Here is a 288,358-nt window from a genome sequence, read left to right on the forward strand (position 1 = left end):
CTTACTTTTCTTCCTTCTTTGAATCCTTGACCCTGTCTCCTTGGACCAGCATTATTCTTCCTCTTTGCATGAGCAGAGAAGGCAGACAGTTCATTTCCATTGGAGGGCTTATCTCTCTCCATCATCTTTGTCTCCTCTTGAGTGCATCTACCCAATAAATCATCAAAACCAAGAATCTTGTCATTATTGAGAATAGTGGTGACAAATACATCCCAAGGTCTTGAAAGACCTCCAAGTGCAATGAGAGTGAGCTCCATATCAGCAATAACTTCTCCAATAGATAATAGGTCATTCTTGATTTGAGTTATTCTCATGAAGTAGGATTGGATAGACTCCCCTTTATCCATCTTGATATCCTTCAACTTGTACTTAAGAGAGAGAATTTGATTTGCATTATTCACTTTGAACATCCCAAACAACTTATCATACATCTCCTTAGATGTTCCTAGATCAGAAATATAGGCAACCAAATGCTTTTGAATGGAGTCAATGTAATTTTCTTAGCTTTGACTTCACCTTTCATATACTTTGTCTTAGCAGTAGTCAATACATTTGAAGGATGTTCCACCACTTTTCCCTGCACATAGTCCATTGCATCATACTCTTCCAAAGTCAAGTCCAAAGTCATCTTCCATGCATGATAATCAAATTTGTCATTGAGCTTATGTTCAGTCTTGAAGTAAGATGTAGAAGCCCTTGAGGTTTGTCCTTGACCAACAGATCTCTCTTAGTGATTGCTTTTTTCTCTCTTGCTTGGGCTTTGTCTTCACCTAGGCTCTGATACCATGTTAATTTTAGTTAACAATGGTATGTTCTATGCTTAGCACAATTACTTCAATGTTCCTTTAGTAGCCCAATGACAATTTCCAATTTAGTTTTCCAATAGCAATCACATTGACAGTAATTGTAGATAGAACATGAACAATAAAATGCAGAAGACAAGCCAAGACAAGAGGACACTAGGTTTGGCAGATGTGAGGTAAAAACCCCAAGATGGGGAAAAACCTTTGATCAATTCTTCTTATTATTATATCAAATGTTCAACAGAGGGAGAGAGAGTAAAAAAGTCAAAATTGACTTACCAAATCACAATTAAAATAGCCCTGTTAAATCTACAATCAACAACACTCAAATTCTACCCTAACAAGAAAGTCAATGTAGGTCAATGCAGCAGCAAATCATCCTCTACGCAACTCGGTCATACCCAGTCAAACTCGACCTGATAAGGTGGTCAAAATCAGCCCAAAACAATCCTGAAAACAATGGTAAAACTTGATCAAATTCTACACTTTAAGTATGCGGTCAACTTTGCGGTCAACCTCCGTCAATGTGCCCAAAATACCTCAGTTCCTATGCCAATCAATGCGGCCTTCCATAAACGAAATTCTGACCCAAAAATCGCAGTCAAAGGAGGTCAATATGGCCCTGGTCAACGCTGGTCAAACCTGCAATAGTTCCTGAAATTTGGCCCTATAATTTGTCCTGAAATTCATCCTTCTTGTCACATGTGTGAGAAAATAGTTGCCCAATAATTTGCACGAACCAATTAGATGCGGAGAGAGAAGAATGTGTGTGATGAGATGATGCCAAATGAGGTTTGAGGTCTCTCATATTTATACAAATCATTGGGGTTCAAGTGGCATGTCCATTGGGCTTCATGAGCCTACATGATGATGTCACCAACGTTGACAATTTGCACGTGGGGTTGACCTCAAAAATATATGTTCCCTTGTCCAAATTTGATGATCTTTAGGACAATTTTGGTCCTCTCAAAAAGAGGAATTCAATGCAATAATTATCTCCATCAAATGAGTTGTCCAAAGTGGAATTTGGCAATAGTTGCCAATTTTAATAGGAGAGCTCTACTTCAAATCTATTGATTTTAGTGGTATTTAGTTTGTGAAATAGGGTGTGGCATGAATCCAAAACTTGTTTTGCACTTTTATTGTTTGTGTGATGGACAAGAATGGGTTTCACCTATAGAGTAATGAATCCAAGAGCTCCATCCTTCTTCAAACATAAGAGATGATAGTTGTAATTAGTTATTGCTAGAAGGGACTTCTCCAAATACATCCATAACCTCCATTTACTGAAAAGTAGCGTAGCCATTTGAACAGCCTATGCATGATATTTACCTCCATTGAGGTGGGAAAATTCAAGTTTCCATCCATAAATGTCACAATACAAGTACAAAACTACATAAATTTGTGGCTAAAGTAAGAAGATAAAATAATTTGTTGCCCTCAACATGTCAAAACCATGGAAACTTCTTTAAATCTACCAAAATACCATGAAACATTGTCAAACTATGGGTGTCTTGGTGAAAATAAGGGTAAAAACTTAAAACCTCGAAATTGTCCAAAAATTATGTTCTATAAACCCTAATTTCTAATCTTTAACAACCTTGAAACAAAGATGAAACCCTAATTTCAAATCTGAAAGAAAAGACTTTAATGAGTGTTGGATAGAAGAAGAAAAGTCCATACTAGCTTTGATGCCATGATATAAATCACAAGGTAGACTATCCATAGGGAATTCTCCACAAACTCTAATCCAATAAGATAAACAAGCTGAAATATAGTAGTGCCTTAATGATTAACACATAAAACTTCAAGAGAATGCAAGACACAAGTAGAGCAAAATGGTATAGGTGTCCTTAGGTAAAAGGATATATATACACACTTGAATGAGATGATCTTACAATTGAGGGAGGTGGCATATTTATACCACTCCAATAAGGTGTAATGTTTCAAAATAGGAAAAATAGTGCTATGCAAAGCGGACAATAAAAATAACACCAATAAATTAAATCAGATCATCATACCACAAAATTGGCAACCAAACTGCGTTGTCTACTCATTTTATTAAATGGGAAGAGGTGTACAACAAGGTGTTGGAATGTGTGCACCTGGGCTTGCTCTAGGCAAGCTTGCAAAAGCCCAAAATGAACAACGGAACACCCTCCTCAAATCTGTTGGTAATCCGGCCCAAGAGTTGCGTTGTTACTACCTAGAAAGGTGTTGTTGCCTAAAATGATATGTTGTTAGAGTCTTCCCTATTGCTCAGAAAATTCCGGGAAATTAATCCCAGCCTCTACACATGTTAAAATTCGCAACCAGGGCAAAACTTCATGTGGATCATCTTATTCATGGCTGATAATATTTTTATTAGATTCCTGTCGTTGAGAGGTGTAGGATTGATATAAAGATCATCCGATTCCGATAAGTATTCATGGAGATATGAATTTATTTTGATTATGGAATTATTATCAAGCCGACCTACAACTCATGTAGGCTCAGAAGCCCAACAGTCACATCTATTCACCCACCAACGTTGTGTATAAATATAAGAGGACTTTTCCTCATTTGGACTCACTCATCTCATCACGTCTCTCTCTCTCTCTACTACGTAGAAATGAGTCTCTTCTCTACTGCGCTGAAATGGGTCTCTCTCTCACACATGTGAAGCCGGAAGCTGTTGAATTTGAAGCTGTAACTGCAGAAGTAAAGATTGAATTGTGTGGCCTAGAAGATCTCCTCATCTGAACTGCGCTATAGGTTCATCTGAACCTCCTCTAAAAGCCGCAACTTTTGGTGGTGGAATGAAGTCAATCCGATGAACGGTTTGCAAGATATCGACTGCCCTAGTTTGAAGCCAGAAACTGCTGAAACTGAAGTTGTAACTGCAGAAGTAAAGATTGACTTGTGTGGCCTAGAAGATCTCCTCATCTGAACTGCGCTGTAGGTTCATCTGAACCTTCTCTTGGAAGCCGAAACTTTTGGTGGTGGAATGAAGTCAATTCGATGGTCGGTTTGTGAGATATGGTCTGCCCTAGTTTGATAATGAAGCTGCTAATGCTGATGCTGTTGATCTAGGGTTTGCTACTGCTGATATGAATCAGATTTATTGTACTATTTCTCTCTGCTGAATTATTGAAGATAAAAGAAGACTTGATCAAAGGATTTCCCCACACATTGTGGGGTTTGTCCCTAGCTAGCCACCACATCTTGTGTCTCTTATCTTGGCTTGTTTTCTGTCGATCATTTAATGTTCTATCTGCACTTTACTTTATGTACATGAAATTGCTAATCGGTGGAATATAATAAGAAAACGAAGTAAACTGTTATAAGCATAGAACATACCATAACTTAACATGGTATCAGAGCTGAGGTGAAGACAAAGCCCGAGCAAGAGCAAGAGCAATCATCGAAGAGAATATTGGCAAGGCTATCCTAAAAGAACTATGGGGTCCTCAACACTCTTTCCTGTTGAAGACAAGCTCCGTGAGAAAGCTGACTATCACGGATGGAAGATGTCTATCGATCTAACCCTTGAGAATCAAGGAGTGTTGGATCATGTGAGAGGCAATATTGTTGAGCCTCCATCAAATGCATCCGCTGCTGCCTGGAAGAAATGGAAAAATGGAGAATTCAAAACAATAGAAGATCATATGGGACTCTATCGACAAGCACTTGGTGGCCTACATCTCTGAACTGGACACCTCCAAAGAAATCTACGATAGACTGGTGAGTTTATTTAAAGTTAATGATGCAAATCAAGTTTTGTTTCTTAGAAATAAGCTGAGGGAAATCAAGAAGGGTAAAGATGAAAGTATGCAAGCATACTTCTTAAGAATCACCGAGATCAAGAACGATCTCATATCTATTGGGGAAACTATTACTGACAGAGAAATGGCACTCACAACTCTTGGAGGATTGCCATTTGAATGGTATGTGTTCAGGACTACTCTTTTGAACTATAATGTAATTCCTGGTTTCGAGGAATTAATGGCTAGATGCATTCAAGAAGAAACAAGGGAAGAAGTGCAAGAAATGCCCATGCCTAAAGGTCCTCCTGTTGCCTTTTCTTCTCATGCAAAGAAAAGAAATAATTCCGGGACTAAATCAAAAGGAAAGGCTGAACCTAAGGCTAGAAGAAAATGATGATGTTACATTTGCGATAAAGCAAGTCACTATGTATGAGATCATGAGCATCATGATGAATGAGATCATGGACATAAAGGGCAACATGAGATCATGGACATATAGGATAGCATGATGATGATGCACACTAGTTTGAGCAGCATTATGATGGATAAAATCATGGACATGGGCAGCATGATGATAATCATGATTAGAGAAGCATGGTACAATATGCAGTGGTGCAACTCGAAATCCCTCTGATGGAAATCAAAGGAATGACAAATTCAACAGCAAAGGTAAGAGGAGAGTTGGGAATCAAGGAAGAGGATAAGCATTCACGAAGGCTAGAAATTCTAGGATGTATTAAATGCACTTGACCTCAAAAGGAACCTAGTGTCCATCTTGGCAATGGAAGATAAAGGCTACAAGGTAACCTTCAGCAATGGAAAGGTATGTATATGGAAAAATAATGTTAAAGATGCCTTTACTTTTCGGTTTAGTGTTGATTCATTATATCAGGTCGATGGAAGTCCGCTAGGTGTCATGTCTTGTGACACAACTCTTTAGTCCGAACTTTAGCATCGGAGGTTTGCCCACCTTCATTACAAAGCTCTACCCGATGTAAGACAGATGGTAACAGGGATGCCCGAATTCCAAGTAGAGAAAGAAGGTGTATGTCCGGGATGTGCCAAAGGAAAGCTCAAAAGGGGACCATTCCCCTCAAGCCAAAGCAAAACCTCCAATATATTACAATTGGTTTACTCAGGCATACTTGAGGTTGGCATTAAGAGGGAGACTACTACACCACATACTCCTGAGCAGAATGGTGTGGTGGGAAGGAAGAACCACACGATGATGGAAGCTGTCCGGGCCATGCTACATGATCAAAGATTTCAAAAGCTTCTATGGGCTGAAACTACAATCACCGCCGTATATGTACAAAATCGATGCCCTCATCAAGCATTGGGTTCCTAAACTCCTGAAGAAATGTTCACCACCAGTCAAAGGGAATTCGTGATTAGTCATGATGTCACCTTTGACAAAGATATGGCTCTCAGCAAGGTGGACAATCTACTGACTTTGAGTAGCTCTCAAGAAGTCGACACCAGGGAACCGAAAGAAAAGGATGATGAATCATTGCCTGATGTAGAAGAACCCATGGATCTGATTGATCCTCATCCACATGAGCCTTCCTCTTCTAGGAAGAGGCCTTCATGGCTTAGGGGGATACTTGATGATGCTGAAGGACACGCTGCACCCTGAGGAACCTTCCATCAAAGTAAGAAACTTAACAGGTATCAGGATACCTGACCATCATGAGCACGATCATACAAAATGAACCTTCATCATTCTCAGATGTCATCAAGCATTAACTATGGAAGGATGATATGACCATAGAATATGAGTCTATGATGTCTGGGAAGTAGTTCCCAGACCCTGGACAAGACAATTGTTACTTCAAAATGGCTTTACAAGATAAAGCATGCAGTAAATGTAAGTATGGAAAAGTATAAGGTTCATTTTGTTGCTCGTGGTTTATCCCAGAAGGGAGGTATAGACTATGATATTTGCACTTGTTGCCAGATATACGACCATCTGCTTGATCATAACCCTTGTGGCTTCACAAGGATGGAACCTACATCAGATGGATGTTAAGACCGCGTTCTTGCATGGTTCTATCAAAGAAGAGGTCTATGTGGAGCAACCTGAAGGATTTGAGATTTATGATTGAAAATCTCATGTATGCAGGTTGAAGAAGGCTCTCTATGGGCTGAAGAAAGCACCCCGAGCATGGTATGAGAGGATCGATAGCTACTTGATGAAGCTGAGATTCACTAGGAGTGAAGCTGATCCTAACATTTACTTTAAGGTTGAAGATGACAAGCCTCTCATACTAGTGTTGTATGTGGATGACCTCTTTCTAACAGGTGCAAACCCTCTCATTCACAAATGTAAGAGGGAGATGGCTTCTGAATTTGAAATGAAGGACCAAGGACTTGAAGTGTGGCAGAAGCCAAGGGAAATTTTCCTATCTCAAGGAAAATATGTGGTAAATATATTGGAAAGATTCGGTATGATGGACTGCAATCCTGTGACTACCTCGAGGATCTTAACTTTTACAAGATATATGGTAGTGATGTCGGACCAGACTTGGGAAATGCCTCTGAGTTTCAAAAACTCATTCGCATTGATGTTCTTGGTGAACCTCCGTCCGAACATATGTTTTGCAGTTAGCATTGTGAGCTCATATTTGGTTGAGCCTCACTGGATTGATGCCAAGAATCTTCTGAGATATCTTCGTGGCACAACGGGCTAAGATACACTGTCGGAGATGTGAGACTACTTGGATATACTGATGTTGATTGGGCAAGCAGTGTGGTGGACCGTAAGAGCACTTCCGAGTGTTGTTTCACCTTGGGATCTGCTTCCATATCCTGGATGAGCAAGAAGCAGAAGTCGATGACTTTGAGCACCGCTGAAGCAGGATATACTGTTGCTAGCATGACCTCGTGTGAGGCAGTCTGGTTGCGAAAGCTCTTCAGTGAGCTGTTTGGATTTACATTGGATACCATTGTGATTCTCTATAACAACCAGAGGTGGGATTCGATTATTGAGGAATCCGGTATTCGTCAATTGCTCCAGCAGATAGACATCATCTGGGATATGGTAAGTTGATGAGCAAGGAGGCTCCATCACATTAAGATGATGTACAGGTTGATACACCTTGTCAAAGCCCCGAGGAAAGATCTAATCTGTGATTTTCCCAAACGACTTGGAGTCGGCAAGAAACCCTTGTACAAGGGTCCTGCATGTTGCATACATTGAGTTCTGGGAGCTCTGAGGGCTTGCGGTTCCTACTAGAGCAACATATGACCACAGGGTGACTCACCCTCCCCTGGTGGTGCACACTGGAACAAGATGATTCGCTCTCTTGTGGGACAAGATGATTCGCTCTCTTGTGGAACAGGATGATTCGCTCTCCTGTGTAGCAGGATGATTAGTTCTCCTGTGAAGCCTGGATTGATGTGTTCTCCATGGCAGCCTGGATTGATGTGTTCTCCACGATGATTGTAGCAGGATTGATGTGTTCTCCTGTGAGGACAGGATTGATTAGTTCTCCTGTCGAGGCATTCTACCCATGCAGTCTGGGACTCATGGGAAGTACCTCTCATCTGATCAATGAGCAGGGAAATGAAGTTAGGGACCATAGTAGTACCGATGGACGCATCATTGTATCTACCATACTCCCTAAGCTAGGATGACCTCCATTGATCTGGGATCAATGATATTGGTCTGGGACCAGTGGTAGGAGTTGTACCATACTATGACGCTGACTTCTGGTCGGTTGAGACTGGTCTGGGACCAGTGGTACATACTCCGAGACTGACTTCGTGTCAGTGCAGTACTGGTCTGGGACCAGTGAGAGTGGTACATACTATGACGCTGACTTCGGGTCGGTTGAGACTGGTCTGGGACCAGTGGTACACTCTCTGAGACTGCGATATTGGTCTGGGACCAGTGGTACACTCTCTGATACTGCGATACTAGTCAGGGACCAGTGGTAGGAGTTGTACCATACTATGACGCTGACTTCGGGTCGGTTGAGACTAGCCTGGGACCAGTGGTACATACTCCGATAGTGACTTCGTGTCAGTGCAGTACTGGTCTGGGACCAGTGAGAGTGGTACATACTATGACGCTGACTTCGGGTCGGTTGAGACTGGTCTGGGACCAGTGGTACACTCTCTGAGACTGCGATACTGGTCTGGGACCAGTGGTAGGAGTGGTACTTACTATGAAGCTGACTTCGGGTCGGCTGAGACTGGTCTGGGACCAGTGGTACACACTCTGAGACTGACTGAGTCAGTGGAGGATGATACTGGTCTAGGACCAGTGGAGTTGTACTCACTATGACGCTGACTTCAGGTTGGTTGAGACTGGTCTGGGACCAATGGTACATACTCTGAGACTGACTTTGAGTCAGTATGATACATCCTCGATCATTTCTTCTTCTTCATAATTCAGACAAAAGCAGAGCATAACAAAACAATGCAAGAGCAGAGCAGAATAGAGCAAAACAGTGCAGATCAGTGCAGGGCAGAACAAGACAAAGCAGAACAGGCATAATAGAGCAGAGCAGGGCAAGGGTCAGGCTGTACAGGGCAGTGCATTTGATGGATGAATAGTAACGACCGATAGACAGATTGCAGATGAAGTTCTCCATGGTTGAGAGGGAGTGTTAAAATTGGCAACCAGGGCAAAACTTCATGTGGGTCATCTTATTCATGGCTGATAATATTTTTATTAGATTCCTCCCGTCGAGAGGTGTAGGATTGATATAAAGATCATCCGATTCCAATAAGTATTCATGGAGATATGAATTTATTTTGATTATGGAATTATTATCAAGCTGACCTACAACTCATGTAGGCTCAGAAGCCCAACAGTCACATCTATTCACCCACCAACGTTGTGTATAAATATAAGAGGACTTTTCCTCATTTGGACTCACTCATCTCATCACATCTCTCTCTCTCTCTACTATGCAGAAATGAGTCTCTTCTCTACTGCAGTGAAATGGGTCCCTCTCTCACACATGTGAAGCCGGAAGCTGTTGAATTTGAAGCTGTAACTACAGAAGTAAAGATTGACTTGCATGGCAGAGAATATCTCCTCATCTGAACTGCGTTGTAGGTTCGTCTGAACCTCCTCTAAAAGCCGCAACTTTTGGTGGTGGAATGAAGTCAATCCGATGAACGGTTTGCAAGATATCGACTGCCCTAGTTTGAAGCCGGAAACTGCTGAAACTGAAGCTGTAACTGCAGAAGTAAAGATTGACTTGCGTGGCCTAGAAGATCTCCTCATCTGAACTGCGTTGTAGGTTCATCTGAACCTCCTCTAGAAGCCGAAACTTTTGGTGGTGGAATGAAGTCAATCCGACAGTCGATTTGTGAGATATGGTCTGCCCTAGTTTGATAATGAAGCTGCTAATGCTGATGCTGCTGATCTAGGGTTTGCTACTGCTGATATGAATCAAATTTATTGTACTATTTCTCTCCGCTGAATTATTGAAGATAAAAGAAGATTTGATCAAAGGGTTTCCCCACACATTGTGGGGTTTGTCCCTGGCTAGCCGCCACATCTTGTGTCTCTTGTCTTGGCTTGTTTTCTGTCGATCATTTAATGTTCTATCTGCACTTTACTTTATGTACATGTGATTGCTAATCGGTGGAATATAATAAGAAAAAGAAGTAAACTGTTATAAGCATAGAACATACCATAACTTAACAACACAAGAAACCCAGAATAAACCACGAAGGAATTGGCCAAATTTTGACCTCGGAATTTTGGTCCAAATTCCCCTCAGCGCCTATAGCTGCTGGCTAAGTTGGGACCCTTGTTTGACCCCTCAGATCTACCCAGAAAATTCTGTAAAAATAGGAGTGTGCTCCTTGCCCAAAACCCAGAAAAACCCAGAAAGGGTTTCCCTTGGTTCCAAACTTCAAAAATTGACCCTTCACAGCTTGGCCCTCCTCCAATTTCGAATTCTATTTTTGTGATTGATCCTATCAATCTCTTCTCTCCCAACTACAGCAATCTTCCTCAAATGGCCCTCCAAATGATCTCCCAGCACCCCAGCTCCAAACTCCTCCGGATGGTGCTGCCCCAAAGAGTCTCACTCCAATCACTGCGTAGTCATGGAGATGACACAGTCCTGCGTGTGATGAAATGAGAGTTGCATGTAGGATGGCCCACTTGTCTGTAGCTACCCTCTATACTCCTAAAAATGATGAAAGGATGCTCCTGTCTCCCCAACTTCCCGGAGTGCCTCACGTTGTGACTGCGCAATCCCTGCGTTGTTGTAACTCCCCATGTTGCTGGTATTGGACTTACAACTGTTGTAACTCGTCTCCCTGCTACTGCTACGAACTGAGATGAAGAAGAACTCCCTCCTAGGGCTATCACTCGAAGTCCACCAAAGCGAGGGTTGAGATCTCCGCTCGGAGACACTCGCGTGCTAAACAGCACAGTAACCCAGCTAAGCAACTCAAGCAACTAAGATTGAGTTCAATATGTCAAAAGTTAAGATGTTGAAATGAGGAGAGTTGCCTTCCTTGTATAGATTTCGTGGAGCACTTTTCCCTCCATTTTCCCTCCATCGTGGGTCCCTCACTTAACCATCGAGTTCCCCTCAATGCAAAGCGAACTAGGAATGCGAGGTGGCACCCACATACAAATTAACCACATCGAAATAACTTCTGCTAAGTCTAGCCTCCTAATAATATCGAATGGGCCCCATCACCTCCAAAATCGGCCCCAAAATGTAGAGAATAATCATGTTCCAAAATAATTTAGGAAGGGAAATTACAGTCCTCCCCTCCCAAATGTTGCTTGTCCCCAAGCAACTTCAGTGTTGGATGCTCAAGTATGCGCTCGCCCTCCCAAGTAGCATCCTCATCCGGCAAACTCCTCAAATGCACCAAAAATCGCTTGTCCTCAAGCAATGCTTGAGCAAGCATCCTTTCTAACTATTGCTCCCCACTATCACTGCAAAATGTGCCAGGGTCCTAGATGTGCCATTGTATCGTGCCTAACCTCTGCACTATCCTAATATGAAAGAATCCTTTAATACCAGGATCCTAGGCCATCCTATCCAACATGAAGCTCCACTCACTCCACTCCTTAACCTGCCCAGTGCAAGTACCAGAAGTCTCCTGCTCCATCAGTGACTCGTTATAGCCCAATGGAAGATTTGTATGATCTCCCCCTATAGTAGCTAACGCATCCCTAAAGGTTATTGCGCTGTGAAGAGTTGTGATGCCCCAGTTCCCTGTTGGTCCCAGAGTGGTGCCACCATGTTGACATTGCACTACTCTGACTATGACATACTCCCCAACGTGCGCAGATAGTATCCTCCCCTCCTGAGGCCTAGTGGCGAAAAATCTGTGAGAATCAAGCTCATCCTACCCAAGCATCTCCATGATGCCAATATCTACCCCTCCACTGGCAATCTCAACTCTGAGCCATAACAGGACAAGTATGCCTCGCCATGTAGTGGAGGTTTCAGTGATCCCCCATGTGTCAAATCGAAAGTGAACTGGATCATCCTCTACCATGACCCTGCTCATCACAAAATGGAGTGATCTGCCTGCCAACCGTATCCCCGGATTCCCCAAACATACGGGGAGCTCATAACTCCCACTCCTCACAGGATGTCATAACTCCCACTGCTCACAGGATGTCGCTGCGTAATGTCGTTACCAGCTAAACCCATTTGGTCCTCATTTCCAATCCCTATATGTATTCCCTGGGCAGACGCCAAGTATAAGGAGTAGGTCTCATGCCTGTGAACCTGCGTTGCTCCTGCTAGACCAAGCAGTGAAATCCGTTATCCCAACTCCTAATGATACACCTCCACACTGCTTGGAGTCTGGGTACCCTCATGTAGACGAATTCTACCATCCACCATCCCTCAATTGTGAGCTCAGGGGCTGAATATATGCTACCTCGGCTATCAACCACCCCATCCCTAAGCCTGTATCCGACAACTCGTGCACCTACTAAGGGTCTCAACTGAAGGGTCTCCTCTCGGCTCATGGCACGCAGTGTCTCATCCAACTGTCTAGAGTGAGCCTCCCATACCCTGCTACCTGATTGGAGAGTGTTAGGGGGAATTAACCAAACATGTTGTGATTGTAAGCAATGTTAGAGGATGATGGGTGGGTATGTCCCAAATGGTATGATCAAAATTTTATCGGAATGCCCAAGAGTGATCTTACAAACAACACTCTCTATGCCTCAGATCTGTTGATAACTCCCTCAAAGCCCTGTCTCCGCTAAGCATGGTGTCCCCAGATGCTCAACAATGTCCTCATCGATCCTAGGTGAGTTGCATCCAACGGTACACCTAATGCCCCTATCCATATGCCTCCTTGGAGGCAACGCTCCAAGAGCCTGCTGCGTCGCACCATGCGTCACTGCACACCACCAAGCAACACCGCATTCCTCGACATGCCACTGTATGCCGCAACCTGTCCCTGTACACCACTGGATACCCCCAGCTACAACTATGTCATCCTGTATCGTCCTGTGTCCCGCCTGTGTCACTGCACCAGTCACTCCCCGCATGTACTCAATGCGATGTGAGGCACTCCCCCATGCGTCTCCATGCCCATCTGCAGACCAATGCTCCATGCTAGATGCTCCTACCCATCCCCGAATGAGATGGCCTAAAGTTGTGTCCCTATGTGTCAGCCCACACCCAACCAGTATCATCACCTCCATCGTCACATCATCATACCCTCTAGTGAATGGATCTTCACTCCAAATCCTCCCTCAGGGATCTGAGAAGTGAATCTCCCTATGTGTTAGCAGTGATGCTACCTCTGTGTTGATCCTCTGCATCCTCTATGCCCCACACAAAAGTGAAGAATCCCCAACTCCATACAAGGCGCCATTTGGCGGCATGTTAATGCCACCTCCTCCAACAAAATCCTACCAGAGTGTGCTAATCACCCCGTGATCCTGTGTACAAACATCGTACCAAGTCAACCCAAGAAGCACATCCATAAAGTGGTTGGTCGCTGGTGCTAACCGAAACTCTCCTAGCAGAGGTGCACGCTCGACTACTAGGTCAACTATACCCTCTAGGTCGTAGTCAACCGGTATACCTAGGAAATGATAGGTGGTCCCTCCCGGATCCCAATGCCAGTCGAAGCTTCCAGCATCCCCAGTGCCTGGAAACTCCTGAACTTCACCTGGGTCCACTACCATCTCCACAACCCACTCCACCGGGTACCAACTTAGAATCTCTCGCCACCCAACCCCAAGAGAGGGATCGAATGCACGAACTCTCGCACATAGAACAACCCCAGCATGCGGGTGTTGCACCCTGTGCAACTCAAGTAGTCTCATCTCGCTATCCTGGTCAACACATAAAATCTGACTAGGTAGCTTTGTCTCTCTCTGTCCAATGGGCCAAGGTAATCTAACAGTATTTCCAGCCCCATTTATGTATGCCCAAAGAGTGTTGCTCTCATGCTCCAACATGCACTCTAGCTGCACCAGTAGGGAATCCAACCGCTCCCCAACGTGAGTCAATTTGGCCGTGGACTCAACACAAACCACTCTCATGCACTCCAGCTCCTCGTTCTATTTCAAAACAGCCTCACACACTAATGCGACCTTCCTCTGTAATGCTAGAAGGTCGGCCTGAAACTGGTGGGACTGTCGTGGGCATCTATCACCTATAAACTCGGTCACAGCTCCAGATAACTTAGCAACTGTTGGCATCTCGCCCATGGGTGGCTCCTCAACAGATGGCTCTATGTGTGTAGGCTCTATCTTCTCCACCACGGTGTCAACTGGGGCTATCAAAGAGGTCTCTAATAAAGGTGACTCCAGTGCCACACCGAGTATATCGATGTGCTCCTCACCATCCTGTGGACTCTCAGCACCATGCTCAACCTCCTCCTCAAGCTCCTGATATCTAAAGCCAGGTCTCCACCAGCAAAAGCGCCCCCTGGTCTCACCCTCTAACTATCTTTGTCCTGCTTCCTCCTTTTCAGGAGATTTGGTGCCCTGATCTAGTCGACTTTCCCCACATGATGTAGATGGTTGCACCCCCACAACCTGCTCACCTCTAACGTCTCTGTTGTAAGGGTGAGGATGGGTTTGGTCTGTCACCCTCCTCAACTGGGCCAGCCGCTCATCGTCCTAATGAATTCTACCCCAGAATTTCTACATACTGGATTTCCCTTGAGCCATGGGTTTGTCTCCGGTTTTACCCGTCACTGTGCACTCATACCCAAAGTTTCCATGATCCTCTAGCTAGTTTCCCACAGTTGGGCCAAGATCATGCTCTGATACCACTGTAATGTTCCAAAATAGGAAAAATAGTGCTATGCAAAGCGGACAATAAAAATAACACCATAAAATTAAATCAAACCATCATACCACAAAATTGGCAACCAAACTGCATTGTCTACTCATTTTATTAAATGGGAAGGTGTACAACAAAGTGTTGGAATGAGTGCACCTAGGCTTTCTCTAAGCAAGCTTGCAAAAGTCCAAAACGAACAATGGAACACCCTCCTCAAATATGTTGGTAATCCGGCCCAAGAGCTGCATTGTTATTGCCCAAAAAGGTGTTGTTGCCTGAAATTATCTGTTGTTAGAGCCTTCTCTTTTGCTCTCAGAAAATTCTGGGAAATTAATCCTAGTCTCTACACAAGAAACCCATAGTAACCCACGAAGGAATTGGCCAAATGTTGACCTTGGAATTTTTGCCCAAATTCCCCTTCGCTCCTCTAGCTGCTGACTAAGTTGGGACCCCTGTTTGACCCCTCGGATCTACCCAAAAATTCTATAAAATTAAGAGTGTGATCCTTGCCTAAAACCCAGGAAAAACCCAGAAAGGGTTTCCCTTGGTTCCAACCTTCAAAAAATTGACCCTTCACAGCTTGGCCCTCCTCCAATTTCGAATTTTGTTGTTGTGACTGATCCTGTCAATCTCTCATCTCCCAACTCCAGCAATCCTCCTCAAATGGCCCTCCAAATTATCTCTCAGCACCCCAGCTTCAAACTTCCCCAGATGGTGCTGCCCCAAAGAGTCTCACTCCAATGACTGCACGGTCATGGAAATGGCGCAGTCCTGCGTGTGATGAAATGAGAGTTGCGTGTAGGATGGCCCTCTTGTCTGTAATTGCCCTCTATACTCCTGAAAATGATGAAAGGATGCTCCTGTCTCCCCAACTTCCTGGAGTGCCTCACGTTGTGGTTGCGCAATCCCGGCACTGCTGTAACTCCCCTTGCTGCTGGTACTCGACTTACAACTGATGTAACTCGTCTCCCTACTACTTCTACGAACTGAGATGAAGAAGAACTCCTTCCTAGGGCTAGCACTCAAAGTCCACCGAAGAAAGGGTTGGGATCTTCGCTCGAAGACACTCATGTGCTAAACAACACAGTAACCTGGCTAAGTAGCTCGAGCAACTAAGATTGAGTTCAATATGTCAAAAGATAAGATGTTGAAATGAGGAGAGTTGCCTTCCTTATATAGATTTCGTGGAGCATTTTTCCCTCCATTTTCCTGCCATCGTGGGTCCCTCACTTAACCATCGATTTCCCCTCCATGCAAATCGAACTAGGGAATGCGTATTCTCCTAATGTGGGAGCCCCTACATACAAATTAACCACATCAAAATAACTTCTGCTAAGTCTAGCCTCCTAATAAAATCGAATGGACCCCATCACCTCCAAAATCGGCCCCAAAATGTAGAAATTAATCATGTTCCAAATAATTTAGGAAGGGACATTACATAAGGTTAATGAGCTAGCCCCAAGGAGGAGATTAGGTCGACCTTACCCTAAAATATAATAAAATACAATACTCTAATAATGGGTGTAACAACCCACAAATTGACCTATAAAGATTCTCAACTACCCACTTAATGGGCTAGCATTTGGCCACAAGTGAAGATTATCCAAAAGATATCAACAGTTCTAACCACCTCACATAAATTTGTGCATGTGTACACAAACATAATTCCAATCACATATGTTACATTAATTCACCTTATTAAAACATTTTGTACTTGCACATTTTTAACAATAATATATTTTTAAGGTCACGATCTAGCCATACAACAAATTGATATATGAGGCCACCTTGTTTATAGGACACTAGACATAGGAACACAAAGCATGCATTAATCTTTCAAAAAACCAAAGGCATGCCAACAATAAGGGCCATTTGAAACAATGTGCAATTTCCTCTATGTAAATACAATGGGGAGTAAATTAAAATTAAACAGTATTTATTGGATCATCAATCAATAATTATATCACCTTCTACACTAGAGAGAATTAGATTGCGACTATGTATGATCAACCTTAGACATGTGTTAAAATTTATAAATTGATAGTAGCCAACGTCTTCCCCATCCTTTTTTGTTCAATGTTTGACACGTTGATGCAGAAGAGAATTCCAAACATGGAGCAAAATAAAGTAGCAGCAATAGTAACCCAAGGGCCCTAATTTCACAGATATACCACTCAAGGTGCTTAGTGCTTACAACGTTAATTTTGCAACATGCCAAAATCTAAGTGAATTCCACACTTTAAAGAATAGTGTAACAATTCAAAGAAAACATTGTGCATTGGTTCTAACTCCAAGGCAAACAAGACCAAACATTATGTGACATTTGGGTGAAACAAGGGGGCTAACAATTTCCTAAAATGGATATTTGCACTCTTGAAATGTAAGCTTAGGGACCACAACATTCATCTATAAGCCAAACTTATGTATTTGAAAAGAATACTCTATCTATATTTAACACAAATACCCATCCCATTCAAAGGGATGAAGCCCATATGGTAATCATGAGAAGGATTAACACTATTTTTTGCTTATTGTGCGCTATTGTCATTCAAATATTAATGCCCTCACAATCCATATCAATAGTGTAGATGAGAAACAATGAAAGTCATAAAATGCTCCAACATAATCCCTTGTATGAGATTATGGTTAAATCGTGACTCAATTGCATTCAATAGAAAACTACATTCAATGTCAAATTACAACAACTCTATTGTTTACCGCCTTGATTTTTTCTATTACATTTACTAAAGCCTTTCAAATGGCATCCATCTATTAAAAGCGATCACTTCAAGCCAAATGTTTTTTGTCCAGATATCAAAGTTTGGTTACATGCCTAACTCACTATTGCTGTATATTAAAGAAAAAAAGAGGAAAACCTACAAAACTCTATATGATTGTATAAAAACTCAACTCAAATAAAATGAACATAACATCTAGTAATTCAGTTCTTGTTTGTTTTCTTTTTGAAGCAACAAGGATATCCTTCATCTAAATCAATCATAATTAAATGGTATAAATAAGAAAGAATTGCAATTATGATGTTGATCACCAAATTTACAGCCAATCTACAGGAATAATGTTGGATGATGAATAAAAAGTCCAATTCATGAGACAAAAAGCTAAAGCCGCCAAGTAGTATCTAGTAATATCCCATAAGTAATACCAAGCTGACTAATCAACTAAAAAAAGGTGTAAGTAAACAAATTAAAGGAGATGCTAAAGAAGTGACATAATAATAGTGAAACTTATACCATTTAACTCTCCACATTACAAGCAAAAAACACCTTCATTCCAATGCATGTTCACACTAACCACTACAATATATGGTGTTGATGGGTGCACATTGGATTTCAACGTGTTGCCATCCAAATAAAGTGAACAATATTAGTCTTGAGCTACCAACATCACTTCCAAGAAGGCAAAAGGTTGATAGTTTAATCACCCACCATCACCCACTCCAATGTCACCTACAATGTGAATCATGAGTTAGACTCAACTAGTTACATATTTGGATCACATTTCTAAAACAAAGGCTCCTTCCAACATCCAACACTTCTTACTAATAAAATATGATCATGTAAGGTATTACCATATAAGCTATGGCCACAACATTCAAAAAAAGAAAATTATCGTGTCAAGTTATCATTAAACAAGTAACATAATGTTGGATGATATTCATAGTTTTATTCTTATATAATGCAAAAAGCTTCTCAATAAGGATGTAAATTTGAAAATCTATATGCATACCTAAACTATTATTTTCGCATTACATATTCTATATTGCACAAAATAGGCAATGGGCCTCCTACAAAATAATGGTCTTGTTGACCACAGTGGACAAGCATCAATTAGTAACTAGGATTGACTAATGTTAACATATTTTATATAGGATCATCAAATAGTCACAGCCTCCTCTACTGGTAGATAAAACTTGATCCCCTCAAAAATGATTTTGAGGACAAAATGAATGTTGATTTGGGGCCTCAAGTAGATCTTTCACTGTATTAAAAAATGAACAAGCTTAAAAGGGAGGCAATCTTAAATGATGTGTGATGAAGGGCAAACTACAATTTGTGCTTTCAATCGACTCCTTGTACAACCAAAAAACAAGGCAAGGGTCATTTGCTTATACTTTAAAATACTTGATGGGTTTCTATTAATAAATAATTAATGACTGGTCACAAAGAAATTGACCTAAGAGGATCTCCAGGTTTGGAATGGAATAATCTTCCTCAAGCTACCTGCAACCTAAATTTCAAAGGAGCCTCCAAGAAAACTCCCAATCAAGCTAGAGCAAGGAAGGAATTGAAAATGTTCTTCGAACAAGAGATACTCACATTCAGTGCAGGGTTGGAGCACACAAGGGACAACGAGATTGAAAATCCTTCTAACTCATTAGACTTCCATTTTGTGTTGGGCCGGAGCAAGCAAACAACAATGAGCTTGAACCACTAACACAAATGTGCTACGGCTCAAGCTTTAGAATCCAGGATTTAACAATGGGATGTGATTCCCTTTTAGCCATAATTTAGGACTATGTGAAAAGGAACAAAGCACTTTCAAACTAATTCAGCAATATTGAATTCATCTTAAAAGATTTGCGAACAAATTAGCCAATGAAGATGCAAATCACAGATATGGATTTCATCAAAGACGAATCAATTAATATTTAGACAATTCAAACAAGATTGATTTACTCCAAAGTGCAAATGAACTAAAGAAGGGAAACAATTTGGTTTCATTATATATGAGTAGCCAAGGTGCACAAAACCACTCCTCGAGTTCAAGCATGTAAGATTCCCAACCGGAATACCCCAATTCTTGCCCCTTAAATTCTGAGTTTAACTGAGCTTTTTCAGTGAAATATTTCGTCAAACAGTTTAAGGACACATGGCTGTAGGTGTATTTTTCATTATAAAATTTCAAATAAAGGGCACAGTACAATAATAATACCGCAAAATTACTACAACTCAGTAAGATATAACTTGCATTGGGCTATTAGAATAACACATACCACTGACATGTATTCACTACAACAATAGAGAAGCAATATGTCATAAACACCAGCGAAATATACAATAATAAGAGTGCTGTTAAATGGTGTACAGAGACAAATCTGAGTATGAATATCACTGTTGTCCAGGAGCATGCTTCAACAAGGAAGGTACCTCAAGTTTGCCACCAAAGTTCTGAGTTTTTCTTGTGAAGGTCTTTGTGATATTTTGTCAAACAGTTAGAATGTAAACTGTTGTAGGTGCACTTTCTTGTTCTTTGGTTTGAATAAATATATAATAAGTTATAACAAGATATGTGCTCATAGAAATACTTCAGAACAGTGAAATAATTTTAATTTTAACTCAGCAATCATAAGCCCCCAGAATAACCATAGTAACAGCCAATAAATCTTTACTTTCCACTGAAATGCAAACTCAGGAATTACACAATAATCTCAGTTCTAGCAGACTTGATATTTACTTGACTGGAGACAAGAAACCCAAAGAAAAATGAAACCTGCTATATATACGCTGCCCAGAAAATTCCAATACACAGCAGCTCCAGTAAAGAGGTTTCCAGTGATCAGAATCAGCTACAGGACGATTATCATCCCCTTCCTTAGTTGATATAAACTCAGCCTCTGTTTGCAATGGTAACTCAACCCCAAAACACAGATAATAGAGTATAATGGCACGGCGAAGGGATGATAAGTTCAGCCTTTGAAGTGGTAAGCTCAGCCAACAACAAGAGAGGAAACTCATCCCTTTTCTCAGTGGAATCAGTAAAACTCAGCCACACACTACAGCAAACTCAGCCCTGGAAATAGAAGGAAGCTCGACCCTTTTTTGACTGGAAACTTTGACCCAATAAACCACATCAATGTTCAGTCTCTTTGACAAAGGAAACTCAGCCCTATGAAGCCAGAACTTTGACCCCAATTCAGCAAGGTAACTTAACTCTTTTCAGCAAGGAAAGCAACCCCAGATTTGTGAATCTTGAACCACACTCAGTTTGTTAGCTCAACCTGTCAAGATATGTGAAAAACTCGATAATAGAAGATAAAATCAACTGATAACACCTTTTACCTCCGTTATCTTCTGCAAATCTTCTTCTTGGTAGTACAATGGCAAAGTCCGAGTGATTCCGCTCTTTAAACCAACTAGAGTGTATAATTTCAACACTAAAGCTAGCAATGGCGGCTAGGGCGAGGGTTGTCACTCTGATCCCTGCCCTCTCCTTTCTAGTTGTCTCCCAACAGCAAGCTATGGGGGGTAGTCCCTATGGAATGTGAGAAAGCAAGATTTGTTGGCAACCAACAAATCTGGGAGACACAACTGAATGGCCTAGCCACTTGGTTGATTTAGCAAGTTTTAGAGATTAGATGTTGGATGGTGTTGTCATTGATGTCAACCCATGAAGTTGATGGGTTTGACTTTGACCAAAAACACCAGTGATTGATGTCAAATGGTTAATGAACGCTTCTTAGTAATTGTCGGATTACATCAAGATTGCAACTATACTGTTGGGTAGTTAAAAACCCAAGTCCTAGGGTTTGGGTTCCTTGGACTGAGGATGTGCCCCGACTTTGTCAAGGGATTTTGATAGGTCAAATCATTGAGTTTGGGTCAGAGATCTATGTCATTAGATTCTCCTCGAAAAGATGTTTTTGTTGATATGTGGTACGCCCCGAGAGGTCTCCTGGTTTGAGAGATATTCATAATTGAAGTTAGTGACCCCAGTTTTTGCCCAGTGTTTTGGTTAAAACCCCCAGGGGTAGTGACATGACACCTCTATCTACGGTTGTCAACATATGACATTGTTTATCACTGTAATTTCACCCTGTATAAGTTACATTACTTCAAAAACCAAAGACAATAAATCAATCATTGACTTAATACACTCATGTGTCACCTAAAAAAACACACCAAAGAGGGTTAGTGTACAATTACTTAGAGTTTAGTAAACAAATTATTAATGATTACTAAATTAAATTAAATTTATTAATAATAAAAAGTGTTTAAAACATCCAAAAAAGATGTACCTAATTATGCCCCTAAAAAGGTGTATAATGTCTCCTCCAACGGTCAAATATGAAGCCCTCCCACATTCTATAAAAAAAACCTTATACATCATCCTTAGCACATTAATTTCACACATATTATCATGATTACCTCCGTAATCTTTAGGCTATCTAAAGAAGCATATTTCAGACTCCTAAGGCAGATAATGCAAAAGAGAGACTTGGATTAGGGCTCAGTGTTCCTATTCAGAAATTCGGTTTGGGTTCAGGTATCTTTCCTTTAAGTTTTGTGTTCTATTCAAAGGATAGCGAAGTTCTGGGTGCTGTTCTCCTTTGTTTTGATTGGGTTTGGTTATAATTCTTAAGTTTTGTTTGGGAACTCAACATAGGAAGCAGTGTAAATTTAGGGCACTAAAAGTCAATCAATATATCTTGCTGCAAACTTTGGTCCAGAATTCACAAGTTCTTGTATCCTTACTTCAGTTTTGGTCCACTTAAATTATTCTGCCCAATGGTTCTATAGAAGCACCGTAAATCTGCTCTTACATCCAAATTTTGAGGCTTGGTTCAGGTATGAAGTGACTTCTATTAAAGACAGTAGCTACAATTTTCTTTATACAGCTACATGAGTCTTGTCAACCAAAAAAAAAAAATGATATCAATTACATAGACAAATTCAAGGTGCGGATCTAATAAGGGCACTAAACTGTTGGTACAACAATAAGAGTTATGTTTGTTATGACACTATGATCATCCTACAGCAGCATTCTCCTTGAAGTGCAAAATTCTGAACATACATATATACTTTATATACGCACATCTATTCTTATTTGGAACTGACCCCTGTGCACCAATACACTTATGGCCTATGGTGTGAAGATTTGAATCTGCAGTGCTTATTTGAGATCAGCAGCTTATCGTTGAGTCATTCCAAACCTGAAGTTTAAGTGACTTGACAATGACACCTACAGCATTCACCTGTGGTTTATAACAGCAGTGCCATTGCTTTGGTGATTTCACTTTGACATTGATAACATAACTTGACAAATGATATATTAACCTTATGCGGCAGTAGCATAGACCTGATATGTCTACTTAACTTGATTAAATACATTGACTGTATACATTTACCATGACTTGAGTTGGAGACTTAGACCTAGTACATTGATCTTATGTAGATAGTAGTACTTGTATAGAAGTCTCCTAAGAGTGCAGCACCTAGACAAGTGTCTCCTAAAGATTGCAGCAGTAGTATTGACATGATCCGTTGACCTGACACATATAAATTGACACTTAGATTAAACATTGAGATAATATCTTGACTTTGACTTGACATATAAGTGAGACTGTAAACATGACTCTTGTCTTGTCAAACATGTTGCAGCACGCTTAGTGATGTAATGCATTTACATGGTAGCATTCATTAACTATTGATGTGATTGTCTGATATAACAGTGGTTGTATAACAGTATTGCAGTTGGTTTATGACAGCCTCATTGGACCGTGATTTACATGACTACATTGGGTGAAAATGGCTCTAGGGCATTGACTATCTGAGCAGAAGCGATTACACATATGCTGGTAGCCCTACTTGGGCCTAGCCTGAGAGCTTTGAAGGCAGGTCATAGGGATGACCTGAGGCACCTGGGTTTGTGCCATTATTTGATAGCAGTGCCACATGTTTGCAGCATTATGAGCAGTTTGGTACAGTGCGGCAGAGTGATGTGTTGTTTGAACTTTGCATATGAGCTTTGATGTTTATTCATTCGTGAGCAGTTCGTACAGTGACGTGTATTGGTAGCCAGCTTTGTGAGCTCTTGATGTTGAGAAGCGTAGTAGTTCAGTTATGATGTATAGTGACCTTTGCGAGCAGTGACACTCAGTGATGTGCAGTTGAGCAGTGACAGTGATGTGCAGTTGAGCAGTGAGTTGATGTGCAACTTTGTGCAGTGGTCAGTGGCTACTAGGATCTGATAGATATACAACATCTTCTTTACAACTTTACTATATTGATTCAGAGCACCAGGGGATCTAGTGTGAAAACCATGAAACATGATCTACCGACTCTTTTGGGTGATTGGAGTCACCTTCAGGTTGTGGCCTAAGAACACTTCAGGGTGGCAGGGTGGTGCTAGGGCAAGTTGTGGCTTGCACAAGGCGTTGTGGCGTCCATTCAATTGTGGCTGATAAACTAACAGGGCAGCGAAGCATCCTTTCCGACAACAGCTGGTAAACAGAGTGTTGGGGCACTCATTAGGTTGTGGCCTGATCTACAGGGCGTTGGGGCGTCCTTCTGGTTGCAACAGGATATTAGGGTCTAGTAGCGTCCTACAAGTTGTAGCCTGTGAATTAGGGGGTTGACGCCTCCCTCAGTTGTAGCTGAAATCTTGATGTAATCAATTTTCTTTTAACAGGGAGAAGACAATTACTAAAGAAGCATTCGGTGGTTTTTGACCCGGAGGGGGTTTTCCACCTAAAAATCTTTGTGTCCTCTATTTTATCTTTTTGTATTGTTGTATGGTGTTGTCAATTGTTGATTATTGTTTATGATCATTTGAAGAAGAACATTAATAATAACTGAAGATTAATTAATGCTCTAAAAGAGATTAAAAAGTGTTAATTGGTAAGAAATATTGATTCACCCCCCTCTTAGTGTTTCCAATATTAGATTAGATTGTTGCATGAAACCAATGCCTTATGGAGTCAAATACTTGTTTTATATCAATTATACACCAAATGACCGGATGAACAGTTGTTGCTTGGAGATGCTTTGCTAACCTATATGTTATGCAAATCCTACAACCTAGGTGAGATGCAAAGTCTTGGTTTATTTTAGTTAAATGCTTAACTAGGTGAATCCCTTAATTCTTCGTTGTTTTGAGGCTAGTCTCTAAAGCAAGTTGTAGAGAGAATTCAAGGCGAAGTAAGCAATGGCTTGGTTAACGATACGTCCCCTTGAAATCTAACTACCCAGTGCCTCTAGCACTGTAGATATTGTGGCTCTGACGATAACAAGGTCACCGTGTTAACCATTAGAGAGGGTCTATCCTTCACAAGCTACAAGAATAAGGGTGGCCCTATCTTTCTGTCAACCAATCTTATGCTTGGAGGTTAATTAATTAGTGCAAGACTAGGCCTAGGATGTAAATGCAAGATGGTGAGTGCCCCTAAGGTGAGATTATTTAATGTTCCTTAAGTACTTAGTTACAAGTGATCTTAAGTTATGTCAATAGAGTACTTAACAGTAAATGAATGATAATCTCAACCACAAGAGAAAGTGCTTAAATTCAACAGTGCCAAAAAGAGATATTCAATGTAATCAAGAGATAATCGCTCAAACACTAAATAAAAGACAAGACTAATGCTCTTTGAGACAATTGACCAGTATGTCAAAGATAGAATTAGATTATCACAATAGATCAACCATGAACAATAAATTTAATAACAATAATGGCGAATAAGAAAAATTAGATTACTTATCCACGATATTACTTAGAACAATTAACCAAGGCTCTTTAGAGACAATACAAGAATGAAAAGGGTATCAATAAACAATTGCTCAAGAGATTGACAATTTAGATGATTAATGTTCTTTAAACACAATTAGCAACTCTCAAATTTATGACAACAAATTATCACAATGCCAATTTTATGTAGAACAATTAGATCTCCAATTCAAATGTTAATATGCCCAAGTCCAATATCCCTTTTAATTACCAACTTAAGCAATATCAACCATTCAAAAAGATATTCAACTCTTGAGATTGATTTGTCAAGTGCTTTTATGAGTGAGTTATTTAGTGCAAAATTATGACCTCTTAGATTATGAAACTCACAAGAAAGCAATGTGTTAGTATTCTTATTAGGAAGTAATATAACCAATTTATCAACCTCTTTAACAATCCAATGTAAACAATCTTTTTCACAATGTGTTATGCTTATCAATGGAGCATTAACCAATGTTAGGAACCTTTATGCAATTTATACTCAAATTCTATTACATTAGTAAACTAGATATGCCAAATTAAATCCAATACTTACTTCTTGAATTAAACGACAGCACTTAGAATGCAATAAATAAAATGCTTATGAGTGCAAGAGGAAAATGCACGCAAAATGCAAATGAGACAACCAAGGAAAGACTTAGAAAGCAGCCCTCTTGAACTACTTTGCCAACAGAAGATTGTAAACAATGGTGCAAGCGAAACCAAGAGATAAATGCTTACTTGAGTTTAGGATCCTTTTCCAATGTCACTGCTATGTATGATCAGACTTTATGATGCTTTCCAAACAGTGATTAGTTAATGTATTTAGGTGACTTATTAGTTAGATTTATGCCACTTAGATGAGTTTTATACCATTGTAAGCAAATGATCAGAGGCTGCTAGTAAAACAAAGATGAAAATGAGGGTTTGAGGAGGCAAACCAATAGGCCTTTAAGCCTTGAAAATGACTAGCTTGCTTGCCCAAAACTCCTCCAATGAATTGATCTCCTGCAACCACAGTTGTTAGCTCAAAATTCTCTTGAATATCTCTGCAACCACAAAGTATTAGTGAAAAAAACTCAATGATAATCCAAATGATGACTGAAATGAGGTGAAGAGGGTTAGATGAGGGCTAGAGGTAAATGCTAGGCCTAAAGGAAGGTAGTGGCTAAGGGAAAGGCCTTGTAGGCCTATGGCACCTAAGAAAGGGGCCAACAGGCCTGTCGTCAAGGGTTAGAAGGGCCCGCGGCACCTAGGGTAGGCCTCTAAGAGGCTGCCATAAGGCTGGATGAGGTTGTCGCTAGGGGAAATGAGGCCTTAAGGCCTACGGCAAAGGGATCTAGAGCTACCGAGAGGCAGCGGAGAGGGAGAAGGGCTCATGGAGGGAGGAGGGAAGCCAACGGAGGGGAGATTAGGCCACGGAGGAAGGGTTAGAGGCCTAGAAAGGCATGTGACCATTGCTAGCAGCCCTTAAGGGCTTATGACAAGGGAATAAGGGGTCACGGCAAGGGCTAGGAGGCCGAATTAGGTTAGCAGCTTACCAAGGAGGGTTAAGGAAGTTGCGGTTAGGGCTAAAAGGGCTAGTGCTAGGCCTAGAAGGCCCTAAAAAAAAATTGAACCCCTGCAAAATTAAATTTTGACTCAGATCTTCAAAAAATTGCCACAAAGTTGCCACGAATTCTCCTCTAGCGACTTTCTCTTTTGCTTGAACGTAGAGCTTGGAAGGTAGTCGGAGGCTAGATATTGCCTTCCTTGGCCTAGATTTGCCTCAAAACTCCAACGATTTCTTTCAAATGGCTAGACGTCTCACTTGGGTGAGAGAAACCCTTCAAGCCCTTGCACAAAATTTGAATTTTCCTTGATGGCTTGTGAATTCACCTTTTCCCAAAACCCCAATATATATACAAAATTTAAAATAAACCCAAAACCCCAACTACTACAAACAAGGGTTAGAAATATTTTACAAAATATTTACAAATATACAATGTTTGTAAATTAATTTTTTTGAGAAATAAATTCTGAATAATGGCAATGGATAAATGTATTTTTTGAAAAATTAGAATATTGGTCACACACCCTTCTGCAAAGTTAGAATACCATATAAAAATTCCTAGAGCCCAAACATAGTCAACACTTTCCCACAGTCTGTGAACTTGGAGCCCAAGGGTCAATGTACCTGTAGATCTCTCTAATTTTCCTCAAATCGAATAGTTAGATCATATGGTGAATCAGATCACCTAATATAAAAAATCAAATTTTACCAATAGAATGTCTTATCATCGAAAAATGAAATAACAATTCATATAGCAATGTATGTAATGTTCCTTCCTAGAATAATTTCCTTGAATTTAAATTCACAATTTTGGCAATTTTATCTATTATGGGACCCATGATATTTATGGACTAAGACTTAAGAGATGGAGGCCGAAATCATTTTGTTAGTGGGATGTGGGGGCCACACCCACATGAAGTACGCACTTCCTTGGAGGAAAAGTCGAGTTGCTAAGGTAGGAGGTCGAAATGCTTGATGGAGGGGCCCACATGGGAAGGCAGCTCAAAAATTATAAATAGAAGGGGCCTAGCAGCTATTGGGGTCTTTTGTCAATCTAACATTTCTCTTGTTGCTCGAGCTGCTTAGCCGGGTCACAATGTTGTTCAGCGCAGAGCTTTCCAAGGGGAGAGCTCACCCTTCTTTCGGTGGACTACGAGTGCCACCCTAGGAAGGTAAGATTGTGCCATATTGGAGGGTGATTTGTGGAGCTTAGGGTGCATCGTACAACCATCTCACTCAGCCAATTTCGTGCTCCAAGAGGACGCAGTAGGGGATCACGTACCACTTATTTTTGTTATTTTTCGGGTGACATTTGCTGGGAGAAATTTTGCATAGCTACTCCAGGGGAAGACCAAGCTTGGTGAGGAGTTTTGGGGCCAGAGATTGCTGCATTGAGGCAAGTCGAATTCCTCTTACCTAGGGCCTACGCAGGAGCCAAATTATGGGCACACGTGGGAGATTGAGGAAAGGAGTTAGGGAGCTAGATTGTGTCGGGAATATGAGGAAGCCATCTGGGGAGTAGAATTCAACATTTTTGGAGTGATTAGAGGGTTGCTTCAGCGAATTTCTAGACAAGTTGTATTTTCCAGCGAGTTTGAGGAGGACGTGGTATTTGGGGTCTATTTTCGGAGGTTGAAACTAGACCAAACCCTTTTTGGGTTTTCGTGGGTTTATTGATAGGAACCCACGGCTAATTTTGCAGAATATTTTGAGCACCATAGGTGGGTCTTTTAGTAGTTCTTTTCCAGTAGACAGTGCAACTCCTCTTGGGTAGTGCAGAGCATTTTTGGGGCAGCTCATTCTCTCATCCAGACGTTGTATTCTCCAACCTGGATTTTGTCCAACTTGCCATTGAGGCAAGCCTAGGTGCACTCCTTCCATACCCATTGTACTATTGCTCCAAATATATAATAAAATGGCTCAGCTAGATGGTGTTTTTTGGTGATCACATGGATGTTTACTTATATTTCTAAATTTTGAGTATGCATGTCAACTATTGCTTTGTTTATCATTGTTCTTCCTAATTAGGAACATTACAATGGTATCAGAGCTTCGTTCTTGGCTCAGTCATGGGGATTAATCCTATGAACGAGGAGGATAGGTAGAACATTACCTATCGAAGGCAGAGATACTGGAGCAGGGAAAGAGAGTTGGAGATTATGCCTGATACTGAGACACTTGGGAAGGAAGTAGTGGTGGTAAATATGGGGGAGTCAACGAGCAAAGAGAAAGCAACATTTGATAGCCTCTTAAAGGCCCTAAATGATTTAGCCAAAGGGCAGGAGGAGATGTTGGAGGAACTCAAGCAGTAGAATAGGGACAAGAGCATCCATCGTGAGTTCCTATTTGGGGAGAGTTCAGGGGCCTCACAATAGTATGACCACCCTTCACTAGCCACTCACCCACCAGCTTTTAGTGGGCCAACCAGGACCACGTTGCGTACATTTTTACCTTCAATACTGAGTGAGATGTTGGAGGAACTCAAGCAGTAGAATAGGGACAAGAGCATCCGTCGTGAGTTCCTATTTGGGGAGAGTTCAGGGGCCTCACAACAGTATGACCACCCTTCACCAGCCACCCACCCACCAGCTTTCAATGGGCCAACCAGGACCACACTACCTACATTTTTACCTTCAATACTGAGTGAGCAGGGTGGGTTGGATGATCAGATGCCCATAAGAGATTATTTCCGAGAATGGCAGTCCATGGGGGCAGATTTCAAAGCAGCTTTGTCCTTTAGAGGTTACTGCCAGCTCAAGCAGAACAAGAAAGGCAGGAACAGTGGAGGCTCTAGCACACAGAGTTCAAAGTTGCCGCGTACCATTGGGAGGATGCATTTTCCCATGTATGATGGATCTACCAAGTGCACAGCTCGAGCTTGGTTGGAGAAGTTGGATACCTATTTCCAGCTTAACCAAATGACAGAGGTGGAAGCCATCAAAGTGGCTACCTTGCACTTGGAGGGAGAGGCACACGACTGGTGGTTTAATGGCTTGACCACGCTAGGGCATGCCAGTGTGACCTCTTATGAGGACTTTACACGAAGAGTGGTGGAGCATTTTGATAGGAGGGACCCGGAGGCTCATTTCAGAGAGTTGACCCAGCTTAGGCAAACTGGCCATCCAGAGCAGTATATATTAGAGTTTTTGAGGGTCTCAATTGTGGTGCCATATTTGTTCGATGCAAAGAGGGTGTAATCATTCATAGAGGGCTTGCTTGAGCCATTGCATGGGCTAGTGAGATCCTGTAGACCCACTACTTTGCAGGAGCCTGTGACTTGTGCCAGGGATTTGCAGGGGGAAATCCCCAAGACTTGAGCACCCATACCATCATGGGCTACCTACCCACAGAAGGGGCATGACATGAGGCCCCCACCACAGCAAGAAGTCCAAGGGCATGAAGTTTGAACAGTTAGATGAAGAGACCAAAAGAGACCTCCAGAGGAGGAAGTTATGCTTCACTCGTCAGGAGCCTTGGGCACCAGGTCATAGATGCAAAGCGGGCAAGGCCCATTACATTGAGGTCTTCTCTGATAGTGACCAGGAGGATGACGTGGAGTTGGAGATAGGCAAGGGTGACAGTGAGACACATGCAGAGAGGGGACCACCACCACCACCTTGGGGAGCGCCTTTCGCACTATCTAGAGGAGTCATAGCTTCTTTCCGTGGGGTTCCCAAATTTTTTACTCTAAGGATCAGAGGCATAGTGCAGGGGCAACATGTCTCGGTTTTGGTAGACATTGGGGCCACCCACAATTTCATTGATGCACAGATGGTTCAGAGGCGGGGTGTCACTATAGAGGAGTTTGAGGGTTTTTAGTCCTAGTGTTAGGGGATAGGACCATGCAGTGTACCTGAGATGTCTCCTGCTTTGATAGTAACCATGGGGAACTACTCAGTGACAGATCATTTCTTCGTGATGGATGTACCGGACACCAATGTGGATGGAGATGGAGTTTATAGGGCTAGATGGCAAGTTAGTTGTTCTTCGGGGCATGCATTCATATCCTCCACAGACATTTTCAACGCACAAGATGGAGGCTGACTTGAGGCATGGGGACATAGCATGGGCAGTGGAGTTGAGGATTTTGGAGGATGGGAGACATCCCAAGCCACCACACCCTGACATAAAGGCCACCTTGGACAGGTATCTGGTAGTGTTTGGGGACATACCACCAGGGAAACCACCTAACAGAGGATTTCAGCACTCGATTGAGCTAGAGCCGGGGGTATAGGCAGTTATTACCACTCCTTATAGACATCCCAAGGCCTACAAGGATGAGATTGAGCGAACCATTCAGGAGTTGTTGGCACTTGGGCACGTTAGGCCTAGCTCTAGCCCCTTCGCTTAATCAGTTGTTCTAGTGAAGAAGAAGGATGGCACTCAACAAGAAGACCCTAAAGAAACGCTACCCCATTCCACGCATTGATGAGCCAGTGGATGAGCTTAGAGTTGCCAAGTACTTCTCTAAGATAGACTTGCATTTGGAGTACCACCAGATCAAATTGAGGGATCATGACATCCCCAAGACGGCCTTCAGATGCCACTATGGGCATTTTGAGTTCTTGGTTATGCCCTTCACGCTGACCAACGCACCTGCCTCCTTTCAGTCCTGCATGAACCATGTGTTTCGCCGGCAGTCGCGGAAATTTGTATTGGTATTCTCGATGACATTCTGATTTACAGCAGGACCTCAGAGGAGCATCTACAGCACTTGGAGGTGGTGTTACACATTTTACAGGAGCAACAGTTCTATGCCAAGTTGTCCAAGTGTGAGTTTGGGTTGACAGAGATGCTTTATTTGGGGCATATTATTGGGGAGGATGGCGTGAGGGTGCATGAGGAGAAGATCAAGGCCATCCAGGATTGGCCAGTGCCTCGGAATGTGACTGAGTTGAGGGGCTTCGTGGGCATATGCACCTATTACAAGAAGTTCATGAAGGGATTCTCACAGTTGGCAACTCCCCTCACATATCTAACCAAGAAGGGGGCTTTCGCATGGACAGATAGAGCACAGTCAGCATTTGAGCACCTCAAGGAGGTGATGAGAAGTTGTCCAGTATTAGCACTCCCAGATTTCACTCAACCCTTCACCTTGGAGTGCAATGCATCAGGTGAAGGAGTTGGCGCAGTATTGTCATAGGATGGTCACCCCATCGCTTTTGAGAGCCGGAAGTTTCTTCCGCATAAGAGGTTGTATTCTATTTACAACAAGGAGACGTTGGCCATTATGCATGCATTGGCCAAATTCTGGCAGTACCTAGTGGGCAAAAGATTCAGAGTGAAGACTGACCACAATAGTCTTTGCCATTTTATGGGGCAACAGGGCCTCAATGACAGGCAACAGAGGTGGGTCAGCAAGGTCCAGGCATACGATTTTTATATTGAGTATGTCAAGGGCAAACACAATGTAGTAGTGAATGCATTCTCCAGGAGGCCCACAACACTTTAACTCATGAGTATCTATCATGAATGGAAGCCACAGTTGTTGGTAGAGTACTCCAAAGATCAACGGGCGTGCGAGATTTTGGAGGGTACACATTTTGACGAGCGTTACAGGGTGATGGTTGACATCGTCTACTACAAAGGACGCATATTTTTGGTGTCGAGTTCATAGTTGAGGGAGAGGATTCTCCACACAACCCATGACTCCCCGTTGTCAGGACACCAGGGTTTCCTAAAGACGTACAGGACGGTCAGAGAGCGCTTCACGTGGAAGGGCCTCAAGGGAGATGTGCTAAGGTACGTGCAGGAGTGTGAGGCTTGGCAGAGGAACAAGGGAGAGTTGACTCATCCGGCGGGGTTGTTGCAGCCACTTCCCATTCCTAAGGGGAAATGGAAAGTATCTCTATGGATTTTATCACGGGGCTTCCTATGGTGCAGGGCAGAGACTGTATATATGTGGTGGTGGATCAGTTGACCAAATATGCACATTTCTTTGCTATTCCAACTAGGTATTCTGCTTCACAAGTAGCAGAGTTGTTTTTTAGAGAGGTCTTCCCAAGACCATAGTCAGTGACAGGGGCAGCCGCTTCATGGGAGCATTCTGGCGGGATCTTTTCTAGTTAGTGGGCACTGAGCTTACCCCCAGCACCAGTTACCACCCACAGACAAACGGCCAAACCGAGAGGGTCAACAAATGGTTAAAGGGCTACCTACGGAACTATATGACCAGGCAACAAAGAGCATGGATCTGGTGGTTGCGTTTGGGCCAGTATTGCTACAACACCACCCACCACATGTCCATTGGTATGTCACATTTTTGTGCCTTGTATTATTTACAAGGAATTTGCATTTAATATCATTTTGTTCCTATATGTTACTCTACTTTAGGTGTAAATTGCATTTACTAATATTTGGAAAGCAAAATCTAGCATTCATTGCATGTTTTCACCCAAAATTTAGGATAGATGTCTAGAGTTTATACTGTTGTTTTATGCATTTTTAACCATTCAAAACCTAAAGTTTACCTATCCCTTGGTTACCTCTTTAATAGCCTTCAATCCTTTGTTGATCTTATCTTAAGAGGTTATTTCTTTCTTTTTATATGATGTTGCATTCATAAACCTGCATGTCATAAAATCCTTTAGCTTATAACAACTTTTCTTTAGTTTATTGGGGTTAGTGGAAAGTGTACTTGAACATTTGTAACTCTATCTTGGCCTCCAAAACTTTACCGATATTTTCTCTCATAACCATTAGACTTTGGTCACCTTTAAACCCTCCTTTATTAAAAATATGTCTATGTGATTTATCTGCAAACTTCTCATAGAGGCATTTCGCTTGGAAACCTAGTCATTTAATCTCTAAGTCTTGCTAGGAAAGCGTCCCTTGTGGGGATAATATCCAACCAAAAAATAGGGAGAGAGAGGTCGTTGAGGTGACAATGGTGGTTGATCTCTTTGTTGTCATAAGATCTAGATTGCCTAGTGAAGCTTTACATTGAACTTGCTATTTTGTGGTAACACCTCTCATGATTGAGATAGGTGGCAGCTAAGATGTTATGAATATAATTCATATAAAAATAATAAATGTAAATATAAATATAATAATAAATAATAATAATTAATTAACTAGTAGTTAGTTAGTTAGTAATGAAGAGGCATGTCTTAGAGACATGGCCATTCATGAAAGGGCACTTGCCTAGGTATATAAGCGGGCCCTCATTGTAATCATTTGACACATCTTTTGTACATTCAACAATTCTTATATACAATTACTACTTGTCCTATGATGGATACCTACATATTTCAGTTCTTCTAACTTATTCCACTGCGTATACGAACTTTGTTCGTTACATTGGTATCAGAACGTTTACGAACCTTGTTCGTTACGTTGGTATCAAAGCTTTTACGAACCTTGTTCGTTACATTGGGATCAGAGCATTTCTTTGAGTTTGGTGGAGCGGGGTGAGAAAAGGTACTAGTTGAAGTGAAGCATATATTATAAAAAAAATTGTCCAATGTGTGGAAGATTATTTAGTATAGAAGAACGTCAAGATAATGAGCAGATCCAAATGAAAAGACTTAAGGAAGAACTCGCAAAACTACAACAAAAGAACGAAGCATCGAAAAAGAAATATAAAGATCTCAAAGATCAGTTTTATAAAGAATCAACAGAAAGTAAAAACGAAATTTGGCGTCTAAGAGATCATAACAAAAAATTACTTGAGAAGGTCAAGAAGTCCAAAGATACCAGAAAAAAATTAAAGACAATGAATGTCTCGAGAAGAAATTCAACAAGAGTCTATCAAAAAAAGAGGAAGAAAATTTGCGTTTAAAAACCCTGAATCAAAGGATTTTGAGCAAATCAAAAGTATAAAAGATAAAGAGAAGGATACTAAGGATAGAGTCAACGATTCAGAAAATGACGAACTTTTACGTCTAAGGAATCATAACCAAAACCTTCTTACGCAAATAAAGAAGCCTACAAATGACAAGAAGTGACTAAATGACAAGTTAGAACAACTTCGAGAAGAAGTATTGAAATCTCTAGTCGTTTCAATCCAAGTTGAAGATAAAGCAATAAATATCAATCCAGTCAATATTACAACTCAAGAAAAAGAGAAACCTATAGAAATTAAAACCAATTTAGATATTGCAGTTCAAACAATGGAAATTCCAAGTGATGATTTAGTAACCAACTCCACAACAGTACCTGAAGTAAATCGGGAAATCACCTCAAACAGATTAGGGCAAGATCAAAATGCAAGAGCTCCTTATCAACATCCAAATCACAACGGCAGACAACTACGTCAGTCTACATATTTGAATCATTCAGAACGGAAACAACAGTTCTATGATCCAAGAAACATTGAAGTTTGCAGAATCCAGTGTTATGATAACAATTCATTACAAATTTCCACTGATCGGAAGATTCCACAGAAGATTAATCTTGGATGTTCAGATCCATTCTCAATTCGACAGTTTTGTTGATCACTCAGAGGATCATATCGTCTTGTATCAATGAAGATGAAATTTTTGAAATGAGAAGATATTCGAAACAGGAAAAGAGATCCGACCCTTTCATTGGTAAGCTTTGAGGACAAAGCTTTTTCGAAAGGGGCAATGTTACGAATATAGTTCATATAAAAATAATAAATATAATAATAATAATAGTAAATAATAATTAACTAACTAATAGCTAGTTAGTTAGTAATTAAGAGGCATGTCTTAGAGACATGACCATTCATGAAAGGGCATCTGCCTAGGTATATAAGCGGGCCCTCATTGTAATCATTTGACACATCTTTTGTACATTCAACAATTAACAATTACTACTTGTCCTATGATGGATACGTGCATATTTCAGTTCTTCTGAATTATACCGTTGCATATATTCGTTACATTGGTATCAAAGTGTTTATGAACCTTGTTCGTTCCATTGCGATCAGAGCATTTCTTTGAGTATACAAACTTTGTTCGTCACATAGGATTGAGAAAATTAGTTATTTTTGTTAAAGCATAAGAAGGGCAAGTTAGGAGAAGTGGATCTCAAATATGAAAAACGAGCAAGCACGCTAAAGGGAGGAAGAGTGCACCAAGAAGAAAGGAAGCAGCTGTACTAAAGAGACTAGCTAGTACAGCAGGCCATACAATCTGTGCAACTATTGTAGTTGTCTTTTCTTTACACACAGACTATACATCTTTCAAATCTGGCCATACACCTTCAGATCTGGACATACAGTGTATTGTTGGAGTATGTTTCATTGTTAAGAGGACAAAGAGAGCGGTTTACTGTCCAGGAAAGGCAAAAACAGAGCAGGTCATACTACTGCAGCTTTTCTCACTTCTCAAATGACATACACTGTTGTTTGAAGTGATATTCTTGACCACACAGCTGTTAGTTCAAGCAATTTGCACAGGTCATCTTTAAGCTTTGATCAAAGAAATGAAAAGCTGATTCAAAGGAGAAATCCCTGTATATGTGTTTTATTTCTTCCACTGTTCATTTTTCATCTATTGTGCGATTGACACAATGCTCAAAAATTTAATTTTCTTCATTTAAATAAAGTTTTTTTTTGTTATATAATGAAAAAACATTATGACAGTAGTCACCTAAGCTTGAAAAACTTACAGTATACTGATTTGATTTTTCCACATCTGGCTTCTATTTACAGTTGGGCTGGTGCTGAGATGATTTAGCATGCTATTCTGATCTATATTCTAGATAATGTTGGGCTGGTGCTGGACTGATTTTGTACTCGGACCTAGTTTTTAAACTTCAATTTTCTTAGATCGATCAATCATTTACTGCTATAATGATTTAACCTGTTGATTCTTGATATGTGGTGTCTACACACACTTGAATCTTCTATACAGTGTTTCAGTTTATGCAATTCTAAATTTTTGAGAAATGTCTTCAGAAGTTTTATGATTCCATTGTTGGGGTTAAGTTCTATGAGTGCAAATGAAGTGAAATTTCAACAACCATTATAGAGTTGACAGCTTTGCTGTGTTACTAGATCCACAGGGTCTTGATGCTGGATATGTGAATCCGCACTTTGGATATGGATACAAATATGGATCCACCCAGATGCACGAAGGATCTGCCACACAAACAGATCCTTCAAACCCGAAAATGGATCCAATGCTACTGAAACGGATTCTGTGCCAGCTAGCCCTCACACACTAGATCCCAAGCAAATAACATTAGAGTTTTTAGTTTTTGCCACATGTTTGAAATCCTAAGAACCAAATACTCTATTTAGATCTTTAGTTAGATTACTTATTAGTAATCTGTAGGCTAAGTCACACGATTTAGGTTCGAGTTCAGGTTCGACAACCATTAAGTTTGATTTGGGTTCAAATTTTCCAATAGGTTCGGATGAAGTTCGGATTTAGGTTCGACTATATATATATATATATAACATAAAAAATAAGAAAACACATTAACAAACTATAATGTCCCCATTTGTATTTTCCTCGATGGTACAACCAGAGTGGATTTCCAGGGTAGGTGATGGCCAGGTCAGAGGAGCAGGTTTATGTCATCAGGGGTTTCGATGGAGTTTTGAGGAGTTCTCATGGGATCTGATGGCATTCGCTTGGCATATTTCATCATCCACACAGTTTTCCTTTCGTTCCGTCTCATTCCGACAACTTTCAAAAATTTGCATTATTATGGAGCCTAACTAAATTAATTATTCTCAAGGTGGCATTCTGGGGAGGTTAATTGATGGAACACCTCAGTGTAATAGCTCACTGGAACCGGAACGAGAAGATCTACAGGATGGGGATGCTAGGAAGTGACTTACAGTGGCCAAAGAGAGTATGGTGGGTGATTTTCCATTTTCCATAATTAAAAACGACTTTAATTAGTCATTTAATTAAGGAAAAATAATTAATTGGGGAAAATGGGCCAAAAGTGACTTAAGTGAAATAAAATAAAATTAAAAGGTCACTTGATAAAGTCAATGGAGAAGCTTCTAGAATAATAATAAAATAATAAAATAAGATGCTTCTAGAAGCTTGGAGATCTATCCATCAGATCTATAAAAATAGGAGGAGGAGGACATTTGGAGACATCTTGGATTTGTTATTGTTTCTTGTATGAGAAGTTGAGGATCCGGTTCTCTACTCCATTGGTAGCCCCAGGACGAAAACCCTCAGGTGATTTAGAGATATTGGGTGTCACCCATCTCCCCTTGGTGGATTCATTCAGAATTCACAGGAGCTCTTATTGGTTGTAGTTTCATTTTGAGCAGCTAGATCCAACGCTATAGCAGGCACATTTTGAGGCCGGATCTAATTTGTAGTAGTTGTTCGAGTTTCTTAGCGATTTCCAGGTATTTCATATTGTTATGTTGTTATGTACTCCTATTTTTTGTTAATATAATAAATCTGAGATTTCCTTCTGCTCATCATCGTTATTTGCATGTTCTATATGTTTAGTTTTACATGGCAATCTTTTGTTTATGATTGAAAATTTCATGTGAAGGGTTTGTTCCAAAAAAAAATTATTTGGGACATTACATAAACACATGTAATAGAAATTTTGATTAATAAATATAGAATATATTAAATATATAAAATATAATCAAATTGGATTATATATATTATATATAATCTTATATTAAGTTGTATAACTTAATTCAAAATTTAATATAAATAATTATATAAAATTTATTTATGTATATAAAACTTGTATTTCAATTATATATATATATATATATATATATATATATATATATATAGATATAGATATATATATATATGTCGCATGACTTGTACTTGGCAAATACTCAGCTAGCATGTCACTCACCAACTTGGGAACAGACTTGGGAAAGACTCGGCAAATAGCAAAAAGCTAAAAAATATCTCATTTTTTTGCATAAACAATAAACTATTGGAATTCCCAACACATGCAAGTTATGCAATATCAAGAATTCATATATCATCTCATAAAATATGATATATAAGTTATAACATAACACAATTGAGATTTGTATTCAAAAATTTTAAAAGTAAACTGAAAAATGATTTCATAAACAAAATAACATATGATAGCAAATTGCAAGTTCACCATAAATCATAACATAATTAGAAAACCAAAAATAGACTGTCTCCATGTGCAATGTCATGTCTCATGCATCATCACGAGAGCCCTCCAGGAGCTAGTGCCAACATCAGTAGGTTCAAACAACAACTGTGAGGCAGGTGTGTTTGGAGTTCCCATTTAAGAAAATGACAGACCAAAGGGATCTTGTGTCTCCTCATCAAGCCGACTCAAATCATTAGTAGGAAACTCCTCCATAACCCATTCAGACTCTAGATCAATGTCATCCAATGCAATTGGATCAAAATCAGTGGTTTACTGTCCAGGAAAGGCAAAAACAGAACAGTTCATACTACTGCAGCTTTACTCACTTCTCAAATGACATATACTGTTGTTTGAGATGATTTTCTTGACCACACAGTTGTTAGTTCAAGCAAGTTGCACAGGTCATCTTGTAAGCTTTGATCAAAGAAATGAAAAGCTGATTCAAAGGAGAAATCCCTGTATATGTGTTTTATTTCTTCCACTGTTCATTTTTCAGCAATTGTGCGAATGATGCAACGCTCAGAAATTTAATTTTCTTCCTTTAAATAAATGTTTGTCTTTTGTTATTTAATGAAAAAACATTATGACAACAGTCACCTAAGCTTGAAAAATTTACAGTATACTGATCTGATTTTTCCACATCTTATTTCTATTTACAGTTGGGCTGGTGCTGAGCTGATTTAGCATGCTAGTCTGATCTATATTCTAGATAATGTTGGGCTGGTGCTGGACTGATTTAGTACTTGGACCTAGTTTTTAAACTTCAATTTTCTTAGATCGATCAATCATTTACTGCTATAATGATTTAACCTGTTGAATCTTGGTATGTGGTGTCTACACACACTTGAATCTTCTGTACAGTGTTTCGGTTTATGCAATTCTAAATTTTCGGGAAATGTCTTCAGAAATTTTCAGATTCCATTTTTGGGGTTAAGTTCTATGAGTGCAAATGAAGTGAAATTTCAACAAACATTATAGAGTTGACAGCTTTGCTGTGTTACTGGATCCACGGGGTCTTGGTGCTGGATATGCAAATCCATGTTTTGGATATGGATACAAATATGGATCCACCCAGATGCACGTAGGATCCGCCACATAACCAGATCCTTCAAACCCGAAAATGGAACCAATGCTACTGAAAGGGATTTTGTGCCAGCTAGCCCTCACACACTAGATCCCAAGCAAATAACATTAGAGTTTTTGGTTTTTGCCACATGTTTGAAACCCTAAGAACCAGAGACTCTATTTAGATTTTTAGTTAGATTACTTATTAGAAATCCATAGGCTAAGTCACAAGATTCGAGTTCAAGTTCAATTCGGGTTCAAATTTTCCAATAGGTTAGGATGAAGTTTGGATTTAGGTTCAACTATATATATATATAACATAAAAAATAAGAAAACACATTAATAAACACATGTAATAGAAATTTTGATTAATAAATATAAAATATAATTAAATTGGATTATATATATAATCTTATATTTAATTTTATAACTTAATTCAAATTTTAAATATAATTAATTATATACAATTTATTTATGTATATAAAACTTGTATTTCAACTAGATAGATATATATATATATATATATATATATATAGATATAGATATATATCAATGTTGCATGACTTGTACGCGGCAAATACTCAGGCAGCATATCACTCTCCGACTCGGGAATAGACTTGGGAAAGACTTGGCAAATAGCAAAAAGCTAAAAACTATCTCATTTTTTTGCATAAACAATAAACTAATGGCATTTCCAACAATCAAATATGATATATAAGTTATAACGTAACACAATTGAGATTTGAATTCAAAAATTTTATAAGTAAACTGAAAAATTATTTCATAAACAAAATAACATATGATAGCAAATTGCAAGTTCTCCATAAATCATAACATAATTAGAAAACCAAAAATAGGCAATGTCTCCATGTGTAATGTCATGTCTCATGAATCAACACAAGGACGCCTAGAATAAGCCCTCGAGGAGCTAGTGCCAACATCAGTAAGCTCAAACAACAATTGTGAGGCAAGTGTGTTTGGAGTTTCCATTTAAGAAAATGGCAAACCAAAGGGATCTTGTGTCTCCTCATCAAGCCAACTCAAATCATTAGTAGGCAACTCCTCCACAACCCATTCGGGCTCTAGATCAATGTCATCCAATGCAATTGGATCAAAATCCTTTGGATGCATTTGTTTAGTGAGCAGTCGAAGGTTGTAATAGATGTAGACCAGCTTTTGCAACTGCTCATGCTCTAACTTGTTACACTTTTTGCTATGGATGTACTCAAATACTAACCAATTGCGCTCACATCTTGAAGCGTTGTAAGGCTAGCTTAGAACTTTGATTGCAAATTCTTACACTTTTGGTGCCTCAGTGCCACGATCTATCCACTAATTGGTTGTAAAAAACAACAAAAAGTTTTAGAGTGTTGCAAATTGCAATGCCAAACTTAAAGAATTTATAGAATTTAAAAATTCAATTTACATGGCGTTTTCTTGTCCCTCAGTCGTATGGTTGAGCTAAATCCAAACATGCCAGATGCTTCCTTGTACATGTCACGTGCAAATTGATTTTGTCTTGAATTTCTTGGCTTGAAAATGTTGAAATTTCTAAGTCTGACACGTTAGAAATCCCTATTGCATTATCTGGTTTAATTTCTCCTACTTGTTTATTCCATTAACAAGTTATCTATAAATATAAATACTGAAATAATCACAAATGCAACCTTAATTCATATACAGATCAGCAACTGAAATAGATGAGACAAACACACAAGGGACGCCGTTATTTTTGGACAAGCATCCCCAGAAAAACCCAACGCGCGAAAGTTGGTGCAGCAGATATGAGGGTTTTATTATTATGCAATTTCTAAATACATCTAGGGTGCCAGAAATGGCTCACCCAACAGAGAATGCCCTTGGCAATAGTACCTCTCCTCGGAGACAGATATTTTGGTTGATCAAACACCCGATGAATCATCCCACAGTAACAATTGCAGCTTCCACTGCTCTGTGTCACTCTGCATGGACTGTGTCACCCTTCCCAGCTCACCGCACTCGGTCTGCCCCACAAAAATTCTTCCAGCACTGCCTCTTGGCCCTACGTCAGTTGTGCTAGCCTCAGCGCAACTGCTGAAGTCTCTACGTCAGCCCTCAGACCCTCTGTGTCACCCATGTTGGCCTCTACAGCTTCTGCGTGCTCCCAGCTGCCTCTGCATAGCACCCAGCTGCCTCTGCATCAACCTCTCTAGGCTCTGCACTGTCTCTCTGGCACTATCTTTGCCTCTCTGCTATGTATTCTCGGCCTCGTGTCGAACTGCCCCTCGTTGCAACAGATCACTAGCTCGATTCTATTAGCAAACCCCGCTCCAGAAAATCGAACTGACAGATCAATTTGGTGTATCTCCAACTGACCCTCAAGCCTTCTCTTATATTTTTCTTGTTGAGTCTTCAACGACCAAGATTAAGTCCCTAATCAATGACTAAGATTAGATTTGGCTTGATCCATGTCATTTAGAACATTTTCACCCAATTTTATATTAATACCCATTAATATTTTAATTTTCCTAAGTTTAGACTTAGGAACCTGTTGATGCCTCGAAAATCGTTGCATCAACATCGGGGAAAACCACCCGGTCCGGACCTTAAAGGCAGCGCTTTTTCTATTTGGTGTGGTGGCTCTGACTGGATATAATGGGACCAGTTTCCCAATGGCTTGTAAATAGGATGGATAAGTGGTTGATTATCTATTATCTAATGATAATGGTGAATGATTTATTCTAAAATGCAAGATTATAAACAACTAATCTATCTCGGGAAATTTCCACTTTAGTGTAACTTTTGATGATCTTTATCTACAAATAGGCATATAGATGATTCCATTGATAAACAAAGATATTTATTCATATGATAATTACTTTGTTCAAGTAGTTGAACAAAGTAATGATTAAAACATTATTACACTATTCTTCATATATCATTGACATAAATATGCTTGAAAGATTAACATTTCTTAAACATTCAATAGTGATAAGTATAAGGACTGTTGTTAAAACACATACATATATCCAACGACAGCAGGATTGAATAAATGTTGATTCATATAAAATAATGGAGCAAAGACACAAATAATAGTACCATATGTAATTTGGATCCCTCCCTATATCAATCGCATTCAAATTCTGCCTTCTAACTTAGAAATACTTTCACAAAAAAAAACAGTTGTGCATATCTCGTCAAAACATCCTTCATTAAAATTCAGAATATAGGCCCAGTCTTTATAAAAAAATATATATTAGAAGCACAGTAGTGTGACTCCTGATCTAAGTTTTTTACAAAAATTAAGGACCCTTTCTAAAGACATGAGAGGGTCTATAAATACTATCTATGCTAACTGACTATGAAATAAAAATGCTATTAGGCGGTATAACCAAATCACGAAGATCTCCTTAAAATAGGCCTGCTTGCAGTCGGTAAATTGATTCATTGTTTCGGCTGATCATTCTTTGGCTTGAGCTGGCAGATAGCAAGCATTGGTTGCAATTCTGAAGGGTGACTCAAACGTGAATGCAATTGGGCTGAATACATGGCATCATGAATTTCGGGAATCATGTAACCGATCGCATCGGTTAAACATTTCAGTGCTGCCCTTTGACTGTATGGTTTAACTAGAAAGAACCATAAGGTGTCCCAAGTTAAACTTTGGATGCCTGCTATTAATCTCTCCTTCTGTTCTAAATCCTGTTTGCATGATTGTTCCAGTGCTTTAGCTGATGGCAATTTTCCTGGAGTACATTATGAAATCAAATTAGACAAATAAAGAGTATCATTAATTAACTCAATCAAATTACCAGTTGCTGATCTACATCTTGAAGTTTCCCTTTCTGCTTTCATCAATTGTGACTGCCATTCTAGGAAAAGAATTTCCTTGTGTGATTCTAAAATTCTAGGCAGATTTGTAGCTTGCCCTTCACTGGTTTCTTGCCAGGCAAGAAAGTTTGTCAATGTCTCATTGGCCTATTCCAAATTCTGCCTTGCGTCAACTGATTTGTCAATCATTGATGAAGAAATCTCACAGAGGGGTTCAGCAAGGGAAATATTATGACATAGTAAATTTAACTGCTTAATCAATGCCTTATTGATCTGAAGAGCTTCGGACCTGAATTCTGCTGGTTGAGGAAAACTCTTGAACTTTTCTACCTGTTGTGATAGTTGAGCGATTTGCTCATCTTTTGTTTTACTCATTTGTTCATTCATTGTCTTCAGCTTGGCCAATGCTGTGGATAATTCCTTTTGTTTCTGCATTGCGCTTTGGTCTATCCTCTGCTTCTCCTTGAGCAATTGCTCGTTTAGTTGGTTGTTTACTTGCTGCTGTGTTGCTAACTGCTGTTCTAATTGGTCTATCCTCTGCTGTCTTTCGGATACCTGTGCCTCCAATGAAACAATTGTCTGATCTTTTTCTTTTAGTAAATTGCTAACCTCTGATGCTTTATCCATAGTAGCTGCCGAATAGGCCCCAGCATATTGAGAGAGTTTTGTGAGGTCTTCGGAAGGATTGAATTCTTCTTTCCATACCACATTAGCCATCTCTGTCTGTGCAGGTAAAAGGGAAGATTGATCAAGCCTTCTCTTTTTCCTTTGTCTTTTTACTACAGCCCTATGCTTAGGGCTGTAAAAGACATCTAAAGGTGGTATGTCTTCTATATGCAAAACAATTTCATCCGATGGATCCTTAGGAATTATTTCTACATCTTTACTTATGGGTAGGCCGCTGGTTCCTTCAATTGGAACCGTACTTGTTGCTGTCTTGTGACCAATCGTCACTTCAGGTGTATTAAGACCCTGTGAATTCTCAGGATTGCTTATAATGGAGTCAAACTGTTGCCATTCTTTAAGGAGTTTCGGATCAATATGAGTATCTATATCCATGTGTTCACCGCCTTTTTCCTGTTCTTTCTCTTGTTCTCTCTTGTTCTGGCTCTTTTCCTTTCTCAGGAATTTTTTCTACAGCAGGAGGTTTGTCAACAGTTTATTGTTCAGGCTCGCTTGACTGGATTGCTGGGGTAGTGGCTAATAAGTCCAGAGGCAGAGTTTGCAACCTTTTTTCTCTAAGCCTATTAAACACTTCCAGCCCTTCATATTTATACCTGATCCTGGCCAATGTTTTTCCCTGAAATAATGATTCTGCTGAGGAAAACAGGTCATCAAATTCATCATTTTCATGATCAAACTTTGTAAGTTTGGCTTGTTCAAGAACATTATAGGCAACTTTTCTTGGATCATATTGTCAATTGGGAATTGTTGCAAGATTGAGCATTTGTATTTTCTCTGTTTCCTTCTCTGCATGTTTGTAATCATGGAGAGTGTAAACACCACATCTCAAAGGAAATGAAGGCCATACCTGCTTCTTAGAATTTCTAAGGGTTTTGGATGTCCCTTCTGTTGTTATCTGATAGGCCAATTCCCGAGCTAACAACTTATCGGGCACATATAAGGGAAGAACATGGGGTTTTGTAAGGCTACCAAAAAGCCTTATATAGGTGAATTTGTCTTCTCCGAACCAATTTCCTACAGCAGTCAAGTCGATCCCTGCTTCCTCGGAAATCCTAGGGGCAGGTTTATCAAAAATAGCATAGTAGATAGGCAACATAAAACCATTACAGATTTTGTACAAATGATCTTTGTAGTGAGCTTTCCATAACATCTGATGATAAATGTGGATTGGCTTAGGGTCCTGGGGAGTCCATCTCCATTCGAATACCGATATTCAGAGTTAAAACAGAGAGTATCCATAATATAAGCACTATAATAAAAGGGGGGAATGGTCCTGGTAGTTTTGCGTGAATTTGATCTAAATTCAAGAATTGTTGTGGCTAATTTTTCGGACAAGATGTTTGCCCAATCCATCACATAACTATTGATTGTTGCTTCCATTAAAGGAACCATTTCAATAGTGAATTTAGCAGAGTCATGTATCCCCCACATTCTACACATCATAGCCCCGGCATAACAGTAAGGAGAAGCCAATGATTCTATAAAGTACTTACCTGATGATTCGTGTTTGTGCTTCTCGGGATTCTGTCTCCACTACTTAATCGGGGCCGATTCTGTGTCATTTTCATTTGCAAATTTTTCAAAGAAGGCTTTGTTGTGCCTCTTTTCAGGCTCAGGCAAGTGATACATTTTCCTTAAATCATCAGGTTGAAACAAGCCAAAAATCCTCCCGTCAACTGTGCAAAATGTTCTATTTGAAACTGGAATTTCTTCTACCACCCATCTTACTACGTTAGTGTATGGAAAAATCTTTTCTCGTGCTGCTATTCTGTGCAAATATGAACAAGCTAAATCTCTGAGGGACGCTTCCGATTTGCTAGTTGAGTCAGCTGTGGCTTCTTCTGATATTTCCTCAGGCTCCTCTGCTTCAATTAAATTGTAAATGCTCTCCCAACCAGTGTTTCCAAGGCCGAGGCACGTAGTGTCTAAGATTAACCCTTTTTTGCTTGGCCCTGGATCTTTGGCTGGTTGCACTGTTGCTGTAGGAGCCGCTGCTACAGATTTCTTTGATCTCTTTCCCATTTGTTTCAAATTTCTTATTTCAGCGGAGTTCCGCACAAGCGATGAGAAAAACATGATACAGAGAAATGCTGCTATAGACCAATATGAAAGAATTACGTCGATCAGCAGGCGATAATGGATTGTAGTGAAATTGTCGCGGATAAAATCTAAAGAAAAATCTTCCCTTAACTGCTTCATTGATTAGCCGTTTAACCTATCAATGATGGTAAATGGGATTTTAAATGCCCATCATGTCATTTATATGCCAAATGATTCATTGAAGCGTGGCTCAGATTTCTTTGATGGATAATCAAAAGTAAATCGCAAATCGGCGATCAGTAACGTGAAAGGAAAGGCTTTAATATTTGTCTTAAACATCCTTCGATCACCGAAAGGTGATACAATGCATGCAAGCCTTTTAAATATGTTCTTGAGATATGCGCCTTATTAATGCATCGTAATCGGGGAATGGATTTGGGCTTTATTGCCGTGCCATTATGATTTCGCCGATCGCCGATTGCGATATGCCTTATCGCATCGGAGGATTCGAGTGTGCCTTTAATCATGTGTTGATTGTTATTGCCGATTGCCGATGGCAATACGCTTTATCGCATTGGAGAAATTAAAGGGGTTCTATTACATCGTGCTTTGTCATTTGACTTCCCCGATATCCGATTGCGATATGCTTTTTGGATCGGAGAGAATGAATGTATCTTTGTGCATGCTTCCTTTGTTATTGCGATATGTGATCTTGCGATCGCTTTATCGCAATAACAAAGAATTTTATAATTTTTAAAGACCCACTTTATTTCTATTCAAAAATAGTTCATCTACCTTAAGTCTTTTGATAAAGGTTTTTCTTATGATGGGTTAATACCAATTTATTCACACATCTAAGTTTTATTTTAAAAGGGATCCATTTCATATTATGATTTTGTATAAAAAATTTATGAAATGGGGGGTACAACAATTGGCGATTCACTGGGAGAAACAGTTATCTCTGAGAAATTAATTAAAATACTTAAACTTTCTTAATCTAGAAAGCTTAGATGATAGAGAAAATCTAATATAACTAGATAATCATAGATTCTGAAAGTAATGTTAACTATTTCTGCTATTTCCTTCTCTTGTTAAAATTAAATACATTCTAAGTTTTAAATTAGCCTTAATTGGTTGATAATGATAAAACAAAAGACATTTCCAACTTAGCTTTTATAATGACTCCTTTGTCATAGGTAGAGCCTCTGCTGCCAGCAAACGTCTATAGTCTCGACAGGGTTACCTTTTAACCATTTGACCATTCATTATTCCATCCATTTCAGAGTATAATTAAAAAGAATGAATCCAAAAGATATGTTTCCATATTTTTGTATTACTTTTTCCTTTTTTCCTTATTTTGTAAGATAAAAAGCCATTGTCCTGGTTTGATGGCCAGCTGTTGACAATGCCATTCACTGGTTGTAATTTAACTAAACAAGTTGGCTTGTGATGAGACCCCTTGTCTTATAATTATAAGCCATTACCCTGTTTTGGTATGCAGTGTTGGTAATGTCAGTTGAACTATTCCCCTATGATCATGGTAAGCAGGCTTGTAATAAGACCTCTTATCTTTTATATCAAATATATTTTAGAATTACACTTTGAGTAATTATAAATTTTGATGGATGGGATGAACAATTTTCTCCTTAAGAGAATATGGATGACAGGGTGAGAGTTGAGGATGCTAAGATTGAATCAGTCTCTGTTTTGTATTGATAACCGATTTCAGGCTTTTTAAAACATTCAAATGATTTACAGTACTTCTAAGTTTTGAGAAGATTTCACAAAAATAAAATGGGATTTTCAGAATCTAATTATACCTAATTTCCTAGAATTTTCTTTTTCTTTTAAGGCTTCCATTTCTTAAAAGTAAATATCAAAACTATTTTCTTTTGAGTAACTTTTCCAATATAGCAAAGACCAATGGGAGGTTTTTTACAACTTTATTTTCCTAGGATTTTAAACAAAATAAGTTATGCACACAAATTCTGCTGAAAATTGAATATTTACAAAGGGAGAAGGGGTTACCTCCTCAATTGAAGAATTTTTTCAAGATAAAGCCGTTAACAGGAAGAGAATCTCTCTTTCCTGATAGATCTTGCAATATGAATGTAGAAGGGCCCATCTTCTAGCTGATTTGGAATGGTCCAAGCCACATTTTCTGGAGCTTAATGTGTTTTCCTTTATCCTCATGGGTTTTGTCCCATTTCAAAACTAGATCACCAACTTGTAATTGTTTCGAACTGGTTGAAGTTGCATCGAAAGATGACTTAATAATCTGTTGATGTTTTGCATGTATAATTCTGGCTTTTTCCCTTTCTTCTTCTAGTTTCAATATTTGATCATGTCTTAGTTGAATAGAAGATGAGGGACTTTCTTCAATAAACTGCACTAAAGCTAGTGATGGAAGTACTAAGTTTGCTGGTATGACAGCGTCTTTTCCATATACTAGGTTAAATGGAGAAGTGCCTATGGGGGCCTTCTGTGTTATTGTGTCAGCCCATAGTGCAAATATCAAAGATTTATGCCAGTTTTAATGATTCTGCTTGATAGTTCTTTTAATGATTTTGATAAGATTTTTATTGGTGGATTCTGCCAAACCATTACCCTGGGGTAGTAGTTCGCAGAATACTTCAATTTAAATCCCCTTTTGATAGCAAACTCAAATATAGAATTTCCAGATAAATAAGATGCATTATCAAAAATAAGAGCATTTGGGACACCAAACCTGGTAATAATGAACTGATCTATGAATTCAATGATTGCCTCAAAGTTTGTTGTCTTCAAAGGAATTGCTTCAACCCACTTAGTAAAGTAATAAGTAGCTGTAAGGATATACCTATGTTGTTTGGATGAATGTGGAGTGATTTCCCCAATGATGTCCAATCCTCATTGCTCAAAAGGTTATTCAATGTTGACTGGTTGCAAAGGGAAAGTTGGCTTCCTTTGTCTTCTGCTAGTGGTTTGACAACTTTGGCATTTCCTTACATATTCATGAGAATCTCTGAACAAGGTGGGCCAATAATATCCAGCATGAATGATTTTGTGAACTGTTGTATCAACTCCAAAATGTCCTCCTGCTGGTCCGTCATGTAGCTCCTACAAGACCTTTTGTGCTTAAGGTTTTTCTAAGCATCTTAACAAAATTGAATCATAATTTCGTCTAAATAATACATTATCTCCAATTATGAAGTTTTTTGCTTTCAATCTTGTGGCACGTTTGTTTTTATAGGAAAGATTAGAAGAAGCATATCCATTTTTCAAATAGAAAATCAGATCTGCGTATTGAGATTCAGGATTAGTGATACTCATCTGATTGATTTCTTCAGTATCTTTTGTGCCTTCAGGTTCCTGAATATTGGATGCTCCTGCCAACAACCTGCAAAAACCTTGGCCTTTGATAATCTTTGCTGGTTTAATTTCCAAGTCATATTCTTGTAATGCCGTGACCCAATTTGCTCTCGTTTCTCCTAATTCTCTTTGAACTAGTAATTGTCTTACTGCCGAAAAAGGAACTATAACTTTTGTGTGAGCTTTTAAAAGAAAGGGTCTGTAGTGTTTAATGTCTTTGTACACAGCAAAGGCTTGTTTTTCAACTTCTCAGTAATTAAGTTCAGCACTTTGAAGATTTGAGCTATAAAATGAGATTGGTGCTTACAAGTTTTGATCGTTAATTTGTGTCAGCACTGCTGCATAAGATGAATCAGATGCAATGGTATATAGCATGAAATGATTTGAAAAATTAGGAGTGCTCAAAGCAGGGGCATTTATGATTGATTGTTTGATGAAATCAAATGCCTCTCTTTCTGCAGGCCCCCATTTAAACACCGAATTTTTCTTGATCATGGTTTGTAATGGCAAAACAATCTGGGAAAAATCTGAAACAAATCTTTTTACAAAGTTAATTTGACCTAAAAATGACCGCATGGATTTTTTTTTATGAGGGAATGGAATATCAGAAATCTCTTTAATTCTATTTGGGTCAATATAAATACCATCTTTTGAAACAATGAAGCCCAAGAGCTTACCTTGATCGAGAGCGAAAAAGGACTTCTTTGGATTGAGTGAAATGCCATACCTTTTGCAGCGTTGAAAGATTTGTTTCAGATCATGCAAATGGTTTGACTTTTTCTTAGAAAACACGATAATATCATCCAAATAGACAACTACTGATTTATTGACCAATCATTTGAATGTTATATCCATCGCTCTTTGGAATGTAGCTCTAACGTTAATTAATCCGAAAGGCATTTTTTGGTAGGCATAAGTTCCCCACTTGGTTCTAAAAGTAGTCTTAAGTCTGTCATCAGGATGGACCAAAATTTGGTTATACCCTAAAAAGCCATCTAAAAAGGACATTAGTTCAGAACCAGCTACCGAATGAAGTGTTTGCTCCATGGTAGGTAAAGGGAAGTTATCCTTTTGACTTGCTTTGTTAAGATTTCTGAAATCAATACAAATTCTAATGTCACCATTTTTCTTTCGTACTGGCACCATATTGAACACCCAGTTTAAATGTCTAACAGGAAAAATTATCTTAGCTTTCAAGAGTTTGTTTAATTCAACTTTTACTTGACTCTCTAAGTTAGGATGAATTTTCCTTAACTTCTGTTGCACTGGTTTTTGTTCAGAAAGCATTGGAATAGTATGTTGAATGATGGATGTATCATATGTTTTCAAATCATCATATTTCCAAGCGAAGACATTTTTGTGTTTATGCAATAATCTAATGAATGCAATTCTTTCTTCTGAAGAAAGTCCTAATCCCAAATTGATGTTTTGTGGATTATGCTCAGTACCAAGGTTTATTAATTCAAATCTCAAAGTGGGACTCTAGAACTTTGAACTAGTAACATGTTTAAACCTGTTTTTGATGTCATAAAGATCTTCAAGCTTGACCATTGATTTAGGTATTGAGTTTTCTTCTTGCTTTTCCTTCATTTGAAGGTCACGATCACTTTCATCAATAATTTGGTCATCATAGGATTTGTCAGAAGTTAAGAAATTTAAAATGTCTTCATCGTGATTGAACACTCGCCAATTAGTGACATTATCAGGAATTGATGGTCTAAAAATTAACTCTACTGAGAATCTGTCTAGGTTGTAATCTTCAGATGGAAGGAGTTTGGAAGCAACATTAGCTAGTAAATCTGCTGCTGCATTCTGGGACCTAGGGATGGAAGAAATATTGAATGCTAAAAATTGCGATATAAGGTCCTGCACCAAAGACTGATAGTGTTTAAGGTGACTAGAAAGGCAATGAATTGTATTTCTGACTTGTTTTATAACAATTTCTAAATCACCGAACACCTTCAAATATTGAACTTTAAGACCAATTGCTTTGTAGAGTCCTTGAATCAAGGCTTCATATTCAGTTGTATTGTTTGTGCATTCAAATTTCAACCTGCATGATAACATGGTCTTTTCCCCCTTAGGACTAACTAAAATACATCCTACTCCTGCACCTTCACTAGATTTGGACCCATCACAATATGAAGTCCAAAACAAAGATTTATCTACAGTTTTATTTACAGTTTCCTCAGCAACATTAACACATCTTGATGTATCTGTTTTTGAAAAATTTTCGATTTGAGATGTGAAATTATTAACTAAGAAAGGTGATGGTTGAGCGGTAAAATTGCCAAAGAATGATTCAGATGAGTAATTTCCGAAAATATTGTTATTGAATGCTATTGGTTGATTTTCTTGTTCAAATTCAGTAACAGTATGGGTCATGTGTTTCTCCCGATCAATCTTGATCTGATTTGGCTTTCCTTTATAAGATAACCACATATGAGACCAATCGGTGGAAATATAACCATGAAGTTTCTCAGACAAGTCTCTACTCAAAATCAAGCCATAGAATTTAGGTATATCAGCGATTAAAATATCAATTCTCTGAACCACTCTTGGATCAGCTGATAACCTAATAGTAACTGAGTTGATTTCTCCTAAACCTAGATCTTAGTTCTATTCAACTGTACAATATGAATTGCATACTTTTGGGGTTCAATGTTTAGTTTAGAACAAACTGAAGCTGGCATTATATTAGAGGAAGCCCTTGAGTCAATCAAACAGTTGTGTAGATTTCTATTATAGATCTCGTAGGTTAAGAGAAAAGGAGGAGTATGGGAATTGGATCTATCCCCAATTAAAACAGCATCAGTAGCTTCTACTCTACCAGGAGGTGGTTTACCTGACTCATTAGCAGCTTTGGACAATACAGCATTGGGAAGAGGAGAAGAAGGTATAGCATCTAACTCCTTAAGTAGCAATTTTTGTTGATGTTTGAGTTTACTAAGCTCAAACATAGTGATATTTGCCTTTGTTTTCTTCATGTCTTCAATAATGTTGTAGTCCATAGAATCCGTAACTACTAATGTCTTAGATATTGGAGGTGGATTTGAAGTTGATGGCTAATTTTGGGACAATAGTGCTGTAGATTTCTTTGTAGGAACCTCTTCTTTGGTAGTAGTGGTACCTGCATTCCTTTTCTTTTGAGTCATTTGAACAGGTTCAGGAGTACCCTTACCTCTGGTAGTCACAGGGAATGCTTCCTGTTCATTTTCTGTATCGGAATTAGGCAAGATAAAGTCCCACATCCCATGACATTCTATAGTTTCCTCTTCTTCAGGTTCTTCAGGTGATAAAACTATTTCTTCCTCTTCTTCCTCTTCGGGATCTGAGTCTGCATTGGATATAGCATTTGGTGGTTTTGATTCAGGTTTCTTAAAGTTTCTAAATGGCCTTTTTGTTGAAGTCTCAGCTACTTGCTTCTTGATTTCTACCATTTCATTTGACATAGTCTTGAGAACTTTTTGGAGACCCTCCATATCATATGGATCTTTAGGCATTTTCTTCTTTGAATCATCTTTGAAAGAAACTTTTTTGGATTTTTTGTCTTCAAGAGCAACTTTCTTTTCTAAAGCAATAATGCGTTTCTCTACAGCAAGTGCCTCTTTCATGTTTTCAGCTAGAGTTGGTTTTGCAGCTCTATCTACAAAAATAGCTATATTTGAAGGTAAAGCCGTTATATACCATTCGCTTCTGATTTGCTCACTTGGTTTAGAGGCAGTTGGAATCTTATTCAAGAGTTTATTAAACCGTGAATTGAACTCCTTTATAGGTTCTTTAGATTCTATCCTAAGATTCGAGAGATCATTGATTAATGTTGCTAGAGATCTATCATCACCATATTTAGTCAAGAACTGTTCTTGAAAAATGTTCCAACTTGTAATGGATCCTGAGGGCAAGGAAAAATACCAAGACCCAGCTGATCCTTGTAAGGTATAAGGGAAAAGCCTAACAACAACATCTTCCTCTGTCACTCCTTTTAAGTTAACTGCCAACATGAAATTGTTAATATGCTCATCGGCTTGTATTCCTGCATCTAGATTAAATTTCAGCAACCATTTTTCAGGATGTGCTGGCAATGGATGTAATGGTGTAGGCATCGTGACTGCACTAGGATTATTCCATGGATTCTGAGCCATTGTAGAACTAATACTAGATGATATTGCCGATGAAATTCCAGATGTTTGGGAAGGAGATGATATTGAGGTTTGAGGTGGTTGGGATGTTGAAGTTCCAGATCCCTGTTGGACAACAATGTGTAATGGAGGAGTGGATGGCTGACTTAGCACTGGAGAAGATGAAATGGAGGATGATGATGAGAAAGTCTCACTATCAGATCCTTCAGTTGTTTTTCTTGCCCTTTTCCTTTTCGGTAAAGGCAACTCAGTAGGTTCAATACCAAGCTTTCCGCTTTGAAGTCTGGTGAGGTGATGAGGTGGAATGAATTGCGAAGTCTGACTGCCTTGAGATACCTCAGATTTCTGTGGTGATATTGAGAAGCCTTGAAGTTTATGGATGAGAGGCTAAACTTCAGGAGATTCAGGGCTTAATATATCTGAGATAGGTTGTGGTTGAGCAGTGGTAGTTGACTCCTCTTCTTCTCGTTTGAAGACTGGAGTTCCAGCATGCAAAAGAGAGGTCGGAGGTGAGGTGGAGGGAGATTTACTCTTAGAATGGGTTGTAGGTTTGGGTTGGTTCGCCATTCACAGTTCATGCCCTCCTTCTAGCGCCAAAATTGTTGATGCCTCGAAAATCGCTACATCAACATCGGGGAAAACCACCCGGTTCAGACCTTAAAGGCAGCTCCTATTTCGTTTGGTGTGGTGGCTCCGACTGGATATAGTGGGACCAGTTTCCCAATGGTTTGTAAATAGGAGGGATAAGTCGTTGATTATCTATTATCTAATGATAATGGTGAATGATTTATTCTAAAATGCAAGATTATAAACAACTAATCTATCCCGGGAAATTTCCACTTTAGTGTAACTTTTGATGATCTTTATCTACAAATAGATATATAAATGACTCCATTGATAAACAAAGATATTTATTCATATGATAATTACTTTGTTCAAGTAGTTGAACAAAGTAATCATTAAAACATTATTACACTATTCTTCATATATCATTGACATAAATATGCTTGAAAGAATAACATTCCTTAAACATTCAATAGTGATAAATATAAGAACAGTTGTTAAAACACATACATATATCCAATGATAGCAAGATTGAATAAATGTTGATTCATATAAAAGAATGGAACAAAGACACAGATAATAGTACCATATGTAATTTGGATCCCTCCCTATATCAATCGCATTCAGATTCTGCCTTCTAACTAAGAAATACTCTCATAAAAAAACAATAGTGCATATCTCGTCAAAGCATCCTTCATTAAAATTCAGAATATAGGCTCAGTCTTTATAAAAAAATATATATCAGAAGCACAGTAGTGTGACTCCCGATCCAAGTTTTTTACAAAAATTGAGGACCCTTTCTAAAGACATGAAAGGGTCTATAAATACTATCTATGTTAATTGACTATGAAATAAAAATGCTATTAGGTGGTATAACCAAATCATGAGGATCTCCTTAAAATAGGCCTGCTTGCAGTCGGTAAATTGATTCACTGTTTCGGCCGATCATCCTTTGGCTTGAGCTGGCAGATAGCAAGCATTGGTTGCAATTCCGAAGGGTGACTCAGACGTGAATGCAATTGGGCTAAATACATGGCATCATGAATTTCGGAAATCATGTAACCGATCGCATCGGTTAAACATTTCAATACTGCCCTTTGACTGTATGGTTTAACTAGAAAGAACCATAAGGTGTACCAAGTTAAACTTTGGATGCCTGCTATTAATCTCTCCTGTTGTAAATCATGTTTGCATGATTGTTCCAGTGCTTTAGTTGATGGCAATTTTCCTGGAGTACACTATGAAATCAAGTTAGACAGATAAAGAGTATCATTAATTAACTCAATCAAATTACCGGTTGCTGATCTACATCTTGAAGTTTCCCTTTCTGCTTTCATCAATTGTGACTGCCCTTCTAGGAAAGGAATTTCCTTGTGTGATTCTAAAATTCTAGGCAAATTTGCAGCTTGCCCTTCACTGGTTTCTTGCCAGGCAAGAAAGTTTTTCAATGTCTCATCGGCCTATTCCAAATTCTGCCTTGCGTCAACTGATTTGTCAATCATTGATGAAGAAATCTCACAGAGGGGTTCAGCAAGGGAAATATTATGACATAGTAAATTTAACTGCTTAATCAATGCCTTATTGATCTGAAGAGCTTCGGACTTGAATTCTGTTGGTTGAGGAAAACTCTTGAACTTTTCTACCTGTTGTGATAGTTGAGTGATTTGCTCATCTTTTGTTTTACTCATTTGTTCATTCATTGTCTTCAGCTTGGCCAATGCTGTGGATAATTCCTTTTGTTTCTGCACTGCGCTTTGGTCTATCCTCTGCTTCTCCTTGAGCAATTGCTCGTTTAGTTGGTTGTTTACTTGCTGCTGTGTTGCTAACTACTGTTCTAATTGGTCTATCCTCTGCTGTCTTTCGGATACCTATGCCTCTAATGAAACAATTGTCTGATCTTTTTTTTTAGTAAATTGCTAACCTCTGATGCTTTATCCATAGTAGCTGCCGAATAGGCCCCAGCATATTGAGAGAGTTTTGTTAGGTCTTCGGAAGGATTGAATTCTTCTTTCCATACCACATTAGCTATCTCTGTCTGTGCAGGTAAAAGGGAAGATTGATCAAGCCTTCTCTTTTTCCTTTTTCTTTTTACTACAGCCCTACGCTTAGGGCTATAAAAGACATCTAAAGGTGGTATATCTTCTATATGCAAAACAATTTCATCCGATGGATCCTTAGGAATTATCTCTACATCTTTACTTATGGGTAGGTCGTTGGTTCCTTCAATTGGAACCGTACTTGTTGCTATCTTGTGACCAATTGTCACTTCAGGTGTATTAAAACCCTGTGAATTCTCAGGATTGCTTATAATGGAATCAAACTATTGCCATTCTTTAAGGAGCTTGGGATCAATCTGAGTATCTATATCCATGTGTTCACTGCCTTTTTCCTGTTCTTTCTCCTGTTCTGGCTCTTTTCCTTTCTCAGGAATTTTTTCTACAGCAGGAGGTTTGTCAATAGTTTGTTGTTCAGGCTCGCTTGACTGGATTGCTGGGGTAGTGGCTAATAAGTCCAGAGGCAGAGTTTGCAACCTCTTTTCTCTAAGCCTATTAAACACTTCCAGCCCTTCATCTTTATACCTGATCCTGGCCAATGTTTTTACCTGAAATAATGATTCTGCTGAGGAAAACAGGTCATCAAATTCATCCTTTTCATGATCAAACTTTGTAAGTTTGGCTTGTTCAAGAACATTATAGGCAACTTTTCTTGGATCATATTGTCGATTGGGAATTGTTGCAAGATTGAGCATTTGTATTTTCTCTGTTTCCTTCTCTGCATGTTTGTAATCATGGAGAGTGTAAACACCACATCTCAAAGGAAATGAAGGCCATACCTGCTTCTTAGAATTTCTAAGGGTTTTGGATGTCCCTTTTGTTGTTCTCTGATAGGCCAATTCCCGAGCTAACAGCTTATCGGGCACATATAAGGGAAGAACATGGGGTTTTGTAAGGCTACCACAAAGACTTATATAGGTGAATTTGTCTTCTCCGAACCAATTTTCTACAGCAATCAAGTCGATCCCTGCTTCCTCGGAAATCCTAGGGCAGATTTATCAAAAATAGCATAGTAGATAAGCAACATAAAACCATTACAGATTTTGTACAAATGATCTTTGTAGTGAGCTTTCCATAACATCTGATGATAAATGTGGATTGGCTTAGGGTCCTGGGGAGTCCATCTCCGTCCGAGTACCGAATATTCAAAGTTAAAACAAAGAGTATCCATAATATAAGCACTATAATAAAGAGGAATGGTCCTGGTAGTTTTGCGTGAATTTGATCTAAATTCAAGAATTGTTGTGGCTAATTTGTCGGACAAGATGTTTGCCCAATCCAGCACATAACTATTGACTGCTGCTCCCATTAAAGGGACCATTTCAATAGTGAATTTAGCAGAGTCATATATCCCCCACATTCTACACATCATAGCCCCGACATAACAGTAAGGAGAAGCCAATGATTCTACAGAGTACTTACCTGATGATTTGTGTTTGTGCTTCTCGGGATTCTGTCTCCACTACTTAATCGGGGCCGATTCTGTCTCGTTTTCATTTGCAAATTTTTCAAGGAAGGCTTTGTTGTACCTCTTTTCAGGCTCAGGCAAGTGATACATTTTCCTTAAATCATCAGGTTGAAACGAGCCAAAAATCCTCCCGTCAACTGTGCAAAATGTTCTGTTTGAAACTGGAATTTCTTCTACCACCCATCTTACTACGTCAGTGTATGGAAGAATCTTTTCTCGTGCTGCTATTCTGTGCAAATATGAACAAGCTAAATCTCTGAGGGATGCTTCTGATTTGCTAGTTGAGTCAGTTGTGGCTTCTTCTGATATTTCCTCAGGCTCCTCTGCTTCAATTAAATTGTAAATGCTCTCCCAACTAGTATTTCCAAGGCCGAGGCACGTAGTGTCTAAGATTAACCCTTTTTTGCTTGGCCCTGAATCTTTGGCTGGCTGCACTGTTGCTGTAGGAGCCGCTGCTGCAGATTTCTTTGATTTCTTTCCCATTTGTTTCAAATTTCTTATTTCAGCGGAGTTCTACACAAGCGATGAGAAAAACGTGATACAGAGAAATGCTGCTATAGACCAATATGAAAGAATTATGTCGATCAGCAGGCGATAATGGATTGTAGTGAAATTGCCGCGGATAAAATCTAAAGAAAAATCTTCCCTTCACTGCTTCATTGATTAACCGTTTAACCTATCAATCATGGTAAAGGAGGTTTTAAATGCCCATCATGTCATTTATATGCCAAATGATTCATTGAAGCGTGGCTTAGATTTCTTTGATGGATAATCAAAAGTAAATCGCAAATTGGCGATCGGTAATGTGAAAGGAAAGGCTTTAATATTTGTCTTAAACATCCTCCGATCACCGAAAGGTGATACAATGCATACAAGCCTTTTAAATATGTTCTCGAGATATGCGCCTTATTAATGCATCGCAATTGGGGAATGGATTCGGGCTTTATCGCTGTGCCATTGTGATTTAGCCGATCGCCGATTGCGATATGCCTTATCGCATCGGAGGATTCGAGTGTGCCTTTAATCATGTGTTGACTGTTATTGCCGATTGTCGATGGCGATACGCTTTATCGCATCGGAGAAATTAAAGGGGTTCTATTACATCGTGCTTTGTCATTTGACTTCCCTGATATCCGATTGCGATATGCTTTTCGAATCGGAGAGAATGAATGTATCTTTGTGCATGCTTCCTTTGTTATTGCGATATGCGATCGCAATAACAAAGAATTTTATAATTTTTAAAGACCCATTTTATTTCTATTCAAAAATAGTTCATCTACCTTAAGTCATCTAAGTTTTATTTTAAAAGGGACCCATTTCATATTATGATTTTGTATAAAAAAATTATGAAATGGGGGGTTGTTATACAGCGCAACAAAACCCCATTAAAAATATTAATTATTTTAATATCTCTCCAATCGGGTGGAATTTCCCCAAACCATTTTTGGGTCTTGGAGATCTTATGTGCCTTAGCCTCTCCACCAATTTTCATGGCTAGAGCATATCCGATGCTACCACAAAACAAAAGGAAATTTTCTCTCAATGCATATCATGACATCTCATCACTTTGGGATCTCTTTGAATATTAGACCCCTCATTATAGAATATGCTTGGATTTAGATATGCTCATGCTGCATGCAACAGTGAATGTGGTTGTCCGTCCCACCTGGAATCAATAATTTCCAATATATGGAGATATTTAGATGAATCTCCCCTGTAAAAAGCCTTGATGGCCTCTTTGGCCCTGTCCATACCCTCATAAATGTAGCCCATTGGAGGCTTTTCTCCATCCATAATCCTCAAGACTCTCACAAGGGGCTCGATTAAGCTAACAATCTCAGTGACTTTCTCCCACAAGTCTTATTTGAAGATAGACACCTTCACATCCATGGCATCTGGTTTTGTGCAATCTTTCCAAAATAGCCATTGTTGGTTACAAAACATCCATCTCAAAGCTTGGTACTCATTCAAAAGGCTTTGGAGGGAGAAGAAATTAGTGTAAAATCGTGTAACAACGGGCCAACTGAGCTCACCCTCTATGAATTCTCTCAATAGACTCAACACCCATGTATGGTTATAAATGTACTTGATTATTTGTTTACACACTACAACAACATCTTGCACCCACGACAACCTTCTAATGTCCTCTAAAATCAGGTCTATGCAATGGGCAACACATGGGCTCCAAAAAATGGTAGGATATTTTTTGGTTATCATTCTTTCAGCTACCACATAATTTGCAGCATTGTGTATGATTACCTGGACAACATTTTTTCTCCAACTTCCACCGCAACCTCTAACAACATTGAAAAAATCAAATTTGCATCAATCACATGTGAAGATTGTTGATTTGGGGTACCATCGGATGTGCTCTATCCATGAAAATTAGTGGAGAGGCTAAAGCACATGAGATTTCCAAGACCCAGAAATGGTTTGGACAGATTGTACCTGGTTTTGGAGATATTAAAATAGTTAATATTTTTAATGGAATTCCTAAGTCTAAACTTAGGAAAAATAAAATATTAATGGGTATTAATATAAAACTGTGTTAGAAGGTTCCAAAAGTCAATGATCAAGCCAAATCTAATCTTAGTCATTGATTAGAGATTTAATCTCAGTCGTTGGAGGACCAACGAGAAAAATATAAGAAAAGGCTTGAGGGTCAGTTGGAGAATACACCAGAGTGATCAGTCATTCATTTTGCTAGAGCGGGGTTGCTAAGCAAAGTTGAATCAGTGATCAGCAGTGAGGGGCAATGAGTACGAGGCAGAGAGGCAGAGACAGTACTGAGAGACCAATGCAAAAGCAAAGAGAGCGAGAGCAATAGCCAATCCAAGCTACGCAGAGCCCAACAGAGACAGCGTAGAGACGAGAGGGACTGCGTCATCCACGCAGAGGCTGTCGGAGTGACACAGAGGGTCCCAGAGGCTGTGCATTGCCTCAGAGGGCTTACGCAGAGGCTCCTGGGGTTGACACAGGTCAGCAGAAGGCTGATGCAAAGGCCGGAAGGGCCAGCGCTGAGCTTCAATTGTGCCAGAGAGGGTTTCGTGGGACAGGTTTTCTAAATACCTTTTCCGAATATAGAGGTATTGTTGCTGTGTATTTTTCTCTGTCGGGTCAGCCAGTAAGGCACCCAGTTGTACTCAGAAAGACTACATAATAATATAACCCTCTAAATAGCTGCACCAGTTTTTCCAAGGACATTTGTCCAAAAACAACGGTGTCACTTGTGTGCTTGTTTTCTTTTAGTTGATGATCTGTAGATGTTGTGACTATATTGTGTTTATTTCAATATTTAAATGTATTAAATAGCTTGTTCAGATTTAAACAAGTAGAAGAAATAAACTAGCAAAATACAAATTAATTTTCTAATGGATAAACTTAGAAAATTCAACATGGTATCAAAGCGTGGTTGCAGATCACAGGAAAACTGAAGGCATTAGCTTAGCAGAGCATTTGCAGCAAATTCATATGTCCCGAGTGACAGAGCAGATCCTTGTAAAAACGACAGAGGAAGGAGTGACGCAGAGGGACTATGTCATCAGTCTGGGCCAGAGAGAGGCAGCATAGGGGCTGAGGAGGGCAGAAACAGGCTCACGCAGAGGCCAGGTGGGCTGACGCAATTGGCCGAGGGAGTTGTTTTGCCAGTGTTGGGATTGCGCAGAGCCAAGAGGCTCAATCCTTCAGTTGTTGGGGCATAGGAGGTTGTGGGTAGTTTGCGGAGCGAAGATGGTGGGGTATTGTGGTTAGAACAGTACCTAACAGGGCAAGACCAAGGTAGAGGAAGTTGCTGTCAAGGCGGATTTCTGGCCAAGGAATCTGGATCAGTGTTGCAGTTGCACAGACGATCGGAGAGGAGCAACTTGACAGTTGGCAAAAAGATTTCCAGGAGGGAAATCGAGACTCAGAGGGAGTCCAGAAGATAACTTCCAGACAAGAAGTAGAGAGACTCGCAGGAGTCGAACCGAGAACTTCCAGACGGGAAGTAGAGAGACTCAGCAAGAGTCGAACCGAGAACTTCCAGACGGGAAGTAGAGAGACTCAGCAGGAGTCGAACCGAGAACTTCCAGGCGGGAAGTAGAGAGACTCGGAGGAGTCGACAAAAGAGCAGCGAGATGGCCATGAATGGGCTGAGAGATCAGGACAAGCTGGACGGAGCGTCCAACTTTGTGGTCTGGAAGGCCAGGATCTTGTCCATTCTAGACAGACATCGTATCAAGGGCTTCGCCTTGAGAGTGATGGCTATCCCAGTTGACCCGGTAGCTAATGAAAGGTATGAGGAGGCAATGGCTAAGGCAAAGTGCATCATCCTTGATGGGGTCAAGGATCATGTGGTACCACATATTGCCGAGAAGGAAACGGCAAAGGAGATGTGGGACACTTTGAAGACATTGTACCAGCATACTTCCGTGCAGAGGAAGATGCTCCTGGAGAATCAGCTAAGGTCATACCAGATGCAGAAGGGAGAGCAGATAGATGTCTTCCTCGGTCAGTTGAAGGAGATCCATGACCAGCTAACTTCCATAGGGGCCACGCCAGATCAGGAGTTGATGGTAAGGACCACACTAGACGCAGTCTCTGAGGATTGGGAGACATTTGTCCAGAGCATACTGGGCAGGACGAGTCTTCCGAATTGGCAAGAACTGTGGGCGGCTCTTCGTCAAGAATAGATCAAACGGCTGACCAAGGTGGGGAGTAGCAGCAAAGGGGTCAGGATCAAGAAGGAAGAGGATGCAGCTCTATCATATGTGGGAAAGCAGGGGAAGAGGAAGAAGAAGGACCTATCCAAGGTCAAGTGCTTCCATTGTGGGGAACTGGGTCACTATGCAAACCAGTGTCCGAGGAAGAAGAGTAAGGAAGAGGCTTCTAACTCGAAGGCAGCGCCAGCGAGGGCAGAGAAAGAAGTCGAGGATGGAGATTGTGCCATAAGTGCTCATGTACCTCTAGAGAAGAGGTGGGGAGATATCGAGCTATTGTCAGGAAGACTATAGGCAATGAGGGGCAGGATCCTTGAGGTACCCAACCTCTTGGATTATACCTTGCTACGAGAGCCTCGAAGAGGAGTAGCAGGATTGGTGGATGTACGTAGAGACGGATGCGAATGAGGCGACAGAGGATGCTACAGTGCAAGAGGCCCCAGACAGCGCGAGGCTAGCAGGCTACAACAGTGCGAGAGGCACGGGAGTGTTGCACCAGTGCAGGATGGCACAGAGACGTGGGCAACGGTGCGAGATGCAGGGAGTTGTTACAGCAGTGCAGAGGTCAGTAGAGGGAGCACTTGTTAGCGGCCGAGGGAGCTTCAGCATCGAGAGTGTTTCTAGCCTGACAGGGATGTCAGTGGTTGGGTGGATCAGTTGCTTACTTCTCAATAACTGAGTTGCAGTGTAGTAGCAGTATGTAGTAGCACGATGCAGCATGGTGAGAGGGGGATACAATGTTGGGAGGATGGACCAGCAGCAGCACGAATGTAGAGGGAGCTGTCGTACGAATGCAGCAGTGGCAGTGTGTTATAGACATTTTTGTGCCTTACAGCATGGAGCATGAAATGTCAATAATCTGAGGGATCCAAAGTCCCTAAACATGTTGTTCTTACCCTTAGAGGAACAAGGTCAGCAAACCACAGCACTTCAGATCAGTTCTCCACTGAAAAACACTCAAAAACAGGTCAATTTTGGATCAAAGCAGCTGCTCCACTAAGCATCTGCGCTGAATGACAAAAGCTCCATGGTGTACCTGCGCTGCATAGCAAGTGCAACAAAGGCTACCTGCGCTGGGCGTACTTTGACATGTGGAGGAATCTTTTCTCAATGTGCCAGTGCCCAGGAAGCTTCCAAAATGACACTTGGATCAGAAGATTCGCCTAATGATGAGTAAAGAGGTTCTAAAACTCCAAGTGGAAGGTAGAAACTCCGAGTGGACTCAAGGACTGAAGAACAACTGGAGTTGAAGAGGACAACAAGTCACACATCAAGCTGACTTATCTTCACTCCAAAACTCTATATAAGGATCTCATCCCATGGGATCTGGAGGCGGGAATTTTGTGCAAAGAATTGCTGTTGGTTTACAGTTGAGAGTATTGGGTGATTGCTTGAGGGAGGTGAAGAGGAGATTTCTTTCCGTTGGGAAGGTGATGCTGGATTGGACCTCTTATGGTTGTATCACCGCCTGAACCTTACTTCCTTATATTAATAAAGCATTTGAGGTTCTTCTATTCGCATGTGTTTCAATGGTGTATTGTCTTACTTGCGTATTTGATTTATGCTAATCCTTGAATCAATTATGAATGCATGCTTCTTGTAGTTTCCTTTCCCTGTCTTGTTCGCAGGATCTCGTGTAGCTGGGCCCGTGAGAAGACTTGGAGCTGGGAGCAAGCGGCAAATAGAGGAGATTGGATCGACCATTTGCGCAAGACATCGGTAAGTGGATCTCTTCCTTTCATCTCTTGCATGTCATAAAGAAGTAACTTTAGATAGCTTTGCTTCAGCTGTTGCTAAGGAACTATCACCCTTAGAGTGGGATAGGGTCATTCCGTGTTGGATACTTTTCCCCACAACAGACTGGCGACTCCGCTGGGGAATCGTGTCTTGTTGGTAGCTTGTGTTTCTTGCTATTCATTTCCTAAACAAAGGGAGTACCGAATCGAACTGCATTCGAATCCTTCGAATGCAAAGTAGAGGGCAGCTACTCTAGCTCAGTGCTGGGCATGTTTATGATTTGAAGAGCTGATCCACAAGGACTCTTTTTAGCTCTTTGTGATAGTGTTCATCTTCCTTAATCATCCTCTAGAGTATACTTGATTGATAGCCTCTGATTTGGCCAAAAACAGTTGATTTTTGAGCAAATTGTGACCCAAAATCTGAGAGAGACGAGAGTTGTCTCTTCAGTGCAGCTGCAGCAAAGGCTACCTGCGCTGCAACGCAGGTCCCGAAGGGGCTACCTGCGCTGCATGTCAGATTGACAGTGCAGTACCTGCGCTGATCCAGTTTTGCCTTGTGCAACTGGGGTTCCCTACTGTCTGTTGCCCAGTTTTCAATATTGTTTTTGCAGCCTGTTGTCAACCTGTATACCCAGCTGAAACTACCTTTCTTTGCCTTCATTCCGCCTCAGTTGTATGAAGAAACCGTGATTGTTCTTATTGTATTTCTTGCTTTCATTCACAGTTTCCCGTAGCGAAAGTGAACTAGTCTTGCTGTGACCTCTTGGATCTAGGCCTGTAAGAAAGTGTCGTTGTGATTCTAAGAGCTAGTTTATTACTGTTCATAGCTGCTTGAACATTTGCTTTCGTTATATGGTTCGAATTTCAGTATTTCTTGTGTTGAAACGAGTGAATCTTAAGGTGTTCTTTTGATTATTGGACAAAAACTTGTTTGCTTTCGCTTGAAATTGAATTCGAAATTATACAACAGCTTTCTTTTTGTAATACATCAACATCAAGGAAGAAGAAAAGAAATACTTGCATTGTGCATGTGCATTTTGACAGTTTGCATGTCGATTTAGGAAAAGTGCATCAGTGTGTGCTCTATGATCTGTTTGAAAAGATGATGTCTTTCTTTTCCCTCAGTAGTTAAGATTTTCACAAGTTGAAAGAATTGAAAAAGTTTGCTTATCATTCTTAGACTGCATTTAGGAGTTGTATCATACATCACGTGGTGATCCATAAAGGCAAACTGCTAAGCAAGATCAACCTAAAAAGAACTGAATTTATCTAACAACGCTTTGAAACATAACGAAACACAGTAGAGGTCTAGGTAGAGACGTGAACCGGCGTCGTTAAACATAGTGACTGTCAATCTCTACGAAGGTGGGTGATTCCTCCTGAGGGACGATAGCACTAATACGGACTTGTGCCCCCGCGTACCGTCGCGTATATTGGGGGACCCCTATAGGAACAAAGCCTTTATCCATAGGAAGCTGTGTCGGCCGCCCTACTGATCGCGATGCAGTGAACACAGCATTCACGAAGATCGACCACTCGTACCGTAAAACGTATTCTGTGGTTTCGCGAAAAGTTTGGCACACCCTCTGCCTAGAACTCCAGAGTAGTTTCTTTTGGCCTTTTTCAAACTCTATAACTGAAAAAGTCCATCCGAGCATTTGTCACTTCGGGCTCGTTAATACATCGAAGGAGACTAGAGTCATCTTTAGCTTTTTCTCGACTCTTAAAACGTGAAAAAGCAAGTTGTGTCTTAAAAAGCGTCTAAAATTAATTCAATTCGAAAACACATTTTTACCCTATGCATTGTTGGTTGATCAAGTAATCCGCAACCGTGGAAGAAAGTCAATCGATGAACCGTCGTTCGCGGAGGCGTACGAGTCAACCGTCTTTGTCTCCGGAATCGAAAACAACCCGGGCAAAGCGATCTCATTCAACTGGTTCCAAATCTCCTGTCAAAGTTAGAACAAGTGTTCCGACGACATCTGAGGTTCCGGTTACTCCAAACATTTCTGGAAACCCTGCCCCTATTGAAGAAGTTCAACAGCCCCAGAAGGACAGTAACACTGATCCTAGTCTGAGAGCAAATACTTGTGTTACTGAATCAGTTCCATCAGTGATCGGTTCAGAGAGTCTTGCTCCTCAAACAACTGTCGCTGTCGAAACAACCCCTTCTTCGGCACCAGAAATATTCTACGGACCTGACGGTCTTCCTCTTCCACCCGGTCTGATCGCAATAGAAGAAATTGTAGAAGATCCGCAAGCAACTACTCCAACACATTTTGGAGCAGGGATCACTCTACTTCCTACTGCATCAGAAGCTAGCCTATCACCCAGAGAAGTTCCTGAAGAATCACTAGGCAATCTACTGGATAGACTCAAAATGTCTGAACAACCGTCAACATCTAGGACTGTGCCAAATGACACAGCGACAGCAGAACTCCCTGCAGTCATTCCGACAATGTTCGCCGGCATACCATCTGTCCCTAACTCTCAACAGCTGGAGGGGGTCCCTTCGGGGGCCATGACGACAGTATGGTCTGTTCCTGTTTGTTCTCCCGGGATAATACCCGGTAACTCCTATGTTGGAACTCAACAAATTGGTCCTTTCGGAAATCAGTTTGGGCAATCCGGTCCTCGAGGTGTAATAAATCCTCTCAGTTCCGGACCACCACCGTATGGGGGGCAATATGCCTTTTCGTTACCCCCTCCGGGAGGTTACCCATACGGGAGTTCACAACCATATTCAGGTTATACTGGAATAACTACAAGTGGTTGGATACCTGTGCTACCCCAGCAACCAAGAGTTGTGTATTCTATGCAACAACAAATGCCTGTGACGAACATCCCGACGACGCCAGCGATTGTAACCGTGTCGCAAGTTCAAACGGTGCCTGTTGTATGTCAACCTCATTTTCCTCAGGTTGTAATGCAACAGCCCCTTGACCCTGCGACTCAACCACAATCGTTGGCTGGCGGGGCGGCACAAGCACAAACGGGTACCATTACCCCTCATCTTGGTCCAGTGGTTAGTATAGCACAACAACCCATGGCATCACAACCATGGTTGGTGCAGTATCAACAACCGCAATTCCAGCAAGTGTACCAAGGTACCGAGCAGCAGATTTTTGCGAACAGTGGACAACCGTACATACAAAACGGTCTAAACCAGCCACTTTACAGTGGGGTAGTCCACCAACCGTATCAATCATACCAGCATCAAATACATTATGCCGGTATGCAAAGACCAACTGCTCAGGCGATCCCTTCGTATCCTGGGTACGCTTCACCTAACCTGAGTCAACAGCTGCCATTCGTGGCAACTTTGGAGTTACCCGATTTACATCGGTTGACAAACGATCCGATTGCTTATGCCCCTTGGTGGCCAGCAATTCCTCACAAACTTCCCTCGGACATTCCTAAATTCAATGGAAATCCAGGTGAAGACCCGTCGAATCACGTCATGACCTTTCATCTGTGGTGTTCATCGAACACTCTGAACGATGATTCGATAAGACTTCGCCTCTTCCAGAGGACATTGACAGGTCCGGCGGCTAAATGGTATATAGAATTGCCAAGAGCCTCTTTCGACAATTTCAGCTCCTTAGCCACGACTTTCTTAACCCATTTTCAATTACCTATCAGGTATGAAACAGGAACCGAGATACTGACCAACTTCAAACAAACGACAGCTACTCACATATCTGATCATATACATGAGTGGCGTCGCCGACGTAGGATGGTGAAAACATACGTTCCTGATCAGCTATTAGCTGAATGGTTTATAAAGTCATTACTTCCGGCTATAACGGAAGATGTGGCCAAGGGGGGAGTCGTAACGGAGGAGCAAGTCATCGCTCGTGCTCAATATTTAGACTTAGTATATACTCAGTCTGGCACGCTCTACGACAAAATACCTGACGCCCCTAGACCTGAATTTTCAATTCCTCCCCCTCCTAAATCGAATATTGACTCTCATGCCGGAGATGGCGTGATTGGCACTGCAAGCACGAAGTCGAAAAAGGCTTCACCTCAGAAAGCCCGTAAGACTTCAGATCGAAATGCCCATGAAGAGATTCTTGCTTCGGAAGTAAATGCCATATCAGCAGATAAAGGCAAAGAAACCAATCAACCAGGAAGCAAGAAGAAGCAAAACAAAGGGAAGAAGAAGCAACAGGATGATCCGTCACCTGAAAAAACTTCTTCGAACTCTCCTGAGAAACGGAAAAAGAAATGGCCCTGTATGATATGTGACGAAGATCACAAGACATCAGATTGTCCATACAAAGCTGAGCTCAAGAGATTCTTTAAAAGTCCAAAGAACCCAGCTGTGTTGACTGATCCATTTCCCAATCCAGGTCAAAATATGGTTGATAGTGGAAATGCTTCCCCGTCGCAAGTGCTGATGTTATCGATCTCCAAGCAGCAGAATGATGCTTTGATTTCGACAAGGAACAAAGATTACGGGAATCCGCAACTGTCAAACGAAAAAGGTAAAGATCAACCTAGTAGTTCGACAACAACTTCGACAGAAGTTGTCCCACCCATAATGCCAGAATTAACGATAAAACCACCTAAGGGTGTAGTACACAAGTCGACTTTTAATCCTCGTGCCAGAGCGGCGCAGCATTATAACGTAGTAGAAGATTTGGCTCAATCGCCATCCGCTATGTCGACTCTAGAAGTACTACAAAATTGTCCATCCCAAAGGCAGGCATTGTTATCGGCAATAGGGGGGGTTGATCCTAAGGATTCCAATCTTGTGTCCTTTGATCACAAAGGGTATGACCCTCAGTTACCAGCTCAACTAGCTTTCCTTATTCAAGTAAAGGCCCTCAACAAAACTGTTCACAGAACAATTATTGACGAGGGGGCATCTACATGTATTATGTCGATGAGCTGCTGGAAAACGCTAGGGTCACCAACCTTGTCGAGATCTTCAACAACACTAAAGGCTTTCGACGGTAGGACATATACCCCCTACGGTATCCTAAGTAACTTGAAAGTTGAACTAGGTGGAAAAACAGTAGAGATTGATGTTGAAGTCATAGATGGAAATCTGGATTACAACATCCTACTGGGAAGACCATGGATTTATGCCATGGCAGCTGTCGTGTCGACTTATTTTAGGAAGATCGCATTCCCGTTTGAAGGAGGGATTACGGTCGTCGACCAACAGAACTTCCTCCTTAATGGTTCACAAGTTACGGGAAGCATTCCCATGATCCATGAAAGCGACCATTCAATTCAAGATATAGGAGTAGGCCTGTTGAAAGACCCCACGATGATGGGGACTTTCTCGCTACCAAATCATATGTACATAGGAAATGTACCATTGGTGGCTACCTGCAACATGATATCTTCCACGAAGGTCGCAAAAGACAAAGTCGTCATGGATCGGGCAATGGTCTTGCACCCGAGCCCAATCGAAATATTGTAGCAATCAATGTTTCAGGCATGTGAGGCGAGCCCAAATCAATGCTCGTCAAGCGTTTGGGTAGATAGGTCAGGAGAATGTGGTACCCCTTTGGATCCTTGGTCACGAGTGCATGCAAGTGACGAGGGAATCCTGCAATCAATGTGGATTGAGGGGGCACCATGGGATGATAACCACCATCGTTCCCTTCCTAAGGAAGATACTCAAGGCGACCTGTATCACCCTTCAGTATTTGAATTCCTAACGAATACTGTAAATACGGTGGACTCCGAGAGAAACCTATCCAATATAGAAGAAACTATAGCCATAAATATCTCGACCAAAACAGACATTGTAGAGAATATTTATGTCGGCAAAGGTTGTTCCCCTTCAGAACAAGAAATATATAAAGCTCTTTTCCGCGAATTTAGAGATGTCTTTGCCTGGTCATATGATGAAATGCCAGGCATTGACTCGAGTATCGTTGAACATGAAATTAAGATGTATCCTGATGTCAAACCAGTAAGACAGCGGCTTTCGCAGGTACACCCCAAGAAGGCCGCTGCCATTAAAGCGGAAGTTGAGAAACTTCTCCATGCTGGTTTCATCTACCCGGTTCCTCTAACCGATTGGGTATCGAATATTGTCCCTGTTATGAAAAAACAAGGAACAATACGAGTGTGCGTCGACTATAGGGATGTAAATCAAGCTTGTCCAAAGGACAACTACCCTACACCCTTCATCGACCAGATAATTGATGAATGCGCCGGATGTGAAATCTTTTCGTTTATGGACGGATTTTCCGGGTATAATCAAATTAATATCCGCCCGCAGGACCAGTCAAAGACTGCATTTATTTGTCCGTGGGGCACATTCGCTTATCGAAAATTACCCTTTGGTTTAAAGAACGCAGGAGCGACGTTTCAGAGAGCAATGAATTATGCTTTCCATGACATCAAGAACATCGTTCAACCTTATCTTGACGATCTTCCGGCTCATTCGCAAAAGCGGACTGATCATCCGCAGCATTTAAGAGCGATATTTCTACGTTGCCGACACTACAAGATAAGACTCAATCCGCACAAATGTGTGTTTTGCGTCGGTTCTGGTCGTTTACTTGGCTTTATAGTCTCCAAGGATGGAATTCGTCTCGACCCTTGCAAGGTGCAGGCAATCATTAATTTGCCTCCACCTTCGAACTTGCTTCAGATTCAGAAACTCCAAGGGAAAGCAAACTTTCTGAGGTTCATTCCAAATTACGCAGAACTTGCTAAAGGTTATACCCGTCTCCTGAAAAAGGATGTACCTTTCGTCTGGGACCAGGTTGCACAAGCTTCCTTTGATGCTTTGAAAGAAGCGCTAGTCAAAGCATCATTAATGTACGCCCCAGACTATCTAAGGGACTTCAACCTGTATCTGGCTGCAGCAGATACGACCATAGCAATGGTTTTAGTTCAAGAAGTCGATGGAATTGAACACCCTATATATTATTTAAGTAAAAACTTAAATGATACAGAAAGTAGATATTCTCATGTTGAAAAGCTAGCATTGGCGGCTGTTCAAGCGATACAAAGATTCCGACACTATGTCCTCTTTAGGAAGACCACCGTATTGTCAGATTGCAACCCCATGACTTATATACTGTCGCGACAGTTGCTTGGGGGCAAATATTCAAAGTGGATAGCTATCCTTCAAGAGTTTGATCTGGAATTTGTGAAATCCAAATCAAAGAAAGCTTTAGTTTTCGCAGAATTATTATGCGATCTCCCATCATCGTCCAACGATGAAACGTCCAAAGAATCGATCGTGGACGAAAGTTTGTTTCTGATATCAGCAAGTGATGAGTGGTATGGAGATATGATAGTTTATCTCCAAACCCAAAAGTTTCGGCCAGACACCTCTCACTCAGAACAAAAACGCATTCGATACCAAGCAAAAGACTACATGATCGTCGGTGATACGCTTTACCGTCGTGGTGTCGATACGGTCCTGAGAAGGTGTCTCACCCATGAGGAGGCCGAAAAAGCCCTGAATGAATGTCATTCAGGCACCTGTGGGGGGCATCAATCTGGATATGCTACAGCACAAAGCATCTTACGAGCAGGACACTTCTGGCCAACCATGTTCAAAGATTGCATAATCGCAGTTAGAAGTTGCCGTGTATGTCAGATTTTTGATTGCAAAACCAGAAGACCCCCCGCTCCTCTACAGCCAATAATAGCTGTGGGGCCTTTCGCCAAATGGGGCATCGATTTCATGCAATGTAACCCCACCTCGACCGGGGGGCATGGGTATATTATAGTCGCAGTTGACTATTTTACCAAATGGGCCGAGGCGATGCCTACATTGGATAACACTGGTGAAACAGCAGCCCTATTCTTTTTTAATCATGTAGTCGCCAGATTCGGCATACCACAGGCCATAGTGACAGATCATGGATCGCATTTTCGCAATCACATGATGGTTGAATTAACTGCCAAACTAGGATTGTCTCACGACAGCTCTACCCCGTACTATCCGCAAGCTAACGGACAAGTTGAAGCAATCAACAAAGTCCTGAAGCGCATGCTGCAAAGGATGGTGGGGGTTCACAAAAGAAGATGGCATTTGATCCTGTACTCGGCTTTGTGGGCCTACCGAACATCGGTAAGGAATGCCACTGGGTTCACACCGTTTCAACTGGTGTATGGCCTGGAAGCGATCCTACCAATCCAGTGTGAAATTTCGTCCCTTAAACTCGCAATTGATCTCCTCCCCGGAACCTCAGAAGAAGAAGCTCGTTTCTTGGAGTTAATCCAGTTGGATGAAACCCGTCATGATGCCGCCTTGGCCAACGAAGCCCATAAGAAACGAGTCAAAGCGCAGTTTGACAAAAATGTCAAACCCCGTGTCTTCTCGGAAGGTGATTTGGTCTTGCTTTATGACCAAGAATCCGATAAATTGGGAGCTGGGAAATTCAAGTCCTTATGGATGGGCCCTTATATTGTTAAAAGTGTGTTAGCAAAAGGTGCCTACGAGTTGGTAGATTATGACGGAATTCCACTGGCGCAACCCCGTAACGGGTTGTACCTTAAACGTTACTATGCCTAATAGTAACCTGTATGCTTTTGTTACATTTTTGTTTTCGCTAAAGCGTTTGTTCCGGTTTAAGTAATCCGCTTTTTACACTTATTGCAGATGTCAAATCCATTGGAACCGTGGGTTGGATATGCTGACGGAGCGAGTTGTAGTTCGAGGAACCTATCCTCTGCAGCATGGGCCATTTTTGACCCAAGCGGCGAGTTAGTGAGTTTCAGGGGGGTATGTATTGGTCAATCAACAAATAATATCGCTGAGTATAGCGCGTTGATAGAGCTCCTCTCTGATGCCATCACCCATGGCATACGCCGGCTAGTCGTCAGGCTAGACTCACAGCTCGTGGTACTACAGCTCAATGGTACCTACTCTGTCCGAAATCCAGCTATTTATCGCAAGTTCCTAAGAGCTAAAATCTTGGAAAGACAGTTTGATTTTATCCAATATCAACACATTTCCAGAAACTTAAACACATTAACCGACTCATTAGCAAACTATGTGTTAGATAGACATTTGCAAAATTGATAAAAAGAGAAGCATCATCAATGTTTCATACATGGATCACATAAAAACTGGAATAAAACCCGAAAATCAAAAATATATATAACTGTTTACGGTTTACATATAATGTTCTGTAACCAAGACAAAATCGGTCATACGACCCCAAAACTCAAAAAGGCTGGGGGGCACCCTAGCCTAGTGATGCTCATGATAACATGCCACGGCCTGTGCGATCATGCGCAGAAGACGAGACCATCGTCTAGGAACACCAGCAGTATGTCACTGCAATCGCAGAGGCAACTCGTCAATCCGTACATCCGGAATCCCAAGGGTAAGACCCTCGACCTGTTCCTGCACAGCTGCAAGAGTCTCGGCCAAGTCAAGGTCACGGAGAATAGCTCTCCCTGGAGCCTCCCCTGCTGGGGCAGCGGCCGGAGCTCTCGGACGAACTGCTGGACGGACGGGACCAACATCTGCATGCACACATGAGTTTGATTAGAGTCTTGATAGAGTAAAGCACAAGGACATTATAAATAAAAAACAGTAAACAGTGATAAGGTCAAAATATTTACCAAGATCACCCCACTGCTCGCCATCCGGTAGTACCAAATCCAGATCACCTCGGAAATCCATGCCAATATATGGATACTCGGAAAAAGCCATATCCTGCCGCTTGAACCACCTAAAGAAGGCATCAGTAAAAGTAATCTGAGATTGACCTGCATGTCTAGCCATGTGGTCGACCCACCTCTGCATGCGTGGCTCAGTAGGAGATGGCAAGTCGAGAACAATATACTGAGGTTGCATCAGGGGTATCTTCTCCAAAGCGAAGGCAGTCAAAACTGAACCGAAGCCAAAATTCTTCAGTTTCCCGTCCTTTACTTTGGTCAACTGGTTTTTCATCTGAACCAGTACTGCATCACACCAGTTAAAAACTTTCGGCTGAAGACACTCCAGGGCGTGCTGCACATAGGACCTATTGGCAACATGAGGGGATGCGCTGCCAGCCATCCTACAAATCGTGTACAGAATAGACCTGAGAGACCTGTCAGTGATATCACGGATAGAAACCTTGCCGTCTCTGCTCGGCTGGGATCCCTCCCTACAATACTGACGGATATAATCTTTCACGGAATCGCTCCCTCGGGCCGAACCGGACAAGGAAATGGGGGCACCCCGCCTTGACAACCCAGTCAAGAAGTAAATGTCCACTATGGTCAAAGGGATGGACTTGCCCCTAATCTGGAACACTTGGTTAACAGGATCCCAAGCATCAAGCAGGTACTGCAGTAAACGTATCTGTGCCCTCATGCTAGATATGCGGGAGAATTTTAGCAAGCCACAGTTCCGCAACGCACTCACGGTAACAGGATCATGGAGGGCAATCATGTCCTCCTCTTCATGCTCTCGTTCTCGCCACGTAAGAGTCATTCTGCTCCAATAAACTCTGCAAAACAAACAAGAGGAGGAGTAAGATCCCTGACTCGGTAAAGAAAATGGCAAAATTCTCATGAAAAAGAGTGCAACCAAGAAGTTTTCTGCGCCCAACGCAGGTAGAGAAGGGTCTCACCTGCGTTGGGGGACAAACTGCCTTTGAAAATGAAAACCCCCAACGCAGGTTTCGATATGGGGCACCTGCGCTGATGGCAGAGCGCCCTAGAGAAACCCCAGGGGCTCATGGGGGCAGGAAAACAAGCATAAAACTGAGAAATAAGACCATGAAAAGATAGAGCTAGGGTTTAGCTCCTACCTGGTGGAAACGGCGCTGAAAATCGTCCACAGAATCTCCCGAAATCAGCTGGTGAAAAATCGAGAGGAAGAGGCACCTCCAAAGCTCCAACAAACCAAATGCACATGAAATGGTAAAATGAGAGGTAAAAACATCTTTTAATTGCTTTTTACGTAGTTCAAAGTGAAATATTAGTATTTTTACTTCATGTTATCCGTTTCTAACAAGTTTGTTGCAGCAATTGATGAAACAGTACTATCTCTGGAAAAGAAAAACTGGTCATGGTTAAATATGAATTTGACCTTATCAACCGAGCAGTTTTGGCAAAGTTCATGCTCGTTAAAAAATAAACGCAAAGCCGAGCAGTTTTAATGCGGAAATTCATGCTCGTTAAAAAATAAACATAAGCATGTGAGCAAGCTTCCCCCAGAGTTCAAGCTCATCCAGAAAAAATGGACTGGTAAATAACCATTTGAGACCGTAAATTCATCAGCCATAAAAGCCTTGGTCGTGTTTGTGCACCGTCACCTCCACTTTTCATTTGGCCGATCATTCACATCCACTTGATTGTTTACCTATTTTGAGGAACAGCTGCGAAGAGTGATTTCACTTAGCCATCCTTGTAATACTGCCGTGATTGGAAAATTCCAACCTGTACCTGGAATCTGCTGCTATCCCTATTTATCACTCGTTCCTCAGAAGACGAGTCTTCTTTGAGCTCTTTTCACTGACTCGTAAAATATGAAAAGTTTGCCGAGTTTTGGCCTTCCAGCTCGTTAAAAGGACCGGAAGAGCTATCCCTCCTCTAGATTTTAATCTTTTTGGACCTGAGGGATTATTGCACAAAAAGATCGAGCGCTTGTCTGGTTCGGCTCGATAAAGATATCGAACATTCATCCCTTCTGTATTGTTTTATACTTTTTCGGACTTAAGGGATTAGATGACGAAAAAGGACCCCTGGAGTCCACTTTATGTACCCTTTTCAGACTCTCTAAAAATGAAAAGGACCGAGTTGTCTTTGTCGCTGGGCTCGTTAAAAGTATTAGATAGCGACAAACTTGTCTTTAGACGAGAACGAGTTTCCCTATCGTTAGGCTCATTAAAACATAGCGATGGGCTTGCCCGAAGGGCAGGTTATAGAACAAGCATATGTTATCCTCCTCAAGCTTGACAAAAATAAAGAGGTACTGGTCAGAAATGACTGGGGAAAAATTGGGAAGAACCTCAAAGCTTAATGGTAGCAAGTCGCTCTTGAACATGACACTTTTGCCTCCGTAAGTATCGGGTTGGGTTATTATCATTCACCGGTCCCTTCACCATGGTCTCGCCATACCATCCATACATGGGGTAATGCTACCGATCCATCACATCAGTGTCGTTATATGTTCAAGAGATGTCATTCAGAAAGTGTCAACCGGGTCCCATCCACTACCATACATCATCTTTCATCCTTCCATGACCGCCACCCTGAATCATATTTCACAGATCGTTTTCACCATCATCACTAGCTCCGTTCCGTGTCACTGATGTGGGATTCATTAAGGCCCTCCTTTGACGGATCACTTCTTGTCGACATCAGCTCATTATCCAAGAAGTTGATCTAGGAACACCCCCTCAGTACTTTGAAGCTTGCATGCCTCAATGGCAAGTTTCTCACTTCCGGCGATAGGTATACATTAATGACCTTCGACCAGGAGACTTTGCGTGGTGTTCGACGTCAGATCCTATATTCACGCCACGTGAATTGTGCTGCAGTACCTTGAGGGTCATCATCATTATCGGTGATTCCTCTCGCGCTTGTTAACAGTTTACATTATTGACTGATAATCAAGCGATGTCTTTCCATGTTCGACTTCAAGAAATTCTCACATGGATCGACTTGTACTAGAGTGAAGATCGGACAAGTTTGAAGACCCCGGATCTAGTTTCATCCATCCAGGCTGCGATATATATTCAGGAGATAAAAACATAGACATGTGCAGCAAATGATCATCCTACTAAAAGGATGATAATTAAAAGCAGAGAATTATCAGTCTATTATCAGACGATCGTCTGTTTATGTACAGCAAATGTATTTATAAAGCTGAGCATGGGAAATGCCCGCATCAGCTAGATCATGAAAAGAAAGTATGAAAAGATAATGTATTGTATTGTATTTTGTTACAGGTCACCTCCCGACGATTGAATGAACTTCGGATCCTCCTAATAAAGCATTTCACCCGATAAACGACCTCATACTTTAGGGGGCAACTGTTATAGACATTTTTGTGCCTTACAGCATGGAGCATGAAATGTCAATAATCTGAGGGATCCAAAGTCCCTAAACATGTTGTTCTTACCCTTAGAGGAACAAGGTCAGCAAACCACAACACTTCAGATCAGTTCTCCACTGAAAAACACTCAAAAACAGGTCAATTTTGGATCAAAGCAGCTGCTCCACTAAGCATCTGCGCTGAATGACAAAAGCTCCATGGTGTACCTGCGCTGCATAGCAAGTGCAACAAAGGCTACCTGCGCTGGGCGTACTTTGACATGTGGAGGAATCTTTTCTCAATGTGCCAGTGCCCAGGAAGCTTCCAAAATGACACTTGGATCAGAAGATTCGCCTAATGATGAGTAAAGAGGTTCTAAAACTCCAAGTGGAAGGTAGAAACTCCGAGTGGACTCAAGGACTGAAGAACAACTGGAGTTGAAGAGGACAACAAGTCACACATCAAGCTGACTTATCTTCACTCCAAAACTCTATATAAGGATCTCATCCCATGGGATCTGGAGGCGGGAATTTTGTGCAAAGAATTGTTGTTGGTTTACAGTTGAGAGTATTGGGTGATTGCTTGAGGGAGGTGAAGAGGAGATTTCTTTCCGTTGGGAAGGTGATGCTGGATTGGACCTCTTATGGTTGTATCACCGCCTGAACCTTACTTCCTTATATTAATAAAGCATTTGAGGTTCTTCTATTCGCATGTGTTTCAATGGTGTATTGTCTTACTTGCGTATTTGATTTATGCTAATCCTTGAATCAATTATGAATGCATGCTTCTTGTAGTTTCCTTTCCCTGTCTTGTTCGCAGGATCTCGTGTAGCTGGGCCCGTGAGAAGACTTGGAGCTGGGAGCAAGCGGCAAATAGAGGAGATTGGATCGACCATTTGCGCAAGACATCGGTAAGTGGATCTCTTCCTTTCATCTCTTGCATGTCATAAAGAAGTAACTTTAGATAGCTTTGCTTCAGCTGTTGCTAAGGAACTATCACCCTTAGAGTGGGATAGGGTCATTCCGTGTTGGATACTTTTCCCCACAACACAGTGGCAGGGCCATGGGCAGCAGTATAAGATGCAGCAGTGCAGAGGATGTTGGGCGTGGAGGCCTAGCATCAGCACATGGACCAGTGCCGGATAATCAATGTGATACTTAGTGAGAAGTATTACTAGAGCACAGTCCTCGCTAAGAGGGAGTGTTGATTTGGGGTACCATCGGATGTGCTCTAGCCATGAAAATTAGTGGAGAGGCTAAAGCACATGAGATCTCCAAGACCCAGAAATGGTTTGGACAGATTGTACCCCATTTGGGAGATATTAAAATAATTAATATTTTTAATGGAGTTCCTAAGTCTAAACTTAGGAAAAATAAAATATTAATGGGTATTAATATAAAACTGGGTTAGAAGGTTCCAAAAGTCATGTATCAAGCCAAATCTAATCTTAGCCATTGATTAGAAATTTAATCTCGGTCGTTGGAGGACCAACGAGAAAAGTATAAAAAGAGGCTTGAGGGTCAATTGGAGAATACACCAGGGTGATCAGTCATTCATTTTGCTAGAGCGGGGTTGCTAAGCAAAGTTGAATCAGTGATCAGCAGAGAGGGACAGTGAGTACGAGGCAGAAAGGCAGAGACAGTACTGAGAGACCAGCGCAGAAGCAGAGAGAGTGAGAGCAGCAGTCAGTCCAGGCTACGCAGAGCCCAGCAGAGACAGTGTAGAGGCCAGGGGGACTGCGTCATCCACGCAGAGGCTACTAGAGTGACGCAGAGTGTCCCAGAGGTTGCGCAGTGCCTTAGAGGGCTAATGCAAAGGCTCCTGGGGTTGACGCAGGTCAACAGGAAGCTGACACAGAGGCCAGAAGGGCCAACGCTGAGCTTCAATTGTGTCGAAGAGGGTTTCATGGACAAGTTTTCTGAATACCTGTTTCTGAATATAGAGGTATTGCTACCACATATTTTTCTCTGTCAGGTGAGCCAGTTAGGCACCCAGTTGTACTCAGAAAGACTACATAATAATATAACCCTCTGAATCGTTGCACCGGTTTTCCCGCATTGGCTTTTTCCGGGAACATTTGTCCAAAAACAACAGTGTCACTTGTGTGTTTGTTCTCTTTGAGTTGATGATCTGTGGATGTTGTGATTGTATTGTGTTTATTTCGGTATTTAAATGTATTAAATAACTTGTTCAAATTTAAACAAGTAGAAGAAATAAACTAGCAGAATACAGATTAATTTTCTAACGGATAGACTTAGAAAATTCAACAAAGATGCATCAATGGAATTTAGGAACATGGTTCCTTTAGAGCAAGCGACAATAAAGTTGATGATTCTTCTACTCCTTTGATTTGTCCACCAATTTGACATAATTGTGCACCCAATGGTCTTCCATGAGTTTTTAATGTTGGCCAACTATGCCTTGATAGATTCAAACTCCTCATTAAGGTCTTTCTCCCTAAGTGAATTATAGGAAGGTGCTTTGTAGCCAGGGCCAGCACATGAAATTGCATCTACCATGGGTTGAAAGAAAGGCTGCTTTGCATAGTTAAATGGGAGGCTATCATGATGCCAAAACCTCATCGTTGTCATATTTGCCTCCTCTTTTTCATTAAAACTTTCCAAGCTTAGCTGAGATCTTGGACCAATCTAGGAAGGAAGAAAGGAGATGTTATATGAGATGCATTTCCTACAACATTTGATGAGGCAAAACCTATAGGAACATGTTGACCCTGTGACTATGTCTAAGATCCACCCATCAGTCTCACGCTTCGTTCTTGCTCTCTTAGCATTTTGTTCCTGAGTGGAATCCAAATTAGCTTGCATTTGCATTGTCAATCCTGGAGGGCAATGATCACAAATTACCGCATCTCAACCCACTATTCTAGCCAAGTGGTATTTCGATTTATTTATGCCCCCAATGTAATATCCCAATTTTGTGAGCATGGGAGTCAGTAAGGAATTTGGCCCAATTTTAGTAATACTAATTAAAAAGGGTCAAATATTATTTGAAAAAGGTGGCTAATATTATTTTATTGGAGAATCACAGTAAATTATATTTATTAAATGGCAGAAAAAGTAACTTAGTGGAAAATGGCCGCTACCAATCAAATAATACTAAAAAATGAGTCTAGAGGCATGAAGAGAAATTATAAAAGGAGGATGGACTTGTTACCCACCATTTTGTGGGTGATATCCCTAGGAGAAAAAAAATTCTCCAAGATGGTTCTTAGCCGGCAGCCAACAGCCCCTTACAGCCACCAACTAGCTCATTGTGCCATTTCTTCGCCACTTGAGCCAGCCATGTGGTCGCTCACCCATCTGCCATGATCGTAAGTTTGAAGGTGGGCCTCCCGAACCTAAAGGTATGCCTTGTCATTTGGTAATTGAGTATTATAGTTTGCTTATCATGGATACTTTTGGGCATATAGATTAATGGGGGGATTAGACGGAAAGAGAGGGCTAGGTCTGTGCTCTTGTCCCTTAGACCCCTTTTGGACGTTAAACTTGGATTCTAGTCCCGTGGGATCTCTTTTACTAACTATTTGGCTTTAGGGATAGTATTTCACAGGAAACCCTGATTTTGGATGTGTGGTCTCGCTCCCACATCCACATATATTACCCTATTTCCACTCATTACTACCCCATTCATCATTTCTCCCACCTGGGTCCACATGGGGTTAGCTCTCCCCTTCCCCTTGCCCACACCTTGGGTCAGGCCTGGAATGATGCCCTGGGGGTTGATGCAGCTAGAAAGAAAGGTAAAAGCATAATTGGCCACATTCAACACAAAAATGTACCACAAAATGCAAAAAATGGTCGGGACAAACATATTTAGCACGTGGGCAAAAGCCAACACATGAACTCCACCCCATCATCATGGCCATCACCCTGGTTCTTACAGGTTCTATGAGCCATTTTCATCATATAGGAACCCATGATTGTCCCAACCCCTAGTGGGCAATGAACCGCCCTACCTTCAAAAGGGGTATCCACTGCTACATCTCACACACCATGCTCTTACCCCTTGAGCCTCGAGCAGTTAACCAAAGAAAAATCATGAAGGCAAAAGGCATACAAAGAAGGGTGTAAAAATCAAGGCCGGGGCACCTCATGTACTACGATTGCTCCCTCCTATATATTATATACCCAAGTGTGGGCTTCCCTTTTATTAGCTACCCTTGTACCCCAGCATGTGGCCTAGGGCTGCCCCTTCTCATCCCTACTCCATTCACCTCTTTATCACATTCCACCGCATTTTAAAAGATGTACCTTGGACACACTATCTACTTTAGAAGTAGAAACCACCTAATAGAATACTTGGCTAACCCCATTTGGAGTTTGGAGACATTAGCACATCCTGAAGCCCATTATGGAAGAGCAAGCCATTATGAAGTCCCCACATGTGGTCCATGGTTTGTAAACTCTTTTATTCGATTCCTTTGATGACTTGTTGTATTGGAAAGCTAGGGAACGCATTGGATCTTATGCAAGATTGCAGATGGTCTCCATCTTGGGTTTGGCACATGTAGGGTGTGTGTTGAGAGCCATGGGTCTCCACAACAGTAGACAGCACTCCATGGATCCTTGAGGATGTTTAGAGATTGTTCAAGATTCACCTATTAGACAAAGAAGATGCACCTGGTTCACCTGTGCCCAGTGAGCCCCACAGACGCACCATGCACTTGGCAGCTGACCCAGGACTTGTAGGAAGATGTGGCATCACCTACACAATCATCGGAGCCCTTACAGATGATCTACAGGCATCTTTGACTCATTTGGAAACCCATGAGGTTATTATTGTGCCCCCACACCCACTAGGAGCACCAAAGGTTTATTGTTTGGAGAACAAGGGGCCAACCCCTTGTCCATCACTTTTAAGGGTCCAATTTGTCATTATGGCACCTATGGACGTCATCAAGCCTCTTAGAGGGCCCTACGACATGTATTGTTTATCATTTGACCTCTTAAGAGGCTTATTATTTCATTTGTGAGCTAGTTTGGTGGGCTTGTCACCAAAAGTTAGGTTATTAGCACATTATTTTATTTTTGGGGCTTATGTAGGCCTAAGAGACTAATTCGAACTCCTCATTAGTGTATAAATACAAGTGAGATGAGTTCATTTTCTCATCATCACTTTGGATTGGATCTCTCTTCTCTTTAGAGAATTTCGCACTTTTTCTGGGATGAAGAATTGGAGCATGGATGAATTTTGATGTTTGGATTGGAGTATTTTTATCTTGGAGCTTCTTTATTGTCAAAATGTTGATGGTTGGATATGTTCTATTACATGTAAGTACATAGTTTTAATGTTATTCTTGTTTTACTTTTGTCATATGCATTGAATGGGATTTTCGCTATAATAGGGCTAATTGTTGCTTCGCATAATTGCAAATTTGTGGAATTATTGTTTCTATATAGCATCTCTCAATGTTTGGGCCATGTATGTGAATGAAATATCCTAGGGATAATTCCACCGGGGAATTTATCTTGATAAGCCATCCTTTTTGCCGAGCGAAGTATAAAAGCGTTGAGGTCTATTCCTCTTGCCCTAAAAGCTAAGTGAGGAATTCCTTAAGGCCTCCTCAACCGAAATACAAGTTCCTTTCACATCATTCTCCTAGATTCCATTCTCCCCAAGGGATTAAGGCACTGGTCCTCCAATAGGCGACCATTCAAAGAATACTTTTCTTCACCTTTCCCTCTCTCTTCTAGGTCTAGCCAATTTGGGTCACCTAGGGCATCATTTTCCCGACTAAATAGCCCAAGAAAAAGTTTAATCTCCTAGCCTCTCCTGCGTTGGTATGTCCTCGAGGTCTCCTCCAATTTTGAAGCCATTCCGACAATGGAGTTGTGAGATAACCTAAGCCCTAGCTCTGAGATCAAACTTTGCGCTAGTGTTCCCAAGGCTAGTGCCTCATAGGATCAATTTGACACCTTTAAGTGGAAATTCATGCTTTGATCCTTTCCCCTTCCTTGTCTAGGTTAAGAACATCATTGCTTACTAGATTCTTTCCCCTTAACTTACGCTGGGTCCACTTGGTCTCATGTGGTCCCACACCTTCGAAAAGTCAATTCTTCAAGAACCATTCAGGAAGTCAACTTCAATAAGGATTTTAGGACTGGGAAACTCCTTTACAAGGCATATTCTCTAACCTAACCCTCAAATCCTCACCTCCTTATTCTAGAAATCTTTGTACCTTGCTTAAAAAGCAAGTAAGCTCTATTCTTAACCCCGCTTCTAGGAAAGGGATCATTAAGGTCATTTCATATCCATTGGTTGATTCATCCTTCACAAGTGACTTTCGATATACCAGGTCTCCTCCCATCGGTGAAAGTCCGTAAAGAGTAGGGAGTCTTAGCTGAGGTGACAGTGAGCTAGGCCTCCATAGTTGTCCCTTTAGGAGTCCCTTTTATGCCTCCTGCTAGTTTGAGCGATAACATTTTGGCATCGTTGCCAAGAAGGAAGAAGATCTACCTCCCTAGTGAATCATTGAGGAATTGATTCATTGACGGCATCTATAAAGCATTCCTCTTGCGACTCCACTCATTGTCCAAACCCCTAGTTTACTTGAAGGCAACAACATTCCTCCTTTAACTAGGGTTGTTGCAAAAAGGGGAGAACGAACTTCATCACCTGTTGGAACCGCTCTTTTCCCTATATTTGAGAAGGTCATTGATCCATCTCTGAAGATGCCATCTAGTTCTAACACTGACCCAAAACAAGATCAACCCAAGATGACCAAGAGTGAAAGACACTTTGTGTCTTTGCCCCTTTGAAATTGAGTGATGATTCCAAACCACAGTTGTAAAATATAACTAGGTTCGGTCTTCATAATGACATGTAATTATGATCTTTGTAAATGATGAAAATAAGAGAATAAAATTATTTGCATAATGCCTTGCTTCATGGGTTTCATGAGCAAGAGTTTTTATCTAGTTAGCTCCGATTGAGAGCCTTAGGATTTATCATTAGAATCAATGAGTCAATGTCATGTATGAAGAAGCCCTTCTTGGGCATAATTCAAGTGTATATAAGTCTATATAGCCCTCCAACGACAAGCACACAGTTCCCTCTTCCTATGTCGGCCTCAAGATGAATGAACTCATGTCGACTCACCCTATGAAGACACACATATTCGAAGTGATATGTCGGCTTATTTATATGCACCAACAACCATAAATAGGCGTGAAGGGTCCTCACATTAGATAGTTTAGAAGTTCGATATACCTCTAAGATTTTCGATGGATAAGAGAGAAAGGTAGTTCGGATCTCCATAGAGAAAACAGTTCAGATGTCTCTCTGTATTTCGTATGGGCAATAACATATGAGAAGACAGTATGGGGTGACAAAGTGTTGAAGGGAAATCAGATCCCTCTACAACTCGGATCACAGTGGAAACAAGTCTAAAGATCACAGTGGCAGCAAGACTAAAGCTCAAATCACAGTGGCAGTGGATATAATCTCAATTAAGAAGTTCGGATCTATGAAGTGGATATAATCACAGTATAGATGCTACCTTGCAGTACCTCTGTCTCAGTGTTACATCAAGTGCAGTAAGGCATCATTGATGACATAACAGTTCGTTGTTGGTAATACTATTGTGATAAGGTATTATCTCTTTGATAAGGGCTCATGAAGGAAACAGTGTTGTCAAGATAGTAATGAAGATCTCGGTATCAAGGCAATGATGAAGATCTCGGTGGAAGAGGAGTCAAGAAGAGGATTGATAAAATAACGTGTCTTGGTCTTGGAGTGGCTGCTATGTCAAGGGTCTTGGTATTCGTCAATTGGAATCTCTATAAGAAGAATTTTATGAGGGTTTTCCTCTCAAAGATTGAGAGGATTTGGCCCTAGTTCATAGCCTACATTTTGTGTCTCTTGTCTATTTATGTTCATGCATTGGTTACTATTTGATGAAGAAGAACACTAATAATCTAAGAACAAGGAGATTCTAATCTAAATAGGTAAATGGCATTCACAAGCAGTTACTAATGGAAGAGAAATCACCTAATTCTAATGCCCTAGATTTCTCAACAAGCACTACTTGAAAAATATAACCGATGGTTACCCAAGTTCAAAGAGGATGCTACTTGGACTGCCCATGGTTTTATTGAGGAATTCTATTGGCAAGTGTCCTCTAGAATGATCTTTGATGAAGATAGGCTGATAATGATTTTTGCTTTATCACTTGAGGAACAAAAAAGGCACTGGTACCATAGCCTTCCCCTTGCATGCATAGAAGACTCTGATGACTTTGAAGACCTATTAATGAAGAGGTGGTCATGCAATGCCCAAGGGACCTTTAACATTGAAAAATTCTACCAAATAACCAAGGGAAGGGAAGATGTACGAGAATTCATTCAAAAATTTGATAGGGTAGTCAAAGATATACCTGATCATTTGAAGCCATCTGAAGCCAATATTCTTGATAAGTTCATAAAAGCGGTGGGTGGCCACTTCACCTATGTGTTAAGGGATAAGAAACCTTCCACTTTGGCTGAAGCTAAAGAGATAGCAATGGAAGTTGAAGAAAACATATGAATCTCGAAGGTAGATATCAATGACCACCCTAGAGCTAGAGTTGATCTCAAGAAGGAGAAGTCCAAAGATGAACATTAGGAAACTCTCCTTGCCATCCTCAAGAGAATGGATAAGTTCACCGAAGAAGCCAATGCACATGACATGGTTATCATAAACAAAATCACTGCCTTGGAAAGGGCCCAAAAATCTAGTTATATCGCAAAAGAAAAACCTTTTACCAAAAAGCAAAGTGAAGAAGATAGGCCAAGCTCTTCTCAATTCCCAAACACTTTGGCTCCAACTAATGTTGTTGAGCCAGACCCATCATCTGAGGATGAGGAAAGTGAAGGGGAAGAGAATGAGGATGAACAAACTGATAAGCAGGCTAACCTTGTGGAATTTGACATCTTCAACATCTTGCTAGGAGGGTCATATACACATCCTCCCATTAGTGAGTTCACCCCTTCTTACACGTCATTTTGTCGCATTAGCCAAATAACCATCGGTTTGGATCTTTCGCTATCCACAAATCTCTTCCAAAGCATTCCCCTGCAAAGTTAGGATCTAAATCATCCCAAAGAAAGTGGAATTCCTGGATCCCATGGTACAAAAAATCTGTTCTTGGCTACCTACACAGTTCCCTAGTTAATTTTTGCGCATACGCAGAGAAGACCATTAGAAGTTGTGCATAAGTACACATTGTCTTACACTATGACTTGCAAACATGAATTAACGAATGTAAAAATAAAAATTAAATTCTAGAAGCATTGTTGGTAGCATCTATCCCAACCAACAAGCTTTGAATGGGTGCCTATTCAGCCCTGATCCCTCCCATCATGGAGCAACTCCCCTTCCTTTGTGGAACCCCTATCCCACTATTAGTGGATCTCATCCCTTGGAGAATGGATCCAAAACTTCCCATTCTTGGCCTATAAAGCTACTATAGGTCTAAGGATTGGGAGAGGACTGTTGGAAGTAGGCTTATGTTGTTGGAATAAGGTTGGAAGGCTATTCATGCAAGGGAATGGTTGGAGATTGTGGGAAGGACATGCAACGTCAAGGCTACATGGTTGTAAGGATTTTCTCCAGTTTATTAATATAAAAGAAATTGTTCTTTCTCAATTACATCTTTGTTGATCTAATTTGTAGGATTCCTTGATCACCTACATAGATTGTGATTGCATATTAATCAGTTTATGATATATAATTGGTTAATTAGTCCATTTATCTCTTTTGTTATATATTGGATGCTTTGATCTCTCCATGCAAATCTCTTTCAAGACATTATGGAGAAGTTGTGGGGAGCAACGAGAGGATCTCTAAAGCATCGAGGAGCGAATGGTCGGAAGCTTTGAAGGGGACTTCATCAATCATTTCGTTTAATCAATAAGAGGCTTCTATCATCGTATCTATTTTCAGTCAATCAGAGACTAAAGAAAGGTAGCAGTTCTTGTTTGTTTGTTACTAGGGTTCTTTGAAGTCTAGGGAGATCGCTCTTGTCTGCAAAAAGGATAAGTCCACATAACAAATTGGTGACTCCACTAGGGATTCGTCTCACTCTCCATTAGTTTTCCTTGTTTGACCTTTTCAACCTTTTGCACAAGCCTTCCTTGAGTGTCTGGAAATTTTAGAAATTTGGATTTTGGGTTGGATTTGATTTATTTTTTCCAAATTTCCCTGCTGTGCACACTTAGGCTTTAGGCACAGTGCGCACTTCTGCGCATTTCCCTTTCAACAACACAGCTTATTTGCATTGGTTTACTCCAGAACCTACACACATACCTGAAATTTGTTTTTCCTATTGATTTACACTTGTTTGAACCTCTTGTGAGTGTTTGTCAGTCTGACTGAGTGTTATATTGGGTTTTGCTTGTGATTGTCTTGTTTTTGCAAATTAGGGTAAAGTCTCATCTGATGAATGGTCGATCTATCAAAAGGGAGATCTGTTGGTCCTATTGAGTTGATTGTCTGTGTTTCTTCTTTCGAATAGATCAAGTTTTGAGTCAAGTTTTCTCTTTTGCGAAAGTTTGTTTTGAGTATCAAAATGAATGATTTACAATATTAGGTATTGTTTATGAAAATGCTTCTTATCCTTGTTTTGAAATGAAAAGCTATTTTTCTTTCTATTGCTGAAGTGTTCATGAACTGTATTTTTTACTACAAGAGAATTCATAGCATTCAATTAAGGTGTAAAGCCCTGAAATTTTTAACAAGATATAACTATCCCAAATACAAGAATTTATCAATTTGCAGTTGAGTACATCACTGATGTTAAGTACCCACCTGGCGGAAGGTGCTTCTGATTTGCTCCATTTCCCGCTCCCGTTACCAAAAGATCAAAAACCTCCCAACCAAGCTAGGTACAGTCTCAGTACCCAGCCCCAAAATACTTCAAATTCGAAGTATTTTGGCCCCCGTGCCCAAAAGTCTCAACAACCACTGCTCAAGCTCCATTAATCTCTGTATTTTCCTCTTATTAGTTCCTCCTCTGCCTCCCTCTATTTTCCCCAAGAATCCCCCCTTTCTACAATACCCTTCCTCCTTTTATGCCCTCAGAAACTCCTCCACCGCTTCCCTTTTCTTTATCATTTTAATTTGATAAGTTCATAAGTTGTAGAGTCGGTCACCGCCTTCTCCCCTTCCAATTTGCTGACCATGCAATCTTATTTATACAATATCTCCTTTATCATAATGTTAGGTTTCACTTTTATTTAAATCGAATTATTTTCATAGTATTATGGTTTTATATATATTATTCTCTTTATTACATTCACCATTTAAGATATATATATATATATATATACTTTCCTTTAACTTTATATAGTACAATTATATATATGTATTACGATGGTGGTACGTCTATCGTATACCCTACTATATTCTTGTAAGTAGGTATTCATTTCAATAGTTAATTCGTTACCTAAATACAGACATATTTTAATATTAACTAATATAGCATGCATATGTAGCTATCATATGCATGTCTCGTGTGCATGCTAATATCTCTATGTCCCTATTAATTTAAGATGGGTCCTTACATACACCCCTCCTTTAGAAAACTTCGTCCCGAAGTTGGGGTATATAAAGTATTAGTAATTATTTAGCGATAAGTAATAATCATGTAAGGATTATGTTTCATAATTGGATTTTCGTTTAATGTGAGGACACTTTAAAATTTATATTTTGAAAACTTATACTTTTTTTTTTTTACAACTTCAATATTCATACTTTGTCCTAGCCGGGTACCCAAGCTATTCTAAAATCATCCTATCCTTCCTAATCTCTTCTGCTCCCATCCTATCCTTCCTCTACTGGAGTATGCCATGGCTTCAGCTATACTGATCTGTGTCGACTATATCGACTTGATTTCTCAGTAGGCATCCGGCAGTCATCATCACACATCTAGGGGAGCGTGGCTCGCACAGTCCTCCCATGACTCCAGGCTTTGGAGGATAAACGGTGGGTAACACCTCCACCCCTCCCTGTAGGACCAGGGTTATCACCCTATTATGGAATCTTATTGAGCCTCAATTGTTCTTGAAACTTTTGTCATCACGTGGTCATTTTGGTAACGATGCTATCTGCAACATAAACACTTGTCCATACATTATCAAATAAACAATTTCAGTATAATTCATACATGTTATCTACAATATAACATACTTGGCCATATCTAGCTCATGTCATTAGCTTTCATATTACCCTGTAATTATTCTTTTATTTCTAGCTCATCAATCATATCCATATGCATCAATGAGACAAATTTAAAGATATCTTAATTCATAATTTAGATTTTATAGCAAGTTTCATGTTGGTATTTATATCCTATCAGTGCTAATTAAATGAAGGCTATAGAGCATTTAAAAAAAAAACGAATCCATCCAAGCAAAATATACAAATACAAGAGACTAATAATAATTAAAAGAATAATATCAAAATAATCAAGAAAGTACTTATCTCTAGAGAATATGTCAACTCCCTTTCGTTCAACTCATCAAGGAGTTAATCTCGTCCATATTATCATCATCAGGAAGTCCATATCATCAAGGAATTCACAACATCAAGGAGTCCATATCATCGACAAGAAATCCTTATCGACCTTGTCCACATCATTCAAAAATACAAGATACTTATCTTTTGAGCTCCTTCTTAATCTTTAGATTTCTTGCATCCAACCATCAAAATGTCAAATCTTGTAGGAGCTAGGGTTTCTTTTTAAACGGAAACAATTAATTCCTAAGCCCTATGCTTTTATATCCAACCCCTAGAGTTTGCAAATTGATAATTCTTCAAGATTGGTCTAGAGTATATCAACCCTAGACATTCATTCTTGTATCCAACAGTCCTAGGGATTTTTTTTGTTAGAAGACATGACTTCATCAAATTCCACGACAACAGATGATAGTTTCAACATTCATCTTTACACACCTATGTGAAGGCTTCTCATTTTAAGATATATACCAGACTTCCAACTTTGACCATTTCTCAATGTCTTTTAAAGACTTTATGATTATGTGTCTCAAAGTTGTAGCTAGCTTACTGTGTTAGACTTAAACATCTTGCAACTTTTGTCCTTCCATAGAAATAACATAGGGACTTGGCCTTTCTCTTCATTGAAGTCGAGATTCTTGACAGTGATGTTCTTCTTTCATAATAGGTCATTTATTATTTACTTACATCTCAAACCTTGAGGATTATTCATATTTATGTCTACAATACCATATAGAAGTCTTTCATTAAGATCTAAGATTATCGAGGGTTAATACAACCTCCATGTTTATCAAATCTGTGGAACCTCAATGTTCATCAAATCTGTGGACCAATCCTTCCTCCACAATAGAGTCTTGACATCAGATATACTTTTGAGAGAATTTAGTTCCCCATATTTGGTTCAATCTTAGTATTGACCATCCATAGTTCTTCAAATATCTTTACAGCGTGAAACATAAGCCTCTTCCTCATTCCTTTGGTCAGCTCCTTGCAGTGCATCCAGAAGATTTAGTAGATATATCAATCCATGACATAATATCTCTCAAAGTTCTCAAAGAATGATTAGGTTCTTTATTGAGTCTCGATCATGAGAATATAGCTCAGAGATGGCTCATATCTTGACTTCATAACATAGATATGAAGGCAATTTTTGAACTTCAGAGAAATTTAAATAACAAGTCTCATTCATAACAACTTCAATCCTCAGTTTCCTTTGTATGGAAACAAGTTTCCTTCTTCTCATCAATGTCACAGAGATATGGAGGCAAAGCCAACACTAGAAATACAAGCCTCAAATGGTATGCCTTCTTCTTCGTATGATGATATGCAGAAATAAAGTGACCTTAATTCCTTTGTTGTCATCAAAACTTCACTTACTTCGTATTATAAACTCAGATGAGTATGCCTTAGTCCTTCACCCATGCTCGGTCTTCACATCAGAGGACTGACAGTAATGACTACTGGACAAGTAATAAATCTTAGCTTCCACAGGCCTGATCAAGCTCGAAATAGAGGTTTCAGACTAGGCAATTAGGTCTTGTCCTAGGTTCTTCCTCTATTAAGCAAAGATTTAAAGGTTGTCCTCTATTTTAAAACAGGTAAAATACGATTTGAACAAATGCTTTCAGAGATTTAACTGTGTCTTGCACACCAGCTTGGCCATTTCTGCGTAATGAATCACCAATGAAGGACTGTTTCCTTCCTTGAATATCCTTCCAACATTCCCAGGACCATTTCTATTACCAACATTATCCAATTCCAAATTCAGTTGCCCAGCTTGTAACATAACAAGGATAACAACTGATGTACCACGCTGCAAAGAAAGAGCTGACTATAACATTTCATACTCAATAGAAATTACGTTTTCCTATTTCTTCCCAGAAAGTGAAATATTTGCCTCCACCACAGGAACAGCATTTGTAAGACTTATCTGGATATCCCGGATCTCTCCTTTATATAACACTGTTGATCCATCTCCTCCAACCACATAAGGAATCAAGAGTGGCACTTATGGCACTACCAATATATTTGGTTTGGAAACATTTCTTAACTTTGGTAATTCAGAACTTCGAAAAGGATCAACCAAGACAAAACCTTGTCCTGCTCCAAGTAAAAGATCATCAACATCTCTAAAATATGTTCAACTATTACACCAAAACAATGAACAATGCATCCTTCAACTGTCTATGGACCAACAAAGATGAAATGTAATATTCCTAATTAGCCCCAGCTAATTGGAATATTCGATTTTGCCAAATTTTGCCTTCTATAGTTATTTTGTAAATAAAAAAAGTGAGAAAGGGGGACATAACTCACTTTTAGAATAAAAGTCACTTCCTAGTAGCACAACGTTGTGACTTAAAGGGAGAGCCATGGGGACCAAAAGGAGGGATGCAGAAATGCAGCCCACGCAGACACATGGAGGGACTGCGCAGGAGGGGAGGAACATGTGGCAAAAGAGGAATCACGCAGGAGAAGGTGAGCATTGGGATTGAGAGAGGCAAAAGCTATAAAAGAGAGAGGAGCCCCCTCATTTTGATCATTCGGTTATGTGCATTTGTGATAGTCGTTTTGGCTTAGAGCACGCTCGCTGTTTAGCTAGTCTGCAACACTGTTTAGTGCATTGAGTGTCTCCGTTCGGAGATCTCACCCTTAGCCCCGGGGGACTTCGAGTGCCTGCTCGGGCAAGGTATTTTCGTTGGCATTTCAACAGCAATATCTTCAACATTTCAGCAGTGGTTTTATCAGCGTTCTGGAGGATTGCGCGACACTGGGAGAGGGACGCAGTTCTTTTTGGGAGCAGTCTGGATTGAGGGTTTGTGGAGGATTTGAGCCGAGGGATTGAGCAAGAGATCAGCTCTTGCATATTGGAGGAGTTTGGCAGAGTTCTGGGCTAAGTTTCAGAGGGTTCTATTCAGTGGCAGCACAGAGCAGTGAGGAACTGCGCAGAACCCCAAGGGGGTGATTTTCAGGGGTCGACCATTCCAGGAAAGCTTTCTGGGTTTTTTTGGGTTTCTTGAGTAGAGTCTGATTCCAGAGTTTCAGCTTTTGCTGATGAGGGGAGCAGTCCCAAATCCTTGTTTGATTTCTAGCAGCAGCAGTAGCGCAGCAGTTTTCCCAGCAACTTGGAAGCAGATCAGAGAGGGGCCATTCCTTTACTATTCTGAGTGTGTTTCTTCACTTGCCTTGTGCAAGTAGAGGTGCCATCTTCCTGATCACCTCCTGTACTCATTTTATAACTCAGTATAATAAAATGGCTTACCATTCTCTCTGCATTTCTTGTGTATTTGCTTATGGTTTATTTGATATATATCGTATCACTGTTATTTGTATCTCTTTGAGCATTCCCAGCTATTATACCACTTGTGTGTTTTTATTATCCAGAGCAGCATTTTGTTGAGCTGACAAGGCTCAAACAGACAGGGAGCCTAGAGACCTACATTGCAAATTTCTTGAGGGTCTCAATGATGGTGCCAGATCTATCCACGGCACGGAGGATCTATATGTATGTTGAGGGGTTAGCATAGCCACTTTGGGGTCTAGTCAGATCTGCTAGACCGACCACCCTTCAGGATGCTATCAGCAGGACCCGGGACTTACAGGATGTCTTACCCAGGACCCGAACACCTTACCCCCAGACACAGACTTTCTAGTCTAAGGGGAAGGATGTGAGGATTCCACCTCCAAAGGGGAATCCAGGACGAGTGTAGATTGACGATGATGTCAAGAGGGAGCTGAAGAAGAAGCGGTTGTGCTTCACATGGCAGGAGCCATGGGCACCAGGACATAGATGTGCTGTTGGCAAGGCACATTTCATTGAGGTTTTCTCCAAGAGCAGTGGAGAAGAGGACGACGAGGATGGTGTGGAGGCAGGAGATAGCCATGATGGACAGGGACCTTTGCCACCTCCACCGCCAGCAGCAGGTGGTGCATCTTTTGCATCAACCGGAGGGGCCCTTGCCGCATTGCGAGGAGTTCCCAAGTATCTGACGCTACGCGTATGAGGGACAGTATGTGGCCAGCGAGTGTCAGTTTTGGTTGACAGTGGGGCGACCCACAACTTCATCGATGCACAGATGGTTGAGCGGAGAGGCATACAGACAGAGAGCTTCGATGGGTTTTCAGTCTTGGTCCCAGGAGATCAGACCATGACATGTGCTCGATATGTTCCAGAGCTTTCAGTGACGATGGGCACCTACACATTGACTGACCATTTTTTCATGGTCGATATTCCGACCACCAACATGATATTAGGTAGTAGAGTTTAGGCTTCTGTGATCCATATCAAGTTTACAAAAGATTCTTCGGTGAAGATCACATGAAACATCATTTGTCGACGCGTTTCGAACCAACCAGTGTGGTTCATTGTCAGGACAAGTTGAAGAAACAGATCCAGCTTAGCAAGTTAAATAGACAGAGCAGAGCCTCCACCGGCTAAAGAGACCAACAGCTACTTTTTGACTAGGTACCTGGGCTTATCACTCTAGGGAAGGTCACAACGGATTGGAAGACCCTAGAGATGGAGTGGGATGATGAGAAGACAGGGAGGCATGAGAAGATACGGGGACATCACACATATCCGCCTCAGACGATTTCGACTCATCGGATGGAGGTAGTCTTCCAGAAGGGAGACATAGAGTGGGCAGTAGAGTTGTGTGCATCAGAGGCAGGGACTATAGGGTAGACAGTGCACCCGGAGATACAGTCCATCCTTGACTGGTATGCCATAGTATTTGGGAAGATTCCGCTGGGTCAACCACCGCACTGGGGGTTTGAGCACACTATTGAGCTTGAGCAGGGCATACAGGCAGTGATTACTACCCCCTATAGGCATCCCAAGACCTATTGGGACGAGATAGAGCGGGCCATTCAAGAGTTGTTGGCTCTTGGGCACATCCGACCGAGCACGAGTCCTTTTGCTTCTTCTGTAGTGTTGGTGAAGAAGAAGGACAGTACATTGAGGATGTGCATTGACTACAGGGCCCTGAACAAGAGGACACTGAAGAACAGGTACCCCATACCCAGAATCGATGAGTTGATGGATGAGTTGAGAGGAGCACGGTTCTTCTCAAAGATTGATTTGAGATCAGGGTACCATCAGATTCGTGTGAGGGAGCAGGACATTCCCAAGACCGCCTTCAGATGTCACTATGGGCACTTGCGTTTTTGGTGATGCCCTTCGGGCTAACCAACGCCCCAGCGACATTCTAGTCTTGCATGAATCACATCTTCCGTAGTCACTTGAGGAAGTTTGTGTTGGTGTTCTTTGATGATATACTCATTTACAGCAGGACATGGGAGGAGCATCTCCAGCATATTGAGACAGTATTACGCATCTTGGAGGAGCAGCAGCTCTATGCCAAGCTCTCCAAATGTGAGTTCAGGTTGACGGAGATGTTATACTTGGAACACATCATTGGAGTGGACGGAGTGAGGGTCCAAGAGGAGAAGATTAGGGCCATCAGAGATTGGCCGGAGCCGAGAAACGTGACGGAACTTCGAGGATTCATTGGCATTTGTACTTACTACCAGAAGTTCGTCAAAGGTTTCTCACAGCTTGCTGCACCCCTGATAGATTTGACGAGGAAGGGGGCATTCAATTGGTTGGATACAGCGCAGCGAGCCTTTGACAGGCTCAAGGAGGTTATGAGTAGCTGCCAAGTGCTTGCATTGCCAGATTTTATGCAGCCATTTGTTTTGGAGTGTGACGCGTCGGGAGAGAGGATCAGCGCAATATTGATGCAGGGAGGTCACCCTATAGCCTTTGAGAGCCGGAAGCTCCTTCCGCACGAGAGGTTGTATTCTATATACGACAAGGAGATGTTGGCCATCATGCATGCATTGGCTAAGTACCGGCAGTTTTTGGTGGGGAACAGGTTCAAGGTGAGGACTGATCACAACAGCCTCAAGTTCTTTTTGGAGCAGAAGCAGTGGTAGGAGAGGCAGCAGAAGTGGATCAGTAAGATCCAAGCATATGACTTTGACATTGAGTATGTCAAGGGTAAGAACAACGTGGTAGCAGATGCCCTTTCACATAGACCAGCCACGTTGTCTCTTATGAGCTTGGATACACACTGGAGGGCTCGACTCTTAGTAGAGTACTCCAAGGACAGGTTTGCATGTGAGATTCTGGACGGGCAGGTGGCAGATGACAGATTCAGGGTGATCGATGAGATCATCTATTACAGGGATCGGACCTTCTTGATTGAGGGGTCTCAGCTCAAGAAGAAGATACTCCAGGCATCACATGATTCACCATTGGCAAGCCATCAGGGGTTTACCAAAACCTATAGGGCCATTCGAGAGAGGTTCTCCTGGAAGGGCCTCAAGGAGGACGTACTCTGGCATATCAGGGAGTGCGATGTTTGCCAGCGGAACAAGGGAGAGATGAGTCATCCCGCGGGTTTATTGCAGTCGCTACCCATTCCGGAGGGGAAATGGGAGAGCATTTCGATGGACTTCATCACAGGATCGCCCACGGTACAGGACAAGGATTGTATCTTTGTCATCGTTGACCAACTGACAAAGTACGCGCATGTCTTTGCCATATCCGCACACTACACAGCAACACAGGTGGTCGAGTTGTTCTTCAGGGAGATCTTCAAGCTACATGGTCTTCCTAAGACCATCGTCAGTGACAGGGACAGTCGTTTCATGGGCGGGTTTTGGTAGGAGCTTTTCCGGTTGGTGGGGGCGGAGTTGACTCCGAGTACCAGTTATCACCCACAGACGGATGGGCAGACAGAGATAGTTAACAAGTGGCTGGAAGGCTACTTGCGTAACTATGTCAGTGGGCAGCGGCGAGCATGGCTGAAGTGGCTACATCTGGGGGAGTATTGCTACAATACTTCACATCACATATCCATTGGTATGTCACCATTCTATGCCTTATATGGGTATCATCCTTTATCTTTTGTTGACGTGATGTTTGGTGACAGCAGGGCTCCTAGAGCCAAGATTTGGATCCAAGAGAGTCAAGATATCCTCTGAGCTCTCAAGGATGACATGGCTATAGCGCAAAACCAGCAGAAGCTGTATGCCAACAGGGGTCGGGTAGAGAGGCAGTTCGAGGTGGGGGACATGGTCTACTTATGATTACAACCATACTGACAGTTGTCACTGAAGCAGAAGGGGGTTGAAAAGCTCAAGCCCCGCTTTTATGGGCCATACAGGGTGATACGCAGGATTGGACAGGTTGCATATGAGTTGGAGCTGCCCCAAGGCAGCAAGATTCATAACATTTTTCATGTATCATGCCTAAAAAAGGCATTGGGGCAGCAGCTAACAGTCACAGATGAGCTACCACCTATGGATGATGAGGGGCATTTGGTATTGCAACCGGAGGCTATCATTGATACCAGGGAGAGGCAGCTGCGGAGCAGGACGGTCCGGAAATTCTTGGTGAGGTGGAAGAATTTTCCTGATGAGGATGCCACTTGGGAGAATGAGAAGATCTTACAGCATCCATCACTTCAATTGCTTGAGGACAAGCAACATTTTGCCGGGGGAGACTATAATATTCCTAATTAGCCCCAGCTAATTGGAATATTCAATTTTGCCAATTTTGCCTTCTATAGTTATTTTGTAAATAAAAAAAGTGAGAAAGGGGGACATAACTCACTTTTAGAATAAAAGTCGCTTCCTAGTAGCACAATGTTGTGACTTAAAGGGAGAGCCAAGGGGGCCAAAAGGGGGACGCAGAAATGGAGCCCACGCAGACACATGGAGGGACTGCCCAAGAGGGGAGGAACACGTGGCAAAAGGGGAATCACGCAGGAGAAGGTGAGCATTGGGATTGAGAGAGGCAGAAGCTATAAAAGAGAGAGGAGCCCCCTCATTTTGATCATTCGGTTATGTGCATTTGTGATAGTCGTTTTGGCTTAGAGCATGCTGGCTATTTAGCTAGTCTGAAGCACTATTTAGTGCATTGAGTGTCTCCGTTCGAAGATCTCACCCTTAGCCCTGGGGGACTTCGAGTGCCTGCTCAGGCAAGGTATTTTCGTTGGCATTTCAGCAGCAGTATTTTCAGCATTTCAGCAATGGTTTTATCAGTGTTCTGGAGGACTACACAACACTGGGAGAGGGACGCAGTTCTTTTTGGGAGCAGTCTGGATTGAGGCTTTGTGGAGGATTTGAGCCGAGGGATTGAGCAAGAGATCAGCGCTTGCATATTGGAGGAGTTTGGCAGAGTTCTGGGCTGAGTTTCAGAGGGTTCTATTCAGTGGCAGCGCAGAGCAGTGAGGAACTGCGCAGAACCCAAGGGGGTGATTTTTGGGGGTCAGCCATTCCAGGAAAGCTTTCTAGGTTTTTCTGGGTTTCTTGAGTAGAGTCCGATTCCAAATTTTCAGCTTTTGCTAAGAAGGGGAGAAGTCCCAAATCCTCGTTTGATTTCTAGCAGCAGCAGCAGCGCAGCAGTTTTCCCAGCAGCTTAGACGCAGATCAGAGAGGGGCCATTCCTTTGCTATTCTGAGTGTGTTTCTTCACTTGCCTTGTGCAAGTAGAGGTGCCATCTTCCTGATCACCTCCTGTACTCATTTTATTACTCAATATAATAAAATGGCTTAGCATTCTCTCTGCATTTCTTGTGAATCTGCTTATGGTTTATTTGATATATATCGTATCACTATTATTTGTATCTCTTTGAGCATTCCTGGCTATTATACCACTTGTGTGTTTTTATTATACTCTTAGATAGAGTCTGGAAAGGGCCAGGTAGCCTCCGGATCTCGTCCTCTTTTTAGAGGCGACATATCTGGTAAATGCCCTCCCAGTTCATCTCTGGTTGGAGTTTGCTTGTGTTTGGGGTATATTCCTGATAAGGGATATTACATGAAAATCCCAGACAATGATATTATTTGGGATGTATTGGGTAGAGGAGTCACACTAGTATGAAATGCCTCAAAATTCTCAGAATTAACAGAAAGATATATTCTTTCAATTGACAACTTAAATGTGCATGGGTTTGCTAGCTCCACTAATACTTGAACAGGTTCGCCTACTATCCAGATAATTTCCTAAAAAGTACACCATCTAGCTGCTCACGAAATTCAACTAATCGTTTCCTTGTATCCAACTGATAAAAGAACTTTGCATCCTCATATCGTGCTAGGAAGAAATAAATTAGGATGAAAAATGTGATTATGATTGTTAGAACCAGTTTTGTTTAAGAATGACTCTGTCAAAGGATACAATCAATCTGGCCAAGAAGATAAAAGAATAAATCTAATGTTTCACTCTAAGAGTATGAATTGGAACAATAAACCTCCTTCTCCTGCAGAATTACAGACCTTTACAGTAAATCCTGACTCAAAATTACAACTAAAATAAATAACAACGATATAATTTCAAAAGAATAGACTGGAATCTGGAGTGGCATCAGGGTCCTGTTAGTTATTTATGGCAAATACAAATTCTCTTAAGTATCACAAACACACAATGAACAACCAAATATTTGACAAAAGCTTACTTGTGCTTTAGGACTTGTATTACTAAAGGGAAGGGTTTAATTAGTTAAAATTGCATATACATGGCCACATTTCAAACTTCCATCAAGCCACAATTTTGTAAAAATTGCATAATTGCAAGGAAGGCCTGCAAAGTAGCTATGTATTAAAATCCTGAGCTTAATACTGCCTAAGAGGCTCTGGAATGAAGATGTACAACTACATAAAGGAAACTCATAGTGGTTACCCTTTCGAAGATATTGCTTATCCCAGAAATGCCAACTACCTTTTCCTTGAACCCAAAATTTGTATAAAACTCGTTGTTTCTGTTAATATTACATCCATTGTCCCCTAGATGTAAAATTCCATTCCGATGTCCTCATTAACGCAATATTTCATCGTCTGGTCTTAACAAAGTAATAGAGTTTTGCATGCACATTAAAGAGAATAAAGTGTGACGATTAATTACACACAATAGGTGTAGCAGTGTCGAGTCAAAAGTATGGCAGCTAGTCGATGGTTGAGTGTGCCTGGAATGTGACAGTTCAGATTTCTTTGTTGTTCTCGCCAATTACCGAATGGACTAACGATCACAGAATAATGCGTAGAGTGAAATGGTGGTCAGGTTGTGACGAAACAGTGCAGGTAGCACAAGAAAGGGTACGAGCTACACATTAAGGGCACCGGAAGTGACGGTTGGAAATTTTGTGGAATGGTCGCAGAGATAGGCGAACTACAGCAATTTCCAAAAACAGAATTGCAGCAGCGACACTATCATGTGGTTGCAAAATATTTTAAAATCGATAATTTAATTATATTTTTTTTAATCAATTTAAAACTTTTGTTCTTTTAAAAATTAACAAACCCTATTAAACGTCATTTCTCCATCTAAAGGTTTCAGATCATAAAAATCCCTTTTACTGTATGATTAACTCCCTGATATGTGTTACTACGGAGATGTATCACCGACTTATGAAGGATACATCGTTGCATGGCATCTTTAACAGGCGGTGAAGACCCGAGAGCGTTCTGACTAATTGGTGGACATCTGCCTTATAGCCACCTAAGAAATGAGTTTCGACGCGTCAGGTGTTTAAAAACTATGTGTGAGCACCGTGGCTACTGGCTTTTGCGAACCTTCATGTACAATTGCTCTCCGGCGGACATGTTATTTACGTTATTTCAAATTCAATTGTGCGCCGTAGATTTTAGAATAAAAGATTGAACAAAGCAGGTTTCCTTCGTTGTTTTGCGTCATTCTTCTTGGCAACTTCTTCTGCATTTGAACTCTGAAACTCTTCGTCGCATTTTGTTGCCTCATCTTCTTGTTTTCGTCCTCCAGCTTCAGTGGGAATATTGCAGTAGAACAACCTTGCTCCTTGCCAAGTAATGAATAGATATGCAAGTCTATTAACTGCAGCGGCATTGTCTTGTGAATTCTTTCTTCAATGAATGGAAATCTCGTTGGCAAATTCCCATCTATTCGACATGTTTTGTAGAAATTCTTCAATTCTGGAGGCTGTCAAACGATGAACGCGGTGTCATTTTGTTCCGCAAAATAATGCCATTGATGCTCAGATCATCGAATTGTTGGCAGCTTGTAATGAGAAAAGGCTTTGGTATAGATCTTCGAGAATCAGAAGGGAGAGGAATCTTTTGCTTCGTTGGGTTGTTTCACCGACTGCACCATTTTTTTTTTTAAGTATGATAAACATGCAAAATTCCAAATCTTTGTCGGCGTTCTCTGGACTGGTTCATAAAACGTTAATGAAGAGGCATATTTGAAGCCCCTGCAAAATCTCTAGTAAGGTCATGCATGAAAAGTCATCTACTTGGAAACCATATCCTTGATGCCCAAGCTCTTATCCCCCTGAGAACCATCAGTCTTCATCTTTTGAAGTTCATTTTATCAAAATACCTTATTAATCTAATATTCGGTCTTCAAGTTTAATTTGATGCTATCTGACTGTTACTGGTAGAGATATGGCCTTATAAAATATGTTTCGTTATATTGTAACCTTGTCATCCTAAAAAAAAAATTTACTGAATGAATATTTTCTTCTAATATTCATAAGTTAAATGGGCCACTGATGTTTGGAAAATCTTGAACTAAAAACCCAGAAATAAATCATGCTCTTTATCTGACAACTTAACACAAGAAAGAGGGTGTTGTTACCTTACTGATTTATCCGACATATGAGAAAAAATAGGCTTCCACTTAGACTTGTAAAACAAAGCAAATATCTCTCACTTTTCTCTCACACATACATATAGTAATTGACACCATTAATAAGCCACAAATGGCAATACATTCACCTAGGGAAGGAGCATTCCTGTCTGGGTTTGAGCATGGGTGATTGTGATGACAGCCACCCCAATTTGCCACTAGACCACAGACTGACAGATTGAATGGGCACATTTTCTTGAGATAAGATGATTAGAGATTTTTCTGTAGGTCCCAAGCCAAACTACAACTGTCAAAGGTTGTCTTGCATTTTCAATAACAAAACAAAACAAAATTTAAAATGCAAGAGAGACATAGGAAATGCAATAATTATAAACTAATGAGTCTAGCAGGGACTGCAGAAATTTAAAAGGAATGGATACCTCCATTTAAAGTTCAGTCTGCAGGAAAAATACAAAAAGAACGGAGCTTTTTTTTTTTGAATTCAAATGTAACCTTATCTTAACAAACTTAACAGATCCGAGAGTTTGAACATGGCTTTGATACCAAAATGTAAAGCCCTGAAATTTTTAACAAGATATAACTATCCCAAATATAAGAATTTATCAATTTGTAGTTGAGTACATACCTGATGTTAAGTACCTACCTGGTGGAAGATGCTTCTGATTTGCTCCAGTTCCTGCTCCCGTTACCAAAAGACCAAAAACCTCCCAGCCAAGCTAGGTACAGTCTCAGTACCCAGTCTCAGTACAGGTATAGTCTCAGTACCCTACTATATTCTTGTAAGTTAGGTATTCATTTCAATAGTTAATTAGTTACCTAAATACGGACATTTTTTAATATTAGCTAATATATACACTAGTGCGGTGCAGGCAATGCATGCATATGTAGCTAGCATATGCATGTCTCGTGTGCATGCTAATATCTCTATGTCCCTATTAATTTAAGATGGGTCCTTAAAATTCATTTTTAGTGATTATTGGTTTCTTGTTGCATTTTCTGAATTTCTGAGTGATTGTATGAAAATAGAAATTTCCTGATTTTTTGTGTTATTGGGCAAAGTGAAAGTTTGAAGTTATTTTCAATATTTGGGTAATTCGAAATTGGATAATTGCATTTTAGGAAAAGGAATATAGTGGGAGTTAGAGTTTGTTTATATTTCAGTTGAAAATGTGAAAGACTCTCTTCGTACTTCAAATAGATTTTCATTGAATCGAAAAGTTACGTTTTCATTTTCGATTACATTAGGATTTGTGTCAAGTAATAATTTCATGAGTTTCACATCCATCACCTTTGAGTAAATAATAGCTCTTAAAATCAACCTAGAAAGTGTTTATTCTTAGGGTTCTTTTCCACCTATAATAGATCAAGTTGTAGGGCTTTGGAATAGGGAAGTGAGTAAACTTTCCAACACTGCAAACAAACAATAGAATCTTGTGATAGGGAGGAAAATCCATTTACTGTGATTTTGCTCTAGGAAGCTCCCCTTACAAAGGAGTCAAGCACGATATCATATCGGCCCCGGTGAAGTGATCGACCCCACTTCATTGGCTACGCTAGAACGATTTACACGTACTAAAAACGGTGTCGAAAGGTACTTGGGAGTCACTTGGAAGTAAACCTCAATTTAACCATGTTAAGGAACTTTCAAGGGGATTGAGCTTTGGTACTCTGCCCTTGCATGTACATCTAATTTGCGAATGTCCCCCTAGGTTGAATTGTTTTAAGTGGTAACATTAGTGACCATATTCTTAGGGCTTTTACTCAAGGTGGCGGCGTAGGGGAAGTCTCTGTTATACCTGGAACAGACGTTGGCTAGACGCATCTACAAATTTCTGGAGGTTATCCTTCATTCGAGATGGCATAAATGAAGTTTACTTACACCAGATCATGTACATTAAGCAGGTTGTCAGCATAACTGGTTCCACCCACTCTATCTATAGCCACTTTTCACTTTGATCTCTGCAACGTTGGATTTCATCACCAACTAGTGAGCTCGCTGTGAAAAGCTTGTTTGCATGGTTTGAATCCTTAGATTTTTTAGCATGTGTTAATTGTTTGTTTTTACTTTTTAGAGACCTTAGGATTGGATTGTGAATATTATTTGATTTTGTGATAAATTTTCATCCTGGCTGAATCACCAAGGCAGTCACGTAGAATGCAAGGTAAACCACCTGAATACACACCTAGTCAATTGGAAAAGATAAAAATTGAAAGGTCAAAGTCAACAAGATCTAAAACCTCAAAAGAACCTAAAACATCGATAGTTTTACAATCTGAGACAGTAGAAACCGAAGTGAATCCAACGCAAGAAGTAGAATCAAGCTTAGTTCATTCTGGCCCAGAGATTACCGAAGTAGTTCAAACTGAATCTGATACTGGTGAGGTCTCAGACACTGAACTAACTGAATTGGAAATAGAACAACCTGAGTCTGAAATTTCTCAACCTAAATCACCTTCGGTTGCTTTAGCTCCTACTCCTGAGCAACCTTCACCTCAAAGGAAGTTGATAATTACAACTGAATTACCTCCTCGGTTAATTAGCATTGAAGATATTACTAGAAATGAAGAGGCATAAACACCTCATTCTTCATTTTCCGGTAGTGATTCTTTTGACCCAAGAGTTCCTTTCTCTCCTTTCCGACCTGACCCTTGGTATTCTACCACTTTAGCCTTTTTAGGTCATAATTTATTGCTGTCGTGCATTCCTTTTTATTCATCAAAGAAAACTATGTCAGAAATTCCTATTGGGAGCCACCCATTGATTCATCTACGTTTACCAACTCCACGCAATCCGTATTGTAGAGTGGTCCATAAGTTCCTCCTGGATACCAGTCACTTACTCGAATTTTTTCAAGAGCTACTTCTTCTCCTCAACCTTCTACTTGGTCATCTAGTTTATCTACGTCTACTGTTCAGAGCATGACATCCATGCCTGAAGCGCCTATGGTGTCACACCAACAAATTTACATGGTATCCGCTAACTCAAGTAACCCCAACTGGGGTTTATTACATGCCTGGGGGGCAACCACCTTATCCTCCACTTGGAGGACAACCCATTGTCCGTTCTTTTCCTATGGTTGGGGTTCAACCTTTTACCGGAACTTATAGTCAGATACCCAGCCTAGTCTGGGTTAACCTGCCGTAACTCAACCTTTTCTTGGTACTCCTTACCCTGGGACGAACACTATTTGGAATCTTGATTTTACTAAACAGTTTGGTCCAGTTGCTCCACAAGTGCCACTTTATCAACTTGTTTCATCTATTGGATAGCCTATTCCTCAAGCACTTGTTCAGCAACCAATACAACAACCTGTTCAAAGTGTACTTCAAGCACCTGTTTCACAACCGATTCCAAGTTCCCCTCAAACACCTATTCCAGGAGTATCACAAACGACCGTTCCAGTTACCCCTCAAATATTTGTTCCTCAAACTACTCAGGCAATCCCTTAGGTTTCTGCTTATCAAACCGGCCCTATGGTGCAATCTATACCACAGATTCCTATCGGACAACCCACTATAGGAACAGTGCAAACACCTTTTCTAGCCAACCTTTCCAAATCCCACCTTTTCAAGGTCAATTTATTCAAAGTCGTCCTGTTCAAAGTCAATTTGTTCAAGGTCAACCTTTGCAAGCTCAACCTGTACATGGGGCAATATTACTTAGGTCAAATGGGTCAAGCTCGACCTTTCCAGAGTCAACCATACCCCAGTCATACTTATCAGGTCCTTGTTCAACCTCAACCTAGTATGGTTGACCCTGGATACCCTGGTGGAATTCCAATTCCAACTACACAGGCTATTACAAGATATCCTGATTATCCTCCTCCAAGGGTTGGTCTTAATTCCGCAAGGTTATCAAACTTTACCGCAAGACCATAACCGGCAGTTACTGTTTATTGCAACCTTAGATTTACCTGATTTATCCCGGTTAACGAACGATCCTATTTATTATTATCCTTATTGGTCGGCGATTCCTACCAAGTTACTGAGAAACATACCCAAATTTGAAGACAAATCGGAAGAAGACCCATCCAACCATCTAATGACATATCATCTTTGGTGTGCATTGAATTCTTTAATTGACAATTTTATCCATCTTGACCTTTTCCAATGAACTCTAACCGATTTGGTAGCCAAATGGTACATTGAGCTACCTCGTGCCTCTTTCCATAGCTTTAACTCCCTAGCAACAACATTTTTTCCCACTTTCAGTTACCGATTCATTATGATACTGGTACCGAACTATTGACTTCTTTAAAACAATCAAAATCGACTCACATTTCCGATCATATCCATTAATGGAGACATAGGTGTCGATTAGTCAAAGTTTTTATTCCAAATCATATTTTAGCTAAATGGATTACGAAGTCACTTCTTTCTGTTATTACCAAGGACGTTGCTAAGGGAGGTGTTGTCAAGGAAGAGTAAGTAATTGCTCGTGCCCAGTATTTAGCCTTAGTCTACACTCAATCCGGCACCTTGTACGAGAAAATCCCGAATTTACTGCACCCTACAAGTGATCCAATAGTTACTTCTCCTATAGGATCTAATGTCGTTGATGGTATCATAGGTTCTGTTAGCCAACAGTCTAAGGGGAAAAAGAAAAATTCTAAAAGTACTTAAACTTTGGCCATACAAGATTCATCGTCTGAAAGCCTTTCTCCGGAAACTATTTCCGAGATTAATGTCGTAGAATCATCTACCGGCAAGACCAAATCAACCGAAGGTAAAAAGAAGGGGAAAGGTAAATCGAAACAAAATGCTTCTTCGAAAGAGAAACCCGCTAAAACTGAATCTACTAACGAGAAACGAAAACCTCGCTATCCTTGCCTTATTTGCAATGAGGATCATTATACGAAGGAATGCCCACATCGGGCAGAGGTTTCCAAATTCATTAAAGGTTCTCCAACTCTCGCTATTTTGAAGGATCCATTTCCTTCTCAAGATAGCAAAATGGTTTCTCATAACACATCTTCCTCTTCCACATCACAAGATATCATGATGATGTCTTCGCAGCAAGTTATGGTAGCTACGAGATCAAAAGATTATGGATCTAAGGGTCCTGTTAACAATGGAAACGAGGCTAGCTCATCTGGTCAACTTTCTGGTTCAATTCCTCCTCCTCCTTTTGAACCATTACAGATCGAGAAACCGAATCCTGACATGATGATTCGACCACCTCCCAAAGGTGTGCTTCAGAAATCAGCTTTCAACCCACATGCTAGAGTTGCACAGAATTATAACATTGTTGAAGACCTGGCTATGTCTCCTTCCGCAATGTCAGCTCTAGAAGTGCTGCAAACATGCCCGACACAACGAAAGATTTTATTGTCAGCCATAGGAGCTATTGATCCGCAGGATTCTATCTTCAATATTGAGAGTCATATCACGAGACTCACTCATCAACTGGCATTCCAGATTCTAGTTTTTGTTAAAACCAGGGGTGTTTCGCACAGTTGTTGACGAAGGAGCTTCTACGTGTATTATGTCGATTGCTTGTTGGAAAGCTTTAGGTTCTCCAACCATCAATCAGTCACCTACCACTCTGAAAGCCTTTGATGGAAGAGGTTTTTGTCCTTATGGAATCCTAAATGATCTGCCCATAGAACTAGAGGGTAAAACAGTCGCGATCAAAGTTGAAGTTGTTGATGCTCAGCTCGATTACAACCTTTTGCTTGGTCGAAGTTGGACCTACGTTATGTCAGCAGTGGTCTCATCGCTTTTCTGAATGATACAATTTCCTCACAAAGGGAAAATTGTCAAAGTAGACCAGTTGTCTTACTATACTTCAGACCCTAACTCTACGGGTAGCATACCATTTGTTGGTAAAACGAATGCTCTTTATGAGGATGTTGGTGTTGGTTTGCTCAAAGACTCATCGCTGATGGGAACCTTTGCACTCCCTCCACCTAACTTTCCTTCTAATTTTGTCGAGGTTAACATGATTACATCAAGCACTATGGAATCATCTGATCCCTGGATAGTGCCTTTAGAGTCTGAATTAGCCTCCTATGGCAATGAGATGCCTTTGAGCCCTTTTGAATTGGCTTATCAGGTAGTTCAATCGTTTTCTGACCCATCATCTTCTGAAATTGATCGAGTGGATATTGTTGATTTTTGGGTAGCATTGAATGTGCTCTAGCTCCGAAATTTTGTGGACGGGCTAGAACACATGAGATCTCCAAGACCCAGAAATAGTTTGGAGAAATTCCACCTGAATTGTATTTTATTAAAATAATTAATATTTTTAATGGGGTTCCTAGGTCTAAACTTAGGAAAATTAAAATATTAATGCGTATCAATGAAAATATGGTGAGAAGCTTCTAAGAGATGAGGATCAAGTCTAATTTAATCTTAGTCATTGATTAGAGAATAGATCACGGCCGTTGATATCTCAACAGGAAAAGTATAAAGGAAGACTTGAGAGTCATTTGGAGATACATTGGGCAAATACTCAGTAACCCGAGGGAAATCGATTCTCAAGGAGGAAGAGTTCGATTTCAAAGGGAGAGTTGCAGGGTGAAGGAAGAGGAGGGTATCAGCATCAGTCAGAGACTGAGGAGGAGATGCAGTGCATCAGAGGGGCAGCGCAGAGGGATAGCTCATAGAGGCAGCGTAGCAAGAGACACAGTCCTCACGCAGAGGTGACGCAGTGGAGACTGGAGGGTCCCTTGGGTGTCAGAATTTCTCCAAAGGGTGGAGGGAAATTATCTCAGGTGTTTTCTCAGAGGTTTCTCTATGTTCTGCAAATCATTTCTTGTAAAGAGATTGTTTCTGAAGAATAATAAATAAACCCTGATCTACTGCACTGGTTTTTCCGCATTGGGTTTTTCTAGGGACTATTGTCCAAAAATAACTGTTGATGTGATTGATGCTTGTGCTTATATTTCACTATTCGTTTCTCTATGCTATTATGTGGCAACTGCAGTAGAATTTACTTTGATGCTTACTGAAAGGTTTTGTAAATAACTTATTATGGAATATAAGTAGGAGAAATAAATCAGTTACTGCAATAGAATTTCGTGTTGGAAATTCTCACAGATACGATCAATGATGATTATTCTCCTTTACCTTGGTTAAAACCAGTTTCACTTCCTGACCCTTTTGACTATACATTTCCAACTGACAAAAGTATCATGGAGGTGATGACTTTGGGTGAAATGCCATGGAACGATTACCATCATCATTCATCTTTTCTACCTGACCTTGATAAAATTGAGAATGATTTTTCGACTATGTTTTCGCCTGAGATTGTAGATAGTCCGAAATGGCCCATTTCAGTTCTTCAAGCTGAATCTAAAAGGAATTTGGGTAATATATCTACAACGATTGCCATAGATATCTCAATCAAAACAGGAATTATTGAAAATATTCACGTAGGTGCTTCATGCTCAGTTGAAGAGATTCAAACATATAAAGCCTTGTTTCAAGAATTCCGCGACATTTTTGCCTAGTCCTATGAGGAAATGCCAGGAATTGACCCAAGCATTGTTGTGCACGAGATCAAGACTTACCCGGATGCCAAACCTATTAGACAATGATTATGTCCAGTGCATCCACGCAAAGTTGCTACAATTAAAGCTGAGGTTGAGAAACTGCTCAAAGCAAGTTTCATCTACCCGGTTCCCTTAACTGACTAAGTGTCAAATATTGTACCTGTTAACAAGAAACAAGGAACCATTAGAGTATGTGTCGATTATAGGGATATCAACAAAGCTTGTCCGAAGGACAACTATCCCACTCCCTATATCGATCAAATTATTGACGAATGTGCCGAAAATGAAATGTTTTCATTTATGGACGAATTTTCTAGCTACAACCAAATCAACATACTCCCAGCGGATCAACACAAAACCACTTTCATTTGCCCATGCGGGACTTTTGCCTATTGAAAACTCCCATTCAGTTTGAAGAATGTCAGTGCAACTTTTCAAAGGGCTATGTCTTATGAATTTCACGATATCAAGCATATTGTGCAACCTTATCTGGATGACTTGCCAGCTCATTCCCTGAGATGGGAAGATCATCCAAAGCATTTGAGAGCAATCTTTATCAGATGTTGTCATTATAACATAAATAAAGAAATAAAGAAAGCAAGATCTGTTTGTAGAATGTGTTGCTACATGTGAAGTAAGAAAGTAAGATGTATGATTGAGGAATCTTCTGTCAAGATTCATTTGAAACTCCTATTGTGATAAATTGAGAAGCAACATCAAGTTGCCTGAAAGACCCCAGAGGTTTGTGTTTACTCATGTATATTTGAAAGTTTGTTACTGATTGGGGTTGTGTTTGTACAGGTAAATCTCTCAAGAGGTTCGATAGCATGTTGGTTACATGAGAGAGATTTGTTACCGATCTATTTGATCGAGGAGGATTTGTTACCGATTGGAATAATCAAGAATTTTGAGGCTTTGTGTGTAAGATGTGAAAATTCCTAGGCCTATCAATCTATGGAATCCAACCGCAACCAGCTGAATCTACTTCACCTAGATTGTAAATTACATTACAAGCTTATTTCAAATTTCTTCATGAAACACTGAAGTAAATTACTGAAGTAGCCTACACCAATTGAATTATGAATCTGAAACATAGAAACTGAGCAAGGAAAATGGAAACACATTGGACAATTTTTTTGGACAAATGTCCCCGGAAAAACCCAATGACGGAAAACCGGTGCAGCAGCTCTGAGGGTTTATTATTATTAAGCAATAGCAAAATCTGAATACATCACTAAATAACTCACAGGGTTATTCAGTTACAAAGAGAAATACTAGCAGAAGCTTTGTGAGTTTTACCTCACACAATCATTAAGAAATCCATGGTTGAACCAACCCCAAACTGACTTGCCCCCTCGGCTTTTCTAGCTGCCTCTATGTAGTGTCTGCGTCAACCCAGTGTCAAGCTCTCTGGGTGTTGCATCACTTCTCTCGTTGGTCGATCTGCTGCCCAAGAAATTCGATTTCTGCCTCCCGATCTCACACCCTAACTCCCAGCTTTTGAAAATCGAATTCCTCTACAGATTTCAAACTTTCTCTGTCTCCTTTTGTGCCACTTTTGGGTGGACCTTCTGACCTTGTGTCAACCTCTGCGTGAAGGCTTCTGGATCACTTACTGCCTCTCTATGTTGATGTATCTCTAGCTGAGAATCTCTCTCTCCGGAAGTTGATATCCCTGCCCCTCAACTGCAAGAGATCTCCTCAATCGATTTTTCCTCTTAAGAACTTTTCACTTCAAAAAATCGATTTTCTCTATCTCTCTGTGTGTTTTCCAAATGACCCTCAAGCCCCTTTTTATATCTTCCTGTTGGACAACCAACGACCTAGAATAAAACATAATCAAAGGCTCAGATCATTTTGGCTTGATCCATGGCTTTTTCTAGAAGTTTAACCGCTGATTAGATTAATACCCGTTAATATTTTGATTTTCTGAAGTTTAGACTTAGGAACCCCATTAAAAATATTAATTATTTTAATAAATCACTTCTGGGTGGAATTTCCCAAAATGATTTCTGGGTTCTTTGGAATACATGTGCCCAAGCCTCCCTGCAAAATTTGAGGCTTAAAGCACATTCGATGCTACCCCAAATCAACACTCCCTCTTAGCAAGAAATGTGCTCTAGCAATACACTATCTCTCTGCATACTGCTCTAACTCTAAAGCATCGTCTCTGCATCGCTGATGTCTGACATGTTGTCCACCAACTACTACGTTGTTGCTGCTACTATATTGCTGCCTTTGACAGTGCCACTGCCAATGCTACATCTGTATTGCAGCTCCCTCTCAAATGCTGCATTTGCTATGTTGCTAGCACTGCCATTGCTAACACTGTAACTGAGTTGCTGAGAGAAGCAACTGAAAACACCCAAAACTGGACAAGTATCCAGTGGATACTCCTCGGCGTTGAAATCCTGACTGCTACTAGTCCCATGCTGCCTCTGAAGCCACTGCATTGCTGAAGCTTTGCATTGTGCCTCCTCGCACTGCTTGCCTCTTTGCTCTGCGTTGCTCAGTCTCTGGCTCTCCTAGCCACTGCATCTGTCGAATCAACACTCCATGGCACCAACTGAAACTCCACCATACTGCTACTCTTGATCATGGACTCCCGTAGCAAGGTGACGATCCAAGAGGTGGGCTCCTCAAGGATCCTGCCCATCTGTAGCTCTATCGAACTACAGTTCTATATCAGCCCACCTGCCTCCTGGAGGTATCTTGGCTGTTATGGCGAACTCCTCCTCGTTGATCTTCGTGGCTGCAACCTTGGGATCATGCTTCTCATCCTTGTCCTTTTACTTCAAAGGACACCAGGATGCATAGTGGCCCATCTCGCCACATTTGAAGCACTTCACCTTGGAGATGTCCTTCTTTCGTCTCTGTTGCCCCTGTTGTCCCTTCAATGCAAGGGTTGCGTTATCCTCTTCCTCCACTTTGGGCTTCGACCCACTATTGCTGCTGCTTCCATCAAGTTTGACCTTGAGCAGGTCTCTCCTTAGCTCTTCTTGTTTCAGAGCTGCCCACATCTCGTCCCAATTTGGCAATGTTGCTCTGCCCAAGATACTCTGGACAAAGATTTGCCAATCATCCGAGACGGAATTTAGAGCCAGTCTCACTAACTCCAAATCCTAAGGTGTATGTCCCACAACTGACAGCTCATCACGAGTCTCCTTCAGTTTCGTGAGGAATGGATCCACATGTTCTCCCTTCTACATCTGAGCAAATCTCAGCTTCTGCTCTAAGTACATCTTCCACTGCTCGGAAGATCCCTGATACAATGTGCCAAGGCATCCCACATCTCCTTAGCGATCCCTTTGCTAGCAATGTGGCACACCACGTGATCCTTGACTCCATCCAGGATCATCCTCATTGCCTTAGCCATTTCATCTCTGTACTTCTTCAACAGATCAACATCAGCCGGGAGAGCTACCACATTATCAACATAAGCCTTGAGGGCATGCTCATCTAGAAGGAAAGTCATCCTAGCCTTCTAGATGGCATAGTTGGAAGCCCCGTCCAACCTGCCCTAATCCCTCAAGCCACTGGTTGCCATCTCCTCCGAAAATTGTCGAACAGCTCCCTTGTTCCCCCTGCTGCATAGCTCCTAGGCTACCTTACGCGCTCCCCGATGGAGCTGGTAAGTTGTTGCTCCTTTGTTTCTCAGCAATTGAGAAATGTTGATTTCCTCGGCAAGAAATCACTGAGGAAGTATTCCCTCACTATGTGATCTGCTTCTTCCTTCTGACGGCTTTTCTGCCCAGCACTCAGCTTGCAGAAAATTGCGTCCCTCTAGCTCTGTGTGGCTCTGCGTAGCTCCTTCTGCCTTGGCAAGTTTTCGATTTGGAGGTCTTACCTCTCTGTCGGCTCACTCAAAGAGAGACACCCACGAAAATATAGCCCTCCTGGCTAGAACTGTGTTATCCCTCAGGGAATTCAAACTGTTGCTTGCTGCAGCAAGTTGGCCCTTGCTTCAGTGCTAGATCTGCTCTTCCTGTTTCACATCAACAGCTCCGATACCATGTGAAAATTCCTAGATCTAACAATCTCTAGAACCCTACTGCAACCAGCTGAATCTACTTCACCTAGATTGTAAATTACATTACAAGCTTACTTCAGATTTCTCCGTGAAACATTGAAGTAAATTACTAATGCACCCTACACCAATTTAATTATGATTCTAAAACATAGAAACTGAGCAAGGAAAATAGAAACACATAGGACAGTTATTTTTGGACAAACGTCCCCAGAAAAACCCAATGCGGGAAAACCGGTGCAGCAGCTCTGAGGGTTTATTATTATTAAGCAGTAGCAAAATTTGAATACATCATTGAATACCTCACAAGGTTATTCAGTTACAGAGAGAAATATTGGCAGAAGCTTTGTGAGTTTTACCTCACACAATCACTGAGAAAACCTGGCTGATCCAGCCCCAAACTGATGTCCCCCCCACCCCCGACTTTTCTGGCTGCCTCTGCGCAGTGTCTGCGTCAAGCTCTCTGGGTGATGCATCACTTCTCTAGCTAGTCGATCTGCTGCACAGGAAATTCGATTTCTACCTCTCGGTCACAGACCCGGACTCCCGACTTCTGAAAATCGAACTCCTCTGCAGATTCCAGACTTTCTCTCTCCTTCTGCGTCACTTTTGCGTGGCCCTTCTGGCCCTGCGTTAGCCTCAGCGTCAAGGCTTTTGGATCACTTTCTGCCTCTCTCTACTGATGTATCTCCGGCTGAGAATCTCTCCCTCTGAAAGTTGCTATCCCTGCCCCTCAACTGTAAGAGATCTCCTCAATCGATTTTTCCTCCTGAGAACTTCTCACTTCATAAAATCGATTTTCTCTCTCTCTCTCTGTTTTCCAAATGACCCTCAAGCCCCTTCTTATATCTTCCTGTTGGACAACCAACGGCCTAGATTAGGACATAATCAAAGGCTCAGATCGTTTTGGCTTGATCCATGGCTTTTTCTAGAAGTTCACCCTTGATTAGATTAATACCCATTAATATTTTACTTTTCCTAAGTTTAGACTTATGAACCCCATTAAAAATATTAATTATTTTAATAAAATCACTTCTAGGTGGAATTTCTGAAAACTTTCTCTGGGTTCTTTGGAATACATGTGCCCAAGCCTCTCTACAAAATTTGAGGCTTAAAGCACATCCGATGCTACCCCAAATCAACATAAAACACATTTACCTGGGAGAACATCTCGTCGGCACTTTGTGATGATGTATGGATCCCGAAGTAGGGAGGGTGGCACTGGTCATAGAGCTTGACCTCAGATACGCACATGGATCCCTGGGTTGATGGTTAGCAAGAAAGCCTAATGGTACCTAGAGAGGCTGAAAGCTTTAGTCCATCTTAGTCCCACCCAGATAGATTACCATTGTCAAGAATCTAGTCCGTGGTACCATGAGTGCCTAAACTAATTGAGGACCTTGGATAGATTGCCCTGGATAGGAAACTAGTCCATGGCATTGCGGTGCCTAAACTCTTCATACTTCATATGTTTTGAGATCATCCTTGTACTTGTTATTATGAATACCTCCCTAGTTAAGAGGGAGTGTTAAAAAATGTAACTAGATTCGGTCTTCATAATTATATTTGAGTCACAATGAAATGTACTTATGAAAAAAAATTCTGATATTATTATTATGACTTATTAAAGCATGGGTTTCATGCTTAGGTTATCATGTTTTTAGGTCAAAGTCCCCATTGAGGACTTCTAGGATTTATTCTGACTCATTAGAGTCATTGTCCATTTAAAGAGACCCTTCTTGGGCTTTTGAATCATGTAAAAATAATTAATATTAAGTCAAATAGACTATATGTCACCTCCACACCAAGTCGGCCTCAAACTAGGTAATTCAACCTCACCAGAAGCCTATATATTAGAGCAATTCGATTTCATTTGGAGCATTGAGTTTCTCTCAAGCAAGTTCGGTATTCAGAAGAAAGAGCTGGAAAAGTGTGAAGTAAGAAGGAAGTCAAAAGGAGTGCGAAATTGGAGAAAGAGGAAGCAAATCGAAATTTTGGGCTATCTCTCTCTCTCTCATGTGGATTCCTCTAGGAGATCTAAGTCTTTCTTGTTTTCTGTTGCTACTGCTGCTACCAACTGTTGGGTCGACGCTGCTAGTGCAAGTTGTTGTTGCTAGGTCGAAGTCGCTGCTAGAGGATTTTCATCTGCAAAAGGAAGAAAGGGTTGACTTGGTGTGGAGGAAGTCTTTGTCTAGGTCAAGAGTCTTGGATTATCTCGTGAAACTATTGAAGGAAGAATTGTGGACTGGGTTTTCTCCTAGATAAGGGTTTTGCCCTGGTTGTCTACCTATATCTGGTGTCTATGATAATTGCGCTATTGTTTTCGTAATTTCTTGATGAACTAAAATATATAATAAGAACATAAAGATAAGAAAATCACAAGCAATTATGTATATAAAGAAAATCTTCTGCTTTTCTGATTTTCTAATAGAACGGAGTGGGGGCAACAATGGAGGCTCCAAGCCACATGCCATGGTAAAAGGGTAGCTATGATAAGGGAAGCCCATACCTTGGGTATATGAATGTAGGAGGGAGAAATCGTGGCACATGAGTTATCCCAGCCTTTGTTTTTCCACCCTTCTTTATATGTCTTTGCATGATGTGTGAGATATAGCAGTGAATACCCTCTTAAGGCGGGGCAATTTGTTGTCCACCAGGGGTTGGGACAATCATGGGCTCCTTAATGATGTAGGGGGCACTCATAGGGGCCCTTGGAACCAGGGTGATGGTTGTTGATCAGTGGTTGTCATTGATGTCAACCCAAGCAGCACCAGGGGCTACCCCGATCTTGCAAGGGCATTTTGACTTGACAACTTACTCTATTTTGAGTCAAGGATCTTCTAGATGGATTCTACTCGTCGAGATGTTTCCGTTGATATATGGCATGCCAAGTAATTCTTCACGGTTTGAGAGATATTCATGTTTGAAGTTAGTAACCCCAGTTAGTGGGCTAAAACCCTATGGGGTTGTGGCATGGCACTCATAATTGGTTGTGGTCATTGAATAGTCAATAATTAATAAATCTTTTTGCCCCTAAAATCCCTCCAACATTCACTTGTTGAGGACCCTCTCAACTCAAGACATTCATATAAATAATGACCCTCATATCCTCCTCTAGTAGGGATTTTGTGGCTTCAAACAGGGCATCGTGGCATTTTCGCTATAACTTTTTTTTCTGCGAAGCTTTAGAAGCTGAAATTAAAACCCATTTGAGCCGAAATCTTGATGAACCTCGTGACCGAATTTTAGATCTTGGTTCGCTATATTTTCGGAGATATGATCTGAGGAAGTTAGGGTTTTTGCAGGCTCCTGAATTCCATGTCAAACATGTGATGTTGGGAAAATTGTCATAACTTTCTCTCTAAGCATTGGATTCAAATTTCGTAAATAGTCACAGAAAGAGGACGGACTGTAGTTTGTTGAGTATCATTTTCAGGGCTAAAGCTCGCAACAATGACATGTGGCACTTCGTACAAGTTCACTCTACTAAACTAGCCTATAATCAAGTCATCGTGGGAGATTGGGCATAACTTTTTCTTGACGAATCCAATCTTGATCAGACCTGTGGGGTTGGAAAGAGGACTCAGAGGGCTACCACAGGACGAAATTTCAAATCCTATAGATCCGAAATTACATAGATACAACAGATTCAATATCGAGCTCCTAGAAGGCAAGAAAAAGCATGCATTCAAGGATCACTGCAGTAAGGACCACACATCAACAGTCAAGGGTAAGTCTCCTACAGCAAGGTATGTATGATTAGTGTTTACATTTGAAATACGAGTATCATCTCTAACATATGTTTTTGTAGGACAACGTAAGTACATATAGGGTCTCGGTTATATCTCTATGTCTCTATATGTCATAGTTAGTTTTGATACCACAATTCGGATGTCCTATTCTTGACACTACACATTTGATGTTACATATTCTTGATGCTACACCAAGTCTGCTAAATCTATATGATGTTGTAAGTTCATGTTACTTGTTTTGTCATAGTTGATAGAATGGTCTCTCTTGTTGTACTTAGAACTTGGTCCATCACAAGTCTAGGGTTTGTCATCAGTTTTTATTGTATATATCTTTAGGTCAGTTTTGGATATAATCTTGCATAGAGTCTAGACTTATATCAAGAGTGGGAGTCTTTGTCTACTGCTGCAACAAGTCAACAACAAAAGTGACAAGCACACTTCAGTTACGCATTGTAATTTTAATTTGTATTTATTCATTATTATGCATTTACATGTGTTTTGCAGGCAAAGGTAAGTTGAAGGGTATTTTGTTTTGTATTGGGATTGGTTTCGTCGGACAAAATTTGCATGCAAGCAAAAGAAGATTCAAGTACAACTTCAAGCAAGAATTCAAGAGCAGAAGTATCAAATCAAAGGAAGCATTGCAGCGGGACATCCTTTGAAGACATGACAGCGATCTATATATTGTGAAGAAGTGTCAAGGCCAAGAGTCATCATTGTAAAGTTGTAAAAGTGTCATCATTGGAAGAGTCATTATTGTAATAGAGTCGATCTGCCTAGAGTCGAAAAGCCATTATTGGGAGGTAAAGGAGTCTCTGTTGGGATGATGTCATGATTGGGTTGCAGGTCATAGTGTGATTGGGTGTTCGGTCAAAATCCTTATAAATCATATTGTATCGTGGATCGTTGTCCCTGGTACGAGAATCCACACTCTTGTCTCATTTCGATCATTATAGGGTGGCAGGGAGGTGCTAGGCTAGTGCATGAAGTCGCCTACAGGTTGGAGCCTGTGAACACTTCAGGGTGGTAGGTTGGTCTAGGATGTTGGGGCATCCATTCAGTTGACTACTGAAGAAACCAAGGCGTTGGGGCATCCTTCCAGTGGGAGCTGGAGAAGAATGCTTTTCTAGAATTCTAGGAAGTTGTTGCTTTCATTTCAGTTGGGGCTGAAGATTAAAGAATTTATTAGAAAAGCATTCAGTGGTTTTTGACCTGGAGGGGGTTTTCCACCTAAAATTTTTGTGCCTACTGTGTTCTTTTATTTACTGTTATTACTGCATAAACATTAATAATAATTGAAGATTAACTAATGCTCTGAAAAGATTTAAAAGTGCTAATTGCTAAGGAATACTAATTCACCCCCCTTCTTAGTATTTCCAACAATGGCAATAATGATAGGGTAAGAGCTTGGCTTTTACCCTCATACTAAATTTTAATGTCTCAGCCATCATTTTCATTTTGTGGTACATTTCTTTGTGTATGTGGCCAAATTATGCTTTTATCTTTCTTTTTAGCTGCATCAACCTCCAGGGCATCGTTCCAAACCCAACCCAAGGTGTGGACAATGGGAAGGGGTGGCTAACACCTTGTGGACCCAATGGAAAAATGTGGACACAGATGGAGAAATGTGAAAAGGGCTTATAATGAGCAGAGAGGGGGCATAATATATGGAATGGGGAATCGAGACCACGCAACCAAAATCAGGGCTTCCCGTGTAGTGTCGCTCCTAAAGTCAGTGGCCAATAAAGGAGATCCCACGGGACTAGGATACAGGATTAACCCCCAAGTTGAGGTAAGGGAACAAGAGTACAGTCAAAGCCTTTTCTATCCGCCAAATCCCCCCACTAATCCATGCCCAAATGTGCCCAATAAAAGCAAGCTAAGCACCAATTATGTAATGAAAAACCATACCTTTGGGGTTGGAAGGCCCACCTTCAAACATACGATCATATCAAATGAGCGAGGGCACACAATGGCTGGCTCGGGTGGCAGAGAATGGTAGCATATTGTGCTATCAAGTGGCTGCAAAGGGATGCTGGCTGTTAGCTAAAGACAAATCTAGAAGAAAAATTTCTCCTATAGGGGTTACCCACTAATGGTGGGTAACATTTGGCTCCAACTGGGACATGAGCTCTCAGTAGAGTGTGAGAACCATGTACTCGAATGAGGAGGCCATGATAACACCACCAATCTCCTTGGACTGCAAACCTGTTACCTATACACCATAGACAAAGCAAACGGGGCAGCATGTTTTGATGGCGTCCTTTGATCGCCCATGCTTTTGTTAGTCCATAAAATTAATAGGAAATAAAATCAATTCTAGAATTCATATCTAATCTAAATGCACCTAATCTAGCATGATAACACAATATGATATTTAATTTTAATGCAAAAACCAATATGTAACGTGTCCTACTCTACATGCATGGCCACATCATGCAAATGCTAAGTGTAATCATAAAGCCAATGCAACCAACATATCAGTAGATCAATATAAGAACACCAGCCCTTATGGTTACTCATGCAACAAATCCCAAAGCAAAGATAGAAAGAATCACATGTAAGGTTATAACGGTAGTAGGCAGAAAAATAAGAGACCCATGCATCATAGAAAGGAACTTTGGAGGAAGGGAAAGACATCAATTTGTAGGATTGGACCTTTCTTCTAACCAAAAGTTGGAGATATCGATAATCAAGCTCGTGAACCTTCGATGAAGGGCTACCTCAGGCATATCATCCTCACTGTATGAGGAAGTAAATGGCTCAGACACATCTAAAATGATACTATCTTGATTATTGGGAAAACAAGATGTGCCACCATCATTATACCTAGGGGAAAACCATGATTCCTCTCTTTTAGAAGGGGAGACTAACTCTTACACAAAACTAGGTAGATAAACCTCATCGTAAATATCCACTTTTGGGCAGCAAGAAAACTAGGGGCAAATGCTCAAACATGAAGAAAAACCCCTTGTCAATGACATAGTTGGAAGTAGAATCCTTCTCAGTCTCTTCTATACTAGGGCTATGGGAATCATCCTCTATGATGGAAACGTTCTTTTCAGCAGGGTTATTATCATTTTGAAACATAAAGAAGAAACCTTTCCATTCATTAGGATGGACTTCATAAGAAACCTCATATTGAACCACACTATTTACCGGAGGGGTTGAATATTTTCTTCTTCTTGATGATCAAATTCAATCCCCCAGCTTGCAGACCAGAAATCATTTATACATTCCTCATCTTTTTTACTATTTGGGGCTTCATGATTTTCTACATACGACATTTTGCTAGAATCATCTTCATTGACTAGAAGGGAAAGCTCCTCTTCATTCTCCTTCTCCTTAACAATGTTGCGCAAAGTCTCTACTACATAGTCTTGCAAAGAAAGTTCAAGGAAAAGGGTATCAGTAGGATTTTCTTCATATTCGTGTTTCATCTCATAGAGCTTCTCTCCTTGCCTTAATGGGATATAAGATCCTTGCCTTTGCATTCTTCAATCAGTTGTCCACAAGATTTCTTATATTCATTCGTCCTTTCTTATAGCAGCTGGAGGCTTTCGAGATCGAGATTTTCATCATCATCCTCAGTGTTGAAAAATATGTAACTAGGTTCAATCTTCATAAACATGAAATGTACTTTTGATTCTTGTATATTGTAAAAGAAAAGAAAAATTAGTTTTGCTATTTTGGAAGTGTGGGTTTCATGCTCAATTAGAGTTCAAGCACCCATTGAGTGTTTCTAGTGTTTGTCCTAGGTCAAGAAGTCAAAAGAGTCATTGTCATATGTTGAAGACCCCATGAGCACATTGTAAATTGTAAAAAGAATTATTTTTATATTTAAAAGTGTCAGAATACCCTCCAAGGCCAAGTCAGCCTGCCAACTAAGAAGTCAACCTAATTTGAAGAACTTTGTCCACCTTGGAAGCCTATATATAGGAGAGAACTCGACCTCCTGAGACACAATTCATTCTCTCATCAAGAAAGTGAAGGAGAAGAAGAAAGAGGCTAGTGAAGGAAGGAGGAGGACGAAGCTAAAGTGTTTGGGCTATTTTCTCTCTCTCTTCACACGTGCGAAGAAAGGAAGCTAGGGTTTCTGCTACTGGGTAAGGGTTTTGTTGTTGCAGGATCGAACTTGGAGAAAGTGAAGAAAGAATGTTGAAGGAAGGCTCGTTAGGTCATCCTCAAGCCCTAGAGGAAGAAGAAAGTGAAGTGAAGGTCCGAGGAAGTCTTGGAAGCCCAAAATAAGCTCACATGTGTAAAAGCAACTGCTGCTAGGAGGGCCGAAAATTTCAGACCTGCAGTAAAGGCTGAAATTTTGTTGTTGGGGGTCGAAGTTGCGCTGCTGGAAGAGATTTGACTAGTTTGACTTGGACAAAGGAAGCACATCATCAAGGAAATTGGACTTGGTCTTGGAAGGGTATTGGTCTTGGTCTAGAGGTCTTGAAATTCGTCAATTGAAGAATCTATAAGAAAAGAAGATATTTGTGGGTTTTCCTCTCAAATTGAAAGGTTTTGGCCTTGGCTTGCGGCCTATATCTTGTGTTCTTGTGTACTATTGATCTTCTTGTTTTCGTAGTTGTTTGATGATAAGAACATGTCATGTTCCTAAACAGGAATTTAAGTGATAATCCAAATAAACAAACAATGCAACAGTGGAAAATTAAAAACATTTATCAAACACCCATGAAAACATTGTAATGTTGGAACTGTTGAGCCATATATTATGAAATATGAGTGCAAGAGTACAACATATAAATGAGTGGTGCACCTAGGCTTGTCTCAAGGACAAGCTGGACCAAAACCAGGTGGTAAAATAGCTGGAAAGATGGTTGTTCAGTTTCTGCTCCACTGTGTTCTGCGTTGTCCCAGTGAACTATTGATCTGCTGACTTCGGCCTATTGGAATGTGCCCGAAAACAACCCAGAAAATTTTGCCCTTTCAGCCTTAGATTCCTTAGACAAAACCCAGAAAAACCTAAAAGGGAATTTCTCTGATTTTGACTTTGGATTTTCGGCCACTTGGGAGCTGCTCTTTGGCTACTGTTGCCAAATTTGATTTGCAGGAAACAACCTACAAATCCACTTGGAAACACCCCTCAAATGTTGCTTTCATCTGTACTAGTTGATCCCTTGCTTCTCGAATGGTCCTTGGCCCTGATGGCTGCTCAATCAAGCCCCACGAATTCGGTGCTAGAGGCCACTACGCAGTGTCTCTGCCCATAAATGCATATTGCTACGTGCACTGGCTGGCTGGCTGCAAAAACTAATAAAATACCCTCAACACTCTACCTTCCTTGCTCCCGAAACTCCCAACAAGTTAGGGGCCTCTTGGCTGGCTAAATCAACCTCTGCGTATTTATGGCTGCCTAGAAAACACGCAGTTCCTTCCTCTGCATGGCTGGCTGAGTTGTGAATCACTGCTGGAAACTTCTACAATCTCTGTGGAACAACCTCCCTAGGGCGGGCACAGATAGTCCCCCGAAGTATAGGTCGAATCTTCCCTACAGAAGACTCGTGGCTAAACAGTCGATAGACTCACTATGCAGCAAAGCGTACAAGAGTGAGTTTGTTTGTCAAATATTCAGAATACTGCAAAATGAGAGCTCCATCCTCTTTTATCACTTTGGACCCCCTTAGCCTCTTGTGGGCCCCTCCTTCCACTAGTTCGAATTCCCTCCAACGCATTCCTTGGCCAAGTTCGAATTATGCATGTGGTGGCCCCCACATTCTACTAGCTGCCAGAAATAAATCAAATTGCCTATAGTTCTTAAGTTCTGCGTGTGGGGTCTTCCTCCTAAGCCAAAATTGTGTTGTTGCACCCCGTGACTAATTCATTTGAGAAGGGACATGACAGTCCTCCCCTCCCAAATGTTGCTTGCCCTCAAGCAACCTCAAAGTCGGGTGCTCTAGTATGTGCTCACCCTCCCAGGTGGCATCTTCATCCGACAAGTTCTTCCAGTGCACCAAGAACTCCCTGATGGTTCTGCTCCTCAGTCTTCTCTCCCTACTTTCTAGTATGGCCTCTAGTTCTAGCACCAGATGGCCCTCATCATCCAATGGGGGTAGATCAGCTGATGCAGTCCCCTGTTGTCCCAACACCACCTTCAGGCATGAGACATGAAATATGTTATGGATCCTGCTCCCCGAAGGCAGCGCTAGCTCATAGGCCACCTCCCCAACCCGCCTAGTCACCTACTAAGGCCCATAGAAGTGTGGTTGTAGCTTCTCGGCCCCCTTCTGTTTCAGCATAGACTGTTTGTAAGGCTGCAATCGGACGTACACTAGGTCCTCAAAGTGCCTCTCTACCCCGTGTTGATCTGCATATAGTTTTTGTTGATTTTGGGTTGTCGCTAGATTATCCTTGAGAGCTTCAAGGATATCTTGGCTCTCTTAGACCCAGCGTTTGGCCTTTGGGGCCCCACTGCCTCCGAAAATAACATCAGCAAAAGTTAGAGCATCATAACCATAAAGGGCACAAAAAGGAGTCATACCGATAGACATGTGGTGCGTGGTGTTGTAGCAGAACTCGCCCAAGTGCAACCACCAAATCCACGTCCTCTGCTGACCTGTCACATAGTTTCTCAGGTAACCCTCCAACCACTGGTTAACACTCTCTGTCTGGTCGTTCGTCTGAGGGTGGAAACTGGTGCTAGGAGTAAGCTCCATCCCAACCAACCTGAAAAGCTCCTGCCAAAAGCCACCCATGAATCTACTGTCTCTGTCGCTAACAATGTTCTTGGGGAGTCCATGTAGTCTGAAAACCTCCCGGAAGAACAACTCAGCAACCTGGGCAGCCGTGAATCTAGTGGGGATGGCGAAGAAGTGGGCAAATTTGGTCAGCCTATCGACCACCACATATATGCAATCCTTCCCCTGTACTGTGGGGAGCCCTGTGATGAAATCCATCGAGATACTTTCCCATTTCCCCTCTGGAATGGGAAGTGGCTGTAATAGCCCTGCAGGGTGAGTCAGCTCCCCCTTGTTCCACTGGCAGGCCTCACACTCCCTTACATGCTGCAACACGTCCTCCTTGAGGCCTTTCCACGTGAACCTCTCCCAAACAACCATGTAAGTCTTCTGGAACCCCTGGTGTCTAGACAGTGGTGAATCGTGAGCTGCCTGGAGTACCGTCTCCCTCAACTACGAGTTGGGCACGAAGTAAATGTGCCCCTTTTAATAGACGACCTCGTCCATCACACAGTAAAGCTCATCTGCATGTGTCCCATCTAGTACCTCATAGGCCTTCCTGTCCTTGGAGTACTCAACCAATAGTTGAGCCTTCCAATCCTGGCAGATGCTCATAAGAGATAACCCAGTCGGTCTCCTGGATAGAGCATTGGCCACCACATTGTGCTTGCCCCACACATACTTAATATCGAATTCATAGGCCTACATCTTGCTAACCCATCTCTATTGCCTGTCATTGAGGTCTTGTTGCCCCATGAAATGTCGAAGACTGTTGTGATCAGTCTTCACTCTGAATCGGTTGCCCACCAAGTATTGGCGGAACTTGGCCAATGCATGCATGATGGCTAGCATCTCCTTGTCATATATAGAATATGACAGCTCATGCGATAGGAGCTTCCGCCTCTCGAAAGCTATGGGGTGCCCCTCCTGTCACAATACGACTCCAACTCCTACCCCTGATGCATCGCACTCCACCGTCAATGGCTGGGAAAAATCTGGGGTGCCAAAATAGGGCAACTACTCATCACCTCCTTGAGGCGATAGAAAGCGGTCTGTGCTCCCTCAGTCCATGCGAAGGCCCCTTTCTTGGTCAAGTCGGTCAAGGGTGCTACCAGCTGTGAGAACCCCTTGACAAACTTCCTGTAGTAAGTGCAAATGCCCAAGAAGCCTCTCAGCGTGGTACTGGCCAATCCCGGATGGCCCGGATCTTCTCCTCCGGATCTTCTCCTCATGAACCTTCACCCCGTATGCTCCAATGATATGCCTGAGATAAAGCATCTTTGTCAATCCAAACTCGCATTTGGAGAGCTTGGCATAGAATTGTTTCTCTTCCAGAATGTGCAGTACCTCCTCCAAGTGTTGGAGGTGCTCCTCCCATGTCCGGCTATAAATCATCATGTCATCAAAAAAACACTAGCACGAACCTCCTCAGCTGCCCCCAAAAGATGTGGTTCATGCAAGACTGAAATGTGGCGGGAGCGTTGGTCAGCCCAAATGGCATGACCACAAACGCAAAGTGCCCATAGTGGCACCGGAATACTGTCTTGGGGATGTCCTGATCCCAAACTCTAATCTGGTGGTACCCTGAGCGCAGATCGATCTTAGAGAAGTACTTGGCTCCTCTAAGCTCATCCATCAGCTCATCAATGCGGGGAATGGGGTACCAGTTCTTAAGGGTCTTCCTGTTAAGGGCTTTGTAGTCTATGCACATCTTGAGGGTCCCATCCTTCTTCTTCACCAGCACTACGGAAGAAGCAAAAGGACTGGAACTAGGCCTGATGTGACCCAAAGCAAGCAGCTCCTGAATAGCCTTCTCTATCTCGTCCTTATAGGCTTTGGGGTGCCTATAAGGAGTAGTGATGACTGCCTGTATACCCGGCTCTAGCTTAATGGTGTGCTCAAAACCTCTATCTGGTGGCTGCCCTAGTGGAATGTCCCCGAACACCACTGCGTACCTATCCAAAAGAGCCTGTATGTCTGTTGGTGGTCACTGTGCCTGTCCCCAAACCTCTGAGATCCTCAACTCAACTGCCCATGCAATGTGCCCACGTCGAAGATCTGCCTCCATCCTGTTGGCCGAAACTATCTGAGGCGGATAAGACTGCATGCCTCTCAAAACCACCATTTTGTCGTCTAGCCCCATCAACTCCATCTCAGATTTCCTCCAATCTGTCATAACTCTCCCATGGGAATACAGCCATTGGACACCCATCACCACGTTGGTGTCTAGCACATCGACCACAAAGAAGTGGTCCGTCATCGAGTAGTTTCCCATAACTACTGTCAAGGAGGGCATGTATCTGGTACACTGGGTGGTATGGTCACCGAGCACTTAGATAGAGAATCCCTCAAACTCTATCGTAGTGAGGCCCCTCCTCTGGACCAGCTGCGAATCTATGAAGTTGTGGGTAGCCCCACTGTCCACTAGTACCAACACCCTCTGCCCCTGTAACATACCTCTGATCCGGAGTGTCAAAAACTTAGGAATCCCGCATAGAGAAGCAAGGACTCCCCCTGATGAGGCAAGAGATGCCCCTCCCTGTGGAGGTGGTGGTGGTGGTGGCCCTCTGTCCCCCAAACTCTCTCCATTTGCCCCACCACAATCCTGCTCCACCTCGTCCTCCTGGTCATTGTCAGAAAAGACCTCAATGTAATGTGCTCTACCTGCTGTGCACCTATGGCCTGGTGCCCAGGGCTCTCTGCATGTGAAGCATAGCTTCCTCCTCTGGAGGTCCTTCTGTGTCTCCCCATCTAGCTACCCCCTCCCCTGTGTGGTCCTCGGTGGTGGGGTCTAGTCTCATGCCCCTTCTGTGGGAAAGGGGTCCGTGCAGGGAATGGTGCTCTGGTCTTGGGGATGGCCCCCTGCAAATCTTTGGCGCACACCATCGCCTCCTGCAGCATAGAGGGTCTGCATGACTTCACCAGTCCACGCAGAGGCTCAAGCAAACCCTCAATGAAGGTGTATACCCTCCTGGCCTCGGATAGATCTGGGACCATCACTGACACATGCAAAAAATCAGAAAAATACTGCTCTGGGTTGCCTGTCTGGCGCAGTTGTGTCAGCTCCCTAAAGGATGCCTCCGGATCCCTCTGATCAAATCACTCCACCACCCTCCTAGTGAAGTCCTCATACGAAACTATCTGGGCATGCCCCAAAGTGGTTAGGCTGTGAAACCACCAATCATGGGCTTCCCCCTCCAAGTGCAACGTTGCCATCTTAATGGCCTCCTATTCCATCATCTGGTTGAGTTGAAAGTATGTGTCCATCTTTTCAACCCAAGCCCTGGTTGTGCACTTGGCAGTGCCATCAAATGTAGGGAAGTACATCCTCCCTATAGTTCTCTGCAACTCATAGTTTTGGGTCCCCTATCCTTCGTACCCCTTGTTCCTCTCACTCTACTTGAGCTTGCAGTAATCTCTAAAGGAGAGGGCTTCTTTGAAATCTTCGTCCATCGCCTGCCACTCTCTGAAGTAATCCCCCATTTGGGGAGTGTCTTCCTCCCTTGCTGGTTCGATCTGTGCTATTGGCACGAAGGAGGGTAGTGTGGCCCTAGTGGGCACACTCACTGAAGGGCATTGCGCTGCTGGTGAGGGATGATCGAAGGGCTGAGAAGCCCCAGAAGTCTCTCCACACAAAAACCCTCTAGGTGTGGCTCTGTCTCGGCTCTGTGATTTGATCTCCTCTAGCATGTCTTTCTACCCCTTGGCCAAGTCACTCAAAGCCCTCAAGAGGCTATCGAAAGCCATCTCCTCCCTGCTCTTGGGCTTTGTCATTTCCTCCTCTCCGACCACTGTTTTCCCTCTTTCCTCCGTGTCTAGTGTAATTTCCAGCTCCCTTTCTTTGCTCCTGTACCTCTGCCTCCGGTAAGTGATGTTCTCCCGGTCTTCTCCTCTCATAGGAAACCAACCCCACAGCTGAGCCAAGAATTAGGCTCTGATACCACTGTAATGTTCCTAAACAGGAATTTAAGTGATAATCCAAATAAACAAACAGTGCAACAGTGGAAAATTAAAAACATTTATCAAACACCCATGAAAACATTGTAATACTGGAACTATTGAGCCACATATTATGAAATATGAGTGCAAGAGTCAATATATAAATGAGTGGTGCACCTGGGCTTGTCTCAAGGACAAACTAGACCAAACCAAGGTGGTAGAATAGCTGGAAAGATGATTGTTCAGCTACTGCTCCACAATGCTTTGCGTTGTCCCAGTAAATTGTTGATCTGATGACTTCGGCCTGCTGGAATGTGCCCAAAAACTACTCAGAGAATTCTGCCCTTTCAGACTTAGACTCCTTGGAAAAAACCCAGAAAAACCTAAAAGGGAATTTCTCTGATTTTGATTTTGGATTTTCAGCCTCTTGGGAGCTACTCTCCGACTACTACTGCCAAATTCGATTTGCAAGAAACAACCTTCAAATCCACCTGGAAACACCCCTCAAATGTTGCTTTCACCTGTACTAGCTGATTCCTTGCTTCCCGGATGGTCCTTGGCCCTGATGGTTGCTCAATCAAGCCCCACAAATTTGCTGCTAGAGGCCACTACACAGTCTCTCTGCCCAGAAATGTATATTGCTGCATGTACTGGTTGGTTGGCTACAAACGTTGATAAAATACCCTCAGCACTCTACCTTCCTTGCTCCCGAAACTTCCAGCAAGTTAGGGGCCTCTTCGCTGGCTAAATCAACCTCTACATATTTATGGTTGCCCAGAAAACACGCAGTTCATTCCTCTACATGGTTGGCTGAGTTGTGAATCATTGCTGGATAGTCCCCTGAAGTAGAGGTTGAATCTTCCCTGCAGAAGACTCGTGGCTAAATAGTCGGTAGACTCGCTAAGCAGCAGAGCATACAAGAGTGAGTTTGTTTGTCAAATATTCAAAATACTGCAAAATGAGAGCTCCATCCTCTTTTATCACTTTGGACCCCCTTAGCCTCTCGTGGGCCCCTCCTTCCACTAGTTCGAATTCCCTCCAATGCATTCCTTGGCCATGTTCGAATTATGCATGTGGTGGCCCCCACATTCCACTAGCTACCAGAAATAAATTGAATTGCCTATAGTTCCTAAGTTCTGCATGTGGGTTCCTCCTCCTAAGCCAAAATTGATGCCAAAATTGTGTTGTTGCACCCCGTGACTAATTCATTTGAGAAGGGACATGACAGAATAACATAATAGTAAGGGAAGAAGCTAATAAGTAAGAAAAAGTAAAAGGACATCACAAGCAGTTATCAAGGATAAGAGAAATTACTCTAACTACTGCCCTCTAGATTTCTCAACATGGTTTCCGAGCCAGGTTAGGTAAGGGCATGATGAAGATCACTACTCCATTGAAGAAGTCCCTAAAGAAGTGTTTTATGGTAGCAAGTCATCTCAAGAAGGGCATCAAGGAGTTGTGGAATCTCATATTTTCTATCAAGAAGGATATTACCAAGACATCTACAAAGAATGAAGGACTATTCTCAGCACTTACTGGCACATTTGAAGATGGCAATATTTGGTTAATCGACAGTGGAGCATCAAGACATATGATTGGTGAGCACAAGCAACTAAAGACCTTGTCGAGAGGAAAATCTTCTTACTTTGTTGAGCTTGGTGAAAAAAAGAGCTATCCTATAAGAGGAATTGGATCAACCTCGCTAGAGCTGAAGAATGGAGGAAATATTCATCTCAACAACATCCTATTTGTTCCAAGTTTGCATAAGAATCTACTTTCCATTTCATGTCTAGAAGATAAGGGAGATAGAATTGCTTTCATAGATGGAAAGGTTGTAGTATGGGATAAAAACTCTAGCATCGAAAATGAAAAGATGATTGGGATTCGTGAAGGAAGACTCTACAGATTGTTGACTCCCCTCTCTCAAGCTTTGGTTCACATTGAAGTTAGCCCATGTGAACTTTGGCATGGAAGGTTTGGTCACCTTCACTACAAAATCTTATCAACTCTAAATTCAATGGTGAATGGCATCCCTAAACTCAAGGAGGATCATGAAGGAGTATGCAAGGGATGTGCATTGGGTAAAAACACCAAGAGACCATTTGGAAGCAGTGATTCAAGGTCGAAAGAAATTTTGGATCTCATTCATTCTGATGTCTGTGGTACCATCTCTCCAAAGTCTCTTGGAGGTCATCTATATTATGTGACATTCATTGATGACCATTCAAAGAAAACTTGGGTTTTTTTGTTGAAATACAAGGATGAAGTATTCATCAAATTTCAAGAATTCAAAGTTGAAGTGGAGAATGTTGAATTTCCACGATCTTGGGTCTAGGATAGAATCTTACAATCTCTGATGCTACCAAACCAAGAATCTCAATAGAACTACTTTTCATAGTGGAATATAAACAACAGTAAATCACACATGCACAGAATATGGACAACTTTTTACAATTTTCAACCCAAGTTCATTATATTAATCAACATATAATACGACAGTCTAGGGCTCCCATACCAAGGATAATGGCCCTCATACATCCACTAGTACAAGATACAGAAGTGGGGCTTGTTGTCTGTCCATAGACAACCAATCTACCCTCAACAAGATACTTTGAACATCTGGTTGTCGCATGCTCTCTCAGCTCCTCTCAGTCGCACCCTATACCTGTCCGGTCCTTTGGCTCCCAATCTGCAACTCTTGCCTCTATCAATGCTCCAAGTCCATCTAGCTATTGAACCTCGGCTATCAATTTTCTCACTAGATGTGCCTTAGTCCATCAAGGGCAAAACACATCAAGACTCTTGTCGAGTTGTTCACAACTCCACTTGTGAACAACTCTCGATCTACCCACTGCTACTCCTCAACTACTCAGGGACTTCAACCCACTATGGCCTTCCTGCGCTGCTCCGATGAAGACCAACATAGGGCACGGAGAGTTGCCACCTATCACTGCAAGATGTCTATCTCCCACAATGAACACAGGTTAGGAGGACTGCCCATCATCTGCTATAGAAGCCCTTTCCCACACACAAGTCCCGGGCTCCAAAAAGTGCTCCTCTGGTTCGTCAACCCTTGAGCTCAACAACTGCCACTCTAGCAACCACTTTTGTCCATCAAAGTGTTGCAAACTGGGCTCCAACTTGGGCACTATCATGTTGTCCTCCAGTAGACCATAAATGCCCAATCACATCCACATTTGATCCACTCTCACACTACCCTCCAACAGTCCATGAGTGACCAATACAACACGACCAACACGTCCTTCAGATCTGGTCAAACACCACCCAATCTATAGCTTTGAAGATATGCCCATTGCTCTACAAAAAAAGGAGTTATTGCACAAATCTAAGCTCCAATATATTATTGTAACCTTTGCCCACGGATTAGGGCATATGACAGTCCATGTCAACCCTATATATTGGCTGCTACAGTCATCCAACCAACCATCCAATTTGATCCAATCTGGGATCCAACACCCAGCAACAAAATCAATCATATACATCAAGGCATACCTTCATTTATCACTAATTTGGGGTTGCTTTCTTCTGTTGTTTGTCTAGGCCTGGTTAGGGCTAATTGCAGTCACCTTCAGCCCTACCTTTTCTTGCCCATACACCCTCTAACAGTTGCGGCTTCATACCTTCATTTATCAATAATTTGGGGCTGCTTTCTTTTGCTATTGGTCTAGGCCAAGTTAGGGCTAATTGCAGTCACCTTTAGCCCTACCTTTTCTTGCCCATACACGCTCTAACAGTTGCGGCTTCACTCCTTTGGCTGGATGCTCCTAGACACTGGTCGTACGGACACTTGCAAGCCCAAAAACAAGCCTTACGGCTACCCTCAAACAAGAGTACAAGACTGCAGTTGCCCTCCTCCAACACCTATACAATTCGGCCTCTAAACATAAAGAAAACAACTTGGAAATTACATCCAAAACAGTCCACAAACATTGCTCTCCTACTCGGCCCGACTGCTAGATCAATTCGGCTCCCAAGAAATCATGAAGATGCTTCATCTAGCCCTCTTCTCCTTCGTTGGAATTTGCCTCTTAGATCTGCTGCCCAAACAAAGATATAAGAAGTCAAGTCGCCCTTGTGTTGCTTCTTTGGATGATCTCTCAAATGATCACAATCACCTCCTATTTATACACAATAGAAGGGCTTCTTCCAACGTCCTCCATGGGCTTGTCCAACTATCAAGAGGCTTACTAAACATAAGCCGACCTTAACTCATTTGGTGCAAACGCACTCCATAACTTCAAAAATTCATATCTCCATTTCTACAACTTGAAATCAGAGGATCTTCGTTGCATCGGATTCATCTCCACAGTAGTTATCATCCCCATGCATCACATTTCGAAATGTGCTCATGGTTTTGGCCCAAATCACGATGGGTGCAAAACCCTAGGCTTGGGTTTCAATCTCACAAGGCCACTTGTGGAGCTCCTTCCTCCAAACCCTCGATCCACAAGGCTTGGAGTACCTCCCAAGCTACAAAAATCAACACTCCCTCTTAGCGAGGGAGGTACTTCCAAGACTAGGAAGTAACCATCATCATCGGCGACGACACTAGCCCATCTGGCATCCATCACTGCAGCATACCCTGTAGAATGAACCCGACAATCTCGGTAGTGCCTCTGCCTCATCACATCTGAACCTGAAGATCCCAAACCTCCATAGGGTTGCTCCCTCTGAGGCTAGACTCCCTCTGAGCCTACACGATCTCCACTGGCTCAATCCTGCAAGCACTCATCCTCCTAGATCAAATACCAATCATGCAAATCCCTCCAATCTCGGATATGCAACATCATGATCCGATGAAGACTCTAGCCTGCCAATCTGAAGTCCATCATATGAAACCAACTCGATCAACCTGATCTTGTAATTAGGTAAAAAATTGATGTGCATTAGGTAAAAACACCAAGAGACCATTTGGAAGCAGTGCTTCAAGGTCAAAAGAAATTTTGGATCTCATTCATTCTGATGTTTGTGGTCCCATGTCTCCAAAGTCTCTTGGAGGTCATCTATATTATGTGACATTCATTGATGACCATTCAAGGAAAACTTGGGTTTATTTGCTAAAATACAAGGATGAAGTATTCATCAAATTTCAAGAATTCAAAGTTGAAGTGGAGAACCTTACAGAAAGAAGAATAAAGATATTAAGGTCCGATAATGGAGGAGAATATACTTAAAAGGAAATCATAGCATTCAGTAAAGAGTCTGAGATTAAGAGGGAGTTGATAGTCCATACAATCCCGAACAAAATGGAGGAATCTATCTATTGAAAAAAGTATAAGAGAAATGTTACATGATCAAGATTTTCGAAAAATTTTGTGGGGTGAAGCAACAAAGACTGTTGTATATATTCAAAATTGAATTCCTCACAGACCACTAGACAATATGACTACTGAAGAACCATTCACTAGGAAGAAACCAAGCATGGACCATCTCTAAATATTTGGTTGTCCTGTCGACATTCACATACAGAAGGATAAGAGAAAGAAGTTGGATCCTACATGCATGAAGGGAACATTTGACAGCTAAAATAATATTTCAAAGGCATATAGTGTTGAAAAATGTAACTAGGTTCGATCTTCATAAAATGTATTTGTCAAAAGAACTTTTTATTATTGTTAGAAGGACTTATTAAAGCATGGGTTTCATGCTTGGGTCATCATTATATTAGTCAAAGTCCCCATTGTGGACTCAGAGGATTAATATTGAATCAATAGAGTCATTATCGAATTAAAGAGACCCTTCTTGGGCTTTGGAATCAGGTACAAAGGTTTATTATTGAATAAAATATGATTTATGTAACCTCCACATCAAGTCGCCCCAAAGGAGATCAAGTCAGCCTAAGGGACACCAATTTGACCTCACATGGAGCCTATAAATAGAAGGAGATCGAATTCATTCAGAGCATCTCATCTCAAGCAAGTTCGATATCTCTAGTGAAGCTGCAAAAAGTGTGATGTGGGTCAAGGAAGTCAAAAGAAGTGCGAGTTGGGTCAAGGTTAAGGAGGAAAGAAAAATCGAAGTTTTGGTGGTACTCTCTCTCTCTCTCTCTCTTTCGTGCCCTAGTTTGGGAGATCGAAGTCTTTCAAGTGTTGTTGCTGCCTAATGCCGTAAGTTGCTGCATAGTCGAAGTTGTTGGGGTGGAATTGTTGCTGCAAAGGCATTAAAGGAATTTTGAGGTCTAAAATGGGCCTCCTAAGAAAAATGTACAACCAAAATAAACTTTATAAGAACCAATAGGATTCAAAATGATGATGTCAACCATGGGGGATGATTCACCATTTTTTGAGTAAAAAAATTAAAAAATAATAAAATAATAAAACTACTTTTTCAACTTATCTCCCTAATGTTTTACTCAAATTTCAAGCAAAGTACTCGTTGGATGAAAAATTCAATTTGTCATCCAAAGAGTACCCATGTTGCATACTTTCGATCGACCTTGCTACACGAAAAATGAGAAGTACATGAAAAAATATGATTTCAATCACATTTTTTCATGTATTTCTCATTTTTCGTGTAGCAGGGTCCATCGAATCACGTTTTTCATGTATTTCTCATTTTTTGTGTAGCAGGATCCATCGAAAGTATGCAACATGGGTACTCTTTGGATGAGGAATCAAATTCTGCATCCAATGAGTATTCCTACTCGAAATTTGAGTAAACCCATAGGGAGATAAGTTGAAAATACAAGTTGAAAAAGTAGTTTTTTTCTTTTTTCCCTCTAGAATTTGAAGATGTAATCTAATCTTATTTTATTGTTTCCACTATTATTTTATAAGTTCCTTAGGAGGCCCATTTTAGACCTCAAAATTCCCCTAATGGGGTTGAAGATCTGGAAGGGCTGACTTGCTGTGGACAGAAGGTTTGGTCTATGTCTAGGTTGAAGAGTCTCAAAAAAAACTATTGAAGGAAGAGAATTTTTTACTAGGCTTTCCCCTCGAGAGGGTTTTGCCTTGGCATAGTTCCTACATCTTGTGTCTTGTGTTTTTGTGATCTTCATACACATAATATGGTAATTACTTGATGAAAGATAAAATAATAAAGAAGTAAAAGAAGACAACATAACTCACAAGTAATTATCAAAAAAGAGGAATCAAACCCTAATCTACTTACATTGATTTCTCAACATGGTTTCGAAAGGTTGAAGATCACTTTGTTGGCTCAAAAGCAATGAACATGGATTCTCCCTCTTTGATAAACTATATGAGAATGGGTATCAATATTGCTGGAAGCTGGATCAAGAAGGTCATCCACTACTTATTCAACAAGGTCAAAAGTCAACGGTTCTTGGCTACTCTTACAAGTTCTCTTAGTGATGACAATGCATGGATCATTTATAGTGGAGCATCAAGGCACATGACAAGAGAAAGTAAACAACTTCATACACTATCAAAGGAGCCATCTTCTCATGCAATGGAATTGGGTGACAACAAAAGCTATGTTGTTAGAGGCCTGGGATCAACATCATTGAAGCTAGAAAATGGATCGAAGCTGCACCTAAACAACATACTATATGTTCCAGGTTTGAAAAAAAATTGCTTTCTATTTCTTGTTTAGAAGATAAAGGGGATAGAGTTGCTTTTGTTGATGGAAAAGTATTGGTTTGGAGAAAAAACTATAGCATTGATAAAGCTAGGGTTATTGGAGATCGTGAAGGAAGTCTTTATAGAGTTATCACACCACCTCCTCAATCTTTAGTTCATATGGAGATCAATCCCACTAAGCTATGGCATAGGAGGTATGGTCATCTACATTATAAGGTTATCCCTACTCTTAATCAATTGGTTCATGGTATCCCCAATATGAGGTTAGATCATGAAGGTGTGTGCAAGCGATGCTCTTTGGGAAAACATACAAGAAAACCATTTTCAAATAGTGAAACAAGGTCTAAAGAAATATTAGACCTCATAAATTCTGATGTTTGTGGGCCCATGTCTGACAAATCACTTGGAGATCATCTTTACTATGTAACAATTATCGATGATCACTCTAGAAAGACATGGCTCTATCTTCTCAAGAAAAAGGATGAAGTATTTGAGAAATTCAAGGAGTTTAGATGCGAAGTGGAAACCCTACCCGAAAGTAAAATAAATTCTAAGGTCCAACAATGGTGGGGAATACATTTCTAAGGAATTGATTGCATATTGTAAGGAAGAAGAAATTAATAGGGAACTCACTGTTCCCTATAATCTCGAACAAAATGGAGTGGCTAAAAGGAAGAACAAGTCAATTAAAGAAGGCCTTCAAACTATGCTCCTTGATCAAGACCTACCAAAATTCTTATGGGGAGAAGCAGTGATGACAACCATGTAGATTCAAAATAGAAGTCCTCGTAGAATTCCTAATAATATGACACGCGAAGAAGTATTCACAGGAAAGAAACCAAGTGTTGATCACCTCTAAATCTTTGGAAGTCCAAACATATATCCATGTTCCAAAGGACAAGCGAAAGAAGTTGGATTCCACAAGTATCAATGGAATATTTGTTGGATATAGTCTCTCCTCATAAGCATATAGAATCTACATTAAGGAAGGAAGACATATCGAAGTAAGCAAGGATGTCATATTCGATGAAAATCAAGCCTACAAGAAATCAAAGAATATTCCTATTGATTTGAAAAAGAAGAAGATCATCATGAAAACCCTACTGCAAATCAAGAAGAAGAAGGACCAAGTGAGCCTATTCAATCTATGGTCATCCCAACAATAAGGAAAAGGCCAAATTGGTTAAAAGCTACATTAGAGGATGCTGAACGACATGACGCTGCGAAAGGAACCTTTAGGGAAAGTAAAAGACCGAAGAGATATTCTGGTTATGCTGCATATATGACGAAGTTAATTGAAGTTGAACTATCTACATTCAAGGAAGCTGCTCATCAAGAGGTTTGGAAGAAAGAAATGCAGGAAGAGTATCAATCCATTACGAATAATGGGGTTTGGGAAATCGTTCCTAGACCTAGTGACAAATCGGTTGCACCTCCCAATGGATCTATAAGATCAAAACATGCTATTGATGGAAGTATAGACAAGTACAAAGCTAGATTTGTTGCAAGGGGTTTCTCTCAAAAGGAAGGCATTGATTATGAAGAAACCTTTGCACCCACAGCAAGGTACACTACCATTAGATCTTTGGTTTCATTTGCTACTACAATGGGTTGGAATATCTATCAAATGGATGTGAAGACCTCATTCCTAAATGGGACCATTGATGACGAAGTGTATATCGAACAACCCGAACGCTTTGAAGTTAATAGCAGGGGCTCTCATGTTTGTAGACTCAAGAAGGCCCTATATGGTTTGAAGCAAGCACCTAGGGCATGGTATTCAAGAATGGATGCATATCTCCTTAGACTTGGGTTCGTAAAGAGTTTTGTTGATCCAAATCTCTACATCAAGGTCGTGAATAATGAGTCTATCATTATTCTACTATATGTGGATGATCTATTCATCACAAGTGTGGAGAAAAGACATCAAAAATGCAAGAAGATGTTGGCAGTTGAATTTGAGATGAAGGATCTCGGCCTGATGCACTAATGCCTGGGTCTAGAAGTATGGCGGAAACCTGGGGAGATATATTTGGGGCAAGGAAAGTACATCATCAAGTTGTTGCAGAAATTCAGGATGATGGATTCCCAACCTATAACTACTCCTATGATCACCAATCTCAAGAACTTGAGGCGCTCTAGCTCAAGTCTCGTGGATCCTACCTCCTATCATCAGTTGGTGGGCTCCCTAATGTATCTGGTAAATACTAGGCCAGATATATGCTTCGCAGTAAACATTCTTAGTCAATTTCAGTTGGAGCCTCGTCATGATCACTGGATAGTTGCCAAACACATACTATGGTATCTTCGTGGCACTATACATTACTACCTAAAGTATGATAGTAAGGAAGTCAAGCTAATTGGCTTCACAGATTCTGATTGGGGTGGCAGTGAGACCGATGGAAGGAGCACTATTGGAGGATGTTTTAGTCTGGGAGCTGCTATGATCTCATGGATGAGTAGAAAGCAAGATCTCGTTGCTTTAAGTAGTGCTGAGGCAAAATATGTGGCTACATGTGAAGTAGGAAAGGAGGTTGTTTGGTTAAGGAAGCTTCTGACAGATTTGTTCGAGAAGTCTCTGGGTCCTACTGTGATTAATTGTGATAATCAAAGTTGTATTAAAATGTCTGGAGATCCTGTGTTTCATGCTAGAACGAAGCATATCAACAATAAGTTCCACTTTATTAGGAACTTGGTGCAGGATGGGATCGTGAAGTTGGAGTATGTCTCGACAGATGAACAAGTAGCAGACATACTAACAAAGCCTCTTCCTAATAAGAAGTTTGAATATCTAAGAAACATGCTTTGTTTAGTAGATATTGTTGATTGTATTGATGATAAAGGGTTCGAAGAGATTTGTTGAGGCGTTGCAAGTGAAGCATTGCGTAAGAGAAAATCTGGCCGGCACTTTGCGTTGATGTCTAGGTCCCAAAGTAGGGAGAGTGAAGTTGGTCGTAAAGCTCTGACCTCGGATATGCACCTAAGTCCCTGGGTTGGTGGTTAGCAAGTAAGCCTAATATTACCTAGAGAGGCTGAAAGCTTGAGTCCACCTTAGTCCACTCGAATAGATTGCGTTGGTCGGGAAACTAGTCTATGGCATTGTGATGCCTAAACTGTTGAGAGACCAATGGATAGATTGCCCTACTCAGGAATCTAGTCCATGACATTGCGGTGCCTAGACTCTTTATTGTTCATATAGTTTGAGATCTTCCATTATATATGTATATTATTAATACCTCCCTAGTTAACAGGGAGTTGAAAAATGTAACTAGGTTCGATCTTCATAAAATGTATTTGTCAAAAGAATTTTTATTATTGTTACAGTGACTTATTAAAGGATGGATTTTATGCTTGGGTCATCATTATATTAGTCAAAGTCCCCATTATGGACTCCTAGGATTAATATTGAGTCAATAGAGTCATTGTACAATTAAAGAGACCCTTCTTGGGCTTTGGAATCATGTAAAAAGGTTTATTATTGAGTAAAATATGATTTATGTAACCTCCACATCAAGTCAGCCCAAAGGAGATCAAGTCGGCCTAAGGGACACCAATTCGACCTCACCTAGAGCTTATAAATAGAAGGAGATCGAATTCATTTGGAGCATCTCATCTCAAGCAAGTTCGATATCTCTAGTGAAGCTGGAAAAAGTGTGAAGTGGGTCAAGGAAGTCAAAAGAAGTGTGAGTTGGGTCAAGGTCAAGGAGAAAAGGAAAATCGAAGTTTTGGTGGTACTCTCTCTCTCTTTCGTGCCCTAGTTTGGGAGATTGAAGTCTTTCAAGTGTTGTTGTTGCTTGATGTCGTAATTTGTTCCATAGTTGAAGTTGTTAGGGTGGAAGTGTTGTTGCAAACGGATCGAAGATTTGGAAGGGCTGACTTGATGTGGAGGGAAGGTTTGGTCTATGAATAGGTTGAAGAGTCTCAAAGAAAACTATTGAAGGAAGAGAATTTTTTACTGGGTTTTCCCCTCGAGAGGGATTTTTCCCTAGCATAGTGCCTATATCTTGTGTCTAGTGTTTTTGTGATCTTCACACACACATAATATGGTAATTGCTTGATGAAAGATAAAAAAATAAAGAAGTAAAAGAAGCCAACATAACTCACTAGTAATTAACAAGAAAGAGGAATCAAACCCTAATCTACTTGCATTGAATTCTCAACATATAGGATCTACATAAAGGAAGGACACCGAATAGAAGTTAGTCGAGATGTGATATTTGATGAAATTATTGCATTCAAAAAATCAAAGAACCTCCATGTTGTCGCACAGATTGTCACGACAACGCTCAGACCGGGGGTTGTCACTCTGATCCCCAATCTCTCTGTTTAAGCCGTCTCCTGAGGCTAAGGGGGGTAGACCCTATGGGATAAAGGAAGACCAACTGTGGACCAGTTAGGTTGGGAGACACAGCAAGGCAACTTAGCACCTAATTGATTTTAGGAATTAATGTATCAGTGCCTTATGGAGTTAATGATTAAATGATTATTTATTAAATGTTGCAGAAATATGAACCTTGTAAAACAATCATTTATCATCGAATATCCCAAGCGATACAAGCTATTCAATAAACTCGACACTTTAATAATGATCTAGCAATTAAATTTCTAAAGATTGAATGCTTTAAACTACCATACAATTTAAATGCTAACCAATTACCACTTTCATATAGTTAACTTGTAAATAAACATTTAAGTGCATTTAACTATAGAAAAGTGGAACAAAAGACACCAAAAATGAATTTTCAATTTTTTATTAGTATTTTTCAAAAATTTTAATATTTTAATATTTTTTTTATAAAATTTTAAGTCTAAAAAATAAAACAAAACTAAAATCTAATCTAAACTAAAAAAAAATGAAAAGGAACCTTTATGTTTTTTTAAACCATTTGTGATTTTTTTATATTTTTTATTTTTTATAAAATTTTAAGATTAAAACAAAACAAAATCTAAATAAAAAAAACTTAAGTCTAAATAAAAATCTAAACTATAAAACAAAATAAAAAGCCTAAGGATACTTTTTTATGCTTTTTGAGATTTTTTTATTTTTTTATATTTTTAAATATTATTTTTAAAGTCAAAATTCAAACAAAACAAAACCGAATAAATCTAAAATCTAAATAAAACTAAAATCTAATCTAAATTAATAAACAAAAAACAAAAAACTTTTTATGCCTTTTTTAATTTTTAATTTTTATGTTTTTTGATTTATTTTAAAACTAAACTAAAACAAAGATTTAATTTCTAAAACTAAAATCTAAAAAAAACTTTAGGATGCCTTTTTTATATTTTTTTAATTTTTTATTATGATATAAAGTTCTAAACTTAAAATCAACATAGATCAAAACTAAAATTAAAATTTAATCTAAACTAAAACTTAACATACCTAAAGCTAAAACCTAACCATATTACATAAATAACAATGAAGAAAATAAAACAACGAATTCTGCCTTTTTATTTTTAATATATGTTAACACACACTAGGCCAAAAAAGAAAAATATCGAAATCTATTCTAACCTAAGCTGAATTTAAATGATATCAAAAGAGAACGCTATGCTAACCCTAAGCAAACTCACGCATACACAAAAAAGGAACCCACGTTTGTTTTGCTTGTTGTTTGCAGGTGCGAGAAAGCTTGACGGCAGCGTGGAGAAACGCAAATGGCAGATTTGCTGAGGAGAGTTGAAGGGTGAATGGCAAGCATGGAGATTGGAGCTGGCTGCAAATAGAAAACGCATGTAGCATATGAAGAGCAGACAAAACACAGAGGACACGGGAAATCGTGGATGTGGGGAGAAAGAAAGGGTTGGGATTTACGCAGACGCTGGAGAAGATTGTGCAGATGGATGGGTAGACAGCTGAGGGAGATATCTGCAGGTTGGAGCAAAGAGCAAAAACGAGTTTGTTGCATGAGGGTGAGGAAAGACGCAGATCGATGGATGAGAATGGAGCAGATTTGCAGCAATGGACAGCGCGAAAATGATAGAGACAAAGACGCAGTTTTGGGCAGCATTTGGAGAAGCCAGAAGAGGCAGCACGCAGGTGAATCGAGGGGCTGGAAGAAATGCGTGGAGGAGCGCAAAGGTTTCCACTTGCAAATTTGATGTAGGGAGCTGAGGAGATGAACGTAGGGGGTATGGCAGCAATCCAGCCTGCCCAAAAAAAATTTCCTGAGACAAAATAAACCCCGAACAGCAAAACAACTTTGATAAACCCTCAAATTTCTTCAGAAAATTTGGAAATCCGTTGAAGATTATCCCTACAAGAAATGATGTTAAGGCCAGATCTTACCCTCCAGGGCCTAGATCTAACTTCAAAATCAAATTTTGACTTTAGATCTGCAACCTGCAACCTGAAAACAATGAAAACAAACAGCCAAAACCTTAAAATGCAAAAAATAAATGAAACCCTAAAAACCCTAAGAACCAGCTAAATAATTACAGTAATTACAAATTGAAGGCTCTAAATAGCCAAATTTGCCATTATGCCACAAAAATATTTTCAGAATTTAAATTTAATGTGGGGTGCTTCAAAAAACCCTTCATGCATCTGCAACAAAAATTCCAAATGATAAGCCTGGGATTAAAACTGGCTGGGGTCTTTCTGAAAACGCAATCCGGGTGTTGGCCGGTTCAGCCGAGAACTTCCTCTAACACCCGGTAAACTCAAAATTAAAGATGTCTTGCACAGCTTAAATCAACCATTAACATAGAGGGAGAAAACAATAGTGAAATCCAAATCAAATGGAGATACCTGCCATTATATTTCAGAAATTAAGCTATCATTCAAACCCAGAGATCAGACAAGATACCTGTGCCTAAATCAATCTTAAATGATAGAACATTAAATGATCGACAGAAAACAAGCCAAGACAAGAGACACAAGATGTGGCAGCTAACCAAGGACAAACCCCACAATGTGTGGGGAAACCCTTTGATCAAATCTTCTTCTATCTTCAATAATTCAGCAGAGAGAAATAATACAATAAATCTTATTCATATCAGCAGTAGCAAACCCTAGATCAACAGCATCAGCATTAGCGGCTTCATCATCAAACTAGGGCAAACGATATCTCACAAACCGACCATCGGATCGACTTGATTCCACCACCAAAAGTTGCAGCTTCCAGAGGAGGTTCAGATGAACCTACAATGCAGTTCAGATGAGGAGATCTTCTAGTCCACGCAGGTCAAACTTTACTTCTGTAGTTGCAGCTTCAGTTTCAGCAACTTCCTTCAAACTAGGGCAATCGATATCTTGCAAACTGTCCGTCGGATTGATTTGATTCCACCACCAAAAGTTTCGGCTTTCAGAGGAGGTTCAGATGAACCTACAGTGCAGTTTAGATGAGGAGATCTTCTAGTCCATGTAGGTCAAACTTTACTTCTGCAGTTGCAGCTTCAGTTTCAGCAGCTTCCTTCAAACTAGGGCAGTCGATATCTTGCAAACCGTCCATCGGATTGACTTGATTCCACCACCAAAAGTTGCAGCTTTCAGAGGAGGTTCAGATGAACCTACAGCGTAGTTCAGATGAGGAGATCTTCTAGTCCACGTAGGTCAAAATTTACTTCTACAATTGCAGCTTCAGTTTCAGCAGCTCCCAGCTTCACATGTGTGAGGGAGAGATCATTTTCTGCACAGTAGAGAAAAGACTCTTTTTTGTGCAGTAGAGAGAGAGATGTGATGAGATGAGTGAGTCCAAATGAGGAAAGGTCCTCATATATTTATACACAACGTTGGTGTTTGAATAGATGCGACTATTGGGCTTCTGAACCTACATGAGTTGTAGGTCGGCTTGATAATAATTCCATAATCAAAATAAATTCATATCTCCATGAATACTTATCAGAATCGGATGATCTTTATATCAATCCTACACCTCTCGATGAGAGGAATCTAATAAAAATATTATCAGCCATGAATAAGATGACCCACATGAAGTTCTTCCCTAGTTGCCAATTTTAACACTCCCTCTCAACTAGGGAGAACTTCATCTGCAATCTGTCTATCAGTCATTACTATTCATCCATCAAATGCACTGCCCTATACAACCTGACCCTTGCCCTGCTCTGCTCTATTTTGCCTGTTCTGCTTTGTCTTTTTCTGCCCTGTATTGATCTAGATTCTATACGTCTCTGCTCTGTTATACGCTGCTCTGCTTTGTTCTGTTCTGCTCTGCTTTTGTCCGAATTATGAAGAAGAAGAAATGATCGAGGATGTATCATACTGACTCAAAGTCAGTCTCAGAGTATGTACCACTGGTCCCAGACTAGTCTCAACCAACCCGAAGTCAATGTCATAGTGAGTACAACTCCACTGGTCCCAGACCAGTATCATCCTCCACTAACTCAAAGTCAATCTCAGAGTGCGTACCACTGGTCCCAGACCAGTCTCAACCGACCCGAAGTCAGTGTCATAGTATGGTACAACTCCTACCACTGGTCCCAGACCAGTATCATTGATCCCAGATCAATGGAGGTCATCCTAGCGTAGGGAGTACGGTAGATACAACGAAGCGTCCATCGGTACTACTATGGTCCCTAACTTCATTTCCCTGCTCATTGATCAGATGAGAGGTACTTCCCATGAGTCCCAGACTGCATGGGTAGGATGCCTCGACAGGAGAACTAATCAATCCTGTCCTCACAGGAGAACACATCAATTCTGTTACAATCGCCATGGAGAACACATCAATCCAGGCCGCCATGGAGAACACATCAATCCAGGCCTCACAGGAGAACACATCAATCCTGCTACAATCGCCATGGAGAACACATCAATCCAGGCCTCACAGGAGAACTAATCATCCTGCTACACAGGAGAGTGAATCATCTTGTTCCACAAGAGAGTGAATCATCTTGTCCCACAAGAGAGCGAATCATCTTGTCCCACAAGAGAGCGAATCATCTTGTTCCAGTGCACACCACCAGGGGAGGGTGAGTCACCCTGCGGTCGTATGTTGCTCCAGTAAGAACCACAAGCCCTCAGAGCTCCCAGAGCTCAATGTATGCAACATGCAGGACCCTTGTACAAAGGTTTCTTGACGACTCCAAGTCATTTGGGAAAATCACAGATTAGATCTTTCCTCGGGGGGAGGGTGAGTCACCCTGCGGTCGTATGTTGCTCCAGTAAGAACCACAAGCCCTCAGAGCTCCCAGAGCTCAATGTATGCAACATGCAGGACCCTTGTACAAAGGTTTCTTGACGACTCCAAGTCATTTGGGAAAATCACAGATTAGATCTTTCCTCGGGGCTTTGACAAGGTGTACGACTTGTACATCATCTTAATGCGATGGAGCCTCCTTGCTCATCGACTTACCATATCCCAGATGATGTCTATCTGCTGGAGCAATCGACGAATATGGGATTCCTCAATAATCGAATCCCACCTCCGGTTGTCACAGAGAATCACAGTGGTATCCAATGTAAATCCAAACAGCTCACTGAAGAGCTTTCGCAACCAGACTGCCTCATAGGAGGCCATGCTAGCAGCAATATATTCTGCTTCGGCGGTGCTTAAAGCCACCAACTTCTTCTTCCTGCTCATCTAGGATATCAAAGCAAATCCCAAGGTGAAACAGCACCCAGAAGTGCTCTTACGGTCCACCACACTGCCTGCCCAATCAGCATTAGTATATCCAAGTAGTCTCACATCTCCAGCAATGTATCTTAAACCATTACTAATTGTGCCACGAAGATATCTCAAAATATTCTTTGCATCAATCCAGTGAGGCTCAACCAAATATGAGCTCACAATGCTATCTGCAAAACATATGTTCGGACGGAGGTTCACCAAGAACATCAATGTGAATGAGTTTATGAAACTCAGAGGCATTTCCCAAATCTGGTCCGACATCACTACCATATAACTTCTAAAAGTTAAGATCCTCGAGGTAGTCACAGGCTTGCAGTCCATCATACCAAATCTTTCCAATATCTTTACCACATATTTTCCTTGAGATAGGAAAATTTCCCTTTGCTTCTACCACACTTCAAGTCCTTGGTTCTTCATTTTCAAATTCAGAAGCCAACTCCCTCTTACATTTGTGAATGAGAGGGTATGCCCCTGTTAGAAATAGGTCATCCACATACAACACCAGTATGAGAGGCTTGTCATCTTCAACCTTAAGGAAAAGGTTAGGATCAGCTTCACTCCTAGTGAATCCTAGCTTCATCAAGTAGCTATCGATCCTCTCATACCATGCTCGGGGTGCTTGCTTCAGCCCATAGAGAGCCTTCTTCAACCTGCATACATGAGATTTTCAATCATAAATCTCAAATCCTTCGGGTTGCTCCACACAAACCTCTTCTTTTATTGAACCGTGCAAGAACGCGGTCTTGACATCCATCTGATGTAGGTTCCATCCTTGTGAAGCCACAAGGGCTATGATCAAGCGGATGGTCGTATATCTGGCAACAGGTGCAAATATCATAGTCTATACCTTCCTTTTGGGAGAAACCACGAGCAACAAAACGAGCCTTATACTTTTCGGTACTTCCATCTGCTGCATGCTTTATCTTGTAAAGCCATTTTGAAGTAACAATTGTCTTGTCTTGGGGTCTGGGAACTACTTCCCAGACATCATTCTCCATAATGGTCATAGCATCCTTCCATATTTGATGCTTGACAGCATCTGAGAATGATGAAGGTTCATTTTGTATGATTGTGCTCATACTGGTCAAGTATCCCTGATACTTGTTGGGTTTCTTACTTTCACAGAAGGTTCCTCGGGGTGCAGCATGTCGTTCAGCATCATCAAGTATCCCCCTAAGCCATGAAGGCCTCTTCCTAGAAGAGGGATGCTCAGGTGGATAAATAAGATCCATGGGTTCCTCCACATCAGGCATTGTTACATCATCTACCTAGAGACATCTTCCAAAATCGTACGGTTCTTCCTTTCCGCCACACCATTCTGCTCAGGAGTATGTGGTGTAGTAGTCTCCCTCTTAATGCCAGCCTCAGATATTCCTGAGTGAACCAACTGTAATATATCAGAGGTCTTGCTTTGGCTTGAGGGGAATGGTCCCCTTTTTAGCTTTCCTTCGGCACATCCTGGACATACACCTTCTTTCTCTACTCGGAATTCGGGCATCCCTGTCACCATTTGTCTTACACCGGGTAGAGCTTTATAATGAAGGTGGGCAAACCTCTGATGCCAAAGTTCGGACTGAAGAGATGTGTCATAAGATATGACACCTAATGGACTTCCATTGACCTGATATAATGAATCAACACGAAACCCAAGAGTAAAGGCATCTTTAACATTATTTTTCCATATACGTACCTTGCCATCGCTGAAGGTTACCTTGTAGCCTTTGTCTTCCATTGTCGAGATGGACACCAGGTTCTTTTTGAGGTCAAGTGCATTTAATACATGTTGGAATTTCTAGCCTTCTTGAATGGTTGTCCTCTTCCTTGATTCCCAGCTCTCCTCTTACCTTTGCTATTGAATTTGTCATTCCTTTCATTGCCATCAGATGGATTTTGATCATCGTCCCGGTGTGAGTCCTTTCTATCAGGGCACTCCCTTGCATAGTGACCTACTTTATCGCAGATGTAACATCGTCCTTTTCTTCCACCCTTAGGTCCAACCTTTCCTTTTGATTTAGTCCCAGAATTATTTCTTTTCTTAGCATGAGATGAAAAGACAGCAGGAGGACCTTTAGGCATGGGCATTTCTTGCTCTTCTACCCTTGTTTCTTCTTGAATGCATTTAGCCAATAGTTCCTCGAAACCAGGAATTACATTATTGTTCAGAAGAGTAGTCCTGAACACGTACCATTCGGATGGTAATCCTCCAAGAGTCGTGAGTGCCATTTCCCTATCAATAATAGTCTCCCCAATAGATAGGAGATCATTCTTGATCTCGGTGATTCTTAAGAAGTATGCTTGCATAATCTCATCTTTACACTTCTTGATTTCCCTTAGCTTATTTCTAAGAAACAAAACTTGATTTGCATCATTAACTTTAAATAAACTCACCAGTCTATCGTAGATTTCCTTGGAGGTGTCCAGATCAGAGATGCAGGCCACCAAGTGCTTGTCGATAGAGTCCCGGATGATCTCTTGTTTCAACTTCTCTGGTTTTCCATTTGTTCCATGCAATAGCGGATGCATTTGATGGAGGCTCAACAATATTGCCTCTTACGTGGTCCAGCACTCCTTGATCTTCTAGGGTTAGATCGATAGACATCTTCCATCCGTGATAGTCAGCTTTCTCACGGAGCTTGTCTTCGGAAGGAAAGAGTGTTGAGGACCCCATAGTTCTTTTAGGATAGCCTTGCCAATCTTCTCTTCAGTGATTGCTCTTGCTCTTGCTCGGGCTTTGTCTTCACCTCAGCTCCGATTCCATGTTAAGTTATGGTATGTTCTATGCTTATAACAATTTACTTCTTTTTCTTATTATATTCCACATATTAGCAATCACATGTACATAAAGTAAACTGCAGATAGAACATTAAATGATCGACAGAAAACAAGCCAAGACAAGAGACACAAGATGTGGCAGCTAGCCAGGGACAAACCCCACAATGTGTGGGCAAACCCTTTGATCAAATCTTCTTTTATCTTCAATAATTCAGCAGATAGAAATAGTACAATAAATCTAATTCATATTAGCAGTAGCAAACCCTAGATCAACAGCATCAGCATTAGCGGCTTCATCATCAAACTAGGGCAAATGATATCTCACAAACCGACCGTCGGATCAGCTTGATTCCACAACCAAAAGTTGTAGCTTCCAGAGGAGGTTCAGATGAACCTACAGTGCACTTCAGATGAGATCTTCTAGTCCACGTAGGTCAAACTTTACTTCTGCAGTTGCAGCTTCAGTTTCAACAGCTTCCTTCAAACTAGGGCAGTCGATATCTTGCAAACCGTCCGTCGGATTGATTTGATTCCACCACCAAAAGTTTCGACTTTCACAGGAGGTTCAGATGAACCTACAGTGCAGTTTAGATGAGGAGATCTTCTAGTCCATGTAGGTCAAACTTTACTTCTACAGTTGCAGCTTCAGCTTCAGCAGCGTCCTTCAAACTAGGGCAGTCGATATCTTGCAAACCATCCGTCGGATTGACTTGATTCCACCACCAAAAGTTGCAGCTTTCAGAGGAGGTTCAAATAAACCTACAGCGTAGTTCAGATGAGGAGATCTTCTAGTCCACGCAGGTCAAACTTTACTTCTGCAGTTGCAGCTTCCGGCTTCACATGTGTGAGGCAGAGACCCTTTTCTGCGCAATAGAGAAAAGACTCTTTTCTGTGCAGTAGAGAGAGAGATGTGATGAGATGAGTGAGTCCAAATGAGGAAAAGTCCTCATATATTTATACACAACGTTGGTGTTTGAATAGATGCGACTGTTGGGCTTCTGAACCTACATGAGTTGTAGGTCGGCTTGATAATAATTCCATAATCAAAATAAATTCATATCTCCATGAATACTTATCGGAATCGGATGATTTTTATATCAACCCTACACCTCTCGATGAGAGGAATCTAATAAAAATATTATCAGCCATGAATAAGATGACCCACATGAAGTTCTTCCCTAGTTGCCAATTTTAACAATTTGATTCATATTCAGTTCCATTCTCAGTGCTTAATATTTTGATCTTCTTCCCTGCTTGATTTTCCACCAAGGCTTTGAAAGAACGGAACCATTTGAACACTTTATCTTTCTTCTTCAAGAACAAGAACCATGATTTGCGAGAGAAGTCATCCACAAAAATTGCAAAATATAAGTATCCTCCCAATGATGTTACAAGCAACATACCAGATAGGTCAAAATGGACCAATTGAAGAATATCAGTAGTTTGGCTTTCACTTGAAGGGAATGGTCCCCTTGTAAGTTTCCCAGCTGCACAACCCTGACAAACTCCTTCATGGTTCATGTTGAACTCGGGCATCCCTATGACCATCTTCCTTACCCCAAGTAAGGCTTTGTAATGAAGGTGAGCAAATCTTCGATGCTATAATTCAAATTAAGAGGAGTATCGCATGTTAAAGCTCCCAAAGGACTTCCTCCAACTTGATATGAAACCTTCAACCCTAAATCCAAGAGGAAATGCATCTTTAGGGTTTCATTACCAAATACATACCTTTCCATCAATGAATGCTACCTTGAAGCCTTTATCTTCCATCGCAAAATAGACATCAGGTTCTTCTTCAAATCGGGCACAGACAATACTTCTTGTAGATGAATGGTTTGACCTTGATTTAAGTGATGAGTGACAGTAATTATCCATTTCACGGGTTAGGTGGCATTGTCTCCAAGTATGATCTCCAAATTAGTCTTCTTTTCAACCAAATTTAAGAGGGCCTCCTTATACCCAGTGAAGTGTCTTGAGGCTCCGCTATCAACCAACCGATGATCCAACGTATCCGGAGGAGAGGCAGTAGATAGAGCGAAAATAAGATAAAATTCCTTTTGTTTTTCTACAACATTACTTTCTTCATACCTAAAATTTCTCGTCCTTTTGGGAGGTCAACCATTTCCATATCGAACAGCGAGAGCATTCCTCTTTCCTTTACTGTTGAACCTGTTGTTCCTTTGATTGCCATTGCCTTTGTAGTTGTTGTCGTCATCCCTCAAAGTATCCTTCTTGTGAGGACACTCTCTAGCATAATGGCCAAACCTGTTGCAATTGTAGCACCTTCCTTTTCTTCTTTCTTTGAATCCTTGACCTTGTCTTCTTGGACCAACATTATTCTTCCTCTTAGCATGAGCGGAGAAGGCAGTGGGTTCATTTCCATTTGAGGGCTTGTCTCTCTCCATCATCCTTGTCTCTTCTTGAGTGCATCTAGCCAATAATTCATCGAAACTAGGAATCCTGTCATTGTTGAGAATGGTTGTGTTAAACACATCCCATGATCTTGGAAGACCTCCAAGTGCAATGAGAGTGAGCTCCCTGTCAGCAATAACTTCTCCAATAGATAGAAGGTCATTCTTGATTTGTGTGATCCTCATGAAGTAGGATTGGATAGACTCCCCTTTATCCATCTTGATGTCCTTCAACTTGTTCTTGAGAAAGAGGATTTGATTTGCATTGTTTACTTTGAACATCCCAACCAACTTATCATACATCTCCTTAGATGTTTCCAAATCAGAAATATAGGCAACCAAATGCTTTTGAATGGAGTCTATGATAATTTTCTTAGCTTTGACCTCACCTTTCTTGTATTTAGTCTTTGCAACAGCAGGTGCATTTGAAGGAGGCTCCACCACTCTTCCCTTCACATAGTCCATGGCATCATGCTCTTCCAAAGTCATCTTCCATGCATGATAGTCAGATTTGTCCTTGAGCTTATCTTCATATTTGAAGAAAGATGTAGTAGCCACTCGTCCAATAGTCTTGTCCAACAAATCTCTCTTAATGATTGGTTTTCTCCCTCTTGCTTGGGCTTTGTATTCACCTATGCTCTGATACCATGTTAATTTTAGATAACAATGGTATGTTCTATGCTTAGCACAATTACTTCAATGTTCCTTTAGCAACCCAATGACAATTTCAATTTAGTTTTCCAATAGCAATCACATTAACCATTAATCACATTGACAGTAAAAGTAGATAGAACATGAAACAAAATGTAGAAGACAAGCCAAGACAAGAGGACACCAGATTTGGCGGATGCCAGGGAAAAACCCCAATGTGGGGAAAACCCTTTGATCAAATCTTCTTATTATTATATCAAATGTTCAACAAAGAGAGAGTACAAAAAGTCAAAATTGACTTGCCAGATCACAGTCAAAATAGACTTGTCAAATTTGCAGTCAACTACAATCAAATTCAGCCCTAACCATAAAGTCAACGGTGGTTAAATCAACAGCAAAATGTCTCCTTTGAAGCTTGTTCAAACTCAGTCAAACTCAACCTGAATAGGAGGTCAAAATCAGCCCAAAACAATGACAAAGTCAACAGTCAAACTTATGTCCTGAAATTTTCGATCAACCTGCAATTTTCTGCTGCAGTCAAAGTGCCCAAAATACCTCGGTTCCTGTGCCAAAGTGTATGGCCTGCCCAAATAAAAATCTTCCCATAAAATTGAAATGAACATCTGCCTAGAAAGCCAAAGTCAACGCTAGTCAAACTGCAAAAAAGTATGAAATTTTCAGCCCTGTAATTCTGTTCAGAAATTCATCTTCCTTGTACCACACATGTGAGAGAGAGAGAATGCCCAATGTTGTACGAACCAATGAGAGAAGGAAAGATAAAAATGTGTAAGTGATGATGATGCCAAATGAGGTGAGAGGGCACTTGTATTTATACAAGTCGTTGAAGGTGAAGAGTCATGTCCATTGGGCTTCATGAGTCTACATGATGATGTGGCCGACCTAAACAATTTGCACATGTGTGGGCATAAATTCAAAAACACGCTTCTACTTGTCCAAATTGGATGATCTTTATATCAATTTTGGTCCTCTCGAAAAGAGGAAATTAATGCGATCATCATCTCCATCAAATGAGTTGTTCCAAGGTGGAATTTGGCCCTAGTTGCCAATTTTAACAAAGGGTCATTAATAATCTCACTCAAAGATTATCACTTGTAATCTTGCATATCATTATAGGGCTAGTAGTGCATTAATTAATATACCTCCAAGCATAAGCTTGGAAAGAAGATAAGACCACCTTTCTCACCTAGCTTGTGGAGTTTAGACCCTCACTTGTGGTTAACATGGTGACCTTGCGATCGTTAGGGCCACAGTCCCTACAATGTCGGAGGCATTTGAGTGGTTAGAACTCTAGGGGAGGTATCGTTAATATAGCCAGTGCTGTCTTCCCCTGGGTTTCTCTCCACAACCTACACTTAAGACTGACTTCAAAATTGAGAGAAATCATTCACTTAGAATAGGCATCTAATCTAAAATTAACCAAGAATTTACATTTCACTTAGTTCTAGGTGTCGCATCTCATATAGGATAGTTTTCATCCAAGCAGCAATTGTTCATCAGGTAACTTGGAAATAAACCTATATTGTGCGAGTAAATTAAATCCATAAGGCACCAGTCTCTCAATAATCTAATTAAATCGTGCTAATAACTTAACTTTCCAATCATCATTAACCAAATTGCTAGGCCATTTAGTTGTGTCTCCCGAACTTGTCGATTCCCGACAAGTCTTTCATCCTCACATTTCATAGGGACTACCCCCCATAGCCTACCTTAGGGAGACAGCTAGAATGGAGAGGGCAGGGATCAAAGTGACAGCCCATGCCCTGAGTCATTGTCGCATTCACATGCACAATTTGGGCAACAACAAGGACCATTGGTTGGGGCCTCAACTTCAATCGAGCACATCTCACAAACCGTGAGGACCCACGAAATGCTCCACATACCATTGGATTCAACAAGACGAGAAGAATCTCCAAGATAGATTCAACGCTCTGTTGCTTCAAAAAACCTCATCAAGTGCGGGATATGTCCATCGACCAAGGAATCAAACCCTAGAGATAGGGTTTTGTTAAGTTGTATCATCTATCAACAACATTCATGACCCCAAGGGATCCAAACCCTAGGGTTAGGGTTTCATCCCGTCAATTAGGATTTCATGGTTAAGCTGCATCATCCTGTGAACCCATCACAACAATGGCCTCCAAACTCTGATATCAACGATGACATCTGCTTTCAGCACTACCTCGTACCTGTTGCATCTACTGCTTTGACATCAATGACAACATACTCAACAATGTTGCTATAAAGACCCTGCAAGACTTTTATTGTTGCATGATGATGAGACAACTACAAAAAATCCTCATCCAAAAAATGTTACTTGGATGCCTTCTATACTCTTTCAAACGTTACAAGTAGATTATAACAGTGAAGAGACTGAGCGAAAGTGAATGTATCTCTCTACATGTTGCACTCAGAATATAGATTTGAGAACATCATGTGAACAATCATGTTGTTGTCAATGAGCACTTAGACTCCTTTGAACACTTCAACAATACTATCTAATCTCTCTGCCTTGTTAGCAAGACATGAATTTCCAAGAGTATAATAACCAGTGATGACTGTGGCTATAGGAATTAGTAAATGTAATTGTGCAACATACCTCTGTTCAACGAGACAAATGATGTAGCTGGACTGCTCATAAGGTTGCATTTATCTGCTACCTTGAATTGATCATGATGGACAAAAACCCATAACCTCTCACTGTAAATTGAGGACCGAAAAGGATGTAATTAACAGTCCTCAATTATTTGGACCTGAGGCTACTGTGATCTTCTTAGTAAGGTCGGCTTCACCTCCTTTTGACAGGCACATGAACAAGTATATGTGTTTAGAAGCACATCACAGAAGATATGAGACTAGGTTGAATACTTTCACAACAGCATTCACAGTTATTCACTACTGGAGTCTGCACAGATCTGTAATGATCAACACTTGTTCATTGCAAGAATTATTCTTTGAGATATCACAGATCGAACTTCAGATCAAGCGATATGCGAGCTGACAAAGGTTGCCGCAGAACTTGAGACTTCATATAATGCTATTCAACTTATGTTCCAGATGAAACTAGAGACAATATTGTTCAAGAATTTTATGGCAGCCCTATACTCGATAAATTGTTACAGAGATACACCTTGTGGTTCATATTTTGATGCCTGAGTATAGAGAAGACCCTTGCTCCTATAAAAATGATACACGCTGCTTCAGATATCCACTGAAAAGGCAGAATAGTAATCTGTCATAGCTTAAACAAGATGACCGCAGGGATAAAAGTTAAAACAGCTCTCGATCCACTTTAAGAGATGGTCGAATGTCCTGTACCAATCAGAAAAGAGTTTATTTCCTTCGCTAGTCTTTGAAACAGAGATAATGGTGCATGATCTTCAAAATTTGATGCCCTAATGAGGGCTGAGTCTGTTGCTCCTTCAAACCAACCGAAAACTCTAGATATCCCAGAACAAAAACCAAACTCCTTCACTGCCTCGTCTGATTTTCAAAGAACCTGAAGGCCAAAGAGGTATTTCAGAGCACAATTTTAAATGATATTCATTCAAATGCTTTACTTAGGAGGAGAGATCTAGGCCTCTTTTTATAGTTTTTGAGGAGCTCCTAAGAGGCAGCCGAAATCCTATTTTGGAGGGGACCCTTGAATTTGAAATTCAATTTGTGGAGGGAAAAACCCTTTTGAGGGTTTTTTAATTTTGAAATTCAAAATACCTTTTGGACCGAAACCCCTTCTTTAGATTTTTTATTTTCAAAAAGATTTGAAAGCCCTCAAGAATAACCCTTTTGCAATTTTCTATTACATGACTTGACCTTTTGATTTGGTCAAAGAAGAGTTGCCACCTAATTAGCCTTTGGGATTTTTGCCCACAAGATGGAGGCTTCATCTCCAAACAACAATAACTCTCAAACCATGAAGGCTCTCATGGCGTGCCACATACCACTAGAATCAACTTGACGAGGAGAATCCAACAAGGATGATCCGAAATCGAAACATCATGATTTGCCATTGCATTATGGTCAACAAAGGAGGGGCATCTTCTGGTGCTGCTTGGGATGACATCAACGACAACCACATTTCAACATCAAGGTTTCCTATGAAAGCACTAACTTAGAAAACTATGCATAAGTGCCATATTTGAGCTACAACTTTCACCTTTGACAAGCACCTCCTCTTAACTTATAAGCATTTTATGTAACCAGGTGATGGAAGATATGTTGAGGATGTATGTTATGGACTTGGATTCAACCACGGATCGACATTGTCCAAGGATCGACATCAACAGGGATAAACAAGGTATGAGGGGATGTTTAATTTGGTATATCTAGAAATGAATTTCATTGTGAACAAAATTTGCTTATTATAAAATAAAGTAGTACTAGTTCTCACAAGATCGTCCACATATAACACCAGAATAAGCGGCTCACCTCCAACAACAATGCAATAGAGGTGAGGGTCCGCTCCTTTCTCAGTGAAGACCAATCCCCGAAGGTAATTGTCAATTCGAGCATACCATGCCCTTGGAGCCTCTTTGAGCCCATACAAAGCTCTCTTGAGTCTGCAAACGTGAGTATCCCTGTTGCATGTCTCAATTCACTTTGTTTGCTCAATATAAATCTCCTCCTCAACAACCCCATTAAGGAATGTTGTTTTAACATCCATCTGGTGGATCTTCCACCCCATCTGAGTTGCAATGGTTGCAATAGCCTTAATAGATGAATATTTGACCACTAAGGCAAAGGTCTCATCATAATCGATCCCCTCTACCTGCAAGAACCCCTTTGCCACAAATTTCCTTATATTTCTCGATGCTCCCATCAGCCCCATGCTTGATCTTGTAGAACCAACGAGAGCCCACAACAGATTTTCCCTCTAGCCCCGGCACCACCTCCCAGACATCATTATTCATGATGGAGGCATACTCCACCATGGCATCTCTCCGCACCTATTGAGTGGTTGCCTCCCGATAATTGGAAGGCTCGGCATCCAACAACTCCGTCATAAGAGCCATGTATCTTGTGTACCTCTGTGGTTCTCTACCCTATCAAATCGATATACTTGGAGCACCAACTTGCTCCTGCGCCTCCTAGATCAATGGTTCTGCCCATCTCACTCTTCCTTCTCCCTATGTTGGGAGTCACAATTTAAGTGGGCTCTACTCTGTCCTCCAATTGCATGTCCCCCTTGTCCTTATGCTACTCGACCTACCCATCAACATGCTTAGTTGTAGTCTAAGGTGTTGGTTGAGCCTCTGCTTGGGAGCCTTCTCTTCCTCCTCCTGCACTATAGTCAGTTCAAGCTCTAAGGACTTGCTCAAAGCCCTTCCTTCCTCAAACTTTACATCTCTCTTGATGATTGTCTTCTTGAGTGTTGGTATGCATACCCTATATGCCTTGGATGTCTCGTTGTAGCCCACGGAGATGCCCTTCTCTGTTGTGGGCTCCAACTTCTTTTTCTCTAGTAGTACACCAGACTACCAAATATCCGAAAATGTGACACATTTGGTTTCTTTCCTGTAAATGCCTCCTCTGGTGTAACTCGCCCCAACACTTTATGCGAGCTCCAGTTCTGCAAGAAAAATGTTGTATTGCATGCCTTAGCCCAAAGAAACTTGGGCAGCCCCTAATCATGCAACATGGCTTTGATTGCTCTAACTATCGCCATGTTCTTGCACTCTGCCACCACATTTTGTTGAGGATTATATGGTGTAGTCAGCTCCCTCTTGATGCCCTCTGTTGTCGCACAGAATGACACGACAACGCTCAGACCAGGGGCTGTCACTTTGATCCCCGATCTCTCCGTTTAAGCCTGTCTCCCGCGGCTAAGGGGGGTAGACCCTATGAAATGAAGGAGACCAACTGTCGACCAGTTGGTTTGGGAGACACGAAGCACTAAAATGATTTTATTAATTTAGCGGACCAGTGCCTTGTGGAGTTAATGTTTAAACGATTAATTATCAGATGTTGCAGAAATATAAACCATGAAGAGCAATCATTTATCATGAAAAGCTTAACTTTTGCCAGATACAAGATAACCATAAAGGCTCAATAGCTCAGCAACTTAAAAGAGTAAATGCTTTAAACAACCACCAGAGATCACATATATGCAGTAAATCTTTAAATGAACATTTAAACACGATAAAAATTAACTCGCACGCCAAAATATTAGCCTCAGCAAGCAAGATAGAACACGATGAGTTCTCGAGCTAAGACTTCATCTAGCAAAATATTTCCCAAAAATAAATATTTTATGCTTTTCAATCAAAAGTAAAATTTTAAAATCTAAACTAGAACGAAACTTTGAAATAATTAAAATCTAATTGTAACTTAACAAAAACCTAAATCTAAAATTAACCTACGCAATGTATCTAAAACTATATGCTAAAAACTTTTACGCTAATGAGAAATAAACAAACGTGAGCATGAAACGAATCTATTGTTTGTGTGATTTTGAAACCTGAAATTTTCAGATGAAGCCGTAGAACCAAAGAAAAAACTTTCTTACCACACAAGCAACAAAAATGACTTCCGCATACCTGGCCTGAAACAAGATCTTCAAACGTTAGGAACTCACGCGCAACAGCTAGCTGATCCGAGAAGTGGAATGCGTTTTTTGTTTGTTTGCAGGTTCCCTTGAAGGCGAATGGAAATCATTTACAAGTTTGCAGTTACCAGCATCCACGTACAGCTTCAACGACTTCTGCGTTCCTCAGATGCCAACCCACGGAGTTTGACGGCGGTAGCGAGGCAGAAAAAATCTTAAATGTTTTCTCTGACCGATTGTTTCTATAGGTGCGTGGACGCAACTTGCAACCCAACGCTTGTAATGCTAAACACTTGAAACAATACCTGGGTCGGACGGCAGATAGAGGTAGCACAGCGGCAGGAGAAAATACCCACGATATATACAAATTGATTTTGGTTTAACGTTTGCAGGTTAACATGCGGGTTCAAGAGAAAAGTACGCGTGAGGATGCAGGTTGGGGAGAAAACGTGGGCAAAAAGAAAATGGAATGGATGGTTGCTAAGTTTTTGGCAATGTAAGACGCAGAGGTCTCCCGGTTTAGTGTGGAGAAGAGCCGTCGAAAACAGCAAGTGAGAAACGCATGAATCAGCTTAAGAGCAGATGGAGAAACCTGAGCTTATATCTTCAATTTATTGCAGATCAAACCCTTGCACATGAATTACAGATCTGAAAGCAACAGTATTTAGAACCCTTGAACAACCAGAACAGAGACCCTGCCAAAAATAAATTTTCCTCCAGATCTTATCTCAGGCCAGTAACCTGCAAATAGAAAACGAAAACCCGACAGATATATGCAAAGTTTTAAAGTAAAACCCTAAACCCAGCAAAAAATTTAGAGTATTTACAGATCTAAGGCTCTTTAGTAGCCAGATTTATCAATAATCACAGTAATATTATTAGAATTTAATTTAAATGTAAAACGCTTCAGAAAGCCCTGCATGCATTCATAAAAAAAAAAAAATCGAATGATAAGCCCCGGATCAAGAACTGTCTGGGCTCTTTCAGAAAACACAACTCGGGAGTTGGCTGGTTCAGCCGAGAACTTCCCCTAACGCCCGGTAATCTGAAAAAGGATTTCCTGCACAGCTTAAAATCAACTATCAACATAGAAGGAGAAAACAATAGTGAAACCCCGATCAAATGGAGATACCTGCCAATATATTTCAGGATCTAAACTATCATTCAAACCTCAAAGATCAGACAAGATACCTGTGCCTAGATCAATCTTCATTAAGCTATCATTAATGGCTGAAAATAAAATTATGCAGAACAAATAGAACAATCTTACAACATTTTCAGAAGAGTAACACCAGCAAGATTTTTAACCCCAAAGTCTTCTTTATTGCACAAGAAAAATGAAGTACAAGAGAGCTTCTTCAGCACAAGACTAACAGATCCCCTCTCATTTTCAAATGACCCCCTAGGACCCTATTTAAAGGAAATGATCCCAACAGCTAGTTCGAGTGATCCATGTTGAAATAATCTCGACCGTCGATGAGGATCAAGACATCTCTTAATCTCCTCCGTCGATTTTGTTAATTTATTAAAAAAATGAAGTTCTGCATTTATTTATTCAAGAAATTATTATTTTATTATTTTTAGGGTTTTTGCTTTATTTTATTGTTTTTATTATTATTTTTATTTTTTATTATTTTTTATTTATTTTATTATTTTTTATATTTTTATTTTATTTATTTATTTTTTAATTTTTTAATTTTTTTTTTTTTTTTTAAATGGATCCTCGAACTTAGCCTTTGGAAAAATCACCTAGGACCTAGGACTTAGGACTCATGAGGGGATTAAAACATTTTCTAACCCTCAAGACACTTTACATCATGACTTATACAATTTTACATCTTAAGGGGAGAACCCATTTGACATAGACCCTCATAAACCACCCAGTTCTGCGACACAACTATAATCTAGCAGATTAACACACTAGGATTCTCCTAAGATTCTAGTGACAAAATCCATTCTGGCTTTGGGGTTAGGATGAAGGAAAACTCTGCCGATCATGGATCGGTGAGACGAAAAACCTTCCGGAACGTAGATTATCACTTAGAAAATTAGGTCCACCTAGGCAATTTACAGACATGACTCATATCTGCTAAGATTATTTACAATTTATACATGCAGACTGGGTTTACAACATAAATTGATCAAGCTGTCGATGACTGCAAAATGGCACGGACATGTCGATCGAGCGCTACCCTTTTTGCAAAGAAAAGGGGGTGTACTGCTATGGGCAGTTGACCGGTAGTGGTCAACATCTGGCTCTACTTGGGGACACGTTGCTGCACTGTAGGAATGTGAGAATCCAGAATCTGCACCCATGCAACACACAACAAAATATAAGTAGCGTCCATCCAAAAATCATCATATACATTAAGCACAGGAAAGATAAAAGCTCTTCATTTATTAACTATCTAGTAACATGAAAAGTAAATCTAATCCTAAAATAGAAATGAAATGCTAAAAAAGAACGAGTAGGGTTAGAAATACAATACAAAGGATGCCCCATGGCATCAGATGTGTTCAATATAGTGTATACTGAGCATTTGCCTGCTTTCAGGCAAATCTGTCGGCTGCTTGTCGGATGTGCCATGTCCAATTCTACATATGGTAGGACTTTTTCTTATCCGAAAATCAAGTTGCTCGCGGCCGTCTGATGCATCAAATCTTCTCATTTTCTTTCTCTTGCGCTTTTTCTTTGTGGCAGGTTGTATCACTGATGACATGGAACTTTCTGTTTCAAAGCTATCAGATGAAGTATGTAAGATATGCGTGACATGTCTTTCTTTATCCTGCATCTGATCTTTATCATTTTTAAGTCTATCTGGATCACCTTCAATTAACCATCTTTCAATCGAACCAATGACCTCCTCATAATAAGATGGAACTTGTTGCAACAAATGAGAAGGCTCCTGATCTATTGATGTCTCCTGGTTTCTCTCATCCTCTGACCGTTGTTGAAACTTTTGAACCTGTATTTTAATGGCATCCATCTGACTAGAGTGTTCATCCTTTATAGCACTGATTTCCCTGGCATGGTCTTCTTCCATGGTCATCAAGCAATACTGCATGGAGTTTATTTCTTCTTTATGATTTGCTTGCATGGTAGCCAACTGATTATTATGATCAAACGTCATGATAGTCATTTCTTCATCCATAGTTAATAACTTGTTTTGCATAGAATTAATTTCCCTATCATGATCAGCTTTCATGGTCATCATATTTTCTTCTAAGCTTGACATTTTGCTTTGCATGAATCTAATTTCTGTGTCATGATTAGTCTTCATGACCTCAATTTCTTTAGCATGCTGATTTTGCATAATCTCTATCTCCCTATTACGTTTTTCAAGGTGGGTGCATAAAGTTCTCACATCATTGACGTAATTAGTTTGATTAATCTCCATATTTTTTACCAGCAGCATTAGTTCTTGTATAATTTGCTTTTGATCTTCCTCTTCGTTGTCATTTGTCCCTGCTTTTCCACTATCATGGCCTTGGTCTGCAATAGTACAAGTGGATGACACATTCTAATATGAAGAATCGTCTTGGAATCTTTCACCGACATCTGAACCTTTTATCAAATTACTTTTATTCTGTTGCACAATTTTAGGGGCAGAAGGCAAGCTGTTTGGATTATCATATCTATCTTTAAAAGCATTGACAATGTCTTGTAAAGAAGTGAAAGAATCCTTAGGAAAATTGTTAAACCAATTCAAAGCATCACCCTCTAAAGAAAAGACAAAAAGACGCATTTTGATATCTTCATGATTAAACTGAGGGGGTCTACAATATATGATCACTATACGAGTAAACAAGCCTAGATGCCTTTTAACAACGACTGAATCACCACCCGAGAACACAGGTAATTTAGAAATGGCCTCCTCTAGAAAATCATGGAGACGGTCAGTAAAATGACATGGTTTAAATGAATAATCCATGATGAATAATAGAACAAGATCTCTGCTCAAGAAAATCAATAGATGAAAGAAGTGGAGTCGCCACTTGAAAAATGAATCTGATTCTAAGATCCAAAAAGCAAACAACAAGCAGATATGAGGAAGGCTTCTTGCCTGGGAAAAAATAAAAGAAAATGGAATGGAGTCGCCACCCAAACAAGAAACGAACTGAAGAGAAGCTGCTGATATGACGAAAGATAAGATCCAAATGATGCCAAAAAAATGTTGAATCTGCCAGCTCAAATGAGAGATGAGAAAGATGAAAGATGATGAAAAATGAGAAGATGAATGTCGAATAAACCAGGGACGGAAAAAACTCTGTCCTCGGCAACGGCGCCAAAAAATGTTGTCGCACAGATTGACACGACAACGCTCAGACCGGGGGCTGTCACTCTGATCCCCGATCTCTCCGTTTGAGCCTGTCTCCCGCGGCTAAGGGGGGTAGACCCTATGAAATGAAGGAGACCAACTGTCGACCAGTTGGTTTGGGAGACACGAAGCACTAAAATGATTTTATTAATTTAGCGGACCAGTGCCTTGTGGAGTTAATGTTTAAATGATTAATTATCAGATGTTGCAGAAATATAAACCATGAAGAGCAATCATTTATCATGAAAAGCTTAACTTTTGCCAGATACAAGATAACCATAAAGGCTCAATAGCTCAGCAACTTAAAAGAGTAAATGCTTTAAACAACCACCAGAGATCACATATATGCAGTAAATCTTTAAATGAACATTTAAACACGATAAAAATTAACTCGCACGCCAAAATATTAGCCTCAGCAAGCAAGATAGAACACGATGAGTTCCCGAGCTAAGACTTCATCTAGCAAAATATTTCCCAAAAATAAATATTTTATGCTTTCCAATCAAAAATAAAATTTTAAAATCTAAACTAAAACAAAACTTTGAAATAATTAAAATCTAATTGTAACTTAGCAAAAACCTAAATCTAAAATTAACCTACACAACGTATCTAAAACTATATGCTAAAAACTTTTACGCTAATGAGAAATAAACAAACGTGAGCATGAAACGAATCTATTGTTTGCGTGATTTTGAAACCTGAAATTTTCAGATGAAGCCGTATAACCAAAGAAAAAACTTTCTTACCACGCAAGCAACAAAAATGACTTCCGCATACCTAGCCCAAAACAAGATCTTCAAACGTTAGGAACTCACACGCAACAGCGAGCTGATCCGAGAAGTGGAATGCGTTTTTTGTTTGTTTGCAAGTTCCCTTGAAGGCGAATGGAAATCATTTACAAGTTTGCAGTTACCAGCATCCACGTACAGCTTCAACGACTTCTGCGTTCCTCAGATGTCAACCCATGGAGTTTGACGGCGGTAGCGAGGCAAAAAAAATCTTAAATGTTTTCTCTGACCGATTGTTTCTGTAGGTGCGTGGGCGCAACTTGCAACCCAACGCTTGTAATGCTAAACACTTGAAACAATACCTGGCTCGGACGGCAGATAGAGGCAGCACAGCGACAGGAGAAAATACCCACGATATATACAAATCGATTTTGGTTTAATGTTTGTAGGTTAACATGCGGGTTCAAGAGAAAAGGACGCGTGAGGATGCAGGATGGGGAGAAAACGTGGGCAAAAAGAAAATCGAATGGATGGTTGCTAAGTTTTTGGCAATGTAAGACGCAGGGGTCTCCCGGTTTAGTGTGGAGAAGAGCAGTCGAAATCAGCAAGTGAGAAACGCATGAATCAGCTTAAGAGCAGATGGAGAAACCTGAGCTTATATCTTCAATTTATTGCAGATCAAACCCTCGCACATGAATTACAGATCTGAAAGCAACAGTATTTATAACCCTTGAACAACCAGAACAGAGACCCTGCCAAAAATAAATTTTCCTCTAGATCTTATCTCACGCCAGTAACCTGCAAATAGAAAACGAAAACCCGGCAGATATATGCAAAGTTTTAAGGTAAAACCCTAAACCCAGCAAAAAATTTAGAGTATTTACAGATCTAAGGCTCTTTAGTAGCCAGATTTATCACTAATCGCAGTAATATTATCAGAATTTAATTTAAATGTAAAACGCTTCAGAAAGCCCTGCATGCATTCATAAAAAAAAATATTTCGAATGATAAGCCCCGGATCAAGAACTGGCTGGGCTCTTTCAGAAAACACAACTCGGGAGTTGGCTGGTTCAGCGGAGAACTTCCCCTAACGCCCGGTAATCTGAAAAAGGATTTCCTGCACAGCTTAAAATCAACTATCAACATAGAAGGAAAAAACAATAGTGAAACCCCGATCAAATGGAGATACCTGCCAATATATTTCAAGATCTAAACTATCATTCAAACCTCAAAGATCAGACAAGATACCTGTGCCTAGATCAATCTTCATTAAGCTATCATTAATGGCTGAAAATAAAATTATGTAGAACAAATAGAACAATCTTACAGCATTTTCAGAAGAGTAACACCAGCAAGATTTTTAACCCCAAAGTCTTCTTTATTGCACAAGAAAAATGAACTACAAGAGAGCTTCTTTAGCACAAGACTAACAGATCCCCTCTCATTTTCAAATGACCCCCTAGGACCCTATTTAAAGGAAATGATCCCAACGGCTAGTTCGAGTGATCCATGTTGAAATGATCTCGACCGTCGATGAGGATCAAGACATCTCTTAATCTCATCCGTCGATTTTGTTAATTTATTAAAAAAATGAAGTTTTGCATTTATTTACTCAAAAAATATTATTTTATTATTTTTAGGGTTTTTGCTTTATTTTATTGTTTTTATTATTATTTTTATTTTTTATTATTTTTTATTTATTTTATTACTTTTTTTATTTTTTTATTTTTTTATTTTTTTTATTTTTTATTTTTTTTAAATGGATCCTCGAACTTAGCCTTTGGAAAAATCACCTAGGACCTAGGACTTAGGACTCACGAGGGGATTAAAACATTTTCTAACCCTCAAGACACTTTACATCATGACTTTTACAATCTTACATCTTAAGGGGAGAACCCATTTGACATAGACGCTCATAAACCACCCAGTTCTGCGACACAACTATAATCTAGCAGATTAACACACTAGGATTCTCCTAAGATTCTAGTGACAAAATCCATTTCGGCTTTGGGGCTAGGCTAAAGGAAAACTCTGCCGATCATGGATCGGTGAGACGAAAAACCTTCCGGAACGTAGATTATCACTTAGAAAATTAGGTCCACCTAGGCAATTTACAGACATGACTCATATCTGCTAAGATTATTTACAATTTATACATGCAGACTGGGTTTACAACATAAATTGATCAAGTTGTCGATGACTGCAGAATGGCACGGACATGTCCATCGAGCGCTACCCTTTTTGCAAAGAAAAGGGGGTGTACTGCTATGGGCAGTTGACCGGTAGCAGTCAACACCCTCCTTGGCACACAACTCCTTGAATGCGTTTGAAGTGTACTGCCCACCATTATCAGATCCCAATGCCTTGATTTTCTTGCCAGTCTGGTTCTCAACCAGGACTTTGTACTCCAGAAACTTTGAGAAGACCTTATCCTTCTTTTTCATGAAAAACATTTAGGTCTTCCTTGAGTGATCATCTCTCAAGGTGACATAATACTTGTACCTGTTGAAGAAAATGTAACTAGATTCAGTATTTAAAAATGTAATTTTGATTTTTATAATTGTCAAGAAAAAGAAAATATTATTTTTGTAAATTATGAGAATGAGTTTCTTGCTCATTCCTTAGGTCTAGGAAAGTCAAAGAGTCCAAGACATGTGTAAAGAACTCTTCTTGAGCATATATGTAAACGAGTCTACCTAGTAACTAGTTTAGCCTTCCAAGACCGAGCACAATCCTCCAAGATGAGCACAAAAGAAGTCTGCAAGCAAAGTAAGGCAAAAGCTAGTCATGTCAGCCTAAAAGAATTAAATTAACTCATGTGGGCTCAATTTTAATAGACACATCTACTCATACTATCGTGTAGGCTTAATAGGTGGACGAAGTACTATAAATACCCTACTGAAATTTTCGTATAAGCACAGTTCAGGATCTCGGATGTCTCTGAAGTTTCGGATGGAGTGCAGGGGTACAATATTTCGGATGAGCAAAGGAGCACTGTATTTTGGATGGGTACATACCAGCATCTTTGAGTATTTCAGATGGGTACTCCAAAAGGAGAAAACACAGTCATGGTCTCGATATATTTGAAGATCCCTTAGTGATGTACTCTCAGCATACCTCTATCTCAGAATACATGTCTCGGATCACTGTCTCGAATTAATTATGATCCAACAGTGATATACTCTTGGCATAACTAGACACAATGGAAACCATGGAATCAAGGTCAAGGTCACGATGAAGATCCAGATGAAGACAAGGTGATGATCTCAGTGAGAGTGCAGGTTATGATCTTGGTGAAGGTATATCTATAGTGAGACAGCCATGATCTTGGAGGATCTAGGTGCAGCTCTCCTTCATATATATACATATGGAGAACTCGTTCAAGAAGACCCTGGTGAAGGTGCAACAATGGTGTTGCAGCAGTAATGAAGATCTCGATGGTGCAGTAGTGATGGCCTTAGTGGTGCAGCAATGATGATGATCTCAGTAGTGACAAAGAAGAGGATTGGTGTCTTGGTCTTGGAATGGCTAAATAAGTCAAGGGTCATGGTCTTGGTGTTCATCAATTAGAATCTCTATAAGAAGAATTATGTGCGGGTTTTCCTCTCCAAGAGGGAGAGGTTTTGGCCCTGGCAGAATGCCAACTTCTTGTGTTCTTGTCTCTTTGTTTTGGTAGCAGTTTGATGAAGTAAACACACACACTCATAATAAGAAAAAGATCAAGATAATGTACATAGTAAAAGCATTTCACAAATTGTTATCAAGTATAGAAGAATATATCTAATGCTAACTGCCCTAGATTCTTCAACATGGTATTAGAGCTAAGGTGTTGAAGTCAAATGAAGGGCAGCAAAAGAGACATACAAGGATCTGTCTTCAAGACATCAAAGCAGGTTGAAAGGATTAAAGGAGCAAGTATACAACAAGCAGGTCTACAACAGTCATGGAGTATCAACTTCAGTAATTACAGTCATGCACTCAACTAATGCTCAGTTTGATGGAGTATATCAGTGATCCTCACTTCGTGATCACTAAACTTTCTCCATGCCATAAAAGATAGTCTCATATATATATATATATTGCAGAAGTAATCCAAGGAATACCTCTCATCCATGTCTCAATATAGTTATTAAATCAAGGCAGTTTTGGTGATGAGACAGTCTCTCTAAATAGTGCCACCCACAATTTAGTTATGTTATTCGGTAATAAGATTGGGTTCTCTTGATGCAGGAGCATTCAATCCAAGAGAAAATCATTGTAATTAAGTAGACAGAGGGGGTCATGTATTTTAAGGAAGTTGGATTCCTAAGTGATTAATTAATGTAATATTAGGCTTTTCAGTGCATAGTATAGGAATTAAATTAGATAATGTGAGGATGTTGTAAATGCTCTCAAATAAATGAGAACATGAGTGGATAATAAAGACAAAAGAGTTAAAAGTCAATTAGGACTCTTAAAGCAGTTTCATGATTCAAGGAACGAGAGAGAGCTGTTAGGAATTAAATGGAGATTAGAAGTGGACATAGAGGATAGAGGACATCTAGGAGTCAGTTCAGTAGATTTAGGAATCGAACCAGAATTAGTTCAAAGAGCCTTTCTGGTATAAATGTAAGCCTACGGGCAGAGTAGAAGAAAGAGGCCACTGATACTAAAGAACAGGCTCGTGAGAGACAGAGAGTCTCTGATATGTAATCACTTGTTTATATTTATATATACAGAGCTTTATTCCATAACTGTATGGATGTGTGGAATGAATATCGAGTGATTGTATTACATGTAAGTTAATAATTCACAGGTTCTATAACAGGGTTACAGACAGAGTTCTATAGAATGCGCAGAGAGGAGAGAATGATTCAGAGGAGTCATTAGGGATCTTGGAATCCAGCTGAAGAATCAGAGGAAGCTCTAGAGAGGAAGCGAAGGGAGAATTCACGGAGTTAAGCTCTGAGGAAGCGGAAGAGTGAAAACCCGAAACCCTGAAGAAAACCCCAAAATCACAGAGGAACCAATGAAAATAGCGTAAAGTCTAAGTAAAAGGGACGAGCGGAGAAGTGAGGCGTTGGCGCAGAGTAACCATTGGATCTCAGTGATCAACGGTCCAGATTAAACAACAAGGGAACCTAAAGGAATTATCGGAACCGACCGATGGAGTAGATCAACGGTCATCGCTCGGTGAAAGAGCGCAGGAGACAACATAGTGAAAAGGGGGTTTCACAAGCCTTAAGTGGTATTTCGGGCGGCGAAGAAACGGTAAGTGGTATTGAGGGTCGAGCATCCAATCCCATTCAGTGGAGGACATGTAGCACAAGGGAGGAAGGGAAAAACCGCTTTATCGAGCGGTTAATCCCCGTGCTCGTGGTCTATCTGAAGTCAAGGTGAACCATCGGATCTACTATGTGTAGATAGACGGCGAAAGATTAATATGCAAGTCGTTTGATTGGGGATCGGGGTATGGAAGCGACACGCGATAATGCAACGGGCCGATGGGTGTGAACCCGATGAAGTTATGAGCGCGGATTTATAAAGTTTGAAGTCCGACAGTTCAAATCACATATCGGATGTAGAGGAGGTGTGTATTAATGTGACCCGCGGAGAAGCGATACCCCGATTGCGATAAAGGTGACCTCGAGAAGTGTGCAGAGGTCGTATAAAGGCAAAAAGGTATGTTTATGCGTATATTTCCTTTGTAAACGGGTTATAAAGGATTAAGCGCCGATAGGGGGATTTTATGTGTAAATCCACTTATTAATGGGGTTTAAATATATATGCGGGCTTAAGGGTTAATAAAAGGTTAACGAAGGTATATGTTGGGTGTTAGAATCCCGATAGAAGTGCACGAGTCCCGATAAGAAGGATTTGAATGAAAGGTCGGAAATAAAGGTTAATGAGGGTTTAAGCGGGGTGATTAATTTCCGATAGAAAGGAAAAGGTGGGTTAATGTTTAGACTTTGTTAAGTCTATAAATCATTCTGCATAAGACTAAAAGAGGGCTTGAACCATTTATGGTTGAAGATTTGACTCCTTTGAGAGAGTTAAATATCTAAACAAATGTGTGGATGCATTTTATATGCATACTGTGGGGTAAGCGGGGCTAACCCTGCCATTTGGTATCAAAGCCAGGTTTGTAATCAGAGCAGGGAAAGATTTCCTATGAAAAGGAGTGTGCACATAGAAGAAGGTAATGTGCATAATTTAATTGATGAATGATAGAATCTACAACAGAAGATTGTAGGGGAACTTTTGGAGTTCTTAGGAGATTGTAGCAATTCCAACAGAGGTTTGGAGTAAACAAGAACAGAAGATTCCTTGAAGAAAAGTGAGAGCAAGATTGCTTAGTACAAGTTCTGAAGGAAAGAGGACTTGGAGACCAAACAGAGGACAATCCATTCAAAGTGCAGAAGAATGGGAGAACAAGATCATACATAGATCTTGGAGGTAAAATAGTGTGTTGTTTCAAATTGAAATGGAAGATTGTGGTTGCAGATGAAACATCTCAACAAAGGGCAGCAAGAGAAGCTGTGAGAAGAGAACCAAATGTGTTCTTGAAGGCAGAGTAAGGAAAACACTCTGAAGGAGAAGTGGCAATGAACCTGAAGAATCCAACAAGAGGTTGGACAGAGAGACGACAGCTGAAGTGTTCTCAAGAGAGAGTGAGAGATTTCAGAAGCCTAGAAGGAGCAAAGGTGTTGCTCAAGAGGAGGTTCCAGATAGAGGACCCGTGCTTACCAAAAGACTGAGTGAGGAGAACTTAGTGAGGTAAGATTGTGTTAATTTTAGGTATGTTCTATGCTAGAGCACTTTATTTCAATTTTCAGAGTTAGTTCAATATCTTTAGCAATCACATCAGCATTAAAGTAAACTGCAAATAGAACATAAATATAAATCGCAGAAGACAAGCCAAGACAAGAGGACACAAGATGTGGCGCTAGCCAGGGACAAACCCCAATGTGGGGAAACCCTTGATCAATTCTTCCTTTATGTTCTTCAAAGTTCAGCAGAGAAAGAGAGAGAGAGAGATAGTACATTTACAACAGAAGTCAACACTTTGACTTTCTATATCTATATGAGATCAGTTGAAGACATGTTGCTTCAACTGATTCTCCAAGGTGACTCCTTCACCTATCATCGTGTTGCATCTGGTCCACTTGCTGCACCACTGCATACTGCACCATGCTGCACTAATCATGATTATCATCATGCTGCCCATGTCCATGATCTTATTCATCATCACGCTGCCCTTTAAGTCCATGATCATCATGTTGCCCTTGCTAATGTGCATATCATCATGCTGCCTGTGCATCATCCATTAACATGCTGCCTGTGCATCATTCATCAACATGCTGCCTATGCATCATTCACTAAGCAACCAGACTTAGACTCCTCTTTAAAGTGGATACTTCTGTCCAACAATATGGATTTATCATCTACAACAATATGCCTGACACAGTCCTCATGAATTTATCATCTACAGCAACATGCCTAACACAGTGCACACTGTCATCTACAGCAATACGGATTCATCATGACAGCGGCTTGGTGACTGCAATTAGGTTGCGTACTAGATCTCCTTCAGGATTGCAACTAAGTCTTCTTATGATGGCTGTTAGGACTGCCTTTGACCTACGGATTAAGTCTCCTCCTGTAGCGACATATTAGAGTCAAGTTCCTGCGTAATAGGATCATTTTCTAGCTGTGAATTAGGGCCCAATAGACTGCAGATTTATGGCACCTCTATTTAGTGTGTAAGGGCCTCTTTGGACAGCGTATAAGGGCTCTTTAGAACTGCGGATTTAGGCCTTCACATACTGCTAGTTCAGGCCTTTCCAACTGCGGCTTAGATAACCTTTAGGACTACAGCTAGATCTCTTTTAGGGTTTTCTTTGACAGCGTTCAAGCCTCCCCTCACTGCGTTATGGAAGCCTCCTTGACTGCATAGATTAAGGCTGTTGATTGACCTGTGGCTAGGGCACTTGGGCTCCAATTAGACTGCGGCTATTCCTTCTTTGACTGCAGCTAGGGTAAGGCTAGATCAACCTCTAGAACAACGTATTCTCCTCTAGATCTCTCTGTCCACAAAACCCAAACACGTGGAGAGAGATCACAAAAGATGTGTGTATCAAATGTCTTCAAGTCCTCTTCTATTTATACTAAAAACGTAGAGGTTGAATAGACATGACGTTTGGGCTTCTTGAGCCTACATAAGTTGCTGGTCGACTTGACAATTAGTCTTATAACACAAATAAATTCATAACTCCATGAATGCTTATCGGAATCAGATGATCTTTAGATCAATCCTACACCTCTCAATGAGAGGGATCCAAAAAAAATATCACCTGCCATAAATAAGATGACCCACATGGAGTTTGGCCCTAGTTTCCAATTTTAACAGATTGCAGCGAGGAGGACTAGCTGTTGCAGAGGCTTGTTGCAGATGAGTGAGGAGCTCATGAAGAAAGAGGAGAAGAAGATGACTACTGATAGTCATAGCAGAGGTTCAGAGAGAAGCCACAGCAGAGGATATGAGAAGAAGAATGCCAAAGCAGATGGCAAGAGACTGAGTCAAGAGGAGATTGACAAGGAGTTGGTTGAGATGAGAAAAGAACTTGATGTGTTAACAATGCAGCTAGAAGAAAACCAAAGACAAGGTTGGGTATTAAGGAAGAAGCCAGTGGAGTGGCATGAGATGCAGAGAAGGCTACAGCAAAAGCAAGTAAAGTGGTTGAGGGAAAAACTCAAGGAAGTTGAGTTGGAAATGGAAGAGTACATTTGTGAACCAAAACAAGGAGAAATTCTGGGAGAAAGTGAAGACTACACTGAAGCTAAAGAATGGAGATCAAGTGAAGATCTCATGGACTATTGGGATAGTTCAAAACAGCATGAGGAGATGCTGACTGAAGATGAAGAGTTGATGTATAAGGCCATCAAGCCTTGTGTTTTTGAACCTAATAGTTTTGGTGTGCTTGCAGGATGCATAGGAGAGGATAGACAGTCTTGTGAAGCTGTCAAAAGCATGGAGGAGTATCTTACAGAAGATAAATACTCTGAAGTGAAGCTGAATAGAGCTCTTGAACTGAAGTATGAGGAGCAATGTGTTTTAGGGGATAAAAGGTACTCTAGAGCAGCAGAGTATGATGAAGAAGATCTCTCAAATGAGGAAAGTATTGAGTTGTTACAATAGAAAGAACTCATTGACAAATTAATAATTGGAGCTCTTACAAGACAAGAACCATTCCTTGTGAAGGAAAGAGATGAAGTTGAGTCTGAGGAGCTGAATCATGTAGAAGATTCAGAGCAGCAAGGAAATGTGATGACTGAAGAGTCAAGTAAGACCACCAGGTCTTATGGTTTTAAAATTAATAATTTGTGGATGATTGCAGGTACATCACAGGAGAATGAACAAGCTTTAGAGTTTGTCAGAGAGAAGGAGCAGAATCTGAAATCTGTTCAGATCAAGACTGAGATGGCAAGATCTCAGAACCAGAAGGAGACAGAAGAATCACCTGGGAGTAGGCAGCAAAATGATAGAGCTGTCATAGAGGAGGAAGATGGCAGTCTTATTTCAATGAAGACTGAAGAAATGTTGTCCCAAAGAAATGATCCAATGAATGTCATTGGGGAAGGACAGAGATTGTTTGAAGATGATATGGAGGTTCTTAAAGAACAAGAGGGTAAGGATGAAAGGGAGGCAGTAAGAATCAAACAATTTCAAAGAAGAGTTAACCAGCAGCAGGCTAAGGAAGAAGAAGTTCACTACTGTGAACAAAAGCAGGGAGGCATCATTGAAACAGATGATGTGGAGGAGAGGCTAATTGACAGTCTCATGAATTCTTTTGAGAATTCAAAACAGCATACTGATGTGCTGACAGAGGTGAAAGAAACAGAACAGCAAACTGAATTGTTGCCAAAGGAAAATAAGGCACTGAAGCCTTATGTTTTTTATTTTAACAAGTGTTTTGTGAATGCAGGTTTTGTTGCAGATGTTGGAAGAAATTTGGCACAGGTGAGCAGACAAATAAAAATGAAAGAAGAAGATTCTGTGGAAGTATTTAATCCATGGAAACGAAATGTTCAATTGCTGGAGAGAATGCTGGAAAGTCAGAATTCAATGCAGAAATTAGATGTTGCAGAGGGAGATATCCTTAAAGATATTCAGGAAGTTTGGGTGGAGGCAATGTCTACAATGATAGCCAGAGCAAAAGCAATGTCTACAGTGGTACCTGGAGCAGTAACTACAACAATGTCTACAGCAATATCTAGGGCAGAAAAAGTTGGAGCAAGAGCAAAAGTAGAAGAAAAAGTAAACCAACAACTACAAAGTGAAAATAACCAACAGCAATTTGAAGAGTTAGTGGACAGCAGCAACAACCTGAAACAAAGAGAAAGAGGCAGAAGTAAGTGGCAAAGTATGGACCAGTCCAAAGATATACTAGAGATGGAGATTGAAGAGTTATGGCAGTTAATGATGAAGCAGTCCATATGGAGGAAAATGATAGCAGCAGGAAGGATGATCAATTAGAACTTGAACCTGATTGACAAGGAAAGGAAGATGAAACAGAAGACAGCAGACATGCAGCAGCAACAAAGGAGCAAAGCATTTGAGCAATTACAAAACAAAGTATGGGATCCAGGAAGACAAAGACCAGAAGACACATGATCAGGAGATCATGAATATTTTCTACTTTGGGAGTCTGATGCAGGAGCATTCAACCCAAGAGAAAATCATTGTAATTAAGTAGACATAGGGGGTCATGTATTTTAAGGAAGTTGGATTCCTAAGTGATGAATTAATGTAATATTAGGCTTTTGAGTGCATAGAATAGGAATTAAATTAGATAATGTGAGGATGTTGTAAATGCTCTCAAATAAATGAGAACATGAGTGGATAATAAAGACAAAAGAGTTAAAAGTCAATTAGGACTCTTAAAACAATTTCATGATTCGAGGAACGAGAGAGAGCTCTTAGGAATTAAATGGAGATTAGAAGTGGACATAAAGGGTAGAGGACATCTAGGAGTCAGTTCAGTAGATTTTGGAATCGAACCAGAATTAGTACAAAGAGCCTTTCTGGTATAAATGTAAGCCTATGGGCAGAGTAGAAGAAAGAGGCCACTGATACTGTTAAATTTTAGGTATGTTCTATGCTATAGCAATTTATTTAAATTTTCACAGTTAGCAATCACATCAGCATTAAAGTAAACTGCAGATAGAACATAAGTATATATCGTAGAAGACATGCCAAAACAATAGGACACAAGATGTGGCACTAACCAGGGACTAACCCCACAATGTGTGGGGAAACCCTTGATCAATTCTTCTTTTATGTTCTTCAAAGTTCAGCAGAGAAAGAGAGAGAGAGAGAGAGATAGTACATTTACAACAGAAGTCAAACCTTTGACTTAGAGCATAGATCATCTCCTATAACAATGATACATGAGATCAGTTGAAGACATTCTGCTTCCACTGATTCTCCAAGGTGACGGCTTCAGCTATCCATTTCGTCCATTAGCTGCACCTTACAGTGGAGCACCATCTCATCTACCTTCATCATCATGCTGCAAATTATTCTGCATCTTCCATTATTATGCAGCCCTATTCATCATCACACTGCTCATCCCCATTATGCTGCATCATCATGCTGTCTCATCTATCATCATGCTGCCCTGAGTTCTTTCGAGATAATGAGATCACATCTATGTATGATCAATTTCAGTCATGATCTAGACTAGGATCATTATCACTCTTCCTCGAAGTATGATGGGACTACCTCATGTTGTGATGATATAGTCTCCTTCTTTATGTATGTCGATACATCTTGTTGAGGTTGTCTATGTATGTCATAGTGAAGACTGACTTATCTTCTCTATCCATCCGAGGGCATCATCTTTTATTACAGGTATGCCGAGGCTAATCTAGATCCTAGATTTATCCCATATAGAAATGTGGATCTGTTTATGACTGCGGCTTCATAGTTACCCTTTACTGCTATAGGGTTTCACCATGAATAGCGCATCTGTTTTCCTTATAGGGTTTCAACATAGCGTATCAGGTTTCCTGCGTATGAGCTGCGTGTCATCATTAACGTCATATCAAATCTTTCCATGACAACATGTGAATTGTGTGTCACCTTGACTGTGCATTGAGCTAATTTTTGTGCGTGTAATCCATGTAAAGTGTGCAATATTGTTGCATTGTATGACAACGCGTAATGCCATGATGTTGTGTTGAGTGCTTGCGCTAACTATATGCCTGCATGTTCATGACAACGTGTAATGCCATGATGTTGCGTTGTGTGCCTGCGTTAACTATATGCCTGCGTGTTCATGACAGCGTGTAATGCCATGATGCTACGTTGTGTGTCTGCGTTAACTATATGCATGCGTGTTCATGACAGCGTGTAATGCCCTGATGCTGCGTCCATATATCATATGACCTGCGTGGTATATCACCATCACTGCCCAGCGTATTGGCTGTCCAACGTTTCAATATATTGCATATGAGCTGTGTGTTATGACTTCCCAGCGTATTTACTGTCCAACGTTTCTAGCGTATACCTGTACGTGGATTCCATAAATGAAACCTGAGTTCTGTTCCGCGGCTAACAGTGTTCCATATATAATGTCCTTCCATTATAGCGTATAACTGTACGTGGATTTCGGAGAGCGTATTATATATGACTGCGTGTTCTTCCATTGATACTGCATAAGGCCTCCTTGTTGTGCTAGGGTTTCTTTCTTGAATAGCGTATATATGTGTCCAGCGTATATATTTTGTATGAGCCTTGCTTCGTATTCATTTACGCGGATATTATATATCTCTATGAATCAGGGTATTACGTTGACTGTCACTGCAGTTAGGGCATTCTTCATTAGTGTATCTCCTTCACCAAAAACCCAGGACGTGGAGAGGAGATCACATGAAGAATGTGTGTACAAAGTACTTCAAGTCCTTGCCAATTTATACTAAAACGTATAGGTTGAATAGACATGACGTTTGGTCTTCTTGAGCCTACGCAAGAGCTGGTCAGCTTGATAATAATTTCATAATCAAAATAAATTAATATCTCCATAAATACTTATCGGAATCGGATGATCTTTAGATCAATCCTACACCTCTCGACGAGAGGGATCCAATAAAAATATCGGCTGCCATAATAAGCTGACCCACATGGAGTTTGGCCCTAGTTGCCAATTTAACACTCCCTCTCAACTAGGGAGAACTCCATCTAGTGATCCATAAGTCTGACTGTACTATCTCTGCCATCAGTGCCCTGCACTGCTCAGCCCAACTCTGCTCAGCTCTACTGTCTCTACTATGCTCTACTCAGCTCTGCTGAACTATGAAGAAGAAGAATTGATCGAGAATGTCTCATACCATTCTCCACTGACCCGAAGTCAGTGTCAGAGTGCGTACCACTGGTCCCAGACCAGTATCAACCGACCCAAAGTCAGCGTCATAGTGGGTACTACTCCTACCACTAATCTCAGACCAGTATCGTAGGCTCAGAGAGTGTACCACTGGTCCCAGACCAGTCTCAACCGACCCGAAGTCAACGTCATAGCATGTACCATTCTCACTGGTCCCAAACCAGTCCTGCACTGACACGAAGTCAGTCTCAGAGTATGTACCACTAGTCCCAGACCAGTCTCAACCGACCCGAAGTCAGCATCATAGTAGGTACAACTCCTACCACTGCTCCCAGACCGGTATCATTGATCCCAGATCAATGGAGGTCATCCTAACGTAGGGAGTACGGTAGATACAGCGATGCATCCATCAGTACTACTATGGTCCCTAACTTCATTTCCCCGCTCATTGATCAGATGAGAGATACTTCCCATGAGTCCCAGACTGCATGGGTAGGATGCCTCGACAGGAGAAACCCTGTCCTCACAGGAGAACGCATCAATCCTGCTACAATCGCCATGGAGAACACATCAATCCAGGCCTCACAGGAGAACACATCAATCCTGCTACAATCGCCATGGAGAAAACATCAATCCAAGCCTCACAGGAGAACACATCAATCCTGCTACAATCGCCATGGAGAACACATCAATCCAGGCCTCACAGGAGAACTAATCATCCTGCTACACAGGAGAGCGAATCATCCTATTTCACAAGAGAGCAAATCATCTTGTTCCACAAGAGAGCAAATCATCTTGTTCCAGTGTGCACCACCAGGGGAGGGTGAGTCACCCTGTGGTCATATGTTGCTCCAGTAAGAACTGCAAGCCCCCCAAAGCTCCCAGAGCTCAATGTATGCAACATGCAGGACCCTTTTACAAATGTCTCTCGACGACTCCAAGTCATTCGGGAAAATCACAAATTTGATCTTTCCCCGGGGCTCTGACCTGTACATCATCTCAGTGGGATGGAGCCTCCTTGCTCATCGACTTACCACATCCCAGATAAGGCAGTATTTGATGTCTATCTGCTAGAGAAATCATTGAATACGAGATTCCTTAATAATCGAGTCCCACCATTGGCTGTCACAGAGAATCACAGTGGTATTCATCATGTGTACTCCTTGAAGAGTTTCCACAGCCAAGCAACTTCATACGAGGTCATACTCATAGTTATTTATTCGGTCTCGATGGTACTTATAACAACCGATTTCTACTTCCTACTCATCCATGATATCGAAGCAAAATCCAATGAGAACCAGCACCGAGAAGTGCTCTAATGATCCTCCACACTACTTGCCCAGTCAGCATTCGAATAATCATGCAGGTTTCGTATTTCCGGCAGTGTATCTCAATCCATGAGAGATTGTGCCCCAAAGATATCTCAGAAGATTCTTGGCATCAATCTAGTGAGGCTCAACCAAATACGAGTTCACCATGCTAACTGCAAAACATATGTCCGGACGAAAGTTCACCAAGAACATCAATGTGAATGAGTTTATGAAACTCAGTCGCATTTCCCAAATCTGGTCCGACATCACTACCATATAACTTTTGAAAGTTAATATCCTCGAGGTAGTCACAGGTTTGCAATTTATCTTTCCACATTCGGAATCCAACTCTCTTTGTCTTCTACAAATGAGAGGGTCTGCACCACTGTTTTACAACTCGGCCGAGTTGAAACCGAAACGGCCGTTTCGGACCGAGTCAAACCCCAAAACACTGACCCGGCCAGCAACCCGGCTCGGCTGACCGAGTCAGCTATGACTCGGTCGAGTCATCCAATGACTCGGCCGAGTCATAGCTGACTCGGTCAACCCGGCCGGGTTAGTATTGACTCGGCCGAGTCATTAAAAGCACGGCTGGGCAGCGTATTTTATGAATTAAATTCACTTTTTTGCTGTTTTTTGGTAAAGTTAAGTAGGGTTTGTGGTCTTTCCTCCTTGATTGATGGTCTTGGTTAGTTTCTTGTCTATATGCTCTTTGTCTCTTTCATATTAGTGGGATTGCAAGGCCTACCTAGGGTTTGGCAGCAAAATGATGACAAGGAAGCGTGTTACATATCCAAGAGGACTTTCTAGTCTTATTGAAGACCTGACCATTGAAGAAATTGGCAATTGCATTCATTGTGCCCTAAGGACTGTCAATTTGGAGTGGCAGAGGGACAGTTAGTGGGCTAGTTATATAAGCCTTAAGGACTATGATTTGATGTGTTGTGAGGGCTATCTTATGTGCGCCCTGAAGTACAATACTTGACAAATCAGAGTTGAATAGGTTGGTCATTAAGCCATAGATCAGTGGACTGCGTAAGGAATGGTTTGATGTCGTAGTTCAATGAAGTCTGCAATAGATGGGCTTTGTGCAGTACCTCATGAATTGACTTTTGGAGCAGAAAAAGTGCAGATCAATGGGTTGTTGATGTGCTCTAGGAACAACATTCTGGAGCAACCAGATTACTGACAAGATGGGAAAATCTGAAAGCCCAAAGCAAAGTGACAAGAACAGTTGATTTGTCAGAGTTAGGGCAGTTTTGGTAGCCCTAGGAGCAGTCTTCTAAAATGACCAAAAGAACGACAAGCGGGAAGATCTGGAGGATGGGAAGAAGTGCAAGATGCAGTGTTGGACCCAGTATGTTGTCTTCCATGTATATTATAATGTTGTGTGTTTGGAAACTTGAATGAAAATCTTTAAAATTATGTTTAAAATATTTAAAATTATGTTTTTTTATAAAAAAAAAAAATATTTAATGTATTTTTTACAACGACCGAGTCATTGAAATCGAGCTGGCCGAGTCATTACCGAGTCGGAGTCGGAGTCGGAGTCGATCCTCGGCCGAGTCGGATTCCGAGTCCGAGTTGTAAAACACTGGTCTGCACCTGTCAGACATAGGTACCGATATGAGAGGTCTGTCATCCACAACCTTCGGAGGTTTGGATCAATTTCACTCCTAGTGAATCTAAGCTTCATCAGACAGTTGTTGATCCTCTCATACTATGCTCGGGTGATTTGCTTCAAGCCATAGAGGGCTTTCTACCACCTGCATACGTGAGATTCCTGATCATGAATCTCAAACTCCTTGGGTTGTTCCAAACTTGTGGACCTATGGCATGAGGGGAATGGTCCCCTTATAAGATTTTCCTTCGATACATCTCAGACATGTACCTTCATGCTCCTTTTGAATTCAGGCATCCTTGTCACCATCTGAATCACAGACCTTCGGTGTTACGTGACAATGGACATGGTCCCCAGTGGACTTCTTGCAGTTTGATACAACCTTGACTCAAAAACATCTTTAGAAAATTCTATTTTCAAACACGTACCTTTCCATCGACGAATGCCACCATAAAACCTTTGACTTCCATTTCCTTTTCGGGATAGGTGGCATCGGCTCCAAGTGTAATCCCACGATTGTTTCCATCTCTATCAAATTAGAGAGTGCACCCTTCTATTCGATGAAGTGCCTTGAAGCACTACAATCAATATGCCAGATTCCCAAAGAATCTTAAGGAGAGGGCCAATACAAGATAACACTTCTTTATCAGAAACAATATTTGATTCTTCCTACCTGGGGTTCCTTGCTTCCTTGAAGAGTCGGTCGTTCTTTGATGACCTGCATCTCTGTCATTCAGACACTCCTTCGCATAAGGGCTGAACTCATAACCAAGACATCTACCTTTCCATCCACCCTTAGATCCGAACTTCCCAATGAAGTGATCTTTAGGTATGCCATCAAAAACTTCCGCTGCGTCATTCTGATAACATTCTCTGCCTCAACTTCACTCTAGGCGAATTATGAGGAACCCATTGATCCTTGTCCCTATTGTCTTTGGTGATTGCTCTTTCACTCTTGCTTGGGCATTGTCTTCAACTCAGCTCCGATACCATGTTAAATTTTAGGTATGTTCTATGCTATAGCAATTTATTTAAATTTCACAGTTAGCAATCACATCAGCATTAAAGTAAACTGCATATAGAACATAGGTATAAATCGCAGAAGACATGCCAAGACAAGGGGACACAAGATGTGGCGCTAGCCAGGGACAAACCCCACAATGTGTGGGGAAACCCTTGATCAATTCTTCTTTTATGTTCTTCAAAGTTCAGCAGAGAAAGAGAGAGAGAGAGATAGTACATTTACAACAGAAGTCAACCCTTTGACTTAGAGCATAGATCATCTCCTATAACAATGATACATGAGATCAGTTGAAGACATTCTGCTTCAACTAATTCTCCAAGGTGACGGCTTCAGCTATCCATTTCGTCCATTAGCTGCACCTTACAGTGGAGCACCATCTCATCTGCCTTCATCATCATGCTGCCCATTATTCTGCATTTTCCATTATTATGCAGCCCTATTCATCATCATGCTGCTCATCCCCATTATGTTGCATCATCATGCTGTCTCATCTATCATCATGCTGCCCTGAGTTCTTTCGAGATAATGAGATCACATCTATGTATGATCAATTTCAGTCATGATCTAGACTAGGATCATTATCACTCTTCCTCGAAGTATGATGGGACTACCTCATGTTGTGATCATATAGTCTCCTTCTTTATGTATGTCGATACATCTTGTTGAGGTTGTCTATGTATGTCATAGTGAAGACAAACTTATCTTCTCTATCCATCCGAGGGCATCATCTTTTATTACAGGTATGCCGAGGCTGATCTAGATCCTAGATTTATCCCATATAGAAATGTGGATCTGTTTATGACTGCAGCTTCATATTTACCCTTTACTGCTATAGGGTTTCACCATGAATAGCGCATCTGTTTTCCTTGTAGGGTTTCAACATAGCATATCAGGTTTCCTGCGTATGGGCAGCGTGTCATCATTAACGTCATATCAGATCTTTCCATGCCAACGTGTGAATTGTGTGTCACCTTGACTGTGCATTGAGCTAATTGTTGTGCATGTAATCCATGTACAGCGTGTAATATTGCTGCGTTGTATGACAGCGCGTAATGCCATGATGCTGCGTTGTGTGCCTGCATTAACTATATGCCTGCATGTTCATGACAGCGTGTAATGCCATGATGCTGCGTTGTTTGCCTGCGTGTTCATGACAGCATGTAATGCCATGATGCTGCATTGTGTGCCTGCGTTAACTATATGCATGCGTGTTCATGACAGCGTGTAATGCCCTAATGCTGCGTCCATATATCATATGACCTGCGTGGTATATCACCATCACTGCCCAGTGTATTGACTATCCAACGTTTCAATATATTGCATATGACCTGCGTGGTATGACTTCCCAGCGTATTGACTGTCCAGCGTTTCTAGCGTATACCTGTACGTGGATTCCAGAAATGAAACCCGAGTTTTATTCCTCGGCTAACAACGTTCCATATATAATGTCCTTCCATTATAGCGTATAATTGTACGTGGATTTCGGAGAGCGTATTATATATGACTACGTGTTCTTCCATTGATACTGCGTAAGGCCTCCTTGCTGTGCTAGGGTTTCTTTCTTGAACAACGTATATTGCCCAGCATATATATGTGTCCAGTGTATATACTTTGTATGAGCCTTGCTTCATATTCATTTACGCGGATATTATATATCTCTATGAATCAGGGTATTACGTTGACTATGACTGCAGCTAGGGCATTCTTCATTAGTGTATCTCCTTCACCAAAAGCCCAGGACGTGGAGAGGAGATCACATGAAGAATTTGTGTACAAATGACTTCAAGTCCTTGCCAATTTATACTAAAACATATAGGTTGAATAGACATGACGTTTGGTCTTCTTGAGCCTACGCAAGAGCTGGTCGACTTGATAATAATTTCATAATCAAAATAAATTCATATCTCCATAAATACTTATCGGAATCGGATGATCTTTAGATCAATCCGACACCTCTCGACGAGAGGGATCCAATAAAAATATCAGCGGCCATAAATAAGCTGACCCAGATGGAGTTTGGCCCTAGTTGCCAATTTAACAGATACTGAAGAACAGGCCCATGAGAGACAGAGAGTCTCTGATATGTAATCACTTGTTTATATTTATATATACAGAGCTTTATTCCAGAACTGTATGGATGTGTGGAATGAATATCGAGTGATTGTATTACATGTAAGTTAATAATTCACAAGTTTTGTAACAGGGTTACAGACAGAGTTCTATAGAATGCGCAGAGAGGAGAGAATGATTCAGAGGAGTCATTAGGGATCTTGGAATCCAACTGAAGAATCATAGGAAGCTCTAGAGAGGAAGTGAAGGGAGAATTCGCGTAGTTAAGCTCTGAGGAAGCGGAAGAGTGAAAACCCGAAACCCTGAAGAAAACCCCAAAATCTCAGAGGAACCAATGAAAATAGCATAAAGTCTAAGTAAAAGGGATGAGCGGAGAAGTGAGGTGTTAGCGTAGAGTAACCGTTGGATCTCAGTGATCAACGGTCCAGATTAAACAATAGGGGAACCTAAAAGAACTATCTGAATCGACCAATGGAGTAGATCAACGGTCATCGCTTGGTGAAAGAGCGCAGGAGAAAACACAGTGAAAAGGGGGTTTCACAAGCCTTAAGCAGTATTTCAGGCGGTGAAGAAATGGTAAGTGGTATTGAGGGTCGAGCATCTGATCCCACTCAGTGGAGGACACGTAGCACAAGGGAGGAAGGGAAAAACTGCTTTATCGGGCGGTTAATCCCCATGCTCGTGGTCTATCCGAAGTCGGGGTGAACCGTTGGATCTACTATGTGTAGATCGACGACGAAAGATTAATATGCAAGTCGTTTGATCGGGGATCGGGGTATGGAAGCGACACGCGATAATGCGAAGGGCCGATGGGTGCGGACCCGATGAAGTTATGAGCGTGGGTTTATAAAGTTTGAAGTCCGACAGTTCAAATCACATATCGGATGTGGAGGAGGTGTGTATTAATGTGACCCGCGGAGGAGCGATATTCCGATTACGATAAAGATGACCTCGGGAAGTGTGCAAAGGCCGTATAAAGGCAAAAAAGTATGTTTATGCATATATTTCCTTTGTAAATGGGTTATAAAGGATTAAGCGCCGATAGGGGGATTTTATGTGTAAATCCACTTATTAATGGGGTTTAAATATATATGCGGGCTTAAGGGTTAATAAAAGGTTAACAAAGGTATATGCGGGGTGTTAAAGTCCCGATAGAAGTGCACGAGTCCCGATAAGAAGGATTTGAATGAAAGGTCGGAAATAAAGGTTAGTGAGGGTTTAAGCGGGGTGATTAATTTCCGATAGAAATGAAAAGGTGGGTTAATGTTTAGACTTTGTTAAGTCTATAAATCATTCTGCATAAGACTAAAAGAGGGCTTCAACCATTTATGGTTGAAGATTTGACTCCTTTGAGAGTTAAATATCTGGACAAATGTGTGGATGCATTTTATATGCATACTGTGGGGTAAGCGGGGTTAACCCTGCGTCATCTCTATACATTGATGGTCAGCGATCCTCACTTCGTGATCACTGAACTTTCTCCATGCCATAAAAGATAGTCTCGGGTATGTATATATATATATATATATATATATATATATATATTGCAGAAGTAATCCAAGGAATACCTCTCACAATCCATGTCTCAATACAGTTATTACATCAAGGCAGTTTCGGTGATGAGACGGTCTCTCTATATAGTGCCACCCACAGTTTAGTTATGTTATTCAATAACAAGTTTGGGTTCTCTACACATTGCATCTCTAAACAACTCTATGCACAAGGACATCACTGTCTCAGTGCAGGACCACATCAATATACTTGTCACAGTCTCAAACTCTGTCTATGAATATGATCTCAATAGCATGATGCTCGGATCAAAACATAGTATCACTAGCATGTCAACAATATGTTGAAGTCAAAAATACCTTAAAGATGAATTGGGAAGGTCATGAAGCAGTTTCGGTGATGTCAAGACCACTGATGTCATGGTGCTAGAAGGTCTCCAAGGAAGTCGTGATGAAAGGATACTAATGATGGGCAGCTCAAGCAAAAGAAGCATCAAGGTGAAGATCTCCTCTTCACACACCAAGTAAGTATATTTCAATTTTATAATCAGATTTGGTTAAATGATTTCATGATTGCAAGGGGATTTATAAATTGGTTAGATAATCGAAAGTCCTTGCATAGAATAAGGAGGATTGTCATAATCCTCATAGAAAAGAGAAATCATTGATATCTATGAAAAGGTCTATGAAGGTCAAGCATTGTTTGAATCCATCAAGAGATTCATAGGATTCATATGATATCACTCAAAAGTCCTCTCATACCTAAATAGCAAAAGAGGAGACATAAAGAGAGATATATGAAATGCTAGATATACTCTCAGAAATTAAAGTAAAGAAGGTCACTTAGACCTACACAATAGTAAAGGTATCAAAGAATGAAGGAATAACTTCATGAAGATCTAGGAAAGATGATAAGAAGGAAGTCATCATTGATGAGCAAGGTAACAAATATCAATGAACAAAGAAGGTTACCTCACCCGGCAATTTGTGGTCTCTATGCTAGATAGAGAAAGACAAGTTGTAGTCTATAGTATTAACGGATGAAAGAATTCAACCACGTGCAAAAAGATAGGCAAGGTTGACAAAAATAAGTATAGTTAAGATTCAATGCTATAGAAAGATTTTGGAAGTTCATATCACTGAAAGATGGAGGAATCTAAAGGAAAGGGCCAAGGAAAGAGGGAGTATCAAATCTCTCCTATGAGTAAGATAGTATCTCTCACAAAAGGATCCTATCATAAGCTCCTATATCTTGTGTTATAAGATATGACAATGATAATAAGATGCATCATAGCATCATAAAAGCATTAGAAGCAAGAGCTCATGACATCACCATGAGAATCATGAAGGACAAAAAGGATAAAATCCATGGCAGTCAAACATGAAGGATATAGCTCTTGGGAATCTCATTGAACATTAAATAAAGAAAGATGTCATCCGGGACAAGGCTCATCATACATCAAGAAACATCTGCCAAATGGGGATATGCAAGATCCTAAAGGTTCTCTGATGGAATCCTCATCGGAGGATTCACTAATCTAGATAGGAAGCAAGTGTTTCATCAGGAACTCCAACTTATGGAATTCATGGGATAATGGTGTGATGACATGAAGCAGATCAAGGGATTGAATATCTCTTCAATCAAGAAAGTCATATGGTTGCAGGTAACAATGGATCATTACTTCTATCTTGAGAAGCATGATCAAGAGAAAAAGGATCTTCTCCTCTGAAAGAATGCAGGAAGGCATAAGTCACACTAGATGAAATCAACATAATATGTCCTCATATGAAGTATGAGGTAGTTGACTAAGAAACTCTGATTAAAAGATCTGGGAAATGGAATGTGTGAGGAAGGAAGAGATCGTGAGATATGCAACCATGATGAAGGCAATCAACATCCAAAAGACCAAGAAGATTTGACTAGGAAATCTCCCAGAAAGATATAAAGACTCTGATGAAAGGCTGAAAAAGATGAAGACCCTTGACAATGGATATCTTTGGGAGATATGTCAATAAGTGTGCAGGATGTTGATACCTACAAGAAGATGTCATGATGAAGAGTCATCTTGTAAAGTATGATTTAATTTAATATGATGTTTTGATTTCTTGAATAATATATGGATGAGTTCATGTAGGGCGACTAAAACAAGACTTGTAAGTACAAGTACAACCAGCATTCATGCGATGGATGGAAACTCCTGAAAGAAGCATGCAGAGAAAAGAAGTAGCCATATGAAGAAAGTTCCAGATGTATGCCAAGAGGGCCATTTTCCATGAAGAAAGGAATGACATGACGAAATAAGAAGGAAAGTGATCAATCGTTGTTGCCCTACAAAGAAGAAGCTCAACTAAATTTCATAACATCAAGGAGAGAAGTTGATCAAGCAGCTGAAGAACCCACGAAGAAGAATCTGCTAATGTATAAAAGAGTCGGGAGCTCTGGCAGGTCCCTGATCAAGAAGGAGTTTGAATTAGATCACCCCTGATTACAAAGGAGTGACAATTGTGTTCTTCCATTTCATGTGTCATGCAACAGACCAGCACTAATAGCCGTAAGTCTAGATGAAGACCATGAATGGAAATGTAGACACATGATAGACACAACCTTCTTGCCTTCACTTGGAAAGAAAGAATGGGAGGATTGGGTAATCATCTGGCATCCGATACTCTTTGAGGAAGTGTAGGGCATCGAAGATAAGAGTAAGCAAGAGGACCGATATTCTTTGAGGGCTGGGAACCCAAGATAAAAATAGTCCTAGAAGGTCATACTCAGTGAACACCCAAGTGGGTATGTACCTTGAGAGACAATGATGAAGGTGTCTATAAATCATTGGTCTCGCCAACATTGTAGCTCATGGTCTCATGGAGATATGGAGTTGTTAGTCAAGGCCTTGCACTATGACAATGCTGATTGATATGATGCTATAAAGATGGGATTACCAATCCGATTCTTCTTATGAGAAATTCTTCAGATGGAAAATGACCAAGTACCATTATAAATACCTCCCTAGTTAAGAGGGAGTGTTGAAGAAAATGTAACTAGGTTCGATATTTTAAAATGTAATTTTGATCTTTGTAATTGTCAAGAAAAAAAAAATATTATTTTTGTAAATTATGAGAATGAGTTTCTTGCTCATTCCTTAGGTCTAGGAAAGTCAAAGAGTCAAAGACATGTGTTAAGAGCTCTTCTTGAGCATATATGTAAACGAGTCTACCTAGTAACTAGTTTAGCCTTGCAAGACCAAGCACAATCCTCCAAGATGAGCACAAAAGAAGTTTGCAAGCAAAATGAGGCAAAAGACAGTCATGTTGGCCTAAAAGAATTAAATTAACTCATGTGGGCTCAATTTTAATAGACACATCCACACATATTATCATGTCGTCTTAATAGGTGGACGAACTACTATATATAACCTATTGAAATTTCGTATAAGCACAGTTTAGGATCTCAAATGTCTCTGAAGTTTCGGATGGAGTGCACGGGTATAGTATTTCGGATGAGCACAGGAGTACTATATTTCGGATGGGTACAGACCAGCATCTTTGTGTACTTCGTATAGGTACTCCAGAAGGAGAAAACACAGTCATGGTCTCGATATGTTTGAAGATCCCTCAGTGATGTACTCTTGACATACCTCTATCTCAGAATACATGTCTTGGATCACTGTCTGAAATTAATTATGATCCAACTATGATATACTCTGAGCATAACTAGACACAATGACAACCATGGAATCAAGGTCAAGGTCACGATGAAGATCTAGATGAAGATAAGGCGATGATCCAAGTGAGAGTGCAGGTTATGATCTTGGTGAAGGTATATCTATAGTGAGACAGCCATGATCTTGGAGGATTTAGGTGCAGCTCTCCTTCATATATATACATATGGAGAACTCATTCAAGAAGACCCTGGTGAAGGTGCAACAATGGTGTTGCACCAGTAATGAAAATCTCAGTGGTGCAGTAGTGATGGCCTCAGTGGTGCAGCAATGATGATGATCTCAACAGTGACAAAGAAGAGGATTGGTGTCTTGGTCTTGGAGTGGCTAAATAAGTCAAGGGTCATGGTCTTGGTGTTCGTCAATTAGAATCTCTATAAGAAGAAATATGTGCAGGTTTTCCTCTCCAAGAGGGAGAGGTTTGGCCCTAGAAAAATGCCAACTTCTTGTGTTCTTGTCTCTTTGTTTTGGTAGCAGTTTGATGAAGTAAACACACACACTCATAATAAGAAGAAGATCAAGATAAGGTGCATAGTAAAAGAATTTCACAAATTGTTATCAAGTATAGAAGAATCTATCTAATGCTAACTGCCCTAGATTCTTCAACAGTACCCACTAAGGGATACTATAGAGAAAGGACCACAAACATCTGAATGAATAAGATCCAAGATACCCTCGGCCCTGTTATCTCTGCTGGGAAAAGAGGTTTTGGCATATTTGCACCTCATGTTGGTCAACGCTGCATTGTGCCATCCCAATTGTTATCTCCTTGAGAATCTTAAACGCACTATGTTGCAGATTCCCCATGCTCCTATGCCACAACTCCCCAAGCTCCCTGCTTGAATTACAGCTCCCTCTACTAGTTAATGTTGCACCTGTCTCAAACTGCAATCTATATAGGCTCTTGTGCCTAACCCCAATCTGCTTAGCCACCTTGGAGTCTGAGGGTTTTATGAAAAACCTACCCTGTTTGAAAGTCAAGTTGTACTCCTTATCCTCCAATGTTGAAACTAAACAAACAAACAAAAAAGTTCTTCTTGAGCCCAGGTACGTAAAGGACATCTTTGAGATACAAAGGGTTTCCAGACTCCCTCTCAAATCAAACTGTACCAATACCCTCAACCTGAATACTTCCCATCATCTCTCATCTCAATGTCAAACTGTACGTCCCTTTCTGACAGTTTGCTGAAATACTTCTTGTTTCCCGTCATATGACAGGACACACCACTATCCACATACCATAAACTGGTAGACAATGAGCTTTCCATGCAAGCAATAAGTGAAAACGCCTTCTCAAAATGAGAGGAAAACTCATCTATCTCTGCAGAGGTTGCTACTTGGTCCTTCTTGGACCCTTTCTTCCTGTTAAGGCATTTAGTAGCATAATACCAAATTGGTGGCACGACAAGCACTTAATCTTACTCAGATCTTTTTTCTTCTTTTCACCCTTGGAGCTCAACCCTCCACCTACAACAAAGTATCCACAAACGCCAGAAATAGGGGAATTGGGAAAAGAGATGGAATTTTTATTATCCTTTATAATTGAACAAAACTTGCAAATACAAAAGATGGAAGCAAAAATTGAGGAATTATTAAAGGAGAAAGAACAAAGTGGAAGTACAGTAATTTCAACAGTAGAGACAGTTTCAACAAGAGATGATACTACAAAAAAATTGTCTGAAGCACTATCTTCTCTCACCCTAAAGAATGAAGAAAATGACAAATTAAAAGAAAAATTGGATAAAATCAAGTCAAATAATGCTTTAGTGGCCGAGATACAGAAAACTTCTAAATTGCAAAAACAACTAGAGCATTATTTGAGTAGTTCTACCAGTGTTCAGTGTTTGACACGGGCAAAGGAGCTACATTGTGGAACAGGAAGAATTAGTGGAAAGAACAAAGGAAGCCATTCATGAGATAAAGGTTGAAATGGGAAATAAACTTGCATTAGCAAGTCAAATCATTAAAGCTCTGAATACTAAATCAAGATAACAACTGGAGGAGTTAGGGATTTTGGACAGAACTGATGTAATCACTCAGACCTAGAAAGTGCTCAGGAAGAAAATTCTTATGTTGAAGACCAAAGAGATGCGTGATAATTTGCAGGTACAAATTAACAAATTTTATAGAAAAAATTATATTCTACAGCAAAAAGGTCTTCCCTCTTTCAAGAATGCATAAGGTCAAATGGTAACAGAGGAGCAATATCAAAGACTATTGAATAGCGAAGTGTTGGACACGTCAAAATTTGTTGGAATAAAGGGGGAACTAAGTGGTCAAAATCTACTTCAGATGTTAGTTGATGATATGTTTATTTGCTATGAAATCAAACATTTATTCATAGTAAAAGATCCTTTTGAAAAATATGAAGTAGATGAATCATACAGGCAAATGATTGATCTAGGTTATCCAATAGATGAAGAATGGGAGCAATTAATTAAACTAATTGGATAAGTTCAGATTTTTATTGCAACATATCAACAAGAGATCGAAGCAATTCCTAATTTCGAGAAGCAAAAACAAAACAAATTCAGATGCAACGAACCCAAATGCAGATATCAAGGGAAGATGCAGACATTAGAGGGGTTGATTTCTATTTTTATCAAGTTGTTATTTAAATTATCCAAATGTTTTGGATAATAGTTATTTTTCATTGTAAATTTGTAATAGATCAGATATTTTGTAAAGCACTCTATATATAGTCTTATTTTTTAATGAAAAAAGGTTGATACCTGGAGCAAATTTTTGTAATAATGTTGTAATACTTTTGACTTGAGCTTGAGGATAATCAAAGGGTTCTAGTTTCTACTAAAGATGGCATTGTGTACTTGTGAGTGTTTCCAATGATTTCATAATCTATTTCTGCATGTGTTTGAGGTAGTATAGGACATTGGTAAGGGCTAGGTTGAGTATCAGCCTCTCTGACGTCCCTCTGCAAAGTTATTTTATATACTAAGTAAAAGATTGAACAATTTGTTTAATTCGTCACCTAGAAATCATTAAATTGTGGATTTTATGCTATACTTAGATGTATTTTTGTTCACTATAGAGTCTTGTCTATACGTTTCTTCTCATCTTAGATGATTAGATATTCATGGAGGATGTTTAATCTTCTAAGTTCTTCTTAATTCTTCTTTCAAAGAACTTATAAGGATTGTATGTTGCTATATTTGAACAATAGCACTTTGATTGGTCTTAAGGAATAAGCATTATAAGCATAAAGAAGTATGTGTATCTTTGGGTCTTCCATTCCATACGCATACCTCACATTGATGCTTTGGCACAGTTCTTTAGTTGGGGATTGTCTACAAAAATGCAACATCAGATAGGCGTCGTTTTCGGGTAACGCATTTTGAAGTTATTTTACCCTGGGACAATGATTGAACTTTCCTCTTAATGGTGAATAAGACGTTTGTAGGCTAAAATTCCTCACCTAGCGTACTCTATTGGTTAGAAACCTAACTGCCAAGAGACATACCAGATCTCATTCTAATCCTGAATTATTTGCACCGTTATCATATCCAAAAAGACTTGTTCAGATAGTTTCTCTCACACACATAATTGATGTTGAGAATTCAATAGGGCAATGAATATGTTAATTCTCTTAACTTGATAAATGTTTGGGTTACCTTTTACTTATTAGCTCTGTTCGTTATTATTCCAACGTGCAATACATCAAATAGCTACCAAAACAGTAAGAACAATGACACAGTATATAGGCTGCAAGCCAGGGCCAAAACCCCTCCTCTTGAGGGGAAAACCCGTAAATCTCTTCCTTATCTTTCAGATCTTTCAATTGATGAATACCATGACCTAGACTCAGACAAATACCCTCCAAGATCAAGTCTACCACGGCCTCCTACTGCAATATCTTCGACCTCCCAGTAGATCCAAAAATTTTCTCCCTAGCAACTATTGTAACTGCTACTGCTCTTGGAGACTTCGATCTCCCTCTAATAACCTTCCTCTTGACTTCGCCTTGACTTGAGTCCTAGGGCTAGTAAGATGCCCTGAGAGACCTTCGCTTGCCTTCCCTTCTCTTCTGCTTCAAAAGCGAACCCCAGAAGATCCAACACAGAAACCCTAACTTCGATCTTCCCAGAAGAATAGATAAGGCCCAGAAACACTTCGACTTCTTCGACTTCCTCTTCTTCGCACTTCTTCTTCGACTTCTTCTTCTTCTTCTGCTTCTTCGCATAAGAGATGAGTGAGAGAGTGAATATATAGGCTTCTTCAAGCGTGGACGTGGCTCTTCATAGGCCGACTTGATCTTGGAGCTATTTTGACACTTTAAATACAAAATAATTTTTTCTTTACAATTTACAATGTGCATAAGGTCTTCAATATATGACAATGACTCTTATACCTAGGACAAACCCTAGAAGCACTCAATGGGTGCTTCACCTATAATATAAAAGAACTTGAGCATGCAACTCATGCTCCAATAATAATAATAATATCGTTTCATACTATATTTACAAGACACATTTTTCAACAATTGAAGCATCATCTTCTTTTGTTCCACCAGAGTCAGTTCCACAATTTCATCAACCAGAACAGATCCAAATAGCTCCTAATTTGTCTGATTTGCCTCCAAAAGTCTTAGATCTTATTTCTAAGGGGATAAATTTACAAACTACTTTATTGGTTGACCAACTCGAATCATTTGAACTTCTTGTGTCACTGCTAGAATCATTTGATACAGAAGTTTAACTTGATTTACCTAAACTTAAACCAAGGGATTTTATCTCCTTTGTTATTCATACCTTTCCTTTTGTTTCTGATAAGCTTGAAGAGGAAAAAAGTTTACTCTAATCCCCTTGCATCTGGAGATCAACAAATAAGCATTCCTGAGATTAAAAAGTTAATTATCCATCTTCATATCCAAAGAAGCCCATAACCCCAAAGCAGCAGTCTCCGAAAAAGCCTTCATCTCCTAAGCAGCTTGTTTCTTCTATTCCACAACAAACAATGGTTGGAATTGGACCAATTTTGAATGCAAGATATGCTCCTTTGAGATTACCAAGTGTTCTGAATGCTTTTCCTGATGGATATTTGAAGCACTTACCGAAGTTCAAGGGATAAATTGGAATAATTACAGAAGATCATTTGTCAGCCCTTCTAGATTTTGTACATAATCTTAGCATTGAACATGAAGATGTATACATGATATTATTTGTGCAATCATTAGAAGGGGATGTCAAGATATGGTTTAGACAGTTGCAACCAGATTCAATTCATAAATGGAGGGCATTAACAGACATCTCCATTAATCAATGGGGAACTAAAAAAGATCCTATCTACTATTTGACTGAGTTTGAGACTAAAAGAAAAATTTTGGTGAATCAGTTTCTGATTTTATTAAAATGTTTAACAAAATCTACAATAAAATGCCACCAGACGTTAAGCCATCAGCCACTTCTGCTAAAGTGAGATTTGTTAAAGCTTTTGATGATGACTTTGTGTTGATGTTAAGAGAAAGAAAGTCAGCTACCTTAGCAGATATTCAGACAAATGCAATTGAGGTGGAGGCCAACAGAGCAGCTTCAAGAAGGTTAAAAGCAAAAGTTGGTTCCTCAATAGAAACTAAAGAAGAGGATCAGAAAATTGACGAGATCACTAGAATGATGAGAAATTTGTCCAAAAGAATCTCTAGAATGGAAACTCAACCTAAATAAATGCAGCAAAATGTGAACAAACCTCCAGGACCTTTCAAAAGAACTTTTCAACCCCAGATTCTACAAAGAGAAAGACCAAATACAGATAAGCAAATTTAGCCTCCATTAATGATTGATGATCAAGATATTGAGGAAGTAACACAAGTTGCAGATGATATAAATTGTTTTGTTGTTCAGCCTTTTGAAGGTATTATCGTTCCTGTGAACCAAAATCAATATTTAGTCCATAATGTGGAATCTTCTAAAGTTTCTAAATATCAAACTTTTTCAAAATTTCTAATTGTTGAACTTAATAAAAAATATGATTTAAGGCCTAGACAAAATCCAGTTAGACAACCTAAGAAAGTTACTTTTGATGTGCCACGAGATAAGACTACAAAAGCTTCATCTTCACAACAACAGTCTCAAACACAAGATCAATCAAAAGTAGAAAAACTTACTTCTTCTTTACTGTAGAAAAGGAATTAGAAAAAGTTAAAATTCCTATTCCTTTATCAGAATTGACAAGAAATCCTGGTTATAAACAGCAAGTGTCTAAATGGATTTAGTCTTGAGTGTGGATGCTGAGGGTGATGTGATAAGTTTGCAAGATGAGAAACCTTATGTTATTTTTGGTCCAAGTCATGATGTTCAAGATGAAAGTGTTCCTCCTTTTTATGTAACTTTGAATATCCATGATTTTCTTCTTTATAATTGTATGTTAGATTCTGGGGCATCCCATAATCTGATGCCAAAAGCAATTATGGATTAGCTATAGTTGCAGGTGACAAGACCTTATCATGACCTGTATACTTTTGATTCCAAGAAGGTGCAATGTTTGGGATTAATTAAAGATCTGGTAGTGACCTTAGCTCAAATCCCTATAAAAAGTGTGGTAATGGATATAGTAGTCACAGACATCCCTCCAAAGTTTGGTATGTTATTGTCGAGATCTTGGTGTGCTAATCTTGGAGGAAGCTTGCAAATGGACATGTCATATGCCACTATTCCAGTTTATGGGGAGAACATTTGAGATTGTACAGAGGTTAGATTAATAAATATAAGTATGTGATGCTAGACAAGTTGTGAACCACCCTATTTATTCCACTGATCAAGACTTAGGGTGCTTCATTTTGGCTGTAAATGATGAATGTAATGTACATAATAAAATTGAAGACATTGTAAATATTCCTGAGTCTTCAGAGAATGATATTTGGAAAATGTATTTTGATGGAGCTTCTTCCAGAGATGGATTTGGAGCTGGAATTGTTTTGATTTCACCAGAAAAGAAAATTATTAGTCAGTCTTTCAAATTAGAATTTGAAGTCACCAATAATGTAGCAGAATATGAAGCATTAATTCTTGGATTGGAATTAGCTAAGAAAATGAAAGTTCAAAGATTATCAGTGTTTGGTGACTCAGAGTTAGTGGTGAGACAAGTTAGGAATTCTTGTCAAACTAAACATCCCAGATTGAAAGCTTATAGGAATGAGGTATGGGATTGCATAGAAAACTATTTTCAAGATTTCAACATTATAGCTATACCAAGGGAGGATAATGTACAGGCAGATTCTCTGGTAGTTTCAGCAAGTACCTTCAAAGTTCCAAATTCTTTCCAGCTGCAGTATCAAGTTGAACTTATATATAGACCCTGTATCCTAGACAATGTGAAGCACTAGCAGGTATTCGAAGATGATGAACAATTGAAGAAATTCATGCAAGCAATTGAAGAATTTTCATGTTTACATATTGATGAGGAAAATGATGAGGAAGTACAGGAAAGTACATTTGAACAGAGTGTGAATTTGAAGCAGAAGATAGCATATCATGATATTATTTAGCTATCCAATAATCATATTCCAAAAGGATTAGTTCCCCTTGAAAGGATATTTGATCAAAATGATGTTCCTAATTCTTCACTACTAAATCCCCAACAAGATGATGTACAGGAATGTAATATTGGCACTGCAGAAGAAATCGAAAACATCAAAATTTCAGGAACACTACCACAAGAAGTTAAGGATAAATACATTGAATTGTTCAAACAATATAAGGATGTTTTTGCATGGAAGTATGAAGACCTGAAAACATATGATACATCTATCATTGAACATAAGATTCCTTTAAAACTAGAGGCCAAACCATTCAAGCAAAAGTTGAGAAGATTTAATCTAATTTTGTTGCCAGTAATTGTAAAACGGGTAAAGAAATTGCTTGATGCAAAAATTATAGTTCCTTTACGATATTCTGAGTGGATAGCAAATTTGGTCCTTGTTAGGAAGAAGAATGTTGAAATAAGGTTGTGTTGATTTTAGGAATCTAAATAAATTATCTTTGAAGGATGATTATCTTTTACCAAAGATGGATTATTTGTTTCAAAATGTAACAGGATCAAACAGGATTTCAATGTTGGATGGCTTTTCAGGTTACAATCAAATATTAATCAATGAAGAAGACCAAAGTAAAATAGCTTTTACCACACCTTGGGGTACGTTTATGTATGCCAAGATGCCTTATGGCTTAATAAATGCATGGGCAACCTTCTAGAGAGCTATGGACTTAGCTTTTATTAAAGAGACAAATAAATTCATGGTCATTTATCTCGATGATCTTACTGTCTTTTCTGAATCAGATTCCCACCATATTAAACACTTCAGACAATTTTTTGAAAAATGTGGGAAATTTGGGATTTCTCTTAATCCCAAAAAATCAGTGTTTGCCATGAAGGAAAATTGTTGGGACACATTACTTCAAAGGAAGGAATCAAAATAGATCCCAAAAGAGTATCAGCCATTCAGTTAATCAATTTGCCCAGAACGAAGAAAGAGATTCAAGCATTCTTAGGGAATATTAATTTCCTAAGAAGATTCAAAGCTAATTATGTTGAAATTGTAAAGGACATCATTGACATGCTCAAGGAAAATCATGAAAGTAAATGGAATGCATAGTCCAGATTTTCATTTGCCCATAACAAAAAGGCACTCTCAGAAGCACCAGTGTTAGCTAGTCCAGACTACTCAAACCCTTTAGTATTTTCTCTTTTGCATCAGATACTACAATAGTAGTTGTCTTACTACAGAAAAATGCAGATTATTCGAAGCAACCAATTGATTTCTTTATTAAAGTCATGTGGGATGTAGAACTAAAGTATGATACTATTGAAAAACAGGCCTATGCTTTAGTTCAAGCTTTAAAGGCTTTCAAAACCTATGTACTGCATTCTAAAATAATAGCATATGTACCCAACAATGCAGTAAAAACAGTACTGACTCAACCTGATACAGATGGGAAAAGGGGAAGGTGGATAGCCAAAATTCTAGAGTTTGATTTGGACATCAAACCAACAAAGTTAATGAAAGGACAAGGATTGGCTAAATTGCTAGCAGAATCAAATTGCAAAGTCTTGGGTATTAATTCAACTATTCAACTGCCAAATACAGCTTCGGAGAAGAATACACAAGAACCCTCTCCTAATGAAGGGAAGAAGAATCCACAAGAACCCTCTCCTAATGAAGGGAAGAAGAATCCACAAGAACCCTCTTCCAGTTCAGCCCCACCAAAACTTCCTTTGCACATTGATGAGAAATTTATGCTATCATATTGGTATAAGGATATTATATACTTTTTACAGAGTTTCAGTTGTCCTCCTGAATTCACAAAAAATAAATGCAGATCTCTTAGACTCAAGTCCATGAAATATTGTATACTTAATGCTAATCTATATTGGAAAGATCCCTTGAATATTCTTTTGCTATGTTTGACTGAAAGTGAGATAGAGGGAGTAATTGAGTAGTTCCATGAAGGAGTGTGTGGCAATGATTATGCATGGAGGGAAACTACACACAAGATACTGAGCGCGTGATTCTATTGACCAAATCTTTTCGCACAAGTTAGTTTAAAGGTTCGGACCTGCATTCCTTGCCAAATTTCTGCAGGTAAACAGAAACTATCTTCTTTGCCTCTCATTCTTGTATTAGTAGAAGCTGCTTTTTTGTAGTGGGGTTTGGATTTTATTGGTGAGATAAATCCCACATCCAGCAATCAACATAGGTGGATCCTAACAGCAACAGACTATTTCACAAAGTTGGTAGAGGCTACCCTGTCAAAAATGCAACTGATTCTGTAGTTATGAAGTTTATTGAAGAAAATATTCTATCCAGATTTGGTTGTCCACGAAAATTAATTATAGACAATGTTCAAGCTTTTAGTTCGATTAAAATGATTGAGTTTTGCCAGAAATACCAAATTTCTTTGCATCATTCTACACCTTATTATCCACAAGGTAATGGATTGGCAGAGTCATCAAATAAAAGCCTATTCAAAGTAATTAAAAAGGTGCTAGCAGATCACAAAAGGAACTGGGATAGTCATCTAAAGCATGCAGTCTGGGCAAAAAGAGTTTCACCCAAAAGAGCTACTAGTAAGTCTCCATTTCAATTGGTTTATGGATCTGAAGCCATTTTTCCAACTCAATTAGCTTTTCCAGTGATGAAGATCTTGCAGGACTCTTATGAAGAGACTAATGATTTTTCAAAAAGAATCAATCAGATCATTGAACTTAACCAAGAAAGAGAAGAGGTTCAACACAAACTTCTCCAATATCAGGACAAGATGATGAGTTTGTTTGATAGGAAAGCCAGAGAAAGAGACTTCATGCAAGGAGACCTAGTACTTAAATGGGATGCAAGAAGGGAAAACAAGGGCAAACAAGGAAAATTTGATAATCTTTGGTTGGGTCCTTTAAAAATTACCGAAGTCAAAAACAATAACACTTTCATTCTTGAAAACTTGGAAGGAGAATATTTCTCATGGTCAGTCAATGGGAAAATTTGAAACATTACATTCAATACTGAAGAAATTTCTCTCTTTTTCATTGTAAATAATTGGTATGATTTACTTTTCAAGAGCAGGTGTGAAATTTTCTTACAACACTGACTCCATAGCCCGAGGTGAAGGCACATGGATCTGCACGTTTTCGGCATCCCACAGGGGAAGCAGTCCCCAGATGGAGCCAATGTTGTAACATTTTCTTGTCTCGATTAAAATTTTGAAATTTTGGTTGAGGAAAAGTCAAAAGGATTTTATTTTATATGCACTTTGTAATAAATGTTATGCGCAATATTATAATGTCGCATATTACATTTTAATGTTTATAAATAAATGTCCAATAGCGCGCTCACTAAATATCTTGCACTTTCCAACGGCAGCGATATGTACTTGGGTGATCTATTTCGAGCCAACACTTTTATCACCGCTTCTTATTATTAAATTTGTTGATCGTTACCATTAATTGTAGATATTCTCGTTGCATTGAAACATTCATGACACTATGCTCATAATCCTTCATATATATCTGCTCCCGTCATCATTTAGCATCATTGTTCACTCTTTTACCTTTCTTTCTTTTGCCAGTTGCAGAGAATCAGAGCACAGAATTGCACTTCACTATGAAAAAAGAGTCAGAAGTTCAGCTCTTTATTCTATAGGTAACTATGTTCCTTGTGATCCATTTACATTTCAAAACGGGCTCGGTTAAAGGAAAGGAATCCCAAACGCAATCTGAAACCGTGCCAAAAGTCGATGAATTGCCCTTAGTTGATTGAGAAAGCAGGATAGTAGATACAAAATCGGAATTTGACCTATATGAGCTTCAAAATTGCGCCTTTTAAAGGTTTCCAAATAGCAGTGATGAATTCTCTCTGTGGGAATCATTTCTACCTCAGTTTATATTCCCTCAGACCCATCACTTACCAGAATTCGTGGTATGGTGTGTAGATAGGTACTTACCTAGTGAAAAGTAATTGCTCAAAATGGTGAAACCCGGTTTTACATAGCCTTTGAATCCATAGTAAAGGCTTTGTGTATTTTCGTCCCTAGTTCTCTACACTCATTCTCTAGTGAAGTCCTCTTAGAAATTTACCAGAAATTAACTTTTGAAAGAAGAGCTTCTATTTTTGAATTGTTCATGCCTAAAGGAACTGGTATTCCCACTCACAGTCCGTCTTACCCTCATCAATGTTCCCAAAATTTACAAAATAGATCATTTCTATTTTGTGTTGCCTTTTAGGATACCAAAGAGGTGGAGCATTAGATGAGGTAATTCTAGGTTTTCTATCAACTTTTTGCCCAGACAAAAAACCAGAAATTTTATTCAATTTAGCCAATTTCTCTCTGAAGCCATTCATGATCAGTTTCTAAAATTTGGGGTCGAGAAAGCATTTACGTATCAGTCTATTCTGGTTCATTTGTTTTTATATTATCAGTCAGACAGGTTCCAAATACAATTGCAAAAACAGGTTATACAGGGAAATCGGTGGTCGGTGATTCATTGAACTTCATTAATTAGAACTTAGAAGGAATTCTGAAGAATTTTCTTTTACTGATTTTGTAGACAAATTTCTTCATATATGTTACAGTTTGTTAATCAATGATAGTCCTCCCATAATTTCACCAAAAATCAAAAGGATTATGCAGCTCAGTGAACAAACAAAGCTTAGTGATTGGTATTTGTACAAAGATTTTACAAAAATTAGGTTATATGGATGTGACTTCCACCCTATCAATTGCCAATTTTTCTTCCCATGCATATTTTTGCTCTTGAATTCACTAGGCAGAGCCTTAATGTAGATCAAGTGCATTGTTTACCAAGAAGAAAACAGACTGTGTTTAAGTTAAAGGCACAAATAGGGCCATTTGAGGTAAATTTTAGGTCAACAAATAAAGAGGTGGAGCAATTATTAGTGCTAATGAAATTCAGACTGGGAGTTGTTTGGCCATATGACCCCATAGGGAAAATCTCAGCCATCAGATTTCAGCAGAAATCTCCACCTTATTGTTAGAAAATCAGAAAGGCAGAAAAACTTTCTTTATATAGATAATCACTTGTGATTTTCTTATCTTTATGTTCTTCTTATATCTTTTAGTTCATCAAGCAATTACCAAAACAATAGCACAAAGATCATAGACACCAGATATAGGTGGACAGCCAGGGAAAAACCCCTATCTAGGGGAAAACCCAGTCAACAATTCTTCCTTCAATAGTTTCACAAGATAATCCAAGACTCTTGACCTAGACAAAGACTTCCTCCACACCAAGTCAGCCCTTTCTTCCTTTTGCAGATGACAATCCTCCAGCAGCAACTTCGACCTAGCAGCGGCAGCAGCAGCAGAAAACAAGAAAGACTTCGATCTCCTAAAGGAATCCATACGAGAGAGAGAGAGAGAGAGAGAGAAAGATAGCCCAAAATTTCTAGTTTCTTTTTTCCTTCCTCTTTTTCCAATTTTGCCCTCCTTTTGACTTCCTTCCTTACTTCACACTTTTCCAACTCTTTCTTCTGAATATCGAACTTGCTTGAGAGAGTGAATGCTCCACATGAAATCAAACTACTCCAATATATAGGCTTCTGGTGAGGTCGAATTACCCAGTTTGAGGCTGACTTGATCTTCTTGAGGCCAACTTCTTGTGGAGGTGACATATAGTCTATTTGACTTAATATTAATTCTTTTTACATGATTCAAAAACCCAAGAAGGGTCTCTTTAAATGGACAATGACTCTAATGACTCGGAGTAAACCTTAGAAGTCCTCAATGGGGACTTTGACCTAAAAACATGATGACCCAAGCATGAAACCCATGCTTTAATAAGTCATAATAATAATAATAATAATATTTTCTTCATTCTTTTAATAAATACATTTCATTGTGACTCAGATACATTTATGAAGACCGAACCTAGTTACATATTTCAACACTCCCTCTTAACTAGGGAGGTATTCATAATAAGTTAATAACAAGTACAAGGAAGATCTCAGAACATATGAACTATGAAGAGTTTAGGCACCGTAATGCCATGGACTAGATTCCTGACCAGGGCAATCTATCCAAGGTCCTCCATTAGTTTAGGCACTCATGGAGTCATAGAGTAGATTCCTGACCAGGGCAATCTATCCGGGTGGGACTAAAATGGACTAAAGCTTTCAACCTCTCTAGGCACCATCAGGCTTACTTGCTAACCATCAACTCAGGGATCCAGGTGCGTCTCTGAGGTCAGAGCTCTATGACCAACGCCACCCTCCCTACTTCGAGATCCAGACATCACCATAAAGTGTCGGCCAGATGTCCTCCCAAGAAATGTGTCTTACACAAAGCCTCAACACTCTCGATTATTCCAATCGGTAGCAAATCCTCCCTGATCAAATAGATCGGTAACAAATCTCTCTCGTGTAACCAGCATGTTATCGAAACTCTTGAGAGATTTACCTGTACAAACACAACCCCAATCACTAACAAACTTTCAAATGTACAAGTAAACACAAACCTCTGGGGTCTTTCAGAAAACTTGATGTTGCTTCTCAATTTATCACAGTAGGACTTCCAAATGAATCTTAACAGAAAATTCCTCAATCATACATCTTACTTTCCTACTTCACATGTAGCAACACATTCTACAAACAGATCCTGCTTTCTTTATTTTAGCAGCCCCTCAAAATACATTCTCCAATTTCTTCCTCAAGATATCCATCATGACTGTAGTATGTCGTCCCTCTCAACTTGGGAGATATACTTCTTTCTTTATCCAAGCTCCCTCTTAACTTAGGGATATCAACTTCTTTTCTATGACATCAAATAATCTTTCATGGCTTCCATCCTTCTTATGAGAGTTATCATGACCATCATCTTTCATATAACTTTCTTCATCGTGCTTATCATATCAACTTTACTTACAAACATCTTCACCATCTTGAAGATTATGTCCCTGCACAGCTTAGATAGCTAGTACAACCAAATCTATAAAAGCACGAAGTTAACTATTTCAGAATCATACAATAAAGGAAGCATCAGACTTCAGACATCAAATACCTAAACTTAGTTAGGTTCACAAACAACAAGAAACACATACTTTTATACTTCAACTACATGCCAAGGTTTTGTCATAAACCCTAGATTTCATCATCAAGACTTCTAACACCTCAATCAAGATAACAACCTTCATTATATCTAAGGCTTCAATACTTCTTCCAGAGGTATGACATACCCTACTACAAAATATTGCAAACCCTAGAAGCATTTGAAGCGAATATAGTTCTACAATGCGTCCAACAAAGCTTGGTGATTGGTATTTGTACAAAGATTTTACAAAAATTAGGTTATATGGATGTGAACTTCCACCCTATCAATTGTCAGTTTTTCTTCCCATGCGTATTTTTACTCTTGAATTCATTAGGCAGAGCCTTAATGTAGATCAAGTGCATTTTTTACCAAGAAGAAAACAAACTTTTTTTAAGTTAAAGGCACAAGTAGGGCCATTTGTGGTAAATTTCAGGTCAGCAGATAAAGAGGTGGAGCAATTATTAGCGCTAATGAAATTCAGACTGGGAGTTGTTTGGCCATATGACCCCATAGGGGAAATCTCAGCCATCAGAGTTCAGCAGAAATCTCCACCTTATTTCCATGTATCTAAACCAGAAGTAGAAAAGTTTGCCACAAAGAAACTTGGGAAGAAAACACACTACAGGCGCTGGTAGAGGAGAAAGCAATGGAGAAGTCAATGGGATCTAAGATATTAGCTACACCTCATATGAAAGAAAAGGAACTCAAAAGAACAGTTCAAAGTGTATCAGAGTCAACAGTGGATCAGTTTAGAGTATATAAGAGGTAGAAAACAAAGAATGTGGAGGGAACAACGTCAGAAACTGTCTTCTGATATTTCTTCACCAACTACTATGGTCCTTTCAGGCGAGCCTGTTTTCAGAACGCAGGAAATAGAGATCCAGTGGCAGAACAGTCTTCTCATTCTTCTTCTAACCAAAACATCTTTTTTGAGTTTTTGGAAATGAAGAAAAAGAATGAGCCTTTGAAGGAAATAACGTATACCCAGTTCTGGAAGCAAACTTCTTCCACAAAGAATAGGTTGCTTTCAGCTCTTGACATTGAAAAAGGTGAATTTAAGTTAGTGTTTCTTGAACCTAAGATTTATGGGCCTAAAGTTGTTGGAGACTACAAAACATTTGTTCTTTCTTTCAATACTAAACAAATCCATCCTATAAATCAGATTGATGTGCACAAACAAGCTGGTAAGATGATCTATTCTACTCTCACTAGCTCTGCCTTCAATGTATCAAAATTGCCGAATTCTTTAAATAATACTCTTGCGGAGCTTAAAATGGAAAAGACCTCCTCTCGGTGAAGGACACTAAGGTTAAACCACAGGAAGATTCTAAAAATGTTGATGCAGCTCAGGAGATTATGAAAAAGAAGAATGAAGATATCCAAGCACTCAGAAAAAGTAAATTGCCTACAACTGAGCATCTACAAACACAAGAAATAGGGGAATTGGAAAAAGAGAAGGAATCTTTATTATCCTTTATAATTAAACAAAACCTGCAAATACATAAAATGGAGGAATTATTAAAGGAGAAAGAACAAAGTGGAAGTACAGTAATTCTAGCAGTAGAGATAGTTTCATCAGGAGATGATACTACAGAAAAATTGTCTAAAGCACTATCTTCTCTCACCCTAAAGAATGAAGAGATTGACAGATTGAAAGAAAAGTTGGATAGAGCATAACAAAATAAATCAAGTCAGATAATTCCTTAGTGGTCGAGATACATAAAACTTCTAATTTGCATAAACAACTAGTGCATTATTTGAGTAGTTCTAACCGTGTTCAGTGTTTGACACAGGCAAAGGAGCAAATTTGGCTGGAGATTATGTCATTTGTATCTGATTTATGGTCTTATATTGAAATCATTGTGGAATAGGAAGAACTAGTGGAAAGAACAAAGGAAGCCATTGATAAGATAAAGGTTGAACTAGGAAATAAACCTGCATTAGCAAGTCAAATCATTAAAGCTCGGAATACTAAATCAAGAGAACAGCTGGAGGACTTAGGGATTGAGGACGGAACTGGTGCAATCATTTACGCTGAAGACCAAAGAGATGTGTGATAATTTGCAAGTACAAATTAACAAATTTTACGGAAATTTTTCTATTCTACAACAGAAAGGAATTCCCTCTTTCAAGAATGCACAAGGTCAAATGGTAACAGAGGAACAATATCAAAGACTATTGATCAAGGAAGCACTGGATAGGTCAAAGTTTGCTAGAATAAAGGGAGAACTAAGTGGTCAAAATCTACTTCAAATGTCAGTTGATGATCTGTTTATTTACTATGAAATCAAACATTTATTCATAGTAAAACCTTCTTTTGAAAAATATACAAAGTAGATCAATCATATAGGCAAATGATTGATCTAGGTTATCCAATAGATAAAGAATGGGAACAGTTAGTTAAACTAATTGGATAAGTTCATATTTTTATTGCAGCATATCAGCAAGAGATCGAAGCAATTCCTCATTTCGAGAAGCAGAAACAAAACAAATTCAGATGCAACAAACCCAAATGCAGATATAAAGGGAAAACGCAGACATTAGAGGAGTTGATTTCTATTTTTATCAAGTTGTTATTTAAATTATCCAAATGTTTTGGATAATAGCTATTTTTCATTGTAAATTTGTAATAGATCAGATATCTTGTAAAGCACTATATATATACTCTTATTTTTTAGTGAAAAAAGGTTGATACCTGGAGCAAATTTGTGTATATTGTTGTAAACTTTGGACTTGAGGATAAGCGAAGGGTTATGGTTTCTACTGATGACGACCTTGTGTACTTGTGAGTGTTTCCAGTGATTTCATAATCTGTTTTAACTTTTTGCATATGTTTGAGGTAGTATATGACATTGGGAAGGGCTAGGCTGAGTATCAGCCTCCCTCGCGTTCTTCTGCAAAGTTATTTTCTATATTGAGTAAAAGATTAAACAATTTGTTTAATTGGTCACCCAGAAATCATTAAATCGTTGCTTTTATGCCATACTTATATGTATTTTTGTTCACTATAGATGTTCGTCTATACGTTGCTTCTCATCTTAGATGATTAGATATTCAGGGAGGATGTTTAATATTCCAAGTTCTTCTTAATTCTTCTTTCAAAGAACTTATAAGGATTGTATGTTGTTATTATGGAACACCTGTTGGAAAATGTAATTAGGTTTGGTCTTCATAATTGTACTTGAAGTCAAAATTGTAATATATTTGTCAAAAGAAAGTGAAAAGAATTTTATTATTAAATTGAATTGGGTCAATTATAGGTCAAGCCTCCATTGTAGGCTTTAGGTTATTGTCAAAGTCATTTATTGTTTGACTCCTCCATCAAGACATCCTCTTCAGCAAAGTCTTCATGTCAGCCTCTTCAAGTCAGCCTCAAATAAATCATCTTCAAGTTAATATATTCATGTCGGCCTTATAACAGCGACAAATCTATTCATATGGTCATGTCAGCTCATTTATAATGGAGGAACCACTATATATACCAAGCTAAGGTAGTCGCATTAACCTCACCATAGAACAATTCGGATTAGGATTTCAGAGATGTATTTTAGGCAATTTTAGAGGCTATATTTCAGTGATATCACAAGAAGGTTCTCGATGCAATCACAGGAGTTCATACTACAGAGAGGAGGTATCGGTGTCTCTATAGGAGCTTAGAAAGGATGTTTCAATGTCACCACAGTGAGTAAGTTCGGTACGATCTCAGAGAATATGATTTCAGTATCATTGCTGAAAGGAGCTCGGATAAGTGAAAGACAAGCTCGGCATTACAGTGAAGACATTTTGTGATACATCACAGTAAAGGTTTCGGTGCTACCATAGAATGAAGGATTCGGTGCGACCATAGTGTGAAGGATTCACCACAGTCAAGGTCTCAGTGCTATCACAGTTTCAAGGATGACTTGATGGAGGATGTCTTGAGTCTAGATTGTAAGGGTCTTGGTTGTCTCGTGTTTTGAATCTACTGAAGGAAGAATTTGTGACTGGGTTTTACTCTCGAGGGGGATTTTGCCCTGGCAACGTGCCTACATCTTGTGTTCTCATCTATTTGTTGCTTGACATTAATCTTGATGCTAAGAAAAGATAATTAAAAGATATAATACTAATAATGAAAACATCACAATTTAATGTCATAATAAGGGAAATCATTTAACTGCCAAGCCTATGGATTTCCAACATGGCTTCAGAGCTATGGTCAAGGTTAAAAGCAGTTTGAAGAACACTCATACATCTTTGAAGCATTCTCAGTGAGAAGTTTTGTTTGCATTGAAGATCAAGATCAAGATCCCAAGGACATTTCTGAGCTAATATTCTGAGGTATATTGAAAGGACGGATAGCAGATTACAGTGAGCTAGTTCATTCACAACTTGAAGAAAAAGGAGGATTCCAGTATCAAGGTGACAAGTTCAGATCAATTTGCAGTAGTATGAGGATTGGTAAAATCACAGTCAAGGATTGATACTTCACTTAAATTACAGAAAAGGTTTTAAGAAGACAAATCAAGTGAGAAGGTTTCACTTCAGTAATATCTCAGAAGTAAGTATAAAGTTTGATTTCATCACAATTAAGAAATTCGGATTATCTTAAGGAATTGAGTTTGTAATTCAAAACAACTTCAAAAATGGAAAAATTCACAGTCACAGTCATGAAGAAGAATTCGGGCCCATTGATGTGCTGAAGCACTAAGCGCTGAAGCAGTGATATATACAATGAATTAGTACATTCAGCCTACAACTCGTTGAAGAAAAAGATCTCAGAATAAGTTGATCTGAGGTATCTATGACTACAAGAAGTATTCAGTTTGAAGAGAACCCAGAGTCTGGAAAGCACAAAGAACCATCTCAAGGAACTCAAGTAAGTATTATGATTTCTATGCTTTAGTCTTCTAACAATGTGTTTACAGTTTTCAAGGAGAGCATCAAGTCCTATGAATCATTGATCTCTCAATTAAAGAAGTTCAAGGTATGTAAACTCGAGGTATCAATATTTATAAGCTTTTATTATCTTAGATGGTCCACATAATCCTAGTCTAGAACATACAAGAACCTTAACCCTTATCTTCTAGGATTCATAAAGCAATCTAGGATGACAAGTAAAATTAGAAGGAAAGAAAAATTTGATTTTTATATAAAGGATTCCATCCTCCATTGTTAGAAAATATCGATTGAGAGCTAACATCATATTCTAGGTATTTGTTACAAGTACAAAATATCATGACACTTTAAGGAGTCCCTACAAGGTTTGTCAAGGAACAAAGGTATGTCTTAAACTACAAAAAGTTGATTTCCTTATAATAAATGTTTATTCATTTGATAATATATTACTAACATCATTATGTCCAGCTATATTGAATCATAATGATTCTTGCTTTGGGTGATTCATCACTTGATAAATCTACCCCCTTTTATTCTTAATTGACTTTAAAGAACCCTAGACTGGTTCTCTAGAAAACCCTAACCTAAGGGTATGCTGACAATGGGTGAAACCCTAGCCTACTTAGGGTTATTGGGAAATGTTATTTGAAGTTTTCGTTGTTGATGTCATGTTTGGGAATTTAGTATGATCATGAAAACTCTGACTTGTTAGGGTTGAAATGGTGTTGACTAAAATCCTAAACCTTTGAAGTTTTCTTTGTTGATGTCATGTTTGGGATTTTAGAATGATCATGAAAACTCTAACTTGTTAGGGTTGAAATGGTGTTGACTGAAATCTTGAACCTTTGAAGTTTTGGTATTTTAGGGTTTGCTTTGCTATGTTATGAAACCCTCGATCCCTAGGGTTTGGTTGGGTCTATAAGCAAAACCCTTGTTATGTATTTAGAATCCTGGGAATGAAACCTTATGTATGTGTTCATTTGGTTGAAACCCTAACCCGGTCTAGGTTGGTATATGTCTAGATATTGCCTGACATATGATGTACTTATATACTGATGAATTCCTAGATATAGGTGTTGACCGAAGTGTTAATGGTCATGAGTCCTAGGGTTTGGAAACAAGCCCTAGTCAAAGGCTGATGTTATAGGATGATGTTGTTTTGGAAATCTAGGGTTTTGCAGCTAAACCCTAGTAGTAGTTAAATTCTCTAGTATATATAACCATCTGGAATTTATGAATCTGTATAGTGATTACTGAGAATTTGAAGATGGAAATCTAGGGTAAGTTGTGATTGGTTTTGGTTGTTGAAGCTCATGTATGAAATCTTGGTGAGGAGTCTAACATATGAATTTTGAAAGTTGTTAGATTCATTGATTTGATTTGTTTATAGGGTTTGCTATATAAGGGAACTTGTCGTTGAAAGAATATTGAAACCGTAGATATAATGAGTTTGATATCCTATGAATGTGATTTAGGGTTTGTAACTAAACTTGGGCAAGTTGAAATATTGAAGTATAGTCTCCTGTTGATTATGTTTAGCCTAAATGCTTTCATTTTTATAAGATTTTCATATGGCTAACTTCATGCTTCTATAATTTTGGTTGTACTTGTTATCTAAGTTATGCAGGTACATCATCTTCAAGTTGGTGAAGATGATCGTAAGTAAAGTTGATGTGATAAGCATGATATATCAATGACTCTAATAAGAAGGATGGACGCATGAAAGATTCTCCCATGTCGTAAAGAAGAAGTAGAACTCCCTAAGTTAAGAAGGAGTCTGGATCAATGTTGCACGAAGCGGAAGCGAAACGGAAGCGAAGCGGAAGCGAAGCGGAAGCGTTTTTTGGAAGCGGGGACGCCGAAGCGTCATTTTCCAAAAATCTAGGAAGCGAAGCGTCCACGGAAGCGTTTGCTATATATATATATATATATTTTTTATATTTTTTTGCATTTATACTCAAAACAAACATCCCAAATACCAAATTAATTGTAGAAGACATGAAAACATGCATATTTTTGCATAAATCAAGATAGATATAACATCCATTGTACATTAATGATCTAGAATCTAGATTCTTCTCCTCTTGTCTAGCCTTTGCCTCTACCTCGATTGTCTAGGGATATTAGTCAACATTGCCCAATTTTGATCAAACTACCTAATTCAAGACTTAAAATATGGTAGAAAAAGCTTAACATGTTTGATCGATGATTTTGACTTGATTGAAAGGTAATTTTTTGCTAAGGGCGTGCCGCGTGACAAAGGAGTTCAACAATTAACACCACCAACACCAGGGTACATATAGGGCTTGGTGCTCTTGATTAAATGCTAATCGCATACCTTCATACTTGATATAATCTAATGAAATGCCACAATCCCATTGATCCTGAATACCTGAAAACTGTCAAGTCTGCTGAATTTTGAATAGGATATGAAATTCTATTTTCTCCATATGAAGTCCAATGAGGCTGGAACCACTCTCAAACATCCTGAGTCATTTCATGGTAATGTTAAAAATTTAAGTAAAAGGATGAAAATGAAAAATAAAGGAGAATGTCACTTTTACTTTAAGAATTTAACATTACCATGAGGGAGCATCTGCTATATTTATATTTTTTTTGCCTTCATTCGTCACCCTAACCCAAGGTGGAGCCACCCCCAACAAGCAAACTCACCTAAAATTTAAAAAAAAATTGAAAAAAAACGATTTTCTAAACGCTTTTCCGGAAGCTTTTCTGGAAGCGTACGGAAGCGTCTGGGAAGCGTACGCTTCCTCCTCCGAAGCGCCACGCTTCCAACGCCCGAAGCGTCGTACGAAGCGCGCTTCGGCGCTTCGGAAGCGACGCTTCCATACAGCGCTTCCAAATTTCCAGGAAGCGGCTAAAAAAGCCGAAGCGACGCTTCCGGCCAAGCTTCCTAGGCGCTTCCGTACGGGACGCGCTTCGGGGCTTGGAACCGGGGGGGGGCGCTTCGTGCAACACTGGTCTGGATGAAATCTCCCTAGGTTAAGAGGGAGCTTGAATGAAGGAAATCTCCCTAGGATAAGAGGATGGTTGAGAATATTCCTTGTACAAGAATAGTTAGATCCTCTATGTTTAAGACGGAGTGATAGATATGATTCTCTACATCATGTGTCATGCACTAGACCAGGACTAACAGCTGTAAGTTTTAGTGAAGGCCACGAGTGAGAGAAGGAAATTGGAGAATGCATTTCGAGGTGCTGCTGAAAGAAGGAAAGCAAGATCCAATTGAAGAATATGTTGCTACATATGAAGTAGGAAAGGAAAGTGTATGGTTGAGGAATCTATTGTCAAAGATTCGGTTGATAGTCCTATTATGAAAAGTTGAGAAGCAACATTAAGTTGTTTAGAAGACCCCAGAGGTTTGTATTTGATTATGTACATGTGAAAGTATAGTATTGATTGGGGTTGTGTTTGTACAGGTAAATCTCTCTAAGGTTCTTGATAGCATATTGGTTACCGATCATTTTGATCGGGAGAGATTTGTTGTCCTTGATCTGTTGGATCAAGGAGTGTTGAGGCTTTGTGAGTGAAGCATTGCCTAGGAGGACATTTGGCCAGCACTTTGTGTTGATGTCTAGGTCCCGAAGTTGGAAGGGTGGCATTGGTCATTGAGCTCTGACACACATCTAGATCTCTGGGTTGATGGTTAGCAAGTAAGCCTAATGGTACCTAGAGAGGCTGAAAGCTTGAGTCCATCTTAATCCCACCCGGATAGATTGCCCTGGTCAAGAATCTAATCTGTGGCATTGTTGTGCCTAAATTGTTGAGAGACCAATGGATAGATTGCCCTTGTCAGGAATCTAGTCCTTGGCATTGCGGTGCCTAAACTTCTTCATAGATGATGTGGTTTGAGATCTTCCATGTACCTCTTTTGGTTATATGTAAATATGAATACCTCCCTAGTTAAGAGGGAGTGTTGGAAAATGTAACTAGGTTCGGTCTTCATAATTATACTTGAAGTCAAAAATGTAATATATTTGTCAAAAGAAAGTGAAAAGAATTTTACTATTAAATTGAATTGACTTATTAAATCATGGGTTTCATGCTTGGGTCAATTATAAGTCAAGCCTCCATTGTAGACTTTAGGTTATTGTCAAAGTCATTTATTGTTTGACTCCTCCATCAAGACATCCTCTTCAGCAAAGTCATCAACTTGAACTCTTCATCAAAGTCTTCAAGTCGGCCTCAAATAAATCATCTTCAAGTTAATATATTCATGTCGGGCTTATAACAGTGACACATCTATTCATATGGTCATGTCAGCTCATTTATAATGGAGGAACCACTATATATACCAAGCTAACGTAACTGCATTAACCTTACCACAAAATAGTTTGGATTAGGATTTCAAAGATGTATTTTTGGCAATTTCAGAGGCTATATTTTGGTGATATCACAAGAAGGTTCTTAGTGCAATCACAGGAGTTCAGACTACAGAGAGGAGGTCTCGGTGTCTCTACAGGAGCTCAGAAAGGATGTTTCAATGTCACCATAGTGAGTAAGTTCGATACAATCTCAAAGAGTATGATTTCGGTATCATTGCTGAAAGGAGCTCGGATAAGTGAAAGACAAGCTCGACATTACAGTGAAGACCTTTTGTGATACATCACAGTAAAGGTTTTGGTGCTACCCCAAAATGAAGGATTCGGTGCGACCACAGTGTGAAGGATTCACCACAGTCAAGGTCTCAGTGCTATCACAATTTCAAGGATGACTTGATGGAGGATGTCTTGAGTCTAGATTGTAAGGGTCTTGGTCGTCTCATGTTTTGAATCCACTGAAGGAAGAATTTGTGACTGGGTTTTCCCCTCGAGGGGGTTTATACCCGGCAACGTGCCTACATCTTGTGTTCTCATCTATTTGTTGCTTGACATTAATCTTGATGATAAGAAAAGATAATTAAAAGATCTAATACTAATAATGAAAACATCACAAGTTAATGTCATAATAAGGGAAATCATTTAACTGCCAACCCTATGGATTTCCAACAACACCAACACTTTGATTGGTCTTAAGGAATAAGCATTATAAGCATAAAGAAGCATTTGTATCTTTGGCTCTTCCATTCCATACACATACCTCACATTGATGCTTTGGCACAATTCTTTAGCCGGGGACTGTCTACAAAGATACAACAAAAGCAATCATGGAAATTCTCCCTGCTTCATGCAATACTGATATATTTCTAGTTTTCCTAATTTCTATGTTTTTGCTTCCTTCAAATGTAATTCTATGCTCTGTAATGTGATCGTTCAGCTATGGTCTACTCTCTCAACAAGCTTGCACAAGATTCTTTCCCTTTTTCCTTTTGCGTTTTTACACTTTTTTGTGGTTTTTGTAACTTCTTAGTTATTGGTAAGTGTATATATATAGCAGTAGTATTTATGCAGAGTTGGGGAGGACAAAATGGTAACAGAACAGAGCATGTGTAGGTGGGAGTAGAACAGTGGACAGGATGTAGCGGAAGAGGATGGCCTACTAGCCTAAGCTTGTATTACTTCCTAGCATAAAACTATGACACCCAGCTAACCGAAGATGATAACCCACGGAACTTTGGCACCACGGCCTCCCAGCCTAAGTTTTTATAACTCTAGCAGAAAAATATGACATCCAACCAACTGGGGATGAAAACCCACAGAACTTGGCACCTGGCCAGCAGAAGAAACCACTCTAATACAACTTCTAATGAACCTAGTGGTACTCACAAGAATCCATTATTAATAATAAAGGGGGCAAACTCACATAATCCATTGAGGATAAAGTATTATAATTGGTATGAAAGCGATGACTTAAACAAGTAGATTTCTTTATATAACATTATATTGGTGAGTCGCACTGAATAGTAGTGATCCTAGGGTATAACGCCTATTAATATATTAATTAACTAAGGCTTAACAACTAATATGTATATCCTAGTTACTAGGTACTAATATATATTTATTATATATTAAGGTAGGTTACATAGTCTTATGGAATCAATATTTATTAGACATCTTTTGCATTTTGCATTAACCATGTTCCTTCCTTCAAAAGAGTCAAAGCCACCTTTGTATTGAACGAGGGAAAGGAAAGCTCGACTCGTAATTTTTGATCCCTAAATTTTCCTTGATTCAACAACTAGTGTGGAAAGATGCCCCTCAGTTCTTGAACTTGACTTATAACAACTTCCTTTGTTGTGAGTTTTGTGAATTACTATTATTCTATGACTATGCATATGCAGTCTACAGCACTTAATTTATCTATCTTACCCAGGCAATCTGTGACCTAGTTCTTTTGTGAGTGAGAAAATATATTTCAATCACTAATTACAACATTACTGTGCAAAAAGTAGCAAGTATTACAGCCATTTAGATGAACTGAACAACGAGAATGCCACAGATAATCAAAGCAATAACAAGGAACACAAAAACACAACACAGGGATTTATTGTGGTGAACCCTTGGCAGGAAAACTCAAGCATTAAAGGTGAGAGACTGTTTCTTTTACTAGCATAGCTGATACAGTGCAAAATATACAGAGTTCACTCACTGTGGAGCATTCCATTTATTATGGTTGGTAATACAGACAGTGTGATCTATTCCAGAAGTCCTACAGCAACTGCTTCTCCTCTACTCTGTTCTGTACCCAGCTGAGTCCCCATAATTTGTTCCTGCTATGTTATGGAACAGTGGATCCTCAGAGAAACCGGTTTTCTGTTTTACTCCCCTTGTGAGTTACCCAACTTCTGCCGTTGTAAAAAGCATGGAAGGCCCACCAACTCTCTCTAGATGGGACTGTGTTCTGTTTTGCCAAAACCGCTCGGAATGCTCAAAAAGATGGAAGGTAGTCATTGTCCCCACGTTGGCAATGAATCGATTCCTTTTGTGGTCAAGGAGTTGTGATCCCTTAAACAAAGATCTTGTTTCATCTGACAATTATTCATTCTCAGCGAACAAATCAATTATGCAGCTGGCAATAACGTTTGAGGGGAAAAACGTTTTCCCCGATGTTAACATTCTCCCTTTGCTATGCATTCCTGGTCCAGTCAATGGCCATTGGCTCGTACTCTCTCTTCAGTGAAAAAAAACCCAGTCTGCAGCGATTTGGTCCACAGGATCCATTATGGATCAATGTTGTAAGGTGATGCAGGGGCATCCGGACTTAGCCAGCAATGTGATTGTATGTTCACATGTTGTAGCTAACAAGAGATGAATTTCATTGACCTGAGTGGTCAAAATCAATTCTTAATAGAGAGGGTTGGATCTCTCGAAAATTATCTTTACTCCAATTATTATAATAATTAGAATATTGTATTATTTTTAGAATAGGAGATAAATTGTTAGTATAGGTGTGTATCAGAGCTTGAGAATAGACATTTAATGGTTGAGTTGATAAAAATAGAGATTGAGTTGTCAATGCAATTAGGATAGGATTTGATTCATAAAAGAGGAAACAATGTAATGACAGAGTAAGTAAGCAAGAGGTGTGTGAGAGATAGGGTTGGAGAGTGAACACAGGTCAGACAAACTGTTGTAATCGAGCCAAGAGGGCAAGACTCTGTAATTTCCATTTTGTTGAATAATTGATTGAATTGTGGTGTGGACGCACTGTTCTGGTGCAAAAATTCATTTGTAGCTGTGTAACGGCGTTTTGGACCCTAATAGGGTATTTTTCTCTGTTTAAACACTTTATTTATAAATCACAGTCAATTAGTGTTACGACTTAATATTGTACTTAAGCGCTAAACCTTTCCTTAAGCGCCTTTCTTAAAATATGAATTAAGCATGTGGGTAGTATTTGGAAAGTGGTAAGCAGTATCTCGCACGCCCTAAAAGCTGTAGACGGTATTTCTAAATTTCACGCGATTAACCTTAGAAGGCGACACATAGCACGAGAAAACTTTTCTCGCGCGCTCTCGACCACATATCGGTCATGCAAGAATCTGCGCGAGATTGTGCAATAGCCATTCAATTGGACGGGTCACATAAACGGTGGAGATCGTCCGGGCTAGTTGGCGAGCGGACGACACGATATCCGTTGGATCTGAAGGAGAGAAATCAACGGCGCAGATTGAAGCGCCTGACAAAAGGGAAAGTCAAAGAAAGCATCAACGGTGATTGGTCAGGAAGGTGGGACACTCAGGGGAAAAATACACGTACAGAATCTAAGTAACGTGCAACTGATTGGTTCTAAAGTTAACCAGTAGTCTAATTCCAGACTACCACCTCATTTTCGTCAACCTCCTACATCATTTTGGTATCAGAGCAAGGATTAAGTTTTGCTACAGTAAACATGCCACCGAGGAGAGGAGTTGGCATAGGTCGAGGAAGACCTATAGCGAATGCAGTTCTACTGGATGAGATCCGAAATCTGCATACAAGGATGGAGACTGCTCAGAGGAGAGCACCTGATGAAGGAGATGCCAGTGCTGCAGAAGAATCTTTTGAGGAAGAAGAAGAGGATGAAAGTGAAGCTGCCAAAGTTCTCAAGATATTGGCCAAAGCAAGTGGAAGACCAAAGGTGGAAATACCTTTGTATGACAAGAATCTCAATGTAGAAGAATTGATGGACTGGATCAGTTCATTAGACAAGTATTTTGACTATGAGGAGGTTGATGATAAAAAGAAGGTGAAATTTGCAGTTACCAGATTGAAGGGTCATGCACCTATCTGGGGGTCACATAAACGGTGGAGATCGTCCGGGCTAGTTGGCGAGCGGACGACACGATATCCGTTGGATCTGAAGGAGAGAAATCAACGGCGCAGATTGAAGCGCCTGACAAAAGGGAAAGTCAAAGAAAGCATCGACGGTGATTGGTCAGGAAGGTGGGACCCTCAGGGGAAAAATACACGTACAGAATCTAAGTAACGTGCAGCTGATTGGTTCTAAAGTTAACCAGTAGTCTAATTCCAGACTACCACCTCATTTTCGTCAACCTCCTGCGTCATTTTGGTATCAGAGCAAGGATTAAGTTTTGCTACAGTAAACATGCCACCGAGGAGAGGAGTTGGCATAGGTCGAGGAAGACCTATAGCGAATGCAGTTCTACTGGATGAGATCCGAAATCTGCATACAAGGGTGGAGACTGCTCAGAGGAGAGCACCTGATGAAGGAGATGCCAGTGCTGCAGAAGAATCTTTTGAGGAAGAAAAAGAGGATGAAAGTGAAGCTGCCAAAGTTCTCAAGATATTGGCCAAAGCAAGTGGAAGACCAAAGGTGGAAATACCTTTGTATGACAAGAATCTCAATGTAGAAGAATTGATGGACTGGATCAGTTAATTAGACAAGTATTTTGACTATGAGGAGGTTGATGATAAAAAGAAGGTGAAATTTGCAGTTACCAGATTGAAGGGTCATGCACCTATCTGGGGGTCACATAAACGGTGGAGATCGTCCGGGCTAGTTGGCAAGCAGACGACACGATATCCGTTGGATCTGAAGGAGAGAAATCAACGGCACAGATTAAAGCGCCTGACAAAAGGGAAAGTCAAAGAAAGCATCAACGGTGATTGGTCAGGAATGTGGGGCCCTCAGGGGAAAAATACACGTACAGAATCTAAGTAACATGCAGCTGATTGGTTCTAAAGTTAACCAGTAGTCTAATTCCAGACTACCACCTCATTTTCGTCAACCTCCTACGTCATTTTGGTATCAGAGCAAGGATTAAGTTTTGCTACAGTAAACATGCCACCGAGGAGAGGAGTTGGCATAGGTCGAGGAAGACCTATAGCGAATGCAGTTCTACTGGATGAGATCCGAAATCTGCATACAAGGATGGAGACTGCTCAGAGGAGAGCACCTGATGAAGGAGATGCCAGTGCTGCAGAAGAATCTTTTGAGGAAGAAAAAGAGGATGAAAGTGAAGCTGCAAAAGTTCTCAAGATATTGGCCAAAGTAAGTGGAAGACCAAAGGTGGAAATACCTTTGTATGACAAGAATCTCAATGTAGAAGAATTGATGGACTGGATCAGTTCATTAGACAAGTATTTTGACTATGAGGAGGTTGATGATAAAAAGAAGGTGAAATTTGCAGTTACCAGATTGAAGGGTCATGCAGCTATCTGGTGGGATGAATTACAAACATCCAGAGGGAGAAAGGGAAAGCCCAAGATCAAACAATGGGATAAAATGGTAAGTAGATTGAAAGCCAAATTTATGCCAAAAGATTATCAATTAAATCTTTTCAGACAGTTACAAAATTTGAGGCAAAAAGGAATGACTGTCAAAGAATACACAGAAGAGTTTTATAAGTTGAGCATTAGAGCAGGACATGCAGAGGATGATGTAGAAAAGGTAGCCAGATACATAAATGGGTTGAGATATGACATACAGGATGAAATCAGCTTGCTGAGTTTGAAAACAATTGAAGATGCCTATCAAGCAGCTTTGAAGGCGGAAGAGAAGATGTTGAGGAAGCAAAATCAGAGGAATAGAGGAAAAAGTTCAGCAAGAGGTATAGGAACTACCAGATCAAGATTTCAGCACCCTCAAAGTGAAGTAGGAGATTCAAGTAGTAGACCACCACAGAGAGGAGAATTTAGTAGAGGAATATTTGCACCCAGAGGAAGAGGTCGAGGAAGAGAAATTCGGTGTTACACATGTGGAGAATGGGGACATGGATCATGGGACTGTCCTCATAATAAAGTAACAAATCAGAGGAATGTGAATGTTGCTGAGGCAAGGGAAGAAAAACCTCAAATTGCAAACAAGGAATAATCACTTGAAGTAGGAGAATCCTTGTTGTTGAAAAAGGTATTGCTTAAGGCAAAGAAAGAGACAGGAGAACCAGCTCAGAGAAAGAGTATATTCAGAACTACATGCAAGTCCAAAGGAAAATGTTGTAAGTGATAATTGATAGTGAAAGCACTGATAACCTTGTTTCTACAGAAATGGTGAACTAGTTAGCACTAGTAAAAACAGTACACCCTACTCCTTACAAAGTATCATGGCTGCAAAAAGGACATCAGCTTATTGTGACAGAACAATGCAAGGTAGAGATACAGATTGGTACTTATAAGGATGTGATATTGTGTGATGTAATGCCAATGGATGTATGCCATGTGTTGCTGGGAAGACCTTGGCAGTTTGATCGGAAAGCTATTCATGATGGGAGAAGAAATACTTACACTCTGGAGAAGGATGGAAATAAACACACACTGCTGCCATTGAAGGATGAAGCAGGCAAAGAAGCGCCTAGAAACAGTGTTATGCTGATGAGTGGGAAAGAATTGCTGCAAGAAGTCAAGAAGGATGAACAGATGCATTTTGTTGTCATAAGGAGACCTAAGGTAATTTTAACTTCCACAAACTTAGATGATTTATTTGAAGAAATCAAAACTCTATTGAATGATTTTGTTGATATTATTGTGGATGAGTTGCCAAATGCATTACCACCCATCAGGAGTATTAGTCATCATATTGATCTAATACCTGGAGCAAGTTTGCCAAACAAAGCAGCATATAGGTTAACTCCTCAAGAAAATGCAGAAGTTGGAAGACAAGTGCAAGAACTAATGGATAAGGGATTGATCAGAGAGAGTCTTAGTCCATGTGTTGTACCAACAGTACTCAGTCCAAAGAAAGGTGGTGAATGGCGTATGTGTATAGATTCCAGAGCCATAAACAAGATTACTATCAAGTATAGATTTCCTTTACCACGCATGGATGATTTGATGGATTTTTTAAGTGGGTCAAAGTATTTTTCTAAAATAGATCTGAAGAGTGGATATCATCAAATAAGGATTAGAGAAGGAGCTGAATGGAAGACTGCATTTAAAACAAATAGTGGGATGTATGAATGGTTAGTGATGCCTTTTGGACTCACTAATGCACCTAGCACATTCATGAAATTAATGAATGAAGTCTTGAAGGAATATGAAAAGAAAGTCCAAGCAATTTGGAACTGGCCTACTCCAAGAAACATATTTGAGGTAAGAAGCTTTCATGGTCTTGCAAGTTTTTATAGAAAATTTATCAGAAGTTTTAGTCAGATTTGTGCACCAATTATTGAAACAATCAAAGAGACTAATCAGCCATTCAAGTGGACAGAAGCAGCAGACCGAAATTTTAAGTTGTTGAAGAAGAAAATTACGGAGAAACCAGCTTTAGTTTTCCCTGATTTTGGGAAAGTTTTCCAAGTTGAAATTGATGCTAGTGGAGTTGCAATTGGAGCAGTTTTGAGTCAGGAACAGAGACCAATAGCCTACTTTAGTGAGAAACTAAATGAAGCTAAGAAGAAGTATTCTTCTTATGATAAAGAATTTTATGCTATTGTGCAAGCTTTAAAAAAATGGAGACATTATTTGCTACCAAAAGAGTTTGTATTATATTCTGACAATCATGCATTATAGTTCATAAACAACTAGCCAAAATTGAACCAGAAACATGCCAAGTGGGTAGAGTTTTTACAGAGTTTTACTTTTGTGATAAAACACACAAGTGGTAAGTTGAACAAAGTTGTTGATGCTTTGAGTAGGGTAAATTTCATTGTACAAGAATTAAGAGTTGGTGTTGTAGGATTTGAAGAAATGGTTGATATGTATAAAGATGATGCAGAATTCAAAGATATTTATGCAGTTGTACAAAATCCAATAGTTCATAATAGAAGTCAGTGGTTAGATTATCTTATCCAAGGAGGTTTACTGTTTAAAGGTAACAAATTGTGCATTCCCAAATGTTCTATGAGGGAAAACATAATCAAGGAAAAACGCAATGGAGGATTATCTAATCACTTTGGACAAGACAAAACCTTTGCCCGGGTAAATGCTTTTTACTATTGGCCAAAGATGCAAACTGATGTTAAGAAATTTGTTGAGAAGTGTAGAATATGTCAGAATGCTAAAGGTAGAAGCCAAAATACAAGATTGTACTAGCCATTGCCAATACCAGACTGACCATGGGATGCAATTAGTATGGACTTTGTTTTGGGGTTACCTAGAACTCAAAGAGGGAATGATTCCATTTATGTTGTGGTAGATAGATTTTCCAAAATGGCACATTTCATTGCATGTAAAAAGACTAGTGATGCAACACATATTGCTAATCTGTTTTTTCAGAGGTTGTAAGGTTACATGGATTGCCTGTAAGTATTGTGTCTGATAGGGATACAAAGTTTGTTGGGCATTTCTGGAGAACTCTTTGGAAGAAACTAGGTGCCAACCTTAGTTTCAGTTCAACATATCATCCTCAAACAGATGGACAAACCGAAGTGGTAAACAGAAGCTTGGGAAACATATTGAGAAGTTTAGTGTATAACAATCCTAAGCAGTGGGATTTAGCACTTGCTCAAGCTGAGTTTGCTTATAATGACACTCCAAACCGAAGTACTGGGATGAGTCCATTTCAGATTGTTTTTGGAATGAATCCAAGAGGTGTGTATGAACTCAGAAATTTGGGTAAACAGGAGACAAGAAGTGCAAAAGTTGAAGAGTTTGCAGAGCAGATGCAAAGACTACAAGAAGATGTCAAAGACAGATTGCAGGAAAGCAGTGGAAAATACAAATAGAGAGCTGATAGGAGGAGAGAAAAAGAATTCCAAGTGGGAGATCTAGTGATGGTATACTTGAGAAAAGAAAGATTTCCTATTGGGACTTATAATAAACTAAAGATGAAAAAGATAGGGCCATGCAGAATTGTGAGGAAGTTTTCAACTAATGCTTATGAAATTGAATTGCCAGAAGGGATTGGAATATCACCTATCTTCAATGTTGCAGATTTGTATCCATACAAGGAGACAAAGTCAGAGCTACAGAAGGAACCTACAGGAGATGAAGTTCAAACTTTAAATTGGGAAGAACAAATGCCAAAGACAGTCAAGAAAGAGGTGGAAGCTATTTTGGAGAAAAGAGTATCCAAAAGAACCAGAGGACAGGTTTATTTTCAATATTTAGTCAAATGGAGGGGACAGCCAATGGAGGATGCCAGTTGGATAACAATGGTAGAATTACAAAAGTATGGAGTCAATCCTAAAAGTTTGACGAATGATTCTTTTCTTCCCCAGGAGTCTGATGCAGGAGCATCTGGACTTAGCCAGCAATGTGATTGTATGTTCACATGTTGTGGCTAACAAGAGATGAATTTCATTGACCTGAGTGGTCAAAATCAATTCTTAGTAGAGAGGGTTGGATCTCTCGAAAATTATCTTTACTCCAATTATTGTAATAATTAGAATATTGTATTATTTTTAGAATAGGAGATAAGTTGTTAGTATAGATGAGCTTGAGAATAGGGATTTAATGGTTGAGTTGATAAAAATAGAGATTGAGTTGTTAATGCAGTTAGGATAGGATTTGATTCATAAAAGAGGAAAGAATGTAATGGCAAAGAGATGAGATGATCGAGAATAGAGTAAGTAAGCGAGAGGTGTGTGAGAGATAGGATTGGAGAGTGAACAGAGTTTAGACAAATTGTTGTAATCGAGCCAAGAGGGCAAGACTCTGTAATTTCCATTTTGTTGAATAATTGATTGAAGTCTGGTGTGGAGGCATTGTTCTAGTGCAGAAATTCATTTGTAGTTGTGTATCGGCGTTCTGGACCCTAATCGGGTATTTTTCTCTGTTTAAACACTTTATTTATAAATCACAGTGGATTATTGTTAAGGGTCAATATTGTACTTAAGCACTAAACCTTTCCTTAAGCGTCTTTCTTAAAATATGAATTAAGCACGGGGGTAGTATTTGGAAAGTGGTAAGCGGTATCTCGCGCACCCTAAAAGTTGTAAACGGTATTTCTAAATTTCACACGATTAACCTTAGCGAGTGACACATAGCACGAGAAAACTACTTTTCTCGCGCACTCTCGACCTGATATCGGTTGTGCAAGAATCTGCGCAAGATTGCGCAATAGCCATTCGATTGGACGGGTCACATCGACAGTGGAGATCGTCCAGGCTAGTTGGTGAGCAGACAACGCGATATCAGTTGGATCTGAAGGAGAGAAATCAACGGCATAGATTGAAGCACATGACAAAAGGGAAAGTCAAAGAAAGCATCGACAGTGATTGGTCAGGAAGGTGGGACCCTCAGGGGAAAAATACACGTACAAAAGGGAAAGTCAAAGAAGAAAATCAAAGAAAGCATCGACGGTGATTGGTCAGGAAGGTGGGACCCTCAGGGAAAAAATACACGTACAAAATCTAAGTAACGCGCAGCTGATTGGTTCTAAAGTTAACCGGTAGTCTAATTCCAGACTACCACCTCATTTTCGTCAACCTTATACATCATAAGGCGGTTAACAAGGAGAGAAGGAAAGATTGATGGAAGAATTCGCACCGGCAGTCAATATAGTGCATTAATAAGTGAGTTAGTACCAGTGATGCGAAAATCACGATTTTATCGTTTTATCGCAATTTTTTTAAAACAACGATAAAATCGGCCGATTTTTATGCGTATTTTTCTTTTGGCGATTTTTTCCAAAAAAATAAAATAAAAAAAATCGCAAATTTTTTAAATTATCACAATAATATTGCGATTCAATGTGTTTTTATCGTCGAGCCGGCGGACAGGGGGTTATAAACACCAAAAAAAACGAAAAATTTTTTTATTCATTTCATCAGACAGCAGCAGCGGTGGATTGGGAGTGACCTTGGAGAAAAATCTTGGTCGATTGGGCGCCAATTGGAGGAGAAAACGACTCAAAACCCTCGATGGATTGAGCGCTGAGGAGGAGAGGATCAATTTTCTCCGACAAACCGGTATGGGCACCAAATTTATGTGTTTTGTTTTGGTTTTTTTTTTGTTTTTGGTTGGGTTTGGATAACCCATTGTTTTATCGAATATTTTTGAGTTGATTTGATGGTGTTTTCGTTTGTTGAATTGTCAAAAATTCAATGTGTTTTGTGATGTTACTCATGTATGTAATCTTTTTAAATTTTTGTAACTTGCAATCCTTATTTTGCCATAGGTTCACCATTCAACTTCAAAGTTCAAACTTCATCTTACAAATTTAAAACTCAAGAGTCAAGAATTCAACCAAGTTACAAACATGTCAAGGAAATTGGATCCTCTATGGGAATTTGGTGAACCTGATGGAGGGTTTGATAGAATAAACTTGTCTTGCAAGTTGTGTGCACAACATATGTCAGGGGGGGTTTATAGATTGAAGTATCACCTTGCACAAATCCCTGGATTTGATGTAGGGCCTTGCTTAAATACAAATCCGGAAATCATCCGAAGAGCCATAAAATCATTGGAAAATTTAGAGCACATTAGAGAGGCCAAAGCATAAATGAAGAAGCAACTAGCCAAGACGGTGTTAGGCTCAAGTGAACAAGGAAGTGGCACTAGTTCTACTTTAGCATCAATATCTACAACCAACCCGGTAGCTGCCTCATCATTTTTTGTTCCTAGAACCACGCCTGGTTCACAACCATCTATCACTTCAATGTTTAAAAAAGCTGAGAAATAACAAACTGACAAGTTGTTGGCCAAATTTTTCCTTTGGAGTGATATTCCTTTCAGCGTTGCAAGGAATAATCCATTTTTCCAGCCTGTTGTTGATGTTATTGCAACTGTTGGCCCAAGGTACAAAATCCCTTCTTATGATGACTTTAGAGGTCAGATTCTTCAAAATGAAAAGGTTGACTGCACCAAAAGATTGGAGGAGTTTAGGGCATCATGGGCACAAACAAGATGCACTGTGATGTCAGATGGTTGGACTGACCAAAAGGGGAGAACCCTTATAAACTTCTTGGTTAGTTGTCCCAAGGGGACAATGTTTATGAAATCTATTGATGCGTGGGTGCAGAACATGTTGTCCAAGTCATAACAGACAATGCTACAAATTATGTTGCTGCTGGCAGGATGCTTATGGAGAGGCATCCTACTTTATTTTGGACGCCTTGTGCTACACATTGTATTGATTTGATGTTGGAGGACATAGGAAAATTTTCCTTTGTCAATGATATTGTTGAGTCATCAAAAAGCATTACAAAATTTATATATAATCATACATCTGTGCTTAGCTTGATGAGAAAATTTACCAACAACAAAGAGTTGGTGCGCCCCGCCATTACACGGTTTGCCACCAGTTTCATATCTCTTCAATCCCTCTTGAATTCTATGTGGAATGTGAAGAGAATGTTTCTTTCAGAGGAGTAGCGTGCTTTGACAATGAGCCGCAAACCAAACGGAGAGGTCATATGCAGATTAGCTTCATACCATGAAGACTTCTGGGTGGGAGTGCAGGAGGTGTGCACCATTACTAAACCTTTGGTAAAGGTTCTTTGATTAGTTGATGGTGAGAAGCCCGCAATGGGCTATTTGTATGAAGCCATGGACAAGGCCAAAGAATCCATTCGGGCCTACTATGATGATAAGGGAGATGAGGGGTTTTAGAGACAACTCCTCCTATGGGAAGTGATTGATGAACGATAGAACAATACACTCCATCATCCCATTCATGCTGTAGAGATCTACCTGAACCCCGCATTTTCTTACCCATGTAGGTTCGTATTTGATGCTGAGATCATGGATGGATTCTTAACCTGTGTTCAGAGGATGGTGCGATCTCCAGCAGAACGTACAGAAATCTCCAAAGAAATTGAGACATACAGGCTAGCAGGTGGCACATTTGGCTTTGACATGGCTGTGACTGATAGGACGACTAAAATGCCATGTATTTTTTAGTTTGTTTCAAATTTCATTGTCTCTTCAAGTTCATAACTTCATACTTTGCTTCAACTTTCAAATTTCATTTTTTTTCTTATGTTTATTAAAATTTTATTTGTTATTTTGTTGTAGATGCATGGTGGAGAATATATGGTGCCAGAGTACCCCTTTTGCCCAAGCTTGCCATTTGAATCCTCAGCCAAACATGTAGTTCCTCAGGATGCGAACGCAACTGGAGTGTATTTGAAAAAATACACAACAAGAAGCGCAACAGGTTAAACTTAAAATTTAAAATATTGCAAATTTCCAAATAATTTTTTGAATTCATTAAACAATATTTTTTTATAATTATTATTTCATAATCTTTGTACAGGTTGGAGTCCCAGCGACTTAATGACATGGTATACGTCTACTACAATCTTCGATTGTGGGTAAGGCAACTTGAGAGGATACCTGATATGGAGGCCATCTCATTGGATGGGATTGACACCACTGTTGCATGGAGGGTTAAAGCCGAGAGGCCTCTCATGGAGTTTGTCGATGATTGGTTAGAGCAGGAGGTAGTGGAGGGGGAGGAGGAAGAGGAGGAGGAGGAGGTGACACCACCTACCCGAGCTGCCCCTGCTACCAGTAGAGGACGTGGTCAACCTCCTATAGCTCCTAGTTCTTCAGCTTCTAAAGCACAGCAGAGTCCACTGCCAACTCCACCGGCATCTACATCTAGAGGGAAAGGGAAAGCTATTGCATTTTCTCGCAAGAGGGGCAGAGGAAATCAGTAGTATTAGACTTTAGTTATTTGGTTCATTTCATTGTATATGACATTATGACTCATGATATGAGATACAATATTATATTTTGTGTTGATATTTTGAGGCTCAGTTAGGACTCAAAAGTCAGGACTTACTATTCAGGACATGATTCATTGTTATGTGTGATGTAGCACTAGAAATGATATTACACATCTTATATATTAGTTCTTTTATCATATTTATGTGTCAATGTATTTATTTTATGTTGTAGATGCTTTAGATGTTAAAAAAATTGAAAACAAAATGAATATTTTTGTATCTTACGATTTTTTCTCGAATTTTTCCCTCGCTGATAATATCCTGATAAAGATAACTGCAACATTGGTTAGTACAATAATTGAAATCAAGGAATGGAGCCCTTGCTACCAAATATTGTCCAGACTCAGATTATTTGAACATCTGGCATCCATTTTAATTATTCTTGGTAGTGCTACATGAACGATTTAAATCTAGAGTTAGCCAAAGTAGTTTTGGATTATTTTCCCTTTTGAATAGTTGACTCGGATCATATTAGAATGTTCTGAAGGCATCGCATTCAGGGATCAAAATTGAACACGTCAGAGCCCTTCAAAGGGTCTCTGGCACGTCAGAGAAGTAGGGAGAAAATTTTACCAGTCAAAAAAAATTAAAAAATTGATTTTTGTCATTTAAAAAAAAATTGGAATAATATCTTAAAATTTTTTAAGAAGTGTTGTCAAATTGTCAACCTTTTTTTTAAATTTCATTTTTTCTGAAATTAGAATTTTAGGAATGTTGAATTTGTAAATTTCTTTTCATGTTAAAACTTAAATCCCATTTCAGAAACTCCCATTTCAAAAACAACAGTTTCCTTTTGAGTTGTTTTTTCTAATTGTGCATATGATGCAAGTTCTTATTAATTATTATGTCACAATTACCTTTTGATACCATTACATTTGGCAGTTTCTGAGTTGCTCCCATTTCAAAAACAACAGCTTCTTTTTGAGTCGTTTTTTCTAATTGTGCATATGATAGAAGTTCTTATTAATTATTATGTCACAATTTCCCTTTGATACCATTACATTTGGTAGTTTCAATTGAGAGCGGCGTATTAGGTCTGTAATTTCACTGGGTTGTGCCTGAAGGCTGCCCAAAGCAAGGTTTGACGATGATTTAAGCTGGAGAAGAGCATAGATTCATCATTCAGCAAACCCCTGTCAAGCAAGGTTTAAGCATGATTTATGCTTGGAGAGGAGCGCATTCAACATGCTTCCTAACATACTGGATTTGATTTGTTTGCGGATTCCCAATTCCTGGTATGTTTTCATATTAAAAAAGGAGATACCAAAAACATATACACCTTTGTACACTCCTTTGTTGAATCCTAACCCTGTTTAGAATTTTACTGAATTTTTTCATTCATGCAATAAACTTAAATTTGATTGAGCTACTTGTATATTGGCTTGAACGTTCTGGTCACAAAAATTTCCTACAAAATTAATCCTTATCTGATCTGGAGCAGGAATATAGGTCTTTTGTTTATCCATTAATGGTAAATGCATCCGATATATTAGTTGCGGCTCATATCAGACTTTCCTTATACATAACATCCATGGGGTTGTTGTTCCACCATTCTCCTGTGAAAAAATAAAAAGAAATTTGAAAATAATTTACTGTTGTCAATTGAATTGCTCTTTTTTTATATGCTTTTCATTATAGAAGTGCGACCTAAATATGTGCCCTTCCAAATGAAATTAAGACCTGCCCGTCAAATTTGATCACTGATCGCATTGCCATCTATTGCTTCTTGCAGATTCCCCACGATGTATAGTTTTCTAATGATGCAATATATGTTGCTATTTCGAATAGTTGACTCGCATCATATTAGAATGTTCTGAAGGCATGGCATTGCCATCTATTGCTTCTGTTTGCAGATTCCCCACGATGTATAGTTTTCTAATAATGCAATATATGTTGCTATTTTGAATAGTTGACTCGGATCATATTAGAATGTTCTGAAGGCATCGCATTGCCATCTATTGCTTCTGCTTGCAGATTCCCCACGATGTATAGTTTTCTAATGATGCAATATATGTTGCTATTTGAAACCAGTGATAAAATTTCATGTGATATAACCAGTGTCACGGTTATTGAAATTCTCTTGTGAAAATGCTGATGGACAGTTGCTTCTATCAGAAAATGCCTAATTATACTTTGATTGTATATTGGCACCATTGATGACATCAATCAGCTAGCAATTTTGTGGATAATTATCATAGATAATTTTTTAGCTTTTATGACACTTTGATAGAGAAAAAGGAGAGAATGCAAATGACGATGAAATGTAAGTACCCTGGGACAGTGCACTGCAACTTCGGTAGTTGAGACAAAAAGGAGATGTAAGTGTGTCAGCTACAGGTGGAAGCATTGACATTACGCCCCCCAACTCTGCCGACAATCTGCCAATCGAAAAGAAATTTAAAAATGAAACCTAAACCCTCTGAAATAAGAATGATGGAAATTACGACAGTACCTTGAAAGGGGAGTAGAAGGAGAAGCAGAACGGCGTCGAATGCTTGCATTGTCGTTTCCCAGGGGTTTTTGGCGGGAAGCCGGAGAGGGAGAGGAAGAAGGGGGCAGAGGGGCTCTGGCCGCCGATGATGATGCATTAGTAGCGCTGCTACTGCTACGACCCCCCAAAGCTCGGATTGGGCTTGGGCTTAAATGAAAAGCTGATTTCATGGACCTTGACAATGCTCCTCGGTAACGGAACGCCATTATAGAAATACTCACAACTGGTACAGATTCAATAAATTCAGTTCTTCTATCAGAGATCATACAATATAATGGAAGTGCTAGGAGTTCAGAGCATAGTGCTTAAGGATGTCCGTTTTTTAAATTTTTATCGGTAGCCTTCCATCATCTGTTTTAATAAATTGTTTTTAAGCTATATAATAATTGTATTTACTACATTCATGACCGCCAGTTACTTAAATCAAAAAGAATTGGATGTATATATCAGAGAGATGCATTTTAAGGCGAAATAATAATGAAAAAATTGATATCAAAGCAGAAAATTAATATATATACATACAGGAATTTTGAGTTTGTAGGTTAGTGGATGATTTTAAATTTAGGTTAACGATGAAATTCATCTATGAGTGTAGTAATTTAATACATATCAAAAACACATTTTATGATATATGAGTGTAGTAATTTAATACATATCAAAAACACACTTTATGATATATTTTACATATTTTACTTATGTAAAGATTAAAAATATTATAAAAATTAATTAAATTATAATTTTATTATTATTATTATTATAGAAGTAATTCAATTGGTAATTAAAGTAATTTGAAATCTGTGAAAATTAAGAGATTTAAGGTTTATATCCCGTGAAAATCGAGAGATTCAAGGTTCAAATTCTCCATTTGTGATTTGCTTTAAAGAGAGGAGAACAAGTAGTAGTCTCCTTAGAAGTTTACTAGTAGTTACATGTCAAGTGAGTTGCTCCCGGATACAAAATAATATTAATAATAATTATTATTATTATTTGAAAATTTGTTGCCAACTAAGCTTAGTGTAATAAAGTTTATTGGTGTAGGGATGACACTATATTTTGTATTTTCTGTAACTTCATCTGATATTTAATGCAATTCTACTTTTTTCGTGCTAAAAAAAATAAAGTTTATTGGTGCCTACTTCCATAACCACATTGCCTTATCAGTCTACCAATCACAAATCTTGTACAATTAATGCATAATTATTATTATTATCCAATTTTAAGGCCAGACATTGTTTGGTCATCCAATTTTAAGGTCACGGCCAAGCCAGACACAAAATTGGTGTATGAGACCCCCCTCTTTGTGGGACAGGGGACCCCCTTGTTTGTGGGACAAGAGACTCACCTCTGCGCAGCGATTTGACTGCTAAGACTATGAAGGCATACATACTCTACCCTCCTCTGGTTGTGAACTTGTGACCTCTTATGAGGAAACACGTGCTCTTAACCATTAGGCCCACTCAAGTTGTATGTAAGAAAAAATTTAATGTATAATAATTTAACTACATGAAATAATTATAAATCTCAATGCTACCTTAAATTAGGATTTATGATTAGTGTGTAACATATTTTATAAGCAGATGGTTTTGGAGGCACCGACTTGGGAACGGGAGAAAAGTTGTAGCCTCTATAAACTAGGGTTTCGTTCTGGTCTCTGCCATCGCAATGTTAGGAAGGGGTTTTGGCATTCCCTCCTTCAGCACGGTGGTCACCAACAAAGGGAAGGAGTCAAAAGCCTCCTTCTTCACCAAGCTCACCAACTTTAACACCTTTAAGAGGCCCTCAGCCAATCATTCGGGAGAGGGAGGGGCGAGAAAAGGAGCAAACCATTAGCCAATCAACCACTCTGCAGGTTCTAGTGGAAAGTCTTTGGCTCAGCCATAGACAACCAATCCCTAAAAACCAAAGACCGAGAAAATACTAACCCTATAAAGATAAGACCTAGAAACAGTAGCCTACAAGGAATACATGCGTCAACTACAAGTTCATGGGCTTTTGACCCACGAAGAAGGCGCTAAATTGGTGGATACAAGTGAAATGGCGCCCCAAGGGAGGCATCAAGTTTTAGCTTGGCTCCAAGGGATTCTTTACGATGATGTTTGATATGTTGGAAGACAACGACAACATCTTTGAAGGAGGGTCTTACTTCTTCAACTCAATTGGATTAGACATGAGATATTGGAAAGAAAACTTCACCCCAGGAAGGAGGATTTTACAAGAGTGTCAGTCTAGATCTGGTTCTACTCTCTACCAATCGACTACCAGGCTCCTTTCGTCCTTAAAGGGATATGATACAAGCTCGGAGAATACACCAAGATGTTGGAAGAAACTCAGTAGGGGCACTATGTTTCCTACTCGAATCTGCATCTACATGGATGTTTCAGGGGCTCTCCTTGGAGCCATAAAACTTGTCTTTCGGGATGAAATTTGGCTCCAAAGCATAGACTCCAAACACATTCTTTTCATATGTCACAAATGCCATGAGAATGGGCATCTTTTCCATGACTGTCCCCATAACTCCTCTTAGGCAACCAATCCTTTGGCATATTAGAAGGCGAATGAGCAAGGCTTCACCAAGGGTAGCTTCCAAGAACAAGAATAATCGAAAACCCCCGAGTAAGCAAGCTTCATCTAACCGAGCCAACAAAAGCAAGTTTGGAATATTAGGTGAAGATCAAGAAGATCAAGATAAACAAGACAATGAAACAAACAACAACACAAGCAAGCAAATACCCCTCCCCACAAGTGGATCTAGATAAAGAAACGGTTGCCTCAGCCATCCCAAACACAATCGGGCAAGAAACAGATAACATTGAAATGGAGCACAAAAACAAAAATGATTTAGCAGGAGAAGAGGTGATAAAAGAAGTTTTGGGGGACATGGACCTCGATAAAATCACTGAAGTTTGGGAAAAGAGAGGAATGAAATCCATCCTAGAGGAGTTACCTTCAGAACATAGAGGAGTGCACCTCTATCAAGAGGAGCTCAAGCAAGTCATGCCCAAAAGGCAATATGGGGACCTCAATAATATTGGAATCAAATCTAATATCCCAGTAGATCAATACAATCCCAAAGGAGCAGGAAGAAAGCGAGGCGGGAAACCCACCAGTCAAATCTTGCAAGAGATTGGAACAAGACCGATCAATGAAGGCAAGGGAAGAGCCTTAATCCTAACTAAAAAAGCCTCTCAATGAAGTTCATTTCATGGAACATACGAGGTCTGAATGAACTCACAAAAAGAAAACTCCTCAAGAGGAAGATCATGGCAAGCAAACCAGAAATTGTGTTCATACAAGAAACAAAAGTAGGGTTAGAGATAATCCCTTCCCTTTAGAAGCAATGTTGGAAGGACTATGACATTATTGTAAATGCTACCAGAGGCCTAGCCGAAGAGAAACGAATACTATGGAATGAAAAGTTGATGGACCTCAAAACATCTATCATTGCTCCCAACATCCTAACAACAGTCTTTCAACTAATAGGAACTCCATAAACCTTTTGTGTTACCAATGTTTATGGCCCAGATCGATCCGAAGAAAGGATCAACATGTTGGACACCCTAAAGAAGATCCACAAAGTTGTACCAAGAACCCATAGAATCATTGGAGGGTACTTCAACATGATCATCAATCTATCTGAGAAAAAAGGGGGCCTAAGAAGGTTAGACAAAGATGTGGAAGCTTCCAGAGAAGCAATAGACTATCTGGATATGGTGGATGTGGAAAATCAAAACAACATCTTCACTTGGAATAACAAGAGCGAAGGGGACAAGCAAAATGCCTCCCGCTTGGACCAATTTCTCGTATCAGAATCCATACTCCTAAACAATCATGAAATCGAAGGAAGTATCCTCCCATATGCTGGATCAGATCACTAGCTAATTGTTATAGAGATTCAACTTATGGGTACTCCCAAGAACAAACCCTTCAAGTTCGAGGCCTTTTGGCTGGATCATCCAGAATTTCAATAAAAAATAAAGGAATGGTGGAATGAGGACTTACCCCTAGGATGCTCCCAAATGTTTTGTTTCCAACAAAAACTCAAGCACATCAAAACCAGAATCAAGAAATGCAACAAGGAGGTCTTTGGAGACATCCTCAAGGATAAAAAAGTCATTGAAGAACATGTAGAGGAGATCCAACCAAAATCATCCTCAGTGGGACCACAGACCAACTGAAGCAAATAGAACAAGATCTACAATATATGTGGGAGATAAGAGCCAAACAGGAAGAGAAATTATGGCAACAAAAATATAGGGTTCAATGGTTAAAATGTGGGGAACGAAACACAAAATTCTTCCATAAATCCATGATTCAACACAAGAAGGCTAACATGACACTCTTTCTAAAGAAAGTCGATGGCAACGTGATTAAATCCCACAGAGACATTTCAACAGAGCTCAACACCTTCTTTGGGAACCTCCTAAAGGAGCCCAACAATTCAGAGAATTGTTTAGAACATTCCCACAACCCTGAATGATAAGCATAACACCATGTTGCTTAAAGAAATCACTGAACAAGAAGTGGAAGAAGCCATCATGTCAATGCCCTTTGGTAAAGCCCCGAGACCTAATGGATTTACCATTGACTTCTTCAAAGCCTATTGGCTTATATTAAAAGGGGAATTCCATGCCATTGTGGAGGATTCAAGAAGATCCAAGATAGTGTTGGGATCTCTTAATGCCACCTTTCTAACTCTAATCCCAAAGTAAGAAGGAGTGAATTCCCCTTAAAGGTATTTCCCTGGAGCACTTTGCAATGTAATTTATAAAATCATTTCAAAAGTCATGGCTAACAGACTCGAACCTTTGCTTCTCCTCATTGTCTCTCCTAGTCAATCTAGTTATGTTTAGGGGAGGAAAATTCTGGACAACATAATTATATCCCATGAAACAATTCACTCTCTGAAAATCTCTAAACAACCAAGGATGATGATGCAACTTGACATGTCAAAAGCATTTGACAACATTAGTTGGAAGTACATAAAATAAGTACTCAAGGCCTTTGGATTCCACCAGGATTGGATTGAATGGATAATGTCCTCTCATAACTGGAGCCTTCTTATCCATCCTTGCCAATGGAACCACTACTCAACCCTTCTCTCCCTCTCAAGTGATTAGACAGGGAGACCCCTTATCTCCCTTCTTATTTATTCTTATGGTAAAGGGTTTGGGGAGCACAGTTTCAGCTGCTAATGATAGCAACTAGTTGATCAGGCTTAAACTCCATGACACCTCAACAGCCTCCACCCATCAACAATTTGTGGATGACACCCTTCTTATGGGTATCCCCACAGTTGTTGAAGCCAGGACTCTCAAGCAAATTCTTTGTCTTTTTTTTTCTAACGCCTATAGCACCTCAGTTAATCTATTGAAATCAAAGATCTTACTTTTCAACACCTATCCTCCTATCCAAATAAATTTAACCAGAATCTTGGGGTTCCAAAACTGTCCCCTCCCATCCAAGTATATGGGCGTTCCTCTCACAGACAAAGTCCTCAAGAAATCCACCTGGAAGAACCTTCTCTCAAGGCTCCAAACAAAACTTAGTAATTAGACCTTCTGCTCCCTCAACCTGGTTGGAAGGTTGATTCTAGTCAATTATGTCTTTCAAGCAATGCCCCTCTACTTGTTCTCAGCCCTGGCTACTCCTAAATTATGAATAGCATATGCAACATACAAAGGAACTTCCTCTAGAGAGGCTTAGAGGAAAAAAAGAAATGGGAAGTAGTCATCTAGGATAAACTCTACAGGCCCAAATCTGCAGGAGGCCTGCGCCTATGGGACCTTGAAATCATGGGAACTCCCTCGGAGCTAAGACTTGGTGGAAATGGCTAGATTCTCCTAAAATCCCCTAGGAAAAACTTTGGAAATCAAAGTATGCCCCCAATTAGCAGTAGAAGGATCTCATTCATCTTACAGGAATTGTCAAGGGCTTAGTTATATAGAATGAGGCTTGGAAAAACAAATGGGTTATCCAAAGACACAGATGCTAGGAGGTTAGGAATGGTCAGAGTTCTCTCTTATAGGAGGATGCCTAGAAACAACTCCGAAAAAATGAATGAAGGAACCTATGCTCCCCTGCAGGAGAAAATGCAAGGTAAGGGCAAAGCTTTCATAACCCATTACTGGAAAAACACCTCTCAAGAAAGTAAATGGAGATCTTGGATCGACAAGGAGGAATGGAAACCTCTCTTGGAAAACTTTGACTGGGATGCTTTCTAGAAGCTCCTCCGAGATCATCAAATCCTCTCACATCAGGACGAAGATAAATTAATATGGGGAAGCAACTTAGGGTGTGTCTTCATCCTCAAGGAAGCTTATAGTTATCTGACTGATCACAGTCAACTTGAACAACACCCTCGATGGAATTCTCTCTCATTAAAAAATAAATTGCCAAATATCACCTTATTCGCATGGCTAGTCCTCCATGGAAAAATCCTTACTTGGGACAATCTCATAAAGTGTGGTTTCTTGGGTTTATCCAAATGCAGTTTATTCGAGGTCCAAGAAGAAACAATAAACCACCTTTTAAATAATTGTGAAATTTCTTCCTCAATTTGGGACTTGGGGGCCGGAGGTCTTTAAAACCTCGGTCGGTAACAAAGCATCAATTCAAAACACACTTGAAACATTGAGGCCCCAAATCTCCACTCATCCCATCATCAACAGAGCTTGGGATCTATTTCCACGAGCTCTTTGTCGAGTCCTATGGAAAGAATGAAATGAACGGATCTTTAAAAAATCACAGGCCATAGGGGACATTCTCCTTACTAGGGTGAAGAAGATTATCCAAGACTTGGTGTCAGTTTCCAAGCTTTCGCCGCAGCAAGGGCCCCCTCAAGCCTCAGACATTCACATCCTGAGCTCCTAGATCTTGAACACATTCCATTCACTACCACAACGAATCCATTTGTTCATTCTGATATCATAGAGTATGGTCTCCTTCCAACATCAATATCTACAAACTAAATTTTCATGGGGTCTCTTGTGGAAATCCAGGACAAGCTGGCTCCGGAGGGTTATTAGAAACCAAAATGGAGAAATACTCTGGCTATATTATGGAAAATTGGGCATAGCATGAACAACATAGCTGAGTTGCAGGATTTGGAGCACGGACTCGACCTGGCTAAGTCCTACCATTTTATTCCACTTATTTTTGAAGAATATTTTGCAATGGCAACCCTTGCTACTAAGAAATTACAGAATGGCACCCCGATCAGCAAAGTGACAACCAACTTGCATCTATCGAAGGCTCTTCAGCGCATACGAGATCACTTCCAAGCTGTCAAGCACAAAGTGAATTCCTTGGCTAACAGACTCGCAAATGAAGGGACATATGGAAATGAAACTATACGCTCCCATGCATGGCAAGTATTACGTGTCAGCAAGTTTTGTTAGGGTTATGAGGATCTTAGTCAAAAGGATAGGGAGAGTAATGGCTTCCAAGAGCGGTTGATCCCACTCTCCAACTAGCATCCCGCCTCATGATGAGAAAGGACATGAACTACGTAGAAGGTGCTATGATATCCCTCGCACACACCTTCCCCATTGAAGCTCTTAATGAGCTCTCAAACACTAATAATATGGATGGTTGACACTGCCACCACCTCATCCATCTATTTTTAGATTGAATCAACATAATTTAGAGGTATATCTTGTCATATGCACGATGAAGAACCACATTGAAGTTTCCATAATTATTCTCGTCCTTTTACATATAATGAAGCTTGGATTTTTTCCCCATTCGGGCTTGACTTATATCTCCCTATTTCTCATCTCTACCCTCTCTCCCACTTTTTGGTTTACTATTAGCTGCCCCGCACCCATCGCCTATGTAACTCCTCCCCTCCCTCCTTCCATTCCCCTCTATTTTCTCCCTCCTGATTTCTAGGACTCCCCTTTCTGCTAGGACTTCCTCCTTGGGCCGCAAACCCAGATGTCGCAGTATGGAACGATGGAGGCAGGAAAGCATGCACCCTAGAACAAGAGTTGAATCTATGCCCCGCCATGTAGCCCTCAACTTCCACAACTCAATCACGCCTGAGACAAAATCGAGCATTTATCAACTTGATAAGAAAGTGGCAGAAATTAGGCGAAGCAATGACACCGAGGATGTGGACAAGGAATTCAAATGGATTCCAAACCCAAGCCTAACCCTAAGAGCCAAAAAAATCTTTAACGACACACCATCAAGCTTGCCTAAAGCATGAAAACTATAATGGGTTTAGCCATGGAGGACAACAAACAGGCCAAGAAAGCACTAGAGGGAAAAATAGACCTGTTGTACGCGAAATTCACTGTGCTTATGGAGAAAGTGCACCACAAAAAATTCATCACCAAAGGCTTGCCTCAGGATGAATGGTTCAAAGGTGGCATTGACAAGAAGAACGAGGGAAAAGGAAACTCTTTCCACAACCCTTCCCATATGAAGCAGAATGATACTTAAGCGAGCGGGTTGTCGGCCGAACCCATCCTAGTTAGACAAGACTAATCTCTCTCAGTTAAGTCTCATGATTTGGAAATTTTGTTTCCTTTTTTTAACTTCTGCCCTGAGGGTGCTCAATTACATGTTTCAAGAATTTAGATAGGGTATGTTTGATGCCAACCCTAGTTGTCAAATTTACAGACGCACCTTGGGCAACTCCCCCGTGGAGTGTTTTGCCCCTAATTGTTTATCTATGTCCATTATTGGGTTTGGTAGGCTTTCAAACTTGAGACAATACATAACTTCAAAAGATGAACAATTCTGCAAATGGTCTAGCTTTTAGTTGGGCTAACCAACAAAACATTGTGATGTATGCCTTTTTGTTTTTCTGAAGTAAAATAACTCTAGTCTTACTTACAAAAATAATACAATAAAATTAAAATCAATAATCCAAATAACAAAAGTTGAAAACTTAAAAAAATATATAAATTAATAATAACATTGCTTCATCCAAAAATGGAGAGCTTAAAACTTATCATGATTCAAATCCAACTTTAATTCTCTCACATAGTTTCAATTATTGGAATTATGATACTTGAATAATAATTTTAATATAGAAAACCTTTCCATCTTATTGTTTTTACTTTATTTTAGCTATCAATTACTTTTTTCATAAGAGGCACGTACTAAGCAACAATGTTGCAACAGAGGTCATCAAGAAATTGAAGTTGGTGCCATAAACCCAACCATATACCATTGGTTGTTTTAGCCATGGATGAGACATCCATGTAAACCAATAGTTATTCCTATCCTATGACGTTAATCCCTTCAAAGAAGAGGTTTTGTTTGATGTTTACCCACATGAAGTTTGTAATGCTCTTTTAGTATAACCTTATATGTGGAAGCATCATGTTATTTATGAGTCTCATCCTCATAGTTTCATTTTTACTTTCAGAGGTCAACTCTATAGGATATCATAGTTAATACTAACTAATGCAATTAGATTGATCTCAACAAACAATGCTAAAAAATAATTTATAGACTACAATGTTTGTTCTCTTCATGCTTCAATCAAACTATGAAAGGAAGGCCACTGCTACCACCACAACCTCTGCAGAAGGTCTATTTGCATGACAAAAGAAAGTGGACAAGAATATAGAGACAATAAAAAATATCTTCACTCCACCTATGGAAGCGACTACATTGCCACACCAAACACTCAATTGACTTCATACCTGGTGCTCCTTTACTTAGTGGTCAAATATAAATATGCTCTCTCTTGGAGAATGAGCAAATAAGACATCAAATTCATGAGCTCATCCAAAAGGGCACATTCAACCTAGCTCCTCACCTTGCTAGAGTCCAATTGTGCTTGTGCAAAAGAAGGATGGGACATAGAGACTCTTTATTAATTATAAAGCCTAAGCAAAATCATTGTTAAGAACAAATACTCATTCCCTAAGATTGATGATCTTCTTGACCAGCTTAAGGGTGTCTAGTTATTTACCAAGATTGATCTAAAGTTAAATTACCACCAAGTCCCAATTTAACAAATTGACATATGGAAGACAACATTTAAATCTAAAGAAGGCCTTTTTAAGTGGTAGGCCATGCCCTTTAGCTTGCCTACTGCTCCAACGATGTTCATGATAATGATGGATGATATCTTGTGATTGTTCACAATTTTTTTGTGGTTGTATATTTCGATGAATCCTCATCCTTACTAGAAATTAGGTATAACATTGATAGTACACTCAACATATCATGGGCACCCTACGACAACACAAGTTGCATGCCAATCTCGAAAAGTGCTTATTTGACACATAGATAATTCAATCTTTAGGATACATTGTGGATGAACATGGGGTGCATGTGGACCCAATTAAGATCCAAGTCGTTTAGGATTGGATTTTTTTAGGTCCCTATAATACCAGTGTATCCCCCACATTGTTATTGTTGTGCCCCATAGAAGCCCACTATTGTTATTGTTGTGTCCTTACATTATTATTTTATATTGTCACCCCTTAGACTCCTATATATACCAGTGAGGTATTATCATTTAAATCATCCAAGGATTGATCATTTATGTGATGTAAATCGAGGTTTCCCCATCGAAGTGGCTTATTGTCTAATCATTGATCTATCTTTTCTGATGTTTTTGTGCTAATTTTGATCCGGATACATAACATTTGGTATTAGATCTCTGGATCCTAGGGTTTTGCTACTTCAAACAAGACATCATGGAATTTCCGCTATAACTTTTTTTCTCCAAACCTGGAACCATGAAATTGCTACCATGTGAAGGAGAAGTCTTGATGAACATATGGTTACAATTTCAGACCTTGGTTTTGTTAAATTTTCATCAAGAATTGTTTTATGCTGCAACTATAACTTCAACAATTTCCAGTAGCATCCAAATTACAATTTTCACTTCTTCAATTAACTAGTAACAATAAAGCAATAGTAGATACAACAATTATACAATGTGCACAATGAAAGGCAACCAAGAGACAACAAACGAAATATTTAGTCAATGACCAGGGAAAAACCCCACACGGCAGAAGACCCTTTGCAAATATTCTTTTACTAGATTGTCTTCAACTGTTGAGTGGAGAGAGTACATCATCCAAAAGTCAAAGTAAAACTTTGACTTGCTAATATCCAAAAACTAGTATCCAATATCCAACCAAGTCAATATGCCATGCAATTTATCCAAAACATAGACAAGAGAGAGAGAGAGTCAGCTTTGGTGCAAGTTAGTCCAAGTCAACAACAATCAATTACAACAATGTGTGCCCTAACCAGTCATCACTCAAAGGTCCAAACAATCCTTTAGCATCTCAGCTAATAGCCTAGAAACACAACCTTAATTGTTGGTCAAAGTCAGCCCAAAATAGTCAACAAAAGTCCAGTCAAACTCTGTAAAAATAGAGATAAAGTCTGCAGTCAACGCTTCGTCAAACTACCCAGATTTTCTCAGCCTTTGTGCCAATCAACTCAGCCTCTGAAAATCAAAATTTTACCACTCAAATCAAGTCAAAACATGAACTCAAACTTAGTAAAATTGTGGTCAAACTATCTAGCTGAAACATTCAACGCAAAAAGTCAAATATGCCTAAGAGAACATCGCACGTGTGAAGAGAATTTAGTTGCCTCATACTTGTACTAACCAAAAAAACCAAGAGAGAGAAGAAGAGTGTGTTGATGTGATGTCTAGTTGAGCTTGAGGTATCCTTAATTTATAGGCATTGGAGGAGGGCTAGTTTGTCCTTAGGTTGACCTTAACAATTTTGACATTGTGGGCTTCACTTCAAAAATACACTTTTCCTTGTCCAAATTGAGTACTTCAAAAGTCAATTTTGATCCTCTCAGAAAAAGGAATTTAGTTCAATGGTTGTAATTTGTCACTGGGCTACCAAATTAACACTTCCTCTCAGTAGGGGAGAAATTCCAACCGCATCACACATCCCTGCTCATCTCTACTTGTCTCTGCTCATCTCATGTTGAACACTCTTGAATCTAAAGAAGAAGAATTGTGGCAAGGGAGCTCCAACAACCACGCTGAATCTATCACCAATAGGGAGACTCAGTTACCACCCATAATCATCACCATCGGAGAGCCTTAGCTACCACTCGAAACCAAAGACAATGGGTGAGATCAAACCTACCCCAATGTGTAGGGATCGCACTCTATCCCAAAGTCCCTGACAATAGGTGAGATCAACTTATCGGAGGTACAGATGACACTCTACCCTATTGTCCTTGATCATCCATCTTAACCCTAAGGAGTCAGATGGTAGAACACTTGCATCCACCAACTTGGGCGAGATCCACCTACTGCAAGGGGTAGGGATGACACTCTACCCCAAGTCCCTCATCCCATTAGCCAAATGGGGAGGTTATCCCACTAAGTGGGTAGGATGCTAACAGGAGCATACTCTAACTAGGGGAGATCCCAGGTCTCTACATCCTATTGGTCATAGGTCTCTCATCCTCAAGAGCTCATTAGCTCCATTCCTCACCCTTGGAGCTCAACCAGGGTGGAAGGGCACTGCTCTTTGAAGGCCAAGAACTTCCCTTTTAGCAAAGCCTTGGTGAGGATATTGACTATCTGCTCATCTATTGAAATGTGAAGGAGTCTCACAACTCCTCTCTGCACGATGTCTTAAATGCAATGATATTTGATCTCAATATGCTTGGACTTGTCATGGAACACATGATTCTATGACAAAGGAATCCCACTCTTGTTGTCACAATAGATAATTGTCGTGTTCGAAACCCACTCAAATAACTCTCCTAAGCATTAGATAAATTTTGAGGTAAAAAATGGGCCTCAAAACAAAAATGTACAAAAAAAATCAACTTTATAAGAACCAATAGTATTCAATATGATGATGCCAACCATGGCAGATGATTCACCATTTTTGGAGTTAAAAAAAAATGACTTTTTCAACTCGTATTTTCAACTTATCTCCCTATGATTTTACTCAAGTTTCGAGTAGGAGCACTTGTTGGATGTGGAATTTATTTTGGCATCCAAGGAGTACCCATGTTGCACACTTTAGATGGACCCTACTACATGATAAATGTGAAATACGTGAAAAAACATGAATGCAATCACGTTTTTCATGTATTTCACATTTTTCGTGTAGTAGGGTCCATCTAAAGTATGCAACATGGGTATTCCTTGGATGAAAAATTAAATTCCGCATCCAGCGAGTGCTCCTACTCAAAATTGTAGTAAAATCATAAAGAGATAAGTTGAAAATACAACTTGAAAAAGTAGTTTTTCCTTTTTTCCCTCCAAAACTTAATGAGGTAATCTAATCTTATTTTATTATTTCCACTATTATTTTATAATATTCCTTAGGAGACCCATTTTAGACCTCAAATTTCTCTAATGAGCTTCCTCAGCCAAACTACTTCACAATTTGCTAGGTTGGTTGCATATACTCAACCTCAGTTGTGTTAAGGGCTACACACTTTTGCTTCCTACTCATCCATGATATCATGGCGAATCCTAGACTAAAACAACATCCGGAAGTACTCTTCCTATCGACAACATTGCCAGGACAAACTGCATTTGTATATCCATGTAGTCTAACATCTCCAACAACATATCTCAGTCCAAGGTTAATATGTTGAAGAAAGTGTAACTAGGTTCGGTCTTCATAATGACATGATCTTTGTAAATTATGAAATAAAAGAAGTAAAATTAATTTTGTATACATTGCTGCATGGGTTTCATGAGCAAGAGGTTTATTTGTTAGTGGCTCCCATTGAGAGCCTTAGGATTATTATTGAGTCAAAGAGTCAATGTCATGTATGAAGAGCTCTTCTTGAGCCTATGTTAATTTTATACAAGTCTATAAAAATCTCTAACAACCCTCCAAAGGCAAGCACAATCCCTCTTGAAGAAGTCAACCCCCAAACAATAGAAAAAGAAGTCATGTCGGCTCACCTATGGAGACACACTTGTTCAACATGACACATTGACTCATTTATGGAGGTCAAACTATTATGAATACCTTGTTGATATTTTCACATAAGGACAGGTTCAGGATCTCAGATACCTCTGAAACTTCGGTGGTAATTACAGTGGGTAATTACTTTAACAACTTGGCTATCTCTGAAGTAAAGACTCAACATCCTTACAATCATCATGATCACTATCTCGACATACTAGACAGTCTCGACATATCTATAATGATAAGGATCTCAATGTAGGAAGAGAACAATCTGTCTCAGTATACTTTTAGATGAAGTGTTGATCTCAGTATATTGTGATGATGATATCTCACAGTGACACACTATGTCTCGGCATACCTCTAGATTTAGTCATTATCTTGGTATGATCTCGGTATATGTCTAGTCATGATCTTAATGGAGATGTAGTTACAAGATGAATATCTTAGTGAAGGTATAACTATGCTGCAACAGTAATGATCTTGGTAGTATGATGAATATCTCATTGAAGGTGTAGTCATGATGACCTCAGTAAAGCAACAATGATGATGATGATCTCAGCAATGACAAAGAAGAGGATTAGTGTCTTGGTCTTGGAGTGGCCTAATAGGTCAAGGGTCATGGTCTTGGTATTCGTCAATTGGAATATCTATAAGAAGAATTTTGTGCGGGTTTTCCTCTCAAAGAGTGAGAGTTTTTGGCCTTGGAAGAAATCCAACATCTTGTGCTCTTGTCTCTTTTGTTATGGTAGCTATTTGATGAACTAAGAAGACACACTCTAATAATAACAAGTGAAGATTGTGCTAAGAAGAAAAAGTTAAAATACCTCACAAACAATTATCATAGAAAGAATAATATTATTAAACTTAACTTGCCCTAGATTCTTCAACATGGTATCAGAGTTAAGGTGTTGAAGTCAAAGGAAGGGGCAACAAAGAGACATTCAAATATCAAGCTAAGAAGGACATCAGAGCAAGTTGAAGGATATCAAAAGGATCAAGATCTACATTGAAGGATCAAACCCTAGATCAAAAAAGCAGTCTACAACAGTAAGAACTTTTGTCTCCATAGTCATCATCAAAAGGCCACCAAGACTCTCATCAAGTTGAAACCCTAGAAGCAGTCCTGATCTACACTACAAGAAAAGGCAATGTCATCTTCACAAGCAAGGATCATCTCCTTACCCTAGAAGAAGATTATCTGAAGAAGTAACAAATCATCCTCATCATAAGGAGCAACATTTTCTATTGAAGAAAGGCTTTTTCATCTGAAAGAAGATCATCCAAGAGGAAGCTCTAATCATCAAAGTGATCAAGTGGAAGAGTTCATCTTCACTTGTCAAGTAAGTATCTTTCATTTTATAATCAAGTTTGGTTAAATGACTTTGTGTGTGCAAGGAGATCTATAATTCGGTTGGGTCATTGAAATTCCTTGCATAAGAGAGGAGGATAGATATAGTCCCTAGAAGAGAAGTCATTTATGTCTATTGAAAGGTCTCTGGAGGTCAAACATTATTTGAATGCTTGTAAAAGGACCAAGGGAATCATAGGATTCTTATGAAATCATTCAAACGTCCTCTCATCCCTATGTAGCAGGAGAGGAGACATAAAAGAGATGTATGAAATACTAGAAGATATATTCTCTGAAAATGCAGTAAAGAAGGTCATATCACTTAAACTTTATCTACACAAAATTGAAGGTATCAAAGAATGAAGGAATATCTTCATGAGATCTCAATTGGGAGATCTGGGAGAAATGATAAGAAGATAATCATCATTGTTCTAATTGATAAGCAAGGTAACAAATGAAAAAAAAAGTTACCTCATTCAACTTTTGGTCTCTATTCTAGATAGGAAAAGGCAAGTCAAGGGAAAAAGTGTTGAAGGTTAAAAGACTCAAACATTTGCAGAAAGGAAAGGGAGGTTTGGTCCTCAAACAAGACAAAACAATGATATGGAAAAATTATAAAAAGAAAGCTCATATCACCGGAAAGATGGAGGAAGCTGAAGAAAAGGGCCAAGGAAAGAGGGAGTAACAAATCTCTACTATGATTGAGATGGAATCCCTCACAAAAGGGCCCTATCATAAGCTCCTAAATATTTTGTTATAGATATGACCATGATAATAAGATGCATTGTGGCATCATGGAAGCATTAGAAATAAGAGATCATCACATCACCATGGGAATCATGAAGGAAAAAAATCCATGGTAGTCAAACATGAAGGATATAGCTCTTGGGAACCTCATTGGATATTGAAGGAAAGGAAGATGTCACCCAGGACAAGGCTCGTCATACATCAAGATAAAAAGGAAACATCTACTAGATGGGGATATGCAAGATCCTCAAGATTCTCTAATGAAATTCTCATCGGAGGGTTCATTGATTTAGAAAGGAAGTAAGTGTTTCATTAGAAACTCCAACTTATGGAATTCATGGATGATGTTATGATGACATAAGAGATGAAGCAGGTCAAGGGGTTGAAGATCCTTTCAATCAAGGAAGCTGTTGAAAGAAGCCTAAATGACCTAAATGTAAAATGAGGTTTGTATGCTCGTATTTAATATTATAAAGTCATGTCGTATGGTTGCAGGAAACATGAGTCACTACTTCTATATTGAGAAGAATTATCAAGAGAAAAAGGATCTCCTACTCTGAAAGGATGCGGGAAGGCATAAGTCATACTAGACAAAATCAACATAATATGTCATCATATGAAGTCTGAGGTAGTTGACTACAATTAAGACTCTGATTAAAAGCTCCTGGGAATGGAATGTGTAAGGAAGGAAGAGATTGTGAGATATGCAACCATGATGAAGGCGATCAACATCCAAAATACCAAGAATATTTGACTAGGAAATATCCTAGAAAGATATGAAGACTATGATGGAAGTCTGAATAATATAGAGACCCTTGACAATGGATATCTTTGGGAGATATGTCAACATGTATGCAGGATGTTGATACCTACAAAAATATGTCATGATGAAGAGCCATATAGTAAGGTACGATTTGATTTAATGTTATGTTTTGATTTCTTGAATAATATCTGGATGAGTTCATGCAAGGCTACTGGAACAAGAGTTGTAAGTACAAGTACAACTAGCATTCATATGGTGGATGGTAATTCCTGAAAGAAACATGATGGGAAAGAAGTAGCCACATGACAAAGGTTCCAGATATGTATCAAGAAGGCCACTTTTCATGAAGAAAGGAATGACATGACCAAGAAGGAAAGTGATGGATGGCTAATGCCCTACAAAGAAGAAGCTCGATTGAATTTCACGACATCAATGAAACAAATTAATCAAGCAGTTGAAGGACCTACAAAGAAGAGGGAGCTTGGGCAAGTTCTTGGTCAGAGGGAGCTTGGATACATTCCTTCACAGGAATGGGAATATCTTCCCTAGTTGAGAGGGAGAGATAGACACAACAATCTTATCTTCACTTGGGAAGAAATAATGGGGGATTGGGTAATCATCTGGCATTCGATGCTCTTTGAGGATGTGTAAGGCATCCAAGATAAGAGTAGGCAAGAGGACCAATATTCTTTGAGGGTTGAGAACCCAAGATAAGAATAGTACTAGACGGTCACTCTCAGTGAACACCCGGGTGGGTATGTACCTTGAGGGACATTGATGAAGGTGTCTATAGTCATTGGTCTCACCAACAGTGTGCTCTGATCTGATGAGATATAGAGCTGTCAGTCAAGGCCTTGATGTGGAAACAATTTTGTTACTATGACGCTATAAAGATGGGTTACCAATTCCATCTTCTTATGAGAAATTCTTCAGATTGAGAATGACCAAGTACCATTGTGAATACCTCCCTAGTTAAGAGGGAGTGTTGAAGAAAGTGTAACTAGGTTCGGTCTTCATAATGACATGATCTTTGTAAATAATGAAATAAAAGAATTAAAAATATTTTTGTATACCTTGTTGCATGGGTTTCATGAACAAGAGGTTTATTTGTTAGTGGCTCCCATTGAGAGCCTTAGGATTTATTATTGAGTCAAAGAGTCAATGTCATGTATGAAGAGTTATTCTTGAGCTTATGTTAATTGTATACAAGTCTATAGAAATGTCTAACATCCCTCCAAATACAAGCACAATCCCTCTTTAAGAAGGGACTCCAAACAATAGCAAAAGAAGTCATGTTGGCTCACCTATGGAGACACACTTGTTCAACATGACACGTCGGCTCATTTATGAAGGTCAAACTACTATAAATACCCTACTGAGATTTTCACATAAGGACAGGTTCAAGATCTCAGATACCTCTAAAAATTTGGTGGTAATTACGGTGGGTAATTACTATAACAACTCGGTTATCTCTGAGATTTTCGGAAGTCACCACACTGGTTCAGTATTTTGATAGATCAACCTCTCGTATTTTTTCGGATGGGTACCCCATAAGTAAAGACTCAACATCTTCACAATCATCATGATCAATGTCTCGGCATACTAGACAGTCTTGACATATCTACAATGATAAGGATCTTGGTGCAGGAAGATAACACTCTGTCTCAGCATAATTCTATATGTAGTCATGATCTCAGTATATTTGTGATGAGGAGATCTCTTAGTGACACACTCTGTCTCGAATTACCTCTAGATGCAGTCATGATCTTGATATGATCTCGGTATAGATCTAGTCATGATCCTAATGGAGATGTAGTTACAAGATGAAGATCTCGGTGAAGTTATAGATATGGTGCAACAGTAATGATCTCATTGTTATGATGAATATCTTAGCAAGGGTGTAGTAATAATGACCTTGGTGAAGCAACAATGGTGATGATGATCTCAGAAATGACAAAGAAGAGGATTGGTGTCCTGGTCTTGGAGTGGCCTAATAGGTCAAGGGTCATGGTCTTGGTATTCGTCAATTGGAATCTCTATAAGAAGAATTTTGTGCGGGTTTTCCTTTCAAAGAGAGAGGTTTTGGGCCTGACAGAAAGCCAAAATATTGTGTTCTTGTCTCTTTTGTTTTGGTAACTATTTGATGAACTAAGAAGACACACTGTAATAATAACAAGTGAATATTGTGCTAAGAAGACAAAGTTAAAATACCTCACAAATAGTTATCATGGCAAGTACAATCTTATTAAACTTAACTTGCCCTAGATTCTTTAACATAATAGTCCCATATAGATATCTCAATACATGCTTGGAAGTGACCCAATGTACATGGTGAGGCTCGGTCATAAACTGGCTCAAAGTGTTAAATGTGAAGCATATGTTAGGACGAGTGTTCACGAGGAACATTTGAGAACGAACTAATTGTCTATACTTAGTATGATTTGTTAGGTCTGGTCTAACAACCTCTCCACATAGCTTCTTGAAATTCATCTCCATTGGTGTAAGCAAGGACTTGCATTCAACCATCCCAAATATCTCTAGTAGTTTCACAACATATTTCCCCTGTGAAAGGAAAATGTCACCCGATATTTGCCATACCTCTAGTCCCAGGAAATAGTGCATCAAGCCAAGATCTTTCATCTTGAATTCAGTAGCCAACTCCCCCTTACTTGCAAGAACTAGAGTGTCTGCACCTGTCAAGAATAAGTAATCAACATATAATACCAAAATTAGAGGCATACCTTGGACCACTTTGAAGTACAAATTTGGATCGACACTGCTCCTTGTGAATGCCATCTTCATCAAGTAACTGTCAACGTGGGCATACCAGGCATAAGGGACTTGATTCGATCCATAAAGGGATTTCTTCAAGCGGCACACATGGGTCTTTCGGTCATGAACTTAAAATCCTAGAGGTTGTTCAACATATACCTCTTCTTAAAGCAATCCATGCAAGAAAACAGTCTTCACATCCATCTGGTGAAGAGTCCATCCTTCACTAGTTGCAAGTGCAACAATGGATCGAATGGTGGTGTAGCCAGCAATTGGAGCAAATATATCATCATAATCTTCTCCCTCTTTCTTGAGTAACCCTCCGGCTACAAACCTTGCCTTGTATTTTTTGATGATTCCATCAACACCATGCTTGATCTTGTAAAGCCATTTTGAAGTCACCACATATTTCCCCTTTGGTCTCAACACAACATATCGTATGTTTTTCTTCATAATATATTCATATTCTTCAACCATATTGTCCTTCCAAACTTGATCTTTTATGGATTCTTCGAATTTGGGAGGCTTAACTTGAATAATGTTGCTCATTTCTACTAGATATCCCTAGTACCTGCATGGCTTCTTGCTCTCACTAAAGGTCCCTCTATTGGGAATGTGTCTCTTTGCATTCTGTAATGTGTCACGAAGCCAAAGTGGCCTCTTCCTGGTAGGAGGAGCACCTGGAGGAGGATCCATGGGCTCCATGAGATCATCGACAATGTATCTCTTGGATTCAAGCACCGAAGGACCTTCAAGAATATCCATATCATCACTCTTCTTTTCAAGAGGAGGAGGTGGAGGAAGGTCCCTTACTTTCGCAAGGGTAACATCTTCATCCAATGTTACATCCTTGCTAATTTTAACCTTCCTTTGACTAGGAATATATATTCTAAATGCTTTAGAATATTCACAATATCCAATGAATGTACCTTTTCTTTCAATGGCTTCTAGCTTGTTTCTTTTTTTCCTCGACACATGGAAATATACGGGGCAGCCAAATATACAAAGGTGACCAATGTCAAGCTTAACACCTGTGAATACTTTTTCGGGGGTCTTGTTGTCCAATGTTTGATGAGGCACCCTGTTTTGAACATATACCATTGTATTTGTTGCTTCTCCCCAAAGGAACTTTGGTAGCTTTTTATCATGGGGCATGGCTCTGGTAGCTTATACAGTAGACCGGTTCTTTCTCTCTACCACTCCATTTTGTTTGGGATTATTGGGCACAATCATTTCCTTTTTAATACCTTATTTCCTACAAAAGCCTATGAATTCATCTGAAATGTATTCCCTACTATTGTTGGACTTGAATATCTTAATTTTCTTCCTTGTTTGACTTTCAACCAAAGCTTTGAAGTCCTTGAATATGTTGAAGGCCTCATCCATGTGCTTCAAGTAATATATCCATGTCTTTCTTGAGAAATCATCGATGAAGGTGATGTAGTAGAGATTATCTCCAAGTGAATGTATGTGCATAAAACCACATATATCATAATGAATGAGATGGAGGATGTATTTGGACTTGTTGTCGCTAAATGGGAATGGTCCCCTTGTCTTCTTTCCATTGGCACACCTTGTACATACTCCACCATGTTGATCTTGAACATCGGGGATCCTAGAGACTAACTTCTTCAATTTAGGAAGTGCTTCATACTGAATATGGGCCAGCCTTTGGTGCCACAACTCACTTTGATGATTTGTATCATGGACCATCGCTAGAAGAGGTCTCCCCATGTCTCTATAAAGTCCTTCAAATATAGTTCCATGTGTGAAAGAATCTCTCATAGAGGATCCAATAGGCCAAGTAAGTACTTTTCCTTTGATGGAAGCAATCCTCATTCCTTTATCTTCCAAAGTAGATATAAGTACCAAATTCTTCTTCAATCCTGGCACATACATCACATCATGAAGCAAAAGAGATTCCCCAGAGTCCAAGTGAAATTTAACAGACCCAAAGCCTTTAACGGGATGAGTGGATTTATCTCCAAGGATAATCTTCAAACTTGACTCCCTCTCTACCAAAATTTGAAAGAACTTCATTATACCTAGAGAAATGATGAGATACCCCACTATCAACCAACCAACTATCCCAAGTATCTAGAGGAGAGGAACTATAGAAATAAGGGTATGTTTAGATTGATTAGTAGCATTACTTTCATACTTGGAATTTATTGACCTCTTTTGTGGACAATAACCTTCTTCATGACCATCGGGAGAGTCTCTTCTTCTTCAATTAGTCCTTCTTCCATCTCTTCTATCATATGTTGTTTTTGTTATAGCCACGATTATTGTTGTAGGATCTTGAAGTATTTATCCTTAGAGCATCTCGATTCTTAGGTAAATCTCAGTCAGAGTGACCTATATGATGACAATTGTAGCATTCAACATCTCTATCTTGTCTTCCTGAGTCCTTGGAATATCAATTGGTTTGAGGAGGTCTTCTTTAATTATATGGATTTCCCTTTCCTTTCTTCGTTTTCTTCTTATTCCCTTGAGAACCAAAGGTAGTAGGCTCTCATTCATTTAGCCTTTGAATTCTTCCCCTAGATATCATCAATCTTTCCTCTTGATTTCAAAGATAAAGTAGGCCATCAAAATAAAGGATCCTTTCCATATTGTTGATAGAAGTAATGAACATGTCCCATGATGAAGGAAGACCACTAAGGGAATCATCACCAATTCCTTGTCAGGTACAATTTCTTGAGTAGTCCGAAGTTGATCCCTAATTTCAGTGATTATCATGAAGAATTATTGTATAGTCTCTCCTTTGTGAATCTTAGATTCCTTGAGTTGATTTTTCAAATCCATAATGTGGCTCAAATTGTTCACTTCATACATGCCAACAATCTTATTGTAAATCTCTTTGTAACTATTCAAAGATGAAATATAAACAAGTATATTATATCTTAAATAATCAATAATGGTCTTCTTAACTTTAATCCCACCTTTCTTGTACTTGGATTTGATAGCTTTGGAAGCATTTTCTCGTGGTGTTGAAATCTTTCCTTCCATGTATTCCAAGGCATCATACCGGTATTCCAATATGCAAATTTAGATGCATCATCTAGCTTTTCATTATCCTTGAAGTATGAGGTATACATTTTACCATACCAAAAATCAATTGCTAGAATATGGATGCTCTTGCTCTATAGCTCTTGGGCTTGTCTTCACCTCGGCTCTAATGCCATGTTAATTTTTCATCAAGAATTGTTCTATGTTGCAATTATCACTTCAACAATTTCCAAAAGCATCCAAAATAACATTTTCACTTCTTCAATTAACGAGTAAAATAGAGCAATAGTAAAAAGAACAATTATACAATGTGCACAATGAAAGACAACCAAGAGACAAGAGACACAATATTTGGTCAATGACCAGGGAAAAACCCCATGTGGGGGAACCCTTTGCATTTGTTTTTTTATTATATTGTCTTCAAATTTTCAGCAGAGAGAGTACATCATCCAATATTCAAAGTTAAACTTTGACTGGAAAAAATCCAAAAACCAGTATCCAATATCCAACCAAGTTAATATGTCATGTAATTGATCCAAAACAGAGATAAGAGAGAGAGAATCAACTTTGGTGCAAATATGTCCAAGTCAACAACAATCAACTGCAATAATGTGTGCCCTAACCAATCATTAGTTAAAGGTCAAAACGATCCTTTAGAAGCTCAGTCAAGAACCCACAAACTCAACCTTAATTTTTGGTCAAAGTCGTCCCAAATCAATTAAGAAAAGTCCAGTCAAACTCAGTCAAAAGAGACATAAAGTTTGTTTTCAAAGTTTGCAATTTCCTACGATCAACACTTGGTCAAACTGCCTAAATTTTCTCATTCTTTGTGCTAGTCAACTCAACCTCTGGAAATCGAAATTTTCCCACTCAAATCAAGTCAAAATATAAAGTCAAACTTAATCAAACCATCCAGCTAAAACAATCAACACAAAAAGTCAAAGATGCACAAGAGAACCTCGTGTGTGTGAAGAGAATTCAGTTGCCTCAAACCTGTATGAACCAAACAAACTAAGAGAGGGAAGAAGAGTGTGTTGATGTGGTTTCCAAATGAGCTCGAGGTGTCCTTAATTTATAGGCATTGGAGGAGGGATAATTTTTCCTTGGGCCAACCTTGACAATTTTGATATTGTGGGCTTCATTTCAAACATACACTTTTCCTTGTCCAAATTGAGTGCTTCAAAAGTCAATTTTGGTCCTCTTGTAAAGAGGAATTTAGTCCAATGGTTGGAATTTGTCATTGGGATGCCAAATTAACATGTTCACCATATTTTCAGAGATATGGTCCAGGGAATTTATGGTTTCTGCATGCTCCAAAATTCAATCTCAAACAGGTGTTATGGGGAAAATCATCATAACTTTCTCTTTGTGCATTAGATTTGAATTTCGTAAAAAGTGACTAAAAGCGCACAAACTGGAGTTTTTTGTATATCATTTTTAGGGATGAAGGTTTAAATAGTGACATGTGGCATCCCATACAAATTTGATCTACTAAACTAGTCTATAATCAGGTCATCTTGGGAGAATTGACATAATTTTACCTTGAAGAATCCAATATTGGTCTAACTGGTGGGGTTGGAAAGAGCGGGCTACCACAAGATGCAATTCCAACCTTTGGAGGCCAAAATTACGGGGATACAAAAGTTTTAAGGTCATCTTTACCAACAAGCTCAAAATCAAGCTCTAAAAGTTATGTATTTTTAAAATTGCATTAATTTTGTTTGAAAAACCAATTTGAAGTGATTCAAAGGCCATAGTGAAGCATATATGTCATTAATTGGTTCCAAAATTTATCCCAAACAAAAAAATTCTAACCCATTATGCTCTCTAAAATCTCTACTATGACACATGAAGAAGAGGAATAAATTTAACATGATATACCAAAATTACAGGAACAAGTACAACAATTGTTGTTGTCACAAAGAGAAACCAAAAATGAATTGGTAGCGATAAATTTTAAGATCGATGGTTTAAAGGAAAAAAAAATGTAGACATGGAAGGTTTGACATTGTTAGAAAAAAGGCTTCCTAGTGGTGACAAGGTATGCCATGAAGCTCATGATGGGAACAAAAAGAACGTGAATCATGATTTTAGAGAGTTGAAATCTACGCTGAAGACTAGCCATATTACAAAGATCGATATGAGGAAGTTTGATGGAAATGATCTGATAACATGGATACTACAGATGGAGTAGTTCTTTGATCTACACGATGTGTAACACACACAAAAGTTACATATTGCATCTTTATATTTAGAATTTGTTGACCACTGGAGTGGCACCTGATGATTATATGAAGACTCCACGCCCAAGGATGATCGAGAAGACAGTTGTACCATCATATATCATTAGTCAATAGAGTTTTCTAACTCTACTTCTATCTTCTCATCATCTTTCTTGTACCCAGATTCCACACCCTGCGGGGAATTGTAATAAGTGATACTAGTAATGATGAATTTTTGAGTCTGTAACAGGCCTAGGATGTTGGGACTCGATCAACAAACGAGTACACCTTGGAGTGTTTTTTTAATCTGGTTAATTATCTCTTCTTTTCCAGACGTAGATAATTTTCTGAGTTTTTTCACTCACTTTTTACCCCAAAGTCGGGGTGACGGTTTGAAGGTTGAGACCCTAACACATCTCAGTGTCAAGAATCGATGTATATTACCATACTAGATCACACAAAAAATTTCGTGGAATTTGGTTATGTCTAGGTAGTCATATTTAAAATTTTAGATTCCCCGCAGGTAAAAAATTGCAATAAAATTGTATTTAAATTGTAATAAGTGTAGTCTAGAGAAGTTGTATGGGGTATGAGTCATCAAAATTACACTTCTCACCCTCAACTTTCTACTATGACACACTTTGAGGTGTTAAAAATGTGTTTTTAACCCTCAAAACCCATTTTCCCTAAGTTTAGTGGGAAATGTGGCAATTAATTAGGCCAGAAATTAAATAAATGAAGAAAAATAAATTTCCACACATGCTAAATGTTGGGGAAATGAAGTGGAAAATTATGGGGAGTTAAAGTGAAGTTCCAAGGTGACGTGGACTCCTAAAATCAAGGAAAGGACATGTGCTCAAATAAAATCGAATTTCTGGCATTAAATGAGAAAGTCGCTTACTTGGAAATTCGAATTTGTGAAGTTAATGCACATCTCGTAGGATTTGGGAGAATATTTGGTGGAGATTTTTGTGCGAAATTGTCCCCACAAGGGTTACTACCCATATACACTTGTCATTCCATCATAAAATTCGAATTTGGCAAATAAGAGAAGAAGAAAATGATGTCCACTTGCGAGAATTCAATTTTTACACTTCGTATTGGAGCTCCATTCAACAAATTCGAATTTCTCTTTGGGATTGTCACCTCATACCACTTGTTTAATCACTTCTACATTGGGATTGGCTCCAATGCCATTTGTCATTGTCATTCTTCATTGGAATTGACTCTCATAGTTCTATATAATAGAGCCTCGAGCTCTCATTTGTATGATGTAATACAAACTATTGTGCTTGAGGAAATTCTTTGAGATTGTATTCATTACTTGCAATATAATACAATAGCCTTTGGGGTAAAGCGTGATGGTGTTCTTCTCCTAGCATGTGTGGTAAATTTTTGACTTGTTGATATGCTTCTATTTATTTCCTCATGTCATTATTTCTTTCATGCTTGTTTCAAGTTATGTTAGTATGCAGCTATCTCATATTAGCATAAGAATTAATTATTTGCTTTAGCAAAAGAAATTTTCTGGTGGATAGTAAATGTATCTCTAGGAATTCTTTCCACTGCACTTATTTAATTTCATGTCGATTTAATGATTTGTGGTGAAGTTTTGTAGATGAATCATTATTTGGTCAAGCTTTTCAAGCGTGAGGGGAAATTCTCAGAGGAATCAACCCATTCTTGAAAAATATTCAAGGAGAACCCACATGTTTTGAATTCCAAAGTCTCATCTATATCTTATTTGTGTCTTGCAGGGATTCTTTCAAGTTTCTTAAAGCTTTTATTTCTTGTATCAAAATATCAAACTTGGAAAAAATTATTTTTTACGTATTGTATTTCATTTATCTATATTTGGTTATTTCAAAGAGCTAAGTCATGACTAGTCAAGAGGAGAGCTTGCTCATACTCTTTGGCCTAGCCTCTTGTAGACTATTTTTGTAACATACTTTGTTGTCATCTTGGCCTAACAATTGAGTTATTTTTGTATCCTTTTGAACAAGATAGTTTCCATGCTTTGATTTGTAGACTTATTCATCTTGAAAGCATTTATAATATCTTACGCTAACAATTTAGTGTTTCACTTTTTAGGTTTATTTTGGTTTTCCATTTGAAAGCATTTCACTTCATTTTAAGCAAAATACAATTTCATTTTTTAAAGAGCAAATACTCGGAAGACACTTGTTGTTTATGTATTTGATGCTTATCTTATGATGGTTATTGCTCATATCATTTTTTTGCTTATAAATCTTAAAGAGATGATCTATTTAATTCTAACAATTCTCCTAGAAACTCATATCCTTTTTAAATTAAATTTTCATTAGGGACCACCCCCTTTAGTTGACCTAGGAGATAGCTCAAATGGAGAGAGTCGAGATTAGTGTGACAACCCCTTCTCTGAGTTCCCTGACACCAACCACATCCTTGTGGGGTTGAAGGCTTTTCTCACTAACTTGTAGGTAGGTGTAGGCGGCAGGGTCAACATCTTTAGCGCTGTTTCCGGGGACAAGTATTCTTGTACTTGGGAAATACGATTAACTTTTGGTTTTTTCATGTTGGATTTTAGAGTTAGATTCCTGTTCAAGTGGCGACTCCACTTATTTCATTTTCTGCAAGGATTTCTGCTTGAAGCTTGCTTCTTGTAGATTTCTTGCTAATCTTTGACAAGAGCCTTTTTGGTATCCATTTGCTTTTTCAAGGCCAAGTGAGCATGACATCATGAATGATTTGTTCGCCCCTTGTGATTTTACTAACATTTCAGGCTATCCGAATTTCATTCCGGATGAAGCCATTGAGGCTATTGAAGAGTTGCCTAGTTTCCTAGGTAGCAATGCCATCAATACTGAAACTCACCTTAGGAATTTCCACCTTTGTGTGAGCAAATGGTGCCATGATATTAACCATGAGGATGTTAAAATGAGACTTTTCATCTTTTCATTAGATGGAAATGCAATGGATTGGTTCATAGAATTACCTGCTAACAATTTTGATTCTCTAGAATCAATCATTAATGCCTTTAAAGAAAAATATGGAGATGAAAGAAAGATGAAAGTGAAATCAAATGAGAATGATAAGGATCTCATCAAGGGGTTGACTCAAATGATTAAGGATATGCAACTCAACCAAGTTCAACTCATTAAGACCATGGAGGTAAATCATGCACAAGCAATAAAGTCCATGGAAGTCAATCATTCTAATCAGATGACCTCTATTCAAAATAGGTTGCTCGCCATGGAAGAAAAACAAGTGCAATTAATCAACACCATGGAAACGAATCATGCCAAGGAAATAAGTGTTATGAAGGCTAATCAGGTCACTTTTCAGAATAGGTTGGATGAAATGGAAAGATTACAGGTACAAAAATTCCAACTTAGGTCAGATGACGAATGGGAAAAGAACAAAGAAATAAATCATAAACCTCCCAATCCATTGAAGCAATCTTCATCTCATTATGAGGAGGTCATTTACTCCATCGAAAAATGGCTAATTGATGGAGACTTGGAGAGCAAGGAAACTGAGGGGAATCAAGTTTATATTTATGAGCTTTATCCATCACCCATGTCAGAGCAGAAGCAGAATGGACAAAGGCAAGTCAAAGAAGTCTTGGATACTTCGAATTTTCCATCAGAGCATCTTCAAGATCAGGTAGAAAGGTCTACTTTGATCACCTAATCATCACCATCGCAACTAACCAAGAAGAAAAGAAAAAAAGTGAAAAAATAAAATATATATAAAAAATGAACCGCCAGTTTTGAGCAGGATCAAGCCTCGATGCATCAATAGTCGGAAAAGGAAAAGGAAGAGGTTTGGTATATCTGATGGCCACAAACATGTTAATATTTGGGCAAGGCACATCAAACAAAGAACCTATGGACTTGCCTGTGAGTAGGCAGGTTCTCAAGATGGATTTCATCGAAGACATCTGATGCCATGGGGCATCTTTTTGTATCATATTTCTAACCTTATCCCTTGTCATTTTTGTTTAATTAGTTTTATTTCATTAATACATTACCATTTATACTCTCAGAATAAATTTCATTTTCTTCATTTCTGTACTTTATTTCATTTGATGATATTTTGAATGGATACTGCTGATATATGTCTTTTGTCAGTGGATGCAGATTCCAGGTTCTTTCATATCTAGCATGCATCCCCATATGGAGCCAAATGTTGACCACTAAAGTGGCACCTGATGATTATATGGAGACTCCACGCCCAAGGATGATCCAGAAGATAGTTGTACCATCATATATCATCAATCAACAATGTTTTTTAACTCTACTTCTATCTTCTCATCATCTTTCTTGTACCAAGATTCCACACCCTACAGGGAATTGTAATAAGTGATACTAGTAATGATGAATTTTTGAGTTTGTAACAGGTCTAGGATGTTGGGACTCAATCAACAAACGAGTACATCTTGGAGTGTTTTTTTATCTGGTTAAATGTCCCTTCTTTTTCAGAGGCGGATAATTTTCTTGGTTTTTTCACTCACTTTTTACCCCAAAGCCGGGGTGACGGTTTGAAGGTTGAGCCCCTAACACATCTTAGTGTCTAGACTTGATGTATATTACCATACTAGACCACACAAAAAATTGCGTGGAATTTGGTTAGGTCTAGGTAGTCATTTTTAAAATTTTTAGATTTCCCACAGGTTAAAAATTGCAAATAAATTGTATTTAAATTGTAAAAGTGTAGTATAAAGAAGTTTTATGGGGTATGAGTAATCAAAATTACACTTCTCACCCCCAACTTCTACTATGACACACTTTGAGGTGTTAAAAATGTGTTTTAACCCTCAAAACCCACTTTTCTTAAGTTTAGTGGGAAATCTGGCAATTAATTAAGCCAGAAATTAAATAAATGGAGAAAAATAAATATCCACACATGCTAAATGTTGTGGAAATGAAGTGGAAAATTATGGGGAAGTTAAAGTGAAGTCCCAAGGTAATATGGACTCCTAAAATCAAGGAAACGACATGTGCTCAAATAAAATTGAATTTCTAGCATTAAATGAGAAAGTCGCTTACTTGGAAATTCGAATTTGTTAAGTTAATGCACATCTCAGAGAATTTGGGAGAATATTTGGTGGAGATTTTTGTGGGAAATTGTCCCCACATGGGTTACTACCCATATACACTTGTCATTCCATCATAAAATTTGAATTTGGCACATAAGGGAAGAAGAATGATGTCCACTTGCGAGAATTCGATTTTTACACTTGGCATTGGAGCTCCATTCAACAAATTCGAATTTCTTTTTGGGATTGTTACCTCATACCACTTGTTTAATCACCTCTACATTGAGATTGGCTCCAATGCCATTTGTCATTGTCATTCTTCATTGGGATTGACTCCCATAGTTCTATATAATAGAGCCTTGAGCTCTCATTTATATGATGTAATACGAGCTATTGTGTTTGAGGAGACTCTGCGAGATTGTATTCACTACTTGCAATATAATACAACAGTCTTTGGGGTATAGCGTGATGGTTTTCTTCTCCTTGCATGTGTGGTAAATTCTTGACTTGTTGGTATGCTTCTGTTAGGCCCCTATACTACTAGTGTAACCACTTATTGTTATTAGTACAACCCACTTATTATATTGATGTACCCATGTAGTGCCCATATTGTTACTATTGTGCCCCATAGAAGCCCACTATTGTAATTATTGTGCCCTTACATTACATTATTATTTTTATGTCGTCTCTGATTATGTTATGACCCCTTAGACTCCTATATATAGAAAGGAGGTCTTTTCATTTGTATCATCCAAGAATTGTTCATTTATGTAATGTAAAGGAGGTTGCCCCCTCAAAGAGGCTGAATTTTAAGGCGTTGATCTATCTTTTCTATCTTTTTCTTGAGCTAGTTTCATAACATTTGGGATCAGAGCTTTGGATTCTAGGGTTTCGCTGCTCCAAACAGGTCATCGTGGCATTTTCACTATAACTTTTTTTTTCTGCAACGTTTCAGAAGCTGAAAAAAAACTCATTTAAGAAGACATCGCGCTGAAGCTCGGGTCCGAATTTCAGAGCTTTTCGCGCTATATTTGCGGAGATATGATCTGAGGAAGTTGGTCTTTTTGCAGACTCCTGAATTACATTCCAAACAAGTGACCTGGGGAAAATCGTCATAAATTTCTCCTGAGCATAGGATTGAAATTTTGTAAAAAGGTACAGAAAGAGGACGGACTGTAGTTTCTTGTATATACCTTTCAGAGCCAAAGGTTGAAACAATGACACGTGGCACTTCATACAAGTTCGCTCTTCTGGAAAGGTCTATAATCAGGTCATCTTGGGAGATTGTGCATAACTCTTTCTTGGAGAATCCAATTTGGATCAGACTAGTGGCATTGGAAAGAGGACACAGAGGACTAATACTGGTCGCAATTTCAGAATTTAAAGATCCGAAAGTATATAGTTACAGTTGTTTCAAGATCAATCTCCTAAAATCAAGAAAAAGCAAGATGAGGAAGTTTGATGGCAAGGATCCGGTAAATTGGATACTTCAGATGGAGCAATATTTTGATCTACATGGTGTACCACTGTTACAAAAGGTATGTATTGCATCTTCATAGTTAGAACTAGATCAATTTTTATGGTATGAAGGGCTTTGTTCTCGTAAACAACTTGTTACGTGGTCAATTTTCATGGAGGAAATGATAGCACATTATAAGGATACAAAGAGAAACACCTTCTTTAGAGCAACACCACAACAATTGGAAAGAGTAAAAGGGTTTTGTGACATAGTGGAAAGCAAAATTATGGAAACCAGGAAGCATACCCCTCACAACTATAAAGATGGAAGTGTTGTTTCTCCTAGCCTTCCACAACCTACAAGGGTTACACCACAACAATTAGAAGAAAAAAGAGAAAAAGGGCTTTGTTACAATTGTGATAGCAAATGCACTAAAGGTCATAAGTGTGCTGAGAAGAAATTATTTTACATAGAATATGAAGAGGAGGAAGAAAAGGATCAAGAAACATCAAAAGAAGAAGATATACGCTAGGACCCCACCCTAGAGAAAGAAGAAATGAATCAGACGATATCTTGTAAAGCATTGGAAAGAATTACCACTCCTCAAACTCTCAAGATAGAAGGACATATCAAGAAGAAAAAGGTGCAAGAAGTGAAAGATCACATCGAGAAAGAAGAAATGAATCCAACCATATCTTGTAATTCATTGGTCGAAATTACCACTCCTCATACTATCAAGATAGAAGGACATATCAAGAAGAAAAATGTTCAAGAAGTGAAAGATCACATCGAGCATCAAAAAATGAATCCGACCATATCTTGTAAAGGATTGGAAGAAATTACCACTCCTCAAACTCTAGAGATAGAAGGACATATCAAGAAGAAAAAGGTTCAAGCAGTGAAAGATCACATCGAGCATAAACAACAAGTTCTCCAACTTTTAAAGGATAACGCCACTTCGGTGCAAAATCAAACGAAACAACAGATAGATCAACATTGTAGTGAAAAATGTTTTGATGTAGGTGATCCGGTATTTTTACTGCTACATCTCAAGCAAGATATTTATGAGAAGGAAATGTTGGCAATACTACATGCACTTAAAAAACGGTGACCTTACCGAATGGGAAGACTCTTCAAGGATGAGGATGTGGAAGCATTGTTTTGTGCTATTTCTGTTATCCAACCAGATTGGATAAACGAAGCAAGGGATGAATGGAAGAAGGACGAAGAAGCATGACCACTTATTCAAAAGTTGCAAAAGATCCCAATTCAAACAATATTGCCAGAAATTGAAGAGAAAGGAAAAATCATATTGGAACCTGGAGTAGTCATAGAAACAAGAACCCGACAGCTACGAAATCAATCAATTTCAGAGTATCTCATCAAGTGGAAGAACTTACCCGCTGAAGATTCCACATGAGAGGACAAGAATTTTATACAGAAGCATCAAGAACTACTCAAGCGTTGAGGACAACGCTTTTTGAAGGAGAGGGGCATGTTAGGCCCCTATACTACTAGTGTAACACCTTATTGTTATTAGTACAACCCACTTATTATATTGATGTACCCATGTAGTACCCATATTGTTACTATTGTGCCCCATAGAAGCCCACTATTGTAATTATTGTGCCCTTACATTATTATTTTTATGTCGGCTCTGATTATGTTATGACCCCTTAGACTCCTATATTTAGAAAGGAGGTCTTTTCATTTGTATCATCCAAGAATTGTTCATTTATGTAATGTAAAGGAGGTTGCCCCCTCGAAGAGGCTGAATTCTAAGGCGTTGATCTATCTTTTCTATCTTTTTTCTTGTGCTGGTTTCATAACAGCTTCTATTTATTTCCTCATGTCATTATTTCTTTCATGCTTGTTTCAAGTTATGTTAGTATGCAACTATCTCATATTAGCATAAGAATTAATTATTTGCTTTAGTAAAAGAAATCTTATAGTGGATAATAAATGTATCTCTAGGAATTCTTTCCACTGCACTTATTTAATTTCATGTCGATTTAATGATTTGTGGTGAATTTTTGTAGATGAATCATTATTTGGTCAAGCTTTTCAAGTGTGGGGAAATTCTTGGAGGAATCAACCCATTCTTGAAAAATATTCAAAGAGAACTCGCATGTTTTAAATTCCAAAGTCTCATATATATCTTATTTATGTTTTGCAGGGATTCTTTCAAGTTTCTTAAAGATTTTATCTCTTGCATCAAAATATCAAACTTGGAAAAATTTATTTTTTACGTATTGTACTTCATTTATCAATATCTTGCTATTTCAAAGAGCTAAGTCATGACTAGTCAAAGAGGAGAGCTTTCTCATACTCTTTGGCCTAGCCTCTTGTAGACTATTTTTGTAACATACTTTGTTGTCATCTTGGTCTAACATTTGAGTTATTTTTGAATCGTTTTGAACAAGATAGTTTCCATGCTTCGATTTGTAGACTTATTCATCTTGAAATCATTTATGATATCTATTGCTAATAATTTAGTGTTTCACTTTTTAGGTTTATTTTGACTTTCCATTTGAAAGCATTTCACTTCATTTTAAGCAAAATACAATTTCATTTCTTAAAGAGCAAATACTCGGAAGGCACTGGTTGTTTATGTATTTGATGCTTATCTTATGATGGTTATTGCTCATATCATTTTTTTGCTTATAAATCTTAAAGAAATAATCTATTTAACTCTAACAATTCTCCTAGAAACTCACATCTTTTTTAAATTAATTTTTCATTAGGGACCACCCCTCTTAACTAACCTAGGAGATAGCTCAAATAGAGAGAGTCGGAATTAGTGTGACAACCCCTTCTCTGAGTTCCTTGCCACCAACCACATCCTTTTTGGGTTGAATGCTTTTCTCACTGACTTGTAGGTAGGTGTAGGGGGCAGGGTCAATAGAACCCAATCAAATTGTATGGTACCAATGACTTTATTCTCATAAAGCACTTGTCACTTGAACAATCTTTATGGAGGAATTGATAATAGAGGATACATAGAGCAATACCTTCTTTAGCCAAATGATAAATCTCAAATAAAAGGGTTCGGTTGGGGAGCACATTGAGGACTTCTAAAGATTGAATATCAAGGTAGTTGATATTCGAGAGGAGCATCTGATTGATTTCTTCATAGGGAATTTAAAGGATAACATCAACTTGAGGGTTGCTGTTGAGCCTCAACCTTGCACTCATTTACCTATCCTCCCAACAGCTTTTCCCTATTCACTTCTCTCTTTTGTCATCATTTCCTCCATCAACTTGTTCAATTCATTGCATTATATGTCTTTTTAACATGATTTGTTGACTGTGCTAATGATTGACTGTTGGTTTAGAATTTTGGTACAAGAGCTGCAATTCCGCAGCTAATACAGCGTTTCCGCAGCCGATCAGAGATTCCGCAGCCATTTTCTTGTTTGCTATGTTCTACGTGTCCTCCAAAGGAAAGGGCCACATGGGGAAGTTGGTATGACTGTGTACATGGTTCGTGTGCTATCAGCTATGCCAACTCGCTCATATATACCCCCGGTCAACGCAGAAGTAACCACGGTCAAACAACAAAGTTCCAAATGGTGGCACGGCTCTGCGTGAGCAAATGAGACACGGAACCACAGCTGGCACTTCCTCCACGCCACGAAGACAACAAGGGACATGATCTAACCATAGATTTACTCCCCATGATGACCGTTTCCTCCAAACATGCACGGAGTTGCCTGCGTGTTGCTGCATAGTTAATTAGTCAAGACTGTAGTTGCTTAGTTTACGCAGAGGACAGTTTGTCCCTGTACCTATAAATAAAGCGTTTGCCAATGCTTAGAGATTAGCTTTTTAATATTGTAATTGCTGTAATTATTTTGGTTACCAAACTCTGTTTTAAAGACTGTTTTTACAGCACTTTTTCACTGTATTTTGACATGCTGATTTAATATAAGAAGACTGTTCCTGTTCATCTCTACGTAGCTGATCTTTAGCTGGTTGAGTGGATGGAGGGCCCCCATCTGCCACAACCTATGTACAGTAGCATTTAACTTTATTTTCCTGCCTTTCTTTGTTTTCATTTTCACATGTACAATAATGTATAGTTTGATTTCTGCAGTTTTTCATTTCTTTGAACATGTATAATAATGTACAGTTTGATTTCATGCCTTTACATTTCCAGCACTTTTCAGAACTGATCAGTTTGTTTATGCAGGTGTGTTAGGAGCCCGGGATAGTGTGTTTTTATTTCTTTTTATCACTGATGGTATTTGAAGTTGTCTTGTCTTAGCTGCTGATTTTTACCTTGCTTACTTAGTTTCATTGCTAGTTTACTTTATCAAGTTTTTGACAAGTTGCTTACTAACCTTTTGATGGTCTTCTCATCATAATTGACTAACCTTTATTGGACCAAAATATCATTGAGTGGCAGCTTGGTTTGATTAGCTTTTGGACTCATATTACTGATTCCTTCTTAACTATTTTTCACATGAACAATTTCAGCTAGAGGCAGAATGTTAAGGAAGAATGAAGTGTTATGATTTGTCATTTAAGTTTTGCAGTTAAAGTAGTGTTTTTCACTTTCCATTGAGTTAACATAGATGCTATTTTTGTTCTTATCAGCAGCATAGATAGTGGACTAGTGCCATTAGTCACTTTGTTTAATGCTTTGCTTTCATTTGAAGTTTCAATTCCATTGCAAGTCACTTTTCAAGCTTTCTCTTTAAAAAGTTCAAGAAGCATTTAGAAATCACCACATACACACACATTCACTCACTTGTTTATAACTTCATCACATCATATTAGGAAGATAAGTCAAACACAAACTAAAAACGACAAAAAGAACTAGGAAAGGCTGCTTAAGTATATATTGTACACTTCACTTCATCAGCTTACGAGCCCCGGGTTGACAATTTATGATAGCAATTTAGACAACACTAAATTGACCAAACAGTTGCCTTTGGGAACCCAAGTCATTGGAGAATGCATCCAAGATGGCAAGAAAATTTGAAAGCAAAATTATGGCAACAAAGATGTCTACCACTCACAACTATAAAGATGGAAGTGTTGTCGCTCTTATCTTCCCACAACCTATAAGGTTGACACTACAACAATTGGAGGTAATAAAAAAGGGATTTGTTATAGTTGTGATAGAAAATACACTAAAGGCCATAAGTGTCCCGAGAATAAATTATTTTACATATATTGTGAAGAGGAGGAAGAAAATGAATAAGAAACATCAAAAGAAGAAGATATACACCAGAAGCCAACCTCAACGTTTGAAAAAGAAAAAATGAATCCGACCATAACTTGTAATGCATTAGAGGGAATTACCACTCCTCAAACTCTCAAGATAGAAGGATATATCAAGAATAAAAATGTAATCATGCTAATTTATTCAATTATTTCATAATTTTATTCATTGTAAGATAGTCAAGGATTTGAATTTCTTTCTATATTTAGCGCCAAAGTGTCAAGTGATGGCTGCAAATGGAGGAACTATAAATTGCTCAGGGAAGTGCTATAATATCAATCTAACCATAGGGGAATATGTATTGAATAGTCCAATGCTTTCCTTTCCAATGGGTGGTGTGGATGTTGTATTAGAAGTCCAATGGTTACAATTTTTGGGGACAATAACATTTAATTTTCAAAAAAGTTTCTTGAATTTTTTCTCCGAAGGAAAGGAAATTGAATTAAGGGGTATCACAGGGAAACCTGGGAAGATAATCAACTCTAATGCCATGACAGAGCTTTTGAAGAAGGAATAATGAGGGGTAATTCCACAATTATGTTCACTAGATGTTCAAACATCTACATTGTCCATTTCTCTAAATCTCCAAAGAGTCTTTGACAATCATTCCAAGGTATTTGAGACTCCCAAAGGTCTCCTACCTATTTGTGATCATGATCATGTTATTTACTTGATCCCAAGAAGTGTTCATCCAAACATTAGACCTTACAAATATCCTTATGCCCAGATGAGTGAAATTGAATGTATGTTTGCAGAAATGCTAGAGGCAGGTATAATTAAACCTAGCCAAAGTTCTTTCTCCTTTCTAGTAGCATTGGTGCACAAGATGGATGGATCATGGTGTATGTGTTTGGATTGTAGAGAGCTAAACAAACTCACTATTAAATACAAGTTTCCCATTCCTGTCATTGATGAGTTATTGGATGAGCTACATGGAGAAATTTACTTCACCAAGTTGGATCTTCGTTTAGGGTATCATCAAATTAGAATGAAGAAAAAAGACATTATGAAAACAACATTTAGAACTCATGAAGGTCATTATGACTTTTTGGCCATGCCTTTTGGCCTTACTAATGCACGTTCCACATTTGAGGGTTTGATGAATTCCACTTTCAAATCCTTCCTTAAAAAAATTGTTTTTGTATTTTTTGATGATATACTAATCTACAACAAGTCTTGGAAATATCATGTTCAACATGTTGAAAGGGTGCTCAAACTATTGGAGGAGAAATAATTATATGCCAAACCCTCCAAATGCTTCTTTGTGGCATAGGAAGTGGAATATTTGGGTCATAGTCTCCCATGAGGGTGTTAAGGCAGACCCTAAAAAAATTAAAGCCATCAAGGAATGGAAAATCCTCACAACTTTAAGGCATCTTCGAGGATTCCTTGGGTTGACAGGGTATTATCACAAGTTTGTTCAGAATTGTGGGAAGATAACGACACCTCTAACATCATTATTGAAAAAAAATGCATTTTCTTTGGACTCTAAAGGCTACTAAGGCCTTTGAATATCTTAAGGAGGCAATGTGCCAAGCTTCGGTATTAGATACACCATACTTCACAAAATCCTTTATTGTTGGATATGATGCCTTAGGAAATGGCATTGGTGTTGTTTTAATGCAAGAAGGAAGACCCATTGCTTTTTAAAGTCGCCCAATCAAGGGAAAGTATTTACATAAGCCTATTTATGAGAAGGAAATGTTGGCAATACCACATGCATTCAATAAATGGTGCCCTTACCTAATGGGAAGGCACTTCAAGATAAAAACAAATCATGATGGCCTTAAATACTTCTTGGAACAAATATTATCTTCAGAAGAGCAACAAAAATGGTTCACAAAGATGTTGGATTGTGACTTTTTTGTTGGATATGCACTCTCGAGAAGGGATGAGGATGTGGAAGCATTTCTCTATGCCATTTCTATTATTCAACTTGATTGGATTACTAAAGAAAGAGTCAAATGGAATAATGATGTAGAGGTATGTACATTCATTCAAAAGTTGCAACAAGATCCTAGTGCATCTAATTCATTTATTTGGAAAAATGATTCATTGTGGTACAAAGATCATTTATATCTATGTAAGAACTCCCAACTTAAACAAAAGGTTCTTTTGGAATTGCACACCTCTCTTATAGGAGGGCACTTAGGATTTCTAAAAGCTTATTACATGGTCAAGAAGGAGTTTTTTTTGGGATGGCATTAAATCTAATATTCAAAGCCTTTGGCGTAATGTTTGGTTTGCCAACAAAATAAAGTTGAGACAATTAAGACCTCAGGTATTTTACAACCATTAGTCATTCCAACTTAACATTGGGAACATGTCTCAATGGATTTTATCACAAGTTTACCCAAGTCCGAAGGAAATAATGTCATCATGGTGGTAGTTGATAGACTTACAAAGTATGAACACTTTTGTGTACTATCTCATCCTTTCAAAGCCAATACAACAGCTAATGCATTTGTGGAAATGATTCAAAAGATACATAGAAACCCAAAAATTATTGTAAGTGATAGATATCCCATTTTCACTAGAAATTTTTGGACATAATTATTTTCTTGTCTTGGTACTCAATTAGCTCATAGCTCATAGCTTATCTTATCATTCTCAATCTGATGGGAAAACTTAGATAGTGAACAAATGTTTGGAAGGATATCTTTGTTGCTTTGTATCTGATAAATAAACATAATGGATCAAGTGGTTACCCTTGGCAGAATGGTGGTATAACACTTCCTTCCATACCACAACAAAAATGACCCATTTATGGTACTTTATGGATATCATCCATTGTCTTTAAGAGACAATTCTAAGGTTCAAGCAGTGGAAAATCACATCAAGCATCAACAATAAGTTCTCCAACTCTTAAAGGATAACCTGACTTTGGCGCAAAATCAAATCAACATCATAGTGAAATAAGTTTTGCTGTGGGTGATTGGTTATTTTTCCGATTACAACCATACAAACAAATGTCCCTCAAGCAAGCTAATAAGGATAATAAATTATCTCCCAAGTACTATATCCCTTACAAGGTGTTGTAAAATATTAGTACTTTGGTATACAGATTGGAGTTGCCTGCATCTTTGCAAGTACACTCAGTTTTCTATGTTTCATGCTTAAAGAAGGTTATAGATGAAAAACTCCTCGTTCAAACTGTATTTCTAGAACTTGACAAGGAAGGAAAAAACATATTGGAGCCTGAATTAATCACAAAAACATGAATATGGTAGCTACAAAACATATCAATTTTAGAGCATCTCACTAAGTGGAAGAACTTACCCATTGAAGACTCCACATGGGAGGATGAGTATTTTATTTAGAAGCATCCAAAACTACTCAAGCGTTGAGGATAACAGTTTTTTGAAGGAGAGGGGCATGTTAGGTCCCTATAATACTAGTGTAGCCCCCATCTTGTTATTGTTGTGCCTCATAAAAGCCCACTATTGTTATTGTTGTGCCCTTACATTATTATTGTTATGTATGCCCTAATTATATTGTGACCCCTTAGACTCCTCTATATACAAACGAGGTATTGTCACTTGAATCATTCTCGAATTTTTCATTTATGTGATGTAAATGGAGGTTGCCCACTTGAAGTGGCTTATTATCTAGTCATTGATATATCTTTTCTTATGTTTCTGTGTTATTTTTTATTTGGATACATAACACACTAGCCTCGATGACTCTAATAGAGCTTTGTATCTTCTTGGACCTTGTTAAATTCTACTAAAGGTTCATGTTGGGGTTCTCTCATATTGCTTGGCCCTTAATTCAAGTGTCCAAGGGTGGAAAAAAAGAAAAGTATTCGTAGTTTGAGTCATTGTAGAAATAATTTGAGGATATGAAACACAACCTTTACTTTGCACTGTCCTCACCCTGTTACCTGAAACAACGATTTGATATTAAGACATATGCCTTTGAATATACTATTGGTGTAGTCCTCACTCAATAAGGACATTCAATAGTTTTTCGCAGTGAAACACTATTTGATATTTTATGGAGATACCACATTGTTGACAGGGGGAAAGTTCCTAGCTGCTATGATTTGAGTATTGGCCCGATTAGGGTCCCAATTAGACCCCTTTTCATTTGAATTGGTTATATACTCTACGGAACAAAGGCTCGATTGCCTATTCTAACTTAAAATAAAATGAACAAACATTAAAATTAAACTAAGTAAGGGGAAATGTATGACATAAATTAATATTTACAATTAACTACAAAAAATATACAAACTGTTGTGTGTGTGTGTGGGATTTGGCTTGAAAGATCCAACAACAGTGAGGGTGGGGAGATGGGGAATTCATTCAAACATAATATTTAAAAGAAAACATTATGTGTGTTTAGATCTGGCTAGAATTTGGGTCCAACTAACCCACACACTATAATTTTTTGAAGACTCTCTTTCAAGAGTCTCGTAATAATTAATTTTTATATATATTTTAGATTTTTCATAGTATTTTGCATGCAATAAACTGAAATAAATAAACGAAAGGAAATCTAGCTCGACAGTGAGAGAAAACAAAAATATTATTGTTGGAATATCAATATTTACCATCAAATATAAAACATGAATAGATAACAGATCTATTGTACTTTAATAATTTTGATAGCAAAAATATATTATAACATATAATAAGAGATATTAAGCAAAATATCTTAATATTCAACAAAAATAAATATGTAGCTAAGTTAGAGGATGAGTACCAGATACATCAATTAAATAATTAAAATGATTGCATGATATCAAACACATAACTCAGGAACACATTCAATTTTGAAATTTGGTCTTCAAAAAGCTTAAAGTCAAAATTTGATTATAAATGCAAGTCTTGAGTCTAAACAATTTTCGACCATTACATTGACGTAATGGGTCATACAAATATCAAAATGAAAATAGGATAAGATATGTTTCTCAACTAAAGATAGAAAATCTCCAAGATTTTCTTAAAAAAATAGGAATGTTAAAAATTAGATCTGATACTTATCAGCAATATCTTTCTCCTGGAATGTGGTAGGCTGTTTTAATCTTCTTCCTCATCTTTAGTATCTTTATCTTATGTAGGCAAAAAATTTAGAGGAGTTGCTTCGATGAAGATTACCCAATTCGTGAAAAGTTGTGTGACTGCAAAGAAATGAACTGGCTGAAAATGATCAATGTTAACATGACACATGGCAACTAAATTCTGAATATATCTTCTCATTTTTGTGTATTTGGTAGCCAATATGGAAATCAATTTAATCTGCTCAAATGGAAATTGAAGGAACTTATGAAATTCCTATAGGTTCCATATTTTGATTTATTTTATTGTTTTATCATCTTCTGCTCTCCTATCCTCAATTTCTTGTTAATTTATGTTTCCCGGTACAACTTTTCTTAAGGGCTTTGGCTTGGCAAATCAAATTCTTCAATGAAATCAAATCTAGAATCCTAAACTGAGTCACAATGTTGAATAACCCTTTTAGTCCATTCCTGAACTTCTTTGGAATTTGATTCTCTTTGACTTAAAGAAGCAAACACTAATATTTTATCTTTCTTGGAATCTTTAGGAATATGTTCAGTCTCCAACCTTTTTTCCCAATATAGAATCAATATGAATCTCTCCTTGATGTTTTTGTCTTCTTCAAAAAGAGACCCAATTCTATCATTTATATTCACGGTTTCTTGATAAAATATATACATTTTAGCTAGCTGTTTGTTGAATTTGACTTGATTTTTTTGTAAGAGTTGATTAACCTACAAGGCTTGTTGTTTGAGCATACTCATGCTTTGATGAATATCGTGATTGTGTTTTACTTGAAGCTGGAGAGTTTCAATCTATTGATTTAATGATGTGGTCATTATCTCAATATTACTATCAACTTCTTCTTTTATAATTAAGAAATAATCATCACAAGCTCTCCTCAATTCTTACACATGCTTGTCATGCTTGATTTCTAACTCATTTAATTTGTTATGTGATTCATTTTGCTAGTTTTTTCTTTCAATGTCAAAACCTTCTTTAAGTGAGGCAAAATGAGCTTGCCATTGCTCTTCATTGAAAACTTTATTTATTTTTTTATTATGCTTCTAATTCTTTAATCCTTTGAAGTTTGTTTGTTTGTTTTGTTTTGTTTTGTTTTTTGTTTTTTTTTTCTATGATACTCTCCTTAGAGTTCACTAACCGAATGTTGTTGGTAATTTACAGAATTTCCAAGGGCTTGCGATGACTCTTCAAAACCGTATATTATATCACCTAATGCCAACCAACATAACTAAGAGATTGTTTCAAAATCATTTAATTTTCTCTTCTTTGCTCTTTTCACAACTGATTTTGTTTGTAGGTTGAAATCATATTCATTCAGAGAAGGAACAATTTCAGATATTGGTTCAACCTCAGAAACAGGCTTGAAAATAGAAGAACTTAATGGGATATTTGTAGAAATAGGAGTCATAGAAGCTTTGGGAGATATCTCAAGAATCGAAAGCTCAGAAGCTTTCGTTAACTACTATGTTGACTCCTTTCCCTTGTCAGGGTTGTCCGACAATGTTGAATGAGGAGTATCTTGTTTATCTTTATCTTTATCAATATCCATTTTATTAGTTTGTTTTGGATCTTTATCAATTTGAGAATCATGTTGATTGATATCTTCGAGAGAATCAAGACTAATTATATCTCTAGTATGGGTGCCTTGTTTTATTGTCTATTCTGGTTGCTTTGTTGTGTCCTATTTGTAATCTTTTATCTTCTGTGACCTTCTAGTTGTCTTGCAATTTATCTCCCATGTTGTCATCTTTACCAACATCCAAACTAGTTGATTCATGAATTGTAACATAAACATTAAACAAGCTTACAACTTGAGTTTTTCAGAGGTAGAGGTTCGCTCTGAAGGGATTTGGGCAAATTGACATTTTAAATATTCAAGGGCTTTGAGATCCTCAATACATATGGAAAAGTGGATACTTTTCTATTTGAGGAAGGCTTCATAAGTATTCTCTCTATTTAATTGAATTATGGCCTTCTCTTCATTATCCATTGATTTTCCTCTATTAATTTCCTGATCAAAATCATCAATATTTATAAAGACACAATCAAAGGGAGGTTGTTGATGTATAAATTTTTTGATATAATTGACAACTTTATAATGTTCATTAGTTATATCCCTAGGATTATAATCATAATGAGACAATGTGTATAACCAAAAATCCTGGATCTCTTCTTCTTCTTTACTGGCATGCCCTCTGTCTCTCAACCTCATTTTCCCGACATTGATTGGAAATTTAGGCCAAATTTTCTTCTGAAGTCTATTTAATTTCCTAGCTTGACGTGTAGTGCAGTTTGATTTGCTATTTCCCTTACAATAATTTTGCCAGTAATGTATTTGGGCAAAGCATGAGGTCCTACCTCGCTACCATATACCCAGATGTAAGTGAAAATCTCATCAATATACTAGTCACCAATTTGATTTAACACTCCTTAAGATCTTGGATGACTCTTAGAAGAGTATTCCCAAATAGAACTTCATGCAAGGGGATCATGATATAATTGCAGATATCATAAAAATGAAATTTGAAATTGCTTTCCCAAAGAACCAAGGAGTAATTTTGAAAGGTTGCTCGTGGCCAAAAGAATAGTTCCATTTCATGAGTGGAAAAGGAACTGAGGAAATTACTATATCCATTAGATAAGACGACATACAAAACATTTTCTCATACCCTGGAGGGGATGCAAGTGTTAATCTAAGGGAATTTGACAAATTCTTGGATACAATATCAACCCAGTTAAATCTTTTTGATTCGTGACAAATATTATCAATAAGAGGAATCCACTAAATCTTGTAGTGCTAAGGGTTTTTCTCTCCATATAACCTGGATAACATCTTGATAATAAACCTAAACGATCTCTTCTGTGATTGCAATAGGATAATATTTAGTTGATTTCAGTTTTTGCCCATTTGAATCCCTCAACCAATTCTTAATAACTTTGTTATAATCTCTATTTTTTCCTTAAGAACAATATTATTGAAATTATATAGGAATTCAATAGTAAGGAAAATTTCTGGGGGACTTAGTTTATAAATTGCAGTGATAAACTTAGGTTTCCAGGAAGCTATTACTTTCTGACTAATCTATTATAGAACAAGTGGGAATATGTACATGTGTTAGAATCTAGCTAATCATATCATAATGCGGGAAAATCTTGGCCCTAGTAGCAACTTTATGCAATTATGTTCTTTTGATATTTTCAAATTGAGCACTGTTTTCCCCACTTGACCTATCTGATTGTAAGCATTCCTTTTCTTCAGATAAATTGAAAATTTCCTCCCATTTAGCCTTACCTATGTCATATGTTTTGAAATTTGTATTAGATATGAGTGTCATGTTCTCTCATAATATGTAATCCTTTTAGCTTCTCCTTAATCTATTGAGTAACTTGTCTAAATGTGGTAGATTTGCTCTTTTTACCCATTCTGCGATCTACATGCATAATTTTACAAGAAAAACGGAGATTTTTACCATAAAGATGATTAATTTAATGATCATAAATTTTCAAACTATAAACACTAACCAGGAATGAGACACTATGAGTCACAATTTCACTGTTCCCGGGTGAATTTTACAGTTTCAGATTGCAACTTCAACAAAATATTAAGGCACGAGGTCAAATGAAACTTGTAAAATTTTGAAGGAAGAGAAGGGGAAATCTGGCATAAATCTTCGTAAAATGCATGACTTAAATTTTATGACAGGTGAATAAATTCTCACATAATACAGCATGACTGGTAACCGTTGCTCGAAATACAAGGCGATATTCAGGGATGAAAACTCATTCAAAACTAAAATTTACAAAGAAATTGAGACCCACGACTTTATAGTTTTATTTGTAAAAATATATTAAAAACGAATAAAAGCAAAAACACACTTAAATCGAGAAATAATATAAACTAATAAAAACCTTATTCGTAGTTGGCACAACTAGAGGTTGGGTAGTCGAGAGTTATATTACAATTTGTTTTAATATTATTTGTTTCAACCCCAACTTGGACTGATGTCGAGACTTTGACGATACTGGAAGGTTGGGCAGTCAGGAGGCAAAATATAAAACGAAAAATAAAAGAAGTTCTGACTTCTGACTTAGGATAGGTCGGGACGGTAGAGTAGTCGAGAGGTCGGGCATTTAAGATCTCTTTTTATTTTTATAAAAATAAAGAGGTCCAACCTCCGATTTCCCACTTATTTAATAATAATAATAATAATAATTTTATTATTTTTAGTTAATTTTCCTTGTTTTCTTGTTTTTTTATTATCTCTAAAGGAATTTATTTAAAAAAATACAATGATAAAAAATTTAGATAGGGTCCTCATTTTCCTTTCTTTTAAACAAACAAAATAATAAAATGAGAAGGTTGTTGTAATCCTAACAACACACACCTATGAAAAGGATGCGTACTCCATCGTGCATGCCTATTAGCAATGGAAGCATTATATTCCAGAAGGAGATGATCATCCACATGAATCATTGACCTCCAAAATTTAGGCAAATACAAGGAGAGTTACACAACGATCGCCATAAAATATGGTCCACATACTTGCAACAATTACATTTGAAATAAAATACAAGAAGGGTAGCACGAATAATGTTGCAGACTTCCTTAGTCAACCCTTGGTTTTGGCACTAACCATAGTTATTAACTCTTGTGGGAACAAGAACTATAGGTGGTCACAATTATACAATAGTGTCTTTGACTTTGCTACCACATACCATATGTTGATCATAGGAAAACATGTTTTAAACTTCCACCTCCATGATGTAGGTTTTAACCTCATACAGAAATGACCTACATACGAATTCTAAAAACAGAAAATAAACAATGGCGAGAGCATAACACATAAAACAAATATACACAGAGATATTCCCCTGGATCCCAAAACCGAGACTACCAGATTGATTTTTCATTATGTTCCTTTCAATGTTACAATATATATATATATATATATATATATATATATATATAGATAGATATATACATACCAAAGCATCCATAAACCCCAATCCAGTAACCCTGGATTAGAACACAACCGTAGTTCCCTTGACCGAATCTACAAAATACCATGTCTCGAAAGCCATCGCACCCAAAACCATGTGTAAAATCCATGCACAAAACCATAGGCAGGTCCGCCCACCTAATATAGGGTCCAGAATAAAATTTCCCGGGGCACTGCCCTAGACCCCATAGAGGGGGGCTACCGCCCCCCCTCTAACCCCTCGGTTTAACTACTGGGGCTAGCCATGGAAAGAATATAACACAAACCAACACATGATGCACTCTTCCACTACCTAAGTCAACTTTGTGTTCCTTCAATAGATTATGCTAATTTGATATGGGAGGAACATTACAGTTGGGTGGAAGGCAATTTTTGTATGGATAAGACAATGACATTACTTGAAAAGTATTTGTATTGGCCAAAGGTTTGATAAGATGTCCACCGACATATCATGTCATGCAAGGCATGCGCCATTGCTAAACTAAACATTAAGAAGCAGGGGTCGTCCACTCCTCTACCTACCTTATATAAGCCATGGGAGTCAGTCTCCATGGATTATATATCAGGTTTTCCATCCACCAAACATGGTAACCATTGCGTGTTTGCGATTTTCGACTGATTCTGCCATTTTGACACCATGCAAGAAGAGTACCACAACTGAAGCCACTGCTAATATCTTTGATGGTGTTTGGTTCATTTTGGAATACCTTAGACCATTATTTTAGGTAGGAACAACAAGTTCCTTGACACTGTTAGGTCTAACCTATGGTCTCTCATGGGTACCAAGTTGACCAAATCAACTACCCTTCATCCCAGGTCAGATAGACAAGCATAAGTGGTTAGGGGGATGATTGTGCATATATTACACATGTACAACTCCAAGAATCTACATACATGGGACAATATCTTTCATATGTCCATCATAGATATAACAAAGCCCTCCACAACTCTATTGGCCATACGTTTTTTAGGTGTGCTTGGGGTTCCAACCATTGACCACAATTTATGTAGTTATGCCCATTGCGTATTCATCCACATAGTCCTCACATGCTCAGGTTGTGGTAGATAGGGAAACCAAATTTATTGAATGGATTCAACACCTCCAAGAGTAGGTCCATGATATCTTATATAAGTCAAATGAAAAGTACAAGTAACTACATAACCCACACAAGTTTCGAGTTAGTCATAACGTGTGGTTACATTCACAAAAAGAATGCTTCACATGCCCTAATAGGAAGCTAATGCCACTATGATATGTGCCTTACAAAATCATAAAGGTTGTGGGAAAAATCCCTTTTAATTGACTATTCCAACTTTCCTTGTATTGTACCTAATATTTAATTTGGAGTTTCTTCAACCATATTTTCCACCTCTATTAGACACCTCAGAGTTAACTAATAAATTGGTCCCCACAAAACTCCATCATGAGTGCATTGAATAAGCTACATTGGACCATATCACAGACACCAAGAGAAAGAATACCTACCAGCAACATATACAACTCTACCAAGTTGACAAAGCATGGTAACTTCTTCACTAAGGAAAGTGGCTCATATAGAGCGAACTTTAGTATAAGTTTCCCCATCTAACGAGGGAACTTGATGTAATGGAGACCATTAATTCCTAGATGTGAGGGGGTGACAACTGCTAAAGTTACAAAAAACACCACTATAAGGTGGAGAGATGGACATTTTATTTTTTTAAATTCCATGGGGTTGGAATGATGTAAAATGTAAAATGCACAAGCTCAAAACACAATGATCCATTTGAAACTTTCTTGGGGTCTACAATATGAAAATAAGACTATTTGTTCAAACGAAGTAATAGACATGCTATGGTGGAGCTAATGCAAGAGTGATACATTGATGTGGCTTGGAGCCAACGTGTGGTAAGACAAAGTAGTGGTAAATGATCCATTGTGGTTGGACGGGCACATGTTCACGTGGCTATGACAATTCACTCCTTCTTTCCCTCACTAGGAAATTTAGAGTCAAGATTTCTAAATGGAGGATTTCTTCAATAAAATATTGTTTCCTCCATCTTAGGATGTGGAATGCATCTAAGCCCAAATTAGAACATAGTAGTTGGTAGAATGGTGCAAATGTTGGCTCTTAGGTGTAGTCAAGTAACTTTCACAAGAATCTCTTCATATACAATGAATGCCATATATCATGGTAGTATGTAGTTTGATATATGTGTGTGCATGCGTATGTGTGTGTGTTGATCGCCAGTTGATAATATGTAGTTCAATAAAAATTTTCCAACATGACATTTTTATTTTTATTTTTATTTTGATGACATCAATCCAATTCTCTTCATAACATATGCCAATGACATGGATGAATTCATGTTATGTTGCATGCATAAATATTAAATTTATCGTTAATTTTCACTTGTATTGGTTGTATGCCATGTGTGTATCAATCAATATAAATGAATGTGCTTCTGTGTTTTGCTTGATGTTAAATTTTAGGTATGTTATCTCACTGGATATATATCATCACGTTGAGAAGGGGGGAAATGCATTCTTGTTTTATGAAGATAGTTCCAAGTTAGATTGTAAACACACATTGTTATTGATCCTTCTAAATAATTAACAAGGTAAAACTTATAAATGTCAAATTTTGAAGGAGTCCAACTTCATGGTCTAAGCATCCAAATCAAATCTTCTTTCTAGTCATCTAAATTTAACTAGGAAGAATTTCTAGATGTGTCTCCACAGGAAGAGGAGAAACCAAATTTGATTGTTGTGGTAGGGTGTTTTTGGAAATTGGATTAGAGTTAGTCAAACAAAGCTTCTTTGCACCTATCTAAACCTCATAGGGAAGAATTTATAGATGTGTCTCCATTCAAAGAGGAGACCCCGCATTTGATTGTTGCGGTAGGGTGTGTTGTTTCCCTATAAAGCGTACTACTAGTCAACATGCCAAGTTGCAACACCAAATATTAGAGTGACTAACTTTCTTCACTCATGATAGAGCACTTTCAACAAGTTAAAATTCTAAGTTGTATGAGATAATATTATAGTAACCAATCATTTTTTTTTTGTGACAATATGATGTGAAATTTTAGTATACAAGATTCAATATCACCTTAAAAATTTTCCAATTTCGGTTGATTGCTTCGATATACAACTCGTTTTGATAATATGTGAATTTCTATACTTCCAAACCATAGAAAAAATGTGGTATGAATAGATTTGACTATTTTTGTTTTATAACTTGTAGTTGAACTCATGTCATAGAGAGATATTTATTACGATTTATGGGTTAATACCATGACTTATCAATACTACATGTCAAAAAAATCATAATTCATTTTTTTATGACACTTGTTCATATGACTTTTTTTTTAGTTAAAAAAAGTAATTAAAAGGGCATAACTATTTTTTAAACCAACCTTAACTTTTGATTTGTGAATAGTATGAAGAATATTTCATAATATTTTGTACAAAGGTTTTCTAAATGCACTCAGAATTGTATCCACGTTAAAATAATAATACAATATAAATACATTAAGCTATGTCTCGAGATAGCTAATCTATCTTGGACATACAATCTCTTGGTTGAGTGAATATCTCAACCACACACCAATCTAGGAAGCTAACTAGTTGGAGAGAATCTCTCAACCAACTAGACCTCAACAAACTCCTAACTAATAGGAACAAACTCATTCTAGAATTGATGAGCACACCAAAGACAAGTAGGAATTATATTTTTCCAAGTCCCCCCTTTAATGACTACTTATATTGATATCAATAAGAGAAGTCTAATTATGGTCCTGGTGTTTACAAACATGATAAAAAAAGAAGAATATGTCGACGTCCTTATAAAAGAACAATCATCTACCGGAATGCATGAGTACCAATTGTTACAACCGCCAATCTGCTAGGTCGTCCTTCGTGTACATGGTTCAGTCAACCATTATCTACATACATGTACCTACACCTGCAAATCCCCCTCCATCATCATCATCATGGGTTTTCTCGGATTACCCATAACCATGCTCTGGGTTTTATCGACTTACCCTAAACCATGAGTATGGTTTTGTTGGATGACCCTAAACCATGCCTATAGGAATCCCTGTCCACATCACTCTCATAGGTGGTTTTTGGCTTACCACAAACCTACACTGCAAAGTGGTTTCCGACTTACCACAAACCTACACTTACGTACACTATCACAAGTGCTTTCTGGCTTACCACAAACTTGAATTTACAAAGTGGTTTTAAGATTACCACGAACTTTATGGAGGTACACATGCCTCATCATGTTATAGGACACACTCCAACTCATGGAGTTACCCGGTACATACTTTAAAAGGACCACTAGAAAACACCATATACTTGCTTACATTTAAGATGCGTGACTCATAATATAACATGCTAGTGAGTCTATCCTACAAACTCACACTAACTCACACTGTTCATCATCCTTTAATCTCTAGTGCAATTCCAACCACTATCCTCCGATGCCATTTTCATTGTCATGTCTTTATCGTTTTTGGTAGTCAATAAATTCGTCAAAAAAATTTGTCTATTGTTGGAATGGCCAATTCCAACAAAGACTCAAACTCGTGATAATATTTGGCCAAACTAAATATCACAACAACAAAGCATCCAATTTTTTCAACCAAATTTACATTAATGACATAACAATTTTTAAACAATTTTAATTAAATTGGAATGCAAAACATTGGTGCCCTTCAACAGCTCCAATTCAGTGCAATCCATTAATCTTGTGGCTTATAGGCTCCTTCAATCAACACCATAATTAGCACCTCAACACAACAACATTGGAGTTCGTGTTCCAAGATGTACGAAATCACCTTATAAGCAGAACTCACGAATAATGATTGAGCTTTTCAACAAGCAATTCCCCACATACACCGTAGGCTCCACAGTGTCCCTTGCTCCAAAGTATTGCAGTGTTGACTGTTGTTGACCCCCAAGCGACACGTTCTGCAACTGAACCATGCCCATGTAGGCAGACTCCACGATCGTAGGTCAACTATCCAACTCAATCTAAAAAAGAAATAGAGGGTTGGCTTGATCTCACAACTCTTCAACAATTATCTCTTCCACTCAGTGAGATACCTTTAACATTCAATGATTTCACTTCTATCTGGATGCAGGTCTCCAATGCACCTCATGTGCCAACACCATGTTCAAAGGTTCCTTCAGAAATTTCTATGAACGAACATGGACGCAAATCTGACACCTCCCAAGGCAACAGAGATCGACATAAACATAAAAGCCTAAGGGTTTAAGGGATTCGACCTGGTGAGCACAACAATCCAACTGGATCAATGTGGAGTTCCCAAGTTCGAGTTTGTGGAAAGACTATAAACCTTGTTGTTCTCCTCCTCCACATCCAAATCCCATGGAGACAATGAATCCCAATTAAGCCAGACAAAAAAGACAAAAAAATAAGAAAAGGAAGGAATGAGGAGGAAATTTCACTTATTACTCATCAATGTGTATGTGGAAGAATAAATGGCAACATCAGCACCATATCATCACACCACCAATCAACTTGGATCACCTAAGACCAACTCGATAAATGCACAGATCAACAATTCGCAGTGCCTCTCTACACAGGCAGCAATGACTCTCGTCAACCGAGGCACAAGCTCCACTGATAGACTCAACTGACAAACCTTTCCACTAGATCTTCACACAAGTGGTAGATATCGATTCTCAAACACATGACCAAATTCTCCAAAGCTAATATGCAGCCTCACCAACCGGTGCTACACACAGGCCACACAAACTTGAAACTTAATGATACATTTATAAGCCACACAGACAGAGTTATTTCCCGGAGTGACAACGCTCCCTCTATGCGACTTTACACAAATATCATTTGAGGTCTGCGCCTCCTCTACACAAGCGACACACTACTTCCTCAAGAGCTGTCACCAAAGCTCTCCAAATACAAACAAATGCTCAACACAATCCACAAGGCACTGGATCATCCACAAGTTCAATACAATCGCCGCTCAATCACCCACAAAACATCACACAATACTATTTTCATTTCCCTTCGACCAAAAGGGGCCCAGGCCCAGGCCCAAATGGGCTCTGATACCGACAAAGATTTTCTAAATGCACTCAGAAATGTATTCACATGAAAATAATAATACAATATAAATACATCAAGCTATGTCTCGAGATAGCTAATCTATTTTGGACATACAATCTCTTGGTTGAGTGAATATCTCAACCACACACCAATATAGTAAGCTAGTTGGTTGGAGAGAATCTCTCAACCAACTAGACCTCAACAAACTCCTAACTAATAGGAACAAACTCATTCTAGAAATGATGAACGCACCAAAGACAAGTAGGAATTATATTTTTCCAAGTTTTGTGGAGGTTAAGTCCCTATCGTCCACCTAATAATTATTGATAATTAAATCTAATAACTATTGATAATTAAATTAAATTAAATAAGACATGCTTATAGGCATAATTGGAGTGCAATTAACATTAATGTATGTTACATTACACATCTCATCCATATTGAGTTATAAGATGCACTTGGTTCTTGTCTTTTAATTGAATAACTTTTATATGGTTATTAGTCTCTACTAAGGCACGACTTTAGCTATTAGTTTAGAGACCACTATTAGTTTAGCATTGACCAATGCAATTTATAAACTTAAAGTTTAGCATTGACCAATGCAATTTATAAACTTAAAGTTTAGCATTGACCAATGCAATTTATAATGGTTAACTTTCAAAAAAATATATTTATTTTTCAATATTATTAAAAAACAATCAAGCATTTGATTTGACCATAAATTGAAGATCTTATTGCAGCATTTGCGCACAATGCCATGTGGATAACTGCCTCAAATTTTTTTGTCATAATTTTTGGATATAATTGTAATATTTATGCCATAATTTTTAAATATTTGTGCATTGATTTTTCATTTTTAAGCTTCATAGGAAAAACACCCAAAATTTAAATCATTGAAAATAGCGCACACTCTCATAAATAAACAAGTGTTGCAGGATAGCGTAGTCCATGCCATTGAAATTAAGGATTATGTTGCTAGAAAATTTGCATATAGAAGCTGGTAGCATGATACATATAAATCATACTATGAAATATTTAAACTAATATACATGGATAAGATTAATATATATCTTTCATATATATAAGATAACATAAAATGATTATTCTATGAAATTGTTTTACAAAACTCAATTGTATTCATATTTATATAAAAAAGTTTGACCATTTATATTTTCAAAAAAAAAAAAAAAACCTTGTAATTCAATTACAAAGTAGTAACTTTAGTAATACCTGTACAAATCACATTTACATTATGTGCATATACAACTAAATGGATGTCACATTCCTATAGATATGAATTACAAATTGTTTAGTACAATGCACAATTATATAGTGTTGGTCAATATGGCATGGTGCTTAACATGATGTTAGAGTTTTGCTTGGACTAACAATGTGAAAATTGAGGGATTTTTCTTGGGTTTCTTTTGGCCTAAGCGTTCAACCATTGACCATCTCATAACTTCTTGTCAATGTTTTGAAAAAGAGATGAAGAAACAATATTTATTAATGCTTCTTTATTTTTTCTTTCTAAAATTTATCATACTATGTCTATAACTTTGAAAATTAATGGAGAAAGTAGAAATTCATGTAGAATGGAGAAGAGCTAATTTGTAATTGTATGAAAAGTTCATTGTAAAATTGAGGATTTCAATAAATGATAAAATTAGAAGGACCAGTCAAAATCAAAAGTAAAATAGAAACGAAATAAGAAAGTATGATCTATTTGACTTATATATAAATTAGTTAGAAAATTGAATCATAAAGAATAAAAGAACTATACATATAAGACGTTATGCTTTGTTGTTGTTAATTTACATGGATAATGTTCTATTATTAACAAGTCATAAAGATACTTGTGATAAAAATATAATCATTTCGTATAAGAGTGAAATTTTCTTCTTAGTAACAACAACAATTTTATATGGTTGTTGTTTGAGTTACATAGTTAAATAATCCTAAAAGAAGACTTTCTGTTTTATAAATAGTAAATGAAAAAAATAGTAACAACAACAAATTTATATAGTTATTGTATAGGTTATAGAATTAGTTAAAGAATCATAGAAGAAGGTTGAAAAGGTTGACAAAATGTGTTTAGTAAAACATTTATGTATCAAAATACAAATTGGTTAGAGAAACATTAATTTATTATATATATATATATATTATCAAATTTAATCTAAAAATACAAATAAAAATTATTTACTCAAATAAAAGTTAAACAAAGGTTATATGTCTCACATAGAATGTTAGAAAATCTATAAATAAATCTCAACTAATAATACATCTAAAGGAAAATTTATATACATAAAAACATATTCTTTACAAAAATAAAAATAAAAATGAAAATAGAGTACATGTAACGAAACATGATAATATTCATGAAAAAATAAAATGAAAATACTCAATGCAAATATAACTATTTTTTATTCTCAATCCCACATAACTTTATTTTATATATCCATAGAGTATATAATGTTTGTCCCACTCCATAATCTTATTTGTGAATAAATACTCACTCGATATAGACAATGCATTTTGCATGTAAAGTAGAGATGGATTAAAATGTATATGAACATTTGCAACTAAAGTACTCTTATTCAAACACTCTTCTTCATCCTCACTTTCCCTGCACTCTGTTTTACCATTTGATCATTACACTTCTTTATTATTCCCTAACTGCAATGTTTAAAAATAAAGTCGATGCAAGACAACTATAACAAGAAAAAGAATTAGAAACAACCAAATAAATATTTATTACTATGAAATATTCATATTAAAAAATAAATATACATATTGTTAATCCATTTTTAAAAAATTTAATTTTTTATTCTTATTTAAAAAAATATTATATACTATTTCATATTAAAATTAATATATAATAATGAAGAAAATTCTCTATTTTATATATAAAATAGTAAGAAATTTTTAAATAATATATATATATATTAAAAATTTACACACTAACAATATAACATATTTAAATATTAAACACTATAAACTTTTATTATTTTTAAGTATTCAATTATTTATAAAAAAATAATCCATTTATAAAAAAAATAATTATTAAAGATTCATAATACAAATCTTTCTCCATTCATGTTTGATTGAAAAGAACAATACCAATTCTAATCAGAATAGAAATAATTATATATATATAACAACTTTGGAGTTTAATTGTTACTTCTGATATGATATGAATGCATGAAGGTATGATATCCTTAGCCGGTATACTCGGACCCTAATATATCTGTCAAATTTCGAAAAAAAAGTAAAACCTTGGTTTCTAAAAACATGTAATTGTGCTTTACCCTATCCACATCACCTACCTACCTTATATGTAGATAAACTTAAATACATATAACAATTGTGGAGTTTAATTGTTAACTACTACTAATTTGAACGCATGAGATGGTATGATTTTTTTAGAATATATACTCTTTTTTTTAGACAAAGTTCGGTTGCTATATATTGATCTGAAAAAAAGAAGAGGCAGTTCGCCATACATATAGTGCTTCCTGAGCATTCTGGATCCAAGGAATTACAAAAAGGGTCCCTTCCTTGATCCTTGTTCTAGTATTCCTGCCTCTGAGGCTTCTTATACTACTGTAAATCCTTACATACTGCAGACACCAAAATTTACAACTACATAACATAATTAATCTATCTCTATGTGACTGATCTTCCTTGCTGTGGACGCTTCTGGGTTAGGGTCTGGCTCGTTCTGTTTAGCACTAGAAGAGGAAGGAGCATCTTTGAACTTTTTGTCCATCATGAACTTGAGGACAGTTATCGATTCTTCAGCATGGCTACATCTATTGGCCAAGCTGCTAAACTGCTCATGTAAGGAGTTGACTCTGTGGAGGAAAAGATTTATCTCAGCCCGATACTTCTCGTTAAGAATTCTGTATTGATCTTCCAGTCGTGCTTCCAGACTTCGAACTTGATCCTCCAGGGTCCGCTGTTGTGCTCGCAGCTCCTCAAATTCTGCCTGTAGATCTCTGCAGTGAAAGCAGTCTTCTGAGCGATCCATTGACGCTGGATAGTTCCTACCTGTACTGTTCGCTTCTTTAGCGCGAAATCTCTGAGCTCTCTGTTTACTACAGGCTACAACCACAGCTCGCGCAGGGTTGTTGTGATTCTGTTGACTACCTCAGACTGCTTGGAGATAGGCGGGAGCGGTTTTACTCTGCTGCTCGTGGGCACAAGCTTTCTCATTGTATTGGAGGATCATGCCACACAAGATATATATAGAAACTGTCCACAGGCTGTGAGAGCGGGAAGAAGCCCGTCTACATCTCCCAATGCTCCACCTCATGGTCAAATGCTTATCTTGTAATGCATAAGAGTTCTGTCTGCTAGGACGATTTCCTCCTGCACTTCTCTTGATTCCCATGCGCTGAATAGATCTCCCAATCTTATTTCTGATCAAAATCCTGTCTACCATACCTGTTCTGTCATCTGCACTGATTATTTGTCTGCTGTCATAGATTCTATCCTCCGCGGTACACCTGCTGTTGACTAAATGTGGAATATTCATGGTAACGGTTGGAAAGAGGGATTGTTATTACAGCACAGACTACCCTTGGAGCGCTCGCATGCCCTGTTGGCACACTTGTCAGCCTCCTTGTTCAGTCCACGGGGGATGTGGTAATAGATGACTTCTTCCATTGAGGCGTGAAGGTTCTGGTTCCTATAGTTTATCTGTTGTAGAAGGATGTTCGGCGTGCTCTGCCTCTGCGCCATGAGCCTAATGATGATTGCTGAGTCCCCAAACACTATTGCCTTCCTTATCCCTAACTTGATCAGCTGAGTGAGGCCCTGGTACAATGCCAATCCCTCTGCCCTGTTGTTGGAAATCTCTCCTAGCCCCCATTCGAAATGAAGTATTCTCTCTCCATTAGCATTGCAGATTAGACCCCCTGCTCCAGCTTGGCCCGGGTTTGATTTAGAAGCGCCATCGAAGAATAAGTAGAACCTATTACAGTTTCTCAACCAATTCACAAATTCCTCTTCCTTTAACCTCAGCTTCCATGCCCTGTTTGTTTCTTTCGTTTGTGTCCTTCCTTGGCTTAATTCCTGTGCGCTAGTTATATTCTCTTGGACATAACTGATCAGGTTTCTCTCTTCCATGCTGTAATTAGTAGCCTCGATCTTGCCTTTGGTGTGGTTTGTGACTGTCTCCACCGCTAAGATCTTTGCCTTGTGACACATAACTCTGATATTACAGCCTTTCTCCTGGAAAACCTTTCCATTTCGTGCTAACCAGATGCGCCAGAGGAGGGTTAGTGGTATGGTATTCCATATCCTTTGCGTCAATTTACTCCTTTTCTCTTTCCATGGACAGTTCTTCCTCCATTTGTGAATCGTTTCTGCAATAGTTGCCTGAGGCTCCCATGGAGCATCCCCGATTGAGGCCATCTTTCTCCAGCATTCATCAGCTACCTGACAATCTATAAACAGGTGTTGTATTGTTTCCTCTGATCTACAGCAGTTCAGACATCTGGATGGCCCCATTATGCCTCTTTTCTTTAAATTCTCTGCTGTTAGTATTTTCCCTTTCAGGAGCAACCAAATGAAAAATTTGACTTTGGGGGGTGCTTCTGCTCTCCATACCAGTTTCCATTGGCTCCATATGTCCTATGGGAAGGTGCTGTCACATAAATGTTGGTGACTAGCTTTAGCCGTGTATTGAGTTCCAGTTGGGTCCCAACGATAACCATCTTGCTTGCCTTTCTGGATCGGAGCTTTGCTGTGTAGGAGATTCTTTAGGGCAGCGAGACTAGTCTCTAGCTCTCTGGGGTAATCCGGGAACTTCCAACCTATCCATGCTTGAGAGTGATTGTCCCATTGTGATATTTGAGCCAAATACAATATTCCTTTACCATTGAGCCAATTTATGGCAGGGATTGCCTCCATTTTTTATCCAATTGGATGTTGTCCTAGGATTCTGTCTGTGGAGAAATTGATGCTGCTCCCCCCTCCTGGGACTTTTGAAATATTCTGAGACATAAAGGATATGGCTTTCTTGCAGAGTTGCCAAATTTTTGTACTATCTCTGTTGGGAATATTGGTATCCAGAAGTTGTTGCCTTGTGCTGTTCAAGTATTTTGCCTCTAAAACCTTCTTCCACCATGCTGTGGGCCCTGTGATCATTCTCCATATTATTTTAGCTCCAAGAGCTAAATTCAACAGTTTTGGTGATCTTATTCCTAATCCTCCTTTTTCCTGAGACTGGATGACATTCTTCCAACTGACAAGATTGAATTTTCTTTTTTCTGTTTTCCCTCCTTGCCAAAGAAAATGCCTGAGAGCTCTTTCCATTTTTTGATGGAAAGCAGCAGGAGCTTGGTATAAAGAGAAACGATAAACGGGAAGAGAGGCCAAACCTGATTTGAGAAGTACAAGTCGTCCTGCTAGGTTCAGCCACATGGTGCCCCATTGTTGAATTTTTCTCTTTATTTTGTCAAGGATTTCGTTCCAGGTGTCAGCTTTCAGCGGTCCCCTACTTACTGGCATCCCTAAATAGGTGAAGTGGTTCCAGACTAGTTTGTAGGAGACTCCTAATATACTTGCAATGCTATGGATGGTATGATTTGATGTGTTCCAACCATATATACAGCTTTTTAGCTGATTGACCTTCCCTCCTGAGTAATCCATGAATTAGTCTAAGATCTTCTTAAAGCGCCTTGCTATAGTGATGGACGCTCCTCCAATTAGGAGGGTATCATCTGCAAATTGAGAGTGGTTGATGTTCTTTGTTCCTTACTCAAATTTGATGCCAGTGATTAGACCTATTCTTCGATTGAAGTCCAGGGTTTGGCTAAGGGTCTCGGCCATGAGGATAAACAAGTAAGGAGACAAGGGACAGCCTTGTCTAAGGCCTCGAGAGGATTGGAATGCAGCACACGTCCTCCCATTGATCAGAGGAGAGATCCAGGGGTCCGATATACAGGCTTTGATCATTGTGATGAAGGAGGAGTCAAATCCCATTTTTTGAAGGACGGCAAATAGAAAGGAATGCCTAACCCTGTCAAAGGTATTGGCAAGATCCAACTTTAGGACAAACCCTTTCTCCTTTCTGCTTATGCTTGAGTGGATGGCCTCTTGCACCAGAAGGATAGAGTCAGAAATGTGCCTATTGGGTAGAAAGCCCCCTTGGTTTTCTGAGATCAGAGAAGAGAGGTGAGGCTTGAGCCTAGTTGACAGAATTTTTGTAATTATTTTGTATGCTGAGTTACATAAAGATATTGGCCGAAATCTTGAAAAAGTGGAAGGTCTATTCTCTTTTGGAATTAAGGCTAGATAGGTAGAGTTGGTAAATCCCCCCATTTTGCCTTTCTTTAAAACCCAGCGTATCATCTTTAAGAGATCTTTTTTGATCATCTGCCAATACTCTCTGTAAAAGCTGATTGGAAACCCATCTGGTCCTGGAGCTTTATCTGGGTGTAGACTCCAAATTGCTTTTTGGATTTCTTCTTCTTCAACTTCTTTCTTCTTAGAATATATACTCTTACCCTAATGTTTCTTTTCAAATTTGGAAGAAAGTAAAGACTTAGTTTTTAAAGCATGTAATTGCTCTTTATAGTGTATCCTCTATTTAAATGCCACCTCCGAGATTTAAATGCCAGGGTTTACAATCATCCTTAGGAATATATTAATTTTAGATGGGTTTTATATTTTGGACTCAAAAGACGCTAAGGCTTACAATCATCGTTAGGAATATATTAATTTTAGATGGGTTTTATATTTTGGACTCAAAAGACTTATGGTCTTCGGCAAAGTTTTGTGCAAGCTTTCGATAACGCAAAATAAGATAAAGAAATTTAAAGAATCAATTGCATTAATATATTTATTGATATTTGTTGTTTCCAATTGGGTACAATTATAAAATGTATTGTCTTAGTGAATTACATTATTAAATCTATCATGTGTTTCAATTTAGTTGACCTAAAATTGATATTTGATATTAATGGTGATTTCCAATTTCAATCACCTTGTTCTCCCATAGTCCCACTCCTTTTGAGCTAGCTACACTATACAAATAAGTGTCATGGATTTAAGGATGTATGGGTTAAGATTGCATCAATAAATCTTTCTGATAATAATCATCAAATTTGCGGGTAGGGAAGCAAGGAATGTTAATGTACTCATAAAATTTATTTTGGATCATGACTTGGCTGTATATTTTGTCTGAGATCCATATCATTATAGTAACATTAAGAAAAACCTCTGCAAATATTGAATGAGTGACCAAGCCATTTAAAAATAGAAGCATTATAGAGAAATAAACTTGCAATATTGTTGGCATAAGTGTTGTTAAAATTCGTAGAGGATGACTTTCAAGAACTTGGACTAGGTTTTTATTAGTGTATAGCAATAGAAAAATATAAAATAATCTTAATGTACCACTAATATTAGGAATGAGAACCATTCAGGCAAATTGGCAGCTTATAACCTATATCATAGATAGTAGAGATGCAATTGGCATATGGCAACACCTCTAAAACCGAATTGGTTGAAATAGGTTGTCATGCCCTGAATCTGACAAATTAGACACGATTCATGCCAATTCGTGTCCAGAAATTGGGACACAATGTGTTCGATTGGGACATGATCGAATCTAGATCATGTCCCAATCGGACACATCGTGTCCCAATTTCCGAACATGAATCCGGA

The 288,358-nt window shown here is 39.3% G+C and overlaps 1 protein-coding gene across 1 annotated transcript; it reads right to left on the reverse strand.

The window, feature by feature from the left end:
- Positions 1 to 17,788: 17,788 nt before the first annotated feature.
- LOC149152506 (uncharacterized) lies at positions 17,789 to 227,458 on the reverse strand. The gene is made up of 3 exons (XM_089439753.1): positions 227,069 to 227,458; positions 226,888 to 226,994; positions 17,789 to 18,272 (listed from the first exon to the last, which is right to left on the reverse strand). Exons 1-3 carry the CDS (start codon positions 227,371 to 227,373, stop codon positions 18,244 to 18,246), a joined length of 441 nt encoding a protein of 146 aa, XP_089295879.1. The 5' UTR covers positions 227,374 to 227,458; the 3' UTR covers positions 17,789 to 18,243.
- Between the last annotated feature and the right edge of the window lie 60,900 nt (positions 227,459 to 288,358).

This window comes from Pinus tabuliformis, chromosome 9, assembly GCF_031772625.1.
Source record: "Pinus tabuliformis cultivar Carrire ecotype Pingquan chromosome 9, CPIR1, whole genome shotgun sequence".
NCBI classification, from domain to species: Eukaryota; Viridiplantae; Streptophyta; class Pinopsida; order Pinales; family Pinaceae; genus Pinus; species Pinus tabuliformis.

Coding starts and splice junctions, on each gene's coding strand:
- LOC149152506 (XM_089439753.1), bottom strand. CDS start 227,373: ATGATCTCTGATAGAAGAACTGAATTTATTGAATCTGTACCAGTTGTG. Junction 226,995..227,068: donor CCTTCTACTCCCCTTTCAAG/GTACTGTCGTAA, acceptor TTCGATTGGCAG/ATTGTCGGCAGAGTTGGGGG. Junction 18,273..226,887: donor TTGCAGTGCACTGTCCCAGG/GTACTTACATTT, acceptor TTCACATTGTAG/GTGACATTGGAGTGGGTGAT.